Source organism: Cyprinus carpio, chromosome B2, assembly GCF_018340385.1.
Source record: "Cyprinus carpio isolate SPL01 chromosome B2, ASM1834038v1, whole genome shotgun sequence".
Taxonomy (NCBI): domain Eukaryota; kingdom Metazoa; phylum Chordata; class Actinopteri; order Cypriniformes; family Cyprinidae; genus Cyprinus; species Cyprinus carpio.
Window position 1 is genome coordinate 18,822,586 of NC_056598.1, and position 288,358 is coordinate 19,110,943.

At 36.0% G+C, this 288,358-nt stretch overlaps 8 protein-coding genes and 1 long non-coding RNA gene across 17 annotated transcripts in view; 5 read left to right on the plus strand and 4 right to left on the minus strand.

Annotated features, from left to right (window-relative positions):
* The first annotated feature begins 1,472 nt into the window (after positions 1-1,472).
* On the plus strand, positions 1,473-26,397 carry LOC109113233 (zinc finger and BTB domain-containing protein 11-like). Of its 3 annotated transcripts, none has more exons than XM_042718528.1 (6): positions 1,473-1,605; positions 3,871-3,967; positions 4,937-5,112; positions 24,060-24,133; positions 24,810-25,770; positions 25,883-26,397. In XM_042718528.1, exons 1-6 carry the CDS (start codon positions 1,524-1,526, stop codon positions 26,056-26,058), a joined length of 1,566 nt encoding a protein of 521 aa, XP_042574462.1. In that variant the 5' UTR covers positions 1,473-1,523; the 3' UTR covers positions 26,059-26,397. The 3 variants fall into 3 exon arrangements, with proteins under 3 accessions (XP_042574462.1, XP_042574463.1, XP_042574464.1); XM_042718529.1 differs by having other exon boundaries at positions 1,574-1,592; XM_042718530.1 differs by lacking the exon at positions 1,473-1,605 and adding an exon at positions 3,295-3,335.
* Positions 12,462-14,738, minus strand: LOC109113232. The gene is made up of 2 exons (XR_002021715.2): positions 13,897-14,738; positions 12,462-13,227 (listed from the first exon to the last, which is right to left on the minus strand). It is a non-coding gene; the product is annotated as an uncharacterized LOC109113232 (long non-coding RNA).
* A 1,699-nt stretch (positions 26,398-28,096) lies between the features above and the next one.
* On the plus strand, positions 28,097-75,723 carry LOC109113235 (sodium- and chloride-dependent glycine transporter 1). 6 transcript variants are annotated; one of them, XM_042718525.1, is made up of 14 exons: positions 28,097-28,201; positions 35,911-36,167; positions 63,669-63,825; positions 64,817-64,947; positions 66,247-66,518; positions 67,476-67,608; positions 67,808-67,942; positions 68,028-68,131; positions 68,400-68,637; positions 69,176-69,310; positions 69,409-69,508; positions 69,609-69,709; positions 69,811-69,981; positions 71,149-75,723. In XM_042718525.1, exons 2-14 carry the CDS (start codon positions 36,138-36,140, stop codon positions 71,371-71,373), a joined length of 1,932 nt encoding a protein of 643 aa, XP_042574459.1. In that variant the 5' UTR covers positions 28,097-28,201; positions 35,911-36,137; the 3' UTR covers positions 71,374-75,723. The 6 variants fall into 6 exon arrangements, with proteins under 6 accessions (XP_042574459.1, XP_042574460.1, XP_042574457.1 ...); XM_042718526.1 differs by lacking the exon at positions 28,097-28,201 and adding an exon at positions 28,805-28,887; XM_042718523.1 differs by lacking the exon at positions 28,097-28,201 and adding an exon at positions 29,537-29,715.
* On the minus strand, positions 74,926-90,266 carry ccdc24 (coiled-coil domain containing 24). The gene is made up of 9 exons (XM_019126026.2): positions 90,210-90,266; positions 89,464-89,674; positions 87,920-88,089; positions 84,325-84,477; positions 84,149-84,253; positions 81,664-81,718; positions 77,150-77,216; positions 76,387-76,492; positions 74,926-76,242 (listed from the first exon to the last, which is right to left on the minus strand). The coding sequence occupies exons 2-9, from the start codon at positions 89,593-89,595 to the stop codon at positions 75,816-75,818; spliced, it is 1,215 nt and encodes a 404-aa protein (XP_018981571.1). The 5' UTR covers positions 89,596-89,674; positions 90,210-90,266; the 3' UTR covers positions 74,926-75,815.
* A 450-nt stretch (positions 90,267-90,716) lies between these two features.
* On the plus strand, positions 90,717-95,418 carry LOC109113238 (von Willebrand factor C domain-containing protein 2-like). Its single transcript, XM_019126028.2, has 4 exons — positions 90,717-90,867; positions 90,933-91,292; positions 92,889-93,018; positions 94,557-95,418. Exons 2-4 carry the CDS (start codon positions 90,942-90,944, stop codon positions 94,736-94,738), a joined length of 663 nt encoding a protein of 220 aa, XP_018981573.1. The 5' UTR covers positions 90,717-90,867; positions 90,933-90,941; the 3' UTR covers positions 94,739-95,418.
* A 2,373-nt stretch (positions 95,419-97,791) lies between these two features.
* On the minus strand, positions 97,792-197,302 carry b4galt2 (UDP-Gal:betaGlcNAc beta 1,4- galactosyltransferase, polypeptide 2). 2 transcript variants are annotated; one of them, XM_042718531.1, is made up of 7 exons: positions 196,835-197,297; positions 181,962-182,394; positions 152,771-153,006; positions 122,900-123,087; positions 120,318-120,440; positions 107,692-107,796; positions 97,792-101,115 (listed from the first exon to the last, which is right to left on the minus strand). In XM_042718531.1, the coding sequence occupies exons 2-7, from the start codon at positions 182,296-182,298 to the stop codon at positions 100,965-100,967; spliced, it is 1,140 nt and encodes a 379-aa protein (XP_042574465.1). In that variant the 5' UTR covers positions 182,299-182,394; positions 196,835-197,297; the 3' UTR covers positions 97,792-100,964. The 2 variants fall into 2 exon arrangements, with proteins under 2 accessions (XP_042574465.1, XP_042574466.1); XM_042718532.1 differs by lacking the exon at positions 120,318-120,440 and having other exon boundaries at positions 196,835-197,302.
* A 2,979-nt stretch (positions 197,303-200,281) lies between these two features.
* LOC109113806 (V-type proton ATPase 21 kDa proteolipid subunit) lies at positions 200,282-204,561 on the minus strand. The gene is made up of 8 exons (XM_042718533.1): positions 204,290-204,561; positions 203,435-203,483; positions 203,192-203,275; positions 202,838-202,915; positions 202,348-202,417; positions 202,089-202,140; positions 201,811-202,001; positions 200,282-201,176 (listed from the first exon to the last, which is right to left on the minus strand). The coding sequence occupies exons 1-8, from the start codon at positions 204,357-204,359 to the stop codon at positions 201,150-201,152; spliced, it is 621 nt and encodes a 206-aa protein (XP_042574467.1). The 5' UTR covers positions 204,360-204,561; the 3' UTR covers positions 200,282-201,149.
* An 11,307-nt stretch (positions 204,562-215,868) lies between these two features.
* kiss1ra (KISS1 receptor a) lies at positions 215,869-230,348 on the plus strand. The gene is given in 7 exon segments (XM_042718534.1): positions 215,869-216,335; positions 217,080-217,204; positions 221,151-221,286; positions 226,404-226,642; positions 229,561-229,674; positions 229,676-229,756; positions 229,758-230,348. Coding segments are annotated over 7 exon segments (1,119 nt in total). The 5' UTR covers positions 215,869-216,109; the 3' UTR covers positions 229,956-230,348.
* A 49,788-nt stretch (positions 230,349-280,136) lies between these two features.
* LOC109058483 (kinesin-like protein KIF2C) overlaps positions 280,137-288,358 on the plus strand; it is a 15,057-nt gene continuing 6,835 nt past the window's right edge. The window contains exons 1-11 of the mRNA XM_042718536.1: positions 280,137-280,342; positions 280,954-281,048; positions 281,172-281,259; positions 283,115-283,201; positions 283,285-283,317; positions 283,866-283,997; positions 284,184-284,288; positions 284,387-284,478; positions 286,987-287,082; positions 287,155-287,209; positions 288,070-288,232. Of these exons, the coding sequence (XP_042574470.1) occupies positions 280,282-280,342; positions 280,954-281,048; positions 281,172-281,259; positions 283,115-283,201; positions 283,285-283,317; positions 283,866-283,997; positions 284,184-284,288; positions 284,387-284,478; positions 286,987-287,082; positions 287,155-287,209; positions 288,070-288,232 (1,007 nt within the window). The 5' untranslated portion in view covers positions 280,137-280,281. The remainder of the gene's footprint in view (positions 280,343-280,953; positions 281,049-281,171; positions 281,260-283,114; positions 283,202-283,284; positions 283,318-283,865; positions 283,998-284,183; positions 284,289-284,386; positions 284,479-286,986; positions 287,083-287,154; positions 287,210-288,069; positions 288,233-288,358) is intronic.

Sequence of the window (288,358 nt, forward strand, 5' to 3'; positions counted from 1 at the left end):
AAGATGCAAAAATTAGGGTGGAGGTAGTACACTTTGTGCTCTCGTTGGATCAGCAGTCATACACTGTGAGACATGAGTGCAGACCTGACCCTGGGCAGGTGATGACGTGGGCTGTCCACCTCTTTCCTCCTTTCGCTCAGTCTAATGCGCTCACTTCTGCCTAAAACAACCAGCAGCAGGCACCTGTGAAAACAGAAAAAAGAGCAAAGAGGTGCTGAAGAGTTTAGCTAGAGTGTCACATTGACTGTCAGACACTGCAGGAACATGCCTGCTCGCTTCAGCTGTTTCCCTTTCGATGTTCTCCTCGTGCAATCTTTCAACAAGTACACTAAGTCAAGTACACTGAGTGTACAGTATATATCTGATTATGAACCTTGTTTGACCTATTTGAGTATCAAACAGCTGGAAACATTGCGTACATAAATATAATATGATATATTTTGAATATTTGGTGTTACCTCAACTCTGGACACTTTTATTTCGTAAACTCTGTAAAAAAAAAAAAAAAAAAAAAATACAACTGTTCCAGCTTACATTTGTAGTTTACCTAATGTGTTACAGTGTCCAACATTGAACATATCTTAAAGATTAATTTTCTTAAGCGTCACGACCATTTCCACCATATCACCATATTATGTGATAAAAATTATTGTGATTTTAACATTCTTAAAATAAAAATAACTGACTCTCTTGTCTTAATTGCATTATGTATAATTTTATTCAGAATTAAATAATTTCACAGTTTTTGCATAATTTCACAAATGTACAGCTTATATTAAAAGATAAATGAAACATAATATTTAAAAAAAATTCTATTCACAAGTTTTGGGAAATTGTAAATAATTTGTACACAAAATAAATGAATAAGTAATCATTTAATTCATTCTTTATTTACATCAGTTAAAAATGTAACAGTTGTTTTGAAATACAATTTTCATCAACAATTTTAATATGATATTCATGTACCATACATTCATACATAAAAATAAAAAAATAAAATGTATATAAAAAGTTTTTAAAAAATCAATTCCTGGGACATATGTTCATATACTTGAGCTGTGTGAAGGGGAGACCTGCGGGTGTACAGTAACTCTATAGGTTTTAGAGGAGTTGAATACTCATAAAGGGATTACTGATAAAAAAAAAATGCTTTCTCTTTCCATTTATTAGTGTGAAGTCAAGACCATAACAGTGACTGTGAGAAGTGAATTGTAACAAACTTGAACTTCAAGTTCAAAGCAAAAGGAGCACATACACACATGAGGATCCAACATCCTCTCAGCCACACCACTACATCTGAACACTAGAGATGAAGGAGTTCACCTTCACCTCTTCAAACTCCCCCAGAGTGGCCTGTCCCTCTCATGTTGGCCCATCTGGGATTACACTGGCTGCTTTTTGTTATTTTTTAAGGTTTCTAAGGCTGGGTAAGTTCTGTTTTTCTTGCCTCTTCCTTCAGGGCTGTGTGTGTTTTAGGTGACACTGCGGATGTGAAGAGCTGATTATCATGACCCTCTAGAAGCATGGGACTGGAACTGTTGGGTGGAGAACTTTATATCTGGTGCAGCTCCACCTGTGGGAATGAAACATGTGTTTTTGTTTACAGTATGCCAACACATCAATCAAACATAAAATATACACTACCAGTCAAAAATTTAGAATAATTAAGTTTTTTTTTTTTACATTTTAACTAAGTCTCTTATTCTCATCAATGCTGCATTTATTTTATCAAATATTATTGCCATTTAAAATAACTGTTTTTGAATTTAATATATTTTAAAATCTAATTTATTCCATTGATGGTAAAGCTGAAGCCATTACTTTTCAGTGTCACACAATAATGGTTGTTAATAAAACTGTTTAATATTTTTGTAAAAACCATGATCCTTTGATTAATAGAAAGTTCAAAAGACCAGGATTTATTTGAAATGTTTTGTAACGTTATAGATGTCCTTACTGTCACTTTTGATCAATTAAGCCTTGGTAACATTAGAAAATAAAATATTCCAAACTTTTGACCAGTAATGTATAAAAAAAATATATATATATATATCAAAATGTGCAAATATGATTCTATTTCTTTTAGCGATGATTGAGTCTTTAGTTAAAACTCTAGAGTTGTTTGGGTCTGCTTTGGCACTTGGGCTGTGTAACTGGGATAGCATTTCCTGCTGAGGCCTCTTCACCCAGAAGCAGGGCAGCCCAAAGGCTAGGGCAGGCCAGCGATTGTAGCCCCCTGCCAGGCCTGAATGAGGGTCCTGCCTCCCATCAATTTACCCCTGGGACCAGCCCCATGCAACACAAGACTTTACAGCTCCAATCCAATCGAATCCCCAGGCAATAGAGGCCAGAGTGAAAGAGAGCCAGCAGGTAGTAATAGTCACTTAAAACAGCAACAACATTCCTCTGTGGGCAACCTCGCCCTGCCTGGTGGAATCGTAGAGAATCCCACCAGGTACCAGTCATAAAAGAGACATGATACTAAGTGACCCCCTCCTCTGTCTCACCATACATCAGCCTAGGCCTGAAATTAGGCTAATTTGCTTTATTAATCACCCTCGGCTAACATAACTAAAGCAGTATTATCAACATTTTATGTACATGTGTCATGATATGAAGCTACAGTTGTTCAACGTGCCAGCATGCAACCAAAACGTGTATCTCCACGTGTCTGTTTTGGCAGCGGTACAGTCTGACTAAGCCCTAAACTAGCTAATCGAGAGCTAGAGTAACCACACCCATGTATGGTGTGAATATGGAGTCAGCCACTACTCATACGGCTCCAACAGAACCTGAACGTGCTTGCAATGGTCTGCGTGACAGATGCATATTAAGAGGCCTGTACAAACCAGTGGCACCACTTTGCACCACGTTTGCACTGTCAAGGCCTCCGATCTTACTCAACCGGACATCACACCACCATGGACCTTTTAGTAAAACAAAAACTTTCATTCATCAATCAAGCTACCTGATGGTCTTTACAATGAGTGTTTTGTTAAAGGAATAATTATTATTTAGTCATTATTTACTGTCATTTCAGTTCGGTTTGACCTTATTTCACCTGTGTAATGCAAAAGTAAACGTTTTAAACAGGTTGAATGCAGGTAGAAGGAAAGTGCAGTTTAAAACTTCAAAAAAGATGCAAAAACTGGTATGATTCTTCCAAAGTGTTCCTTTCATGTTCCTCTGAAAAAAAAATATTTTGGGTGAACTAAAGCAAATATTTAAGTTAAACATTTAATTTAAGGCAAATTTTCGTCTGACGAATGTGTATTTTCTCAACAGAGTAAGCATTACACTTCTGGATACACAGATTCACTTTTCAAAAGTTTAGGGTAAGTTCATTATTATTATTATTATTATTATTATTATTAAATTAATTAAATTGCTATTGCAAAGTTATTAACAATGTTACCAAAAAAAAAAAATCTAATTCAAATCAATGAATTTTCAACACTGATAATAATAAGAAATGTTTCCAATCAGCATATTAGAATGATTTCTGAAGGATCATATGACACTGAAGACTGGAGTAATGGCTGCTGAAAATTCAGCTTAGCCATCACATGAATAAATTACATTTTAAAGATAGAAATTAGTTATTTTAAAAGTTATAATATTTCACAATATTACTGGTTTACAGTATTTTGTAATAATTAAATGCAGTAATAATTAAATGCAACCTTGAGCATTAAAAACAAATCTTACAGACTCTTAAGTTTTGAACAGCAGTGTATATATTTGAGTGTTAAGATGATCTGCAGTTATCTGTAACATTAATGAATACCATTCCTAACATATTTGCTTATTGTTAGGAAAATGATACCCAGTGCAGTACAACTAATTTGTTCATTATCTTTCTCCTTTCAGTGTTTATAAATGCCTCCTATTGTGTGATGACTAATAGTCCAGGTAGTGGCGTCCAGCTGAGTTCTAACAGTTTGTCTGCACTCTTCCCCAGGCTTAGGTGGGTTCTGCTTTGACTTGTGATTAGCCTTACTCACAACACACATCCACCCATAATGTGTATATAGACGCACATACACTCAAGTTGTGAGCCTCTGTTTTGACTATTTATAGACAATCCTTGAACAAAATCATGCTTAGAAAAGGTTTTGTTGATAATCATTAACATATTCATGGCGGTTTGGCACATTATAAGTCCTGTTAAATGCCAACAGAGATTTTTTGTTTTTGTTTTTTCATACTTGATCTCTTGGAAAATTCTGTTATTTTGTAACTTCTAATAAAAGAATCCCAGTCATGGAAACACACTCCTACCCCCTGCCAGGATTTATGGAATTTTTACAAGCGGTGTATCACACTCTCGTCACAAGCAAAACAGCTTGCTGTAGATGTACATAACAAGCCCTGCAGTGAAGCTAGCTTTAGACACAGCTATGGAGTTTAAATGAATAAACACTTTCTCAGTTCAGGCTGATTTCCAAGACAACATCAAGTGGTTAAAGGACTGCTAACTGATTAAATGCAACATGCACTGCTACTTTACACATGACTGCATGAAAAATATACTTCAAACAAGCTACTGTACACATTTAGCAGCATTATTATTACTTTATCAAAGTGTGATATTTCATTTAACATGCCAATTTAACAGCCACACGTGACACTTGATGTTTACTACACTAGCAACAAAGAATCTGACAAAAAAAAAAATAGCACTACAATTACTCTTTCCCAAATGTTTTGTCAGTAAGCATCGTTTTATCCCCGAATGCATCCCCGAAAATGACAATTTAAAGTATAAAACAGTATAATCCCTCTAAAATATTCTCAATTATAGCCTATTTGTCTTATCATCCGTCAAGTTGTCTTCCTTTGAGAACATTAGACAGTATTATATCCAAGCCCCCATGCAGAGATCCTTCCTCTCCCTTACACTCACCTGTGTGTTCTCTATGCTGTGTCCTGGCAGGTCTGTGGGCTGCAGGGGGCCAGCACTGACTGACAGAGGTCCTGCCGTGAGAGGCGGAGAGCTCCTCATGGGCCTCAGCATGCAGCCCCTTTCCCAGGCCCGCCTTGAGGCCTCCGGCCGCTCTGCAGGAGGGTCCCGCTCTGCTCTCAGACCTCATCCACAGACCTGTGGGGCAGGTGAGTCTGAACCACACCAAGACCCAACCTTTAATTTAACCTGTCCCACATCTATATGCATTGTCTCTCAGGAAGGACCAATTATGACCTTTATATCTATCTAGCTAGCTAGATGGATGTCTATCTATCTATCTGGCTCTCTACGTATATACTTGCATACATACTACATAGGCAGACAGGCCTATTATGTACAATTCTTTTTATCAGACAGACAGACACGCACACACGCACACATTTGTTTTGCTATATTAGTAAGGGCTTATCATAGACTTCCTCTGTTTTATGTCAGGTTACTGAACATTACCCACACAGAAACCTGTGCAAAACACTACATTTAAATAAAAGCTTTATTTATAAGAGAGATATTGAACATCTACCAAAATATTAATGAAAAAAAAATTGTTAACTTCAAGAAACTGCACAAAACTATTTTAATTTCACATTATATGCTGATGGGATGGGGTCATGGTTCATCAAAAGTCAATGTTGCCTCTTCACATGGTAGATAAATTGTACAGTCTTATGGCACAGAAATGGAACACACATCACTAGATATTAGGACAGCCCATACTAAGATATAGCTTTGTTTCATCCATGTGTCTAGATCAGTTATGTCTTTTAATGAAATGTATTTTGTCCATAATTAAACAAAGCATCTTAATTTGTTCATATGGAATGGGTGTATTTAAATGTTATGTAATGGTTTATTAAAAGTTATTTTGAAAAGCACCCTCGAAAGATGGGATGAATGTGTGTTGGTTGGAATTTGCATTATTATTTTTATCTCACGATTAGCTTCACTGTTAGTAATTATAGGGGATTATATGTAACCATAGGGGTGTTTCTTGAGCTCCATCTCATGTTTCAGTGGAAACTGAAGATCCATGTCGGATCTAGTTGTTGACAAAGTAGTTTTATTAATTTTTAATACAGAAAATTCAAGTTTCTTGATTGATTCAAGGTCCTTGATTGTAGGTTTGAATGTTTTATCAGATTAAACAGCTGGATGATTGAATTGCTCATTAACGGCGGTGGTCCACACCTCTCTGGACACGGGACCGGGTGGTGCGTTTGTCTTCTGTAGAATCTTCTCAGACAGGGTTAGACATGGGCTGGGTCCTCTCAGCTCCACAGGGGGTTATGGTCTGGGCAAGCCTGGGCACACTATACTCAGCTCTGAAGGTATATGAGAGCCACGCCAAAAATTTACAGAGGCAGCCTGTTATTTACTTCATTCCTTGAGAACTTCACTTCCCGCAGGAGAGCAGCGTGAAATAAGATTTTTGCTGCAGGCTGTTAAAGTTGATGTTTAAGGACACTGATCAGTCTCCAAAATTTGTTTCATGTAGTTGCAAGGTATGTTATGTTCTGGAAATCAAACCATCATTGTCTGTCCTTCATGTTTACTGCAACACCACAATTTCCACTATGACATGTTGTCTTTGTTTTTTGGATCATAAACATTTTACCAGAAACCAGTTATGTTACAACATGGCGTGTATATGTGTATGTTTATTATTTAAGTTGTATGTAATTGAATTACATTGTGTTTAAATCATCAAATTATTTTAAGAGCAGGATTAGTTTGTTTATGAATGACTTGCGCAAGATGTTTAAAGTGCCTCTATTATGCCATTTCCAATACTGCTTTTCATGCAGTGTTTAATGTAGCTGTATGTGAATGTAAATGTTCAGCAAAGTTGAAAAGCCAAAAGTGCACGATAAATAAAGTTATTGTCTCCCAAAATAAAGAATCGTCTTTCTACAGCCTTAACAAGTCGTTAGTAATTCGTATCCCATTCCGTGACGGCTACACGTCACAAGATAACACATTTGCATAATTCCCAGCTATGTTCTATGTTGGCCGGCAGCGAACAACTTGACCCACAAACATGTAATTTTACTGACGACTGCTTCTCTAATCTCGGGGAGTTAAAAAAATTTAATTAAAAATCTCAAGGAGTTTAACGTGGGATTCACTAAACACTTGCTCTTGAAAGATGGCTCAGTACCCTGTTTATTTGGACCAGCTGGCTCCACTAAATCACAAGTATAATAAATTATAGATGTTTATATTTTCTATCGAGCATTCAAAATACGGAACTATGGCAATGGGTGTATCGTTTCAGACACGCGCTGTACACAGGTAAAACAATCACAACAGACTGGGCCATCTGACCAATCAGAGCAGAGCAGACTTATGGAAAGGAGGGGTTTAGAGAGATTTAATCTTAGAACTGCTTTGAACTAATCGTTTGAGAATCGCTGGAAAATGAGTTGATATTAAATGCATATTTTGAAAAAACGAAAGCTTTTATGACCTTGCATGCATGTAATCCTATTGTAGAGGAGACTTCCAAAACAATATTAGGAACTTTAAAAATGGCATAATACACTCTTAAAAATGCTGGGTTAAATACAACCCAGTGCTGGGTAAAATATGGACAAAACCCAGCGATTGGGTTGTTTTGACCCAGCAGTAGGGTTACTGTCCAGAAGGTTGGGTTAAACATTTAACCCAACTGTTGCTAGATGGGTTTATCCATATTTAACCCAGCATTTTTTTAAGTGTAGGGGCACTTTAATAACATTTAAATACCACTTGACTGTAAATTACAAATTACCACTCCCCAGTTGCAGCCAATTGTATAAACCAAGCATATGAACCATATCAATATATGAAACGTTTATTCCGGTATGTAAATTTGAGTCTGTGTCTGTACTCAACATAAATCTATTTTGGAATGACCTGCCCAACTCAATCCAAGCAGCTGAGTCCTTAGCCAACACATCTCTTCCATCTTTATCTGACTCTCTAACTCTAACACTCTCTATTCTAATTCTATTTCTAATTCTCTATTCTTATTCTATTTCTATTATAATTCTAAATCTAAAAAAAGTGTCCCTTTTAGGCTTGCACTCTATTTATTTACTGCTTGTTTTCCTAAAAAAATATAACACTAGCTTTTCTTATCTTTTTGTATTCTATCTGTTTTCTTTTTATTTATTATACAATTAACAAAAGCAAAAAAGGATTCTAACACTAGCTTGCTCTATTCTTTTTCTATTCTATCTGTTTTCTAATGAGCAATTAATGTCAACATTTTTAGGTGAACTGTTCTTTTAATCTGATATTTTGTATTATGAAATGTATTGTGTTTTTATTTGTGTCATCTCATGACTAGCCTAGTTAAAAATAGTCATAATGTCTGTTTATGTCATCACAGTGTGTCTGGTTGAGCGTGTGAGATGGAGAAGTGACCTGCACCAGGTGCAGGTCTGTGGATGCACTAGGTTTTGCTCCAGATGGAAAAGTGTCCTGTCCTTTTCCATGATTTCACAGAAAAACTATCAGGGTCTTCCTGTTTCCAAGTGCCCTGACTGAAGCTGGTTCGGAGAGATATCCCAATACAACACACACAGTTCCACAACCTTCATTAATGCCCCTGATATCTTGGAAATGTCACAGATAGATAATTCCATCTAGTTTGTGCAGTTGTTGCAACATCAGCGTCACTAAAACAGGTGTTGGCTCTTCACGCACAGTTATTCTTATACTTAAAATCAAATTGAGTTTGATGAAAATGTTGTTGCATTATAAACCATCCTGTTTTGGTGGAAGAGATGACTACTTTCTGTTTCTGTATTGTCTCAATGAGCGGTCCCAGTGGAGGAGCTGCAGGCCATTATAAGCAATCATGTCTTTTTTGGGATGGATTTATTGTAATACGGACAGCTGGATGAGGCAACTCTCATGTCTGTGGGAAATGATAATTACAAAATGGTTTTGAAATGTGGACAAAAGGCTTTTATATAGAAAACACAAAATATCTGTGAACCTCCAGTGCAGTTCAGGCTAAATGAGACGTACTTGAGTCCCGCACTCATCTACATGGAATGAGTGTTTGAAAACACTGCTGTTGTCTTCCCGTGCCTCACTCTAGAACTTTCCCATTTTAAAATGGCACAATTAGTCAGTGAAGTGGCTTATTTTCATGCTGTTAGCTATGACAGAAAGAAATTAGTGCAATTTTGAAAATGCATTGAATGGGTATATCTTTTATAGAGCTCTTAAAATACTATTGTACTCCGGTTATATGGTCATTTTTTATTTTAGTCACATTTGTTGAGAGATTTATTTTATTCGTATTTATTTTTTTTTATAAATCATACAGGTTTTCAGGCTTTTTATAATAATTATTTCCGGGGGTTTTTTTATTAGAAAACAACACAATTTATTTTCTGATGTAATGAGGCCACACTTTGGCCAACTCAGCTGGGTTTGATGTTAGCAATGCATTTCTATTTTAGAACTTTGAATCAGATAGACGGCAATGACTTGCATGAATCAGAGTGACTCTAAGATAGATCATGGACTTCTGGAATGTTCTCAAAGCCTTCAAAGTCCAACTTTTTGCAGATATCACCACTTCCGGGAACAGTTTGTTTGATCTCAGAGGTCCCTGGAGGTCACAGCTTGAGAGGCGATGACATTGGCACAAGGAAAAAAAATGAGGAGAGTGAAAGAAAGAGAGAGAAAGAGTTTGAAGAGGCTTCAGTTACAGTGAACACAATATGACAAAGACGGAGACGGGGGGATGGGTGATACCTTCCGTATTTTTAGAGAAGTGTCACTCTGGGAAAGACACAGGTGAGAGAGGAGAACTGGAGGAAGGGAGGCATGATCATAAGAAGGTGATACTGCCCTCTGGCAATGAGACAAATTACCATCTATTCATTTTGGTCTCTTGTTTTGAGAGGTGGTCAAAGCTTATGCCTGCTTATCAATGTTTCCCCTAGGCCTCAGCAGCAGGTGTAGTTCTCTAAGACATTGTATAACGGTTCCAATATTTACAAGATTTAACTGTTATAATACCACTTATACAAATGATATCCAGTTTATTTTATCACATATAACAGATTATTATGGTCTCTAGACTGTATATTTGGCCAATGTCCCAGGTCTTTGATTTCCTAGCTGTGCTAGTTTGTTTGTTTGCTTAATTAGTTAGTTAGTCAGTTAGTTAGTTTATTTGCTTTAGTTATTTAGAGTCTTTGCACAATAAAATGACAACCCCCCCACCCCCCCCCCCCCCCCCCCCCCGTAGACCAGTTCCAAATATCTTTACACCATTTATTAAGAAATTGAAATAGACTGTTTTTCAAACCTAAAAAGGTTTTTTAATAACTCTCTCTCTCTCTCTCACTCACTATATATTCCTGATTTATTATTTATTGTATATTTAATAATTATTAATTATATATATATATATATATATATATATATACATACTGAGCATTAGGATAAAATAAATTAATTATATAAACATATGCATATGTTTTGTCTGATGTACTGCTTTGAAAACTAAGAAAAATATATATAAAATAATATAAAATATAAAAGTTATATAATTATATGAATTATACAGTTCACTTATTTAGATTACTGCATAATTTTTCATAGAAATACAAATATGTTTGTAAATAAGTTTGATAGTTAAAATTTGGTTTATTTGAAAAACAAGGGGGTTTTAAGATTACGGTAATCAACAATACAATATGCATTGAGAAATACAATATGTATTGAGAAAAAAGAACACTGACACTGGCCAAATAACCGTATTCTGGACCAAACTGTCAAAGTGTCTGTGTGAGCAGGTAACCGTGCTCCGTAGACAGAAGTGTGGGTTGTCACCGTGCCATAACCCTTGAATTTTCTCACAGTGAGATGAGAATCATCCTCGCCTGCTTATCCTGCTTCATGCCCTGGAGGCATCCTTAATCGCCCACCCCTCCTCCTCGCTCTCAGCCAGGCCACCGCAGATCCATTTACCCCTTCGACAGCAGTTACAAAACAGGCCTCTGAAAGGAGAGGACTTGCGTTACAGTTTCTGTGTGCCATGCTTTTGCTCTTTTTAATTACCTTTTGTGAGATGCACTATATGGTTTCAGGCACCTGGGAGACCTTCATATAGAAAAACTATGGCAGTGTTTGCCTCGAGGCACTGGCGAGGGATGCAGTACATTAGGACAAACAGTCTGTACCACATCAGATTCTCTAGGGATGGAGAAGACTCTTCCAGCACCCCTTTGCGTCCCGCCACTGGATACTGACTGCCTACAGCAGGGTTTAGGTGGGATATATCCATATAACAGGGAGCAGAGTGTAACTTTAGATTGTGGATGTAATATCAGTCCAAATGTTACAGTGTATGTCATCACATATGCAGAGGGACACCTTTTCAGTTATGCTAATGTGCTTCTCTGATTGTCTTTGCACGCAATGCAGATCCTTGTGAACCAAACTGGGAAGGATTAACAAGGAAGTGTTTAACAAGTCTGTTGCTTCACCTGCTAAATTGTTTATTTACCTTTGTTTACAGCTAATATTATGCAAAAAAAAATTATGTACAGTAGTATTTCAGTACCACAAATCAAGTTTCTTTGGATATTCTGTGTAATTAATTTTTATTTTGTAATGCTATAATTCTTTAATGCTATATTACATATTTTATTTTTATGCTACCCAAGGCTGCATTTATTTAATCAAAAATACACTAAAAACATAATATTGTGAAATATTACTACAATAAAAAATAACAGCATAAATAAAAAAAAAAAAAAAAAATGTAATGTATTCCTATTATGGCAAAGCTGAATTTTCAGCAGCCGTTACTGCAGTCTTCAGTGTCACATGATCCTTCAGAAATCATTATAATATGCTAATTTATTGCCATTTTGTTGTTATCAATGCTGAAAACAGTTGTGCTGCTAAATATTTTTGTGGAAAGAGAAATACACATTTTTTTACCAGTTTCTTTGATGAATAGATTTTCAAATGAACAGCATTTATTTTAAATATAAATATTTTATAATATTATAAATGTCTTTATTGTATTTTTTGATCAATTTAATGCTTAATTGCTAATAAAAGAATATAAAATAATCTAAAAAAAAATGTGTATACAATATTTATTATATTTAAAGAAAAAAAGGCTTTAATTTTTGGCAGCACAAATTCTGTGAAAATTTAACATTTCATTCATTAATCAGTAGTATCTGTTAAAGATATACATTTGCCATAATAATTTTATCTACAGTTATGACCTACAATGAACATGTTGTTAGATTGAGAAAGTATGTTTTTCTACAATGCCTATATATTGACATAAGGTGCTAAGTTAAACATTGCTTTTATAAAAGTACTAATAATAAAATGCATTACAACTGTGTGCAACGTGACTTAATGACATGGTGTTTTGATAAAACTTGTCTGAACACTTGAAAGCTGATGATAAGATCAGACTCGTTGATTCAGAATGAGTCAAGAATTCTGAGAAAGACATGAATAATCAGTAAACAGACAACTTTAATGACGTTGGAATATTTTGAAAATTTTTGCCCCTACATTGATCTGTGGCTGTCAGATAAATCTAAACGACATTTTAAATATAATAGTAAAATACGCCACAGAACACCATGATGCATATTATATTCCTTCCTTATCCACACATTCCAAGGGTGCAAACAAGATTCCCAAATATTTAGAGTCTGCTTACATATTCCAGCCATGTTTCTGTGACAAATGTCTATGACAGCAATTACAGTATGTACACAGACTTTACATGTCATGTTTACTTAGAGCTATCATGGTCCTGACAGGATGTTTGCCACGCCGGGCAGGATGCCAGTATGTGCCACATTTGGAGAGAAAAAAAAGAGGGGAAGCACAAATGAAAACATTTTTTTTTTTTTTTTTTTTGCCAGTGGCTGTGAACATTTGCGATCGGGAACTTTATCACAACCTGCAGCAGTAATAGTGTAATTAGTTGTTGGTTTTTCTCTTCATGTGGTCCTGCTCGATCTTTATCACAGGCGCCATTTGGAGGGCTTGTGGAAAATGGCGATGTGCAGTGAGCTGGGTCTGGTCAAGTTGTGTGGTCCGTGATGGGAACTAGCATGCTGTTGCTGCCGGTCTGTTTATTTAAGAGGTTGCTTGAGCTCCCGGTTGTGTCACATGCCTGTCACAACTCATTTGCTGGACACTAGGGACCTAAATGGCTCCAATACTCCAGTGACTGTCTTCGCAAAGGAGAGAGTGGCCTACCCTTTCTCCTGCTCAAAGGATCAAAGAGAAAAACACGTCAGTTCTACATAAGAATACATTACAAATGTTTACTAGATAATCTGTGCCATGTATTAAAAGACAAAGTGATCAGTTTTTGAGTAACACTGGAGAAAACTAATCTTTTTACAGGACAGAATTTGAATTAGTGTTACTTTGATTAGGAAGTTTTTTTTTTCCTCTTTACGCTTTGCACACTTATACTTATATGACATTCGTGACTTTAAATGTTGGATTTAAAAAGTAAAATAGGTAATTATGAGAGTTTAAAATAAGAAATACACTTACATTTTGAGATATAAAGTCATACTGTGATATAAAGTCATAGTTATGAAATATAAAGTGGTCTCTGTGAGAAAAAAGTTGCCATTATCGGTTCGGTACACACCGAATAAATCATTGATTTTTTTTTTTCAAGAAATTCAGACAATAAATGCAGTTTTGGCGCTCTTGAGGCGCAACATATCGCTGTGTAAACGCTTCAGTCTTAATGGCAGCGCGGAGCGCGATCATCCCTTCATCTTCTATTTTTAACGCGAAACAAACATAAATTAACATCTCATGCCTTGTGTAATCGCACAATCAGTGTTTCACTCGCGGAAATATGTGATTAGAACGGCATGTAAACAAAATGTAACATAGCATTTCATTTAGCTTACCTCGGGCAAGTCATCAGTGTCCACAGCTCGTTAGTTCAGAGAAATAAAGTCTAGAAAAACTTGATAAGCAAACATTGACTTTGGCGTGCATATGATAAGCAGTTTTTGCGTGCATATGATAGGAAATTTGTTGGCGTGCATATAATACTTAGTTTTCGCGTGCATATTATACGCAGTTTTCGCGTACATATAATACGCATCTACCCCTCAACCCTAACCCTACCCATTGTGTAGCATATACAGTACAGGTCAAAAGTTTGGAAACATTACTATTTTTAATGTTTTTGAAAGAAGTCTCTTCTGCTCATCAAGCCTGCATTTATTTGATCAAAAACACAGAAAAAAACAGTAATATTGTGAAATATTATTGAAAAAAAAGTTGTTAATGCAAGGAACACTACATTTTTTAGTAAGAGTTTTTATGTTTTTGAGGAAAGATTGTAATGCTGACCAAAGCTGCATTTGTTTAATTCATAAATACAGTAAAAACAGTAATATTGTGAAATTATTACTAGTTAAGAAATTATTACATTGCTCAAGAAACATTTCTTATAATTATCAATACTAACAGTAGTTAGCAACTATTTGTGGAAACTGAGATGTTTTTTCAAGATTCTTTTACGAATAGAAAAAAGGAAAGCATTTATTAGAAAAATAGATTTTTGTAATAATGTTGATGAATTGAATGCATTATTGCTGATTTAAAGTATTAATTTCTTAAAAAAAGATAATTATTTTATTTTGAGATGGAGAACACTCTTCCATAATTAACCACTAAAATATAATAATTATAATATAAATGTCTATTAAATGTCTGTTGAATGTGGAATATGCAGTTGAGCATGCCTTGAGGTTTCTTACATAATCATATAGTTTTCTCCACATCATCTTTCATGTCTGGTTTGCAGTCCAATAGTTTTATTATTGTATGTGTCACAAACACCATACATTATTATTATTATTATTTGTAGGGAGATTTTGCCAATACGTTTTATGGATTCTAGGTCAGGTCAGGTTCTTGCAGCATATTGCTCCGTTAAGGTTTAATCAGCAATAATCACTTCACTACAGACCAGAGTGACCAAGGCGGGCTGCGATAGAGTCCTGGTTCTAACAGAAACACAAGAGGGGATGGAGAGATAACACCTCAGACTCTCTCAGCTCCATTAGACGTGTGAAGTGCACTCTCGCTTTTCTCAGAATGGGCTGATGATATACATGCCAGTCTGAACGTTAAAGGATCTTCATCTGGTTTCCTGTTCTTACACTGCTGACCCTGTGGCATAGATAGATGATACAGATGGACATCACTTGAGCTGTGCTCACTTTCCAGGACAATGTCTTGGTAAGATGACACAACCAAGGCAGTTGAAGTCAGTTTTATCAATTAGCACCCTAGAGTTTTTTTGAGAGATAGCTATAGTTTCCAGATCTTGTGGTCTTGTGGCTATCAGATCAACTTTACTGCTCATCCCACCAAGGGCTAAATGACCCTTCCTTATTACTGAAAGACCTGAGGATTGTGAAATGCTGTTATCTGACTGTTAAAGAATAGCTGAGACAAGGGTCAGTTCAGACACTCTATCTCTGATGAACTCATTACACTCATTTCCTGGGTAAAATAACCTGCTGAGGAAAAAATACAAACAAACATCTATTTTAAATATAGTTTTGTAATAATGTTAAAGACTTTACTGTCATGTTTGATCAACCCTAACCTAATGGTTTTTTTTTTTTTTTTCCTCTGAGATGGAAAAAAGTTTCTGTAATTGTCAGTAAACTAAAATATAATATAAATAAAATATAATTTAATTAATTCTAATTAAAATATAACTTAAATGTTCACTGAATGTGGAATATGTGGAATTATTTCTTACATAATCAGCCACATTTCTTTCTTGTATAGTTTGCAAACATATCATTACTAATGCATTGGTCAGAAACACCACACGTGCGCTTTATTATTTTTATTATTTGTAAGGAGAGTTTGCCAATAATGTAAAATGTTTTATGAATTCCAGGATGTTTATTTGCTCATGATATTTGTGTTTCACTCTGCAGTAGTCTCAAACCACTGCTTTTAACACATTCGTTATTTTGTTTTATTTTATTTTATTTTATTATTTATAATGGTGTGATATTGTAAAGTCTCCTCAAAAGTACAAGTGAATCACTAAGTCTGAAAAAGGTGTTGTATAAAAGCTAAAAATAACACTATTGTTTATACTGTTTACATTACTGACATTTTTTTACTACTAACATAGGCTCTGTGAAAATTCCTCTTCCCTGTTCTACACAAGTGTCACATGTTCTAAACACATGCAACATTTTTTAATAACTCTCTTGTTCTTTCATTTTTTGTATTCTGCCTTTGTCCTTCTCCAACCTGACAGTAGATCTCTTTAAGCAAAATAGGGTGGTTCATTTTACGAGTCTGCCACGTGAGAGGGCTCGTCGCCAAGCTTCATGCCGCCCACAGAAACATACGTTTGGCCCTCTACTCCATTTCCCTCAGCAGACAAATTGAAAGTAGATTATTGTTGGTGTGGCTTCTGTCTGACCTGGCACTAGTCCATGTCAGGAATTCCTGAGATGTGTGTTGGGAAGACCACCCTTTGCCCGTGTAGATAGTAGTCCTGGTTTGTTCCCAGGGAGTTCTCTCTCTGCTCGCTGTAGTCTTATCCTGCTTATCCTGCTTGGCTATACTTGACATCATCTCAGGGAAAAGAGAAGACGACTATGTGCCAAGCAGAAACTCCCATCTGAAGTGCAAAACAATGGTGTTGGGGAATTTGCACAATGACCGTTGTTCTTTTGGTTTCGGTGCTTCTTTAGAAGTAGATATTTCACTAATTGGTTGCTTATCAATGCAAAATGAAAATAGAGATTACTCCTTGCTGGATTATATTGTATTACCATTACTATTTGAGGTAATGGTGATAATTATGATTAGATAATACATTTCTTATTCTTAGTGCAATGCACAATTTAAAAGATACGGTAGTTCTTCCAAAACTGACTCATTTACTCATCTTCATGTTGTTCCAGACCTATATGACTGATGTTCTTCTGTGGATCACAAAAAACTATTTTATATTTTGTCCATACAATGAAAGTCAGTAGAGTTCAGTGTTATTTTGGACACCACTGGCTTTCATTTTATAAACAAAAACAGTCAAAACATTCTTCAATATGCCTTCTTTTGTGTTCCACAGAAGACAGTAAGTCATTCAGGTTTGGAACAACATGAGGGTGAGTAAATGTTGGGACAGGGCAGCCCAGTCTTGTCCGGTCAGGTGTGAACGGGCCTTTGGTGAGTGTGAAGCGACCGTTAGGCTCCCTGGAGTCTCTCAGAGTTATTAGCAGCTCAAAGACCTGACTGCTACCAGCCAACGCAGGACTAGTTCCACCTGTTTAAGCCTGAAAACACCCAGGACTGCTTAGAAATAAGCCAACCGTCAGAACAGGGCTTTTCCTGAATGTCTGCTTGTCATGAGAAAGCATATTGAAGTAGAAAAATGCATTTCCACACAAAAGGAGCAAAACAGAAGTGCATATTCAAAATGAAACACTTAAAAAAAAAAAAGATTTGCATTTTGTAATCTGGTCATTTTTAAATCATTGATAATTGTATAAGTTGGCGTGATTGATGTGTGGAGAGTATTTTAAGGTTCTGTGAGTCTGAACTTGCTGCTCACGGCATGTGGTTTCTTTTCAGTGGTGATTTGTTAGTTGTCATGTAAGTCCAGCCTAGGACTAGACTAAACCTAAGTGTTAAAATCCCATAGCAACTATTTGCCTCAAATATTTGGCTGTGAAATACGCTAATGACCGCACTTTTATCAGCCTGATAATGGTTAATTAGTTCTACTTAATTAACCTGGTAATTCTGATTAATATCTTTTTAATCTCATTAAGTGCTCATCGGCGCAAATGATGATATTCGCAGTCTGATCCATTGTAAACAAAGGAGGAATTAATGAATGCAGCCTCATGCTGGTGGCTGGGTGTTTAAGGAGAGAGCTATTAAATGGTGAGAACTTAGATATTTATACCCATCTTGTGTGCACAAGGGCATTTAAATGTTAATATGGCAATATGATATCACGCACATCATTTATGTTTGGTTCTTTATATACAATATAGTTCAGGTTTAGCCAAAGGACATACTGTTCCATTATTACCTATAGAGAGGTCACTTATTGTAAAAGGATTTAGAACAGGTGACTTTTTTAAACTGATGAATAATTGTTGAAAAGCATGTTTTTTTTTCTGTCTCTCTCTCATCGAACCTCCAGGGTGCTAACAGATAAAACCTACTTCAACTGTCCCAGTTGGGTCACCTTACGGGGACTGTGCCGTACACATTGTGTGAGAAACTGAAGTAGCGTCGCTCACAATAGCAGGTCTATTTCATACAGTCTTCTGTCGTGCTCATTTTGGGTTGAAAGCCTGCAGGTATTGACGCTATGTTTTGGTTACACAATACGCAACATTGTTCCTATTTTTCGAGGGATATTATGTGTAATGCTACGGCTTGTCAAGCCCAACCTCGTACAATTGGAGAAAGTGTGAGGGCTGTAATCATGCAGCTGATCAATATCTGACACCGACGTAGCCGCTGAAATATGGCATTTATTTACTTTGTGAACAAAACTGTGGTTGTCCCATTGCGCTGTAATCAGAGGTTCTCTCCTTACCGTTCAAAGATCATGTCGAGCACTTCCATTTATTCCCATTTTTCCATTTATTTTGCATCAATGGATGAATGGGCCAGGAGAGAGCAATGACAATGGCGGAGTGCAGGTCTGTCAGAAGTGAAAGGCATTACGCAGACAGGTGAGCTCATAGCACGGGTTTCCCTCCAATGCGTTTCCCCACATTCTTTACAGTAGAAGTCACCCCTGATGAATGAAAACATGGCCCACCATGTGCAGATGGACAAAGGCTGTCGTTTCATAGGCAGGTGTTATTTCTTGAAGCTGCAGATGTCACAACTACTGCAGTTTTACAAAACATCCACTCAGATGCATAAAGACACACGAACCAACAACATTTGCTAATTGTTCAATGGAATGTGTGATGACAATGTATATTTTTTTCTGTATAAAATGTTTTTGCTGGTCGATTTCCAGATTTGATGTTCGATTCATTATATCCTGGCTGTTCAATTTCTTAGGAAAACATTTCAAAACAGCTTATGTGAGATAACCTGCATGACAAAAACTAAAACCTTCACTCTTTATTCAAAGCGGCTTACAGTGCATTCAAAGTATACTTCATCAGTTTATGCATTCCCTGAATCAAACCCATGACTTTGGTGTTGCTAGCACTGCTACTGCTTGAGCTACAAGCAAAAAAAATAAAGCTTGGAATGACATGAAAGTGAATCAACTGTTTGGTTTCCAATTTTTTTTTTTTTTGCGCTAACAATCTCTTTAAGTCACATGAATAGTGTGGTTAAGCTGTCTCAAACACCAAAATGTGTGTAAATTGCTCATACAATTATTTTAATTACTAATACATTTGTCCCTGGCATGCACATACAGGTCCTGATGGCTGAGTATGAATGTGTTATGGAATTCTGTTTGGAAAGTAGAAAAAAAGTAGAAAACTGGCATGTGCGAGCACAAGGCTGTATGGAACGGCTTCTCTTGTGGACTTTTGACCCCAGACACATGCAGTCATTCATAGAGACAAGTTTTATGTCCCCAGACAAGAGTTGCTCCAAAGCAGGCAGAAGCAATTACACTTGGAGACAAAGAGGCCTCCAGGGGAGATGAGAGACATGGAGCAGTGAGTAGGAGAAACTGACCAGCTACTGGAAGTTAACTGTGTGGATATGTGTTGATATAGATGTGAACATACAGGATATTTCTGCTGGACTACAGTTTTATATCACATGACTTTATTGACGAGTAGATCACAAATAGAAACATCAAAAGGTTAAAAGGCCCTTTTGTCATTCAACGCAATAAACTTTCTACAAATATTTATATATTACGTCTGAGATTTATTTTAAATTATATCAGTTTTCATTCTTCACATTTCACACAGTCTTCATATTTTTCCCTTTTTCCCCTCATGATTATACATATCCCTGGTCCACACCCTTAATAGACCATATGCTGTTTCTCTTTGACAAATTAGCAAAGGTACAGTTTCGGTGTTGCTTTTTCAGTACTTATTTGCAGTGAGTTTCTCCTCCTGCTCGGGTGATGGGGGGATAATTAGTATTCTGGAGACTTTAGATTAGATTGTAATTGAAAATCCAAGTGCCTGAGTGAAAAGCCTGTGCAGAATAACAAACGGAGGGAAAGGCAATTTAGGTCATCAGCCACAGTGCAACCTTCACAGAGTTTACCTCTATACACCAGTGTAGCAGCTCGAGCATCAGTGTAAGCTGAAAATTGTTCATGTGCTGTGTGGGGTTACATTCAGACCACCTTTGAGTCGACAGAGGTTTTGTCCTCACCTGTACCCTGCCTTGTCTGAGACCCTGCAATGGGTCTCTGTCTTTATCATGGTCCAGTGGAAGTGAAAGGACTTGTTCTTTTGTCGTTCTTGTGTGCTAGACAAGCACAGGAAGATCGAGTGGACAACTCTGATGGTGGTCGGTGCAGTGGACACAAATATTTGCTCCTGTGTCCACACAAATTTGTCTAGGTGGTTGAGTCGCTGAGCGATAGGTAATTAGCTGCACTTAGACACCACAGAACAATAAAAGGGAAAGGAGCAGATCTACTGTTTAAAATGATTTTTTATTTATAAGGATTTTCTAAAAATAATATTTATTTGTTATGCAATAATATGCCATAAAATCACACATTAATGTAATGTTTACACAGGTTTGTATGTGGATTCTATGTGAAAGTTATAGCACAAGCAGCTTGATTATTATTTTTTTTTTTCTGATGGAACAATTGATTGTGGGTGTGCAGTGACTGACTCAGCCATTAGTCAGAACATTTAACAGTGAAATGGAGGTATAACAAGTGATTTTTTAACATGTGATGAAGGGACCTGTGTACCCTGAAGGGCACTTCTTCTCAAGATGTCTTAAGGAGTGCTGCTACAACTTGCCTCTTAGTCTTTAATATAGAAGTGATAAATAGATCCGTATGCATGAATTCAGGTTAGAATCTGTTGGGTCAGTGTTTGATTGTCCATCCATGAGAAAGTGCAGAAATGACTCCAGTCTCATTTACACATCAGTGCAAGCAAAGTCATGTTATGTTAACTGTAGATGAGCATCTCAATGAGCATGCAAAAAAAAAAAGACACGCTGATGCCATCTTACTGTACGTGGTGGGCATATATGGATGTAAACAGGAAAGTGTAAACATTTGCTGTCATGCACATATATACTTGACAAAGATCACGTATCATTCACAAGCCATAAGTGTGTGAGGGTGGAGACTCTGGGATTGTGTTCCTTCATAAAATCAACATTTTCTTTATCTCATCTCCCTAAAAATCCAACAGAATGGCTCGCATGCCTTAGACAGACTAAATATGCACTAATCTTCTGCTCTATCTGTTAAAAAGCATGGTTTGTTTTACACAAACATTATGAAATGTTTTTATTTAGAAACTAAATAAAAGTGTTGCTCACACAGCTTCAGTTCATTCTGACTAATGAGTATAATATGTATTAAATATACCATCAAAAGCAAACCTCTCTGTGTGTGTGTGTGGCTGAAGATTGTTCTATCCTGCTACACATGTACTTTTTACTGTTTAGTAATTAAAATTTAATTAAAATAAAATGTGGTGCAGTCTATTAAAGCAGTATATTTGAAACTGACATATACAGTGTTATTTTATGTATTATGTTATCAGGGAAATGCTATAAAAACCAAGAAGGAAATTCTACATAAGTTCATGTAAACACAACTCATATAGCCAGGGGCATTTTAGGGAGGAAACACATGCATGATTTCCTTTTACAATATTGTAAAGCTATACAGGAAATACATTACACAAGTCACTCAAATAAAAATGTCTTTGTCAGTGTTATGGTAAAAGCCAGATTGTATTAGATAATAAAAAAAACAATATTTATTAGAAGATTAATTTAAGTATTTTATATACTTTATTCATTTTATAAAATATTTGCTATATATAGGCCTATTTGTTCTTCTGTTAAAAGTGCATTTTTATCCATAATGGTAATCTAGCTTCACTCGAGAATTAGTTAAACTGGACATTGAAACAATTTCTCCGGCCAAATTAGGCATCATGTAAATACAGCTGAATGTCTCCGGGAAGATGGTGTCCTGTCTGCTAATCTGCAATCTCCTTAATTGTGTTTAGAAAACAACAAAGGGGGAAAAACTCCCGTTCCTTTCATACACAAGGACAAGGCAAAATATAAAACGTATATAGGAAAATCCATCCAAAAACATAAAGCAAAAATATAGGCAAATTGGAAAATTTAATGGTATCATATATAGCGCTTAAATAAACTTGATGTGAATAATAATAATAATAATACACCAACTTTAATGCTTTAAAACATATGTTACATATAGGTTATGAACATTAAACATTATAAATGTTTGTATTATGTAAATAATATATTCTGCACTGAAGTGGAGACAGCAGTTCGGTATCTTGGGTATTTCGCACGTCTGTTGCTGTCTCAGTTGTTATTTTTTACAATTAAAATAAATACACTTGTACATTGCTTGCGCTGGGAAAAAGAACATCCTTTGTATTTCAGGAAATTCTATCCATTTCCATTTCCACCTCTCTCTGGACAATGCGATTGTACCGGACTCTGAATTACGTAGTAAGGGTAAAAATAACTGGACTATATAAACCGACAGAATCAGATTGTACAAACGCTGCTGGTTTGCGCGCGCAGAACAGGAGAAACAGCACGCGTAAAACCCTTCAATACTTCTCTGCGAATAGTTAGCTTACGCCTATGAAATATATAAACTATTTCTAAATGCTGCTTTTCGTTCTATCCACACTTTATTTGTGTCGGGGTGAGGGATGTTAAAATGTCTCGTCCTTGGCATCAGGTGGAATAGTGTTTTTGGTTAAAGCTGCCCACCTTGTCTCTAAACATAAGCCCGAGAGCATTAGGCCATTCATTTGCATTTTAATCAACTGAAAGAGGAGGGCTATTGACTCAGAGATCATTAACTAACATGTACCTGCATTGTTGAACATTGAGATTATCATGTTGTTTCGATGGCTCCGAGATTTTACTGCTGGTTGTTCAAATGCTAATTAAGCAGGAATTAATTCTTGGAGAAATTAATACCTATATCATACACATGCGATCAGGTGCATTTAAATACGAATGAAGCGGTGAAACTCACAACAATGTAGCTGGTTAATTTAAACTTTTGGTTCCATGTTATATAAATGATGTTTGTTTTACTTTTATTTTAGCATGTGGTTTTTATTTCCATCTCGTTTTGTTTTGCATTATTTGCCACACACCTGTAATATATAGACCCTATAAATAATAAATTATACGGATTATCTTTAACATTTTTTAATAGATTTTTTAAAATATAATTTACCAAAATTATGTTAAAACGGCCCTCCAAAAAACTACAATAAGTCTTACCGAGCAGGGGGTTTGTGGCGCCCCCTTCAGAACTCAAATAACACTCAGAATTCAGAAATTGAAAGACACAAAAATTCAACAAGTTACATATTCGCATAAGCAAAATTATTTGGATGTGCAAGTGTTTGTCGTTGAATCATAGCCTTTGTCTATGATATGAACTGAGTTATGATTAAATATAGTGTGATTAAATATTTACAATGAAAACACAATAGCAGCTCCAGCATGCACATTTTACGGTGTTTAAATCTCTCTATAATTTATCCTGTCGAACATACAGTATTTAAGCAATCTTCGTAATTTAATGGAATAAGGAGATACGGTTAATTAAAGGCCAAATTATCAATTGTGCTTTGACAATATTTACATGTTACAAGGGTAGCCGAAGTAAACCTGATAGGCTACAACTACATGAGCAACGTCACGAGAGCACGCCCCCGCGACATTCAGACCCTCCTTATAATGGGACAGGTAGGCAGCCAGTCAAACGAATTAGAGACGCATTGTGTATCTCGGACTGAATGAGAGTGAACAGCTACTGAGTTCCCTAACATTTGCAACATGGCTCTTGCAGATGCGATGTTGCCTTCGATACATACTTTTGCAAGTAACCAGATGTTGGACGAAAAGCAGTCTGCAATTGTTCGGGTGAGTCCAGGTTTTCATTTAAATTTAAGGTACAGGCTATTTCAATTGTATTTTGCAGCCTTTGAATTATGAGGGTATGGTGTAAAATGTTTTATATATATATATATATATATATATATATATATATATATATATAGTATATATATATACATTAACATAATATATATGTTTTATATTTATACATTAACATAATATATGTTTATATATAACACATTTATATATATATATATATATATATATATATATATATATATATATACTTTTAACTAAACACGGGAGTTACAAGTTATTGATAAATAGAGCTACTACAAATCGTGTTCATATGAAGATGAAAGTGCATTCGTTAGAATTATTATCCTACTGTACATCAGCAAAACATAAATAGTAGCATGGGTTACTTTCAGCATTCAGCACTTAATTTATACATTAAGATTTCAAGACCATAGCAAGAAAAAAAAGTTAAACAAATTAGGATAGGCTGTGCTGTGAATCCCAGTTGCGCCGAACATTTTTTTTTTTTTTTTTTAAGTTGTCTCTCCTGACAGTCATTATTCACGTACTGTACAAGTGTGCTACATTTTTAGAAACAGCATGTCTGTTTAGCAGGCCTATATATTTTTTTTTATCATTTGATGGTTTAATCATCAAGTCTTACCCGATTTTTTTCCCCCTTCAGGACTGGAAAGTTGACCCAACTAAAACTAGCGCAACAGTCGGAGACGTGAGACCCCTCATCGAGGTGGAGTTCAGCATTGTTGAATCTCCACCTTTGGCCAAAGACGAGGATGATCTTTCCAAGTTTTTGGATCTAGAGTTCATTCTGTCTAACTCCGTCACGTCTGACAACGACAACTCAGCGCAGCAGCCGCCCGCCTATTCTCTACCGGAGTCCCCGGAAAGTTGCAGCACCGTGTACGACAGCGATGGATGTCACCCGACGCCGAACGCGTATTGTGGCAACACCTTTAACGCGCGTCCCGGTCACAGTTTGGTAGCCGAGTTGTTTACTCCGGACGTGAATTATCACGGCGACTCGCATGAATATTGTTTGAAAGGACATTTAGACAGGCTGGAGTACACTGAACTAAGGGCTCTGAACTCTCGAAACCAGGCACATGTGTCCAATTCTAATAACATGGGATACAAAATAAAAAGTGAAAACCACGAGCAATCCTGCATGATGGTAAACGACTACGTGAGCCATTATTATGGACAGCAGCAGCACCAGGCTTATGGGCATCACGTGCAACAAGATGTGCATCGGGACATTTTAGCGAGGAAAGACTGTATCCTAACAGAGATGAACTCTCACCATCATATTGACATTGCACAACAACAGCAGTTCATGAATGGCGCGCCTTTTCTACCTCAGTACGCCCAGCATCAGCAGTATCACGGACATTATAACATGTTTAGCGAACCATTGCGGGCAAATCACACGGCCATGCCAGGTGTGATGCTGACTCCACCATCCTCACCCCTCCTGGGATTTTTAAACCCAGAAGACAGCAAGCCAAAACGAGGGCGCCGGTCATGGGCACGAAAGCGGACAGCCACGCACAGCTGTGAGTTCCCCGGGTGTGGGAAAACGTACACGAAAAGCTCCCATTTGAAAGCGCACATGCGGACACACACAGGTACGTTGCGGAGTTGTATAGGCTACATGTTGTTTTACCTTTTTTTTCACTATACACCGTTTAACAAAAGTTTGTGCACAATAATAAACGTTTCCTCCCGTTCTGTTGACAGGTGAGAAGCCCTATCACTGCACCTGGGAAGGCTGTGGCTGGAAGTTCGCCAGGTCAGACGAGCTGACGCGCCACTACAGGAAACACACCGGACACAGACCGTTCCAGTGCCACCTGTGCGAGAGAGCTTTCTCCCGCTCAGATCATTTGGCTCTGCACATGAAAAGGCACATGTAAAAAAAAAAAAAAAAGAGAGAGAGAGACTATATGTATTTTAACCGACAAAAGGATTTTATATTGTTAAGACAATTCCTATTTTGGGACAGCAGTTATATGTGAATAGCATTATAATGTCATTTGATTTAAATTATGACAGTATTTAATAGAAGAAAATTCTTGTTCATTTAGAAGGTAAATTATGTAGTGCTTTCCCAGATGTATAAAAACGGGGCAGAACCCAAACTTTTGTAAATATGTGTTTTTTTTTTTATTCTCCATTTATACATTTGTATTAGCCTAAATCAGGGAGTATTTTTTCATGGATTTTCAGAATTAAAAACATTTTATTTTTTTGTATACTCAGCTTTTTGTCTCATTTCTTTATGCTTCTTAATTTAAATATGGTGAGTTACCACCGTGAATTGTATTAAAAGTAGGCTATATATACGCAAAGAACATACAGCACAAATCATTGTTACACCACTTAACACTGGGCGAAATAAGTAAAGCTTCATGTAAGTTGATAATAGAAATTCAAAAGGTCTACACTCTTCTACATATATTCAGATTTGGCCATTACTGTCTACAATGTAACTAAGCCACCACTTATTCTTACTGTTACCAAAACTAAAATCAAGCAATTTACTTCTGTAACATCACCATCATTGTCAACAATTATAATCATCACAAATGTTGTAAAAATAACATAAGCAGTTCAGAACACAAATATTCCTTCCCTTATGCATCATCTTACTGCTATTATTCTTGAAAAGCTACAGTATATCGCCCTCTGCTGTCTAAAAATAGGTAGGCAGTTTAGTCACAGAATCTCATATTGGTCAAACCAGTGGAAGGAAGGTTGTCAAGTTATTTTCACTGACTTGAATTTTATTACAAATAATAACAAGAGACACGTGTGTCAACTTATGATAAAACAAATAGTCTACAACAAAAGCCAGAAGTTCAGCAATACCTAAAAACTGTTCATAATTAAATAAGAGATAATAAAAGTTTTTATTATTAAATCTGTATTTGTTGATTTATTTGTATAATTTATTTAATTGTAATTTTGTGACTTTTTGCCTCCTTTCTTAAAACTGCCTTTATATACTACCTGGCTACTGTAAAATTGTAAGAGATTCAATAAAGAGAAAACAAATTTACAACAAAAGCTTTAGTGCAGTCTCCCTCTGCTGACAGGAAGTCACACTACATCAAAACACCTTTGTTCAGCTACACTGTCACTGTACACTGTACAATATAAAACAATTACTTTCCACATTCAAATACATATTGAAATACAGTGTCAAAAACACATTTCAGGCAATTAGAGCAGGATGCAATGTCGTACAGCAGAGTTTGTAATATAGTCATTGGGTCATTCTGTGTCAACTCAACCAAAGAAAAAAAAAAAAGGTTAATGGTGAAAGAAAATCATAAATTAAGAAGAAAGCCTAACTAGTCAATAGATGTAGGCTATATTTAGTGTTTAATTAATTTTGTACAGGGGGTTAAAATGGTGATTTTTTTTGATTTGAAGCCAAATTACAGGTGCATAAAATGACTGTAGGAAGATGGCAGAATCATTGATATTTTAATACAATGACTGGTTGGTCTATTAGTAAAATCTGTTGACTTTAGCAATCTTTGTTGCATTAAATGCCAATGGTGACAGTTCAAAAATGGAAAGAAATCCTGAATACTTGAGAGCCTGTAACTCAAGTATTAAAAGTATCTTAATATCCTTGGATTTTTGACCACTGAAATCGTGTACAATTTAACAATTTATTGTTTAAAACTTTCTGAAGCCATTTTACTCCCCAGTAATCTGACTCCAAGTTGGAAATTGTCTTTTTGACCCCTCTAAGTGGATTACCCACTTAATATACATTTATTATTTTTGTTTTCACCAATATTTATGTTTGTTTTAAATGTTAACAAAATAAAAAAAAAATTGAGCCGGAGAAGTTTCTGAAATTTGGTTAATTTGACAAAGAATGTTTAATTAGGAATTTGGTAAAGTTTATCCGAGGGTATCGATTTCTACCACGAGATGGCAGTCTTTCCTACGCTTTGTCTCTGATGCGCCTGCTGATGCAATGCCTCGCATAGTTGAGCACACACTGGGCTACACTAACAAAGATGCTGCAAGTGTTCAGAGGTACTGGTGAGCAAGATAAAACTCTAAAAACATATTCATCTAACTTTGGCTTATAGCAAGAATTCATTTAAATGTTTTTAAAGTTAACCATATTGCTCCCAATTTTCCCAAACAGTCATTTAACTATTAAAACGTTAAGGCTACTACTGAACTAATGACTTAATTATCTAAATAATGATGCAGACAGAATATGCAGATTTATTGACAAACCAGACTTTTTGTGGGATTTGGTCTCACAGCTTTCAAAGGTTTCCTTTGACGCTAATAACCATGCTCCATTTTCATAAAGATTTTATTTAGAGATTTTATGACTGAGCTGTTTGCATAAGTGGAGGACTAATGACTACAAAGATTAAACTTTTTTCTATTTTTGTGCAAGGTTATAGACACACATTGATGTTGTGTATCAAGATAATTTAGGTTTAAGGCTTAACTACCAGAGTTAGAAGAACCATGATCTTCTGCCTCTTGGGTGAAACAATGTATTATCGTTGTGTATGTAGGCCATTTCCTCTTTAGTGTGGTAAGCTAGAGGGACCAATGGCATACCTTATATACAGCTAATGTTGTCTTTTGTATTGCTAGCCTTTGTTAAACCCGGCTCTACACTGCGCAACGGCGCGTGAATGGGGAAGCGTGTGTATCCTCCTTATAGCGTCTTCCAGCATCATTTAGAAAATAAAAAGGTAAAGAATACGTGTCTGTCGCTATATGTCCTCATTCACCCATGATATTCATTCCACGCTCACATAAGTTATTGTGTTGCCTGCGAACTGGGTTGCTATGCGACAAGGCAATATGTTTAACGTTTGGTAGCACACCTCGCACTCTTTTTTTTTTTTTTTTTTTCATTTGTCATATTTGAAAGGATTCAGAAGCCAAAAATAACTGATTTAGGAAGTACTAGTCTAATAATTTTTTAAAATCTAAATCTTTATTTGCAGTGTACGTCCGTTACTCAATGACAGTCGCAGGTCTAATGTCTACAGGAAACATCCGCAGCAACACACGTGCTCAACACTACCGGTAAATTTTTAGTTAGGCTAGTTATAATATCTTGATCTCAGTCAGATCCTCTGTTAAGGTGATCTGCCTGGCGTCTTCATCATAACCGAAATTATTGATTTGATTTCATTGATTTTTATTCCGTTTATCATGGTCCAGATTATTTAAGAGGTAGCCTATTTTATGTCTGCGCATGTTTGTTTTCAGGCAAAAATCAGTACGCTAGCCGTACCATTACTGCTTTGTAATCACATTATCCTTACGTCACTTATGAAAGCCTTGAATGAATCTTAAAACTAACACATGCGTTCTGGGGGGGTGGTCTTTGGTCGAGGGGCGGGGCCACATCTGAACAGCGTGTTTGGGATATTGGAGGTTTAACAAAGAAATGTCCATCAGTTTAAAGGGTCGTGTTCAAAACTTTCCAGACGCCGGTACTCCTCTCAGAGCATTTGCATCAGATCCACTCTCAGTGCTGTCTTCTGTATGACACCAAGGAGCGAGCGGTGGTAAGACCAAAAAATACTACACGAGATGTAGCTTACAGTCGAGTGATTCTTCCGTATTTTATTTCATAACACTAGGAAGAGATTGGTAGGTTTAAAAAAGTTTCTGATAATCAGTTGTTTGAAATTTAACTGTTTAATAGATTTGTTAAACTATCGCTTATTATTCGTTTCAGATCAGAATGTTATTAATAACAGGTATGGGTGAAATTTTAGCGGTGATGCTGTTTATACGTTTTGCACCCTACAAGCTGTAGAATAATTACATCCTTTAATGGTATCTGTTTATTGGGCTTATCATTTGATTACATATGGAGAACCGGTTGAACCTGTATAATTTCTCCATGGCACACATGCGGTTAAAATTTTTCCAGTGGTTTAAAGTCCTCCCACAAACACCCCCCCCCCCCCCCCCCTTTCAGTTTTAGTTTTAGTTTTAATTAAATGTTAGCAGCTTTACCATACCTTTAAATATTTTTTATCATGGGTTACAGTGTATAGTCAGCTAGCACTCGTGGACTCTTACTACTTTAGGCTCAGACACTCATATGTCATTATTTTAATGATGCACGTGTAAACTGTCTTTTTAATTAAAATTAGATTAATCTCAGGATATTACAGTACCCATACATTCCGTACAACATTTTTGAAAGTGAATATTTTTGTGTACAAACACAAGAATAAATGCCTTTCTTATATATTGTCACAGGAACTTGTTACACAACTTTTGATTTCCAAGTGTCATATAAAATTTACATTTATTCAAAGTCACTTACAAATGAGAAACGCAAGTACTCTAACCTTAAGTAAGGTGGTTTCGATGTCATACTAGACAGAACATACTGCCTAGAACATACTAGAACTCTCTTAGTTTGAGTGTATAATTAGCAATAGTACTTGATTTAACCTGAATATTCTTTCCGGTGCTTTTCAGAATGATGCAGATATTTAGTTATATTATTTCAACACGTTCAGTTTTCTTTTTATTGTTAATTTAGTAATTTTGTCATTCAGCACATGTAATACATCAGGATCTGGTATGTATTACAAGAAACAATATTCTTCTAATTGTTTTTAAATATAGTGGTGATAAAAGAATCTGACCATTTGATCAATCTTTTATGAACTAAATTTATATTTTTCCTTTGTAAATGCATGAATCTGCTTCTTGCATTGAAAGGCCTGTGCACTAGTACAATCTGTAGTTTCTTCGTTCTGCCATTAGGGTCTAAATAAAACATTTATTTCTTCCTTTTAGTTTCCTAAAAAAAAAAAAACAATTCAGGAAAGAGGCTGTGTGTAAACAAATAAAAGACCCTCCTCCAACATTCAGTTGTGCACAGGCCCCAGTGGAAATGAGGTTCACCGGTGATGTAACAGATTGTTGTAGCATACTTTGCTCATGCATATCCATCATGTTTAAATGCATGTTGGGCATGCTGAGATTATTTTTACCATCGTAGAGAGGAAAAGATGTAGGATAATCACACAGCCACATCTGGGCTCAATCTGTGCTCAAACATGTCGGGATCTATTATGATAAAGCAGAGGAGCCCGTAGAGGCATGTTAAGTAACCACTCTGTCAAAGCAAAACCTCTGTACCATACATGGTCTGGTTTAGCTCCAATACGTAAAAAAAGTGTCCTGTGTTGACATTCTGTCACAAGCTGGAAAAGTGCCAGAGTGTGGTACTTTAATGGGCTTTTAGTTTGCTCTTTTTCAAATGTCCATAATTCAAAATGTATTTATTATTATTAATTATTTACATTTCCAGCGTGCAGTTTAGAGGTTAAAAGTCTATGAGAAAACAATAGAAGTACCCCCCCCCCAATAGCCCTGTAAATCTCCAAAGTTGTTATAAAAGTGTTGAATACCAGGATGCAGCAGTTTGTGATAAATTCTTTTCAGATTGCTTGTCTTAAGCTAGGCCCTATTTGAAAATGAGCAAAGGTCCTAATAATGTTTATGTAGTCTGGGAAGGTAGGTTTATTTTTCACAGTTAGTGCACCCATGCATGACCACCTTCATCAGACCGAAAATCAAAACGTTGAGCTTCCTGGCCAGACAGACTGTCCACCATTTGTCCACTGTGTAAAGTAAATGGGATTAAGTGGTTGTATGAACAATATTTCTGTGCTGGTTGAGTGAAAATTGGGAATGTCATTGTTGTTTTTTTCTGGTGTGCTGTCATGCAAGAATTAAGAATTTTTCCATGTAACCCAAACATTGTTTTTCATGTAACCCAAATACTGTGGACAAAGCCTGATAAGTTCCCGTTAATTTTATCATGTCCATTTTCAGTAGTGGTAACAAACTGTTTCAAACTGTTGAACAAACTTCAGAGATGTAGGGTTAGCGGCAAATAGTGAGAGTGTAAAAAGTAAATGTGAACTCAGATAAACACCACAAATCAGTAAACGTATCAATGTAGTAATTTTACCCATATATATTTTTAATCTATCCATGTTGTTGCATGGATTTAATCTATCCATGTTGTTGCTCCAGTTATACCATATTATAAGATGTACAATATTTGCAGGGCTGATTATTTTTGATTGATGGCTTTAACTCGGAGTTGAACATTTTGCCAGAAAATTGTGCAAAGTTTGTTATCTCAATGAATTTAAATAGAGAGTACCTTGTGCGCTTTAAATTCTCTGAAGATAACACTTGCAGATAGAATCTTTTTCATGGCCAAGCAAAAGAAACACAGAAAATAAGACAGAATGACCTTTCTCTTTGTTTGTTTTAGGAACTGGTAACATCCTATAGACAAATTTCCCCCGCACTGTTAATCATCTACTGTATTGCTATCAATGTTTTGTTGCAAGTTCCAGCAATGGTACTTAATGATAAGATAGGACCAAATGCTACTTTTAAAGTCATCTGCTAGATGCATTATAGAATACTTTAACAGAGCATGCATCCTGGTCCTTATTAGCAAAATCTTGCAATGGTTTATTAGAGAATAATTTTATTGGTTTGTTGAGACTCAGTTTCATATATCTGCATTTCTACTAATACGTATGAGGTAATGGCAAACATAATGGGAGGCACTGCAGTGTTTTGGAGCTGCTTTGTGTTATCTCTGTTGGGTGGAGTTGAGGAGGTGGAGTATAGTTGTATCATGCTACTACAGATGCTCAGTAATCAAGCCGTTCCAGACCAAAAAGAGAAACATTAGCCTAAATAGCTTTTTGTTTTTACTGGGGAATTGGAAATGTTTCTTTTGCGTTTGGTGTGTCAGATGACATTTGCTGTTAAATACAAGTTTTATTTTTTAAATTTAAAATATATTTTGGTGTGTTATAATAATGGTACTGTACTTTTATTCAAAGTTATGACTGATGAGTTATGGTGCATTTTATACCTCTACATAACAGGTTTTCAGCTGTGGTTTTCAGGTTTCAGGTTTTCAGGGGGCAGCTGTGGCCTAACGGTGAGAGATTTGGACTTGTAACCAGAAGGTCGCAGGTTCGAGTCTCGGTGCTGGCAGGAGTTGTAGGTGGGAGGGAGTGAATGAACAGCGCTCTCTTCCACCCTCAATACCCATGGCTGAAGTGCCCTTGAGCAAGGCACTGAACCCCCAGTTGCTCCCCGGGCGCTGGATCTATAGCTGCCCACTGCTCCGGGTGTGTGTTCACGGTGTGTTCACTTCTCACTGCTGTGTGTGTACACTTGGATGGGTTAAATGCAGAGCACCAATTTCGAGTATGGGTCACCATACTTGACAAATGTCACGACTTTCACTTTCAGACTTGTGTTCTTATTGGCTGGTCAGTCCAAGCTAGGCAAGACACTTGTGTGATTAGCCAGGGGTTAATGTCAATGAAACTGAAGAGAAGGGAGTTCAGTGTGTCAGTTTAAGCCTCTGTGTGGTGGGTGGAAATTGTCTTTTCCAACCGTCACAGACCGCTAATGAGAGCCACCCTATGAACTGCCACAGCTTTGGAATCACACTTAATTGGCCACTTCAAGCAGTGTCTGCAAGGTGACTTCCCAACTTCACCCACAACATCCAACTGGGTTTCTGGAACACTGCATTGTCTTCTGGTGCCATTAATTTTAGGGGCATTCCAAACGACAAAACACTCATTAACTTTCTAACCATTTCAGACTCCAGATACTTTCCAGGAGTCAAGCCTTGAAATGCTTTACATCTTAGAAATAATTATTTTATAATGCAATTACGAAAATATAAATAACATATTAAGAGGGACATTATTGCAAAATAATATTTATTAAAGTCATTATCCACAGTGATCAGTCTTGTCAATTTTTAATAGATTAAACAATCACAATCTTTTGAAACTCTGCTTGTTTAAAAAAAAAAAAAAAAAAAAATATTTAGTTAGGATGACAAGCATCTTGAGATTCTAATGAGGCTGGCAAGGGCTCAGCCCCAGAGCGCCCTCTGTGGAGGGCATTTTTTGCACCCATGGGGAACATGATATCTTCCACAGTGTTGAATTGCAGCAGGTTGAGTGGCAGCTCCCACGTGTTGAATTGAGTGTAATGGCAACTTCCTGTTGCCGCTAGACTTGACACCACAAGCCACAAAGAACTTATGACAGCTCTGTATGTGTCATTCTGCTTTAATAAAATACATTAATGTTCAGTGTGACCAGTGCATGTCGATAGCAGATAACATCTAGTTTCTGTTTTGGTTCACTGATGAATCAATATGGAAGCGATTGTTTGGTTATGTTTTTATTAGTGGGTGGCAGAAAAATGTACTTCTGTAAACCTAAAGTCATAAATAAAATGATAGTTATTCTACAGAATATGCTTTTTCCAATATGGCTTATGTATATATAATTCTTTTTTTTTTTAATTTTAGGTAATTGTTTCAGAAACTAACCATTTAGAATAAAATAATTGGTAATAATTATTATTTTTACTGTTTTTGTCGCCTGTTTACAGTTGTATTTTTCCATAGAAAATTGTTTACAGTTGTATTTTTCCATAGATAGCCCCCAGCTCATTCAGTAAAGAGCACATGTTTTGTGTGATGCAATAGACAACTTGATACTGATAAGAAAGCCGTTAGTTCTTTGAGTTTGCTCTGCTTATCTCATGTCTTATCTTGCTGCTTTTTGTAAATAAAAACATCTTTTTGTGAAGGTCGAGGGGCTGAGGGATAGTACACTTGTCTCTAAACCTACTTTTGCCCATGCTGTATCTTTCCCCTGTGTCCAGTGTGTAATTTTCCACTGAAATATTAGTGCATGTTCACTTGCCATAAATATGAGTGAAAGTTCACTCGTCCAGGCTGAGGTATTAATTTCAAATGGTTGGTCTGGAGAAGCGTTCACTTTAATTCAGGAGGAGTGATGTACTGTGTTGCCTGGTGTCAGGATGAGTGGTTCACAACAACATTAGAGTGATTTAATAGGCTCCAGTTGGTGAATTGCTACTTGAGTCTTGGTCTTATCTGGTATAGCATATATATCTGGTATAGCGAAGAAGCACAAGAAACTTCAATTTGAGACATTTCTCCATTTCCTAAGTACAAGTGTAGAATCTAAAATTAAGGTAACACTTGATTTTAAGGTGTCCTTGTTACACGTTACATGTACTAAGTATTATAATAGAAATTAATTATGCATACATGCAAGAAACCCTAAGCCAAACCCTAATCCTAACCCTACCCATATAGTAAGTGCATGTAGTTAATTAATATTACTCAGTACTTTAATGTATAATTACAATGTAACAAGGACACCTTAAACAAGGACACCCGTAGCCAAAATTAAAGATGTTCATGTGTTACATTGTTGTAGTAAAACAGAAGGATTGTATGTGGGAAATTGTCATAGTGTCTAACCAATCCAGAATGTAGACAGTTTGTTACCTGATGTAGGCTATAGGTTAATTTGGGTAACCACTGTCGTTTTCCAGAAGCTTATGTTCTGTACCTATCTGTACTGTAGCCCTTTGTTTTAGCTATTTGCTGAAAATACTAAATCTTCATCCTGGTTTACAGTATAAGCATCCTCTACATCACTTCACGTAATAATCATAATATCAGACTTTTACAGTCTCATAAACTCCAGCCACACTCCTGGCTAGCACATGGACAGTGTTCAGCAGTTATGAAATTATTTTTTTAGAGATAGAACAACACTTTTGGGGGCTAATAGTTGTTTTCCCCCCTCTTCCTCCCTCCTTCTCCCTGTCACATGTTCCTTTCACAGCATAGAAAAGTTCCTGGATTAATGCAGAATTAGCACAAAGCAGAGACGCCACCTCAGCCCAACATTGCAACTAGCGGAGAGAGGAAACGGTTGAGGGCGAAGCAGTGTGCAGCAGAAACTAAGACGCATACCCCAGCAGCTCAAGACGAGTTCCAGAGAGCACAGAGACAGGCCAGGACGGGCATCCTTCCGGAAAGGGGACCCACGCCGAAGAGAGCTTCAAAAGCATGGAGGAAAAGCAATTTTCTGGCATACTGGTGAGTCACTCTTGCCTTTTGTAACTTTTATTAGAAATATTTCCTTTCTTCCCTCCCACGTCCAGGTTTTCACAGCTATATTTTTATTTTAGATATTTTTAAAAGTTTTTGAAAATGGAAAAAGTCATTATGTGTATTTCTTAGTAACATGTCCTGGCATTTTTTTATTGTCCGAATTAAAGTTACTTCTCAAACAGGTCAAAGCATTTTGGATCAGGCCACAGTTCTTAAAAACGAACTTGTTTTATGATTAAATTAAGTTTTTCCTCTTAAAGTGTAGAGAAAATAATTAATTGTTTCAAAGAGCTTATTATCAGACCTTAAACCGAATTACAGGGTTTTTCCTACTTACAGTTTTTATAATAAAGACTCTCTGAAATATTAGAAGAACCCTGGCAGCTTACAGATATCTTTAACTAATGATTATGTGAATATAAAAAAAATTTGATGAATTTAACAGAGGATGTGGTATAATTTAGGGAAGAAGAAATGATGCATGAAGAAATCTCTTGTAATCCACTGCTTCATTAATGGATTTAAATAAATGAAGACTTTTTCCAAATGATTGTGAAAGTAATTTAATCCTGGAATTTAAATCTGTATATGTCTTCTGAGTGAGGCTTTTAAATATTGTTTCCAAACCCTGATGGCTTTATTAACCATTGCTGTGCTGAGGGTACACACATCTGGCAGTGTGAAATGATAAGACAGTTGCGTAGTAAAGAAGTGTTGCAATACCATAATGCAAGAGTGACAGTCAGGGATGTATGACGTCTTCTAAATTGATGTCAACAAAACTGGCACTTACTTAATTAAAATAGCTTTAATTTCAGTAAAATAATACAAAAAAAGATTGATTTTTGATGTATTTATTAGCTACATTTGCTTCTAAATTTTTATTTTAAGATACATTATTTGTATTTTTAGTATTTTGTAATTGCTAATTTTAGAAATGTTTAATTTTAGAAATGTTAAGGTTTATCTGAAGTGTCAGTGCTTTGTGTGGAGCTGCTGTGTGGCTGGGCTTTTGTTCGGGGTGAGTGATGTTGTAGACTCTTGTGTGACTTTAACTAGGTTATGTGTTTCTGTTTCTGGGCTGTCGTTGTACAGAAATCACATTTTCACTGCTTAAAATGTTATCCATTTAAACCAGTCTTATTTTTCTTATTTTTATAAGCTGTGTCACCTGATCACATAAAATGAGAATTATGACAGAATGTTCAGGTACAATTGTAGTTGTATTTTTTTTTTTCATTATAATAACAGAAATAAGGATTACAATATTCCACAACTGGACTATTTACAACCTTATCCCTCTTCTTATCCTAAATTCTGTCCCAAAGATTTTCAGGAACATGGATGTCGACTGGAATATGTTGTGAACAGGTTGTAAAGCTAAAAAAAATGTTGCTAGGGTCCAATAGTAAATAAACCTTAGTGGTCCATCCCCACCCTTGTCCTCCCCTCGTGTGATTGGTTACAGAAGTTGTAATGTTATGGGTCCTTTCTATCTCTGTGTTCTTATAACTGTATTGTCCTGTACTTTTAGCCTTGTACTGTGTCCTGTACATTTTGTACATCTTAACATATTTATTTATTTTTGTGAAGGAGCATCTATCAAATTTATGGTAAAATTCCCATTATTTTTAATTGAACATTCTTCTTCTTCTTCTTCTTCTTCTTCTTCTTCTTCTTTGTCAATTTAAATCATCTTAATTTCAATCTTAATTTATTCTTTTTCATTATTTTTTTCCTTTCAAGGTTATTGTTTTTCAGATGTTTTTGCTCCCCATAGAGATTTCATTAACATTCTGGCTTTTATACTTTTTCGGGCACCTTACCCTGTTTTTTTGTGGTGAGATGTGCTTTTGGCAGTCAGTGGCATTCATTAAAACTCACAGTGTTGTGTGCAATGTTGGGGAGTACAGAGGTTTTGGTTGGCTCTCGTGAAAGGAAAGAAGATATTGACCGGCACATTTGTTTACTCATCACTCTTAACGACTTTCACTGACTTTCACTTGCACATTATTGAACACAAATAGTTTTGTACGATATATGATATCTGACCAAGTGGAAGTGTGTAGTACTGTAATAGATGGTTTTTGTGTGCTGTCAAAAGGCATTGCTTGAATGGCGTTAAGTCCTCTTTGTCTCCGACAGAAGCTGTTCGGCTTTAAGAATATCCTGACGCGTTGACAATGAGATATTGACAGCGTAAAGCCCATTGTTACCCTCTGACAGTGACAGTAGAGAATGTTAGCACTGCGGTAACCCAAAACATAATTAGAGCCGAGTAGAATGACATGAGAGGAATTAATGCTGGAGCTGTCAGACATTCAGAAGCAGTTGCTGAGGAACTTTTGATGGAGCTGTGATGACCCTTTGCCGTACTCGCTTCTTCTTCTGTCCTGCTGGCAGCTCTCCAGCCTTTCCCAAGGGTTGTTAATGTGTGCTGCTGTCTGTGAAGTGGAAATTAAACGGAAACAAATTTTGGATCTTGTAGTCCCTCGGGATGCTGGGCTACTGCTGCACGTTTTAACTCTGCTTTGTGGGCTCAAACATTTCAAAGCACAGGTCAATTACTGTAGGTAGCATTAACCGAAATGAGCAACATTACATGCATAAATTTGCTTTCTGTTATTCACAATGTTTACGGACCCTAGGGAGCTGTTTCACTTTCACATGACATTCTAAATCAGCTAAAATGGAACCTCTAACTTTTGTATATTTAAAATTGAAAAAAGTGATTGATTTGAAATGCTTCACATAAGCTGCAGCTGGTTAATGGTAACTAATGTGCACCACATAAGCAGTGCTTCTCATGTAAAGTGCGTGAGACTAGTGGTCGACCGATCTATCGCCAAGGCCGATATATCGGCCGATATTTGGCATTTTTACAAATATATTTTTTTTCTGCTTGGCCGATGTGTTCGAGGCGGGACTTTTATTTTGACGGCGTTGAGAGCGGCAGCAGCGCCTAAGCACACAGTGCTCACATTCTCCCTCTTGTTTACTGTCGTTGTTAACAGTTCTGTTTAATACGGATAGAAGTCTGTCTAATAATCCGATAGAACGGATAAACAAAAGAATTCCTGTATACAGAAAGTATTATAACGATTGCTTTTATATTATTAGTTATATAAAGGCAAACATATTAATACTTTCTCATTTGCCGTCAGCATTAATCTAAAGTATAAGTGTTTATTTTACACATTTATTTTTTAATCCATTGTCAAATGATTTTAAATTTCTTAAATATTAATAATAATAATAATAATAAAAATTATCGGCCCCTCTGCTTTCCAAGATATCGGCATCGGCAGTCAATAAACCAATATCTGTCGACCACTACATGAGACCGTTGATTCCTATATAGTTCTGTGTTCTAATACAAGTTGCTATTCTGCTAAGCTTGTGATGTTTTACTTTTAATGAGCACAAAAAAATACATAGCAAACACATGTAAACTTTTTAATTAAAACTATTTTGTTTGTACATTTCAGTATTTAACATTATCATTGTATTCGTAATGTAAATTATTATATTGAAGTAAGTTATTATTAAAATAAGAATTGACAGAATTATGTTCAGTCCGTTAATATTTTTCTTAATATTTTTCTTAAACTTAAAGCAATGCATTTTGGGATTGCCCTTTCTGTGTAGGATAACCATCTTTGGAACAGCACACTACCATGCTGCTCTTGCTGTTTCTGCAGTATATATTAGACATAAATATTAAGATTAAGCTGTTTCCACCACTGCATTAGATTTTAGCCAGAATATGGTGGCAGCTATAAATAACAGAATTTAAAGGGATTATGCACTCAAAAATGAAAATTGTCATCATTTACTCATGTTGTTCCAAACCTGTATGACTTTTTCTTTTGAAGAACATTTGAAACCAAAAAACATCGGAGCCCATTGACCTCCATTGTATGCACAAAAAAGTACTAGTCTAGTCATTACTCAAAATATCTTCAGTTTTTCATAGAATAGAGTGATACAGTTTAGGAACAGCCTTCGAGTGAGTGAAATTGGACTATCCCTTAACACACCTGTAATGTCTATTTCAAACTTTCTAGTGTTTGGTATAGAGCCTATATTTTAGTGAGTCTCTTTATGAAATGTCACATAATTTTTAATGACATCCATTTTAGTGAAAATAATATTCTTTCGTTCATAATCCAAAGTCTCATTTACAGGTGATGGGCATCAAGTTCAAGGCCGTGCCTAGGTCAGCAGCACTTATGTAAGGAACATATTGAGCTGTCACTCACTCACATTAACTACAGCGTACACATCTTTGTAGCTGTGCAACCGTAGTGCCTTCAGGGGCATGGGAACAGATGTGGTTGAGCAAAGGGGAAGTCAAACATGATTTCTGTCTGTGTTTGAGGCCCAGACTGTACTGTCTGTGGAGCGTACCGAGCCCACAGAGAAGGATGCCACCGTGGAGTACGCACAATTGGAGGACAAGGGCGACCAAATGCCAAACACGTCCACTGCTGCGATTCCTTTAAAAAACACTCCCCTCCGCTAAAAGGGCCCATTGAGCCTCAGCCTTTAGATTTCATTTGAAGTAACCACTCAGGCTGAAAATTTCGTTTTTCTGTGTTTCTTCCTCTCGCCTTTATATGTGGAGGTACCCCTATTCTACCCAGGCGAAACACGAATACTGACCAAGAAAGAGCCACTTTTTCTCCTCGCTAGCTCAGATTATGGACCGCAGTTTCGCATTGTGTTCCACCCACCTGGCTTCCTAAATCTTCTTTTATTAATATTATTTTTAACGGTTGAATTGAATCCCTCAATTCCCCCTTTTCAGCCCATATTTAGGTAATTTGTTGCGCTTGAACCCGACCTGCTCCCCCCGTGGCGTTTTGAATGGGAGAAAAAGGCATGGGATGAGGGGGGGTCTGCTGTTCTCAGGGTTTCTCCACAGGAACAGACCCTTGACCTATTATTTATCATTTTGAAGCTCTCCATGTTGAAAGATCACAGCAACACAACCCTTGCTTTTGTGCTGATCAGTTCATGCATTAAATTAAGTGCCAGGAAATCCATAATAAATTCAGAGAAAACACAATTTCAAACGCAAATCGGAATTTGACACAGAAATCAGAGACTTCTAGTAGTCCGAGTTTAAAAACGATGCTCTTTTCAGAGAGTTGCTAACGACGTGACGTGACGTGACGTGACGTGACATTCAGCCAAGTATGGTGACCCATACTCAGAATTAGTGCTCTGCATTTAACCCATCCGAAGTGCACACACACAGAGCAGTGAACACACACACACACTGTGAACACACACCCGGAGCAGTGGGCAGCCATTTTATGCTGCGGCGCCCGGGGAGCAGTTGGGGGTTCGATGCCTTGCTCAAGGGCACCTAAGTCGTGGTATTGAAGGTGGAGGGGGAGCTGTACATGCACTCCCCCCACCCACAATTCCTGCCGGCCCGAGACTCGAACTCACAACCCTTCGATTGGGAGTCCGACTCTCTAACCATTAGGCCACGACTCCCCCTCGATGAACTTGACCTAGATAGTTCTAAATTGTCATACCAATCACTTTTTGTGCTGTATGAAATGGTAAATAGTGAAATTTACATATGTAACGCGACCTCTGTGTGCAAGAAAATGGACCTCACTGCATGCCTCTCATGTACTCCTGACAGAAAGCCTAACTCGAATGTCAGAGAGCCTCCTCTGGTGTTTTTTGTTTATTGAGAGAAAAGAACTCAACCCCTCAGACAACCTGTAAACTTCAGGGATTTTCAGGGTCTCTGGTCTTTGTTAATACATAGATGGCCCTATTACAAGCCAGCATTACAATTAACTTTAAGTTAACTATAGGGGTGTAACGGGACACAAAAATGACGGTTTGGTACGTACCTTGGTTTTGACATCACGGTTCGGTATGTTTTCAGTACAGCAGGGTGTTTTTTTTTATTTTATTTTTTTATTAAACAGTGGTTTACTGAAGAAATTGCAATTCCTTTAAATAAATTCAATTATAATTACAATTTTCCTAATAAAAATATAACTCTACCTCATTCTCTAAAGTATAGGGAGCCCTTTTACATTACTATAAGGTTACAATTAACAACAGAGCCAAAACTTAAATTCAGTTACTATTTATTTTTAAATATAATACATGCAAACATGTAAATTGTACATAATGCAGTTTTTAAATTAATATCTAAATTATAAAATTCATATTTGTTGTTGAAATATTTGTATTTACACAGTGGCACTGATTGAGACATTACATGATGCATGAGATGTTATTTTATAAGAGGAAATGATGATCACGCTAACTCACGCTCCATGCTGCAGTTTGAAATGACTCACATATACAGAAATCTGTCACGCCACATCAAAGAGCATCAAAACACTGTTTATTGTTTGAATTTTCTGAAAAAACTTGGACATAATTTAAAAGATAGGACTTTGTTTCTTATCAAAAGTAACAATATATAAAACTGGAAGTTTCCAATGAAGTTCCACTAGTGCGGTGGTTATGTATTTATTCTGTATTTGTTCTGTACACATACTGAACCGAAAGACCAGTAACGAAAATTTTCTGTACGAATATGTGTACCGTTACACCCCTTGTTAACTAATAAAGAATTAACTTTTTTTTTTCTCTCAACCTCAACCACAGCTTGACATCCCGTTGTCACTTTTCTAATTGGCCGATTGTCGAATCCACGTGAGCCGAGTCAAAGTCACATGTACCTCAAGTTCATACTCAGCTATGGTCCCATATGTTTGTCGAAATGTGTATGTTGTGTGCTTTTTCCAGCCTGATTTGTGCCCAAGCCATTCCTCTGAGCCCCATTCTCCCCGGAGGAGGTCTAAGCTATTATACACGCTATTTATAAAGAATTAGCAGCTGGGGCCCTTCCAGCCAAATTATGGTGGCTGGGGGGGAATGGGGGGATAATCATGGAAGCTTCAGGTTAATCCAAGCGTTGGAAATTGCTCTTCGGTGTCCCGAAAGCCTTTGGACCAGGTGGACGTCACAAATTCTCTCTCTTTGCCCTGTACGCACACAAACACACACAGGCCACAGGGATGGGGCAGGAAGTCGTTTCAGGCGAAGGTCCATAAATATGTCTCTGTGTTGCCCTCTGCAATGGTCGTGCCAGACTTTTCACTGACTTCCCTATGTCGTGTCTGGCCAAACTCAGATTAAGATTCACTGCGTTACTTCCTGCTGTACAAAATAAGGATTTCCGTATGAAAAAAGAGCCCGATACCCCTTTTAGCATCATTAGGATCACAGTTGAAGCATAATACATAGTGAGAGCATATTAAGTTGATTTGTAATGATAGACATAAATTTGAATTCATTATGACATAATGGGAACTAGTGAAGAAAACACTTGTCTTATTTAAATTATTCTGTTATTAGTAGCCAATTATCTTAAGCTATTGTACATGTATTTGAATGCTTTTAATTGATCAGTGAAATTTCAAATAGACCTTTGTAAGATTTGTGAGTTTTCTTTCTTTCTATTAATGTAAGCCAATTTTATGAGTCTGATGACTCTGTTGACAGTGTCAGCAGCTTCCCTTTTTGTAAGCTGAGTTCTACTTTTGTGGTGTTTCTAAATTTCTAAGACATTTTGTAAGTCATATTGCATTCAGATGATTTTCCAAAACAAATCAGTTAGTAAATTTGACATTTAAAGGATCTTACACCTTTTTTAAAAATGATTATAGATTTTGTGTATTTTTTGTTAACTGTTCTCATTGTTTTACTAAATTATGACTACAACCATATCAAATTGGATTAATTAATAAAGTTTACAGAATTTATTGTAATAATGCTATTTAACATTTTAAAATAATAAAAAAACACTCCTGCTTTATGTACAGTGATGCCAATTATGTCCAAACATATAGCTTGTCAACTTGGTTCTCCATTTCTTTTTTGAATTTATCTAATGTTTAGCAAGGTAGTTGCTAAAGCCCATTGCCAACCAAATGTTGTGTAACTGATTGTGTATTTGTTATTATGAAGAAGGGTTCTTTAGTAAACTGTCCCTTAAGTCTTTCTGAAAGCTAAATGAGATCATGTCTCAAATATTGTTTCCAGTTTAGATATTAACACTCAGTCTTTTACCATTCAGTCTATAGCCTGTGTGCTGTCATGTGCAGGGGGTAAAAATCATGTGAGTTGATTGTCTAAAACCATGGTCCTCTGTTTTGTGTGTGTGTTTGCTTAGGGTTGTTTTTGTGTGTTGGACATACCACTCTAGATTGTAAATGGGGCAAAAGAGAGCTCCGGAAGGAGACGGCTCATCAAAGCCTGCAGTAAGTTTGAAAAAGTGACGTTTTTAGTCAGCAGTAGTATTTTAGCCCTCACTGAGGCCCTCTTGTTCAGCTTGTCAATAGAACAAACGTGCCTTGAATGGGAAACACCTGCTTGAGTGCTCTTGCTGGAAACCACACTTACTGAAGCTCCCTGGTGAATCTGGAAACCGCTTGTGTTACTTTTCTGTTTTCAGGTTAAACTGTAAAGGCTACCGAATTTACACTTGTATGAGGTCCTCAATCATCATGTCCCGTGGGTCTCTGAATTGAAATCGCCTTCTTCTTTCTCAGTCTAGTAATGCTTTATTTAGTTTTTTAAGAATGCCTTGGCCACTCTTTTCCATATTGTGAAAGTAAATAAAAAAAGCACCATGAAAGTTTCATATGGTCCATATGACCCATTCCATATCAGTAATTAACAGTGTTGGGGGTAACGCATTACAAGTAACTCGAGTTACGTAATCAGATTACTTTTTTCAAGTAACTAGTAAAGTAACGCATTACTTTTTAATTTACAAGGAAATATCTGAGTTACTTTTTCAAAAAAGTAACGCCAGTTTCTTTGTTTTTCCATTTATTGACTGACAAATCTCCTGTCCCCATATTGGGAGAAATCAGAAGAACAGAAGCATTGTGTGCGCTGTGTGAAGATGATGTAGTTCTAGACTAAATGTGAATGTGCATTAATTCATCCTACTCACAAAAAATTTAGAGTTAGTATTCATCAAAATGAATTAAAACAGTGAAATGCAAACTTAGAATATGACACAAACCTGCACTAATTAAATGTTAAATAACACAAATGTATCTAATCCCATTTTATTAACTAGTGTCTTTGCTGCTGACCTTTGATGATCCAGTTCAACCATACTAATAAGCAAAAATGACTTTAGATAAACTAACAGGTGTGCTTACATTGCACATTGTTTTTTTTTATTGCTGAAGAGTGTTGAACCTTCTTCTCCTGTGTGCTACTGTACAGACGTGAATTTACTTTTCCTTCAGCCTGAGGTTTATTCATCACACTTCTTGGTGTGAAAAGGCTTTAACATTTGCTATAAATAGAACTTCTTATATTAAAAAACAATCAAGTCCTGCTCATATTTAAAAAGTAACGCAAAAGTAACGCAATGCATTACTTTCCATAAAAAGGAACTAAGTAACGTAATTAGTTACTTTTTTGGGGAGTAATGCAATATTGTAATGCATTACTTTTAAAAGTAACTTTCCCCAACACTGGTAATTAATGACTTAAACTATGGTCACGTAAAACTTATAGCTTCAGGAGTCTTGAAATGCAACATACAAGTGGTATAGACCATTTTAGTGGTGCTTTGTGTTGTTTTAGACTTTGAAAGCCCTGTTTTCCTTTCGCTTTCATTTAGATGTAAAAGAGTCAGGATGTTCCTCAAGAATTATATCTGCAATAGAAAGTCTATATCTTTAGTCTAGTAACATAGTTGCAAACTATGGTATAATATTGGTAAAATATAAAATATGGTAAAATATTCATAATATTTAAGAACTGGGTTTGCTGACTCGCAGATTGCAAGAGCTAAATAGAGGTCCTAAGCAGAGGTGACCCAGAAATTGCAGTTACTAATCTCAAAATCCTGCTTTTTTTTCATTGTGCACTCGAAGGAACTCAAGCCCTTGATGTTCCAGAAGGATTTTTAGAGCTGCTGCACTGTAAATAGTTTTGAATGATATGCAAATGCAAAATGTCATGCAGTTTGATTCAAAAGTAAAAATATAAATAAAATCTATAATAGAAACCATTTATATAATTTATATGTAAAAGTAATGATTTATACGATTTTGCAATGTTTTATTAAATAATATTTCCGTTATATAAGATTATACTTACTGTAGTGTAAATGTTTGTTATTTTTTAATCACTACAAAAAAATGGTTTTGAATGATATGTATTTGCAAAATATCATGTAGTTTGTTTCAATGGTAAAAAAAAAAAAATATATAATATAAATCTTACTATGAAAAAGATATACAATAACATTTTTTTTAATAAACATTTTTACTACGGGAAATATTTGATTGAAGACAAAAATAAGTATTTTTTTGTATGACAACAAAAAAGTTACTAAAAAATGCTTATGATTAGGTTGGTTGGGATAGAATTGTTTTTTTTTATTTTTTTTTAATGAAATTTAAGTTCTTTAATGAGCGCTAAGTATCTAATTAGGAGATCTTATTCCCCGACACACTTGTTTAGGATCCATCTAATGAGTTTTGTTTTGATGTGTTTATTCCATTTCAAAAGCACAGCCCTTCTCTTGTTCTCATAACATCGCTATTATGCTATTAATATGGGGCAGCACAGCAAATAGCAGAGTGTACATATCCTCATTAGAAGCAAGTGTTTTTGTGATGGGAGGCGAGGCTCCGTGCTGCTGCTTGACTAATAGGGGTTGGCTGGGGCCCCTGAGGAGTCTCTAATGACCGCCTGTGTCAGATTCCCTTACAGCCGGGCTCGTGGCTCAGACACAAGGAGCTGCCTGGAGCTATGTGCGTGTATATGTGTGTGTTTGTGTTTTGTGTGAAAGGGTAAGTGTCACAGATACATAAACAAAGTCTCAACCAATTGCTTGTAGTTGCTGCAACACGTGTGGGATATATTAATTGAGAGGACACTCTCAAATTAGCTGTTGATTTCTGATGTAATTTGAAGTCAGTATCATAGATGTGTTCATGAAACCTGATTATTTTGTATAGAGACAGAAGTACTAAAAATACTGGGGTGAAAGAGAGGAAGAATAATTGTGCCATGACACAAGACAGATTTGAACTTGCATCTCTCACAAAACCATCCTCACTCTAGTCTAAAGCATATATGTTAACTTCAAGTGACGTTTTTGCAGTATAGTTGTGTAAGAACTTAGTGTAGTTAAGTGTAAAGAGATGCTCATCTCTATGTGGTGCTATCTGTGCCAAAAAGGTCAAACAGAGAGAGCAGATGTAGTTTAAGCTCAGCTGGGAGAACATCATCAATAACTAACAGGCATAATAAACTGTGGATTTCTGGATTTGCTCTAGCATATGCTTTTTGTTTTTCCTTGTTAGGATTTGGTAGGTAAACTACTAGTTTCATGTATTTCATTTATTCGTATTTATTTTTTAATATGCATGAGAAAGTATTTTGGGCTGGAAGGCTTGCCTTTGTACTGTATTTTTTATACAGTGGCTATAATATACCATGCTTAATGTATGACCGCCATTCGCAAAATGTCTGACCAGGTGGCATTTATTTTAAATGAATATAGCACAAACACACATTTTAAGCATAAGTCAGATTTTTAAAAGATACAACATTAGGTATACTTAAAATCTAGACATGATTTGCCCACTGGTTGTCAAACATTACTGTAACATGTTAATACTTAATGTGATGAACTACACATGGATACACTGTTTGGGAAGAACTGACTTCAGTTATCCACTAAAAATCAGCCTGACACCAGTCATTATATAAATGGCTGGGAAAAGTTATGTTATTTTTGCTCAAAGCTTTAGCATCATTTGTTTCTAGATGACACCTGGTTTGATATCTGTTTCTAATGCAGTGACATTCAGACATTTTATTTGTGACCAGTGTGTCCAAAAGTTCCAAATATTGTTTCTGGCCATGTTAACACACAAAGTTAAGCTCCGGATTTATAAAAAAATAAATTAGTGCAAGTTTGACCAGTCAGGTGTTCATCAGTGCTGAAGACCTGACTGGTCAAAACTTTTTTTTTTTTTTTTTTTTTTTACTTTCTGGACCCAATTCTGGGCTTTGGATGTGTATGTATATATAAGTGTGTGCGTATATATATTATTTTTATTTATCTTTTTTGTTGGGGGGGTATTTTTGGGCTGAACACAAGGGGAAAAAACATTTTGTTTATTTGACTTTTAACTCTTAAATCATCAGTAATCTTTGCAATTATCTTATGGGCCATTCCATGTTGTGAAGTAGATACAGATGTCCGTGCCATCCTCTTGAAGTCTGCTAATCAAATGCATCGCCACCATTATACACCTCTTTCGAATGCTCATTAGGCAGAGAGCCAGAAGTCTGTCAACTTTTAACACCCAATAACAGGATGCTCAGTTGGGTTCATTGCCAAGAACTGCCACTGAAAGCTTTCTTTTTTCTGTAGGACACTTTTTTTGTTGTTGTTGTGTGAATTGTAATGCAGCTTTTCACGTTCTGTCACATAATTTCCTCGCTATTGATTTTCACCTGCTTATTGCTGAGAAAATCTTGTAACCTGCAGCGAGTGGGTGAATTACGAGGCCGCGGCCTGACCGACAGACCAACGGAAGAGTATATCCCTCCTCTGGCCTCTTGTGGGACCTTACAGGCGAATTGGCAATGTCAAGGGATAAGGATTTGAGAGTCAAGTGTCGCTGAATGGGAGCGTTGGTGGTCTGGTTGCAGCTGCCTCGAGAACAAGTGGAAGAAATGCAGAGACAGCGAGAGTAGCGCGCCCCATGGAAGTGGACCTCTCCTTACTTTTGTCTTTCATCATGCGGGCCAGCCGCTGAAAAGCTTGGCAGAGCCTGTGACTTCAGGCAGCTAAGCTAGCAGCTCCTAGCACTCAGTATGCAGCCAAAGTGCTGGAATGACAACGACTCCATTCATTGTGGAGGTAGAGGCAAAGGCTGTGGATCTCTTCTGTCTGTTTTGCAGAATTGGGGATACAGAAGAGGAGGGGGCACTTTCCCCAACTTGCAGTACAGCGGAGGAAGTAAGGATGAGGGAGTGAGAGAGAGAAACAGAAAGGGAGGGAGAAAGAGAGAGAGAGAGAGCGAGAAAGTGCCGTGCCATGCCGAATGACTGAAAGAGGCGGAGAGGAAGCAGAACTCCATCAGATGAAATGAGGTGAAAATAATTCAGGCATTAATCAAGCTTGGCCGAAAGGAGGCTGTTCTTTTATTCACCCCCCCACCTCTCTCTGTGGAAGCGAACGGAGAGGTGTGAATGAAGAACTCGAGAGTTAAGACGAGAGAACTACCGGACACTATCGAATCATGTCGGAGTCCAACAGCGGCGCAGCTTGTTTGGCTGATCAGGTCAGTTGTGTTCTTGTCATATTTGTGCGGTTTTGCAACTGCATGTTTTCTTTCTATAGATGTCGAGCTCCATTGAGAGGGAAATTTGAAAATGTTGCGTCTCTCAAGCAAGAGCGAGCGAGCACGTTACCTGACACATCAAAGCCGCAATTGTACGAAGCTGCCCGGACGACGGTGCAGGGTCCTGAAAGAACTGAATTAATCAAGACCAAGCATTGTCTGCAGTGCCTTATTTTTCGGCCATCATTCAGGGGGCCTGTGACGACTCAATAGCCCACAGACCACGTGAGAAAGGGGCTGCAGCTCTTTAAAAACCAGACCACGTGTGGGCCAACTGAAAAGTTTTTATAACAAATTGCAGTGGGAAGTTCTGGCAACACTGGTGGAAGGGTATGTGTTAAAGTTTCCAAGGAAGTGGGCAGGAGAGCAGTGTTTGAGAGACAGAAGGAAGGAGGAAAGTGTCCGGGCTGAAAGGAGGGCTGGCCCATATTTCTCCTTCTTTTTCTGTCTTCCTTCACCTCCTTCTTTTAGTCACCAAGGCTCTTGTCCCTTAAACAATCATGGGGAAGATTTGTTGGAAATAAAACGGATAGATAAGTTACTTTATGGCTCCGAAATTTATGTTGCAGTGCCAGTTTTGGTAGCATCCTTTCCTTTGCCTCTGTTTCCGTTCTGCCATTCAGTAGGAGTGTGCAAATTAGGATAAAGTAACAGTCTTGTGACTAAATAAAAACTAATGCTATAAAAGTAAGTTACTTGCAGTAGTTAACAAAGGTAAAACTTTTTTATTGGTATTATTTATTTATTTAAATGAAGGCATGTCATTTGGCAGGTTTTGAGTTTTGGAATGATGAAAAATCCATTTATCGTTGTCATCTTGTTTAATCTTGATATGAATGTTGGCATTCTTAGTGCTTAATTAAATCTCTTTCCATAATTTTCCAGTCTCAAATTGCATTGTCATCAAGTTATATTCGTGAACAGTTTTTAATGAGCAAATTCTCTTTTATTATTTAATTAGTACAGAGAAGCATTTATAGTTCTGTTGGCCAGTTGGTCACAATGTCATTGCAATGCATTATTTTGGTCTTGTGTAATGTTTAGAGGGGCTTTTTTTGCAACCCTTAACCCTTATCTATAAATTACCGTAGTCCTAAACTTTGCCCTCATATTCATTTCAATTGGTTTTGTTTTTTTTGGTCTTATCTTTATAGGTTAGACAGACATCACAAGCTGTCAGTCCTTGACATTGGGGGTGAGACCACATGAGCAGTGGTCATCTGACCTTGTTGACCAAATTCCTACTTAGTCTTTTTTGTACAGAAATAGCATGTACATTTACTTTTGAATAATTACATATTTATTATGAATCATTTAGAAATATTCATGGTTGTGACATCATAACCATGAGCGTTAACATATTGGTTCCTGTTAAGGTCACTAGTCATTTACATATAGAAGGCTTAGAGGTACAATAGCAACAGCCTGTTTAATTGTTAATAAAAATATCAGAGAAAAGGAAAATGATCAGTTAAAAATTGTGGTCACTTTCAAAGAGGTGATTTTTTCCCCCTTGAGGTCATCCTTATAATCAGTAACACATTTCACTTGAGCAATTTATGCAAATGACAAAATATTAATAACAAAAAATTATACGTACATAATTTTTTTTTTTTTTTTTTTTTTTTACACTGTGAACTAGGGAAATTTGTTACTTTGTAGTATTTGGCCCTCTGTAAAGACACTGTTTGTTTTCTGGACATCCTGCAGAGAGAATTTGATGAGGTGTACTGATTTATTTGAAAATTTCTAGCAGTGCTAGAACCCTGTGAGGCACGACAGACTCAGGTGTCCAGCTGTAGAGCTCACTGATTTATCACACACACACACACACACACACACACACACACACACACACACACACACACACACACACACACACACACACACACACACACACACACACACACACACACACACACACACACACACACACACACACACACACACACACACACAGAGGAGCAGGCGCATCTGCCAGAGCCTCAGCCTCCAGCCTCCAAACCCCTCATGTGTACTCAGTCATGTGTGTATACGGTGGGGAAGCATTTCTCTATTTAAGCCTAAAAATATGCATAACTTAGAACGATATTGCATCCTTTAATTTTTAATTTACAAAATGAACAATGTGCAAACTGTTGTTAATGTACCTGTAATGTACTCAATAAATATATTGTCTACAAATGTTAAATATTATACAAAATACAGTAAAAGTATTTAAAAAAATAGCTATTTTAATAATTTGAATAAATCTACACAATCAAAAATGACCAAACCTTAACTTAGTAACGTTTCAGATTGACTACTGTATTTATTTATATTATATATAATATTATTTGTATTAGATTTCTTGTTTCAACTGCAGTTTTATTGTTTAAGAACAAAAATTAGTTTTGATTTATATGATTGCACCTCATTTGCATGCATGCATATGTTTGAAGGGCAGTAGCTTTTTTTAATCACTCAGTTGCTATCAGGAATAACTAAACAGAAATGTTTGCAGTACACAAATATAACTGTATTAACAGAAATGAGTTGTTCACCTTTTTAAAGAGGCATCACTGATATAGGCTCTCTGTATACAGCACTAAGACCTAATTGATAATAAATCCTATAAATCATAAATCTTATTACAAATGACTTGGCCCATCAAAATGTGCAGCGTTCTCCAAGCATAGCTATATAATTTTCTCCGATTAATTCTGTGCTGGAGATTCAGTTCTGTCTTTATGACAGCTTGGGCTCTGTGGAGCTCTTATATCAGCTCTGTGATATGACTAATTCTGCTAGATGCTGTAGTATTGTCTAATGCTATCTGTTGGAGTACAGAATGCTTGACTAATAATTGAGATAATATGAGCCAGTCATTTAATTGTAGCCATATCTTACTGGGTCAAAATGTATTCACAGTAATCTAAAGTACGATAATCAGCATAAAAAAAAAAAAAAAAAAAACAGTGTTTAGAAAGTGTTTTGATTGCAGTAATTTATCATTTATGTGACTGTTTAAAAGATGTTTTGTCTATTGACTGGTATCACATTATGACCCAAAGAGCACCAAATAATGCTTGGAAAGAGCAAGTGAGTGTAGCAATAAATTATCAGTCTCTTAAACAGTGTAGCTATAAAACTGCTTCACGTATAAGGTGTGTCATGCACAGGTATGCAAGCTTGTGTGATCATGTACCGTCAATAAGATTTATTACGTAAGGTATATCACCTAGCATAATGCCAGCAAACTGCACGGATCGTATGAAAGTATATCACCAACAATTTATAGTTTGAGACAGTTTTGATGTTGTGTGTGTACACATGGAAGTTCAGTGGGGTTCAACAATCAGAACACAGTGAAGATGTTCTGTTTAGCCTTTTTCTAACTGAATACAAATATTTTAATTGCAAACATTATCAGCACAGCGGTGTATATAAAGTTTATTTGTAAAAGCAACATCAATTGAATAATTTCTTAGTATTCAGTATTTCCTATAGCTTTAACATGCACTCCAACTGCGTGAACTCCATGGTGATCAAGTTGCCCAGCATGATTTGACAATTTAAATGGAAGAACATCTGACCTTTTGTACAAATTTCACATGCAATGTCACAAATTTGCTTAGTTTAATTACTGTTTTATAATCTTGTGTAGAATCTTCAATTTATTTTATTTAAAAGCTTGTTTATTTTTATGTTAAAATTTAGATTTTTGATCTCAGATTTTCAATGTATACTCTGACTTTTGAAGCCCACTGACTGCATAGGAGAGAGAAAGAAGAGAGAGGGGAAAAGCAGTTCAGAAGCATATGTGTGCTCGGAGGCAGTGGTCTCTCCTGTCTCACACTCACTGTGCTCCTGGGCTTCCAGATGCTCTCTTTTTCTCTTTTTTTCTCTTTTTTTTCTGTCAATCTTGCTTCATTTCTCTCTACCCTTCATGTGCTGATTTAATATGAATTCTCTTTATGCCTGTTTTTCAGTTCTTTTCAAAACTCAAAATATTTACCAGTAGCATGTTTGATATTTTGACTTGTGACTTGTCATTTTGTCCATGTGACTTTCAGGACTTTCTAGGTGAAGGTTGTCTGTCTGAACAGCTGTTCTGGCTGCTAGCAGTAGTGACCCTCACTCAGGGACGGGTACTTTCCTCAGGCTTTATCCCTTTTAAACTCCCTGTCCTTTTTGACTCCCTTAACCTCATGTGAACATTTGTTTTTCTTTATTTTCCACAAGTTTCCTTAATAATGATTAAAGTCACGATGAAACAGAAGTTGCGACAGATCTTTCTATAGACAAGCTAAAAATGTAGGGTGTGGCCTTGGTTCTGTAGAAAGTATTTCGGGCGTTGCTTTTAAAAATGAAGGCAGATAAAAGAAAGCTTGCAAGGGTGGCATTTAAGCAGATTAAAAATCATTGCATAAATAACCACAGAAAAGTCTTTCGTTTTTACTGGAAGGTCTAGTTGTGACATTTTAATTAAAAAATACATGGTTAGAACTTTTAAAAATAAAAATAAATAAATAAAACATATGCATTGATTAATCATTCACAATAAGATCTATAACATACATTTAGGAAATAGTTAGGTGTATTTCTATTTCATGCCGTAAGTTCACATAAAAATTAAAATCCTGTCATTATTTTAGTTTTTAAAGAATAATCTAGCTGCTCATATTTTGAGGAACACATGGATCATTTTGAGCATGTAATGGCCATGTTTATCAGACAGTTTTATGCTACATAATGTCTTAACATTATTTGATTGACTTTTTCCCCAAACCCAAACCAGCGCAAACCCCGCCGCACAGCTGATTTCATTGGTTCATTGGTCATTTCAGTCAAAATGCTGATTTCCTACAATGCTCAAACAAAACCTTAACTTCATTGTAGCGTTGGTAGTACATCCTCCTGACAGATAGCACCGGATTCATGATTTTTCTGAACATAGGCTATTCATGATTTTGGTGGAGTTGACCAAATTCAGCTCTTGGTTGGTGTTTGCACTTAATTGGTTTGAAGGAAAAAAAAACATTTTTTTTAAATTATTTATGATGCTATTTCAAGTTAACAAGAAACATGTTAAACATATTATGACCAGACTAAATTTCTCAATTACATTCTTTCCAGGATTAAGGACACTTGGAACATAATACTATAAGTTTGACTAGCCTTGTAGTATTAGCATTGAAATTTACAAAGAATTGCTCTTATTTTTGTGGTCTATTACTAAAAGTCATTCTGTGTAAACACACTTTTCTTTTGAACAAGTGTGTTTTGGCTGACCCTACTGCCCCCTCTGCAGCTGTCACAGCAGTGAGCCTACTTATTTCCTGACCAAAGGGCAAAGATGTTCTCTACAAATACTACTTTTTGCACAATATGTCATTTAAAGCACTGCCTGTTTGACAGGCTGATGTTGTACTTTGGGCTTGATTCTCACAGACTGGGGAAAGTTTTTGTGTCTCACATACAGTTGGAAACATTTGCCAGAGGGCTCCTGAGGAACAGAGCTGGTCTCACAGTAAAGCAGTCGCTCAGTCAGGGCTTCAGCAAACTCCAAGCCATGCACATGCCATGACAAACCGAGGCCTCAGGATGCAGGAGAGATGAAAAAGTCAGGGCTTCGATTCTGAGCTGTCAGGAGAACAGCCTCAAAACTCTTTCCACACACTTTACTCACCCCCTCAAAGCATCACATGCATTTGTGTTATATTTGGTTTTGTTTTACATGTAGGTCTTTGTTTGATTCTCTTGTGATTTCAACAATTTTCTAAATGACATATTCTAAAAAAACATTTAGATATCCTACTTTTATATAGACAGGATTTTGTAATAAAACTAATGTTTTAAAGGAATATTTAATGTAATATATGTCATATTTAATGTAATATATTTTACTGAATGTAAATTAATAGAAATCAAGCTCTTTCAGTAGCATTTCTGGCATAGTGTCAATTACAAAAGAAATGAAAAAAGTTTGGTTATAGCAAGGCATTATTAATGAATGTAAATTCAGCCAACATTTGTAAATAAAAACACACTATTTATAACTGTAAGTGTTGTATTGCATGATTTTATTACATGATAATATATAATATTTGGACAGAAATTAATACTTTTATTCAGCAAGGATGCATTAAATTGATCAAAAGTGATGTTAAATACATTTATAATGTTACATATATTTATTTTTGAAATAAATGCACTCTATTCACAAAAATGTTTCACAGTTTCCACAAAAACTATTATGCAGCAACTGTTTTCAACATTTATAATAACAGAAAATGTTTCTTGAGCACAAAATCAGCATATTAGAATGATTTTTGAAGGATGGTGTGAAATCAGTTATTGTAATTAATATTTCAATATTTATTAAATATTACTGTATTAATATTAAAAAAAAAATTAAAAAAAAAATTAAACGTTTTACTGTATTTTTGATCAAATAAATGCAACCTTGGCGAGCACTAGACACTTTTAAAAATGTTCCACCAACAAAAAATCTCAAATTTTTGAATGGTACAGTTTATCCATAAACTTAGTCATGATTACGTAATGCAGGTAAAGTGTATGGACATAATAACTTTATGTGCATTATTTCTGCACAAGGATACCAAGAAGAGAGGTGATATAACCTTCTTGTTTACATCGATCTGAACAGGTTGTGTGTTTAAGATGGTTGACTTAAATCAACAGAACATAATCTCTGCATACATAAATAATACAAAATACAGTCTGAACAGAAGCTGCGTGAACCATAACATGCTTCTGCATGATGTTCTGACAAGTATCCACAAATATTACATAAGTAATGAATAGCCAATAGCAAGTTTAGATCAAATATTATATTTAAAATGTTTGTTTTAACATTAACATTTTAAACATGTAAATGCTTTAACAAGTATTTTGTTGTCATTCCAGCAAGGAATAGAGTTGATTTAAATGTTGTGTCTCCAGGCCAGTGAACACAATGCTGTACATTATACATGGCAAACAATGTTTTAAAGTGATCAGAACTTATGTTTCCGTCTGTTTCATCTGATGCTAATGGACTCTGAAGATGTTTTTCAGTCTAGAAGCTGAAGTTGCATGACATTACATCTCTATGTTTAATGCCAGCCAAATTTGGGCTGACTTATGCAACCCTGAATGCCTTCAATGAGCCCTTAAAAGTGCTCTAATTGGTCCTCTTGAGCATATGGAGATTTAAAATGGGTTGTTCCATAAATTCAGTCCCTCCATAACAAATTCATTTGTTTCCGTGTTTACAAATGCAAATAGCTCAGCAATAATGATAGAGCCCAGAGTGCAATGATAGAGAAAGGCCAGTGGATACTGTTTATGTATCTATATGTAATTAATTAGAACAATACATTTGTGCAGAATCTAAAAACAAAAATACTAAGATGAAAGTGTGTGAAGAGCAAGTGAACAGCTCACATGTTCCCTTATCGTTCTCATTGAGCGTTTATTGAATGATTTGGTTATGTGAAGCGTGTTTGCATCTAGACCTGGTTTTCTGGTTTGGTTTTCTATGTATGTTTTATGTTTGGACTCTTTTGTGACATCTTTACTGTTATATAATACATAACAATGTAAAATGATACAACAGCCTATAGTGTCATAGTTGGTGGCAGTGTATAGGTAAAAGCGACCAATTTGAATATGTACTGTGTGACCAAGTGAAACTCCCTAAAGCCACACCTCCAGGCTCCTCCCCTCTCCCCACCCATGGCTCAAGGGTAGAATAGGTTCCACATGGAGCTGTGTCAGTCTGCTCTGACCCTGCTTACACGCTGATGCTTGCTTGAATGCTGTAGGTTCTTGTATGAGTAGGCACTACTAGCTGGGGTTTACAATGGACAGCACAAAGGTAAGACCAAAGGAAGTGAGAAATAACGAAGTGTATGTGGTGGATGTGTTGAGGCCTCAGTTCTCAACATAGGGGTAAGAACTCTGTGTCTTTGTGAGGGAACTTCTCAAGAAAATCTTTCAGAATGTTTTTTCTTTTTTTTTTTATAAGCAACTAGAGAACTAGAGGGATTAGTAAATGTATTTTTAAGTGTAAAGTAGAATTAGTTTTTTAGCCTTTACTAAGGTATAAGAAAGTCCCACAGTGTTTTTTTTTGTTTTTTTTAATGACTTTGGTTATTTTTGGAATGCTGTTATACATGTCTTAAAACTGTGTAGAGACATGACATAGGGAATGACAGATATACGTCCTCATGAACATTCCATGATGGTTAATCATGTTTTATTCTGGATTCTAGAAGGTGTTTGACAATAACTATTTGTTAAGAAGTAGGCATTTTTATTATAGCACAAAACGGTCATAAATAATAGCCAGTTTCTTGTTTATATGACCATGAAGAGCCATCCTCAAACTCCCACAAGATGGCTACAAGAGCTGTTATGGATCCTGCCTAGTATTTAACAGTTGTCAACTAGCTTAATGGGTTGAAGACCCATTCTTTAAATGGAAGCCAAACCAAAAACATGTAGCACAAAACTGCTAATTCACTTGTGTGGTACCTATTAATTGTCTTGAGGAGTTTGTGAACACTATTTCTTGTGCACAATACACTTCTTATGTGGCTACATTTATGTGATCATTTTTTAGATATAATGGAATAATAAGAATGGAATAATAAGGAAGCTACAAGGCTTCATATATTTGAAAGTAAAAACAGTAATAATGTTAAATATTATTACAATTTATAATAACTACTTCTATTTTATATAGTTCTAAATAGAATTTATTCCAGTGATGGCAAAGCTGCAGCTTTAGCAGTCATTACTCCAAACTTCCGTGTCACATGATCCTTTAAAAATCATTCTAATATGCTGATTTGGTGTTCAAGAAACATTTATTTTTATCAATGTTGAAAATAGATTTGCCGTATTGTCATTGTTGTTACTTTCTCTTTTGATCAATTGAATGCATCCTTTCTGAGTAAAAGCATTAATATCTTTAAAAAAATAATAATAATTAAATAAATAAATAAAAAGATTTGTGCTGATCCCAAACTTTTGAATGGTATTGTGTATATATATTGTAATATTTTGTAACTCAGCCCAGTATCTTTGCCTTTTCAAACTTTACTGATATTCTTTCATAATGTTTCTGTAATTCCTAATAACCAGATCACCTGCCCATAGTAATAACTACTTACTTTCTTACAATGAGAACACTTGTGGAACCGGATTTCTTGCATGTTGCTTTATGCCAGTCTTTATAAACATATCCTCAGATATAGGCGTGTATGTGACAGCGTGTGTGTGGATTGAGTGACGTGAACTCCTAATGACCTGACACTCAGGCCACCGTCACTTCCTTACTTTTGTGCTCCTCGTTCAGATTTTGGGGTGCTTTGCCTGACAAGTCACCATTGCTGATGATTGATCAAGCATGAGAAGAGTGTTTTCAGGGTCTAAGCCAATGAGAGAGCTGGAATATGACCTACTGCTCACAGGGTGAGAAGCGGAAGCTTTGCATCTTTAGCAGAATTACTTTCACCTCACAGAGACTGGATAATGGCTTCTTTAAGGACTGTCCACGCTGGTTAATTTCATTCCAGTTGAAGAGAATGAACCTGCCCTTGTTTACTCATTGAGTGCTTTTTAGGGGACCATAACTAAAGAAGTTAAGTAAAAGTTTTTGCTTTCTACCACTCCTTCTGCCCATCCCCATCAGCCTTTGGGACACAAACAGGTTGTCCTGCCCTAAAAGTTAAAAGTAGTTGACTTGTAGAATACAGAATGAAAATATGCTTTGTAAGAGGCTTTTTGGTAGCAATCACAGCCCTTGTGGTCTTACCTCTGATCTTGATAAATAAACCCGAGGTAAAAGTCTTACTGGAGTCTTTGAATGGGCCTGTTGTATGTCCCTTCTTTTTCTAAGGAGAATGAAGCCTTCATCAGCAGAGAAAGATTGAGGATGTTGCCTTTGAAATGTGAACTGGGGGTCAGTATAGGGGGCACTAGAAAGGGGAAAGGTCAGCTCTGATGAGCAGTGAACCCAGTGAACCTGGGTGTTTAACTATTTCAGAAGTGCTGAGAGCACATTTCCTTTGGCTTCCTTGCTTTTCTTTTTTTCTTTCACATTCTCAAATTACTTTGGTAATTTTTTTTCTTTCTTTCCAGTAAACTGTCCAACCTGATGGGAAATGTTTTGCAGCATTAATCAGCAGTTGGTCTCTAATCTCTTTTTATGTCTGGACCTGTGCAGTGAAGTTTCACTGCCCGAAGCGGGTTTTGGAATCTGTGCTATTTTTACGAAGGTCACTCCATTGGCCACACCTTTGACTCTTTAACTTCAGAGAACAGGAAGTCATTGATTCGTCACAGTATTTCTTGTAGAGTCTTTTTGAGCAGCACACATATTTCAAATGAGTGTGGGTTTAATTAATCATAGAAATCAGGTGAGTTGATGTGTGAAAGTCCTCTGATAAGTGTGCTTGTGTGTTTATTCAGTGATGCAAATTTGACATGCACAACCAGAGCTCATAACAATCTGTAGGGGGTCAAAAAAAAAAAAAAGAATGAAAAAATGTAATAGCTCCCCCAGGAGAATTTCTGTTTCTCTATTTACCTTATAAATATTTATAGTTCTCTTAGGGATGCATCAATAATTGTTTAATACAACAAAATATTATGTCTTTCAACTTGTATGTTACATAATCAGCGACATCTGATTGGAATGTTACATAATCTGAGAATTTTTTTTTTAGTAATATTTATATTTCTCTTAGGGAAGCATCAATAATTAATTTATATAATCAAATATTATTAAAAAAATCATTTCTGAATGCAGTTCATTGGAGCAGACTACAATCTGTGATGGCTGTAAGAATGAAGTAAAAATTCTGTCACTCTTGCTTTTGTTGGGTGTTTGTTTATTTAATACTTCAAAGAGTTATTCAAAAAGATTCTGAATGTAAACACACATATAGATTATGTGCCAAACACACCATATTGAGGATGTGTTGAACTGTGCGTTATATCACACCACATTCTGCATGAACATCTCCAGGCATTCTGGGTGTTAAGTTGAGAAGTCACAGGTCAGTTCTCACATCCTTTCTTTGCCTGACAGGGTCACATACCTGCAATGATTTACTCAGAGGGAGATGTGCTGCTGTCAGTCACAGGCTTCCTGGGGTAGATTCTTCTTACTGTTTGAGGTTATAGGGCAGGACATTATGGAACAGTTAACTTTTGGTGAAAAATGCAACCTCAAGGGATCAAGATTAGTACTGTTAATATTAGTTATCATTATATGAGGCTGTTGTTTTGTTGAAGCAGTTTTAAGGAAGTCTTCTATTTTTTATTTTCTTTCTTTTCTTTTCTTTTCTTTGTTTTATTTATTTTTTTTTTTAAATTTGAACCACTCGTTTTAATTTTCTCTTTTCCTTTTTTCCCCATTTTCTTGTTCTATTCCTTTTTCCTTAATGTTTTTTTTTTAGTTTATTTTCTAGAAAGTCAAATAGCTGAACCACTCATTTGACTCAGGTCCCCCTGAGACCTTGTGTTTATGAGTGTGTCTTGGTCTTACGTAAAAGGGCAGATGGGCCCAGCTGGACGTTCTTCTCTCTCACACTCTGTGCTCAGTAAGACAGATCCTTGGAGCAAACGGCAACGGCTGAAACACCTGGGCATTCCAGAGCACAGGGACAGGGATCACAGAGTGCAGCGGATAAAGACTTAACTAAACAATTCATTGATTTACCGGAAGGTAAACCCAAAATAACCTCGTGTGTGAGTGCAGAAGGGACATGTTTTGGAAAATATCAACTGTCTCATTTATAGAGCTGCAGTCCCTTGTATAATTTATGTTGAACTATAATACTATTGGTGGATAGATGTAGAGAAGAATTGACTAGCATTTCATTAAAGCATATTTCTGTCATGACAACTCTCTGAAGATTTTAGCATGGTAATGGATATGATATGTTAATGTATTTTGTCTTGGCAGAATAGATCTGCTATGCTGCTGCTTATGTTGATGTTGCTGTAGCTGTAGATTAAAAGTCGGTCCATCTTCCAGGTGTTCTGACCTCAAGGATCCCACCTGTTTTGGTGTACAGGTGCCCAGCTGCTGAACTTTACCCAGTCTTAGGTCTAAAAACAGCCTTAAACAATGTGTTTGTCTACTGATGCCGAAGAAATCCCTTCAGTACTCTCTTTAAATATGTAGTGGCATGGCAGTATTTGCTTACATCACATGGTCAAAAACCTGATTAATTTGCAGTGATGGGTGCATTTATTTGCAATAATCCATCAGAAATTACAGGATATTTTTTCAATTATGACAGATGTCACTGCCTTAACCTTACAGTGTTTGGTTGCCGCACCACCAATTTGCATTAAGTTGAGTGTTTCTCATTGTTTTGACACTCTCATCTCTCAACTCCCACAATCCCCTGCTCAAGTCTGTTACTCAGCTCCTGTAGAGAATGAATTGAAAATGCCTCCTCAGCTTCACTCACTCTGCTTCAGTGGACTTGTACAGTTAGACGATTTGCAGGTTCAAGAATAAGTGGTAGTTGTCTGTTCTCACTAGGGTTTTTGTGTTCGTGTTCAAGAAATGTTGCATTGTTTAATGCTTAACAAAATGAATATTTCATTTGGGCTAGAAGGCAAACTTTGGATTATTGTTCATTTTGCTGATGCACGTGTGTCTGTGTGATCCTGTGTGAAGCAATGTCCCAGGGAGCTCAGACTCAGATGCTGCATTGAGTCTAAATAGGTGTGTGTGTGTGTGTTTAGTGCCTTGTGTAACCTGAAGCAAACCTTAATATACCTTAAATAAAAAAACGCAGGAGTACTATTACAGCTGACCTCTTGCTACCATTCAAAATATTACAACACAGTTATACAGCCAGCTCATAATCTTTTTATATTTAGGCAGTCAGCATATCACAGCAGTGGTACTTCAACTAAAGAGTTTCTAATTCTTTTTAATTATTACATACACAGTTATTAACTCACATTAATTAAGTGACAATTACACTTGATGAAAGTTGTTACAATTGTCAGAATTAATTAAGTGACAATTATACTTGATGAAAATGGTGAAACACATAGTTAGTTGTCAACTAAGCATTTGTAAAGCAAAATTGCTCACTAGAATCATCAAGTGCAGCCTGGATTCATCCCAGAGCTGCAGGGAAGACCGTAAGCATAGTCGCTGAATGTTCATCTCCCGCAGTGTGCTCACTGTGCGGACAGAGCGCGTGCTTAGATCAGATCGTGAGCTTGCCTTAGAGGTCAACATGAAGAGCATCTGATGAGAACAGATGGAGAGAGTAAACTTTAAATCAGGCCGACAAGACCAAATGTTTGTCTTGTGCACATGACGGTGATTTCAGTTCACATCAAGTGCGCTCCAGCACACTATCTGAGCCCTCATGTGTGCTGGCATGCAATTTAGGAGTTTTCACAAAATTCACACAAACTTTCTGACATGTGACTAACTTCTTGCTCTCTTGTAGTTGTCTTCTTCTAACACATTTTTATTAGTAGAGAGCTATAGGAAGTCGTGGGACATGAGTTCTGAATTGACAACCCAAACTTAAACTTGCATCACCTTGGGAGCTCCATATGTTGGAGGCATGCGCAGTATCACTTCACCATGGCATTCACATTATTGTTTTAGTTTTGTTTGGGTGGTGCAGTTGGCTTGTGTCATGCTAAAGTTAACCTGAAACCATTTTATAAGAATTTATGTTTGCATTTTTGAATGACTTGGATGACCATATAATGCAAAAATGCTGTTTTCAGGACCATTTTAAGCAAACTTGGGGAGGTCCAAAAGATGATTTTAAAAAAGAAAACCACAATCAGTCACAGCAGCTAAAATATACTTTCACATGCATTCATAAATATTAACCTGGAATCTTAATGATGAGCATATTATGCATCAATTATCCTGTTACTTAACTCCTTTTATTTTCGATTCTGTTTTGTGAGTGCTTATTGTAAACAAAATTAGTTTACTTTTGACTCATGAGAGCGATTTTAATTTCATTCATACCTATGTCTGTTTCAGAATGGAGCGGTTCCAGGAGAGCCAGTAAAGAAAGATGAAAACTCCAGAAGGGGAAACTGGGGCAACCAGATTGAGTTTGTCCTCACCAGTGTTGGCTACGCAGTGGGGCTGGGAAACGTCTGGAGGTTTCCTTACCTCTGCTACAGGAATGGAGGAGGTGACCATTTTTGACTTTATTCTTCTTTTCCCATCATCTATCTTGTCTTTCTTTCTGTGCCTTTTCTGCACGGTTAAGCATTTTATAATTTCTTGCTAGATTCCTAAAATAGAATAAGTTAATTGTTTTTCATGTAAGTCTCAAAGTCTATGGACGTAATCGAAAGTAAAATTGATAGTATTTAGGTTTTTGTTTTTGTAAGTCATACCACTGCGTCCTTTCCAAATTTTTTGCTCCCTTAAAAGGTTACTCATTTGGTATCAAGTCTCATAACACACCTCACTTAAAATAGATCAAGCTAGAGTAAGCAAGGGTCTCTAGCAGCAGGTTCCCAATGACCTGGCCCGGAAACCTCTGCCCCATGATCTCATATTGCTAGAGCTGACTCTAATCGGAAGCTATACCCTGAATTAGCCCAGAATTCAGATAAGTAACTGAACTCCAGGCTCTTTAAACAAGGATGGATTATGGTCCTGTTAGGCCACAGGGCACAAGCAGCTTTTTTTGAACTATTTGTATGCATCTTGGATCATTCATTGCATTTCAATAGATCCATATTATAATTCAAGCAATGTTCACCTATCTGTATCAGGATGAAGTGTCTTGCTACTTGATGTTGGGCTACTGTGGGCCCCTCAGTTTGAGGCCCCTGATACATCAACCCCATTGCCCAGGGCCATACTCCGCCCTTGTCATTAAAATACACAAAGCAATGAATCCACATTCCATTCCATTATGCAGTTGAAATGCAGTTTGTCCAGTCAAAATTAGATCTATTGTTTAACATCAGGTGTTACTTGCTTATTTGCATAAGCATTAGGGAACACTATAATTAAAAATAGACCATGGCTATTCTTTGTGTCATTTTTAAACTACTTTTGTTTCCTACTATTTATGTGAATAGGAAAACCTACGTATCTGTCTTTAGCTCGAAGACTAACGTGTCAGGATAAAATGGTTATGTAACTCTGTGGGCGTTTTTGTATCACAGGTGCCTTTATGTTCCCATACTTCATCATGCTGGTGTTTTGTGGCATCCCTCTGTTCTTCTTGGAGCTCTCCTTTGGGCAGTTCACCTCCCTCGGGTGCTTGGGAGTCTGGAAAGTCAGCCCCATGTTTAAAGGTGAGCATGAGGCCATTAAAGGAGGTGTGAGAACAAAAAATATTTCAATGAAAACTGAAGTCACGGATAAATCTATGTGGGTTGGTTTGCCCTTTAGTGTATGGCATGACCTGTTTTACATGTTAAACTAGTAATTATTTTTAAATACACTCTTACAGCGTTTTCTTCACCTTAGGGTGGCTTGGAATTAGGGCTGTGCGATATGGACAAAAAAAACCTATCACGATTTTTTGATCAATTTTGCGATTTTGATTTTAATCACGATTTTGACACACACAGACATGCTTTACAGTCATAAATGCATTGCGTATACAGTATGTGTGTGCGGTTCAGAAGCAGCAGCGAGAGCGCGTTATTGTAACGCGAAAGCACATTAAAATAATGTGCGAGCGCGAATCTCTCCGCTCGCACGCAGATTTCCTTTGTTTTGTCACAAAACGAGACACTCGTGCTCAGATACACGCAGCTCTCGTCCGGAGAGAGTGCGCGCAATTAAAACATGTCTCCTCTCACTCGCTCACTCACTCACTCACTCACTCACTCACTCACAACTCTCTCTATGCTCATGCAAATCACAATTTTATTACGATTTCGATTAATCGCACAGCCCTACTTGGAATATCTAAACACTCCTCACAAAATCAGGAAGTGATCTGAGTTTGGTTTAGAAATGTGCCATGTGAATGCTAAATGCACCAGTTCCACCATCATAATTTCTTCAAGGCTAAAAATTTTTACTTTAATAATAGATATCAGTTAAATTTTTAGTCATTGTGGCAAACCTTTTCTGATGTAATTAATTTATTTATTGTGAATATTATGAATGAGGATAAACAAAAGATCAACAGAAAAAAAATATTTTTTTCCACAGCCAGCTTTTCCTTCAATCATTTATTCACTTCATTTAGTCACTCGCTCAGTTCATATAGTATAGTTTAGTTTTATTTCGTTTAGAGGGGTTCAGTATTTCTACTGCCGCCATAATGTTTAATTCATGAAAACAGGCACCACCTACTGGTTGGTATGTTTGGCACATACTGTTGAAATTGGGAAATGCAGAATATGATTTAATGCTTTATTGTGTTGCAATGCAATATTTCAGTATTTTACAAAATAATCCGATTTTCATCTAGATTTATGTACCATATCATGCAATCCTAATATACGTTTTTGTGTTCACTGTTGTTGGTTATTTTTGATGTTACATCACAGGTTTCTCAGATGAGTCTGTTGGTTTCTGGGTTTTCAAAACTAAATATCCGCTAACCAAATTGTAATTTGGTTGTTCTCTTTCCTTCGGTGTGGGCTATGGAATGATGGTGGTCTCGACCTATATTGGGATTTACTACAATGTGGTTATTTGCATTGCATTTTATTACTTCTTCATGTCCATGACAAACCTGCTGCCCTGGACGTACTGTAACAACCCCTGGAACACTCCTGACTGCACTGGAGTGTTGGGCACTTCACGCGCTAACACCACCTTCGCCAATGTGTCTGCTGTCATGTCAGGGTTGACTGAGATAGTCAACCGCACCAAAAGAACCAGTCCTAGTGAAGAGTACTGGAGGTAAATGCACACCTTTGTAGGTCGATTCATCTATGTATCTTACTGTAGTAATTCAAATATTAATAAGCAGTGGAGTAGTTGTTTATATATAATTTTCTTAAGACATAATAAGTAGTATAATAAGTAATAATTAATTTGTTTCTGTTAATGACAAGACATTGTATCCGCCTGACATTTTGACTTTATACCCTCTAAAAATATAAAACTTAATTTTAATATAGAAAGTAAACCATTCTCCTCATAGTAGAGACATTTTAAATGTATTTTTAAATAAATTAACAGGACAAAAAATAAGGGTCACTGAAATCTGTATATGTTTAATGTACACAAATATAAATGCTAGCAAGAGTTGAATCTCAAGATAATTACATAGTCAATCCATTATTAATCAGTTTGGAAAATTCATGACAGATTGATAGTTGAAAGCTGGTAATTAATGTTTGCAGGAGTCTTGCATTTTGTCTTGATGTTTGGGTGTTTGTGCATTGGACTTGACAGATGTGTTTGTTGAATGATGTTTGAACACTATGTAGGATGACATAACAAGACAATGGGAAAGAAAGGCACAGAATGTTTCGTTTTTCCAAGAGTGTGAATGTGATTGTATGTGGTTTGGAATGAATGCTTCACTTTACTGCCTGTGGTCAGAGAATACAAGGCTTTGACCATGAGATTTAACATCTTTCTAAATGGTTTGTACCCTCTGGACTGTGTTGTCCCTGTGGTATGAAAGACCTTCTTGTTCTTGCCTTCTGTAAACTCATTCATTGTGTGGATGAGGTTGTTTTTGATGGGACTGTGTTCTTATGTGTTTAACCTAAAGGCAAGCTCTGATAAAATATTAATGATAATAAATACTTAGATCAGCATGATGAATTTGATGAGTGAATTGTTTATGCTTTGTATTACATCCTGCAGTCTCTCACACCCCTCTTTAACTGGCTTTTGCCCTCTCAGGAACTATGTGCTGAATATCTCTGATGGTATTGGGAACTTTGGGGAGGTGCGTCTACCTATCCTGGGCTGTCTTGCTGTATCATGGGTAGTTGTGTTCCTCTGTCTTATTCGAGGAGTCAAGTCATCAGGCAAGGTGAGTTGAACATCCATTCCTGTGACATAATATTAAATTGTGAATATTAGATTAAAAACTAGCTGAAAAAAATAAAGACAACGCTGTATAAAATCTGATATTAAAATGCTTATTCAAAATAATATAACACTGAAATAGCACTGCTTACCATACCTACATGTTTTTTTTATTTGAGTTTTAATATTATGTCTTTCATCAGGTGGTGTATTTCACAGCAACCTTCCCTTATGTGGTGCTGACCATTCTCTTCATCAGAGGAATCACTCTGGAAGGAGCCGTCAGTGGTATCAAATACTATTTGACCCCTCAGTGGGAGAAAATTCTAGATGCCAAGGTCAGTACATTATACAACTGCTCATACTTTAGCTGCAAGTGATCACTGATATTATGTTTAGAATAACATATTTTGTGTTCTGCAGGTATGGGGGGATGCTGCCTCTCAGATTTTCTATTCACTGGGCTGTGCCTGGGGTGGGCTTATCACCATGGCATCATATAACAAGTTCCACAATAACTGTTTTAGGTAATAAACATTTGATTCCTTTATTTTTCTACTTCTCTGTCGTTTTAAAACACTTAGACTTTAAGTATTGTGTATTTGAGTATGGTGAGTGCTTGATGACTTGCATGCATTACTCTGTAGCACCCCCATGTGGCTGGTACTGATAAACGCATAGAACTTCTAACTTGTATTATGTGAAATCAAGGAATAAAAAAAAATTCAGTTCAAATTCTGATATGACTGCAAACTTACTAATAATTATAAAAATTATTTGCCTGTTTTCAAACAGAGACAGTATCATCATCAGTGTAACGAACTGTGGTACCAGTGTGTATGCTGGCTTTGTTATTTTCTCCATCCTGGGATTCATGGCTCATCATCTTGGGGTGGATGTGTCAGAGGTGGCCGATCATGGGCCAGGCCTTGCATTTGTGGCCTACCCGGAAGCCCTAACATTGCTGCCCATATCACCACTCTGGTCCCTGCTGTTCTTCTTTATGCTCATTTTATTGGGGCTTGGTACTCAGGTATTTTTATTTGTCCTTCTTTACTTTATCCAAGTTTTCTACAATTACAGTACAGATCCAAAGCTGGAATTGGTTAGGTTTTAAAACATTTTTTTTTTAAAGGATTCTCTAATGCTCACCAAAGCTGCATTTATAAAACAAAATATAGAACAACTAGGAATATTGTGAAATATTATTACAATTTAAAATAATAAAATAAATGGATATAAATGGAAAAAAAATAATGAACTGTTTTACTGACACCAAGCATTTGATCAGTTGTGAAATTCAGCCTAGGTCGCTTATAGGACTCTATTCAAACTATAATTTAGATCATTTCAACATTTTGTCTATTTTTGGTCTTATACTTTTTAAGGATTTTAAGATTAAAGTATGAAAATCTCCCAGCAACTGAATGTTACTTATCTCTTCAAATCTTTTCCTCTGCTCCTTTTATTTATATTTTTATTTATTTAAGTATTTATTTATTTATTTTATATTTTTACCTACAAATGTAAATAGTGATATACATTTTTTTTTCTTCTGTTCACTGTTGTAGTTCTGTCTACTGGAGACTCTGGTGACGGCTGTAGTAGATGAGATTGGAACTGACTGGATTATCAAAAATAAGACCTATGTCACACTGGGAGTGGCTATAATAGGATTCCTCCTGGGAGTGCCGCTGACCACACAGGTGAGTAACAAAAACACACTAGCACACGAGCAAACTAAAAAAGACACACATCCTTAATCCATGGATTGACTTGATCTATTATGCTACGTGTGATTTAGGCAGGAATATACTGGTTGCTGCTTATGGACAACTACGCTGCCAGTTTCTCTCTGGTCGTCATCTCTTGCATTATGTGCATCTGTATAATGTATGTCTATGGTGAGTCCTCTAATAAGCAACTTTCTACTTGCTCTGTTTAAAGGCAACAGTTGCTGGATGTATACTGAAGTGTTCATTTCCATGTTGTGTTCCCACCTAGGCCACAAGAACTATTTTAAGGATGTGGAGATGATGCTAGGCTTCCCTCCTCCAATCTTCTTCAGGATCTGCTGGAGATTTGTGTCGCCTTTCATTATTACTGTGAGTGACAGTCTGTTTTAGGTTTTTCTGATTCAGTTAGACACATATTCTTCATAACACTCAATCGAATCCTTTTTTTTTTGGTTTGTGTCTCTTCACAGTTTATTCTGATTTTCACGGTGATACAGTACAAGCCTATTACCTACAATGACTATGTATACCCCAGCTGGTCATTGGTCATTGGGTTTGCCATGGCTTTGTCTTCAGTCATCTGTATACCTATCTATGCTCTGTTCAAGATTGCTATGTCTGAAGGATCCACATTTTTAGAGGTAAGATGTATTCTGCCTAAAGAGCTGTCATCGGCACCTTAAAGGGGTAGTTCACCCCAAAATGAAAATTCTGTCATTAATTACTCACCCTCATGTCGTTCCAAACACATAAGACCTGCGTTCATCTTCAGAAAACAAATTAAGATATTTTTGATATAATCCGAAAGCTTTCTGACCCGGCATAGACAACAATATAACTGACACTTTCAAGCCCCTGAATGGCATTAATGACATTGTTAAGAATAATGATTGCGCACAAAGGAAACAAAAATAACAACTTTATTCAACATTTTTTCTCTTTCCTGTAAGTCTCCGCTGTGCGTTCAGGAGAGTACCACGACGCATGCGTGTGACAAGCAGAAGATGACGCACGCTGTACATAAAACAGTCTTCATAAACATGTCTCAGTATTTTGATAGATAGGATAACTTGCAATTTTTTGCCCAGCCTTAATTAGTTGAACTAGGATATACTGACAATCTACATCATATATATACGGACGTTCTATGTCAGAACATCGTCAGCAGCATCACGCTCGTAAATGTGCATCAAAGACTCACACAGGAAAAGAAGAAATTGTTGAATAAAGTCGTTATTTGGGTTTTCTTTGTGCGCAAAAATAATTCTCTTAGCTTCTTAAAATTTCGGTTTAACCACTGATGTTACATGCACTATTTTAACAATTTCCTTACTACCTTTCTGGGCCTTGAACGTGGTAGTTGCGTTGTTGTCTATGCAGGGTCAGAAAGCTCTGAATTTTAATTTTTGGGTGAACTATCCCTTTAAAACGTGCTTCTGCACTAGTTTCAATGTATTTTACCATCTACCGATGCAGCATAAAAATGACTTCATTATTACTTAATCTCTAATGTTTTGTTTATTTTGGATGTTTTGCACAGACATAACTTTATTTTCTTTACTATTTCGGAAAATGCCGGATCAGCCAGTGCATTGCGCCACCTATAGTATTGGAGTAAATTTCCTCTTTGTTCATGCCATTGAATATCTGGTCTGCTTTTTACATTTGTTCTTGGTGTAAATATGCCTTAAGAAAAAAAGTTAATCATGGTAACAACTACTATTTTCCTGAAAAATTATCTAGTTTTAGCTTTAAAATATGTCAGTCCTACACCAAAACAGTTGATAAATCGATTCTTACCTCTGCAGCGTTTGAAGAACTCCGTGAAGCCTGACCCAGACTGGGGCCCGGCTCTCCAGGAGCACCGCAAGGGCCGATACGCCACTACAGGCCCTGAGTCAGTGGAGGTGTGCCCTCTCAAAGAAGACCTGAAGGATGAGGGTAAGGAGAAACTCAAGGAGACAGAGGATGAGATCGGTTTGACCATCCCAGGAAGCAACGGCTCCACATTAAACCCCTCACCAAGTGCATAGAGGAGCCCCTCCCCACCCTCCCCCCAGGACGGTTCCCATTCCCACACTGCGGGACAGGCCACTCTCGCTGGAGACCTTTACATATTGTAAGGGCTTTATGAAATCTAACCTCTAGAGAAATTGGTTGTCATCCAAAACCTTTTTCTTTTTGTTCACTTAATTTAATACTGCAGTTAAAAAAAAAAAAGACATTCATATACAGGAGGTGTTTGCATACATGCAGTGTGTATATAGCACATTGTACAATATTTTCACTCAGTGTTGAGTAGTCTGGAAATGTGACTGTAGCGGCAGCAGGAGCTACAGTGGGACTTGGCTCGTGTGTATAGTGGCGGCAGTGCTGGTCAGGTTTAATAGCTGGAGACCAAATATTCTTTGTGGCAATGTTGTAATGGCACTGTTAAATGTAGTGTTATTTTCAGTTTCTTGTTCGGGGACCATCTCATTCACAAGCCATTATGGGGTTTTCAATGGCCAATGTTGGTATCTGAGAGCAGGGTGGCTGATGGTCAATGTAATGCCAGTACATGATATAATGCATCTTATATGACCTTTTAACACCATAATAACTCAAAATCCACCTAAAACTACAAAACAGAAAGTCTATTATCCATTGACTAGATTTCCAGTAAATTTTGAAGCTTACACTTTTGTTAACCGGCCAAGTAGACTGGCTGATACCGATAAGCATAGGCCAAGAAAATATCAACTTTATTTCCATTTAAGTGAGAGCACAAATACAAAACAAAGGATATTTGGTCTTAAGCTCTTACTGACTGAGGTATCTGGACCGAGGCATGTAACTTCTCAAGCCCATTCTCAGGGTTACACACAATTTGCTTTTTTGCAAAACATTTTCCAACACCTTGAGATGATTTATTGCTTATGTTGAGTTTTTGACATGAAAGGAGAGGGGTTTTCATATAGGAACTTCCACATGAAATGGCAAATCTGTCTAGTCTTCCGGGCATCTCGAGCCGAGGCATCTCCTGAGCGAGGGGAGCATGTGTGCGATAACAGAAGAAGCTAGTTCCTCATTAGATTCAGTACTGTAGTATGCACACTAACCCCGCTCTACACGGAAAAAGAGGCATGTTACCAAAAACGTGCACAGACCTTTGTGTTCTGATTTAGTTGGTATGTTTGTGTTTGTGTGTATTTTTTGTTGTCTATGTGTGTTAAGAGACTTGAACTGGTGTGTATGTGTCATTTAAAGGCATCTGGCTGTGCTGAGCTGAAAGGTCGTGTCGTCGAACAATGAAAAACGACGTAACTCAAGGTTGCATGTGGAACGACCAGAAGTAAACGTAGCATCAGTCAAAAATCACTGTGGTTAGTTAGTGAAATTGTTGGGGAAGTCAGCTTTTTTGGCCTAGTATTTTAAAACAACATTAAATAGACTTGCTAGACAAATAAAAGTTCAAACTATCCAATTTTTACTTTAGAAACCACAGCATTTTATTGTGATGTGGTGCATTCTGTTTCGTTTTGGTTTTGTAGAGAGGGAATATACTGGTATGGAGAATTTTGGTCATATTGTTGGTATGGCTAGATGCCGCATATCTTATCATTCCATTGACATTTCAACAAGGCCCCTTATGATGCATACGGTTGTAGTGGCACATAAACATGGATGAAGAATCCTGGTTACACTGTGAATTTGTCTGGGATGTCGCCTGACGCCTTTTCACAGGAAGTCTGGCAATGCAGCTGCTAATGTGCTGACGCATCACGTATAGAGACTTCTGATTAAACAGTGAATCTCTGTATATAGTCAAGACAAAATAGTTTATTTGGTATTTCTCTCCTGTGTTGTGCGAGGAGAAATGCAATATGTGACGTGCTCCTTCATTTTGAGTTGGAATGAGGCAAAGAAATGCTTTGTTGCATTAATTTTGATAATACGAAGTCTGATAATACAAAGTCTCAGCTTTAAAATTAGCTTAATTTAATCATGAAATTCGAACATGTCATTTTTATGTCATAGATCGCTAAAGCTGCCTCAGCGTAAAGGCAGCATGGAGCGCGAGCGAACTGATCATTGCTTTTCTTTACTACTAGTTATAGCACAAACAAAACAAATGAACGTCAGAAGGTATGTTGAAAGAACTTAATAAATTTGTCGTCTCTCATGTAACCGTGTTGAAACGTGAACAGCTTGTGAATAACGTTACGTAATGTTATCTTTCCCTCAGGAAAGTCATTGTGTCCATTGCTAAAAAAAAACCTTAGAGAAGAGCGTATAAATATATGCACTGTAAACATGTAATTGATGTCTTATTTAGCGTAAACTTGAATAAATCTCCAGATTCTATCAAAAAATGTCTGAGAATTGTTGGGAATTTAGATTTCATTTTCCCACAAGTTTTTATGACAGCACCATTTAATTTGATTTCCGCAACAAATTATAAGCAATTATGTTTTTGAAAGTTTTTTGATATTTGTTGATATTATTGTTCTTTCACTGAATAAAACTGTGCCAAAATGACTCAAAATGATGGAGCAGGTCACAGATAAAGTCAGTATTCAAAAACCTGATGGCATAATAGTCTACGTCATTGTTATTTGTACATTTTATTAATCTTTGCATGAAGGTATATATATATATTTTTAAGATTTTATCCAAAAATATACAAAACACAATCTAACTTTAAGAAGTAGGGAAAAAAGAGAGTAGAATAAAAGTAACCCTGCTGCCTAACAGGAGGTATTGGACACTCAGGGGAGTAGTTAGAGGTTCACTGGTCTTAGCACAACCGTACCTGCAGGTCACAAACTCTAGCTTTTCCTCTGTTAGACAGTTAGTGCAGTAGATTAGAGCAGCAGTTTAGGTGACGTGAGACTAACAGCACTTTTATTTACTGGTTCACTTTAGCTGGCTACTTGCGCAGTAGCTGCAGTATGATTAATCGCTGTCGGAAATGTGAATGCACAAGATTGAAGCCCTCTCATTTTTCTTGAACGTGGCATGAAGACCATGTGTCTGTCTCTAGGTACTGCGATGCTGACCTTGACATGCAAACTCTTTTTAACAATAGACACGTTATGCATCAGTGCCGTTCTTGCACTGTTCCCCACCTCCCTCCGTTGTACAGTAATGTAAAAAAAAAAAAAGAGATAAAAATTCAACTGATGTGTATGTTTGTGTTTTCTGTTTTTATCATGGTGGGTTGCTGTAGTGGGGTTTATTTTTTAGTTGTGTTTATTTTATTTCTTATTGTAACGTAGCTAATGTTATGTGTACAGAGTGTTCTGTGCAGTGGACGTTCAACTGCTGAGTCAAACCTAGTTTATGTTAGTGTCGCTATTGATGTCATGTAATTTTAATCAGTATGTAATTATCCGTTTTTGCCATTTAACAAGTAGAATCTACCTTTGTAAGAGACCTTTCCTTTTTATTTTTATTGTACTAAAACTGTATTTTACCATAATTTTTTAGCTATGTTCAGTGACACTACATTTTTCCTCAAGCCAGCTGATCTCAAACTCATTGCCAAACCAAGGCTTTTTATTGAAACTTGGAAAAAATACTGAAATGCTTTTTACATCAGCGTCTGGTCAAACAGAAATTGTTTATTGATGAAGGACACAGTCTATAGCCAACAATGTTATATCTTCATCTCAGTATTGTACACAAGTGTATTTGTAGTGCTGCAAACCCTTTAAGAGCATTTCTGTCGACCTGTGATCCAGTTTCATGTATTATGCACGATGGAAAGGAAACAGAGAAAGCACAATTGATTACCTGGACACATGCCGATCTTTGAATATTTTTGAAATGCATTTAAAACGATTGAAAATCATTAAAAAATTGAATAATGGAATTTTACTTGGGTATATTAAGATAATTTTTCTGGGAAGAACTGAACACTTTTAAATGGACATTGCTCCTAATTTGGCCTGGATATTACAAAAACCTCTAGGTCCAAGATGGAAATATCCACTGAGCACAGTTTTATTGCTGTAATAAAACTATAAACAGAATCAACGTATCTAAACGGAAATGGTGAATTCTTTTGGTTAATGTCAACAGTGTCATGTATTTTCATGTTACGATACTTTAAAAATATGTTTGAAAGCAACAGAAAATAATGCAAAAATAAAACGTTCCTCTCCCATGTCCTGCATCCTAAAAGAAGCGATGTCTTTACAATAGTGTGTACGTACTTCTGTGCTCATGGCAATATAAAACTGAAGTAGAATGACATGAGCTCAGTACTTTATCAAACATACAGTATCTAACCATGTGTCTTTTCAATTTTAGGGCCAAACTGCATTGAAATTGTCTTAGTCGTGTCAGCTGTAAACTGTTCAATTTGAAATGGTAAATAAAGTTTATTTTAAAGATCAGACTGTGGTTTGTGTTTTATCACTGTGGGTTTTTTCCTGTGTACATTGAACAGTTCGAATGTCTGACAGTGAAGAGCAGCATACAGTGATTCTCACAGAGACCCGAGCAGTCCGTCAGGCTGAGGAAGACACAGCCGTCTGCGCCCCCTCTGTCCCCTGCTGGCTGTTCTCTGCACTGCAGGAGGAGCGGGCTGGAGACAGACTAGCTCACTATTTTTAATCACCTCCATCTTTAGGAATAAGTCTTTTACAGAACCGGATGCTTTGACTGAAGCTGCTGGAACCAGTCTGAAGTTTGAAGCCCTTAGTGAATTTGCACTGTACTTGCACTCCTTGTCCCCTTGTTCCAAAGCAGAAATAGGGATCGTGGATTGAGCACTTGAGGAGCTCATTAGTGGCGGAGCACTCCTGATGTGGTTTAGGTCTCTGGGTGGACATGGTTTCAAATAGGAAACTGTTGAGTTGAATGGTTTTGGTACTTCCAAATCATTTGCAGAGAGAGCAGGTTTGCATATCTCCCTATAAAAGAAAAAAATATATATATACAGCCTAGACGTTTTAAAATGAACACACACACACTTCAAAAGAGCCTTGGATCAGCTACATGACTTGGCATTTTTCTCAAGACAGATACAAAGACTTATTCTAGAAAGCTGATCTGACCTTATGTGGATGAGTGGGTTTCTGGTACTCTGATTATTTGTGTTGTTGGTTATTAAACTCTGTTCGTTCAGATGCTTCTGGATGAGCCTCCGTTCCTCTTTGAGCTCTGAAAGCCAAAAGAAAAAAATAAGAAATCAGTGATAGGTAGTCTGCTTCGCCCACAAACCTTTTTACAATCACCTTGGGAAAAATTGTAAAAACGAAAGAGAGAATTTTGCTTTATTACTTTTATTGAAAAGCATTCTGGTCTGAGCAGGTTGACCTTTGTAGACTGAAGATTGTAATCTTGCTTACTGACAAGCTGTGCTTATGAGAGGTTGGAAAATCATTTTTCTTTAAGACAGCAGAATAACTGATTTATCTTGTTTACTTAAGTTTTTTTTTTTTTAAGAAATGGTTCTTGCCTATACAATCCAAAAAAAAAAAAAAAAAAAAAAACCTGCACATCACATATGGGCTGACAGTCTTTCATCAGCCAAACGATTTAAACAGGAAAAAGTGCTTCAGTGGTGAACCACTAGATGGTGGTGATACACAATTCAAAAGGCCACTTCACATCTGGAGAATTGTAAAGGGTTATAACAAGATGATTTAATTGTCATTATGATGTAATGTATATTAGGAAAAACGATGCAGTAGGATGGCTCAACAAAAGAGACTGCAAGGGCATAGTTAAGTATGCCGTCTCGTTTTAGTTCAGTCTGTCAGTAGGCTTTTGTCTGAGACAGAATTGCATGAAAACCCAAGTTTAATAATCACATACCTGCTACACTGGGTTCTGGAGATACAGGTTCTGTCTGAGCACCGGCTCTCTCAGTCTCAAGGTTTTCCTGTGATAAAAAACATCAAAACAAGTCAAAGGATTTCAAGGTTTAAGGCAGAGTTTGCTGGCCTTGGTTTGCTGGTTTAAAGTCTCCCAGCCTGGCCATGCTGTTGTTATGCTGAGTACTCAGTCTCTCACTCTGACCTGGTGAAAACAAAAACCCTTCTAAAACCAGTCAACAGACCACCCTGTGAGAGCAGCAAAACAGCAAGCCATCTTAGCATGGTTGGTTTATTTGAAGATTTCCTTGCTACAGTGTAATTACACATTTAAGTACTGAGTATTAACTACATGTACTTACTATATGGGACTATACTTACTATAATTTATTTTTATTTTAATAGTAAGTACATGTAATGTGAAACAAGGACAGTGTTAGCTTTTTTGTATACACAAAACACAAAATGTAAGTTTTTGTTGTTGTTTTAAAGAAATGAACATTTTTATGCAGCAAGGACACATTCAATCAAAAGTGACAGTAAATATATTCTAAAATAGAAATATAATATAAATATTATATATAATAAAATAGAAAATATTTAAAACTGAAATAACATTTCACAATATTACTGTTTTTACTGTATGTTTTATGAAATAAATGCAGCTTCTATGATTAAAAGAGACTTATTTTGAAAAAAGCTGAAAATCTTAGTGACTGAATTAATCTTAGTCAGAAATGTCTAGAGGTTCTGTGAATTTTGATGATGTTTTATAAAAATACTGTATAACCTGTTTATTATTGTGACTCACAATTCAGTCAAAATTCATTAGGATACATGGGCGAATTGCTTTACAGATTAACAACAACAACAACAACAAAAGATTAATCAGATTCAAAATGGAAAAAGTGACAGATTTAGTCAGGCTTTGTCTTTCAAGCTTCATTATAATTGTGTGGTTGAAGCAGATCCAGAGCTCACACTGCACTGCTCCACTGAGACTGAGCTCTTAAAACTGAACTCCAAACCACATGCTTTCGCTGCAAAGCCGTGGATCTCCATTAGCCCACATGTTATATGGAAGGGAGTACTATTAATACACCAATCTGCCTGCTGCCTCGGTTTATTTGCTCTGAGTCACTGCTATATCATGTAGAGTCATGCTTACTGTCCAGCGCATGCATTATACTCTTCATACTTTTAAATGAAACAAAAACAAACAGCTCTGCTCTCTGAGGAGAGTGCCCTCTGCCAGTGTACAGGAGGCTATTTATTTTAGCCCTGCGGTCTGTGGCCAGCGGGAGAAACCCCAGAATCCAGCTGGAAAAGAAATACCACAGCCACAGTTACTGAAATCTAAGAGCAGAGCGAGGCAGGATGCCCACTGACACTCTTCCTCCACACTCAATATGGCCAAGAGTCAGATGAGTGCATGTCTGTGGGACAGGGCTATTATCACAAACTAAAACTAAAAAATAAACAAATAAATACTTAAACTTTAATGGTAACTCTTTAGTATAGAGACCAATTATTACTATTAACTTGCTTATTAGTCACTTATCTCATTATCTTATATTTTTATTATATTTATATTTTCTTATATCTTATAGAAAATTCCCACATTTATTAAAGTTTTCCAAGAATATGGAAACCCTGGTCTAGTGGTTCTTGTTGCAGGAAGAAATTGTGAATTAGAAATATGATGTTAGTTTACTGTACGTCTTGAGTTTTGGCTTATTTTGAAGCTGTTTTATTATTTTAAACAATTTAAAGCCATCTCGTGGCCCCCTTTGTCCTGCGACCCCAGTGGGCCCCAGGCCCCTGGTTGAGAACAACTGGTCTAAATCAAACATTAAATTCTTGGCTGACACTAATATTCTGATTAACAGTTCAGATTAAATTCACTTCTCAATGAACGCCAGAGGAACTGTTTCATTTCTTCAGCATCAAATGTAATGGTACATGACAGAACACATTTCAGTCCAGAGGGAACACTATGCCCTGGTTTTGCACTGTCAATAATGTGCCTGTCGATTTAGGTGAACTTCAGGAGCTGCGCAGTTTGATGAGACAAGTTTCCAGGAAGAAGTAATTTGTCTGTCCACCTCAAACGTGAGACTGCTGTGTGACATGATGTAATCACAGCCAATCAGAACATATGTGATGCTTAATGTGTAGCAGGATGAGATTTCACAGTGGGTGGTGGACTGGATTCGTACCGCATGTCAACTGTATGTGTCCAGTCATCTGGATAGAATGCTTCAAATAGTGTGTGTTAAACAAAACCAAATGGTGCTCTCATTTGCTTGGCATCTGTGGCTGAGCTCTGCACTTTTACAGAAGAGAAACTGAAGTTTGAAAGGTTCAGCTCCTCTGGCTGATTGAGAGGAGATCAGTGTTTATCTGCAAAGATGGAAAGCTTCCTGCACCAATCATCTCTGGATCTTTAAGAGCTAGTTTAACATGAGTATTCAGACAGTACAAAAACTCTGTGATTCATTATGAAAAACATATGCTGCTCGTATGATGGTAGCTGATGCATGATTATCCATTTGCCAGCTGCATGTGTAACACATCAAAAGGAACAACTGTTCTTTATTTCACACTTTACATTAGTGTTCATAAAGTGCAATTATAAAAGTAAGCACTTAGTGGTTCTGTACACAATTACATGTTGTTGTTAGTAGATATTTTCATTGTTATTGCTAAGGATAGAATTGCTTATTATTACAAAAGCAAATAATAAGAATACTATATCTTAAACTAAAATTGAAGATTGGAAATTAAAAAGCTAATTCAAAATATTATTAATAGTATATAAATAATACCAAATAACACTGATCCTAGTAACCAATCCCAACACTGTAGCATCATAGCAGTGATTTTTGCATTCGCTTTCCTCAGCAAATAAAAGTACTATTGAGATTATTATAGTAGGTAACACTAACTTGGACAATGTAATGTAAAGTGCTACTTTTTTTTTCTTAATTAAAGGGGTCATATGATGTTTTTTTTTTAAAGATCATTATTTTGTGTATTTGGAGTAACAGAATATGTTAGCATGCTTTAATGTTCAAAAAACACATTATTTTTCAAATACTGTACATTATTGTAGGTCCTCTATGCCCCACCTCTCTCAAACGCATCGTTTTCTACAAAGTCCCGCCTTCTGACAAGCGCAGTCTGCTCTGATTGGCCAACTGACCCAGTGCATTGTGATTGGCCGAACACCGCAAGCACTCATCGGAAATGTAATGCCACTTTCCATAATCGGGAGCTTCATCTTTCAAAATAAATGTAGAGACAGTTAATAATGTCCTTAGTTTTACCATCAGTTCAAAAAAAAGGGGAACAGAGTCGCGTGACAGACAGTGATGAAGCTCCTATGTGTCTGCAGTACACAAGCCACGGACGGTTAAGACAGCTGACTCCACTGTGTGACCCCCTCTCTCTCTCTCTCTCTCTCTCTCTTTCTCACACGCACGCACACACACACACACACAAACACACACACACACGACGCACAAAACTCTGCATTTGAACAGTCAGTAGCAAATACTTAAACTAATAACAAAACATACTTACAGTAGCTGATTCAGAAGTGCCAGATTGTCATAGCAATGTCAGAATTACCTCCTCTCCTAGGTTCACGAAACGGTCGTCCATAAAATGCGTTGCTGTTCTGTTGTAAGTAATATTGAAGCTTCCTAAATGCATCTACTTTCAGAAGGCCAAATAAATTGCTTTTGCTTTCACCTAGATACACACAGCATCTCCCTGACATGGCTGCTTCAACACTAACTGCGGTTACTGAAACCACACCTTCTTTCTTTGTGTGAACATTTGGGTGGCATTAAGCAAATCTTCCCACACTGTGACGTAGAGATGTGGGGGTGTGTTAGAACGAGCCGATTAGGGGGGCGTGGCAGAGTCTTAACTTTGATAAAGAATATCTCTTTGGGTTTGAGACTTTAGTCTTTGCAGCTTTACAGATCTTCTTCATGCACCAAGAGCTTGTAACACTCCAAAGAGAAAGGAAAAATTTAAATTGTACCATATGACCCCTTTAAAAAGATAAGTGAAAACAATTAATAAGCAGTTCGTTTAATCAGCAAAAGCAGTTCCACAGTGTTACAGCAATCGGAGCTGGGTTTGAAAAACTACCATATTAATGAACTATGATCTGCACTTGTCTTATGAGGATGAAACTTGCTTTTATGTCTTGCAATACATGTATATATGATTGTAAAGCTCTTTGGGTGTACAACAATACACAATAAAAGTGCTATATAAATGCCTCGTTCATTCATTCATTCATTCCAATACTTCTTTCACACAAAAAAAAAGTGCAGCTCAAAAGAGATCTGATCATTGACCAGTCTGAAAGCCATGTTTTTTTCTGTGCAGAAACCACAAAGTGCTCTTTTTTTAATTCTTCCAACCTCCCAATGCAGATTCAAAACATTTTATTAAATGCAATCAAAACCAGTATTTATTGGCAAAATTTGTCCTTACCTGCAGGACCTGCACATCTCTTTTCAGTGCTTCAGATTCTTCAGTTATGACTGACCTGTCAATCAAACATGACCTTCTATTATAAAGGATCAAGTCTGAATATGTTGTCTAAATCAACAGACATTAAGTGGGTCGGGAAAAATATAAACAAACAAAAAAGCCATAATTTTAAGTGGTTCTAAAAATAAAATTTACATAATGTTCATAATGGCAACCATAAAGAACTATCTACATTCTACTCCATTATGGACAGCCAAGAAATAGGGGACTGCTTCTCAATTAAGTACTTCATACAAAACATGACATCTTCAATTACTCTTAAACAAGTTAAATAAGTAAAAAGAGTTTTTATCTGAACTGGACACTGCACTGTGAACTCTTTTCCAGATAAGTGGGGACCAAAAACTGGCCTACTTCTCTGTTACATAACCTTTTTAGTCACTTAAACTCCCTTTACTTTTATTTTAGGGTCAAGGAATCTTACTTATGTCTGGGTCTGGTATTCATTTTCTCACAATGAGGTCTTTTGTTCTGATGGAGGGATAGATCGGGCTGCTCGCTTCAGTTCCCCTCCCTCTATCTCAATACCCTGCTGCCCTGCTAAGCAGGACTTACTGTTTGCATTCCTCTTGGCTGGGTGGAGAAGGAAAGGATGGGAGGTAGGGAAGAGAGAGTGGTACGAGTTAAGCAAGGGGTCTGAAGAGTAAAAAGGAAGAGCTCTGGAAAGTTGGACTGAAAGAGAAAGGCTCATATTAATGAAATGGTCATATTAGTAATTAAAAGCACATGGTATTTAATAAATAAATACAGATTATGAATATTATTTAATATCGTTAAATACTTATTTAAAAGCACACTATAATTTATATATAAAATTTGTAATAATACATTTAAATCAAAACATTAAGTGTATAATATATATATATATATATATATATATATATATATATATATATATATATATATATATATATATATAACCTCTTATATATATAATATATATATATATATATATATATATATATATATATATATATATACACAGTATATATATATGTGTGTATCGCAATTGTCTAGTTTAATAATAATAAATACTAAATAATAATAATAGTAAATTAATAATAATAAATACATAATAACTTCATAAAATAATGTGAACTAATTAATTAACATTCATTCATTTCAAATGAACTAATTTTGTAGCCAATTTAAATTCAAGCATTTAAGCATAGGACTTCAGATGAAAAGCTTTTTAAGATCAAGAGAAACTAGTTCAGTCAAGTGTGTCCAAACATACGACTGGTAGTATATGTATGAACTTACAAACAACCTTAAATTCAAAATGTAGACGGCGATTTCGAACCAGCAGTAGGTGATATAATCCTAGATGAAGGTGTGTGTGAGCATGAGCAGAATTGGAAAGAGGCAAAAAGCAAGGACAGTGAGGTAGTCCAACACTCTATTCTCACAACAGCATGTTTGCACAAGAAGGAGCGTGTCTGGTCTGCATCCACAGTCAGCATGAGCACATGTTGAGCAAAGAAGGGAGAATTCTGCCCTGAGGAATGTGTGTTCCACAATATTAACTTCACTGCGCAACAGGATCAAACTGCAAACGGACAATCTTGCTGGCTAAAAAGTCATTACATTATGTACATGGCCTCAGGTGTAAACAAATGATTCCAATATTATCTGCTTGATAAAAAAGTATTTGTGTTTGTTGTATGCATGGAATTAGGTCTGACATTTTACTGTGTTGTTCATAGTTTTCATAATAAGCTCAAAGATATCCTCAGTTATAATAGCATTTACTCGCACTCTAGGTGACTTCCTTTTTAAAGTGTGCATTTCTGTGCTCTACTCACTCCAAAGGGCAGAGCACTTGAAGGAGCTTTCTGAAGGGTGCAGTGCATGTGCACTAATAGTCAAAAGTTTTTGAACAGTAAGGTTTTTAATGTTTTTAAAGAAGTCTCTTATGCTCACCAAGCCAGCATTTATTTGATCCAAAGTACAGCAAAAACAGTACAATTTGAAAATATTTTTACTATTTAAAATAACTGTTTTCTATTTGAATATATTTTAAAATGTTATTTATTCCTGTGATTTCAAAGCTGAATTTTCAGTTTGAGGTCAGTATAATAATAATAAAAAAATGTTAGTTCACATAGTTGAAAACACTTTTTTTTGATGGTACCCCATAGATAAAAATGAAAATATGTAAGGAATATTTCCCAGCTGATAAAGTCTGAGTAGCTGATCATTTTAAACGCCCCGGTTAGAAAAAGTACTTTTTAAAATAAACTGTAAGAATGCACCACCAAAGACAACAAGACAGCAAAATTACTTCCTTAAGGTAACCACTTTGTAAAGTGATTCAGTTCCTCACTTTCATGTAAAGAGACCCTTCGAATAGTGTCCCTTCCCACAGTTCCCTCAAGGGTGCAAAAATGTTCAGTTACTGACTAAAGAGACCACATGCCCTCACCTGAGATGGGTCACAACCTCATCTATATGGGTGATGTTTAACCTGTGTCTTAAGGCCTTGATTTCTTCTTCACAGCTGGAGTGAGACGAGAGGCTGGAGACTGACCTGAAAAGAGTATTAATCAATATTATTCATAAAGAAGCACACTCACAGATACATATTTCTGAAACACCAACCTGCTTCTAGTCTCGCTCAGACTTGATGGCGGTCTGGAAGGTGATTTGGTTTCACACCAGCTGCCTGGACTCCCTTGTCTCTGTGTGCTACTGCTGCCCAGTGCGTAACTCACCACACTAGGATTGTACTGGGCCATGACCTCCTCTTCATCCCTGAGACACAGTTACTGACACTGAGAATGGCAGAATGGTGAAAGTGGACAGTGCCAGCACAGTTTCACTGTGATCATCTACCACAGTGACTCCCAGACAGTGACTTTCCTTGTTAAAATGATAAAACAGAAACTTTGACTTCACTGGGTTTAATTTATAAATAACTGCACTGTTAGGTCTTTTAAGGCAAAATAGCTCAGGTGTCTCATTATGTAGAGAAGCTATTTGCAGAGTCTCTTTCTTCACAGTATTGATTTTTTTTCTTGTTTAAGAGTGCACTAAAAATTAACAAAGATCCTGAATTATATCCAAAATAATATCAATTAAGAGGAACACATTTCTGGTTTGGTGTCAAGCCTTATTGATGGAGCTATAGGGGTGCCTGTAGTTAAATGTGTCTTCAACACATAAATTTGGGAAACACTGAGCAAGCAAGCTGGTTTTACTTACTTAAAAGACTTCAGAATTTCTTGGAAGACACAACATTATTTATTCAAGACCTCATATGTCCATTCAAAACACAGCACTAAATACAGCAGACTGTTGTACTGTTAAGAAAGTCAAGCAATTCATACTTGCATAATAAACTTTGTCCTCTGGCCCTTAAAAATACTACACTACAATAAATAGAACAAGTGAAAGTACTCTATTGTAAGAAAACAGTTTGGGGTAAAATTTTATTCCTAAAGGAATAAATATATATATGAATAATTTTCTATCACAAATCATTTTTATTATCTCAAATAGTAAGAACAGAATGTTGATATTTTAGTGAGAAATAAAATAGCTCTCTCAGTCCGTGCAGCAATATAAAAACAGCCTTACTGAGTGCATGAGAAAGGATGAAGGCACAAGTGAACACACAACAGGGGAGCAAAGGCCTTTTATCCTCAGCCAAGTTTTCTAACCATAAATCAAGCTTGGACTACATGTTACAGTCCACTTTGAAATGTTATTGCAAACTAAACAAAGGTTTGCATTTGGAAATGCATTAAATAAATACATCTTAATTGAAGCTTAAATGTGTTAACAATTGCAGACTGACAGCTTCAGTTTAGCTGTCATTAACCATTTCCATTCAATCCTTTATAAACAACAAGAACTTTTTAACTACTTCCTTTAAAACTATTAATACAACCATATGAGGCAGAAGAGCTATATTACAGGAAAACATCTGAATAGCCAGAAATACAACAAAGATGAGGCAAGCAGATGGTCCTTTCTCACTCGCAGTCATTACACAGACAGTAAAGCTGTGTATCACTTTCAGCACACCCCTGCTCACATCTTCCCCGCTTTCTTCTTTAGCACTGACAGGATACAGTTTACATCTTTGTGGGACTTTTGTAGCCTGATGAAAAGATCCAGAAGACGTTAACAAGCATCTCTGACTGAATGCGTGCGATACAAGCAGAGGTCTGACGCCCATCTCTGCTCGGCTCATATAGAGGGGATGTCCTGACAGGAACAGAGGCTACATTGTGGGCCCAGATCAGTAAGCAGCTTAGCGGTGTTCACAGAGGAGGGAGGAGACCCACTCCTGCCAACAAAGATGGCACAGAGGAGCCGCCACATCAAAAAGAGGAGAAAAGCAAAATCCCTCAGTGTATCAGAATAAAAAAAGAGGCCCATTCAAAACCGCCCCTCCATCTGCACTGATAAATTACCTACATGTGAAATATGCAGTGCACACAACAATCTCTTTCCAGCCTTCCTGCATTGATTGTTGTGGTATCACTCTCCAGAGATTTAAGAACCTTCCTTTCGTCGGCTTTTAAAGTCTCAGCCACTTGCAGTTCACACATGTACCAAGGTTCTCTTTCAATGCCCATTGAACGGAGGAGACCTAGCATAAAGACACAGGTGCAGCTCGACTCCATACAGCCACAACAAATCACACAGACAAGGACTTAGACCACACAAGGCCATCGGGCGAGAGGGGAAAAAAGTGGCACTAACTAGATCCATTAAATCAATTCCTTTCAAAAGCTTTCTTGCCCATTAAAACAGCATTGAGTCAACGGTTTCCTGCTTTGGCCAGCATCAGGTGGCGGGAAAGCTCCAAACCTGGAGCAATATGAAAGAGAGGTAATCCAGATTTGTCTTCAAAGCAGATCAACAGCTAAATGAAAGAAATTCACCCAAGAAATTCAGTAACACACAAACAAAAGCTGAAATTGAAACCAAACAAGTTTCCACCCCAACGCTCATATGCAACATTTTTTTCTTGGTGACGGAGCCAATTTGTTTCAGCAATTTGAGAACAAATTAAAGAGTTTTTTTCTGTTGGACTGTACTTGCCAAACACCTGCTCCTGATAAGCCATGGCTGAAAAGAGAGCTTTTTATCTTCTAAGAATGAAGTATAAATCTGCCCAAAAAGTGATCTACAGCCTCTGAAAAGAACAATGTCAATTGCTAACCCATGAAATCCTCGCTAATAATGTGTTCTTTGTGATACAGTGATAGATTAAAAACCTTTCAAAAAAAGACCTTATGTAGACATTCTTTTCAAAGTCTAGCTGGTTGCTGAGAGAAGATCGCCTCTCCTGCCTGACTGGTACCTGTAAATATCTTCTTCCCAGTGCATTGTTATATTAGACAAGGAGCCACAAAAAGCCTGTGTTTTAACAAAGAACCCTTAGAAAGACAAGTCACTAGGCAACAAATTGAAATGTATTCATAAATTGCTACAAATTTAAAGGCAAACAGAACGTGACCTGTCAAACAAACCAAGCATATTCTTTACTGCTGACTTTACAGATTCACTACGTTTTTACTAAAACAGTCCTTTTGTGATGTGTTCCTATGTCTGCTCTTTAGCTTTAAAAGTCAATGATTTATCAGCAAGCATTCTTTGAAGCAATGCTACTTTACAAAAGCAAAGCCATGACCTATGATCTCACTCCCAGTCCACTGAAAAGAATACTTGGGGTCTTCATTAAGGTCAGAACATTCATCCGTCAAGTGAAGGAAAGCAATTATAACATGGGATCCTTAAAGGAGACTTAACAGCTGTAGATTTTTTAATGGAATATCTCACTTGGAATCTATTGAAAATGTTACAGTTAATATTATAAGTAATATCGTTACATCAAACCATTACTGCATTGTAGGGAGGCATGATATTTTGGTCTAATTTAGATTTTTGATTGATTTTTAAATTGAACAGTATCTGCTGATATTGGATATTATTATCCCTTTTTTGTTGTTTTTTTAGATTACCCATCATCCAATGCTCAAAAAACTAATAATTAATTAACACTGTTGAATAATCTTTAATGAATATAAAGATTATATATAAAAATATCCACCCAAATTCTCACATAGTTATAAAAGTTCATGTTAATTTTGTTAGTTTTAGATATTAATTAATGTTTGAGGCTTGATGTCTGTTGGTGTAATAGTAGAATATCAATGTTCTAATGCTGGATCTTCCTCACCTTCCCTGTCTGGCTGCCTTCTCCCTCAGTGTGAGCAGCAACAACTGAATCTCTGCTTTTAGCAGCTCTTTAACAGCCGGGGGGTCAGCCAGAGGGAATATGGAGGCTTCTGGCCTGCTGCCCTTCGCTGAGCAACAGAGCTCCTTCCAAATCTCCTCCCACATCTCCACCTAGAAAAGGTCAGCAGAGTAAAGTGTTACAGGAGAACGCTGTTTGGCTCAGCTTTGTATGAAATGCACTTTCCAAATCCCTGTTACAAGCTGCTCTACAACTAGAGAAATGCAGCCAGTTGGTTAACATCCCATCACGTGTTACTCTCACAAATGCCCCACATGAGGTGGAAAGCCAGAGAGGGAAACGAAAGCCTGTCACGGCACTGGCAAACAATGTCTGCACTCTATTATCAATCTCCACACCTGTCTCGGGACTTTCAAGTTTCCCTCGGACTCTGAAAATACACTTCAAAGCTTGTCGAAGGCAATGCAAGGCAGAGTAAAACCAGCTCCCTGAGAATTTTGATCCTGCTGTGCCTGCATGAAACCAACTTCAAGCCTAAGTAACTCTGCTGAACACAGGCCAGCTTCTTCTTATTTCCACTGTAGCTTCTGCAGAACCAGGTTTGATGTGCAGAGCCACCAGAGAAACATTGCTGTGAGGATGCAGGCTTAAAAATGTAGGTGAGCTAATGCAAACTTTGATACAAATTACAAAAGAACATTTTTTATTTTCTTGTTTATTCACTTTCATCTTTTTAGTATTATTTGCGTTGATTTTTTAGCTTCAACACACATTCAGAAGACCTTGGTGTGTCCATATGAACAGCAGAGGGGGCTTTAAACAGGAGGTCATAAATCCTATTTAGTGTTTAGAGGAAGGAGGAATCACATACATCTTCCATAGACAAGTTTCCACCCACTATTTCCATATGCACATCGCTGTCTGCATATAGTGAGAGCCTATGCAGTTTGTAAAAGACAATTTATCTTTGAAAGAGTGGGATCTGAAACAAGTAAGGTTTGCATTCCATGCAGCACTTAGGAGCTGCAAGATAATGCACTCTTGGGAGCTGTAATTCAAAACCGGTTTAAAGTTACACATCAGTGCATAATAGCTTACTTGCTCATGGAGACTTTTTCTAATTCAGTGCATAAAATTATAAAACACAAATGCATATGAATGCAGAGCACAAAATTGTATGGGCCTAACATTATCTAAACTTTAAGCAAAGCTCTCTGAGGTCTTTCAAAAAACGTACAGACTTACAAAGCACAAATGTTTAAAAGATTAAAAAAAAGTATTTTTTATTATGTTACCAAACCCTAATCTAACTTAAATAAATAAATATATGCAGTCACCACCTCAAGGGATGTTTCCACTTGCCTTTCAAAAGGAAAATATAGGGACTGACAAAAGGAGATGACATGAATTATGTAGTCTGGACCTTGCAGTTATTTTTTAAATTGTATTCCTACCATATCCGTACTTTCAGCAAGTACTTGTTTTGTCTTGCCAGACAGTCTGATGCATAAATATGACTTATTTACCTCTGAATATAACTCTGCGTACGTATCAATCAGTGTTTCTCCCAGTACAGCTCGGATCTCAGGAAGCTCAGAGCAGGGAACATTTTCCTTCACTAGATTCCACACAGATTGCTGGCGTTGGAAATTGTCCATGAGGCCGCTATTTTCAGAGCTGAGCACAAAAGCTTGTCACTGGCGTGCACTCAGTGTGTCCATACGAGAGGGAACCTAGCTGGAAATAAATACATGGTAACACTTTATTTTAAGGTGTTCTTGTTACATATGTTACATGTACTTACCAATTCTAAAAACAATAAATTATGCATAATTACATGCAAGTAACCCAAAGCCTCAATCCTAACCGTAAGCATATAGTAAGTAACCTACAGGTAGACGTAGTTAATTAATATTACTCAGCACTTAAATGTATAATTACACTGCAACAAGGACACCTTAAAATAAAGTGTAACCATATACATATATAAATAAATATAGTCCTACATACGTTAAAAGCTCATACAGTATTCAAATGCTCTGATACACTGTACGAAGGGAGAAAGCATGATAAATAAATAGCTATAATTCGTAAACAATGACCTGATTAAAAAAAACTTCTGCAATAAAACGTTTAACTAATATTTGGTTTCTTTAAACCGTTAAGACAATGGAACAATGTGATCTGAATATGATTTAATATGACATACATTTGTGCAAGTATATATACTGTTTTAGAACTAGCATACTGTATCACCACAGGCGGTACTCACCAGAACAATCGTAGTTTCCTGTATCAGCGTAAACATTCCTGTTCCTATGGAGACGAGCTCGCGCACTCAAATGATTGGCTGCCTGACCCGTGATAGGGATCTTTATTAACCCATTCAGACCCACTCTTCTACATTACAAACGCACATCACTTTTTTTCCCAGTGATTGAATTCTATTAAAATGTAACATTTGTTAGAGCTTTATTCCTGAATGTACAAGGATTTTTCATTAACTTGAAAAAGTTTTTCATAACAGCCTATACAAATGTTCCTGAAATGCTCAAGACACACGTCCATTGCGCCTGTTGAAGCACAAATGAAGCATAAATTTGGTGTTTCTCGAACACGATGGTCTGAAAGTTATTTCCCTGTCGAATAGCAAAAAGATGGAACAATGAACAGTTGGCATATTATGGTTTTACTCTTTTTTTTTCTTTCTCAATAGACACACAAAGCCGCAATGAAAGCGAATGCCTCATAAAACTACACCCTATCAATATTCTGGAATTCGGCTGTCACGTGTAAATTGAAACATAACCCAGGAGGCGTAAGACTTTCCCTGTGCGCAACAGCCTCCAAAGCGCACCCAGTCCATTCTGACCATTAAAGGATTTTTAAACTTTATGTAGTTTAGTTAAATAGACGCGTGCAATAGCAAGTTTTTGAACATAACAGTCATTCTTGTTTATGCTGCATTTGCAAGTCTTGGTTTGGGACTGATAAGTTTTTGGTGATGGGCATGGCCGTACTCTGGGGTTCCCCGGTGAGTTTTCTTCATCTCTGCCTTACCCTGGTGATCTGCGGCCAGTGTGCTGTGGCTTTTTCGGTCGCTGGACAACAGGAGACGACCTGTGAGGCGAACGGCAGTGTTTATTATGTGGGCGAATGGTACTTTTTAGACTCGGATCATTGTACCCAGTGCGAATGTACAGCAGAAGGGTCTGCTTGCGCGCGGACCGAGTGCACATCCCTGCCTGCCGCCTGCATCCATGTCAGCCATTACCCGACAGACTGCTGCCCGAGATGCGAGAAGATCGGATGCGAGCACGGGGGAGAAGTTTACGAACTGGGCCAGCAATTTCAGGTAAAGTCCAACGTGTCTGTAAAGAGTCTACATATATCCACAGAAAGAAAGAAAGACATTTTTACATTTCTAACTGGGTTTTGGGTCTGAATGCTCTCTGGTTCTATATTTGTCGTTTTAATTGCTCTCCTAAATAACTAAAATAAAATAAATAAATGTTTTGGAAGTGGTCCCAAAAGAACAATTCAAAATATTTAGCGCCGTCACGTGGTTGATGTTCAAATGAATTACGTCTCCATTAGTGGTGAAGATTTTCTAAATTTTCGGCCAGGTTACATCTTAACGCCAGTAGGTGGCAACACGTGCTTGTGTAATGAGTGAGAGTGTCATTAAATAGTTCACTGAACCTTTTCTTTAAAACAAGGAATCAACCAAAATAGGCCTTATTATCCTTTATTGTTGTATCTTCATAAACAAGAATCTGCTGAGCAAATCAGTAGGCATGCAAATTTGGAGTCTCAACTGACTTTCGTTCATATTCAAAACAGCACTTTGTTTAGTGAAGAGGTGTTTTGGTGCAATAGGTCCAGCTCCTGGGGTCCAACTAATGAAATGCTTCTTAAAAGCTCACAAACCAATGCTGTTTGCTAATGCATTAACAAACTCTGAATAAAGAAAAGTATGCCAAAAAGAGAGTATGATTTGTTCATGAAAAAGTTTCAAAATAGCACTACAGTAATCTTTGTTCATAGGAATGGGCATTGAGTAATACAGCAAAACTAGTCTTAACTTGTCAAGTTGTTGACTGTTTATAACTTGCAATCCATGTAGATTACAATGTGAGAATTGGAGGACAATCAATTCAAATGGTTCAAACATACCATAACAAAAACTTTATCATGGTAAGCAAACAAATAAGAAAGGCTACATCAATGATACATAAAGACTTAGATTCCAATTATAGGTCGAATGTACCTTTTTGTTGAGCTGGAACAAAAGCAGCTCTTTGCTTCTGTAGCATAATTGTTTAATATGATCAAATACCTTCCATACCTTTTCATGAACATTATGCACTGTGTAAGTTAAAAGCTAATGCAGACAGATTCTTTTGTTCTGAGGTAAGGTGAAGCACAAATCTGTTGTACACTGGGGTGAAATCATAAAAGGCAATTTAATACTCTGTTTGAGGAACTGAAGAATGAAATATATCTGATGGCACAGGCTTGGAAGAAGCAGGGCTTATATGTGCTTCATTATCTCCCTGATTTGGTTATTATGGCTAATGGGGAATCCCTGAGGGGAAAATTGAAGCCTTCTGAAAGACTCCAAGGAATACACTTTGCCTGAGCTGACATCATTTTCTTCCAGTCCATTTAACCCAACCTCCAGTACTGAGCCACAGGTGGTAATGCGGCTCCTACTTAAACAGCAGTGTGGGAGTGGAATCTGATCACATTCTTCACATTGTAGGGCATTAAAACGCAGTGCTGGATTGGCACAACAACAAATGTCGGTATATACAAGCAAGCAGTTTGATAGTCCCGCTGGTCCTGTTAAAAAAAACGTTCAAAGGAATAGAGACATACACGTGTTTTTTGGTGGAATTGCATCATATGATAACCTATTGTCAGCTGATGATTTGCATTTGATTTACAGCCGTCAGCGTGTGAGCAGTGCACCTGTCACAGCGATGGCATCGCCCGCTGTCAGGTCGCAGACTGTGCCCCTCCACCATGTGTTAACCCAGTCTATCAGACAGGGAAATGCTGCCCTCAGTGCAAGGATGGTAAGTTTTTCAGAAGTGAAAAAGAACACAGTGCCATATTTGTAAGGCTTATTACACTTCTGTTTACTGTAATTGCCCAAGTCTCGACTAACACAGTATGACATTCTCAAAGCCTCAACACATAAATACAGGATACAATTGTCTTTGGTCTTCGGTAATGATTCTGTATGTAATATCTTTATATAATTCATTCAATAACAGATGGGAAGGTTCAGATGCCGGGCCATGTGCTAGGCCAGTTTCTGCACCTGAAATAAGATAACGTTCATTATGAGTTGAGCTTCTGCCATATTGTTTTCTCTGCATACTGTGAAGTATGAAGGTAATTATAGTGTTTACTGAGAGCAAAGATAAGGCAGGCATGTAGGCAGCCAAAACAAAACACATAAATCAAAGCATATACTGTACTTCACCAATGTGATAAATGGTCAGTTCCTCAAATGATGTTGCATTTTTGTCTGTGGGGGAAAATGTTAAATTAAGTTTTCTGTTAATCTAAAGTAACTTCCAAATTAAAGTAAAACCTTATCTTAAATGTTAAACACACTTAAAAAAGCAATGTGCCATTATCTACATTCCAAGGCTTCCTAATTAGTGGCGCTTGCTGATGTTTTTCAAAAGTATTTCAATTCTGCACATAACTAGCAACAGTAAGAGTATGATTTGGATTAGTAAGTATCCCCTTAGAAAGAACCTTTGCAATCAAATATTGAAATGTTGGTTCAGTGGTTCTCAACTGGGGGCCTCAGCAAACATCTAAAGGGCCACAGGATTACTTCAAATGATTGAAATTATAGTTGCATTAAAATAATCCAAATTATAGTTTATGTGGGGGCCTTCAAGTCAAAAAGGTCCCATGGCAATGTTTTCTCCAAAAATATAAGTAGTTTATTTGAAAATATTATCTCTTAAAGGTGAGGTTTGGCATTTCTGCATCTCTTGCATCACCAAATGGAACTGCAAAAACAAGGTTTTCTGGACACTGTCCCATAACCCCGCCCCAAAACTCACACTATTGGTTGAGATGGTGTTGCTATGTCTGGCTTGTCAGTATCAAAACAAAGCTTTAAAGGAATAGTTCACCCAAAAATGAACATTTTGTCATCATTTACTCACCCAACCCTGTATAAGTTTCTTTCTTATGTTGAACATAAGATATTTTGAAGAATGCTGGTAATCAAACAGTTGACCGTGGAGATTTTTTTAAGTATTATTTTTTTTAATAAGTTGACGGTGGCTATTGACGTTTTGGTGTTTCACAATTCTTCAAAATATCTTCTTTGGTGTTCAACATAAGAAAGAAACTTACACAGGTTTGGAACGACATGAGGGTGATTAAATGATGACAAAATGCTCATTTTGGTGTGAAATATTCCTTTAATAGTTTCACTGAGTTTACAACCTGTGTATTGCTTACATATAACTGTCTCGGTTTATTAGGATGGGACAGCAAAAACATTTTAACTTTGAAAAAATGTCACAGTTCACCTGTAACAGACAATGGGCCTCATTAATCATCTCTCTCTTTGTGGCTCCAGGGCCCAACTGTTACGTCAATGCCTCTAGGACCCAAGTGATCCCTGGAGGTGAGCCAGTGTGGGTCGACTCCTGTATCAAATGTCGATGTCATGACGGTCAGGATGCAGGTTACTGGGAAGGCAACCGCTTGGCAACGTGTTCCCATGTGCACAACTGCCAGCCTGACAAGGGGCTAAACTGAGAAAAGAGATCAAAAATAGGGTCATCTTTCATCCTTCTTTATACAATGGATGACAAAATTCTGCAGATATTTAAACCACACTTGCAGAAGAAAGTGTGGAGGCTATTTAGCCTACAAGCTTTGTATGATTAAAAAACTGTTATTATTCTTCTTATATTAACTAAGCATTTAACACCCATTTGTTAAAGTACAATGACTTACTAAGGGATATCCCCTAATAAAAAAGACATTAGAGCTTAGTACTGAGACACCTTTTTGGACATGTGAGCATATTAACATCTACAGTACATTGGGCACTTTGTAGTGAACACTTGCACCTGCAAATGCAATGATCATCCGCTAAACTACATTTTTTATTGGTGTTTTTACATGATTTGAAGTAGCATGTGTTTATATTATTTTCCGCTTTATAAGCCTGAAAACCAAAGTATTGAGAATGCAAGACTTACATTACTGCCATGCAGGCATGGAAACAGCTAATGTAGCATGAAATACAAACAAACCTATCATAAATGAATCATGTACTGTTTAAATAAAGCAGGCACATTTTTGCTTGATTTCTGTTCTGACACCTCATTTTAAAAGCTGTGGTAATATTGCTGTTTTTTATTTTTTTTCGAGGACTGTATTTGCGGCACTGACAATGTACTCAAATATAAATAAACCACAAGTGAACTATGTGTCTTGTCTTATTGTCCCATATATGAAGTTTGTGTTGTTATCTCTACTAGTTTATTGCAACATCTGTCACATAAAAAACAACTTTTTGAGAGACAGATTGAGTTTCCTGCACAAGCCTGACAGTTTAGAGATAAGATGTTCCCTTTCCAATAAGCTGCCATGTCCCTGAGCAGTGATTTGGACTGGTGCTGGTAAAAGATGGGTGTTTAAATAATCAGGTGTAAATATGAGATTTATTACTTTGTTTTTCTGATCTGTTTAGCCTCATAAATTACTTCTTATAGATTCCATATTCCATACACACAACAACAACATTATAACATGGCATTTTACATTCGTTTCAACCCAGAAACTCAGCATGTAAAGAGTACCCCATCATCAGATTCTTGTAGCATCAGATTTATTGATTGTATACAAAAAGTATGTTTGATATGACATAATGCATTCTATATAAGATATAGTATTTTGACATTCAATGTACAAAAAACCTTGATAGAGACAGTAAGTTATTAAAAATGTGCCCCAGGCATGAAGACCTGAGGCCGTCAGTAGTTTCTTAAGCAAGTCATTGTGTAGGTGTGGAATACTTGCCCACTTCTGTTCTCTCTCACATTAATAAGCATCGAGCACAGATGGAATTCTTTTCCAGAGAAAGACTGAGGGCAAAAAGGGTGATGGAGGAGAGAGGGTGAGCTTTACGTACACAAGTCTGTGTGTGCGAGCTTTCAGGATGGGAGGGCTTGCTGACCCAAGAGTGATATAAAAGAACAGCATCAAAATAAAAAGCATATTCATTTGTGGCACCGATGTGATACTGCAAACTATAAAGCGAGAGTTGCTGAAGAATGGCATCCTGACCTCAAGGATTGCATTTGTGCTTTGCAAGGTTGGTAATGAGAGTTGTGCGAGCTTTACTTGATTGCACTGTTAGCAGAAGAAATATGAGTAACTTTGGAATGGAACAATCAGATGATCTAAATGTATACACTTTTATAAACTGCAATGAAACATTTCTAATATCAAAATCCATTCAAAACACTAAAGAATAATGCAATTCTGTATCTACACTGTAGAATATAAGCAGCTTTTTTGCCATTGGGGCAAAAATAAGATTGAATAATTGATTGTATCACCAGACTAACTTAAAAAATTGAGATTTTATAATTTTCCTCACTAATAAGAACCATATCTACAGATTTCACACCATCCAAATACATGGCCTTACAAGAAACCCTTAAAGGTGTACTCAGTAAATTCATACGTAATTATATATATGTAAATAATTCATATGTAAATATTTTTTGATCAAATACTGTAAAAACAGTATTATTGTGAAATATTATTAAAATAACTTTTCTATTTTTAACAATGTATAACACGAATGTATTCCTGTGATGTCAAAGCTACATTTTCAGCAGCCATTATGCCAATCTTCAGAGTCATGTGATCCTTCAGAAATCATTCTAATATGCTGGATATTTTTGAGGAAACATTGACACAGGATTCATTAATAGACAGAAAGTTCAAAAGTTTGGTGTTTATTTGAAAGTTAAATAAATCTATTTACTGTCACTTTTGATCACTTAAATGCATCTTTGATAAATAAAAGTATAATTTCCTTAAGAAAAAAAAAACCTTTGAATGTTATAAAGATACTGAATAATTTAAATGGGTCATATGACATTGCTAAAAAGAACATTATTTTGTGTATTTGGTGTAATGCAATGTGTTTATGCGGTTTAAAGTAAAAACAAAAAACAAAAAAACCCATCATTTTCCACATACTGTACATTATTGTTGCTCCTCTATGCCCCGCCAATAAAAAAACCTATAAAACCCATTACAAACGAGGCATATGTTGCATCCAGTGGGGACATACTTACTGATTATAATGACTTATACAGTCTTTTTATGCATTGCGTTGTGTATCATGCCGCATAAACATAAAACCATGCCTGCATTTGTGATCGGAGAAACAACAAGCGCTACTCTACAGTGCTCAAAACTCGCGTTTGAATCATCAGTGGAAAATTCTTTAAATAAGAAATTGTACTTACAGGCTGTAAGCCAGAAGAAGAAGAGTGTTCTTTTTCATCAAGAGGTAGCTAAATGTGATATTTTGATTTGTGGTTAGGGGGATTTTTGCTTTTTTTTTTTGTTCTTGGTGAAGTAATCCGTAAAATGCGCTGCACACATCTGAATATTTGGGTTGAACTGTTCTGGAAGCCTTCTTTCTTTGCGTGAGCATTTGGGCGGTGTTATGCAAATCTTCCCACAGAGTGATGTAGACATGTGGGGGCGTGTTTAAAATAGGCATTTTAGGAGGGCGTGGGCAAGTCCTAACTTTTATAAAGAATATCACTTTGGGTTTAAGACTTTAGTCTTTGCAACTTTAGGGATCTTATCAATGCACGAACAGCTTGTAACATTCCAAAGAGAAAGGAAAACTTGAAATCGCATCATATGACCCCTTTAAGTCATTTTGTGAAAAAAATTGTCTTGCCAGCATAAATCTGCCATGTTAGTGCAACCAACAAAAAGGACTGAGTACACCTTTAAATCAATATAAAACAAATATTTTTCAGAAGAATGGCTACACATTATACACTATCATGCTGTATCAAGCCTGACAGATTACATGCAACAATGTGCGTGAGGCCTTCAATTTGTTGGACTTAGTTCTGCTCTGTATACACCACATGGACTGCATTTTTCATTTTGAAAAAAATTAAGATAATGTAAATGCGCTCTGCAACATTGTTTCTTCTTCAGTTTAAAAAGCGTTTTGATACATGAGCTCAAACAGGAAGCAATCTAATTTACTCCAACAGAAACAGATTTCTATTTCATTCGCCAAGACATTACAGGACGAGCATAATGTCTTTTTAATAAGGATATTGGCTTGAAATCTCATTCGTGTTGAAGGTTTAGGATTCACTGCATTCTACAGCACTGTTTCTCAGCATTTGAAATGCAGGTCACAGCTAGAGTAAATATTATTGAATATGATCTATGAATAGTTCTGAATAGTGTGCACAGATGGATGTCAACTTTTAAGGCTATTAACCCATGAAAAATCAAAGGGCTTGAGGCAAAATTGTGTCAGGTAAGTATTAACAGTTATTTCGCTTGATGGCCAATGTACAAATACCGCATGGCAGAAGAGATGCACTTGTAACTGACAGGTAGTCGTACCCATGAGACAGAGGTGATGAAATACTTAAGAAGGAAACAATGTTAGTGACACAGCGACTGTTTGGGTCAGCAGTTAAGACAACATAATTGCACACACAGAAATGAAATGGGTTGGTGAGGCTAAAATGAAAGGCATGAGGAGAAAGTGTATTTTTAAAAGGACAGGGAGAATGGCTGGGCTCTCATTAATGACTTCCTCTGTGCTGGGCTGAAAGAATCGTTGATAGCACAAAAGCATCCGCACAGAGCAGAAAAGCTGATAAGAGAGAAAAAAAAGAGCTCGAACTCTCCTCACATTTACCCCTAATAATACATCTGAAGGCATCAGCTTGGTGTTTTCAGGTAGTAAAATAATAGGTGAAGAAGGAATAAGCAACGGTAAAACAACTTTAAAAGGCTTGCAAAGTATTGTAAAGAAAAGCAGTTCAATACAGTTCTTCAGATCTTTTTGGAAGAGGTGAATACAGGGTCCAAAATTAACATTTGCCAAACACCAAATGCAAGTGAAAATCAACATAACATTATGATGAAATATGCAAACCAGATAAATCTTATATTCATCTATGTTTTTGTTTTTATCTGTTAAGTTTTTTGTCCTCTGTTCCAAAGTGTGGGGTTGGTAAGATTGTTTAGTGGTTTTGAAAGAAGTCTTTAATGCTGCACTTATCTATAAATACATTAAAAAACATATTACAATTTAAAATAACTTTCTTTTTTCTATTTTAATTTGTTTGTAATTTATTCCTGTAATAAGATTTTCAGTAGCCATTACTCTTTAGTGTCATATGATGCTTCAGAAATCATTCTAATATGCTGTTTTGGCACTCAAGAAACATTTCTCATTGTTACCAATATTCGAAGAGCATTTATTGGAAATTGAAACTATAACAATCTAAAAGCTTTACTGTAAGTATTCATTGACCAAAAGTTAAAGTTATTAATGTCTTTAAAAATACATCTTACTGACCCCAAACTTTTGAAGGGTAGTGTATGAATATTATTCACATTAAGCTATCAAAACAAAAACATGAAGGAACAGAATTATGGGTCTCCATGTTTTTGACAGTTTTATAGCACAGTTAAGGATGATGACAGCTAATAATAATTAAATTTTTCACAGAAAGAAAAACATTCTTATAAAAAATGCCAAAATTGATTATTGGCCTGTAAAAAATAATTACAGTACAGTCTGTAAATTTCCTCCAATAACTGGAATTGGAAGTTGTGGCAATGCATTGAGTTTGGACTCTGGGTGAATATATATATTTTTATATATATTGGACATATCAGAGAATCATTTAAATAACACCTCCAAAGATGATCATCAAAAGAAGCGCGAAACTCTAAAACTGAATGACATGGGCATTATTTGATCAAAGCACCCATCGCTAACTTCATCCTTCAAGTTTTTAAAAAAGCCTTGATATATGACAGATCTGTATATGAATCTTTGAGGCAAATGAAAGTAAACAAAGAAAGAGTGGCTCGTAGCACAGTCAGTTTTGAGCAGGTGGTGATAGATACAGGGGTTTGATCATCAGTAACTTCTACAGAAGCTCCTCTATCTCTCAGCGAAAGTTCTTGCCGTTTCTCCAGGCATCTACTCGGCAGCCAGAGGATATGCTGCGGCAATCCACTTGTACCATATTGACTGACAGTCATGTGCTTGTAGGACTAGTCCAGTTCCAGTCTAATCACATCACATAGTTGTCCTCCAAGTTCCCATGAAGACATCCCAACAAGGGTTTCATCCCCAGAAATGCTGAGAAGTGTTTTCATGGTTGACAAAAGTCCCAAGAGATGATGCAAAATAAAAGAGAGCGCAAGATAGAGACACAATCCAAAAGAGCCAACTTCAATTAACCTCACATGATCAACCAACATCTGAGATACGAAAGAAGAGATTTGAACACTGCAAGCATCGCAGGTACAAAGACACATTCGCTTTTGAAATGTACAGTATGTTCTGACTGATTTACATCAAGTGACCAGGCTGTTCTTCGCAGATCAACGTCACTTACCAAAACCAGAACGCAACAATCCTCCCGTTAAGGGGCTAAACGCTTGAACTGATCCTCAAGGTCTGATCAAAACAGCCACTGGAGTATGATGATGATATTTCCGTCCCTCCAGACACTGTGTACATCTCGATCTGAATCAGGATATGAATCTACAGTACATCGTTGGATCCACATCAAGCTTCCATGTATTCCTGAGAACTAACCTGTTCAGCATATCACTGCTGTATCATAGGAAGGTGACCCTGGGCAGAGTTTGTGTGTGTGTGTGTGTGTTTGTGTGCTGAACTTTAAGAAGATCATGGTATCCTGGGTCCAGGACCGGTAGCTCTCTATCCTTTGAGGGGTCTGGGTGGAGGCTTGCCGATCTCTACGGAAATGTTGGTGTAGAGCGGATATTTCTTCACAGACACCACTCTGTAGATCAGCGAGCTGATCCCATCTTTCCTCATGGTGTTCTTGGTGTTCTGGATCTTACTGAACCTGGAGAAAGAAGAAGAAATACAAGAAGTATTAGCTGTGCCATGGTTTTCAGAAACACAAAAGGACTCAAAGTGGACTTGATGAATCTTCTCATACATCTATTTAAAGACAGTAAAGACTTCAAAAAGCACAAAAGCAGTGCAAATTAACCCCAAATGTTGTCTATACTGTACATCTAACGCACAATATTCCAAAACTTTCAGACGAGAAGAAGTCACAAATTTTACTTTTAAGGGAGCAAAAGCTTGTCAGTGGTGCACTACCCTCAAAGAGACATTTCTGTACCTTATTAACCCCTCAAAGGTTCATGGAAGTACCTTAAGGGTACATGTAGTATTACTACTCTATGGTACTAATATGTAACTTTTTGAGGAAGATGAGGTGCAAAGTTGAACCTTTAAGGGTACTGGCCCAGTTACAAGCTGTTGTAGCCCTGAAGGTACCATTTTTGCACTTTTTTTCTGACTGCAAAAATCCTGATGGACTAATAATCTTCACCTTCTTAATCTGCACTGTCTCAGAACTAAATGCCATGACCTGCACAGAATGTGCGATGATTGAGTTGAAATCTGCAGATGAAGGTTATCAGTTAAAAGCATTACCTTTGGGTCTATTCATAACACAGAATTAGAATTTGGCTTCAAGAGACTTGGGATATAGCAGAATGAGCCACAGAATAATTTGTTGGTGCTTTTCTACTGCTTTTTGACAGTCCGTGTCCATTGGAAAAAAAATTATGTAAAGGAAAAAATAACAACATACAGATTTGGAACAAGTTTTGGGTGGAGTATTACCTCGGCAAGGTTCAAGTCTCTAGCCAAATGTTTGTTGTAAATGTTTTACCGCTCAATTGTTAGAATGCATACGTCTAAGTCACTAGCAAATGACAATGCCAAATCAATTGAAGTATCATGATATGGATCACTTACATACATACAGAAACATACCAGTGTCAACCAGCAGGGGGTGAAATAACATTTGTAAAGGTGCACAGAGCATCATTCTCACAAAGGAAAAAAACAAATGGTCCTCACAAAAGATTTCCTCTGTATCAAAACACTTTTGTTATATAATAAGATTTTTTACACTATATTATGCTGTGGCCACTGGAAGATAAGAGAAAAAGAGACACGGGCATATCAGAATCCCAATGGTTTATCAATACAATGAAAGGTTCTTTAAATTTAATGAGCTCAGCTAGAAAAACAAAATACCGGAGTATTCAGGAGCTCTGCTTCCCCAGCAGTGTTTTATATTACATCTTAACCACTCATCTCTTAAGACACTTACTGTAAAATTACATACATTTTAACTTTTCAGCCTTAACCAAAGAAGAATTGTACTAAGAAATAGCACATGTACTTTGAAAAATGCCACAAAAGTAGGAAAGGGAGTTCATGTTGTCCGTTTACGGGTAGCTTGATTTATGCCACGCTATCAACTTCCATATCAATGTAGGTACCACGAAAGCTATTACGGAGTCTGCAGATAATGATTTATGTACACTGCTTGAAAGAAATTAAAGTATTTGATATGGCTCACACTGAACTAGAATTAATATTCATGTGGACCGGTGTGTAGCAGCATGAAGGAAGGTTGATGACTAGAAGCCTGGTTTCTCCGGCAAGTATAACATCTCATTATGGAGGCTGATGCTCTTCTGCGGAGTGACCAAACAAAGATGGTTGTGGCAGTAACAGAGCTGAGGAGAGGGCAACCATTCATCAAGTCGAACAACTCTTCTTTTTAGGGTGCGCTTGGAGAACGCAGCCACTTACTCTTCACAGTCACACTGCATCTACATGCATGTCTAAAAAAACAAATGCCCTAAACCTGTGTGACAGGAAAATAAAACAAAACAACACTTAGAGCACCAGGAACTTGAAGTTACCAAAGCTTAAATGGTGCAGGAAGTACAGGTCCTTCTCAAAAAATTAGCATATTGTGAAAAAGTTCATTATTTTCCATAATGTAATGATAAAAATTAAACTTTCATATATTTTAGATTCATTGCACACCAACTGAAATATTTCAGGTCTTTTATTGTTTTAATACTGATGATTTTGGCATACAGCTCATGAAAACCCAAAATTCCTATCTCAAAAAATTAGCATATTTCATCCGACCAATAAAAGAAAAGTGTTTTTAATACAAAAAAAGTCAACCTTCAAATAATTATGTTCAGTTATGCACTCAATACTTGGTCGGGAATCCTTTTGCAGAAATGACTGCTTCAATGCGGCGTGGCATGGAGGCAATCAGCCTGTGGCACTGCTGAGGTGTTATGGAGGCCCAGGATGCTTCGATAGCGGCCTTAAGCTGATCCAGAGTGTTGGGTCTTGCGTCTCTCAACTTTCTCTTCACAATATCCCACAGATTCTCTATGGGGTTCAGGTCAGGAGAGTTGGCAGGCCAATTGAGCACAGTAATACCATGGTCAGTAAACCATTTACCAGTGGTTTTGGCACTGTGAGCAGGTGCCAGGTCGTGCTGAAAAACGAAATCTTCATCTCCATAAAGCTTTTCAGCAGATGGAAGCATGAAGTGCTCCAAAATCTCCTGATAGCTAGCTGCATTGACCCTGCCCTTGATAAAACACAGTGGACCAACACCAGCAGGTGACATGGCACCCCAGACCATCACTGACTGTGGGTACTTGACACTGGACTTCAGGCATTTTGGCATTTCCTTCTCCCCAGTCTTCCTCCAGACTCTGGCACCTTGATTTCCGAATGACATGCAAAATTTGCTTTCATCCGAAAAAAAAGTACTTTGGACCACTGAGCAACAGTCCAGTGCTGCTTCTCTGTAGCCCAGGTCAGGCGCTTCTGCCGCTGTTTCTGGTTCAAAAGCACACGCCTGTGCACGGTGGCTCTGGATGTTTCTACTCCAGACTCAGTCCACTGCTTCCGCAGGTCCCCCAAGGTCTGGAATCGGTCCTTCTCCACAATCTTCCTCAGGGTCCGGTCACCTCTTCTCGTTGTGCAGCGTTTTTTGCCAAACTTTTTCCTTCCCACAGACTTCCCACTGAGGTGCCTTGATACAGCACTCTTGGAACAGCCTATTCATTCAGAAATTTCTTTCTGTGTCTTACCCTCTCGCTTGAGGGTGTCAATGATGGCCTTCTGGACAGCAGTCAGGTCGGCAGTATTACCCATGATTGCGGTTTTGAGTAATGAACCAGGGTGGGAGTTTTTAAAAGCCTCAGGAATCTTTTGCAGGTGTTTAGAGTTAATTAGTTGATTCAGATGATTAGGTTAATAGCTCGTTTAGAGAACCTTTTCATGATATGCTAATTTTTTGAGATAGGAATTTTGGGTTTTCATGAGCTGTATGCCAAAATCATCAGTATTAAAACAATAAAAGACCTGAAATATTTCAGTTGGTGTGCAATGAATCTAAAATATATGAAAGTTTAATTTTTATCATTACATTATGGAAAACTAATGAACTTTTTCACAATATGCTAATTTTTTGAGAAGGACCTGTATTAGCTGCCCAACGCAAAAAAAAAAAAAAAAACATAAATTGTTGTTCAAATGTTTTAGGTCAGTATTTGTTTCAAGAAATAATACTTTTATTCATCAAGGATCACAAAATAAGAAACACAAAATAAGTCATGTTTGAAAGTGCTATAGAAATAAATGCCAGTGATCCACAGCATTCCCCAAAATCAGCTTTCTTCATCAAATTTCCAGCTCGGTTTTTAGAGACAGTCATGTTTAAGACTAAACCTTTTGTCACGTACAGACGAGGCATCTTAGAATAATCCCCACAAGCCTCTAATGGAGGCAATAAAATCTAGAGAGGAAGGGATCATACTCTAAATGACTTCCCATTATTCCCGTTATGGTGCTATCAATTATAAATCAGATGCCCAGATGAGTTGTGACTCTGCCACCTACACTGATGCGTGTCTGGGTGGGTTATATCAGCCCTGGCAGAGTCAGGGAGTGTTTCAGAGGATGCCGTAGAGATCCATCAGTCTCTGACCACACTTCCTGATATATTGATTGTCATCGAGCCACAGTGACTGCCCACGTCTGCATCAGTCTGTGGATGTTCATCATCATACGGCTGGCTCACTCGGTTAGCAGCACACTTACAGTAAATGGGGCACTAAAGTAAAGCTTTTTCTGACTTACATATTTATTTTAGTGCTGTCAAATTGATTAATAGCGATTAATCACATCCAAAATAAAAGTTTGTGCTTACTTAATACAGTATATGTGTGCGTACTGTGTATATATAGACACTACCAGTCAAACGTTTTTGGACAGCAAGATTTCTCTTCTGCTCAACAAGCCTTCATTTATTTGACCTAAAATACAGCAAAAGCAATAATATTGTGAAATATTTTTACTATAATGTAATAAAATTATGTAATTTATTGCTTTGATTTCAAAGCTGAATTTTAGCATCATTACTCCAGTCACATGATCCTTCAGAAATCATTCAAATATTTTGATTTACTGTTTTTTTTTTTTTGTTATTATTATGTTGAAAATAGCTGAATATATATATATATATATATATATATATATATATATATATATATATATATATATATATATATATATATTAGGTTTTTTTGATGAATAGAAAGTTCAGAAGAACAGCATTCATCTGAAATAGAAATATTTTGTAACATTCTAAATGTCTTTATCATCACTTTTGATCAATTAAATAAAATTATTAATTTCTATAACTTCATAATAAATATATAACGATTGGTATAGTGTATAATGTTACAAAAGCTTTTTATTTCAGATAAGAGCTGATCTTTGGATCTTTATATTCATCAAAGAATCCTAAAAAAAATGTACACAACTGTTTTAAATATTGGTAATAATTATAAATGTTTATTGAACAGCAATCAGCATATCAGAATGATATTTTTAGCATTGTCATCACAGGAATAAATTAAATTTTAAAATATATTCAAATAGAAAGAAGTTATTTTAAACAGTAAAAATTGCAAGAAAAAAAACAGGCTTAGTGAGCAGAGGAGAATTATTTAAGAAACATTAAAAATCTTACTGTCCAAAACTTTTGACTGGTAGTGTACGTATATAAATACACATACATTCATGTATATATTTAAGAAATATCACATATATTATGTAAACACAAGGTTTTATTTAGGATGCGATTAATCACCATTTATCAGTTTGACAGCTCTAATTTTATTTTTTTTATTTTTTTATTGAGTATATAACATTAGGAGCCCTGGGTCACTGAACATTTATTTAAAAGATATATATATATAATTATAATTATTAAATATTTAATAAAAAAATTATTCATTCTGTAAGTATATAACCTTCACTGCACCTTTAGCCTGCTTATTCCTCCAAGGTTTTCTTAGAGGAGCTAATTGAAAAGCATTTCAAATGTTTCAGCAAACGATAAAGTGCACATTTTCCGGTCTGATGCTTGTACCAAAGGTGGATCTCAGCGACAGACTCTGCATCATTTTTCCCGTTTGAGACAGAACACAAACAAACGACTTGTCTGTGACAACAGACCCGCTTTAGCGTGACATGTTTCAATTCGTTAACTTCAGCACAGTCTCCTCATTCATTTCTACCCAGCGCTCTTCTGTCCTCTCCAGCAAAAATGAGTTTAGCATGCGCTCGTGGCTCTCGGGGTGGGCTACGCTCATTACTTCAATTGTCTGAGCCACTTGCAGGAAAAAGACAAAAAGAACGAGGAAGAGCAGGACATAAATAGAGAGACAGTAAGTGAGTGAATAAGAAAGAGATCAAGGGAAAAAAAGAATGAGAATGAAACTGAGCAAAAGCAAATAAATCACTGACTCTTATCTTTGCACAGTTAGAGCTGAGTGAAACCTCCTACCAGAGAAAAGACCAATCCTAACTTTTAATGGCATTTCTTTTGCTTCTGTATCGCCATTTCGCTCAGAGCTCTCCCAAGATTGACAAGCACCAAGAAAGAGTGGACCAACCTGCAACTGAGGGAATGGTTTTGCAATTAGTTGCTCTGCTGTGAAGCTTTTCTACCTGGGAACGATCCGTCCACGGATGGGCTTATCGACTCATTGATTGGGTTATTTTACACCCGGTGACATCTGAGCTATGCATTAAGAACCTCTGCCAGCTGGCATAAACACATGCAATCATATTTATGAGGCTGAGTGCATCTTAAAAAAGATGAAACTTTCTTAAAGCCACAGATAATTAAGTGACAAAAGCTGGACAAAGCTGTCAGTTCCTGTTTTTCCTTATTTGGTCTATTTCCTGTCCTTGTTTAGTCTGATTATGAATTGATTTCCTCATTATCCTGCCTTTATAAGCCTAGTCCTTCGGTTCAGTTTTGTCGGGTCTATCAGTTCCATACGTGTGTCTTCCTCCTATGTTCCATGTTGGATTTACCCGTGTTGGATTAATAAAGACTCTCTCGATTATCCTCGGCTCCGTGTTCCTTCCAGCACAGTAGTGTGACAGCAGCAAACTAGCAATAATACTGGCTGAATTATTAAACAGTTACATAGTAATAGTTAATTTTTCTGTTGATGAAAATATTTCTAGAAATATTCTAAGAACAGGGTCTTACCTCTGGGGGTTTGGCTCATTGTGCTTGTCTCTCTCATGCTTGATCATCCTGTAGCGGCCGATTCTCACGTCGGGCCGAGACACTTTCATCCCATTTAGTGTGATTCTGAGAACAATAGAGAAAACTTATGGTTAGCGTGTATGAGGTTTCATATCAACTGACTATCAACATCGTCTTCTCTAATGATTATCATAGTTATGGTCCAGAGAAGAGAGGGCATCACCCAGCTCAAATTACAAACACTTTGTACTTATTTATTTGTGTGTGCACATTCCCATACTTTTAAAGTATGTTTCGAATCTGATGCAGATCTTGCATACAGCACTACATCCACCAAGCACAACAGTGAAACAATCTATCCAACCCCATATTAAATTACAGTGCACATAATATAATATCATAATATAATATAATATAATATAATATAATATAATATAATATAATATAATATAATATAATATAATATGATATAATATAATATAATATAATATAATATAATATAATATAATATATGCAACACAATTTTTTTTATTATTATTGTTGTTGTGAACTTTTGTAATAATAATTTAGTAATGATGATAATAATAACAACAACTACAATAATAATAATAATAACAATAATAATAAACAAGTATTATTATTATTATGGCCTTTTTAATATTAATTGAGAATTGTTAATAATAATAATTGTTTTATTTTCATTATTATTGCTTTTTAAATACAAGCATATATTTTCATCAATAGCATCCCTTAATTAAAATTTTATAAAAAAAAAAATATTATTATTATTAACATTGTTGTTGTTCATTTCATTATTATTTATTATTATTATTATTGTGAACTTTTAAATAATAATTTAGAAATGTTGATAATAATAATAATAATAAACTATTTATTATTATTATTATTATTATTATTATTAAAATGTCTTCTAAGACACCTGTGTATTGCTGTTCTGCATACCTTACTCCTTTAACAAACCACGTTTTGCTATTTTATCTAATTTTTTTACCATTATACTTAGTATATGCATAGTAGTATATGCATATTCAGACACATCTTTTTTCAAAAGATCATTTAGTTCCTATTCCTAATCGAAGTAAATAGTAGTTGACATAACTATCAGTGACTTTTGGGCTTTCACTAATTAACAAACAATGAACTTCAAGCAGCTACAGCTATTCAAAGACTCGTTAACCCACACGAATACCAGAAAATGTCAAATGAGCAGGGAACAAGGCAGAATGAAAAAAACCCCCACCAAAACAAAACAAAAGTCAGTAGCTGAGAACTGTGTCGGCAGTTTGCTTAAGAGAGCAGCCAGACCAGGCAGCTCCACACACACCCAGCCTGGAGTACAATCCTATTTGTTTGAGTAACTACAGCTTAGAGCGACTCACGATTGCTTGAACAATCCAACCATTCTAATCTCCCTGCTTGGCTCCAGGTCTTGGCATTAGTGCAAATCTTATGTTTGTCATGTGAGCATCGTGTTGTTCGAGCTCTGAGCCTCACGCTGTATTTCCGAGGAACAACGCCTTTCTTAAGTAGTAAGTATTTGATTAGATGAAAATCCTTCTGAGGAGAAAAAGGGCATGCCTGTGTTTGTGTGGGCTCTTATGATTTATTTAATATTTTATAGACCTTATCCTAATAATACAAGAGCAAGGCCTTTGTCATAAATAATGCAGCATGGAGAATTGAAGGTAATCTCTGGGAATTCTTGACCCAGAAAGCAAAAGGAGATTTCAGAGGGCATGAGATTATATTAAGAGAAAAGACAACGTAAACAATGGACAACACACAAGAGAGTGGATTTATAAATGTCACTGAGGATGAAACTGTATGCATGACAGTGACCATATTTACATACACATTTATTTAGTAATTTTTGACTAGTTCATTCTAAATATTAAATCAACAAGATGGCACATTAAGGACAATACAAAGTACCTTACCTTTAAAAAAAGGACTATTTAGAGTGAAGGTACTTTGATATATACTACATTACACTGTAATTTTTGTCCCCTAAGTTGTAAATAAAAGATTAAAGGAGTATGTTTTCTTTTTGTTAATTTACTAGCAATGTCTGAGTGAAAATAGTTTTGAAGTAAATCCTACACCAAAAGTTTTCATTGTAATAAATGATTATCATATTTATATATTCCATGGAATTCATATGATATCACTACTGATGTATTAACATGCTAAATAACCAAATAAACATATTTTACCCATTCAGATTGTAATTACAGTGTGTTTGAAGGTAATTGCTGTGATTCTATTGGCAATACACTCATAGTCCCGCCCCCAAAGTCATGTATTTGTTAGAGCGAATGCTGCTCATACATTTTTCGTAATCATTTTTTTTGTCTTGCCGTACATTAGAAAATATAAACAGTTTGTTGGCAAACAATTTCTCATGCTTTTATTACTTCTCATGTTTTTCATGCTTTAAACACAATTCTAGCTAAACTTCTTGAGGTCCAAGCAAAAATGATTCAAAAATAAATTTTATTCAAGGTGTTGAAAAAACAATTGAAAATAAGTATTCTAAAGGCCCATTCACAGCAAGAACGATAACTATGAAGATAACAATCACACCACAACTATAACAATGAAGGCAAAGAGAAATGATATCACTGGAATCACTTTCAAAATATTTATTTTTCCAGCTGATGAATGATAAAAACACAGACAGCCAATCAGAATCAATCCTGCTGTAACAAGCTAGAGAATTTAAAGCGGCAGACAAGCACACACTTTGAATAAATGGACGATATCGTCCGCTGGTGTGGACACTAATATAGTTATCTTTACAGTTATAATTTTTGCTGTAAGTGGGTCTTAAAGGGACAGTTCACCCAAAAAATGAAAATTTGATGTTTATCTGCTTTCCCCCAGTGCATCCAAGATGTAGGTGACTTTGTTTCTTCAGTAGGACACAAACAAAGATTTTTAACTCAAACCGTTGCAGTCTGTTAGTCATATAATGGAAATGAATGGGAATCACGGCTTTGAGAGTCAAAAAAACATACACAAACAAAACCAAATTAAACACTGCGGCTCATGATGAGACATTGATGTGTAAAGACACAAAACGATCGGTCTGTGCAAGAAACTGAACAGTATTTATATTGTTTTTTTTTAACCTCTGATTCACTGCAATGTCCGAACTGCACGTGACGCGTCTTCTTCTTGTTGTTGCTTTACGGTGGATCGCAGACTTATAAGTGCATTACTACCACCTATCTCTCAAATGGACCATTGACACTCCTAATTGAGATTGTAGATAGAGTGTCAATGGTCCATTTGAGAGATAGGTGGCAGTAATGCACTTATAAGTCTGTGATCCACCATAAAGCAAGAAGAAGAAGATGCGTCACGCACCGACTGTTGAGAATGTGCTCAGGACAGTTCGGACATTGCAGTGAATCAGAGGTAAAAAAAAAACCAATATAAATACTGTTCAGTTTCTTGCACAGACTGATCACTTTGTGTTTTTACACATCAATGTATCGGCACGAGCCGCAGGGTTTAATTTGGTTTTGTTTGTGTATGTTTTTTTGACTCTCAATGCCGTGATTCCCATTCACTTCTATTATATGACTGACAGACTGCAACGGTTTGAGTTAAAAATCTTTGTTTGTGCTCTACTGAAGAAACAAAGACACCTACATCTTGGATGCCTGGGGGTAAGCAGATGATCAAATTTTCATTTTTGGGTGAACTGTCCCTTTAAGAATGTTCTGAAAACAGGTTTTAGATATTATTTAGATATTTCACTGGACAACAAGTACAATAAAAGATATTTGAGTTAAGATATTTTACAGTACAAAAATACCGATTATGAAAACTGTATTTTGCAGTGTAACAACCTTGCCTTATTGAGAAATTCCTCATTTCTGGGTGTGAGGTTGATTTTAATCAAGCTATTTTTTAGCTCTTCTGCTCTGATTCGAGTTTTGGCTGGAATCAGTCCAGTTCCAGGTATCTGAGAAAGGCATGAAAGACAAAAACAACAACAAAAAATGCTCTGATAACTGTGTCCATGTTGGTAATTACTGTTTGTTTGGTTCATGTTCATGGACACCTGCAGTAATTTGGCTAAACAGCCATGAGCCTCAAGTAAGATGAGGGTTAAATGCCTTGGAGGCGGATTTGTGTTCATTATTATGCACATTATACACACATATTACTGCATTTATTCGCAGAGCATTTTCACATCCTACTGGGCGATTCGTTCGCAGCAATGTTCCTTGAACTCTCTGACCTTTCATGCTCGGTTTAGACAGCTGTGATTACTCTGGGGCTGCCACGTTTTGAGAAACGTCTGATTTGGGGGAAAAAGCAAAATGCTGTGCCATTGAAGAACTTGAAAATCTATGCAGAATAATCTGAAGGTTTTGTGACTTCCTCGCCACAACATAGAAAAATTAGATTGTTTTTTTGGTTAGGAACAAACAAAGGATGCTACTAAATTAACCTCAGCCTTGGAGGCAAAAAATGCATTAAAACACCTGCAGAAAGAGAGCAAAAGTTGAAAACAGGTGGGGGAACACTCATTACTCATACAAAACAAAGGCAAACAGCATCACTATTGTACCATAATAGTGGTACAAGATGAAATAACTCACAGTGTTTCTATTAGTCAACAAGACAGTTTTGTGATTAAGAGAATGTTTGTCTGAATGCTGACGTAATAATTAATAACGCTGACTGAAGACCTGTTTTGCCCTGTAGTCTCTAATTGGATTAAGTGAGAATTTTTCTATATGTCCTTCGGTTCTTCCTCCCTGCAGTTCATTTAATTGCATTAGACTCTCGGAGTGGGGGAGAATTGGAATCGTTACTATTACTTCATGGCTTGCTGGCAGAGGAGAAATGGGAGAGGAGCAGAAAAAAGACAAGTCAGACACAGAGGGAGAGAGAGACAGACCGAGAGACAGAAGGTGAGGGAAGTGAGGGAAAAGTGAGAGAGAAAGGGAGGGACAGAAGAGTGGTCATACAATATGGCAGACAGACTGACCTTGTCTGGCACTCTTCTTCCATTACAGCCCTCCCCAAACACACTCTCCTATTTCTTGCCTTTTTTTTTAATCTTTTATGAAATGTTTGGAGTAAAAATAAATAAATAAATAAAAAAACTAAAAAAAAAACTACTGTACTGCTTACTGCAGAGTGCATATCGTATAATCCCTATCATTTACAAAAATACATGAAACAATATTTAATAAGCCTTATTTAATAACTTTGACTGTCTTTTTATGGAAGACTAGGAGTTCCCTTTAAAATAAAATAACAAATGACATTATATTTAATCCATGTTAAAAAAAAGTAACACATATTAGATTGATAAATTATTTTTAAATGCAACTTTTAAATTGTATATATGGGTCAAAATCACCACAGAGTGCCTTTCAACCCTCAGAATACTCAAAAATTTTGGTTTTAATTTCCCATTTGCTTAATGTCATATCATTAATAGTAGACACTCCAGAACTTCAGAAAAATATTAGCTGAGCTCCCACACATTTTTTTTTTTTTTAGATAATTTTGGGCCATTATTCAAAGCATAAACCATAAGATATGTCGACCCTGTCATGGAGATATATATTACTGTTAAATATGTTTTCATTGCAAAATTAAGATGCAAATGATATTTTCTTTAAGGTATGATGTCCCTTTCCTAAACAGGGTTATTTGCATTCAAATTATTAATACATAAAAAATGTTATGTAAACCATGTGTTTTTAAAGAAACTCATTAATTTGTATGTTTTTTTCTTATTTGGAAAAAACAGTGATATTTGGATGCAGTTATTTGTTTGCATGTTATTGCTACCACACCTAGCTATTTAACACAGGATTATATAGATATGATTGAATTATTATTTAAAATATTGTAAAATATCAAGATGACCGGGTGGAAAAGCACATAACGGGTTGGACACATAATGCAGAACACACAAAGCATGACAAAATATGACAATAAAACATTTATTCAAAAATGTATTCAAATTCATATAATATTAATAAATAGTAAAATTACATCCATGTATTATCACAGTGATGTGTGTTAATTTTAGCTTTTAGCAATTTTAACTCCAAATGAATGCTGTGTCCACCCTGTCATGTCTAAGTGGCCGACAGGGTGGACATTTTGGATTAACGACAGGGTGGACATGTTAAGCTTTGTATGAGGAAGTGGTGGATATGTGATGTTTATATTTTGTCAACTGAAAAGTCACCAAAAAATTTCGCCTCATCCGCTGAAATTCCCGCCACTGAAGAGACAAAAAATCTGTTGTCCTGATGTCACTAAAGTGCATGGCCTTTTCTGAAAGGGGCGGACAACTATTCAAGGGACATGGACAAACTCTTCTTTTTTATTAAATAAAATTATCGTTTTTATTACCAAATGATCAATACACTCAAATTGAGCTACAGTATGAAACACCACCAAAACATTTTAATGTGCACTCTTGATGCTGAAGCCATGCATCTCCACATGTCCATGGACTTGCACAGAATCAAACAGGGATTGGTGAACGCTTTCAAAGACAGTCTCTTCATTTCAGTCCAGTCTTCCTAAGAGTAGTTCATAACTATTCAAGTTCAACTTAAAATCCACAGTAGAACACACCTGTCTACTGCCTTCCACTGTCTCGTTCTTACTGAATTGTAAAGGGAAATGTCCCTCCAGGGCTTCCATCTTCTCCAACTACACAGATGTTGAAAATCAATGAAAAAAATGACGGGCTATTTCTCTGTCCACATGGCCAGAGGGGAGAGCTAAACTCTCCGAAAGCTTTTTTAAGTTTGCTTTTTGTTTCAAGCCAGTCGTATGGAACATTTGCTGTGCATGAGGCCAGGACACAGTCATCTGAGTCCACCATCCTCCCTCACACACATCCCTCTGGGCTATTTCTATCCACAATGACTTCACTCTACCAATGCATGCAGCAATGACCTTCTGGCCAGCTTGCAGAGCATGATAGTGGCTGTGCTTTCCATTTTATAGATAATGCCTCTTATGGTGACTTATTATTCTGAACAATGAATTATTCTGGAGCTGAACACGCTCAAACCTGTGGAGATCAACGTGGACTTCAGGAGAAACCCCCCTGCTCTCCCCCCACTCACCATCATAGACAGCACTGTGGCTGCAGTGGAGTCATTCAGGTTCCTGGGCACAACCTTCTCTCAGGACTTGAAGTGGGACATTCACAGTGACTCCATTGTGAAAAAGGCCCAGCAGAGGTTGTACTTCCTACATCAGTTGAAAAAGTTCAACCTGCCACAGGCACAGTTGACACAGTTTTACTCAGCTATTATTGAGTCGGTTCTGTGCTCTTCTATAACTGTCTGGTTTGGGTCAGCCAGCAAATCAGATTTAAGAAGACTGCAATGGTCTTGTACAACTCGTACAACTCCAGAGTGTAGAAACGGGCAGGTAACATCATCAAAGACCCCTCTCACCCCGGACACAACCTGTTTGCACTTATTCCCTCAGGCAGACGCTACAGATCTCTGCGCACTAGAACATCTAGGCATAATAAAATTTTTTCCCCCATGCCATCTCCAGCTTAAAAGGCTAACATACGAATCATTACCTGTGTTCTGTAATTCATTTCCGTAAATCATTCTACATCTTAAATGATTGCCTTTCTCAAGTATTATGTAAATACATATGCATATCTCTTTATTTATACAGTTCTATTTAGAGTAAAATTGCACAAATCTGAACATAAATCAATCTACTGTTCCAGATTCATACACATTATTTATTGCTAAGTCTTACTAATTTTATTTTATTTTTATTCTGTTCTCATGTCAGATGTGTATGTATGCATGTATGTACAGTATGTATGTACCAGGAGCACCTTAAAAAAATAACAACAAATTCCTTGTGTGTTTGCGCACACCTGGCGAATAAAGCTAATTCTGATTCTGATTTAAAACAGGATTGTTATTATGAAGCTGCCATAAAATAAACTACTTCTTGGCGCCAACAGCCTTGTGGTTAGTGCGCCGACATACAGCGCAACTGTGCTCACGGCGACCCGAGTTCGAATCCCGGCTCGTGGTCCTTTGCTTATACCGCTCCCCTCTCTCTTCACCCAATGCTTTCCTGTCTACTCTACACTGTCCTTTCCAAATAAAGGAATTAAAAACCCATAAATAAATCTTAAAATAAATAAATAAATAAACTACTTCTTGACATCAAATACAAAGGATTGTCCACATCTGGAGTTTGATACTGTATTGCTGTCTAGATAATGATCATAAAGAGAGAAATGCAGAAAAATAAAATAAATTGTGTTCTTTTGATCTATTCATCAAAGGATCCTGAAAAAAGTAACCAAGGTTTCCAAATGTTTTCAAGTTTGGTAATAATAAGAAAAGTTTCTCGAGCACCGAATCAGAATATTATAATGATTTCTGAAGAATCATGCGATGCTGCAGAGAGTACAGTAATTACAGGAATGGCTGCTAAAAACTCATCTCTACCATCCGAAGTAATACATTTTATTAAAAAATCTATTAAAACAGAAAAGAGTTATAGTTTTGATCAATGTTTTTTTCTTTTTTCAAAAAATCTCACTGATCCCAAACTTTAGAACGGTAATATAAAATGTTGATTTATATTTTAATCAATATATATTTTCGTTAACTATAAAAATTAAAAGAACATTTTAATCAGAAGGAAACTGGCTCAAATTAATAAATATGACACACGGTGAAACACCGGCTAAATTTTAAAAAATATTTTCATCAAGAGACGAAAAACTATCACTGTTACAAAAACTCACAATTTCAATGTAGCTGGAAAATGGCTTTTCTGACTTTGTCATACATTTAGTCAGAAACCAAGGACGGAAACACATTCAGGAGCTTCTCGACAGTAGCGGCTTACCATAGCTACTCCATATCAGTGTACTGTGGTATCTTTGAACAGGACTGCCACTAGTTCTTCCTTATGGCTAGAAGGTACAGTACAGGAACAAGTGTACTACTGAAGGATCAGCTACAGCAAGAAACAAAGATTCTGCACACTAATGCCAGCTGCCTTCACAAACATAAACTAAAAACCCAGTCCACAGAGATACAAACAACATGTCTCTTCTAAAGAAGCGCATCTGCACAGACTGACACATTTTAAGAAGCCAGGCTGCAGAATTTCGAGCTTGCAGAGAAGAATGTCCATTGGCACTTGGACTCACGCTGTCAGACCAGTGACCCTCAAAGATATGGGAAGAGAGGAAGTTGTTCTGACAGGCACTGGGAGTCCCTGGAGCCCCAGCAAACTGGTTCCAGAGAAGTGACAGTATGTTCAAGTAAACTTCCACCCAGAGGACCTAAATGGGCGAGCGTCAGAGTCTGTGCGTGTACGTCCACCAGTCAGATGGGGAATTTGAAGCAGAACGCAAAGCTGGGTCCACATGCCATTCACTCTTACATCTTGACTTTGAACAACTGATCAAAGCTGACTGCACTTTAGGCCACTATATTGCCACCCTATCTGTTAAAAAGAACTTGTTCATCAAAGCTGTACTGTAGATCTAGTCAACAACAGTAGCCTCAAAAAGTATTTGGTAGAACAAATTTGTAAGAAGCCTTTTAGTAGTTACTGGACCCAAGTCATTTTGTATTAATTGTATGAGGTCAGTTTCTAGTTTACATGTGTATTGTGTACCTGCACAGTTCATCACATTCAGTTTGACAACTAGAAAGTGTCCAGATTGTCTTCTATTTAAACAGTCTAATTTTTTATCTTTTTACATCATATTAACATTGTTTTTATGAAAAGTTTTGCTTTATTTATTATTCTTTGCATAAAAAGGAAAGAGGCAATGGTTAATGGTTTGCCATTAACTGTGTTTGTCATTGCAGTTTTCTTATGATTAGGCCATAACAATTAAGACTTCAAAGTATTTTTCTCTTGTTTTTGTCTCTTGTTGCTTTCTTGGCAATGTCTGCATTATAGATGAACACATTTATGAGAAATTCTCTTTTGAGAATGCGGCCACAACTTTGTTGTTGAAGATAAACTATAGCGACTCTGCGATCACAAGAAAACAAATGTAGTAATATTTACTGTAGATCATGACAAGACAAGAAAGAAAAATGAATGCATGGCCACTTAAGGATAGTAAAGTATAATGCAATAACATCATAGACTTTGTAAGTGTGTACAAGTTAAATGTTTTATGTTCAAACCACTGTTCAGAAGTTTGGGATCAGAAAGATTAATTTTAAAGAAATTAATCGTTTTTGTCAGCAATGAAGCATTAAACTAATCCAAAGGAACAGTAAAGACATTTATAATATAAAGATTTCTATTCTAAAATAATGCTGTTCTTTTGAACTTTCTATTCAAATAATTGTGAAAAAAAATGAAAAATGAATCACAGTTTCAAGGATCATGTGACACTGAACAGTGGAAAAAAATGATACTACATTTTTTAAGGTAAGTGATAGCAAACAGTTTATTTTAGCTATATTTAAATAATAAAAAATAGTGAAAATTTGTCAACCAAATTTGTTTATTTAAATGTAGCTAAAAATGAATTGATTGCAACCACTTACCTTAAATTTGCTTTAGTAAATTAAATTAATCTTTTTTTTTTTCAGTGAAGACTGCAGTAATGGCAGCTGAAAATTCAGCTTTGCCACCACAAGAATAAGTTACATTTTTACTGTTTATACATGAAAACACAGTTTATATGATATTTCACAACCTTACTATGTACAACTTTGCTGTGTTTTTGACCAAATAAATGCAGCCTTGGTGAGCATAAAGATGCTCATTTCAACACAACTAAAACATCAAATGAGCAGTAAGAAAATCCCCCCAAAAAATCAACAGTTAATGTGCATATAAATGTGCAATAAATATGCATGCAAAATACATAATTAGAACTAAAACAACAAAACAACATCAAGCTTTTTATATTCTCCCAATAAAAACAGCTCTGTTCAGAAGGAGATCTCAAGGGAGGCTGTTGCTTTTTTGTGAATATCAGGCTATAAAGCCTATTTTTACTTATATAATCTATCCATCATGCCAAAAAAGCAGTGGGCAAAGGCAGGAAAAGATAATGTGAGAGGTGTGTTTTATCACACCATCCAGTTTCCACCATCTACTGTCAATGGAACCCCAAACAACTGAAAAGAGTGATATATGGGACATATCTCCACGAGTGTTATCGCTGTTGCAAGAGCACACGTGCCCTGACATACTGCAGGTTTTTCTATCTCATCACCTGAGCGGGGAAAAATGATAGCTAGTGAACTCGCAGCTATTCATTATCTGAAGAGACAGGCATCAGACAGAAGAGCGTCATCTATTCACACGTTTCTGTCTGGACATGGTGTAGATTTGTGAGCGGCGAGCGTATATACAGCAGCTCCCTGCAGAGCTGCATATATCAGAGAAAGAAAAAGACTAGAAACAGCGCAAGGACACTGTTCAGCGACTGTATCTGATGATGCATGCTTACTTATGACTTTTTTTAAAAGCCTGTCTACCAGACCTCAACACAAAATGACATCCCAGAAAGCCGGTCAAAGTTTGCAAAGGTTTACAAGCAGCACATCTACAGATGTAATTCATTTAAATCAAGAGAAATAAAGAACCAGTTACTGTCTTAAATGTATTTGAATATTGCGATTTTCCACCAAAGCTGTTAATGTGTCACAAATGACATTTGACAAATAGTTCAAACATGTGTAGTCTGTTATTGAGGATCGCAGTGACACATTTTTGGCATAACAGCAATTACAGCAATCATAAATAACTCAAAATATGTGCAATTCATGTTTAACAGCCATTTGTCAGCATATCAGTCATGGTTTGTTCTAGAACCACATGAGAGAACCACTAGTCAAAGTAACATTGACATTATAACCTACTTTTTGGTGGGAAAAGTGCTGAATACATTTTAACATACTTTATCAAATGAGTGCATAACAATATTCAAAGTACTGTAACAAATTCGATTTTATTAAAACAGAAAAATATCTTGACATCACGTTAAAAATTATTACATTGAACTATTAATTATAAAATGATTAAGTAGAGGTTTTCAAGCTTTTTCATGCCAAAGAGACTCAAACATGCCAATCCTTGTGTGAGGGACCACTTTCAATAAATATCTCAAATAACAATAAATTGAACTAACTTGTAAAAATTCAGAAAGTTTCAGATTCAGAAATTCACAAGTTTGGAAGCCCTAATTTGAAAATAAAAAATTCAACTATCAATTTTCTAAATGCATGTTTTTGATCTTATTGCAAATGATTCATCAATGCATGTGTTTTATTTTTTTACATATTCTTTGACCTCATAATCTTCAGTCAAACTGCCCTGATCTTCAAGCGATATGACATACTTCTCTGGTGTCGTATGTTGTATTCAATCTCACATTCATCCGCCATTGGTTTTGAGTGCAACTCCCACAACTCAGCCCTGCATATTTTCTTTTTCAATATTTTTTTTACACTCAGAATAAGTCACAATACAAAAGAAAAGATCTGACTCTACTTCCATCTGATTCCAATTTTAAAGGACCAGACCTCGGACATTTATAAAAGAGAAAAACAGCATATTTATAGTCTTACCTGTTGTAAATGTCATCATCTTCACCTCCCCAACCCCAGTACTCATTAGGAAAGCCATTGATTTTGAGGAACTGTTTTTTGCTAAGGCCGGACACCCCTCCAAAGTACCCTGCATAGGGTAGCCTGCAAGAGGGAACAGACCCCAATCATTCTTATTCAGCTGACACACATTTTAAATAGAAAGCCTCAAATCACCCTTTAATCATCAATAACATTTTATGCAGTAATATTACCTCAAATTGTCTATTCCTGCCTACGTCCATGTGGAATGTAGGGGGCTTTGGATTCCCATTAGATTTTCTTTTTGATTCAAGTCTACAGTGAAATATAATTTTTGTAAGCCCTCTCTGAACTGAGCCCTTTACTCAGTCAACTCAAGCATTCGAATTTAACAAAATTGCATCTCGTATGAGTGATTCTAGAGAGCCACAGTGTCCTCCCACGGGGGATCCAACATTTTTAAATGCTATCTGATCCTTCTCCCAACTGTCTTTCAAAACTTTTCTCCAGATTGCCACCCCTCAGGCCTCTCGGTTGAGCTACACAACTCAAAGAACGCCCTGTAAAAGCTACATTTCACCATAAACAGTAGAATCCGTTTCTCATCATAGACGTTCAGTAGGCCACTGTCGGATGAGAATTATCTGAGGAATCATTGTCTATAGGATTAAAGGCTGATATAAATATACATACTCCATTGCAGAGTCAAAGGATGAATTAAAAGGCTTTGTTGGTTGTCAGAACTACGTCTTATATTTGACCTTTAAACCACAGAGCGATTACATCTCAAGCAAGTGTTCCAAGCCTTCAAACAAATGCTCTACTAGATGAATAAGTCTGGAAAAGCATTGAGTCCACTTAAAGCGGATGAAAACATAGTTTCTGTGTCTCCTCTTTTAAGAGGCCCGCTGGGCTGTGGGCTGGCAGGTGCATCATGGGTAGCCGCCCGGGGTTCGCCTTGGGCTACCACGGTGTATGTTGCCAATGACAGCAACCACATCCACCCACGCAAACAAATGTGCAACATAAGGGAGAAAGAGAAGCAAAAACCTAAATGAACACGCACACACACACACACAAACACGCATCCACAAACAAGCGCTCGTGCATGCCGCAACCACACGTTAAGAGACAACAAGTTAAAATTAATGAGGCCATCTGCTACAGCAGCAGTCTTCACAGAAACAGTATGGCTGAAGTTTCTTCACACGCTCACGGTCTGAGAGCGTGTAATTCTCTAAAGGTGCTCCACTTATTAAATACAGCTACGTTAAGGCCTCCTCAGAGTGAAGACACACGCCAATAGATGACTCACAGAGGAAACGGAATTCTTAGCCCACTGACAGTTAAAGGCAGTTCACACTCTGGAGAAGGTCAGTGGCATTTGTTTAACAACATATTGTCTGGCCTTCCACAGAGAAATAAAAACCAAATTCAATAACTGTTCAAATTTTACCACAGCACTAAGCAGGTGTTGTATTAACAATATATACATAAATATATATATTATATAGACATTAGTACTACTATTAATAATAATATATAATAATTATATGATAGAATAAAAACATAAATAATCATCATATTTATATATACCACGTTCAACTATTTAATAACAACAATTTTTTTTTTTTTTATAATAATGTCAATCATTTTTAGAATTATTTTTTAATCATGTTACAGTAACTATCATTAAATGTTGTACACATACCAACTGATTAGTAAACAATTATCTTTTGAACTAATTTCCCGACACTGCTCATATCTTAAGATAGAGGCTGATTTGAACAAATTCCCTGAGGACGGCAGAGGAAGGCAGAGAGTTAAGATTGTCTTGGTCCTTTTGGCCCCTAACACAAAGACAGGAAATTAAACACCATGGAGCAAAGGCCGACTTGTCTGCTTGCCGACAGAAGACAGACAAAATTCATTTCAGGTTGGAAAAAAAAGAAGAAGAAAAAAACATAATAGTGTGAACCTTCACCAGTGTTTTAATATCTCCAGCTATCACACTTGAAGAAAACCGCTCTGTCTCCTCTAAATAATTGTCTGCCTTGGAAAATGAATACATATGCTTGTCAAGGCTCGAGGTCTGTCTAGACTGGCACTGCACCTAACAAATGAACTTTTGATACATAATAATTCAGCTGTATTCTAGAGCTCCAGATGACAAAGCATCATAAGACATATATCTTCCCTAGTGGAAAAAAGCAATTAATCATCAGGAGCGCAGACTTTGACAGACAGCCCTCAAGCTCTGGCTGTTTGATTAACTGACTCTTTTCTCTGCAAAGAAATAAAGACAAATACAGACATGGCATCTATTAATATGTATGTAAATAGCAACAAATGCAGCCCAGCATATTTGTAATAAAACCTGGCTAAGCCACAATTCTACAAGGATATTAAATTCATATAAAACATGCCACTGATTTCATTTTATTGCATTTTCAGCCTTTATATGCGGCTTCTGATTATTTATGTATCAAAAGGGACCAGAATTATAAAAGTGAGATAAAATGTTATTTCAAATATAATGTGCCAACAGACTCCTGCACTTTGTGGTTCCCTCCATATATTACCTGAAGCCGAATTTGTCCATGGCAATGGCAAAATGACGAGGCTGGTCATAACAGTGGTACAGGTTCCGGTCATCCATAGGGATCAGGTCCACGTCACTGAAAATGAAGCAGTCGTATTCTGCGTCTTTAAGAGCCTCTGTGTAGCCAACGTTGAGAAGCTTGGCCCGATTGAAGGTGTCCTCGCCAAGCTGAAACACAACAGAGAAATACATTTAAGATTACCCAATAAAAAGTCGATAGTAAAAATATTTCCAATTTGGTCTATATTAACACTGAATTGGATGCCATGTAACACCAAAACCCTGTGTGGTGTCTGAACTAATAATCCAGTGTGACAATAATCCCATGTAATCCTGTAATACCTGAGATTTGGCCCAATAATCCAAAGGTGTGAACTACTGTCACAAATCTACTGCCTTTTCAGCATAATGCCTGTGCATGTGCACTACAAAAGCATTACCAAAATGATTAAAGTATGCATATTACGTGAGGCTTTGAAGTGTCGCATTCACCATACAACGACATCTATAAACAGTGATGAACGGCCCTGGATGCAAAGAGATGAACCTTTCGAGCAAAATCTTATTTTATGACACCAGCGCTAAAAAAGTAAGGAAAATAACTTAATACTAAGTGACTTTTAGCTTCCATCAATATTTATCCTTACTTCAATTCTCTCAGAGGCCCAGAGGAGAAAGATTCTTCAATATAAGAGAGAAACAGAGAAAGAGTAAGAGGGGGCAGATAAGGCAATATCTTTAAGAGACATAAAATAGCTTTTTTCATCAGCAAGGGTGCTCATTAAACATTACTGGGATCATTATCACTAGTTTAACAAGATTTATTCCTCGAGTGGTGGCAGACAGCTCAGGCAACCACAGCAGTAGATGTCTGGTAATGACACACACCTCGCTAAAAAACGACAGATTTATAACAGGGACACGCTCACGACTTAGCATCTCTCATCCAAGAAACCAACCAGCTCCAAAACAGTAGATATGTGGACATCATGAACAGATGGTTTTGGAAGAAAAAAGTCTAATTATTTTTAGAAAAAGGATAATCGGAACTAAGCATTCATCCTGAAGTTTCAGCCATAGGTTTGATTGTGAAACAGGTGTAGAACCCTCCCCTCATTAGCCTACTCGCATCTGTTCTAGTCATTTAACCTCAACAGGGACAATGGCTCATCTGGGGAGTGTTATATCATCCTATTTTTGTGTTGAACATTACCAAAACAACCACAAGTGATGGACGTCTTGTGTACAGTTGCATATTAAAGCATGACAGGCTGTGTCACAGCCATGGTTAAAGGTGTTGTTGGACATGGCACAGTGTCTAAATCCCCCTTACACACTGTAACGTATTAGTGAATTTGGTTATCTTTTATTTTAAGGTGTCCTTGTTACAGTGTAATTATACATTTAAGTACTGAGTAATACTAATTATCTACATGCACTTACTATATGGTAAGGGTTATGATTAGGGTTTGGCTTATGGTTACCTGCATGTTATTATGCATAATTTATTGTTATTATAATAGTAAGTACATGTAACATCTAACAAGGACACTTTAAAATAAAGTGTTACCATGAAGTTTTGTTTACATAAAATGTAAAAAGACACTAGTGATCAATAAATAATAAAATTTTTTGATATTAATAATTACAGTTAATATTTTTTTATGTTACTAGTTAAACTAGTGAAAGAAAGATATGTACTAATTTATGTAAATATGCTGATATAGATATAAATATGCTTAGTACATTTCTTTTTATTATCAAGGTTGCGCTGCTTAATATTTTTGTGGAAATAGTGATTTTTCTTTTTCAGGATTCTCTCATGAATAAAAAGTTCAAAAGAACACCATTTATTTGAATGTCATTTTAATGTCACTGCATCTTTGCTGAATATGAGCATTTATTTCGGAAAAAAAAACGTACTCACTCTAAATTTATTTCAAGGCTCTAAATAAAAACAATTATATTGTGAAATATTCTTACAATTTAAACTAACTGTTTTCTAATTTAATACATTGATTTGGTGCATTTCCTTTCAATGTTGGAAACTGCTGCTTAATATTTTTGTGGAAATTATGATTTTTTTTCAAGATTATTTGATGAATAAAATGTTCAAAAGAAGACAATTCAGACATATTATTTAACATTTTAGTCTTTATAGCCATGTTTGATCAATTTGCCCAAATAGAGGAACGCATTTCTTAAAAAAAAATTCAACATTTTGAATGGTAGTGTATATTAATCTAACAAACAATTGCTTTATTATTACAATTATTTAGTATGTGTACGTTATTTGAAATTTAGACAGTAGATACCGGAATTAGCCATTGAGAAACTCATACTGGTTAAAAACCACTGTACATGAATATGGTTATATAAATCCTCATATAAAGTAAATATGAAGAGTGCCTGTGAGTCTGACATAAAACCCATTACAAACAGCCCAAACTGAAAAGCATTTACTCTGAAGGTTGTTCCTAATTGTAGTCAATGAGGCAGAGGAAAATCATACAGCTCGAGCTCAGTAAATGAAACAGCCTCCCTCTTTCCTTTAGTAGCACACTAAGAAGTACAATGACTCTGTTTCTTAACCAAGACTTAAACCACTCAGCTTGAGGTCTGAGAGTCACATCGGCCCCCAGATAGAGTCTCCTTCTCCTTCTGTAAGCTTATCGCAGCCATGTCAGTTGCTCAATACTTGCTCTCTGAGAAGCAATTAGCTGTATTTTTTTATGTGATGATCACGCTGATAGTTAATCACAATCCCTTGCTCGCTCTAGGTCAAGAGGCAGGATCCCTATAGCGGCACATCTCAAGGCCAACCGGGGGAGTCCTACCCGGACCCCGTTGCTATGGAGACAGATTAGGACCGGGGCTCATCCTGAGAGATTGCATTGTGCATTTTCTTGTGCAGGTGTGTGTGTGTGTAGGGATGTGTGTGTGTATGCCTGCATTATCAGTCCCCAACAGGCTGACAATATCATCCAGCATGCTATCGATGCCAGAGCTGAAGGCTCGAGAAGGAGAGGGGTCAAAAAAAAAAAAAAAAGGAAAAAATCAGGAGTGGAAAAAAATAATCCTACATTTAAAATAAACTTGATATCACTTTCGAGTCTATGAGTTCGCCTACCAATGGTATGAGAGGAACACAGCTTTCAGTCTCAACCAAACTAACATTAGTAGCCAATCAGAATTTTTTGCTCTTATAAACACGAGATGCACATAATAGTATCCAACTGCAGAGTTACAGCCTTGATGAATGGAGGAGTGCGACATGTTGAAAAAGCTGCGAGGCACAATGGTCAAAGAAGTCCATCTAGCGTATATTTATAAAGAAAATTGAATTAAAAAGCAGCGGAGCTTTGTAAACAGTTCAGAGTAATCATGTAATCTCCATAAGAGCGATGATTGCCAGAACAAATTTACCGGGATTTTTTAAATCTCTTAAAGGGATACTCCACCCCAAAATTAAAATTTTGTCATTAATCACTTACACCCATGTCGTTCCAAACCCATAAAAGCTGCAGAACACAATTTAAGATATTTTGGACGAAAACAGGTAGGCTTGGGACTGTCCTATAGACTGCCAAGTACAATACACTGTCAAGGACAAGAAAAGTACTCTGTAAACCCGAACAGTACTAACTAACTTACAAAGATAAGGAACACTGCAATTAAAGCCTGTTAAATCGTTGATGCACCTTATAACAATTACATTTTCTGAACGAGGAATTTACTTTTATTTTTGTGTGGCTCAACAGTTTTAAGTAAACTCTTCTATTTAAATTATTATTTATAAGTTTACTGAGTGACGTAAAGTGACGTGGATGGTGAATACAAAAGAGTGAGCATCAACACTTAAGGTAACTTCTATTCAGTTGCAGAGCAAGTTGTGTGATGTGTCCATACATAACAGGACACATCGTCAGAATAGTCCATCAGTGGTTCAACCGTAACGTTATGAAGTGACGACAATACTTTTTGCATGCAAATAAAACAAAAATAACAACCTTATTCAACAATTTGTCTTCTCTGTGTCACTCCACATCAGCATAGCGCTATTTTGCCAAATCTGAGCTGTACGCAAGCAGCTCTTCTGTGTCAGCCACGCCACAAGGATACGTTTTCTACATATATTTATGCTTTGATTTGAACAGAGCATCCTGTGTCGCGGTTGACACAGAAGAGCGTACGCTGCCTGCATACAGCCAAAATGGCGCTATGCTGAGGTGGAGTGACACAGAGGAGACAAATTGTTGAATAAAGTCATTATTTTTGTTTTATTCGCATACTAAAGTATTGTTGTCACTTCATAACGTTACGGTTGACCCACTGATGGCAGATGGACTATTCTGACGATGCTTTTCATACTTTTCTGGACCTTGACAGTGTATTTTACTTGGCAGTCTATGGGACAGTCACAAGCCTCCCGATTTTCATCCAAAACATCTTAAATTGTGTTCCGAAGACAAACAAAGCTTTTATGGCTTTGGAACGACATGGGGGTAAGTGATTAATAACAAAATTTTAATTTAATGGTAATTTACCGGTAATTTACCAGTAAAGACTGTATGTGTGAAAGGGGCTAAACTCTTCCTCTGCATATGCTGTCAATTTGGATTGCTACAGTATATACATCCACTATGCCACGCCATTCCCCGAAACTCAATCTCACCTAAATGAGGACACCATATGTTGCACAAGCATGCTGAAGTCAACAGACCACTTACAGTGAGTGTTTTACATGCACTGCGTTTTGACAGTCTCTCTTGTCACGACCTATTTTTTTCTGCTCGCTACTATAGAAATGGTTTGTATAGTCAGACTATAGTCAGACCATTTCTAAAATACTCAGAGGAAATAACAGCTCTCTACTGAACAGCTGTCGAGCATTGACGTTTCTCACTGCTGAACAACTGCCGGGGCAGAGATCTCTGCTAACATACTGCTGGAAGATTTGCTATTATAGTTAGATTGTTTTGGAAGTTGCTTTGATTTAGGAGAGAGCTGCCTCATTACTGTTCCACACTGCCACCTTACAGCTACTGTAGCGTGAGCAGGGCTCAATTAAAAGCATGCTTCAGACATGCGTTCATGTTTTCTTGATGCCTGGATGAGAGGTTCTGAGGCCCAGGATGAGGCAGCGCTGGCAACCGGACAGGCAAACTAATTTACAGTAATGAAACAGTGGCTATGGAAGTGCAGAAGAAAGGCAACTTATAGACAAACCCCAGCTATTTCTGAGAATTCAATTTGAGTTTGTCTCTATTTCATCAATAGTCTGACATCACAAGGATTAGTATGAAAAAAAAAACCAGATGAAACGAGCTGCTGCTATTAGAAAGATTCATTAGGCTGGATCAGAGCACTCTCTGCCTCTTTTGTTTCTTCTTTCCTTCCTCGTCCTTTCTTTCTTACTGCCTTCTTTTCTTTTCTTCACTTTCTCTCTCCTTTCTATCATTCATTTCATTCCTATCTTCATAACTTCCTCCTCCTTCTGCCTTCCTTCCTTCCTATTTAGTTTTGTTTTTTCTTTCTTTTTATCGCTTCCTCCTTCCAGTTTCCTATTTTATCCATCCATCCTTTCTTTCTATCACTTCCTCCTTCCTCCATTTTTTTCCAACCTCTTCCTCTCTTCCTTTCTTCTTAATTCTTACCTGCTTTCCTTCCTTCCTTTCTTTTTGGTTTCTCTCTTTTTATAGCTTTCTCCTTACACCAGTTTCTTTCTTTCTTTCTTCCATCCTTCCTTCCTTTCTTTTTATCACTTCCTCCGTCCTCTAGTTTCCCTTTTCCCTCCTCTTTCTTTCTTTCTTTCTTACCTGCCTTCCATCCTTCCTTTTTTTTACCACTTCCTCCGGTTTTCTTTTTTCCATCCTCTTCCTCTCTTCCTCTCTTTCTTCTAATCTTTCCTTTATTTCTCCCATTTCTTAATTTCCCTTCTAATCTTTCTTTCCTTCCTTATTTTCACTTCCTTTTTTCTGACTGACTTCCTCTCCCTCCCTCCCAGGCAGATGTCAAGGATCAACCATTTTCGAGTGTAAAAGAGAGAATAACCATATACAACGGTAAGAGGGTTATTGTTATGCTCTCCTGTAAGTGAGGGGCCAATGAATTATTGCTGTTCTATCAGTGCACCATTTAAATATGGATTATCGCTGGGCCTACATCAGCCTTGGAGCAGATTATTAGAGCAAGCCTTACTAGTGTACACAACACCCACACTCTCGCTGTCCGTCTGACACTAAATCTATTCAATATTCTAAGGGCCCACAGGGAATTAGGAATTTCTTGTTATAAATAAATCACTCACACAAACTGTGAGGCTACCTTCTCTCGACCGAGTGTCAGGCTTTCGAGTGAAACAGAAAGTTTGGGGCATTCTGGGATGACCTACTGCAAGAATGAAGGTCAGAATCACTGCGATCTTATCCACTATACATCTGCTAAACAAATGCAGAAGTACTCACAGTGTCCCATCACACATCCTAGAGTGCACTGCAAAACTATTATTTGTGCTTTTTTGACCATAATAAGAAACAATGTACTAAACACACACCCTCCATTGCCTTTAGAAGTGTTGGGCCAGGTCCGGTCGAACATGCAGTTTAGGAGATTTTAATCTCTCTATGGGTGCCACTGAATGAATCATACACGGTGTTGCTAGCAATCAGCTTACATTAAGGCTATCAGAACACCTGCTGTCAGCTAACAAACCAGAGAGAGTTGCTGCAAGTCCCTCTGTCAAAGTAAGTTACTGCAGTCTTCAGTAACACCCGCGGCCAGAAGAGAACTCTTCCTCTTCAAGAAACGGCCTCTACGGTCCTCTGTGTACCCTGCACAACTAGGCCTTGCTAATTTGATTTTGATGTGTTGGTATCAGTCCAGTGGCTTAGGATACACGCCATGTTTCTCTCTTCTTTTTATCATTTGTTCCGGGCAAGATTGCTACCACAGGGATCTCATGCAAGAAATCACAAAGCACAATGGGGCACTATTAATCATTCTGCGCTAACAAGGGACAAAATGCATGTCCAGTCTTATTTTCATTCCCTTCTGTGTTTTGTGGACTGTAAAGTAAATGATAAATTACAAAGTATGACAGTATCAGTATCGCAAGGCAAGGCAAAAAATGGCAAAACACTTTTGTGACTCCAAATCCTCCATGGAAAAGCGTACAACACACCTTTCATGGTTAATAAGACAGATTCTAGGGAAATGCACTAAGAAAAACAAAGTTAATTGGTAGTGTGACTGTTCCTGGTCACAGTTTATATAGAAAAGATCAGGAATGAAACAACTTTCAGTAAAATCTGTCATTTTCATGTTAGATGCAACCATTTAACTTGCTGGAAAGTTACCAATTTTTTTCTTTATTTATTTCTGTAGTAGTTAAACCTTAAAACACACTTAAAAGCATGTCTGAGGGGGATACGTCCACATAGACAAGATTTTATGAAGGAAGACTGAAGGTAAGTCGAGATGTGGGTGAGCATGACATGCATGCTAATGTAACGCAATAACGTCGCTGGCCTCATTTTCGTTAATCTGATCATCTATTGGGGCTTGTAGGATAAAAGAGACCCTGCACATCAGCAGGTGATTAATATATACTCAGCTGTCAACCGGTATGGAATTCAGATGCACAGCATGAAGAGGCTTCATAAATCAGGCTTTTGAAATAAATGTGCTACAAGTATAATACTGGGAGACAGGTGGGTGTTACATCAACGCTCTTCTTTGACAGGCAAGTGTTCAGATGTAGGGGGAAGGGGAATTTCACAGACCTGATTTAACTGCACAATGTGAGCTGTGAAAATGTCAAACAAATTAACAGCTGGGCTATATTCATAGCTGAAGGCAGGCAATGGGATGTTAAGGTCCTTATTGTGTAACTTCATTAAGTTTATCTCTACTTGCCTCTGTAAGTTTCCTCTTGTGCTGGAAAAAATTAACCGCATCCAAAATAAATGTTTTTGTTTACATATTATATGTGTGTATACCGTGTATATTTATTATGCATATATAAATACACAGACATACAGTATATATTTAGAAAATAATGATATTTATATACATGTATATATTTATAATCATACAATTTAGATAAACGGTATATATAAATATATTTAATATATAAACATAACATATTTTTCTTAAATATATATATGCTATGTGTCAATTTATATATACGTACTAAATATACACAGTGCACACACTCATATTATGTAAACAAAAACTTTTATTTTGGATGCGATTAATCATTTGACAGCACTATCTATAATTTTTTTTTTGGGTTGGTTTAATGTTTTTTGGTTGTGTATATGTTTTTTTTTTAGGTTTTGATCTGTGTCAATATTATATATATAATATATGTCTCTTACAAAATTGTTATCATTATTATTTATTCACATTAATCAATTTAAATTCACAATAAATGAAAAAAAAATGCATTTGATAAATGCAAAATAATTTACTAGGGCACAAACTAATGAGTGAAGAATGAAGATATTTTCAATTTGTATATCCTTGCACTGTGATAAAAAATAAATAAAAAATCAAGTTCCCATAAATGTGCACACAGGCCTATTAAAACACTACCAGGTTGGTATTTAAATGTGAATTATTCCCAAGTTTTAATTTACACCTGTGAGAATTACAGAGGTTTCATCCATCTTGAATGGCTGCACACTGAGACAGCGAGGAAAGTCTGTACCCTTAAGAGCCGATGTCAAGGCAATGAAAGTGTGCCTTAGTCCATGTTCAGGACACGCTGTTCACCCAGCCTATGTCCTAATCTTCAAGTACTGCCGTAAGCCATCGTGCAAACTGACTTCCTATACGAGCGAGTCAGCCATTCAGACTCTCTGTAGGGCTCAACTGTTTTCATGAGCTCACTGACACTACCAAATCTTATTACAGACTAACAGCAGGTCAAGCCCAAATGCTCTCGGCGCTCACATTACGAAAGCACTGCACTGACATTTGGAGAGAAAATGTTCAATGTTAACAATCCAAATCAAACATCAGCAAAAAAACTGATTGCAGCAGATTGACCTGCCTGACACCAGTAAGATTAGTCTCATTCCTGAAAGATGGTAAAGCACCTCTGCTCCAGCGGCGTTGGCTGAATGGGTTTTACAGCTGAAGTGTTAACATTGCACACAATCTGACCAGTCTACTGTAAGAAACCCACTGTTGCGTGCTGTCGTATGATCCTTTCTCTATATGCTTCGCTGGCCGAGCTCCAAGTGTTTCCCTCCTGAGGGAGGCCCCTGATGTGTTACATTGTTCTTCATAACATGTGTAACAGAAAGCTAGCCCTTGATCCACCATTGTAAATCCAATAAGCAAAGCATGTAGCCACAATCGTGAGCATGCTAAATGGGTTATTTATGTTTTTGTGCACGAGAGAAAAAGAGACACTTGATCTCTAGAGGTACTATTGTTGGTCTATTTAAAGGAACAGTTCATGCAAAAATGACATTTTTGAAAATTCTGTCATCATTTAGTCACCCATTTGACTTATTTTCTTCTGCAGAACACAACTGGAACTACTACTTTTTCAATGCTGTTTTTCTTCAAATCATCAATAAATGGTGACTAAAAAAAAAAAAAAAAAAAAAAAGTAAAAATTCTGACTTGCTCATGTTGTTGCAAACATACAAGAAGATATTTTGAAGAAAGTTGGTAACCAAACAGTTTTGATTCCCATTAACTTCCACTGTATGGACACAAAACAAAATAAAACAATGGAAGTCAATGGGACCTAAAACTGCTTGATTACCATCATTCTTCAGAACATCATCTTTTATGTTCCACAGAAGAAATATAGTCATGTGTTTGGAACGACATGAATGTGAACAAATGATGACAGTATTTTCACTTTTTGGGTGGACCATTACATTAAGCATTCAAGCTTCAAAATGGATGCAAAACACCATTAAATTCCATAAAAAAAAAATGGTACACACAACTCACACATTATATTCCAAGACTTCCGAAGCTATTAAAACAGCTTTGTGTGTGAGACAGATTGAAATTTAAGAAGTTATCCATTGAAAATCTTTCATTCATGAGATGTTGGATTTGTGAACAAATAATTCTTTCAATGAATTAATGGGTCATTGGTTCAACTTACTGACTCAATGATCCAGTTAACAATACCCACACAAAGCTACTGCAACTTCAGAAGACTTGACTTGTGTCATACTTTATGTACTGCTTTAATGATATTTTTGATCAGTGATGCTTTTGAGTCCTTTTTGAAGCTTGAAAGGAGCGACAGTCTTTAGATTCCTCCTTGTTATTGTGTTGCACACTGATTTGAAGATGCAGCAGTAACCTACTGAAGTGCCTCATGGGACTTCTCTAAAGTGTGAATCTTCAAGTGAAGAACCATTATTTGTCACCACACTCCGACTGTATTGTTTGGAGTTTGGCAGACAAAGTCAAGGCTTGCAGCCACATTATCTATACCCCAACCACTCCAAAGGAATGCTGAAAAACAGGAACGGCATGAAAGAGACAAGGAACACAGATGTGCTCTGTAGAAATCTAGTGGAGTTAGCACAGCAAAAATGGTTGCATCGCAGTGCCAAATCAAAATTCTGGCAAAGTGCGCAAGCATGCAGCCCCACGAGGCTCAGCTGGAGCACAACCAATCACATTCTGAACCCCTCCTTATTATCTCCCTAAACATCTGTCCCATGCCTCTACGGGGCTCAGAAAAGAGAGGAACCATTTGATTAATGATTCAGAATTGCTCTCCTGAATCGTTAAACACATCTGCATCAGCAACCTTGTTTCACAAAGTAATAAATAGCAGGAATCTGTCTGGATGCCTGACCTGAATCTGCTTTAATGGAAATCATTTGATCCCTACTAAAATGCTGAATGGAATGACACTGGAATAGTTTCGGCATTAATAAAAATCCTCTGAATATTTGAGACCTATAGGAATGCTTACTGATATTTAAAGGAAACTAATTCTTAAAAGACACATATAAAATGTGTGTGTGTGTGTGTGTGTGTGTGTGTGTGTTTGTGTATACTGTATACTGTATATATACTCAAAATCAAATAAATTCTGTAAATTCTGTTGAAATTTCCATTCAAAGAAAGCATTCTATTCTAGCAAAGTATCCTTATGTTTCATAATAATAAGAACTGTTTTTTGAGCATCAAATCAGCATATTACAATGATTTCTGAAGGTTCATGTGACCCTGAAGACTGGAGTAATGGCTGCTGAAAATTCTGTTTTGTCATCACAGGAATAAATTACAATTTAAAATGCATTAAAATTGAAAACAGTTATTTTAAATTGTAATAATTATTTACAATATTATTACTGTTTTGAATGCATTTTTGATTAAATGCAACCTTGCTGAGCTTGAGAAACTTCTTTCAGAAACATAAAACAAAATTACAGACCCCAAAGTTTAAAAGGGTGATGTGTGTATTATTATACATGCAGCACATGAAAATAATGTTATATTTAAAAAGATCATTAAAATAAAAACAATAAAAATTCTGTTAAGTAGCAAATACATAAAAGCTCTCACACACACACACACTTTTCACTCTTTTCTTTTTTATTTGTTTTCGTTCTTAACTTAAATACTCATATGCTTATTTATTTCGCAGGTTATCCATAATTGATTTCTGACTAACTGTGTTGATTTGCTCCACTCTAAAACCAGATCAAATTCAGCCAGACTGAAATCCCTGAATACAGTGTAGGACTTTTGCAGCTAATCTAACTGGGGTTAGCCATAATTGGACTGCCTCCATGCCTGACCTCAATTTCTCACTACTTAAAAGGTCAGGCTTCAGGGAGACAATGTCTTTCTGCCTTAGTCTCTTGCTGGCAATCTACAGAAATGAAGAATGGACCTAGAGGATATGAGAAGAAAAAAATCAATTATGAATTTACATTCATTTTGGCTAGTGGGCTATATGGAGGAACATCTACAGTAAGTAACAGCTATTTAAGTTATTCATTAAAAAAACTTACTGGACAGTCACGGTTACCCTTCACTCTCAGTAAAGGAAAAAGAGCTGCTTTAACATTCTGCTATACACAACTCATTTTGTGTTTCACGAAAGAAAGAAAATAACAGGTTTTAAAAGACATGAAGGTGAGTAAATTACATTTCTGGGTGAATTCTTTTTCTTTAAAGCATGAACCCCTAAAGGACAGACAAATAAAATGCTGCTGATCTGTTTACAAGAAAGAGAAAATAGACGACAACCTACTGAAGCATTGTTTTTGTCTGTCTGTTGGTTTTTATTCAGCTACAAACTTAATGGACCATGTAAACACAGAAACATAATAAAGCAGCTTCTTGACTAGTGCATTGTAAAATCTAAATGTTTTCTTTTTCTAGGCTACTGTGAAAATATCACATCAACAATAAAACTTCTTACAAATATATCAGGCGTTATCAGGTTTATGGAAGCACATTTTTCCTTCATCTGTCGGCTCCTCGGAGCGTAACGTTCACCCTCGTAAACTGCTGTCAAAACAGCCCCAGATGGGGAGGGCAAGCAATTAAAGAATTAGACCTTAATTTGTCTGATGGTCTTTAGTCTGCAGCTGCTAATAGAATTGTGCATTTAAACGAGATTGTGCTTTAGGAAGAGCTTTCTTGATTTGTGTTGCCTATGTGCTTAACTTTAGTTACAAATCCCCTTAGTCTTAAAGGATAAAGATTGTATTTTTGAAATTTTTTTAATTTTACGACTAAAGTATATTTTTGAGTTGAGTTTTACTGTTTTTGAATCCATTCAGCTGATCTCTGGGTCTAGTGGTAGCACTTTTAGCTGCAACTTAGCATAGATCACTGAATCATTGAAAATGAAAAGTTGTGATTTTCTAGGCCGATATGGCTAGGAACTATTCTCTCATTCCGGCGTAATAATCAAGGAACTTTGCTGCCATACCATGGGTGCAGCAGGCACAATGATATTACGTCGGTCTTAGTACATGATGTAACAGAAAAGTCGAGTTTTAAATAGGAAAAATATCAAACTCTTTGACCAGTTTTGAGTGAGATGCTAACGGTCTAATCAGATTCAATGATCTATGCTAAGCTGCAGCTAAAAGTGCTACCGCCAGACCTGGAGATCGGCTGAATGGATTCAAAAATGGTAGAACTCAACTGTTAACTCTAGGGGAGTTGGAAAATGAGCATATTTTAAAAAATAGTGGCGTGTTCCTTTAAAAACTGTGCATTACACTGGCAATTTGATAAACAGATGGCATGACTTCCTACCCCACATCCACCACAGCACTCCACTTTGAATATGGGGAAAACATCATTACTTTCACTTAGGAGCCCTCGCCCAATAAAACGAGCCAATTACCAAAAAGATGCTTGATCATTTTGCTGTTTGTCCTTCAGAAGACTTGCAAGCCAGCCAGCAATTTACAGTCCTCCTCTGGGTACGTGTGGGTGATGTGCACAACGATTAGCTGGATATGTGCCTTGATATTCTCAACTGGATGTAAAATATCTGGAATATCTTATTATTATTCAAAGACAACAAGGGAAATTCTCTGTTGTTTGTAATTTCACCCCTCGCTATATCACAGACAACTTGGTATCAGCCTAGATCTATTATTAATGAAGACCAAGAATTAAACATTTTATGAGAATATGTGCACTTGACCACAGTTTCCCAGTAGTCTAGCATAGAAACTTTTTGAGGGCTAAAAGTAAAAAAGAGTAAAAAACAAAAAACAGGCAAGGGAACACATACTCTTGTGTAATAAATAGCTGATGTTTGCCGGTGATTCAAGGTGAACGTGCTAAAAAAGGTAAATACTAACTGGCAGTTGCGAGAATGCTGAGATGAGAGAGTAAAATAAAGGCCTCTCATCTTAAATGATGCATTAGGCCTGCCACACAAGGTCTAGAGGCAAAGAGCCCCGTCTGTTCGTGACCAATGCTGTGATATGCCATCTCTCTCTCTCTGTGTGCTCTTAGGGTAGTGCCCATGGGACATTTCCACTCTGAAGGACAGCCTATTACATGGTCAGGGTTGAGGAGTGCTGTCTCGCCTAAATTGGAAGTGTGGCAGGTGGATTATGCTGACACTCACACCATGGCCTTGGCTAAACGCATGAGCAGGTGGGTGAACCACTCAAGCAGAGGTCAAGGTGCCAGTGAGGCCCAATCTGTCCTCTCATAGTCTCAGTCTTAGATGGCATGGTCCACCCACAGAACGTCTGATGCATATTGCGGCAAAGTGGCAAACCTTTCTAGAGCTGGCAAGCTCCAATCCGATTGCCTAACTCATCATAACTAATCTTCAAAAAATATTTAAAGAAGCTAAGTAGCAAGTTTACTAGATAAACACACGCAATCAAGCAAATACAACCAATCAATCAATCAATTAACATTTATCTGTTAATAGATTAAAAATAAACTAAAGTAAATAAACAGTTAACAATTTAGTTAACTTTGTTTATTTATTTACCTTATGTACGTTACTCAAGATATAGGCCTATACACAGATATACAGTAGCTGTTAAAAATTTGGGGTCAATAAAAATGTATATTTTTGAAAGAAGTTTCTTATGCTCACCAAGGCTGCATTTATTTGAATAAAAATATGGTAAAAAGAGTAACACTGTAAGATATGATTGTAATTTTAACTGTTTTCTATTTTAAAAAAGAATTTATTTTTGTGTTGGCAAAGTTGGATTATCAGCTGCTATTTCTCCAGTCTTCAGTTTCACAAGATCCTTCAGAAATCATTCTAATATGCTGATTTGGTGCTTAAGAAATATTTTGTTGTGCTGGTTCTGCTTAATATTTGTGTGGAAAAAGCGATAAAGGATAATACATGCTCATTTCACTTTTAGATGAGCATAAAGTCCAATTAACAGCACGTTTTTTCAAATTGAATTTATATTTGTAACATTACAAATAAATTTACTGTCCATTTTGATCAATTGTATGCATCCTTTCCTAATAAACATAATAATAATAATAAAACTCATATATGTTGTAGTTTAGTCTAAGATCTGGGTAGCCCTGATTTAATATTCTGAACCTTTGCCTTACAGAAACCAGATTATTTTATATTGCTTATATTTTCCCTGTGAATAAATATTGTGGGAGTAGTAAACATCACCACAAGTATAAAAAAAGAGAGAGACTGTGAATTTTAAGAAAAAGCACCGCACATCAAAACAGCTGTGATGTCCTTGTTTGTTTATTTTTTTCATTTGTACGAGATGCAGAACTGAAACAGAGTCTGAGAAATGCTTCCTTGAGAAGAACCTTAACTGAAAGCAGAATAATGAGTACTTCGAACTGTATCTCCAGAGAAACTCAAGCTTGTAGGTTGAGGCTGAAAGCAACTCATTTTTGATGCTGAGCGTGCTGAGATATGCTCGTAGCAACTCCAGTATTTTCTTCAAATGCAGTCCAACATGGAGTAGCATGTGGAACAGCTAGTGTGGTTAAATTCAACAAAATTGCACACCATTGAGATATGAAGTGATTGATTGCATTGGCCTGGTACCTATAGTGAAAAACCCCACAAACCCTGTTGCAGAGTGAGGATGAAACATTACATCATTAAAATCTTTTCCACCAGGATGTTTATTTCCCATGATCCCCCGCAAGCTTTGAGAGGATCCACTCTAACAACCTTCAAAAATGTTTTTTTGTCTGACTTCCAGATTTTGTTTGGAGGTGCTACACTGGAAGAACACGGTGGATGAATTCACAGAATATGTCAAATGAGTAAATAATTGTGAAGGTTAGTGGAATATTACGAAAGCCATTAAGCAGTGCCCCACAGCAGACAGAAAGCTCAGGCGACATCAGCATGCCCCGGCACACAGCTGGCCCCCGCACAACCTTATCCCTCAGAGACAAAAACACAGCCCAGAACAACTGCAGCCACTCCATAACATTAATATCACAAATTGGAGTCAGGAGGAACATATAATCAATCATAGAAAATGAATATCTACTTTTCACTGGGTATTTTTATTTTTTATTGGAAGAACATGCTACAAGGAAGCAATGCGATCCAAAAAAAATACTAAATACATAATATGATATGTTCACGATCCATTAAGATGAATCCCAAGGTCTAGTGTTTACTCGATGACATGTTTCTTCACCATTAATATAAAGTGAATGGATAAGTGCTCCTACAAATAGCCAACTCAAGGGCAAAACATTTACTAGGAAGGAAAACAGAAAATGGGCAGATTCAAGCTGTTTCATATTATAAGTTGGGTTAGAGGCTAACTGAATTGACTATTGTACAGGCCTCCTGACACATTTGTTCTGCATCTTTATCATTTTTTTTGACAGATGCACGGGGCCATGAAAATAGTGCAATATTAAAATAGATAATCAAAATGAACAAAGAAAACGGGGAGAAAATAAATGCTATACAGCTAATACACAGATAGATAGATAGATAGATAGATAGATAGATAGATAGATAGATAGATAGATAGATAGAATGAATACTTCAAAATAAAGAAAATGTAAAAAAGCTGTATATTATAACTAACAGACAGACAGACAGACAGACAGATAGACAGATAGATAGATAGATAGATAGATAGATAGATAGAACACAAGAACATCAAAATGAACAAAGAAAGTGTGAAAAAATGTACACAACAATATTCTGTTGAGTACAACAAATACACAAAAACTGAGACATTTGAAATGAAGGTCATGGGAAAAAAGCAAACAGTAGCACAATGGAACTGCCACCAACAGGACCCATCATTCCCTCCCAACATACCGTTCCATTATATCTGGGCAACAGCCTAAAACGACAGCACTGATTAACTGACCCTGAATAGCCAGTCACCTCTCTGCTCTGAGCGTGGACGGCGCAGGGACTGCTGAGCACATAATCTTGATTAAGCAGAGCTGGCAGACTTCAGCTCTCGGGTGAACTCAACAGTTCTCAGATCAGTCTCAGCAGGGCTTGTTTTCATGTTGTGGCAGATTCTTTCCATGCAAGGTCAACTGAGAGACACAGATGAAATATAAAACTGAGACAGAAAAGGAAAAAGTTGCAGCTGAAACCATTATTATTATTATTATTATTTATCTCAAAGAACACCATTACTGTCTCAGTAGTATTATTGGCAATAGATCTAATAGAGCTCAATCTGGCCGAGCGACGAGACATCAACAACCAGCATTCCGTGCTGTGTAAGAGCAAGGGCTGAGGAAAAAACGTACACACTGTGCTCACTGCTTTCTTGAAAGCAAAGTAAGTAATCTCATTCCATTTTCTTAATTTTTACATAAAATGAAATTTTGACTATGTGGACCAAGTCAAACTTTTAACCCTGTTGCCCACATTATTATAACAAAAATGACAATACTGTACACATATTTCTTTGGGAAATTATGTTGGGAAATATGTGTATAAATAACTACAAAGCAGCATTTAGCCCCAAACTTGCTATTAATAGCTTGCATATTACTTGCAATCTTTATGCCATTGGCATTGTTTCCATTTCTACAATTAGCTACATATTTTGAAAAAATAAACAAAAAATGAAACAGCTAATATATATTTCAAATAAATATATTTTAGCTCTATTTTTAAGTGTTTCAGGCTGTATTCTGTGCCATATTTGTGGAAAGTGCACCCAATAATAATAATAATAATAATAATAACTAGATAGTAATTTTTTTAGGCAAACTTTAAGTTGGCTTGAAAAAGCCTAGCCAGAAAGTTTGAAATAGATTTAAAAGCTTAAAGTTTGAGGATCTTCAGTTTTAACTAATTTAAAGTAGTTTTAAAGTTTTGAAGGCAATACAATCTATCAGAAAAACAGATAGATAAATAAATAGATTAGAAACAGTAAACTAGCATGTTGTTAGCACGATTAGCAAAGTGACTAGTATGTCACTAACATGTTGCTGGCATTATTAGCAAGTAACTAACATGTTGCTAGCATTATAGCCAAGTGACTAGCATGATTAGCAAGTTACTAGCATGTAGTTAACATGTTTCTGGCATGTTGCTAGCATGATTAGCAAGTTACTAGCATGTCGTTAGCATGTTTCTAGCATGATTAGCAAGTGACTAGCATGTTGTTAGCATGATAAGCAAGTGACTAGCATGTCATTAACATGATTAGCAAGTGACTAGCATGTTGCTAGTATGTTTCCAGCATGATTAGCAAATGACAAGCATGTTCCTAGCATGTCATTAGCATGTTGTTGGATTGTTTTGGAATTGCTATAGTGTTTTTATATTGTTATTAATAGTTGATTGGATTTTTTTTGGATTGACTAGCAAGCCACTAGCATATCATTAGCATGATTAGCAAGTCACTAGCATGTCATTAACAAGTTTCTAGCAGTTTGCTAACATTATTAACAAGTGACTATTATGTCGCTAGCATATTGTTAACATGATTAGCAAGTGACTAACATGTTGCTAGCATGATTAGCAAGTGACTAGCATGTTGTTAGCATGTTTTTAACATGATTAACAAGTGACTAGCATGTTGCTAGCAAGTTACTAGCATGTTGCTAGCATGTTTCTAGCCTGATTAACAAATTACTAGCATGGTGTTTGCGTGTTTCTATGCTAATCCAGCTAAAACCTGCTAAAACCAGTTGATTCAGTAAAAAAACTGTTAAAAACCAGCTAATACCAGCGTGACCTCCTAAAATAGTGGCCAAAACCTCTTTAAAACCAGCTTGGTAGTAGAGACCTCTACTCCTGCGGGAGTACCGCAGGACCCGCGGAACCCAACACAACAGGGTGCGGCGCGGGACAACTCTTGATGGACGAGTGAGGGTGTGGGCGGGAAGAGACTTGTGTGTGTGCGGGATGCGGGAGAATAAAATGATTCACGGGACTCCCGCAAAATAGAAATTATCTAAATTATCTAAATGTGTCTAAAGCATAAAAAAAATTATTTATCCGTTGCACAAAAGCAAAAAGAACAACTAATATTAACATTAAAATGATTGACATGCGCAAGCTAGGCATAGTTTCTATTTCTAACACGTGTTGAAAGGGTTGCAGTGGAGCCAATCACAGACTCAGCTGTTGATTTCTGAAATGCAATGGCCAATCAGAGGTGATTATGTTAGAATCCACTCACCGCAGTGCTGAAATTGTGTGCTCACAAATCTCTCATTTTAACACACGAACTGTAGACACTGTGAAAGATTCATTGTGCATAAATTTATTGTGTTATATCAGAGCTTTATGAGATCGCGATTAACTGAGATAAAGAAAGCACGCTGCTCGCATTCTGCCATGCCAAACCATGCACGCAGCAGCCCATGCTTTTCTGTTAACAATTACAGTGGTTTGTGAATGTTGATGCTTAGCCTAAATAACAAATATTTTATCGAAAGTGTTTCTGCTGGGCTGTTGTGGAGCTTATGAGATGTTACAGAACCATTTCAAGTAAATTTCTTTGATTTACTGAAAAAAAATCTATATAGATTACTTTTATGTGGGCTAATGCAGGCAGGAGCGGGACAAAACATGAATGTCGCTGGCGGGAGCGGGACCAGATAAGATATATTTCTGTGGGAGCGGGCGGGCGCGGGACAGAATCTTGCGGGAGCAGGACTGAAAAATCCATCCCGTGCAGGTGTCTACTTGGGAGACCAGCCAAAGCAACCAACAACTTAGGCTGGTTTTAGCTGTATTTTCAGTAGGGCGTTTTTAAGCTTTGCTATGGCAGTAGACCGCTTAAATACACCATAAGTCTTACTGTATAAAAGTTTTCACCCCCTCAATGAAAGTCTGTGGGATTTTAGGTGGTTTTGATAGTCCTGTTTATGAAAACTGTAAGCCGGATCAGTTAGAAAAGATATAGCATCCCGAGTCAGACCAGTCTGAAGGTCTGACCCAGGTTTGGTGGTTGTAGCTTTAAAAGTCTAGGAGGAGATACATTTTAAAATTTGGTCTCAGACTCAGATTCAGAAGAAGTAGAAGAAGAAAAAGAAGAAGAAGAAGAATAGGATTTCAGTAAGTTGGCTTTCTCAAGCCCTATTATATATATATATATATATATATATATTATATATATATATATATATATATATATATATATATATATATATATATATAGTTTACAGTAGGGTATGGTTTGTAAAAAAAATAAAAAAATAAATAAATAATATAAAACACTCCTTAAAGTAGGAATTTTAGCTTTTCCCATCAGTTTTCCCATCCAGGTGCTGACCAGTCTCAGCCCTGCTTAGCTTCAGTGAGTAAAAGAAAAAGTTCATGTGTATGTGTCTAACATGCCTGCCTGCACTCCCAAATGATGCTCTCTGACTGGCTGAAGACAGATAAACCTTAATAGCTCCACACTAGCTCTAGAAGGCAAGAAAACTCTTCGTTTCAACAGATTTATTTATGTATGGATCTGTGCCGATGCGCTCTGTGCCTCTCTACAGATCACATGACATGCGTGCAGGGACTTTGATTCTGACTGAAGGAATGAAACTTTAAATGTTCTTCATAAAAGACAGAGAGGCTACAGACTGGGAAATTATCTCCTGTGTTAGCTCACATCTAGGAGGGGGAAAAAATCAATGGAATTAAAGGGAAAAAGAAAATTAAATGTTCTTCTTCTGTATTATTTCATAAGCCTTCTTGACAAGGCAGAAGTCATGAATGTTACACTTAAAAATTCACCATATACTGTAGGTTTTATATACTCAGATTAGATTCTCTTTCAATTCAGTTTATAATACAAGCTTTTAGTTACATATTTAGAGCATGAATATCTTCTGCACGACAGCTTAAATACTGGAATGCTATGATCTTCACTTCACTCGATCTGAGCTTGGCAATGATGATAACGTTTGTGCTCAGTCCAGTCTCAGTTTTAGCTTAGGATGGGTTGGAAATCTGTAAAAATCACTAAAAGTATAAGGAAACTACACATAAATATTTAAATTCTGAACATTTAAATATGTATAATTTCTAAATGGCAATACAACCTACATGAAACTGGGTGGCAGCCAGTCCTGTCCTACTATTAGCACTTCTGAGTGGAAAAAGCAGGTAGAAAGAGAGTGTGAAATTGGTATTCTGAGCTTGAAGACGAAATATTAGAGAAGACACATTTTAATTTGTTATTCAATGAAAGCAGACTTGCCTTTTTGATATTCTTCCTAAGAAAGGGAAGATTTCATCTGCCTTTGGTAGAATATGTGGTCAAGGGACTGAGTTTACTTTGATAGGAATGTCAAAAGCACTTGTGCTGTACTATTTAATTAAACTAAAATATAAGAATATAAGTCATTTTACATTATCGGTAGCACTGAATACAGTCTCTTTGACTGATGCTGTATGCAGCTGTTTTCAAACATGTGCACTGTGAAGAACGCTTTTGGCAATGCAGCTGCAAGCAAGAACAGCCAAATGCACATATATTATGTAAACAAAGTGTTTTTCTTAAGTGAATGTAAAGTGGCGGAGCAAAAATAAAATATCAGATTTGTGCATTGGACCATACAGTGTAAACACAGCTGAACAGACCTGGCTGCCGCTATCTGTTACTGTATAGTGTATTCCATTAATATTCATCATCCAATAACACTGACAAGAATGCTGAATATACATTCAAAAGTTTGGGGTCAGTAAGATTTTTAATAGTTTTTTAATGGAGTCTCTTATGCTCATCAAGGCTGTATTTATTTGATCAAAAATACAGAAAATAAACAGTAATATTGTGAAATATTGTTGCAATTTCTAATATTGGTTTTCTATTTTAAATACTTTAAAATATTATTTATCTCTGTGACGCAGCGTTGAATTTTAATCCAGTCTTCAGTGTCACATGATCCTTGAGAAATCATACTAGTTATGCTGATTTATTTCAGTGTTGAAACTGTTGTGCTGCTTAATATTTTTTTGGAACCTGTGATACTTTTTTCAGGACTCTTTGAAGAATAAAAGTAAAAAAAAACACAGCATTTGTTCAAAATATAAATATTTTCTAACAATATATTAATATATTATTGTTGTTATTATTATTATATAGTCAGCAGTGAGTAGCCGAAACTCATTTGTTTAAAAATACTGTAAAAAAAGTAATATTGTGAAATATTATTACAATTAAAAAAACAACAACAACAGACAAACATTTTAATATAATTTAATCCTATGATGGCAAAAACTGAATTTTTTGTAGCCTTTACTTCAGTCTTCAGTGTCACATGATACTTCAAAAACTGTTCTAATATGCTAATTTGATGCTCAAGAAAGATTTCTTGTTATCAAAAGAATGTGTTCAAAAGAATAATGTTCAAAAGAACCATATTTATTTGAAGAAGATATATTTTGCAATTATAAATATCTAAAAATAATAATATTAAGATACATTTGACAAAACAACTTCATTTTGGTTCTACCGTATGTTGTATTTTGTTTTGCTTTTAACGGTTAAAATGCATAAGATTTAATAAAGAAGTGCTGTATATTCACTGAAATATCAGCATTTGTATAATCTGAACAATATCCAACTGACTGAATCTCAGATTGCCTGTCTTCAACACTAGCTAACAGACAGTGCAGACAGTGCCTGAGATCTGTAGTGGCCATGGGAACTGGACTCTAATCACAACAGAAGATTAGACACAACGCGTCCATGTCAAACTCACACCAAGCACCCCTCTCCCTCCTCACGGATCTACCAAGCTGGCAGCCGTCTGACTGAAAATCTTAGAAATTGCATCTAATCTCATTAGAATGACAGCATACAATACTGCACTCACCCCGACACCAGAACCACAGACAGCACAAAACAATGACACAAACACAACAGGAAGAGAGCCTGCTGTTGCCAAGTGAGTGACATGCAATAACATGTTCAGCTATTTCCCTGTTGGCTCAACAGAGGCTTGAACATCCAATCTGTTTCAGCTCGATTTTCCCCCTCTGCAAACAAATAGTGAAAAAAAAGGCTGTTATTCACTCTCATTCCTTATTTATCCCAACATGATACAAGAGGCAGGCAGGTGGAGAAAAAGAACGGAGCAGGAAATGACACGCTGATAGGCCGCTGTGATGACACGGCATCTAAAAGGTCAGCGGTGACAGCAGTGCCACATCATAAATATCCCACATCTCCAAATGCCCTTAGGATCCATCAATCCTGTATGTTAAATGCATAACTGAAAAACATAACAAAACTTGATATCACACATTAAATTCTGCAGAGGTTTGGATCGATACCTGAATTTTGGCTTTGTTACAGCCTTTGTTATCACTGTATCCATACTCATAAAATAATCAGCCTTAGGCAACTGATGAAATTTAACTAGGACTATCTATACATCAAATTTTGTAATTTTTAGTGTTAATGCATTAAGTTTCTTGTAAAAGTTTTGTGTTTTTACACTAAGTAACTAAGTATATCAGACACAATGGTTTTTCTGCATAACACACGTCAAAGCTTGAATCTCATACATTGTTATTAGCATAATATTATCATTAATACAGACTTTAAATGTTCTTGTAGATACATGAAACATGAGGTAAATTGCAACTCAGGGCTTAAAGAGGGTAATTTGTACATGGACATCTGTAAAAGACATCAAACTAAGTTATGCTAACACATCTCGTCAAACGAACTGAAGCCCATCGTGTTGTATTATTGAGTAAAGGTTTACAGTCCGCATATTAACTTGTCTCTTTTTCTGTGCATCTGGGAAGTTGTCCAGTGAACACGATCTGCATGATGGGAGGCAGGGAAACATTGGCCTGTGTCCCTGGCAATCCCTACCGAGACACAGTCTTCGTCCTACCAAGCGCAGAGCTATCATAACCAGACATGGCAACAATCAGCTTGTGAAGCAGGAGGAGGTGGCTAGAGGCCCCCTATGTGCGCTGAAAGAGAGTTGGAGGATGTCTGAAGGTTGAGAAAGAAAGAACAGGCAGGCGTGAGTATTCATTGCATTCAAGAGGAACCATTTTGAGACTGAATAATGAGTCGTGCCCTATAGGAAATAAAGCTAAATGCATTCGTTTATATAAATTCAACATGAAGCTGCATTCAGGAGAGACTATTTATTCATCTATAAATGTATGAACTGCTGTTCAAATATTTGAGGTCAGTATTGATTTTTGTTTTTTAAAAGAAATTATCAAGTAGGCTTACAGTATTTACTTTATTCTTTCTTTTATACATTTTTAGAATTATAATTTTTGTTATTGTTATGATTATTGGACTTTATTATTATTTTTTTTTTTCTGGTTTTAATGCTTCATTAAACTGAAACTTCATCTTTGCTATCAGAGCAATAAATTACATTTTAAAACATATTAAAATAAAAATGTGTAATTTAACGTATATAAAATGTTATTTTAAATTGTAATAATATTTCACAATATTAATGTTTTTTACTGTATTTTTGATTTAATTGATGCAGCCTTGGTGAGCAGAAGAATGTTCAAATACAAAAAAAAAAAAACAATACCCCAAACTTTTGAATAGATAAGAATATTTATTAAAACTATATTTGAACAATCATTTTCTAAATGACAATTTACAGATTAATGTTTGATTAGGGTCACCAGATCCCACTCAGACACTTTTAAAAACTGCCCAAATAAAGGAAAACAGCCAACTGCATATAGTCAAATAACTCAAAAAATAGCATTGTTGCCCTTTAATACGGTAGCTGGCAGATATTCAAAAAGGCAAAATACCAATGGTTTAAGATATATAGGTTTCTATAATTGCACAAAATCACAAAGAGATTAAAAAAGGGAGTTGTAAGGATTATGCTAACAATGAGAGCATTGCTCCCAGCAGGTGATCTGAAGTACGGTGGTAATTGCCTTTAAATTTACTGTTGAATGCGGTGCTGCTGAAGAAGCACTGCTTTTAAGGCAATGAACTGGAGACAAAATTTTTCTCACAGAGTTTTCTGAGATCCTCAATAAAACATCCCTTATTAAAATAGTACAAATCTAAATATAAAAGATTTACAGATAATAAAATGGTACGAAACTTCTCCAAGTGACAGGTACACACCATTTGCATGGACATACAGCCTCTAATATTATTTGCATTTAGCATTGTATATTAGAGTTTTGCTGTTGTTATCCACCAGTTGAGAACCACTGGACTAGTCTAGTTTGTCAATGAACTAGTCAAACTCTCTATTAAACAGCTGGTTGGTGAATCCCAACAGTACCACAGAACGTCTTGCTTTCATGTATCTTCTAGGATGCTTAAGGTAAATAAAAACCTGATTAATTCACAAACAAACTACCTTAATCTTAAATCAATGTGTCAAACCTCTTAAGGTGGTCAGATGTGAGAAGAACTGAGATAAGAAATAGGATTGTCCCACCGCTACACCCTTCCAAACCCACCAATACAACACCCTTGGGACTTGGCAGCACTTATCCGGCAGCCCAAGGATCTGAGGAATTAGCACGCCTCCCCCCAGTCCCTGGTAAAACGGCCTCACTTAAAATTATTTAACACTCTAGTGAGCATGATGCATGAAGTACTCCCAACTGTCATCCTGTGGAAAGTGTGAGAGTGGAAGAGGAGGGAGGGTGAGACGAAAGAGTCCTTACTGACCTGCCTTAAATGCTTTTTATTTTTTCAGCACCTGTCACGTTGTATTGTGTTCACATTATACAGTGTGCTTTCTAGTGGGTGATATCAATGAGGAATGACTTGACATACTGTAGGCACCACGTGTGTATAAACCTTTAAGAGAGAACCTGGCTGCACTCAGTGTCTTTCCTTTGAATTAAGTGGATGAGATCCTGCGAGATTCAAACTATTTCAGTTTAACAGCAAGCAGCAGAGGTCATGGCAATGATGCATCGTCCTCATAAGATGCACTGATCTGTAACCTTTGCTGCTTAAACGAAGGAGTCAGCATTGCAGGCTTTCTGTAGTAATGCAAATCGTATGTGAACATATGAATGTTTAAAGGGGAAACCTATTGCCATAAAGGGCAATTTTAAAATAATGCTTTAATCTAATGAGACCATATTTTCTAATCTCTGACTCAAGTGCAAGAAAAAAGAAATAAAGGTTTCTATACACTTCCAGTTCCTTAATAATGTGGTAAAAATGAGGATTGTCATTAAAATGCAGTGCCTGAGGAATTTAATAAAAACAGATTTTCATAAAGTTGTGATTTTATACCATCTTTCATTAAAAAAAGTAACCATTATACTGTTCCAAAACTCTATGAGTTTCTTTCTTCTGTCAAAAACAAGATATTTTAAAGAACTGCTTTTGTCTGCACAATGAAAATCAGTAGGGTCCAGTGATGTTTTAACATTTAAAAAATACGATAAAATACAAAAGAAAACAAAACAATTCTTACGAGTTTAGAGTTACACAAAAGTGAGTGAATGAATTTAAATTTTTGGGAGAACAGTACAATTTGGTCAATTTTGGTATGCTTTTAAAAGAGAATAAAACTGTTTATAGAAAGATAAAGTAAAAAAAAAAAAAAAATAGCTGTTTTCAAAGTGACAAACAGGCCATAAAGTTTTTTTTTTTTTACTTGTTAAATGAATTAAAAAAAAAAATCCAGAAATGATTTTTCTATTTTGCCAACCAGCTGAATAAAAGACGCTAAAGAAAGATTGCCATGGATACAAGCACTTAAATTCAAGCAACAACAATTTGGCTGAGTCTGAATATGTCTGAGGCAGACTTTACTTAACTAAAATGTCTTGGATAATGTATTATAAAGTAACTGTTTGAAAAAGGCTTTCTTCAGCTGAAACAGAAGAAAATTGCACTCTGGCAATTTTAATGTATCATGTATTGTGTTATATTATAAACACAATGGATGATGATCAGTATTGACACAGCCCTCAAAATGAATTAAAGAGTATTTTTAAATTGCACTTCAAGTCAAAATGGAGAGAAACAAACTTTTGTTGCATAACACATGTAGTTTCAAAATTGAAAGGGTCTTTTTTGTGTCTCCTAATGGTTTGACGGGTACCCTGGATGTACAGAACCATCTACACCAACATACAGAAATGCCCTTGTTTAGCAAACAGCTTGTACTGAGCAATGAGCAAAACACTGGCCCTATAGATCATTTTGTTCAGATACACAGAGCTGAGTGAGGAAATTTCCTGTTACTGCTTGTGTAATGAAAACGCAGAGTGCTTAATGTCACTATTAAGAGTGTGTGTGCAGATGGTGTGCGTTCCTCACTTCTCAGCTCTGACAGCGCAAATAACTAGCTACACATTTTACATTTTTGATGAGACCCTCTCAACACACTTTGGCAGCACTGCTTGAGCAAACAAAACAGACGTGCAAACAACATCTTTCCATGAATGTCAGCATAAGTTTTTTAGGGTATCTCTGAAGGCCTGACTTAACAAGTGTTGAGTCAGAAGAAGAGATTTGTTTGATATGAGACAGGCTTCAAAGAATACAATGAGTTCAGGTTTTACAGAAAACATCAAAAGCAGATGCACACCTCAGTGTTATTATTGTTCACTGAAATTGTTAATAATTTTCAAAAGCTGAAATAATTAAAAATATAAAAAATAAATTAAAAAAAATTTTAATTAGTAATGAAAAACAAAAATTTGAAATATTATTATAAAGATCAAAGATAAATAAAAATACTTTTAAAAAACGCACTAGACTGCACAATTTAATTGGTAATTTAGCATACAGTATTTAATTTAATAAAAATATAATGCATTGTAGTTATACAAATACAAATTATCCCTTTTGCTGAATTGCAAAGGTTAAAGAGATTTTTTTTTAATGTATTAAATTGATCAAAAGTGACATTTCAAAAGTAGTACAGAGGAAATGCAAGTCTATCTCAGATATACTGACCAAATTAATAGCAAAATGGATTTCTGCGGATGGCAAGCAAGTGATACTCTTACTGTATATTCAGTTATATGTAAATGAAACATATTAACCATTTTTTAACTATTCAACAGCACTCAACATCATTTACATATTTTGACATTCTCATCTGGGGGCTTTTTTCAAATATTTTGCAATTATTGATTTATGATGTTTATTGAGTTTAATTTACTAACTAATCAGCATATCCTGTAATTAATTTGATTGTAATTTGTAATCGACTAACAGCGCTAGCTAAAATCATTCGCTCTGCAGTAATCTATAAAGCTGAGTCTGAGGAAGCTCCATTTGCTTTGCATTTTAAATGAACTGCAACTGTCACATGGATAGCAAAGACTGCAGTTAAAAAAAAAGAGTAGTTTTATTGTCTCTGTTCAGTGGTTTTAAATCTCGAAGATAAAAAGTTGCATATTTAACCTGCATTTAGTGATGTAATGCCTCTAAGAAAAGGAAGGTAACCTTAGCTCAGAGTTCAGCCGATGTTCCATCCATTACAGACACTTTGCCCTGGTTTGTTACTGCACAGATAGATCTCTCTGTACACTGCTCGACAGCTCACATCATTACTCTGCAAACTTTGAAGATGGATAGCTGCAAACTTTTGATCGCTCTCATTAACCCAAACAACCGGCCTAGGCAGACAACAATGTGGCAAGCATGCTAATGATTTGTCATGGCCTTGAACATCTCCACCGCCCCTCCAGGGTCACTCCACAGACAGAACAACAGACTGATGAAAGAGAGGGAGGCGGAAGAGCAGCAAAGCTTCCAGCTGTTTACACAAATGCTTCGATTGCTTGGTCCAAATCAGAGTTCAATCCTAACCACCACCCCCAACCCCCACAGGTTGCTTTTCTTGTAGTATTTTGCCAGATGTTGAAAGAAATATCAACAGCCATGTCTGTATTATTGGAAAAAGCCTCCAAATGTATATATAAGCAAAAAAAATCATATAACCAAATAAGCACCCAACAACAAAACAAATATCTTATAGTAAATCTGTTGATGATAACAAGCCATCAACAATAGTCAATCAATATATTAACGAATAAGCTGTTTCTACACAAAATCAGTTTATTTTGCATGCCAAAGCATCTCCTCCATTGACTTCCATTTAAACACAACACCCTCTAGGCTCCTTATTTCCAGTCACTATGGTAGAGGTTTTGATATTTAGCTCTGAACTGTAATATGTTGTCATCAATGTAAGTACCACAGTGAATAGACCTACTAAAGGCAGCAGTTTTCCACTGAACTCAGGAGCAGAAGGTGAACCTCATGGTTTGGAATGAAGAATTCTTTGTGTTTTTTTTTGATGTGAAAACAGCTTTCACAGTAACCAACCAAACAAACTCTGATATCCCAGCTGGAAAATCCAGATTAAGATGCTTATTCGGGAATATGTGGTAAATATATGGTTTCTAGTTGGTCTTTAGCTGTTCCAAGCTGTCCATGTTGGACCAGGTTTAAAGCAGGGTTTCCAAACCTGATGGTTGTCAATCAGTTTGGACCAATTAATGCCTACCTCAGATTTCCTAATAATCATCTTAGGCCAGCTATAAACCATATATCCTGTTTGAAAAATACAGATTCCCTATCAGGGATCATATGGACTGTTAAAGGGATAATTCACTCAAAAATGAAAATTCTGTCATTAATTACTCACCCTCCTGTCATTCCAAACCCGTAAGTTATAAAATATCTTAATTTGTGATGAAATCTGAAAGTTTTTAGATGCTGCATAAACAGAATCACAACTAACATGTTCAAGGCCCAGAAATGTAGTAATGACATCATTAAAATAGTCCATGTGACATCATTGCTTCAACATTAATTTTAACGGTCTTGTGGGTTTGGAACACCATGAGGGTCAATAATTAATGACAGAAATTTCATTTTTGGCTGAACTATCCCCTTTAAAAGCTGTAGTGTGAAAAGTGTCCTACACTAACACACATAGAGACACAAACCTGGTTGATGATAAAGATCCCATAGTCGATCTTCTGTCTGCGCAGGACTGGGTGCAGGTAGTGAAGCCAATATTTAAGGTGGTTGTCTCGGTGTCTGAACGGGACGATGATGGCCACCTTTTGTTTTGGCCGGCAGTCCGGAGGAGTGTATTTCCCCCCTTCTGTCACATTAGGGTTCTCTCTCTGCACCCGCTCGAGGGTTATCTGGGAGCTGAATTCGATGAGGAGACGTCCCACTGCAGAGCAGAAAAGAGGGGCAGTGAGACTTTATGAGAAGTTTCAACAGCATTACTTCAAGCAGAATGAATTTGTGAATGGTTATTACAGTTGGATAATTACAATAACAATACAATCATCACTTTGTCTGTCCAGCAGAGGGAGCGCAAAAGGTGTCTTTGAGTGTCTATACTTCTTCATTAATCCTCAGATCTTAAGTTGAGACAACCAATCAATAAAGCAGACTAAGGCTTGATTACATGTTCACACAAAGACTTTGAACGAGTCTTAGCAGTAAAAGATTTCGCGACTACACCTAGCCACAATCTAATCCCTATTTGCTTGTGAACTGACGTAGTTTTGGCCGCAGGGACTTCTCCAACACTCATTAGCGAAGGAGTCTGTGCTGCTACTGAATATGTATGGAGGGCCATTTTTAGGTAACAGCATGATGTTTTCTCAGCTGTTCATAAAGATTCAGTCTGTCTAGAAATATCTAACGCATAGCAAATCAGCTATGTTACTAAATCAAATATGGTAATGAAGGAAAATGTTAGATAAACAATTCTAGATTAGACAAAACTTTTAAGGGCGATTGCATTTCTTTTATCAAGCAAGCTTTTTCATTATCTGTAAATCAGCAAACATTCTTAAACTGGGGTCTGTAAAGGATTTCATGTGGTCTGCGAGTTAATTGGCTAATAGCTGAGGGTAGAAAATAAAGCTAAATTGACCAAATAATTAAACTTGTCAAGAAACATTGAATTAGTTTTAACACTGAACTGAATCAGATGAAATCAACTCAAGGCAATTACATAATAAACTGGGTTAAAATTTATTTGTGATGAAGTGTTTCTGTTGTGTCACTAAAGTTGTATGAGACTTGTGAATACGAAGATTGGTTGAGTTGGTTCATTTAAGTTCATTAGCAAAAGGCAGCAGTCTAATTTCAATAAAATAATAAAACAGCAATCTAGCAAAATTCAGGAATGGTGAAAGTGAGGCTATTTCCTTGAGGTGCACAAAAAGCTAGTCACATATTGGTTAAAACACCAAAATTATTTAATAAAAAAGTTTTAGTCGATACTGGATATGTATTGGGACATATTAGATTTTTAAATGTTCTTCCTATGTCTATACAAAAACTACCATCTAACACTCACTTAAAGGTAATCTAAAAAAAAAAAAACTAATAATTTAAGAAAACTGTTATATGTAACCTTTGCGAATCCCAAAATTGGATTTCCATTTTAAAATAGTATATTACAATGTTGTGATGCCTATTCTGCTGAAGCATTTAAAAAGCCTTTCTTTTACAATTTATTTAAATAAAATAGTACCATGTACTGTTTATCAATCATGAAAATACAGGAAACAGCACTTATCACCTTTTCTGCATATGCAATATTTTATATATTAGTGTCCCTACAATTAAAAAAAAAGAGAAATTTGTAAATTTCAAAGAGTATCGTCACCCTACAACATTTGAGAACCACAGCTTTAAAGTATACTACCATTCAAAAGTTTTATAAAAAATTTATACTTTTATTCAGAAATGATGCATTAACTTTATCCAAACCACTGTATATTGTTTTTTCAGCACAAAGATTTCTATTTCAAATAGATAAGCTATAATAAGCTAGATTAATTACAGAAAACAGTTAATTTAATTTGTAATATTTTATGATATTAATTAGGGCTGACAAATGATTAATCACGATTAATCACATCCAAAATAAAAGTTTTGTTTACATAATATATGTATGTGTACAGGGTATATTTATAATGTATATATAAATACACACACATAAATTATATATTTAGAAAATATTTACATGTATATACATTTATATATTTATATTCTTATATTTTATATTATATATAAATATATTTAATATATAAACATAACATATTCTTCTTAAATATATACATGCATGTGTGTGTATTTATATATACATAATAAATATACACAGTATACACACATATATTATGTAAACAAAACTTTTATTTTGGATGTGATTAATCGTGATTAATCATTTGACAGCCCTAATATTAATATTTTCACTGTATTTTGATCAAATAGCTAAATGCAACCATATGAGACTTCTTTCTCTTTTTCTGTCTCTTACCGACCTCCAACTTCTGAATGGTAGTACAGTATATAATAATATCATGAATTTCATATACAAGTATACAGTGTAACTCTAAAGTATAGGTAGGTCATGGACAGCGGTTATAAAAGATCACATATCAAGCACCACTATGAAATCTGACCCCTCGACACCTGGAAGTGATGGAACTTATAGTAATTGAGCTGACCTTGGCAGCAGCAGCAGCTATTCAGGTACCATCACATCAATTTAGATGTGAAGAACAGCAGCTTTGTGTAAACATCTCACAGCCTGCTACTCTATTTTGGGAGGCAGAGGACAGGTCCGGTTAAAAATACATTTATAGTTGATTATATGCAAGGCCTATTGCTGCACCTGCGCTCGTTTCCCTATCAGCCACATCATTAAACTAAGCAGCAGCAGGTCAGCAGGGTACAGCATGGCTGTTTGCGGATGTAATTGAGACATCCGGAGATAAAGGTACTTGCCCTTAGAGAACCTTCTGAATGCAAGATCAGTGTGTTTATTTCTAGCATTCATTCAATCAGATATGTTGACCGTGACAATTTCATGGTCAGATGTTTTTAATGGCATTACGCTTCTGTGGTGTTCTGCTATCATCATCCTGAGCTCACTCGGATTGTTTCCATAAATACGCTGTAATTGACCGCTCCTCATGGACACAGAGAGATAGAACGGAAGAAAAAAAGGCTTGCTGTGTCCACTTTTTATGACATGCAGCCACCAACCTAATTACAAGCTCCTGTCGTCGCCATGTGCCGATCCCCTCTATCTCTCTAAAGGCCTCTTTGAAGTGATGTCTACAAAGGCTCATTGGATCCAGCTACTTTTAATTAGCAGTGGTATATGAGTAAGGCAAGCAGTCAAGTGGCATGCGTGGAAGGGAATGGAGAGAAAATGGTCTAGAGCAATGAATACCTTGCAATCTGAACACCTGCTCTCATACAGAGTGTACCATCCACTCTGATCGCAAATGACTGAGGCCATTGATAAGACTGGAGGAAGTAAACAATTGCCTCCGTTTCTTCTGCTGCCTCGTCATAACATTCTTGTTGCAGCATAGTCTCAGCTTCAGTCAATTTCCAAGAGTCAGGGTGAAGAGATTTTTACAAGGATCAAAAGATATGGCTTTATTGTTAGTCTTTAAATGTTAGTTATTTTATTATTATTATTGTGAATGTGAAAGTATCTGAATTTACTTGGAATGTATACCTTAGGAAAAAGGATATTTATATTTATAATTAGGACTTTATTAATTATAAGGCTCAACTGAAAACAAAAATAATTATATTACTATATTATTAGATTTAATATTATTAATTACTACAATTTTCACTATTGCTGATTTCAAATATATGATTGGAATACTATCTTCACACACAGGTCTTTGGTTTTTCCCAATTCCCAAAACTATTGAAAACAGCATTACCAAGATGGCCACCAAGGCCTGCCTTAAAGGGACACTGACTAAGTGCATCCAACACGGCATTATATAATATCAGCCAGGCCACCATGAGGGATAAACCCAATGAAACTGTAATATACTGTACTGTAGGTGCCTCAAAGCACAAAGGGTTTATTACCTGGATCTCTTGGCCACACACACTCGCTTATTGGCTTTCTCTCTCTAATTCTCTTTATTTCCATCACACTTTCTCCTGACCCCTGCAGAGCTCTAGCATGGCTCTCAGGCCAACTGCCAACAGAGTTATGCAACATCACCACAAATAATACTGTAGGCAGCTGGAGAATGGGAGAAAGGGAGAGAGAGGGAAAAAAGAAAGGAGAGTAACATACAGTATTGAACTGTTGAGAGAAAGGGAGTAAGAGAAACAAATCCTGTCAAAAGCACTACTTCACCAGCACACAAATGTCACCCACTGAGTCATAGTTGGAGGGAAGGTCAGGCTTTTTCCTGTTCAGACAGGAGATTTGTAGAATCTGTAAAATCTACTTAACTTAAACTGGGTTCAAGCACAATCCAATTATTTCTCTCTACTTTGACACTTGCTGTGATGCTCAAATCCAAACAGTGAGAACATCCTCCACCCGCCTGTAAACTTTAGCACAGGGCTTTTAGCCAGACACTAAAAACTCTGATCTTTGCAGTGAGGGTGCTTTGCCTTTTTATGTCAAATTATGATATTCCTTTTTTATAATATTTATTTTTAAATACAATAAAAGTTGGTGGTGTCCAGTGTTGTTTTGGACCCCATTGACTTTCATTGTAAAGACAAAAGTTGCAATTTTCTTGAAAATACTTTATTTTGTGTTATGCAGAAAAATAAATGTCACACAGGTTTGGAACAACATGAGAGTAAATATTTTTTTCGGTAAACTACACCTTTAAATTCATAAAGTGAAACATAAATGGACTGAAACTAACAACTGATAACACAGACAAAGTAACATTGTTTTTGACATGTGCAGTACCATCCTAATACTAGCAATCAAATTCCAACCACAATTCTGCATCCTGTTTGCTCTACCTTAATTCAGATTTAATACAAATTACAGAATTCATCTGGAATTTAAAAGGCATTCTTAATGAAATTCTCAAAGGTACAGAACCCTAGAATTTAACATGGTATAATGTAGTCATTTAAATGTCAAAATATATCAAAGTATCAGAGTTTTCCATCTGATATCATCACTGGACCATGGTGCGTTTTTGTGGGGGCCATTTAGTCAAGAGAGGATGAAAAGTGAGATTAGTCACAGCAAATGTTTTTAAGACACCCTGGGTGTTTTGTGGGGTTTGCGGCTTAGATGTTAGATCTAAGGTGATAGAGTGTTGGCCGCCCAGTGAACTACACAGCAGAGCCACGTGGCTGTAAGTGATCACTGAAGCAGAAGAGAGAGAGAGGGAGAGAGAGGGAGAGGAAGAGGAAGAGGAAAAAATGAACAGATGGAGGAGTCACTGAGCTTAACACTGCACGCTGAGAGCCATGAGAAGTAAAGCAGTAGAGGGATTGAAGGTGGGAAGGAAAGACAGAGAGAGAGTGGGAGGACAGAACTGGAGGCGAACAGTCGGAGAGACAAAAAAAGAGAGAAAGACACAGAGAAATGGGCTGAGGGAACATGACTAAGGGGGAGTGGGCAGGAGGAGACAACTATAATGAATGTCTCCAAAATTTGAGATGGCACTTGGGCTAGAAGACGTATTGAATAATTTGCAATTTATCAACAGTGATGATTTTTTTAAATTATTATTCTCCTTTTTGCAACTTACAATGAATGAATTAACTTGGATTAAACATGTTATGAAACATCAGAAACAGTACGATCGTTTTATTTTTATTTTTACCTCTCACTTTTATTGAATCTTTTTTATTTTTTATATTTCTTATGAAACGTTCTATGATTACTATTTTTTATATTTGTCTGTAAATCACTCTGAATTACCACTGTGTATAAAATTTGCTATACAAGCATACTTGCCTTTTATTCAGCAAATTGATCAAAAGTGACAGGAAATACATTTATGAATGGTATAAACATTGAATATACTGTAAACATAAAAAGCCATGTTTACTGAGCACCAAATCAGCATATAAGAATGATTTCTAAAAAGATGATACACTGGCTTTAAAGACTTCAGCTTTGCCATCATAAGAATAAATGACATTTTTAAATATAGTAAAATAGAATGAGTTATTAAATTGTAATAAAACTTCACAATATTACGTTTTTACTTATATTTGACAAAATAAAGGCAGCCTTGTGTATTTTACAAATTTTTCCTTTATTTTATGCCCCCCAATAGACATTTTAATGACAGTGGTGGACTGAAAACTGAAAAACAAAACACCCTGTTGATATTAGGGTATATAGACAGATATATATGCTGCTGTCTGATTGACTGACTGACTGACTGACTGACTGACTGACTGACAGATGGATGGACGGATGGCACAGACGTTTCCAGAACAGACTCCTTCAGGCTTGAGAGAGGAAACACCAGACTACCTGTAGCAGACCAGCTGCTCCACACACCTCTTTCATGCAGAAAACCAACTGCTACTGGGCAGAGCAGTTCTCAAAGCAACACTCAGCTCTGTACATATCAGATGTCTAATTAAACCTCAGCAGGTGCTAGTTCAAAGTCATGGTGCGAAGAAACATACAAGCCAATCTGCCTTTTTGGCATTTTTTAAATATAAAAAGTCAAGTCTCAAGTTTTCTATATGCTTTACAAACAACGCAGAACAGTTACATTTTATTTATTAGGTTTTTTTATGTATATTATTTGTATAACTTCCCTAGAAAAGCACTGATGTGGACGATTTTCACCAGAAAAACAGTGACAGAGACTGCACAAGTGGCTGTTTTCTATCTAAATAGTTTTGTGATTTTCAGAGCAAAAAATTTGCCTTGTAGACCTAAACATCTATTGCTTATTGTTATCATCAGGAAACATGGTGTTAGCTTTCAATGTTATGCTGATGATACTCAGCTCTATATTTCTTCGCGGCCCGGCGAAACATTACAATTTGAAAAACTAACGGAATGCATAGTCGATATAAAAAACTGGATGACGAGTAATTTCTTACTGCTAAATTCTGAAAAAACAGAGGTGTTAATTATAGGGCCTAAAAGCTCTGCATGTAATGACCTAGAATGCTGTCTAAGCCTTGATGGCTGCTCTGTCAATTCTTCGTCATCAGTTAGGAACCTAGGTGTGCTATTTGATAGCAACCTTTCCTTAGAGAGCCACGTTTCTAGCATTTGTAAAACTGCATTTTTCCCATCTCAAAAATATATCTAAATTATGGCCTATGCTCTCAATGTCAAATGCAGAAATGTTAATCCACGCGTTTATGACCTCAAGGTTAGACTATTGTAATGCTCTATTAGGTGGTTGTTCTGCACGCTTAGTAAACAAACTCCAGTTAGTACAAAATGCAGCAGCTAGAGTTCTTACTAGAACCAGGAAGTATGATCATATTAGCCCGGTCCTGTCAACACTGCACTGGCTCCCTATCAAACATCGTATAGATTTTAAAATCTTGCTTATTACTTATAAAGCCCTGAATGGTTTAGCACCTCAGTATTTGAACGAGCTCTTGTTACATTATAGTCCTTCACGTCCGCTCCGTTCTCAAAACTCTGGCAATTTGATAATACCTAGAATATCAAAGTCAACTGCGAGCGGCAGATCCTTTTCCTATTTAGTGCCCAAACTCTGGAATAACCTACCTAACATTGTTCGGGAGGCAGACACACTCTTGCAGTTTAAATCTAGATTAAAGACCCATCTCTTTAACCTGGCTTACACATAACATACTAATACACTTCTAATATCCAAATCCGTTAAAGGATTTTTAGGCTGCATTAATTAGGTAAACCGGAACCGGGAACACTTCCTATAACACCTGATGTACTTGCTACATCGTTAGAAGAATGGCATCTACGCTAATATTAGTCTGTTTCTCTCTTATTCCGAGGTCACCGTAGCCACCAGATGCAGTCTGTATCCAAGTCAGAGGGTCACTGCAGTTACCCGGATCCAGTATGTATCCAGCCCAGATGGTGGATCAGCACCTAGAAAGGACCTCTACAGCCCTGAAAGACAGCGGAGACCAGGACTAGAGCCCCAGAGACAGATCCCCTGTAAAGACCTTGTCTCTGATGACCACTGGGACAAGACCACAGGAAACAGATGATTCTTCTTCACAATCTGACTTTGCTGCAGCCTGGAATTGAACTGCTGGTTTCGTCTGGTCAGAGGAGAACTGGCCCCCCAACTGAGCCTGGTTTCTCCCAAGGTTTTTTTCTCCATTCTGACTTGACTTGGCTTACAATTCATTACATGGGAGTCAAGTTAACTCTCAAAACAACTGCCGATAAGTCTTAAAGCTGTTCACGAGGATGATAACTATAAAGTTTTAATAATCATTCTAATTCTGTGAGAACAGGGAAGTCCACACCACAACTGATAATGATAATTACACAGATAAATTATATATTTTGGAATCACTTCCAGAATGATTTTTTTTTCCAGCTGATGAATGATAATATGATAAAATATTATGATTAAATAATAAAGAACTGCCAATCAGACTTCAAAGCTCTCAAGCGTTTAAACAGCAGATGACATAACAGGCATAATCTGACAATGTGAACGGGTTTCAATTCACTTTTTTTTCACACTCAGATCTAAGTTAAGGTCCATTCACACCCAGAATTAAAACTATAATGACATAAAAAAAAATAATTGACAACCAATGAAAACTTAAAAGCATTTAATAAACAGATCAGTATTGCGAATTGGAGAGGATGTTAGTTATTGTTATTTTTAAAGTAGTTCCTGGCATGAACAGGCTTTTAAATTGTAGGCCCTCAATGCAGTGGGACTGTGGGAGTCCCAGACAGTGTTGTCCTTTACAGATCTCTTTTGTAACGTTACAAATTTTAGATTTAAGATTTAATCACAGTGTATTTGAACTCTGCCTCCCTCTATCTGTCCATCACAATTTAATTTTCACACAGACCGACACAATAGGGCATCCAAATGCATCTATCGCCCCGGGACTCAATAATTCATAGTCTCTGCCCTCAGCGGCAGATCAACACAGTCCATGGCTCTTTAGAATTACATCCTGCTCAATAACACATTGTTTAGTGCAGCACGACTTCAAAAGTGAGGACAGAGGTGAGGCGATAACCTTTCACAGAGGGTAAGGTTTCACCCTTCACTACTCTATTCGGCATGTGCCAACCTAAATGGACTGATCCTCAGACGTGCCGTGCTACTCGATTGGCATTTCACAGAGTGACTTGGGTGACTCACTGACAGATACTGGAGTCCTTTGATGGAGCAGCTCCTTCAGTGCTGGTGTCAGCCAGCCATAAGTAAGTCAGACACAGGGAGTGACTGAGAGTGACGAATGCTAGCACGCTATGCTGCGACCGGGACACAGCGTCAAGTCAAAGTAGGTGCTAATAAATGATAGCATTCAAATATTGGCATGCTAATAGGCATGCTAAATAACTGGGGAGGCATACTGACAACAGCGAGATTAGCCATGAAGAGATGAAAGGTGATATTGATAAGATCTCTCTTATCGAAACAATTGACATACTCGAACATCTGACATTTTGGAATCGCTTACAAATCATGTCAGACCTTATGATAATGTCTGAAAAACAGAGACATACACTGTACTGACCTGGGGCTTATTCCTGAACACTTACTCATGGTGTTTTAATACTGTTTAGTTTTGATTATACTTATTGAACGTCCGCCTTTTTTTAGTGGCCATGGTTCTGAAGTATTCATTTTTTTCAAAAAGGACTTAAAATGTTTTCATTTAAGAGTTATATGCCATGAACCGAACAGACCAGCTATTAGGTGAGTTACAACATTACAAACTTTGATTAAAAAAAAGGATTTGAAAATGTTCTGCGAATACTGAACGAAAAAAAATATTCAAAAAAAAAAAAACTGAAATCAGCAGCTGAAATTCTTTCAGAAAATTCTGATATTAAAATAGAACTATATGTATTTTAGGTAGCAATATCATTCTAAAACAACAACAACAATATCAATGGTGACAACGTAATACAAGTTGACAAAATAAAGTTTTAAAAATTGACAAACTGAACATTTCAGTCTTTCAACTTCTTTTAAGAAAAGGGATGAGTCAAAATGAGTCAAATGATTTTACAAAACTCATCAGATTTACACAAATCATGTCAATAGCCTATTTCAATGTCAGCGGTGAATTTTGCAGAAAGGCAAGACTGTTTGCAAGACTGATATTGTATTTACTGCAAAACAAGCATATTATGCATACAGAATCAGATCACATTTTAAGTAATTTGAGAGTGCAGGGAAACAGAATCTAAATCAAAATTAATATAACACTATTAATATTATGTGCGAATAATGGTCGTTTAATGCTTGACCGATTATTTGGTATACAGTGATGGACTATTTTTTTCTTGCCAGAAGATCTAGGATAACATACAGGCAATATTATAAAATAATTTAGGTAATAAACATTTTGAATCAAATTAGAAACAATGGCTGATCAAAAAAAAAATCATAGTTTTTCTTTGCTTTACAACAATATACAGGTATGAAAGTGATACAGTAATTTAAACTCAAACTTCATATCCACATATGGTTGAGTAGCCCCATAATAGCAGGACACTGTGCAGTCAGCCGGTCATTACTGCAAAATACACGGCAAAGGGAAGCAGCTGACTGTATATTATCCCTTACACTGCAGTGTGCTGAGCCATTTCTCACAGAAGCAGCCATAAAGCTTCAGTCGATGTCAATCATCACTTACCACCAGCACTATTTCTGTAATGAAAAGGTGCCACAGTATTCACTGTCTTCCCTTAGTGAATCGTAAGACTAACTTCACATACACCACATCTTTTGTTCAATACATGAAAACATCCTTTTCAGGCCCAGCCAAGCATCCTCTCACACATTGTAGGCCCACTCAGCAACATTTATAAGTGTGCAAGACGAGAGCAAAAACACTGAATGTACTTAACATCATCAAGAACTAGTAGCTCACTGGCATCTGAAATAATGGAAAGATGGCAGAAGCCATTAATGATGACTCATTCCTATTTCCTGTTGTTTTGACTAATGAACATGTGGCAAGAGAGACATCTTCCTGTAACTCTCATTAAAAGATGAGCGGTTCTTGTAGCCCTACACTTTCACAAATTCAATCCACCACAAAGGGATGGATAAAAAACAGGCCTAGTAAGATGTGTGAAGAATTTTGAACAGCGATTTCTGTCAAAAGTGATGCATAAACATAAACATATGACTCTGGTTCAGTGTTATAAATGAACCGTAAAAGGCAAAGAAGCAGCTTAACTGCAACAACATCACATTGTGCTTTAATACTGACAGTGTTTCTGCCTGCATAAGCAGTGCATTTATGCAGGCAGTGTGAAAACTGTAACCTGTTTGTAAGGGAGGTGAAATAAAAGTGCTGCTTCAGTGTGCGGTGTGAAACAGGCCTAATGGAACAAAATAAAAAAGAGAGCAAATATAAAAATTTTATCAGCCTTGACTTGAGTGATCTGTTTGAGGAATACATGCACAGAAACATTCATACACCCACAGTGAATATGGTAAATGGATAGTGAATTTCATACAAATCTAAGTGGCAAAATAGGTCTATTTAAAGAGTTAAAAATTGAAAAATTACTGCCTCTCATGCTGTTCCCAACCTGTATGACATACTTTCCTCTGTTGAACACAAAAGAAGATATTTGGAAGAATCTTTGGACTGCAGCGACATTCATTTCATGGAGAAAAAAAATGACAATACAATTCATACTGGTTTGGAATGACATGACAGTGAGTAAAGATTGATCATTTTCATGTTTTGGGTAAACTAAAACAAACATAACAAATGATATACAAGTAACTAGATGGTTCTCCAATTGAAGATTCCAGTGGTGTTTAGAAATGCACAGAAAGATTAACTAGCAGTAGACAAAAGGCTGGAGCAGTGCTGGATGTCAGGTGCATTCTGGGGAGCTTTGGAAATGGTTTCCCCAGTGTGTTGTTGGAGTTTTCCCATTTGTGCTCTGCTCAACCCAGGCAACCGGATTCCATCTTCCTCACTGCCCATGCAACAGATTTGACTTCCAAACGGGCTGGAGCCCTGGCAATAAAAGGGCCAGCTGAGAGCGACACAGACAGAAGACAGAAAGGATCCTTTTGTTTAGGGCTCCCAGCTGCCATCACCCGCAGTCAAACCGGGCCTTTCATCTGAAACCACAGAAGCTGGGCCAACAAGAGGGGAAGGCAATCTCACACCACTACCTCCATAGGTAATGAGCAGGAGCCGGAAGCACCACCCTAGAGCTGGGAACACACACTTCTGCCAAGCTCTGCTAAGGGTGCCATGAAACCAGGCCTATCAATAGCAGAGCTGAAACAACTATACTATGTTTGTATAGTTTAGCAATATGAAACAATTTATCTTCATTCTTGCAATCTCTCTTCTCAATGTTCTTTTCCAGGACAGAAGCAAACTGCTGTGAAATTGTGCTGTTTCCGCACACTGCTTTTGAAACACCTTTCAATGCGCCAATCCCTTTTCACTTTATACTTCAAGGCCAATACAAGGTAAAGAAAAAAGGTAAAAATAAAACAATGCAGTGTTCCTACAGGATTTTGTTTTTGCAGAGAGGGCACCAAATTACTGAGAGCATTGTATATTTAGAACTGTAAAAATTCTTTTCTGGCCTGTTAATTAGCTTTATTCACTTAAAAACTGAAAAAAAGGACTGAATGTGTTGAAAATATATATTATATCAATAATTTATTTACTGACCCCATATAAATATTCAATTCTAAAATTCACTTATTCAGCTAAAGAGTTTAAAACTTAGTAGAACATCAATTATTGCTCACATACCGACGCAGTGATACTCACAGCCTATTTTACTTCATGGATACCCAGAATTAACTACGGGATGCAGTTCATTTAGTAAATGATCATTGAACTTAGTATAAAGTTTTCCAATGACCCTCACTTCACCCAGACATGCAGGTTATAAGGAAAAAACACAGGAATCAATAACTGATTACAACATTCAATGAAGCAGAACAGAATAAAACACCTGCTTCCCTCTAAAACTAAAATGTCAATGCGTTTGTAATAATCATAGTTTTGGGGTTTTCTTTTTTTCTTTGATGCTTTACATATTCCTCCTGCATATTTAATAGGTCTAGCCTATTCAATATGCTTGAAAACTATATAAAGTTATATAATGATTCTTGAAAAATATACCACAAAGCTTATAGAAATAAACTTGCGCATCTCTGGCAACCTCGCATAGGGTAAAGGTTGAGAACCTCAACTATAAAGCAAACAAAAACACTAGCATTAACAAATTAAGCATTAACAAAGCATCAACACTAGCATTAATATTTACAGTTTAAAACGACAACAACTTGAAGCCCTCATAAAATAGTGGTAATTGCATTTAAACTTTAAATAATTCTAAATAAGCTGTTAGATAAGTTCACTAATCACTACCGAGTGCTACTGTTTGAGGTCAATGATTTCTGCTGATTGTTTTGAGTTAATAACCTCTCAACAGTAGCTGAGACTATGAGACAGCAATTACACTCCAGAGCACATTTGCATTGAGCATTTTCATTTTTATCTGCTTGACAGTCTTTTACAACCAAAAGCCCTTATCAGGATGTTTGCTGAACATAAGATGGCAGTATCAGAGGCCGTCAGTACTAAGTAGGGTAAAATGCTGTATTTTGCCTTCCGAGAACAACATATTTCCAGAAAATGTGCCATGCCCCTGAGCCAAGTGCTTGGGTATGTAATTAATAATTAGCGAGATTTCAGCTTGGCAAGCCTTTTCTGAACAACTCTAATCCTAGATCCCGAAGGTACTGTGATCACTTCCTCCAGCTTTGTCATTGAACACTGCATGTCCTTTCTTTGGAAAACGAGTGCTGTCTTTGTTCAGGAATTTAGCAGTCGATTGCAAGACTTTAGAAATCCACAGACAGTTTCTCAAATGAAGGAGAAATTCTCAAAACTCAGCTAGTAATATACTGTACATGAATGTGCCGATGGTCAAAGGGGGAATCCATGAAGCTGCTATATATTTTGTTGGTCCCTTTTCCTTGAACGAGCCATAAATATGACCCAACAGAAGCCTTGGGCACTTTTGATGGCCGCAGTGAAATTATACCCCACTAAACTGGCTTTCATGTCCATGCTGAGAACTCGGAGCAGGGTTCCAGTGTAATTGGAGTTTGGGCCAAGCGGTTTGAGGGCTTGTTACTGGCTCGGCCTTATCATTCTGTGGCTGCAGCAAAGCCTGGGGTTTAACTGGGCCACATGCACCCCTCTCCACTGCCAGCTGGAGAGATACAGTATCTGAGCAGAAGGCCTATAGCAGAAAATGATTTTGATTGAAAGCTCCAAAGCAGACTTTTCGTACTGACCATCAGTTCTGAATTAAGTCCAAAAAAAGATACAGTACGTTTTATACAAAGAGCTGAAAGAGACAGAGAGACAGACAGAGAACAAAAATCATTTTTAGCTGATTCAGCCAAACTGACAGTCCACTGGAACAGAAATCAACACACAGGCAACACATTATGTGCTAGTAAGGAAAATAAAAATGTTTTGTCTTTTACAACTACACAAGCCAATATCTTTAATGTGTCTCTTATGTAGCTTATACACTTATAATGAAGTCATCAACAGAATTACACTCAGGTACACTTAAACACATTTTGTTTAAACTGATGATCATTAGTGATGTCTGGCTGTATTTTTTTATTTACTGTTTACTGTTTATTTATTTACGGAGTATTAACTGTTTATTTATAACATGTATACACTACTGTTCAAATTTTGGTGTTGAAACGACTTTTTAATGTCTCATTCTCAACAAGGCAACAGTAAAAATAGTAATACTGTGACATATATTTCAATCTGAATATATTTTCAAATTGAATTTACTGATAAATTTAAATTATTTATAAATTTATACTTTATTCCTGTGATGACAAGCTGGGATAGTTTTTTTTTTTTTGTTACAATGTAAAAGTTTATATTTAGATAAAAATAAGAATTATGGATATATTAATTGACTATTATTATTATTATTATTGTTGTTGTTGTTGTTGTTGTTGTTTGATATCAAACATTTTGTAAAAAGAATTAGATTAAACAAATATACAATATTAATAAAATTTTATTAATATGTTGAGCCAAAGCTTACGACAAAGCTAAAGTTCTGAAAAAGGTTAAAAACTACATTTACATACCTATCTTTTTTTTTCAAGTTGAGAAAAAAGTCTGAAAGTTTATAATAGCATACTGTGATATGAGAGCTATCAGAACAGAGGAACAGTACAAAAACTTCTGAGAATACAGAGAACACCAAGTCAATCATTGTTCATAGCCCTTGCATTGACAGACATTCCAGGACACTGTGCTATTGAATGTGCCCATCTAATAATGACAAGGACAAAACTGCAGTTCAGACACATTTCTTCCCACCAAAAGACTTTTCTAAAGCTAGACCTAGAAGTAACTGTAACTAGTGCATCAGTGCTGCACAATTCCATTCTCTTATTTAGTGTGGGAAAACAAAACCTTTGAGCCAGATCTCCAGAGGCCACGGCTGCATGATCAATACAGCTACAACGGCAGGAACCGTTACAGCCGGGATATTTACAGTGGTGACCTACTTCCTCAAGGTACAAGCGATTAACTGGATATACGCTTCAGCCATTTCACCAGGCAAGTGGACCTAAACACCTTAAAGTGTTTGTGTGGCAAAATCACAGAGAGATATACTGACTCAGAGCAGGCCATGTGGCCTTGTATACAGATATTTATCAAGGTGTAGCATTACTACACACCATTTCTGACATATAAAATGTATATACTGTATAAAACAGTCAGTCTAAAAACAGTTAATTCCAAGCCAATATTTGATTTACTTGATTTATTTAATATACATTTTACAGCTGCTTTGAAACAAAATACCATGTGCTCAAACCTTATAATAGTGTCTCATAATTAGGCGACAACATATTTGAACTGCAACATTTACAAGTTGTAAAACATCTGCTGTTCACTTCTTAGTTAGTATGCCGAGCCATTAAAACTATTCTGCAGCCAAACTTTCATCAGTTTCATTATGCTGCACCTAAAGTCCTCATGATTTATAAGCAGCCCACTTACTAGTGAATGTCGCCGCGTATTGTCTTTAAATCTAATTAATAGAAGTCATTCATCTGTGGCTGACATTAACTACCATTGACAACGACTATACAGAACACTTGAGTTTTCAACACTTTTTCCCTCAGCTTTGGGATTTGGCTGATGGAACAGGACAATAATAGTGACGAAAAACCTGCCAGGGGTAAGCAGGGACTGTAAACAAGGACAAATTGTTCTGCTCTAAATGGTTTAAATGGAACAAAATGTCAATTCAGAATAAATAAAAAAAACGCTGCCATTTTCTGTTTTCACTGCAACAATCAATATGCATCAAAGAACTGAACAAACGCTACAAAACTCTCATGAAACATAACAACAGAAGATCTTTTTTTGATACCAATTCAAAGTTGTTTTGAAGTTTAACACCGCCTTTTCTGTGTTATAAGTGTAAAAAAACATTCCAAATGCCAACACTATCTATGAAATACAATGCAATACAATACGAAAAGGTCCAATTACTGTAGTATTCAAGCAACTATCGTCCAATTGTCTTAAACAACTGGCAAGCAATCAGCAGGTATCTTGTTGATAATGCTTCCATCTTTTCACTAGATTTTTGTTTTGGTTCACTCGAGATACAGATCAAGGAACTTACTGACCTTGTCATATGCACTTCAACTTACTGTACATTCAAAATACACTAAATGAAGTTTAAACTTAATTATAATTTAACAAGGTGTTTAAATAACTTTAATAAAATCAAGGAAATAATTTGCAGGGCTCTTGTGAGTTCAGTTTTTTTAATTAACAAAATGAAAAGTAAAAATAAAACGTCAAAAGTTGTCATGACTTAAAATCTGCCGTCATTGTTAATTATGTAACTCTATATGACAATTTTAACATTAAAACTGTTCTCATCGTTTACATGGATATAAAAAGACGGACAAATGTATAAATTTGCCTTTCCAAAATGACTTGCAGTGCAGTTCCGTATGTATATTATCAGTTCAGTCACATCCAGTGAATCCAGCCAATGACCTTAGCATTCCTTTGCTGTGCAAGTTATAGGAAAGCATCACAAGACAACAAGTTACTAAATGTAACAACAAAATCAATAACAACAACAGTGGAAATAAAAGTGGAAAACAGTCAAAAAATGCAGCCATATTAATTCAGGCTCTAGTGCATGCTGGGAATGTAAACTGGATCACAAAATGTATTTTTTCTATTTCAACTCAAAAAGCCAGTAATCCAACCCATCTGCGGGTCCTTTTTTTGTATTCTTTATCAAATACAAAACCTACAACTACTTTTCAGCATTCTTTGATCGATCTAAGATTTTTTACAGGGCATGAAGTAAAAGAACACAGTAGGAACTAGTAAGCCATTTCACCAGCAAGCCAAATTTACCAGGTATCCTGCTTTCTCTGTCTCTTTCTCTGTTCCTAAAAACAGTTTGAATGTAGCACAGAAAACTTGAAAAGACCTTCTGCCAGAAAGGAATTTGCCAGAGCTTAAGGATTACATTCCTCTTTTTAAAAATCAATTACTGTGGCATGCAGTTGTTCTGTGGTAGAGCTCTCTCTCTCTCGTTCATTACACTGTCCTTCATTCTTTAAAGGTGAAATAGAAACTCTCACTATTGCCGCAGTAAACGGACGACCTTGTAATCGCAGCTTAAAAAAAATCTGTAGAAACTTATTTTGTTACAAGTGACAAAAGTGGTCGATGGCTATTCTTAATTACATAAAGCACAACATCCATTTGTCACGAATCAAATGTGACGTGATGCCACTGGCAGGTATTCAGAGAGACAGCGGTCCACTTCTTAGCACTCCGGCCCCCTCAACACTGCCTTCCATCTGACCAGCCTAATGTCACTGTGGGGGCAGTGACTCAGCTGAGACATTCTCAAGGCTCTTCTCGCATTTTGGTGCCATTGTTTCACACACACAATTGTAGGCGATGTGAGCCATTCCGTTTAGCAATTCTTCTCAGTGTAATTGAGGACAAATACCAAATGCGGATATAACTAGCATATTTTTTTTGTCATTACACTTTAAATGTCATTACAAATTTTGGAGCATTAAAAAATACATAAACATCTTTTTAAAATAAACTGTATTCATATTTATTTTACAACCTTTTATCATTTTACAGAATTTATTTGGAAGTCAAGACACCACAGGTACGGGAAAATATTTTTTAGTTTCTCAACTTTTAGCTTTCAGGCTAATTTAGCACTAAACATACATTTTCAACTATGATAGGACAGATATTTAAATTTTTTATGACAGATGTTTTTATGTCCGGATTTCTTATACAATTTTTGTACTATTTTTTAAGATTATGCAGTTTTTTAGATTATGTAATTTGCAGCGAAAAATGTTAAATATTTCATAGAAATATCTCATATTTCAGAGGAGAATTATTTATTTTTGAAGGCAGTGTAACCCCAATAGGGCAAACATATACAGTGTCTTGCAAAAGTATTCACACCCCTTCAAATTTTTTCATGTTTTGTTATGTTGCTGCCTTATGTTAAACTGCTTTAAATGACTTTTTCCCACATCACCATACTGACAAAGCAAAGCAGAACTGTCGAAACTTTGTAAATTTATGTAATATTAGTAATTTTTTAAAGTAATTTGAATATGTATTAATTATTTTATATGTATTTTTAGCTTTAGCTACTTTACAGTCTCAAGTCTTTTTTGTTTGATGCAACAAGCTTTGCTCATCAGCATTTGGCATTATCTGCCATTCTTCTCCTCACCTCTTCAACTTTCACGTAGGGCTGCGCAATTAATCGAATTTCTAATTGCGATTAAAATTATGGATGGCACAATTACGTAATCATTCAAAGCTGCAATTAATAATTCAAATTCCACTTACGTTATTCTGCACACTTAAGATATGTTTTTTCTTTCTACATGTTATCTTAAGGGTTTTTCCATTGTTTTAGTTTTAGTATAACATTATAATACCATTCATTTTACAATTTAAAGAAGAAACCAATCTGATGTATATTTGACATTTGAGGCTTAATACTATAGAAAAGCACTAAAGGTTTTTCAGTTAGAGTGTTTTCATCTTTTATTTTTTCATATAAAAATGTGGCACGCAGTTGCATCGAACAATGGTATAAACATTATTCAATGTAAATTGTGATAATTGTAATTAATAATCGCAATTACAATTTAAGGGAATAATTGACAATTATGATTTTTGTCATAATCGTGCAGCCCTACTCTCACGCTCTTTCAGGTTTGATGGGGGTAGATGCACATCAGGTTTCTCCAGAAATATTTGATTGTGTTCAAGCTCAGGCTTTGGCTGGGCCACTCAAGGACATTGACAGAGTTGTCTATAAGCCAATATTTTGGTGCACTGAGCATTTCTTCTACTCTGACGAGTCCATCAGTCCCTGCCGCTAAAAAACAGCCCCACAGCATGAGGCTGCTACCATCACACTTTATATTTGGGATGGTACTCTGCAGGTTGTAAGCAGTGCCTGGTTTCCTTTAAACATGATGTTTGGAATTTAGGTTCATCAGACCAGAGAATCTTGTTTCTCACAGTCTGAGGGTCCTTTAGGTGCGTTTTTGCAAATTCCAAGTGTGTTTTCATGTGTCTTACCTGAAGAGAGGATTTAGTCTTGCCACACCGGGATAAAGCTCAGATTGGAGGAGTGTTGCAGTGATGTTTGTCCTTCCATAGGTTTCTCCCATCTCCACTTATGATCATGAAGCTCAACAAGAGTGACCATCAGGTTCTTGGTCACCACACTAACCAAAACCCTTCTCCATCAGTTGCTCAGTTTGAACAGATGTCCAGCTCTAGGAAGAGTCCTGGTTGTTTCAAACTTCTTCCATTAAGGGTAACAGAGACTACATGCTTCTGTGAACCTTCAGTGAAGCAGAATTTTTTTCTGATCTCTTCTCCAGATGTGTGGCTTGACACAAAACTGTTTCTGAGCTCTACAGGCAGTTATTTTGACCTCAGGGCTTGGTGTTTGCTCTGATACACATTTTCAGCTGTTAGACCTTTTATTAAGACATGTGTGCCTTTCCAAATCATACCCATTCAATCGAATTTGGCATAGGTTAACTTCACTCAAAGTGTGGTAACATTTACAAACAAAATGACGGCTCTTGAGCTTAATTTCAACAGTCCCAGATAAGGGTATGAATTCTTATGCAATGGAATCATTTAAGTTTTTTTGCAAAGATGTTAAAAACATGTTTTTTTCTTTACCATTATGGTGTATGGAGTGTAGATTGATGTGGAAAAAGTAATTTAAAGCAGTTTAACACAAGGCAGGAACATAACAAAATGTGAAAAAAATTAAGGGGTATGAATACTTTCGCAAGGCACTGTATGTGTGTGTGTGTGTGTGTATACATATATGTATATATATATATATATATATATTATATATATATATATAAAACACACACACACACACACATATATATATATATATATATATATATATATATATATATATATGCTGTATATATAAATAGAGAGAGAGGGAGAGAGAGAGAGTCCTGATGTCCTTTACTGAGGACAAAAAAAAAAAATTCTATCCATTTCTTGAAATAAATAAATAAATAAATACATGTATAGTTTTGTGGTCCAGGGTCATATATATATATATATATAAAAGTTTAAGTAAGTTTCTACCACTGATGTTAGCTTTTGTGCCTGCAGGAACACTAAATAGAAAACTTTTTTCAGATTTGGATATCCACCAAATCTACGAATTCAGTCAAATTTGAACCTGTGTTCAAAAATAAATAAATAAAAAGAAGTCAGTAAGGTACTTCTGCCAAGAGCTTGATGTCAATGAGATGCATCATCATATTCTCAGAGCTTCAAACGTTTTGAAAAGAGAACTGGAGTCTCTCCAGTTGGCATGAACATGACATTAGCGACCAGCTGCTGCGAGACCTCGTATTGATCTAACCTGTGTCCACTGGTAAAACCAGACAGGATGAGAGGTCACTTATCCTGTTAGTGCAATAACAGCCATCAGTTTAATCTTATTGTATTAACAGGGCTTGGCCTAATCCAATAGGTGTGTATCAAATCCTTTGATCTCTTTTAGGACATACCCCTGATCTCCCAGAGCTGGCTTTCTTTACATTATCCCAGGAAAATTTGCATGAAGCATAATGCATGAATAAACAGTGTTAATAAATAAACAAACGCTTCTGAATAAATCAACAGAAACTGACACAACTGAAATGCCTGTCTAATTAAACCAGTTGGAAACAAATAAATAAAAAACAACTAATAACACTGACATTCTATTTCTGAGGTTTCATATTATAAACGGCTTTATTGAGAGGGGTTTATGAGGAGTGAAATGGAACCGTTGCATCCACATCTGCATTTTAAATTTAGCCACGTATCCATCCTATAAAAAATATATATCCACTCCAGACAATCACACTCTCTGTGCAAAGCTTTCCATCACAACGATCACAGCAAAAAATAAATTAATAAATAAAACAACAATTTTGTAATCTCCTTCCAGATGACAATATTAGTCCTCTGTTTTGTCATTTATCATTTGGGAAAGCTTGCAGCTCGTCTAGTTAAGGGACCAACATCTTAATGGCTTCCCGGGTGTTATGGCGGGGATGGGTGCAATTTTCTCTGCCTTCTCGCGCTTGCCGCCTTAGCTCCTTGAGTTCACATTTGGCATTCATTGATTCTGTGTCTACAATCTTCTCTCCGACACTGAACCGATGTGACAATCTTAATACTGCTGCCCCATTAACTATCATATTTTGAGGATTCACTGAGCGTCCAAACAGGCCAGCAGTTAATCAAAACAAAAATGTGTCTGAAACATGCCACAGAACAGCGCTGTTATTGTTAACTAAAACTAAAACCATTAAAAATTATTTAAAAATCAGCAACTGAAATTAAGCTGAAATAAAATATAAATATTAGATTTAAAACTTAAAAAAATTAGAAATGCAGTAAAACATATGGGTTAAGGTTCTAAAATGACTAAAAATAAAAGTGAAATATAAATAAATGACATCTAAAAAACATTAAAAAATAAAAAAAATACATAAAATTTCTAAAACTTAAATAAAAACTAAAAAATACAAAAATAAAAGTTAATTCAAAATATTATTAAATACTATATTAGTAAATATATATAATACTAAAATAAATTTGAGCATATAAAACAGCCTCATTTAAACACAGATTTCCCTTTCCAGAGCACTTTGTGATTAAGTGTTGAGAAGCTGTTGCATCACATAAGAAAATTACACATCTTATTACATCAAATCTTTCCCCTTAAAGTAGATTTATGTCTTGCTATTCTCCACCTTAACCATTTCGTGTCTCTTTGAGGACTGTAGAATACAATTAGGTTGATCATGCAAATTGTGGCTGAATTATCAACGCTTTCCCATTTCAATTTCCTCCACTTCAAATGCAAGATAAAAAATAGCCACTTAAATATCTGAGAAATCACAATCTCACTGAAAGCAATTAGCTTTTGATGAGAAATACAAGATGTGATCATATGAGCAAATCCTATTCTGTGATGAATGTGCAGTCAACCGTGATGAATCAAGAGATGAAATCAGTGGACAAAATACCACTGAATATTTCACTCTTGCACATCAAAGCTGCAAAAATGCCACCTGTACAATTTTGCCTGTTTTAAATGCACATACATAAAGGCCACTGCATAACTGCGGATCAAAATGTGCCATTATGAAGTAATATATGAAGGTATTCTTCATGTAAGACAAGGAACATTAAGTGTCCTTACACTTGAACGAAATATTCAGAAAGCGTGTTGGCGGAAGCAGGCAGGCGCTCCAGGGAAGGTGAGGGGCGGAGCCTGGACCCGGCATGGCGATGCCAAAGAGCTATTTATACCTTCTGCTCAAGCAGAGAACCCTACAGACCCTGGGGTGCCCGTGCAAAGACAAGAAAGTATTAGAAAAACACTAAAAAGCAGTTTCACTATCACTAGGGCACAAGATATCCAGTAAAAACCCAAAGAATGGTCATAAATAATTCATGAGAGAGATCCCAAGAAGCATCTTAAAACGAGGCTGAAATGGATGAATAAAAGCGCATTGTGTCTTAGCTAAAGCTTTAATGAACTCTATCTTGTAAAATGGAGAGTAGATGGAGACTTCAACTGAGGTTATTACAATTTTGCTTCTCAAAGTTATATATTGAATTTTCTATAAGAATATACAACTGCTGCAAAGTTAGAGAGGAAAATGCGGAAGTTTAACTACTTCTTAGCAAGACTTCTTCTAGACCATTCTTCATTAGGGAGATATGAATATGAACTTCAATTAAAAGAGATAGATCAAATGCCAGGGGGGCATCTGGAGGACTAACCATAAGGGACCGAACCGAGATTCTTTAAAGAAGGTTTAACCGCAGTGTTCCAATAAAACTTACAGGATCACCTTAAAAAAACAAAACTTAGAATTCAATTCTAATTAAATAAAAATGCATTAATTATTTAATTAAATACAGATAAATAATTTTTCCTCCATTCAATTTTTTGTCATTGATTCAAAATATTTCCATTTACAGTTTAATAGTTAATGGTAAAATCACTAACTTAAACGGAACCAAATGAGATCATAATGCTCTTGTTAATATATTCATGATTCTTATGATGAATAAGAACATGCTGCATAATTTAAAAAAGTGTGAATTTTTGAAGTTCTTGAAGCGAAAACTGTGTGACATCAATTCAAATACTGCTTAAAGGTACCTGTAAAAAGATCATTTTATAAATTTGTCTGCATACACATCTTACACACATGACTGATTGTTGAGGTTGCCCCTACTGAAACATTTACTACAACTTGTGCAGAAGCAGTGCAGCTTGAAACTCCGAGAGAAATACTGCTTGCCCTGGTGAAAGAAAATAGGCTGACTGCCAAAAAATACAAATATAAACATTTTCTCCAACTACTAGAAAAGCAGAGAAAATAAGGCTGTAGCTGTATCTCCCTGATACTATTATACTAGACTTTATTCTGTCTCTGTGCCAAACAATTTGCTTTCTAAGCTCTTTTACAGTGATTAACATACATATCTCTGGTATTACTTTATTATAAGCTATTAACACATGGCTGCCTGACAACACAACTAGCAAGCAACTGATTCAAAAGAGAGAAGAGGAGAAACTGTGCTTGAAGCATGTGCACATTATAATGTACAATTTCTATGAATACTGGCAATTATCAAATCTATACTACAAAGTTCTCTGACTTCAACTTTACTATTTCTTTCAGCAGAAAAACTGATTTCATTAAGTAAAGTGCAGACTATACTAAACCCAAAAGCCCTATAGACTATCAGCACCCTCTCAAATGTCTGGAAAAATGTAGTTAAAAAGGACCATCTTAAAGGAAGAGTTCACGCAAAAATTATTATTCCAAATGAAAAGAAATAAAGTCACAGGAGTGTGGAAAAGCACAAGGGTGAGTAAATGAACAATCCCTTTAATCTTTGTCTTTTCTGATCTTTCTCATTGTTTGCCTCTCACCTCTCCCAATCTCTTTTTGCTGAAGTGTTGGCTGTGCCCCTGCCCCTTCCCAAAGTGCTATTTCTGAGATGAGCTTTCCCCTCTTGCTAGATAAAAACCTGAGGGAGAGAACGATGTCAGCACGCCAGAGAGAATGTCTGTCCCTCCTCATGGAGTCGACTGTCAGTTTCCTATGAGCCAGAGCCTCTGTCATTTGAGCCAGCTGGCTGGCAGGTGCCAGGCCGCGTTTCATTCGAGTAAAGTCACGGACAGAATGCCACAGGCTACAGCATCCCAACACATCAGCGCTATGAGACGCTTAAATGAGCTACAGACTGAACGATTCACTTTGGCAGGTGCACTTGTCATATTAAGGACGTTCTGTTAGTTTGGACTCTTAGTTTGCTTTCTTTTTCCATTGTCATGGTTATTGATTTGATTTTTTCATTAGGTTCAGCTGTGTCTTACTGAATATCCTTGTTTGGTCTGTATATTTCAATTGGTGTCTGTGCATTTTGAGTTTGTCGGGTCTTAAGTTAACATTGACTACATTTACATGGGCATCAGTAATCTAATTATTTACCTTATTCTAAATAAGACAATTTTATGATTAAAGTGTTTGCATGAGTTGCTTTTAGAATATTCCTTTCATGTTCCCATTTTACATGTCACAGTACATAGACTGATTAATGGCACACATCATTACGTCCCCACATGACGCTATCCGACGTCCCCTCCAGAATTTCACGTTTAAACATAGTTTGTCTTCGTGATGATGCCATATACAGTTTTGGGTGTTTCGTTTTTTATTTTATGAAAGCTTCAAGTGCAGTTAATTATTTGTACATGCATACAGACGACGGCGGTGTTGAAGCTCTTTTATTTGCCGTGATACCATGTTGTTGGCTATTTTTAATGGTTTAATTGCTCGTGAGTGATTATAACGTGGAAGGCCTCCTGCCGTTTATGTGGTGGCTGCCATGCTGACACAGCTCCCCTCCAGGAAGACAGCACCAGTGAGTCATCACCAGCCACAAGCCACACCTGCCAGCTGGGATGAAATCTTCCACAGAGCCTGGGTTTTCCCCACAGGCCTCTGCCGCAATAAGATCCGTGTTCTACACGCACCTGGGACCGGCACAGAAAATCTTTCAGGAAACGTCTGCTTCTTACACGCCTCAATTACATTAGAGTCTCTCTAAACTAACATTAACAGGTCAGCTCTTGTAAACAGGATGATGGAAAGGGTCCGCCAAATCCAATCAATGTTCATTTGCAAAATCTCTTTGGGCTAATAACGGCTTAATGCCATCTCAATCAAGATGATTTTTCAAAAAGTTTACAGTTTTCTAATCGCCAAAGAGCAAGCATTTACTGTAGACGCACTTGTCTTGGCTTGACAGCAAACATCAAATTCACATCACAGAGGCATACTGAAGACTAAGCAGCATTGCCAACGACAAACTAAAATGTGGCTTTGAACTGCAGAGGCTGGGATGGTCTCGTAAACAGCCTGTTCCACACTTTAACAGCTGAAGCATCTGAAAACAATGGATTTCTTTGAAAACGGTGGTCGACACAGGGTCCTTTGTACTTGCAGCAGCTAGAAGACAGAAAAAGGGGCGCAAAAAGGCTGTGGAAACAGTAGAGCGTTTTCATTTGAACACTTCCTGTCAAAGTTTCAGTGAATGACAGATTCTACTCTGCCTCACGGATGAGGCAAAAACTGATTTCATGAAGAGCCCCCAAAGACATTGATCAAATTCTCCCAGCATTTTGGGCCCTGAGTGTGAAAATAATAAGTTTTGAGATGGCCATCTTGGGTTTCTGTCATTACTCCAGAGGGTAGGCATAAAAATGTATAAAAACGAAGAAAGAGAGACCCCTGAGCAGGCTAGACGAGTTACGGTATATGACACAGCTCAACTCTCTCCAGAGCTCTGCTTTAAACTCATTAGAAGGATATGGGTGGCAAAGGCCCACTGCTTGCAGGCATATCAAATAGCACTGCTGCACATTCATTATGAAGGTTTGCCCTATTATGAGGTAGAAAATGCAGTGCAATGACATTGTAATTAATGATTTTTTTTTCCATGCAGATTGGGTATATTACTCTGGAAGAGGTATTTCACCTTACGTACAGGGCTCTGACTTCCTGTTGCATAATAATCACACCTAGGAAGACATGCCGTAAAGTGGTTCTGTCCCTTTCTCCATATATTTTCTTTTAAGGTGAACAAGGATAGATTGACACAGTAATGAGACAGTAAATTGGTACAGTCCTGTTAGTCATGCACACATGTAATTTTCTCTGAATACGTCATAAACTGTGCAAGAGACTGTAATAAAGCGCATCGGCGGATGAAATATAAGTGCGCTGAAGTACATGCTGATGTTAAATCCATTTTAACTCTCCAGTCAGTTCGGAAAACAGAGCGAGACAACGGCTTTTACAGTAATTGGAGTCTGCAGAGAATCCATTATGGATCTGAGATGGGCAACAATGGCTGGGGTCCTGCCCACATGTCCCTTATAACACACCAGTCATCATCTGCTTCCTATATTTCAACTGGTCAGACCACTAATTGAGAGTTTTGAGGCTTGTGTGCCTTCCATGTGTTACTGTCCCTCGTATTATTCATATTATTCTTTTTTCGTTGCACAACTGAATGCTCGATCACTGTAGTAATTGAGGGATTTTGTTCTTACTTTTAAGGAAGTAAGTTCCAACAAGGAAGCCTGACCTAGATCCTTGCCAAGAGGTTATTGTCTAAAGCCCCGTTTCCACCGCAGGAACTTTCCCCAGGAACTAGGGACTTTGGGCCGGTACTCAGTGTGTTTCCACTGCAGGAACCAGAATCTAAATAAAGTTCAGGGTAAAAATTTGCCCCTCAGAAAGTCTCTGCTCGCAAGTTAGTACTTTTTCAAAGGTCCGGAAATTTCGGGGGCGGGACTTGGGCACTGAACATGCTGATTGGTTTAGTTCATGCAGCATTGTATTTCAACCACCATATAGTCATATAATTTTGTAAAAAATATTACTGTTACTGTCATAAAATGTAGTTTTAAAAGTATTTCAGGTGAGAATGTAGTTGTTTAAAACTCAAATCTCAAATTTATTTATAAAGACAGCACCTATTTGAAAATGTGCTTTGCCGATTTCGTGAGCTCCACGTGATCAGCGGGTGCTCAGTGCTCATGTTTCCCGATGAGAGCAGCCTCAACTCGGCCAGTCATTCTGACATTTGCCGCTGGCTCTGATATCTCTGTAGTGGTTAAACATAAGATATAATTCGTTTTAGGTAAATCTTACAGGTAATCTTTAGTGTTTATTCTATTAATATGTTTAAATGAAAATAAGCAATACTGTTTGATATAATATTTTGTTTCATTGTAATGTATGTATACTTTCCCTGAACTACATTTCTGCGGCTATTAATATGTTTAAATGAAAACGAAAAGATGCAGTGGTGTTTGATATCATTTCGTCTTATTGTAAATACAGTGAGGAAAATTTCTGTAGCCAAGGCGAGCTGACTGACGTTATAAAGTACGCTGCTGTTTGCAGAATTACCGAACTTGCATCGTCCCGTCCGCAGGGGTGAAGCATTTTATTATTTAGGGGGCACTTTAGGCCTACTTGTAATAGAAATGAAAGTAAAATACACAAATAACATTAACATTGCACAAATAAAGCAGTGATTAATGTCATAAAATCATGAGTCAGTTTTGTTAAAAGTCAGAAGCTATAGCTTACATGAATAAAAATCACAAACATGACACTTGTAAATTAGGTTAAATAATTTTATACCCTGTATAAAGATTTACTCATTAATGTGTAATATATTTTATTTTTTATAATCTCTGCACTGGAGAGACTTGTTGTTATTTCCAAACATTTACATTTACATTTTACATTTAGTCATTTAGCAGACGCTTTTATCCAAAGCGACTTACAAATGAGGACAACTGAAGCAATCAAAATCAACAAAAGAGCAATGATATATAAGTGCTATAACAAGTCTCAGTTAGCTTAACGCAGTACACGTAGCAAGGGCTTTTAAATAATATAATAAATAAAAATAAAACAGATAGAATAGAAAAAGAATAGAGCAAGCTAGTGTAAGAGGTCTTTTAAACATAAGGAAATATATTGGTATCGGCACCGGATATTGGCCAAAATTAGTTAAAAATATAGCATATCGTCAAAAATCCAATATTTTGCCTCTCTATTTTTTTTACTTTTTTATTATTTAATCCCACTCAGAGCTATAAGGCCTAAGGATTCTCAGACAGCAGTTTCAATTGATAAGAAAATATTTTTTCATTGTTATAAAGAGACTTTTTCATTATTCCTACTAATATTTTTATGACACTAACTATCAGATATTTAAGTTTTATTATAATATTTTGTCCTAATTTTTTCACTTTCACACAAATGCTGGTGGTTCAGTTATACCCTCATTTTGGTGAAAAACATATGGCAAAATTTTGAGTTGTAGTGTGTAGTTGACCATAAGTTCTAGTTTAATAATAGCCACAATTTTGTTACAATTTTGATTCTATTTAGAGTCAATGTGCTGCCCACACCAACAGGAACTCACCCAGGCCATGAGGTACTTCCGGACATGGCGGTAATGGCTTTGGGGTCGGCGGTGTGTGGTTGGCCTCTGGCTTGGTGCTGGGCAGAAGATGGTCAGCTGTGGCCAGGTAGCTTGCAAAGGTAGTGTTGGGCCTTCCGCTGGAGAAATTATAGTAGTAGTGGTGGGGTCCTCGTGAGCTGTTCGCTCCACGGCCATTGTTGAAACGGCTGAAGATGTCGAAGCGTTGGGTGTAGACATCGAAGTAGAGGATCATCATGATGAGGAAGTGCACCAGGCAGAGCAACAGCACAGCCTTGCAGATCCGCTCCAGGGTCCGGCCCAACATCAGCCGGCTCATGGTCAAAGCCACACGGCACGCTCCGCTACACACATCCGGTCAACGTCACCTCTCTGCACCGCTGAACCCTCCCGGACTGCAATTTACTAATATCACCTACAAAACAAAAACGAGGGGAGTTATATTAGACTCCTGAGCATTTATGATTTTACTGTTGGGGTGAGACCAAACTTCAGATGCCCATCGGACCTAAAGACCAGGCATAATTCTAAATGCAGAAAAAGCTTTAAACTGAAGCATTGTGTATTGTTAGGTTTAAATGCTCTCTATTGCAGCAGACAATTACCGTTTAACCAAACACTAATTATGTTAATTAATACGATGTCAGAGTAGCTTCCCTATAACCATGCTAATACTGCAGTAGTAGATGTGATAATAATCTGTGTGCTTGAATGTAACATAGCCTAATTCATTTATAGCATTTACATAAATTAGAAGTCCTCAACTGGTTTTGCTTAGCACCCATATTCTATAAAGGAGTGGCAATCCAACATGCTACCAAAATGTTTCAAATATACTCTACTGTTCAAAAGTTTGGGGCTAGTAAAGTTTTTTAATTAATTATATTTTTTTATTAATATAAAATAATAGATTTTTATTTATTTGTTTATTTAGCAAGGATGCATTATGTTTATCAAAAGTGAAAAAAGCTATTTTCAACACAAAATGAGCACAAAACTCAAAATGATTTCTGAAGACTGTAATAACTGTAGTAAAAAAAAAAAAAAAATCAGCTCTGACATCAGAGTGATAAATAATATTTTTAAATATATTAAAATAGAAAACAGTCAAAAAGATGCTAAACTTTTGACCTTTTGAACAAAAATGTATTTGGTGAAACATTGATATTAACAGTAATATTAATATTAAGTTCATGGTTCATGGCCAGTTTTGTCAGTTTTAATTTTGGAAAACGATATATGTTGCTATATAGTTAGCTGCATTTTATTATTTGCACTTTGATTTTTTTTTTCTTGCTGTTCACAGCTGGAAGAACCCACAAGCTTTGAAACACTGATTTTATTCATTAATCATTTATTAAGTGAACAATAGCAATCTAGAATCTTGTGAGTACATTATTTAAGTTGGACTGACACTAGGTTTACGCCACACTTTAATTACAGAATAAGACTGCTTTGTACTTAGATCCATGGCAATTATTCTTCATATGCATTTAAAAAGAGAATACAATCAACCCTGAAGATGAATGATCTTTAACATAAAATGTATTTTTCACATCATTATTTTTCTGCATAATATTGATAAAGAAAGTCTAAAGTCACTTTCACAGCCCCATTAGCCATGTGAAGAAAAAATAAATGTAAGAAAAAACTATTCAAGACAATGTAATTTACACAGCAACAGTATAACTCCAGCCTTCTCCAGGTTTCATTGGGATAAACTAGAAAACACTTAATAGCTATCCAAGTCTTGCTGTGAGCAATTACAATATTGATGGGATTTTCCAATCAACCCTAAGAGGCCAAAAGCAAGGAAGTTTACGAATCAACAGCCTGAAGTCAGAGACATGCGGCTAATTTCTCCCTCTCACTCTCTCCTGGCGTGATCACTGGATGAAACTGGATGGGAAAGCCTCTTGATTTCACACATGCCCAGCTGTTAAAAGCTCCCCCACGGCAGTTCAGATAGGGGGCTCACATCAGCAGCTTGTAAGCGCTAATGCACAGGCTGACCATGTGGGGGAGAAAGTATAGGATATTGGGATTTCTCAACACCTGCAGAGTCTGGGCCCGTAACTACACCTCGCCTGCACCCTCGTCCACTGCCCACCATAACATGTGCCTCCTCTGCAACACCCATCATCAGCACTAGGGAGAAAAAAAAACACTCTTTGACACAATTCACACGGCTCAGCCTGGTTTGAGCTCCTTTAGGGAATCGCTCAACACTCACCAACCCCCATAATGAATCACACCGGCAGTAACAGACACAGGAACAAGCCAAAAATACTGCTACTGAGAGGTGGGAGAAGAGGTAAGATACAAAAAAAGAATAGAAGATGACTGGTGTGTGTGTGTGTGACCCTGTATAGACCGCATGCAACTGACACATTCAAGGCCCAGAAGGGTAGTAAAAGCGTTAAAATCGTCCATGTAACATCAGTGGTTCAATCATAATTTTATGAAGCTACGAGAATACTTTTTGCGTGCTAAAGAAAACAAAAATAAAGATTTTATTCAACATTTTTTTTCTCTTCTCTGTTAGTCACCGCAGTGGTGTCCATTGGTGTCCAGGCAGGGTCAGAAAGGTTATTTGATGAATAGAATGTTCAAAGAAACAGTATTTATTTGAAATACATAGATTTTTTGTAACATTGCAATTAACATTTTGATTGATTTAATGTGTAATGTTGGTACTTTTCCACCTGTACTCTTGCACTATAAAAAGAAATGTCAAATCAGGTAATGCATGAATACAATTTAACAATGACAAAATAACTTTTGTGGTAGGCCTGTATATAGAACTTACACTTAAAAAGAGCCACTTAGCTCATAATTCTGTTCTTTTTTTTTGTCTTTTCACCTCCTGTGGCCTTATGGAACAGAAAGTGTTCAGTAGTTGCACACTCACATCAGTACATCATTCAGTTATTGTTCGCCTGCTTTAACAAGAGACCTGAAATCAGTCTCTCAGCCTCACTCACAGTTCCCTCTAATTATCACATTTCCTGTGATCATTCAGGTTAACGTCCAAGGAAAGCCAACGGAGGCTGCAAATTCTGCAGTGTGTATCTTGCTCTGGAGCTGGAGCTGTGGGTGGATGTTTCAGCACAGTAATGGTCCTTAATATAGGACATCAATATAACACTAACTCAATAAGACTGAGGTCACTCTAAGTTGCTACTCCATTTAAATATGGTCTTCTCTCAAAATCACATTTGCAAACTCCTTGCCTTTGCTTTTGCTGTCATCAGTTACTTCTTAAACTTTACTCTCTTCTATGAACTAGAAGTTTGTCTCAAAGAATATATTGTATGCTGAAGTCCCAGTACCAAAGCTTCTAAAATATTCATCACAGCTCCAAAGGCCTTGTAGAAGAAGACCCCCTTGGCAAAATTTTGAGCAAAAAGACTTTCTCCAAAGTTCTTACCACACATCATTTCCTTAGCTTCACTTCTTAGCCATCTGAAAGTACAAAGCTTTTTATTAAAGCACTTTATAGCTAAATTTCAACAGTCATTTTGGGAATAAAGCAATATAGAATGACAATAAAATTAATTAATAAGGCAATATCAAACCAGCTACTCTTTTCAAATGCTATCTAATCAATTCTTCAATTAATGGAAAACTTCCAAATGCCCTAGAATAAGTTCCACAGGACTGTGCTCATTCATTTAGTATATCCACTTCACTGTAATATCATTCATACTCTCAAAGACAGACTTACTATGCATGCACTGGTTCTCAAAGCATCTGTTGAAAACGCCAATGTTAATGAGGTTACATTTTTTGAACACTCCAGAAGTTAGCAATTTGGTCTCAAAAAAGTCAGGATCAATAACAAGCCAAGCCCCTGAATCACATAGTTTCCCACATTAGAAAAACTTAATAAACTAAAAGCTTGACACTATAGCGCAAACCCAAGCAGCTCAGGCTGACCCATAACAAAATTAGCCAGAAATAGAGGCTAATGAATATTTTACATCCCAACTATTCCATAAACTAATGGGAAAAAATGCAAGGTTTTAAATCGACACAAAAAAGAATTCATCAAATAAACTGGCAACAAAACATGTACAGCTTCTATATGGTTAATTTTTTATAACCAACAAACCGAACAGTGGCACTTTCTTGGTTTGCATTATTAATGCTGGCCTTCAACCTAACATTCACTAAATAATCAAATGTAAACTAAACAGTAAAAAGGAGAGATTTAAGTTTTTGCAGTACATGCCTATACAAAATTTATTTTAAATTGAACCGTGTTATATAGCAAGCTTGCTGAGCTATATTATAATGATCTATGCTTAAATGACAGTCAAAATATATTACAGAGCCTTTTTTTATTATTTTTTTACTACATTATGATACAATGGCAAATATAGAGTACCTTTCAATTTGTGATCAGTAAGATAAAAAACAAAAAACAAAAGATGCATTAAATCAAAAGTGACAGCAAGAACATTTATAATATAAAAAAAGATTTATTTTTTAAATAAATGTTATTTTAAACTTTCTATTCATCAAAGAATCCTGGTATACACAAAAATATTAATCACCACAACTGTTTTCAATAGTGATAATAATAAGAAATGTTTCTCGAGCAACAAAGCAGCATATTAGAATGACTGTTGAATGTTCATATGACACTGTAGACTGGAGTAATGTATGCTGAAATGTCAGAATTGAATATATTTTTAAATATATTAAAATAGAAAACCAACCCCAAATGTTTGAGTGTGTCATTTTGCACCATAGTCTAGTTTTCATAAACAGTTTCATGGGAGCAGAAGGATAGCTTGTAGGCCACCAATTAAACACTGAATAGTCATTCAAGGCTGCTATTCATGATTTGAAGAAAAATAATTGTGTGGGAATTGTACCGTGTCCTTCCTGAAGTGACAAAGCAACAGCTAGAATGGAAAAAGAAACAGGTGAAGCGCAGCATGAGTGACTCAATAAAGAAACATCTGGTGGAGTGGGAGGGTTATCTTGCGCTTCAGAGAGCACATCTGCATCAGGAAATGACAGATCCAGCCATCTCCCACAGCCTAAAGCACTTTCCAACAATATATTAATCACTCTCTCATGCTCTCTTTCGCACACAGCTGTAACTTCCATGTGATTGTGACATTAAAATGGACAGACCGCAGAGTTCTGGAAGATTTAGGTGGGCAGCCTCTCCAGTTTCTCAATAATTCAAAATGACATTAATGGTTGCGGTTCACAAAAGACTCATCAGTCATCTGTTTACATACTGCCTAGCTAGATGGAGGCATAAATGTGAGATTTAATGGCTCGGGAACCACAGATTCTGGTTCTGGTCAGACGACAGATTGTCTTGAGAGCTATAATTGATTAACACTAATGTGCCATAATGCATTTGGGTGATTCTTCAGTTGAGATCTCTTTGAAACCTTGACAAATGAAACATCATATGTCTTGGAATAAAAACATGATATTGTGTTTGTGATGGTAATGACATTTTTGGAGAAATAAGCCTTGAACAAGTTAACTAGCAGTTCTAAAATAATAACAGATATCCAATGAAATAAAAAAAAAAAAACATACAAAGTTACTTTTCTGATCCTCATGTGCTCCCCTGTTGCTTCTAATTTTCATTATAACCAAATACATTTTTTTTTTGCAAAAATGTAAATTGGTCTCTGAAATGCTGGATGTGATGCCAATTCAAATATTTTTTTCTTAGAGAAAGTGCAAACTAGTTTCTTAATTTAAATACCTTTTATAAACAAAATATGAAAGGAAATCTAAAAAATACGAGCCCCAAAAATCTGGAAAATTTTACCTTCCTCCACTATTGCTGGTAGACATTTTTAATACTAAAAACGTACAAAAAACATTTAATTAAAGAGACAAAAACAACTTAAAGCTGGGCAGAATATTTTTCAACAATTTCCTTTTTAAAATCAACCTAAGACACAGTAAAGGTTTCTTAATTAAAGACTAACCCATTTACAATCAAAAACTTTCAAACAACATTTTTTTTAGCATTTATAACAATGCAAAAATATAAAATAAAATAATAATAAACTGGGCCCAACCCAACAAGCTGTGCCTTTATTTACTGGAAACATTTTCCATTTTGGTCTCCATCCAAGATTAAAAAGCCCTATAGCCACCCTCCTGCTCTCATTCAAAATACAGTAGATGAAAACACAATTCACCTCGGAGCTCTTCTCATCCTCATGATGGAAAAACTCACGCTCTCTTATCAGGCTCATTTTCAAACAACATGCTAAGACTTGACATGAGGGGATTCAACCCATCCAGCTCCTCCTAAGAGAAATTAATTAGGCCTAGAGACGCCAATCAGGCCCTGACTTTGATGTTTAAAAGCAAGAGCATGTTTAATAGGGTGGCAGCACCAAGTGAGACACTAAACAGACAGGAAACTTCATCATACATGTGTGAGGGACTGCGACTGTCAGCAGCACTATGATCAGTATAAATCATCAGCTCCGTATGAAGGGCAAAATGACTGAAAAGGGTTTCCTCCAATGCTTTACTTCTGGAAAACTACCCAAATTATAAACGCAAAGAAATAAGTAATGGGTAGGGTTACTGGAGCATATTTTATCTGAAAATAGAGAACTACAATCATGCACATTTTGCCTTTTACAATAATTCTGAAATGATCTTCCATTAAGAGAACTGCCACCACACAACATTATATTTATTGGGGCTGTCAAGACGAGAACTGTGGGTTAAAGGCACAATATGTAAGATTTTTTTTATTAAAATATCCAAAACCCACTAGAACAGTGTTATATATTTTGCTGACTTGTGTACTTACATTATCCCAAATGTTTCAAAGAATGTTTAAATCCAGAGAAATAAGCAATTTTAACTAGTGACACGGACCGTGTCCATAGTGTCATTGTATCGCCTGCCGATGACATCACACACCCTTGATTAGCATAATAAAAACACCGCTGCTTTCGAGCCATGTGTCGCGCTCGTTCAGCGACCTCGTTTCGCTTTGATGGCTTTCAGCCTCACCCTGCTTCATTCTACTACGTTAATAAATCATTAGCTCATCCATGAACATGATTTCTGCCCGAGTCCCGTCGGATTGCATCGGCTGTGGGGATGAAGACGACAACTCCCATGATTACACATTCAGTCACGGGGTCATCAAACTACGCTACCTGGTCTTTGTTTATTTTGAACATGTGCCCCATAGCAGTGAAAAATTACATATTGTGCCTTTAAATTTAAGTTGAGTGGCATTATTTGTAAATTGATTTAGACTTAAGTAGATGACTCAAGACAGATCATTTCTTCACAGAGTGAAATTTGAGCTCAAAACCCAGTGACTTAATAACAGAAAACATTTATGGACTGTCACTTAAAAAAATGCTAATTTCATACAATATCTACTATGTGCAAAGTTCACGAATTAATTGCCTACAAGCAAAATTAAACCAATTTGAAAGAAAGATGACTATATTGAAAACAGTATTTACTGGCACCCCATCAAACATCTATTGTCAATTAGCTATAAATTCTACAAATGAATTGACATGGACACCATAAATGTGTGAATATTCAAACAATATATATTTGTAAGGAATGGCAATCACTCATTTTCTCTTAAAACTGGCATACATACTTTTAGAGTCTTAAATTTACTCTGAGGCCAGCAACAAGCCAAGCAATATCTCACACCAAAGAGTGTGAAACTTATCAAACTTGAAGGCATGTATGAACTAGTGAGGTGTGAATATAACTAATTTATAGTTGTTTTCTGCTGAAAATCTCTATCGCTTTGCTCCAAAACCTATAGCTGCCAGATATTGGCAGATCATTTTATAAAGATCCATATAATTTACAATTTGCATGTTCAGCATATTTTTATGCATATTTCAGAATAATATAGAAACCTGTTTTTTTTTTAACTAATAAACAAAATTTTGTCAGACCACAAGAAAGTAAACCAACTGAATTTTAAAGGGTTAGTTCACCCTAACATAAAAATTCTGTCATTAATTCCTTACCCTCATATCGTTCCAAACCCACGGGACCTACAGCAGCTAAGACTAGACCCAAGACCTAAGACTACTGTAACAATGTCCTTACTGTCTTTCTGAGCCTTGAACGGTCAGAAAGCTCTAGGATTTCATCTTATACTAAGGGCTCATACATTTCTATTGAGAATTTCGAAATAAACATCAAAACATGTTTCTACCCTCTCTGTGTTGAAATTGGTACATTCAAAGCATTGTTGCTCTATTAAAGTTGACATGCTACAAGAATGGTATTTGATTTCAATTAGGGTGCAGACTGTTTGCATGCAACATACTATGGTGTGACATTACACCAGGAGTATAATATGATACAGTATTTGGCATGTCACACCATAAACAAATACAATCAGTCTTATTTTTAAAGGGGTCATATGATGCGATTCCAAATTTTCCTTTCTCTTTGGAGTGTTACAAGCTCTTGGTGAATAAAGAAGATCTGTGAAGTTGCAAAGACTAAAGTCTCAAATCCAAAGAGTTATTCTTTATAAAAGTTGAGACTCGTCCATGCTCCCCTGAAACGCCTCGTTCTAACACGCCCCCACATCTCTACGTCACTATGTGGGAAGATTTGCATAATGCCGCCCAGATGTTCACGCAAAGAAAGGCAGCGTTCCTTTTATTCTCGTTGTAGTATTGTTGTTGCCGCCGCCACCATGTCGTATAGACGTTGTGTGTTTCACTGTGAAAGCGAAACTACTTTGTTTGGCCTTCCAAAAGAGGACGATATCCGCTTCGTCATGCCTGGGGCTGATCCGTGCTGGTCGCTGAGGAAATACATCAACTTTGCACTGTGGATCGCTGAATCGGCTTTCACTGTGGACGAAGCAGCGTCCAGCCCGGGGTCGTCACATGTGGTTGCTGCAAGACCAAGGTACGCTCCTTCGTAGAAGCCGCCCGCCTCTGCTCACTCAAGCCGGCCGCGGCTCACTCAAGGCCATGGTGTGTGACGCTGTTTCGTTGAGAAAGCGAAACTACTTTGTTTTTGCCTTCCAAAAGAAAACACGACTAGAAATCATGTTTATATCATGTTTATAATTGGTTTTATGTTTTTGTCTCATCACTCCAGCTGGACAAGGCATCACAATATGTTAAGAGGCGTAACATTTCAGTCACACGCTTGAGGCATTCGGCCAATCACAACGTGCTGGATAGCTGGCCAATCACAGCACACCTCGCTTTTCAGAGAGATAAGCCTTGTGAAAATCGACGCATTTCAGAAGGTGGAGCATAGAGGAGAAATAATAATGTACAGTATGTGGAAAATAATGTGTTTTTTTTTTTTGACATTAAAGTGCATAAACACATTTCATTACACCAAATACACAAAATAATGTTCTTTTTAGCAGCATCATATGACCCCTTTAATTATAACCTGCATTATACTGCCATTTTTTAATTATAATTATTTATATTTATTTATTTATTTAATTTTCTTTTTTTTTTTTTGCTTAAGGCCAAAAAATTTTCACTTTCACAAACTAGTAACAAAAAAAAAGGGATTGCATCCACTCACCCACTTCCCAGCACTGCCACATGAGTGTGAGGTAGAGGGGTCAGTGGCATGACATGTCATACCTGTGCAGGACTAAAGAGTTGATAAACACTCATGGCAGCAGGTGAAGAGAGTCGAGCTGAGAGTCACTGGCCTCTGGCTATCATTTCATTACTCTGAATCCCAGCCTCCCAGTGGACATGACATCACTCACCTCACACTGGCACACATCCCTAAACCTGTGCTCTGGAGCTCCGCCAACAACATATGCTACATGCCACTGCATAAAATACTTACACTTCTGTTAAAGGTGGGGTATATATTTTTTCAAAAATGCTTTAGAAAACTGAGTCGGTCCGAGTACCAAAACAAACTTGTAGCCAATCAGCAGTAAGGGGCGTGTCTACTCATGATGTGGAGGAGAGAGAGCGCTCAGTGCACAGGATGGACATTAGCCGAGCTGAGCTAAGACAGAAAGATAGAGATGGCGGATAAAAAACAAAAGAGGAAAACGTCTGCGGAAGAAGGTGAGTAACATTGGTTTTGCTTTGTTTCACAGAACTAATATATGCTGGCTTTTGCTTGAATATGCTTGTGTGTCATGTTCGCTTGTTTGTTAATATTGGTTTTTATTGTTGCTCCCTTCAGCTATGATAAAGACACATTTATTTCAACACCCTATAAGCCTGGAGCGTCTAAACCTCCTCCACTGTCTGTTTCAAGTGTCAGCTCCCAAAGTATGTCTGAAAAGTAAGATAATATGTTTAATACAGCAGATAATAATACAGCAGATTCCGCCATAATTGTGCCTAGGTTGCGTACGCATGTGTGGGGCGGAGCTATCAAAATAGGGGCGAGACCCTTTTGGGGTAGGGATGTGTTTGTTTTAGTGATTTGAAATATCAACATTGGTTCCCAGAAATCACTTACCCCACCTTTAATGTAAAGAGCGTTTCATCCTGTTCAAATCTGGAGAGGTGTTAAAAACAGAGGAGGTCGCTTTTTACGACTTTTAATTTGACTCGTAAAATCTTAATGAATCAGACTAAGATATTGATATTCGCTATAGGAATAAATGGATTTGGGACATAAAGACCTTCGTTAATCAAGGTTATTGGCATGTTGCCACTCCTATGAGTTGAACATTGCACCGTATTGACAAGTAATATTGTCTAATAGCCTAAAGTGTTCTCCATTCTGCCAATATTTTGTGATGTACATTTACAGTTATGTTATTAATTGTTTCATTTAAAAATGTTTGCTTGTATCTAGAATAGTTGTTACACAGATATATTAATTTGAGCATCTGATCAACTCAACACATGGTTCAACCAATGGTGTGAGTTTGGGGGCGGGACTATCTGTTCCACTGACCAATGACAGACAGGAATGAGTGCTTAGGAAAAATAACTACACTTTCCAAACAAAACACTGCCTGCTTTACATTACTAGTCTTTTTAACTACACTAGAGGAAAAAATACACAACAATGCATCGTTCACAGGTACTACTAAAACACAAAAACTAAAATCAGTGAGTAACTCTAAATCAATTTTCTTTCAAAAGAAACATAATACAGGCATAAGTTGTTTTGCATAAGCTTCAAACAGCTTTGGCAATACTCTAGTTAAAGCTGTCAAGCTCAAATTGGGTTACAAAGTCAGACTCAGCAGAACATCCCAGAAGAAAACCCCACCCACTAATCGCTAAAGATTCAAATGAGCTTAATTAGATGCTTCATATTGAGTGGGAGGCAGCTAAGAGCCCACATATTGAAAATATCCACCTAAAATTCCTTAACCTAAGACGATTTTTCCACATTAAAAGTGTGCTTTTCTGCCTGCAGGCTTCCATCCTCCTCTGGCTGGAAATCTGTGGCCAGCACCTGTTCAGTGGGATGCAAACGTGACATCAATTTCAGATTATACTGAATGGCACTCTGCTTGAAGACCCACTCAGCTACGCTTTCAATCTCACCACGAGTGTAGCCTACACTTTTCAAAACACATTCAACTCACTCCTGTGATGTAAACATCACTTACAAGATCCTGTGTTGTGTTGTGTTACCCTCTCTACAATAGCTTGACTATGCGAGAAAATGAGAGGTCTGAAAACTACAGTGTAAAAATGGAAATAATATGATACTAATATTAATCATTAATACTGTACTTAAAACCATGTAATATTTAATCACTGCAGTTTAACAAAATTAAAGAAACATTCCATGCTCAAAACAAGCTAAGTTAATTGCTACAAAAAATATGTTCAATCTGTGCCTCCTTGTCCTTGAAAACAACAACAAACCAAATCAAATATTGGGTTACAGTGAGGAACTTGTAATGGAAGTAATTGGAGCCAATCCATAAACATAAAAATACTCACTTTATAGCTGAAATAATACACAAGAATGAATCTAAGAGCTTCACATCATTTTTGTTTGTATTATAGTATTTATCAATATTGTATTTTTTTCGTATTTCTAGTGTTCATTTAAATTTTAGTTTGCGTTTTAGTATTTTTGTTATGTTTTTAATGTTTTATAAGTATTTTAATATTTCTATTTAGCTTTAATTTATTTTTATTTTAGTTTTAGTTGTATTTCAACTTTTAATGTCAGCCTTTATGTCAGTTTCAAATGCAAAATTTCAAATGTCCATTTTAGCTAAGTTTTATTTATATATATATATATATATATATATAGATATATATATATATATATATATATATATATATATATATATATATATATATATATATTACTAGTTTTAGTTTAACAGTAACAATGCCACTTCACATTTCTGCTTTCAAATCCTCCAAAAACCATAACCTTAAGAAAATGTGAGTGGGGTCAATACAAGCTCAACTTGTATTGAACGTGGAATATTCCTGTAAGGCTAACTCAAGCTTGACATAGTTTCAGCTGCCTTACATGAACACTAAACAGTTACATAATCGAGTCCTTTCAGGCTTTGAAATGTATCTAATTCGGAATATCACAAAGGTAAGTCATCGCACCGACGTGTGAATCCGAGCGGCTAATTATGAGACAGCATTGTCTCTACACACAGTCTATATCACAGCACACAAACAAGCAGAAGGAAGTCGTGGGTGGCTGCGCTCCAGCTCTGTTAGCTTGTAAGCTCCACAGACCGCGGCCACAGCTTTTGCCTGCCTCAAGTCCAGCTGCTCACTCTACTCCGAGCCAAGAGACAAATTAAACCGCCACAGCTGAAGCCTTCGTTTGGACGGACCTCTAAGTTGGCATCTGGATAGACTTAGACATGATTATCCCCATTCACCTAAATACCCTTGCAACTCCCTAAGAAATAAACTACAAACACATTCTGTACTTCCGGGCGCAACTAGACTTGGTCTGATATCGTTAATGATTTGTTATTTTCATGCTCATGAGTGCAGAAAAATTAACTTGAACTTTGAGAGAATCAGACAAAGCCAGTGTTCAAAACAAAGCAGTCCAACTCATGCCACCTTTGTGTCACGGGGTCTTACTGTTCCCATGACAACAAATCCCAACACCCAATGATTTCTCATCTGTATGACCAGTGATCCGGTGTCTAAATTTGCACTGTTCAATAAAACACAATATACATTTGCCCCTAATTTCCAATCAAAACCATTCCCATCGAGTAAGAAAAGGAATCGCGGCAGCCTCAAAAGGTCATTTATCTCTGGTGGATGGAGATAGATTAGCCAAACAGAGCAGCTCCTGTTTAAAACAAACTGTAAAATGGACCAGCGGACAATCTGCCCTTGGGCTCTTGGGTATGGCGCTGTAGAAAGAGAGCTTGAAAAGCAGATTGTGTGGGTGAATGAGAGGAACAGACACAGATGCTGATAGAAAGTCATTTAGAGGATCCACTGAGAACTAATGGAGCACATATAAGACAGCAAAAGTGATTGACTGCAAATGAGTCGAGCTGAAACAACAAACTGCCACCTTAACTTTCCATCCTGTCAGTGATATGCGTATATTTATGTTCACCATCATAACACTGTTAAAGTAGTTTAAAACAACTGGAATAGCCTTTAAACTGAATCAGAATCATTGGAAATGATGCTAGTCTACTTAAAAAAAACATACATTTTATTTATTTGAAATTTATTTTAAAAATTAGAAGCAAAACCTATTAAAACGGATTCAAAAGATTCGATCCTTACAGACAAGTGTGTGTTATTGTTAGGGTTTGTGAATGTAACATCCAAGATGGAAAATATATCAAGGAGAAACAGACCCGATAAAGGATTCTGAAGGGTTAAAGAAAGAAAAATGGTTAATTTACAAGTGAAACAAACAATCCTAAAACCCCTTAAAACATAAAAAAAAAAAAAAAAAAAACATAAAAAAAAGAGGTTTTGGGAAAGTGCCTCAATGCCATATACTGTATGAGCTTACAATAAACAAATCTGATATTTATTTAAGAATGGACTGTATTACAATAAGTGCAATTAACAAGATATACTCCAATCACAGATTAAATAAATAGGGAGAACAGCTGCATGTTAATTGGACCCCATAAACAGCAGTTGCCATGAGACTAATGTGCCATGATGTGCTCTCATCAATAATTTACTCATCAAAAGGTTAATAGGAAATATTATGTGCCAAACTTTTGTAAATATTCAACAAATTTCTAGTTATTCCAGCCTTGATTCATAAACCACCTCTAGAAAGATTACCACACAATATTCAATAACACTTCCCATTAAGTCTGCAAACATGATGGATTCAAAAATTTTCATAAAAATAGTAACCAATGATAAAAGATTTTAAAATGTATCTATTCGTGCTTAAGAAAGTGTATAGACATGCAATATGGCTTTAATCATGTTTGAAGTCACTCTTGCGATGTGTAAATAGGTGTTATAATGTTGTTTGTTAATAATAAGAGTAAGCGATTAAAAGATGCATCTCGGCCACAAAGTCACACATGTCCTGCCAGCTCCCTATCTGGAGACACTGAGCAAGATGCTGTCCATGGATGCTGTGGGTCCCATTACACAGCATCATCATCCCAATACTCGAGTCTGCTGGGAGGAGCTGAGATGTGCATGTCGATGAAAATAAAGCCTATTTTGTGGTATTGCGATCTGGCCAAGAGTTGAGATTGTATTGGAAGCATCTCTAGTATGTGGAATATCTCTGCGCCTTGATCAAGATGGCAGGCAATAAAGATAGCATCCGATATAAGAGAAAAACAACAAAGAGCATCGTTCAAAGGAAGTCATGCAAAGATGAGAAAAACAAAATGTGTCAAATCTGCAAACCCTGAACGCAAACATGCCATTTCTTACCTTGATCCTTTGCAAGCTAGGGAGCTCCTCTATAAGGGATTCATCTTTGTTGTGTTCACTTCAGCTGACTGTCTATCTCGGAAGAACTGTAAATGTGTCATCTGTGTGAAATACAGTTAGTTGTTTCATAATATCCATATAGAACGAGGGAGTTAACGTTACTTGCCGGATAGGGTTATTTCTTTCTGCCGACAACGCCGATTAATTCATTTTTCTGAAAGAAATGCACACTGATGAAAGGATTATGCCATATCGCAGGAATATTATATATCTCCATGTTGTTGAGAGCCCTTGACAGCAGCGTACACTCCAGTGATGATACTAAATATTTTGCCGTGTATTTTCATCTGTCCGTTCTGTGCTTTTTGGCGAGGAGAGATGATGGGTGTGCGAATAAAGGCATAGGGAGGCAGGTTTTCTTTAGTACGGAGACTCGGAAGGCTCAAATGGAGGTTCGCTTATTCGCCGCAGGAGGGCGCAGTTTATGTCGCCTCGATGTTTTGCTATACAAGCATGTACTGTTTTGTTTTGGTATTTCTGGTTTTAAATATCATTTAAATATCAGCTCTTTTCCAATTATTATACAATTTGAGTTTCACACGAGCAGGATCGAGCGCGAGAGAAACAAACATCCATCGTGGTCCATTCTTTTTGGTCAAATGTTTGTTCACTGCAGTTCAGTCATCAATTAAATGCACGTTACTGCTGTCACGAATGGCAGGAGACGCTCAGTGTAGATTCATGTTTCTTAAAGGGTAACCTTATTTAAGATTTTTTAAATTTTCTATATAAATATATAGCATCAAGCAGCTGCCGTGACAAGCGATGCACCTGCTAAACAAGCGATGCTTGAAAGCCATGCCACAGTGTCGCGTCCTTTGGCGCCATCTGGTGGATGTTTAAAGCTGTCGCCTGATCGCTGACGCTTGTAACATACTGCGTTTAATAAATGAATATCCTTCAGCAAAATAATGCACATCGTTGTCTACATTAGCAGTTTCCCTTGTATAATATGGATTTTTTTTCAGCTTTATTTAGATTTGCTTTAAACAACAAAAACAAACCATTATTATTGTTTTTTTAAAATTGATTTAAAAATTCTGTAAATGTAAACGTGACAATTTGCCTCATGATTTTGATAACAAATACTGTTTCCTGTTATGTTCCAGAATAAGAGGACATATTTTACCCACTTTCCTGCAAAACCGAAAATGAGTAAATAAATACATAAAGATTATGTGAATAATAAATGTACACTGCAGAAAACAAAATACATAATCAAATTGAGAATTTCTTTTTCTTTCAATTTATTAATTTACATTATGCAAGTTTCTTCTTTTTTTATTTACATGGCCTATTTATTCAGTTATTTTAAAGAAATTGTTTTGTTAATTAAAAGAAACACAAGATTACCCAACACAACTAATGTCCCATGACCATAAAATTATTTTCCTGAATAGAGTGAATATTGAATGCATAAACCAGTTATCATTACCATTAAAGGCCATAGTGCAACTCCAGAACCCACATGAAATGACTGTTTTAATAGAAACTATTTTTCAAAGAACACTGATAAAATATTTAGCAGCAATTTTTTCCACATTGATAGTAAGAAATGTTTCTTGAGCACCAAATCAGCATTTTAGAATGATTTCTTATGAATAAAATATACTGCTGAAAATTAGGAATATATCACATTTCGAAATACATTCAATAAACCATAATATTTCACAATATTACTATTTGTACTGTATTATTTATTTAAAAAATGCAGCCTTGGTGATAATGAGACTTATTTCAAAAACATTTGAAAGGTTATGTATTTCATCAATGCAATATGGTAATGAAGGAGTGATCAGTTTGCTCCTATTAGCTGAAGGATCATGGACCTCCAATTCCATGCCTCCATCAGAATAATTAGCCATCTGATAACCTAGTGTACTTTGCTGTGATCATACTGGCAACTATAAAAACAAAAATTAATGCTTTGACCTTTTTTTCACATTTCTTTTTATTTCTTCAAGGACAATTAGGAAGTCTAGAGGATCCACTTGTACACATCAAAACAATGGAATCACCACATTAACATATTTAACAATCACTGAAACAGAAGAAATGGTTAAGAGGTCACCTTTCCTGCACAACTCCTGAACCAATAAACCACAGACAGTCAATCTAGGTCCTGGAAGCTCCACAATAATGAGACTTAAAGCAGCCTCACAGTGTGATCCCTCAGATCCAAGTAGGAATGTTTTAAAATAAACACTTATGCATGTAATAAAAAAAAAAAAAAAAAAAAAAAAAAAAAAAAGCATCTCTCCACAGATCCAGTGCAAGAAAACAGATGATCTTGGTCACTAGGCTGGAAATGATTCACAAGACCATAGTGCTTTACAGATGGAGAATGTGATTTGATTGATCATTAATATAAACAATATCAACAGACATTTAACAGAAGCTGATTTTGGACATTCACAAGTTAGTAAAATCATGTTTAGTACCTCCACTTCACAAAAACATCATAGATAGTAAAGTATTTCAGTAGAGATAAAAGAAGGCCAACTGATCGAACAAGTTTGATCGTGGCTATAAACAGTGGTTCAGACCGAGTTAGATTTGGTAGATAACCTTAGTGAAGGAAAACACCATATTTAATTCTACAAGAACGAAAATGAGGCTGGGATGGATAAATGGACTGTACCTTTAAATATTTCAGCCGATGCAACACTGAAAATACATCTTCCGAAAACATTTCAAGAGGACAAAAACTCTGGTTGTGAAAATGAGATCTTAATATCCAGTAAAATCTACAGCCTCATTTCTATTTGTTTAAATATATCATCTCAGGTCTGTGGGCAATTCAAGTCCACCTCACACTGTCTGAAGTGCTGTTCTGCTATGAACTTGCTTTTAGATGATCGATTTCAGGATTAACTGATGTGAACAGCAAAGACATTATTACATATTGTTCAGAGTTTACAGTACCTTATAGAAAACTTGATTCCAATATGGGTTTAAAAAAAAAATCTCACAATTTGGATTTACAATTATATCTCACAATTCTGACTTTTTTCTTGCAATTATGACAACAAAAGTCACAATTGCTACATAAAAAATAAAAACTGCAAGATGTAAAAAAGGTCAAAATTGTCACAATTACCTTAAATCAAGAATTGCAAGATGTAAACTCTGAATTCTGAGGAAAAATATCTGAATTATGAGATATAAACTCAGAATTGAGAGATGTAAGCTCACAGTTTTGGGAAAAAAGGTAAAAATTTCATAATAATGACTTGACGAAATTTTAACTTTTTTTTTTAAACCCCTGGAGGAAACAAGTTTCACCACAGTGTCCTGGGAGATAAAGACCACTTCTTGCTTCTCAAAAAAAAAAAAAAAAAATTTCCAAGACAACTAGGAAATACATAATGGCAAACACTCTCATGCTTCACACAAAAAATAATCTGCTTTTAATATGTACACACATCAGATTATTATATCCTCTCATTTTTAACCAACCAGGACTAAAGAGAGCCCTACAAAGTGAGGGTCTACACTGGTAGAAATACAATTGGAGATGACTGGTATCATTCTTTTTTTTTTTTACATCATAGTTTTGGTATAACTGTTTTCTCAAAGATAGCATTTACTTGAATTCAGTAGCTACATGAAAGAACACAACAAGTGAGAGTGAGATCAGGTCAAGCACACCGGATACAGCAGGTGTCATCACGCAAATACAAGAGCATTCTTGCATTCAGCGATCAAGAGAATATGTCACGATTTACACCCATCCAATGCAAAGAACCACACTAATGCAATTTATCACTTTTCTTGTACTGTACAGGACAATCACAGCGAACTATATACTAGAGTTTGAGATGATTACAAACGGACCCCAGCATTGGGTCTATGGACAGTCTGTTCTGTCACCATATGCAGGATCACTGTTTATATTTATTTGTATTTATTTTAATAAATAAAATACCTTTTGATTTAAAAAAAAAGAACAATTCTAAAATTTAAATTTGATATTATGACACCATGGAGGTATGGGCAAAAATATTAAGTGATATTTTCATTTTCAGAATTACAAGATGCCAAACTAAGTGAAAGTCGTCAAAGATCTGCCTTTGACATCATCATCATGCACTCTTTTAAGACAAATTGGTGCACATAGAATATTTCAATCTTCAGAAAACGATGGTTTAAAAACAGACACAAAGGAAAATACATTTAAATAATTTACTATGTATTTACACCTCCTGTTTGCACCAGCAACACAGCATCTTTGATCTGTAGGTTGTGTAGTCATCTAATCTCCCATTTTTACTTTCGATGTCTAAATAGAGAAAAATAAAAAACAAATGTTAATGATAATACAGGTTAAAAAACAAACACACACACAATCTGATGTATAAAAATATTTTCCTGAATTGACTGAATATTGAATGGATAAACCATAAAGATATCAAACATCTTATTGCAACTATAGAACCCACATGAAGCGACTGTTGAGCTGCTATGAGCGTGTGGCGGAAAAATCTCAATCTGAATTCAAGCATGCATGTCAGATCAATTTACAGAGTGTGACTGGAAATGGTGATAAAATACTCATTTTCCAGAGTGTGGTCATAAGTAGCTAGATGGACAATAATGACAAATAATTTAAAAGATCATTCTGCAGGAAATCAGATGGGGAAGAATATGCTTAATGAAAACACGGTTAGGTAAACTAAAGCCTGTTCACACAAATAATGAAATGAAGAAGTGAAACAAAAGACTGGTTCAGACAAAGAGCAAAATAAAAAAAACAAAAAAAAAAACATATGCTTAAATGCAAGATACACTCCATCTGACAATACAGATTTACTCTCTGCAAAATACAAACCATCTGATGACAGTGACAACAGCTCATATTCAATAATGCAAGTTTAGAAGAAACATATAAACATTGATTTTAGAAAACGACTTGCCTGCAAGATGGCTACGATCACTCCAAACAGTCCAATGGCACTGCCGAAAATTTCAACAATGAGGATCTTGACAAAGAGGCTGGCATTCTGAGCATCAGCGAGGGCAGCTCCACTGCCCACAATGCCAACACAGATGCCACAGAAGAGGTTTGAAAAGCCAACAGTGAGTCCAGCACCAAACATGGAGTAGCCTGAAAAAACAGAACCAATGTGTCATCCAGTCGCTTAACAGAGGCAGAAGAAAATAAGATGACAAGTGATTTAGAAGCTAAATTTACCTGCTTGGTAGTTCTTTGCACCAATAGTCTCTGGAGTCGTACCAGAGAAGTTCTAAATGACAGGAAACAGGGGGGGGGGGGGGGGGGGGAGTTTTACAACTACTATTGTTGTTCATGTAATGCAGAATGCAAATGTTGTAAAAAAGCTCAAGAAAAAACATCTGTTCTTAACACACAAGTATACTAAAATCTCATTAACGTGAGACACACCCGAAAAACCAAAGCATTTAAAGAAATGGGTCAATCAGTTTTAACTTACCTCTGCCAAATTGCTAATGACAATAGCCATGATGATCCCATAAATGGCAACAGCTTCACAAAAAATAATGCTAGAAAAAAAATGAAAAATTCAATGAACTGTCACCAAGTGCCACTGTGAGTTAAAAAATAAAACCCTTAAACAAGCAAATAAAACCAGACAGTTACTAAACAGATGGAATCGTATACAAAAACAACTGTTTTTGTTTTCATATCAGACAAAAGTGACATGAATAAATGTAAAAAAATATATATTTAAGTGACTGTTGCCTTAAATTAGACTTCATCTCAAGTTCAGCATTTTTAATAGACAACTGCAGGACAACTGTGTGTTACTGTAACTGGTGTTAAAATACCAAAATGAAAATATGACAAATACAATGATATTTTATATGTAGGCCTATATATGCAAAATTGTCTCTATGTGGTAGCAAAATAGGGCATATATAAAAAAAATAACACCTTTAAAACATTAAGTAAACTGCATATACCTGACAAGATTTTTAGTCTTGATTCTAGGGGCTTTGACTCCGCCACCAATGATGCTGGATCCAGTGATATAAATCCCCCTGCAGAGTCACATACTTGTAATTTACTGTTTATTACATTTCAAATATCTAAGTAAAATAATACAAAAGAAACATGCAAAATTCATTTTGGTGATTGAGCTATTGATAGAAATACAGAGTTGAATGCATTTATTTATGGAGCTCTTTTAAACAGTGCAGAAGAGGATATGGAAAACTGCACTACAACATGTCGAAATTTCCCATATGTGTTTTTTTTTCCTCCGAGCTGACAACTTCTGTAAGACACACAAAAAAAGAGGAAATAGACAGCCTTACCATGCAGCTCCAACAACAGACAGAGAGATGGCCAGGCCAATTCCAAGATTAGCCCACATAAATGGAGAAGTCTCTGTTAAAAACCTGCGACGGAAAAGGTTAGGTTATCTAGACTTCATTAGGAGCATTTCATTCATCTCAAGTCTTAAATTAGGTCTTGTGGATATCAGAAATATCACTGTAGTGAATAAAACAAGTCCTACTACATTAAGATTTCAAAAACTGGTCATACTGAACACATACCATGCTACATCAAATCGAAATCCAAGGTCAAAAATCGTATAGCAAATACCTGTGAAGAAAGAAAAAGAAATGACGAGATTAGTACTGTTTAAGTTAAGTGTTTTAAGGTTATTCAGAAATGTAAAAGTTCAAATGTGACAGAATTTTCATCTAAACCTAAAAAAAAAAAAAAAACTTAAAGTTTACTGGAGAAAAAATAAATAAATAAAAGTGGCATATTCTGACTAAACGGCACTTTTTCTGCAGAATCATAGAGGGTATTTGTGAAAGCTCACAGTCATGTGAGAACTATCTTCCTCATTTGATCGTAAAACAATGTTCAACTACCCTATAACTACTATAAAACACCAAAAAAATAAATAAATAAATAAATTGCTGCTCTCCTGTGCGATTACAGCTAACGTGTGGAGAAACAGGCGAAAATACAGATAACGTTACCAGAGAAACATTTCAACTAACGTTATAGCTATAACATAGACTGTATAAAAACAGAGCTAACATAATGAAAACGTTCTCGTCAGAGCAGGTGTATGTCTAACTCATATTGACAGCTTTTGAAATTATTGATACTATTTCCATAGCTCGACTTTCAACTGTTTACTCCAATGTTTTACAATAACAGCGTTCAATACAATTAAAACGACATTTAAATGAATGTTTGGCGTAGTCGTGCTAGTGTATGTCAGCTAACGTCAGTTAAGACAAGCTAAAAATGGCTAACGTTATCCGTCCAAAGAGACATGAGGAACAGTAAAGAATTAGAAAGATAACTATGTTCGAATCAAGTAAGCATGACTCTGTTCAGATGCGTGTGTTATTAATGTCCATATGGCAGCTGGTCTCATTAGCACTCACCGACGATCAGGATGGTCGTCCAGAAGGCCAGAGTGACCCCGGTGTATAAAATTGCGTGCCCGTTCATCATCCACTCCAACAACAGCGCCAGGTTTGCTATCTAAAGGTTTTCCGGCGAATAGACCTAAAGCTACTGAGATGTTATTTTCTGTTAGATGATTGTATTTTGAAGAGAAATTGTTTCCTGTGAGCCCTTCGAAGCGGTGAAGGCTGGAAATCCTGCATCCATCAGAGGGGAAGGAGTCGTCAGCTGATCATGTGACGAGCTCGAGCTGTGCACGTGACTCAAGACGTCACGCTTCCTTCAGTGATCTCAAGCGCTGATCTCCGATCAGGACATACAGAAAGTAAAAACTGATTGTAAACAGAGAAAAGAAGAAAAATATAATAACAATATTTTATAACTATTTATATAACTTTTATAACTGGAAAAAATATATAAAATAATTAAAAAAATTATATATTGTAGTTCATGTCTCAACCAGACGATGGCAGTAAATTCCCAATAATGAGAAAAATCTATATTCAGGCTTTTGTCAGGAGAAAATCCAATGATGACCTGCATCATCATTCTAAACCTCAGGAAAAAATTCAGTTAAAACACCACTTAGTCTGTTTAATGATGCTTAACTGGAGGTGCAAATGTAATATCTGACAGAAAGGACAGCATGCTTTTCAAACTGACATCAGGCATTGATATGTGTGCCACCTGAACTGTGGATTCTTGTGAGATGGTGGGTGAACAGGTAAAATACAGTATGTGTGACTCAAAATAATTTTGTATGCAGACGATTTGTCAGCCACACATTGATATAAGCTTATCAGTTCCACAAATGGTCAATAATACATATAGGCACCATACAGGAGTTTTATTTTCAGAGCTATGTACAGGATGCTGTGCTTCACACCAATTTCCTCTCTTCCCTGTCTGTCCCTGAGAAATTCATCACTTTAGCAAACAGTCGAATCTATGGCAAGGCTTTCATTAGCTTTCTTACCTCGTGGCAAAGTCAGGCCTTTTCATTTACTATTGATAGTGTACTAGATTCATGTTGGGCTGCCTGAAATCAATCCATCAGTTTACATATGGGGGCCAAAAAACTCAATATTGTAATAAAGATTTCATATGCTGAAATATGACTCCTATTTCACGCTGAATTTTAATAACAGACTTTTGAAGTCGTTTAAGGCCAGTCGCATTTATGCAGTTCACAGTTTTGCAATGGAAATGTCACATATCATTGAGCCACAGCCCTCGGTTTCTAATTAAGTGTGTTTGTTTTTTAATCAGAGCTATTAATGAGCTATTAAAGGTGCTGTAAGAGATAACAGCTACTTTGCTAATCAGAAGTTGTCTTTATACAATCCAGCCCCCCAAAGACAGATCAGCAAACCTGAACACGTCAGAGGCAGTGAAGCAAAGAGTGTTTTGTTTTGGGCAAAAAAAAAAATCATGGCCTTTTTGTGCGTGTGTGTGTGTGTGTGTGTCTGCAAAGCTGGCTGTCTCAGAGAAAGATGTACTAAAATACAGCTGAAATAAAACATTAAATAGTCGGCTAAAAACGTAAAAAAAAAATTAAATTCTTTAAGTACTAAAGTTACTACAACTGTAATAAAAATGAAGCTAAACATAAATATAAAAGACTAATAAAAATTATAAAACCACATGACAAAATTATTAAAATGTAAACTAAAAAATCAAAACCAATAAATAAATAAATAAAGTTACTTAAAAATGTTAATAAATACTAATATATATATATATATATATATATATATATATATATATATATATATATATATATAGTATTAACAGGACACATTTTTCTGTGACATCAGTCAACTAATAGGGCCATTTTATGCCTGGTATTCCAAAATAGCATAAGTACACTGCATACAGAACCTTTAATTATAAATTATGAATTATGAAAACACATATACAGTATAAGGTCTTCTAGAAAAAAGATAGAATAGACAGCAAATAATGTTATTCTCCTATTATTGAATGCATGGTAATTTTCCAAATCTACAAGGCAGTATAAAAGATTTATGATTCATTTTCTATTATTGCTATATTATTGTGATCCTTTCTCATACAACTCAATTCAAGCTGTGCGATTATGTAAGTTTGTACTGAATTCCATCCAACCAAAAGATTGCATTTGTCCTAGAGACAGTCACTGAGTCATCTCACAGTTTAAAACATTACATAGCTGGATGGGGGACGAGAGATAATTTAAATGAAATATCTCCCTGGGTTAAGTGAAGGAAATTGAAGTGCAAACAACAGTGTAACCAAATCAATGTCCTAAGTGTGTTTTATTCATTCTAGGCACATCTCCACAGCTAAAACCCAGAGAGCAAAAAGCTTTTCAGCTTTAGTAAATAGGACTTAATGAGTGTCAAAGCCTGTGAAGCATATGTGAGTGAAAGTCACAAAACAAGGGCGCATCTGAGAGCACATGATGTATGATAATTTTAACATCGCTCGCCTGAAAGGAACATATGTCCGATATCAGCAGGCCCAGAGTGGCAGATTAATAAAAGGCTGAATGATGCGAACCTGACGCTTTATTCCAGCACATCCGGAAGTGTTATCATGTGTCATATCTCTGCGTTCTGAGCCGAGTAGATGATGCATAAGGCCCCATGTGTTCTCAGTGTCAGGGCACAATGCTATCTAGAGACACAATACTTCAGCTTCATGTGCTAGATTAATTAAGAAAACGTCTCGCTATAGTGAGCTGTACATCAAGTTTTAATTAAACTGGGCTCACAAGTCCAGCATTAATCTTAAATCCCAATACTTAAAAGCTTCTGACATGTTTTGAATAGTTTCTTTAAGAAAAATTAAAACAGAGATAAGACATTATAGAGACCTGTTACTGCAACGGGATAAAAAAAGGTAATTGTGAATTTTTAACTCACAATTCAGACTTTTATTCTCGCAATTCTGAGTTTATATCTCACATTTCGTACTTTTTTTCTCGTAATTCAGAATTTAATCAGATTTACGAGATATAAACAATTGAAAAGAGGTTTAAATCTTCCAATTCAGAATTTTCTCTCTTAATTCTGAGCCTACATCTTGCAATTCTGACTTTTGTTTCGGCCACGGAAGGTATAAAAGCTACTAAAAGAGCGACTTCACGATTCTGACTTTTTATTTTTTTCTCGCAACTAGGAGCTTATTCAGACTTCTCAGAGTCTCAAAATCATCTCACAATTCCTTAATATTAAGGAATAAAAAATAAATAAATACATTGGAATTACCTTTTTTATCCCATAACAGAAAAAAAGATTCAATACATCATGATATTGGAGGAGAATGAGATTTTGATTTCACATTAAAATAAAGGACATGTGAAAATAGCCTTTTTAATCACAAACTGTGACTCTTTTTCACCCATGCAGTAAGAAGAAAAGAATTTCAACCAGGAATGTGATTTGCATTTTGACATGTCCTTGAATGAGAACTCGAATGGCCGGCCAGCTTTTTCCAGTAACAGTTTTATGACAAACAAAACCAGCTTAACCACCTCATTACACCAGACAGACATTTTTCTTGCAGCGTTACAGGTAAACGGAGCCAGCACAGCTGCCTCATGTTTTTAAACGGGGTGCGGTGTTCATGATGATTAAGGATCCTGGCTGCTAACTGAAAGGCTGTGGATTCAGTCCCAAGTATGTGAGTGACCCATCTGGTGAACAGAGACACAAAGATAACAGTCTGAGCTGCTGCAAGAAGCTCCTTGCAATTATTTTACTATCGCTTTAGGGGGAAAATCAAACAGAAAACTGTGCCTCACAGCATAGTATTTGCAATAGTTGAGCAAAAACCTATAATGAGAGTGTAGACTGAACATCTCAACTGCGCTATTTGTCACAGCTCCACTGATTGCTTTTCCAAAGCAGATCATGTGTCTCGCATTAAAGAAAACATCTCCTGCTGCTAAAGACCAAATGTAAAAAGCAAATAGATTTTTTTTAGATTACTTTGTTGAAAAGAGAAATGCATGTCTCCACCATTATTAGATTTTAGATCATAGATGGAAATGAATCACAGAATTTCAAGAAAATAACAACATAAAAGACGTCTGAATTTCCATGTACACTCCCCCACTAGATTCAGACCTTTTCCTTGCTTGTGTAAAGTACTCCATGTCCATTCTCAGATTCTGAGCTATCCTTTTATGTTAAATTTAAAGAAACAGTTCTGCAGTGAATGGAAAGGGGAAAATTCTTAACAAGCAAACATAAGCGATGCCTGAAATAATTCAGCTTTGCTGTGGACAAAGAGCATGAGAAACCACTACAAGGGTTCATTACTGGAAACGGATGGCTATGAGCTGCATACATGGTATGCTGAAATATAACAGTATGCATAAGTGCACATGAATGGTATAGAAATCCCCAATTCAAATAACTGTCAGTCCTGTCTCTATTGAACAGAAACTGAAAGTGGGATTGCATAATAGCTCAAAATCTGTTAATCATGTGCCCTTTAGAGAAAACAAAGATCTGGCAATGAAAAATACGTTGCTATTGTGTTGTGTTTACAGAATCCCCATCAACATACCTCAACAAAAGTGATGTACGAGTATGCAGATGAATGGAAGTTGACAGGTCGAACCATTTACGCAACAACAAGAGTGCTTTTTGTCTAACTATTGAATACTAGTCATTAGCAATGATTAATAGGTAATTTTGTTTGGAACTGCGGAATGAATGTTGAATGGTTTATAATTGAACTGGCAGATACAACAAACATTATGTCTTTGGTGACCTCAGTATCTATGCACCAAATCATGAAGGACATAACGTATCTTATGCAATTATGTTGGAGCACGATTGATCACTTATTTGCTTTTTCCTATTTATGCTATGTTGAATAATATAGTGAGAGGTTATTATTGTAAAATAGATCCCAATGCAACGCACTTATTGAAAGCTACTCACTAAATAAATATGTGGACATGGTGACATGATTGACCAATTTATTTAGAGTATCCGTAAAACCTGCTAAACCATCCGTGGCTTGTATATGCAAACTGAAATGTGTGTGTTTTGTTTTTTTGCAAAGTAACTCTAGCTGAGCTGGTTATATTTGAATGTAAAATGTTTTGTTAAAAAGCAATTCTCAAAGGACGCATGATGTACTCCCTACACGCTCTGTAGTTGAGAGTAAACATGCAGAAGAAGACATGGTGTGCTTAATTCTTTATTATTTTAAAACGAGTTTGGGTGGTTTAATGAAAAAGAAAACGTTGGCATGGTTACCAGCCTCAGGTCCACAGCTTTCTCAAGTGCACTGTCCGTTATGAACTCACTGGACTGTAGTCAAATGACAGGAGGTACTTCTTTTAGAAGATATTTTTTAAATATATTCGGAAGGCTCTGCTCTCCTGCATGATTTTTAATGCACTATACAGTCTTAGATGTCGTTAATAAAGAAAAGCACACAGAACAAGATGTGTTGAGTGCTCGAAATGAAGTTAAACAGAAATCAAAGATGCGCAAAATTGGTAAGATAGCAGTCAGTCACACGCTTTAATTGTGACCCATGAAAACATTCCCCACAGACTGTCACTTTATTGCAAATATTACAAAAAAGTAATTTCATTAGCATATTCATTAAATATGCACATTGCTGTTATGAATAATGATATTCACAGCCTGTGTATAACGGGGAAAAATAGGCTCCAAAGTCTGATGCATTATTCATGGTGGGTACAGCAAGCATCACTATTACTATAGCTCGTAATTAGAATCAGTGATTTGATCACTTTTATAAATTTGTGATTTTCAGTTGGTGGATGATAAAACAAGAGAAGCAAAATCCTTAAAGGAGGGACCCAAGTCATATCTAGGAATGTAATATCACAGATACCACAAAGAAACCACTTTAAAGGGCTAGTCTACTCAAAATGGAATATTCTAGAAACTGTTACTCATGTCATTCTAAACCTGCATGACTATTTATTTTATTTTATCCCAATTTCAATAAACATTTTTTGGACCCCACTGATTTTTTATTGTATGGCCAAAACCCACCTAACCCACATTATTCAAAATAATTATTATATATGTTCCACACAAGAGAGTTAGTTAGTCATGCATTTGAATGATGGGGAAAGTGACTAACAACGTCACAGATCTTTCTTACGTCACATTCATCTTTCCTTCTACTCTTTCCAACCATTTTACAAGCTCATCACCGATTTTCCACTGGAACATTGACTGAGAGGACTAAAGCCTGTAATTTCAGAAAGAAAAAAGAACTCAGGGAAGATTGTACTTTGTGACTTCAGATACAACATTCCACTTACTTTCACCCTATGTGCTTTTATCCTGTTACCATTGACCATTTTAGAAAATCATCGCTAATTATCTAACTCTTGATAAATCTGAAAGAAGCCTAATTTAGCCTGCCATGTAGGTGAGAACACCATCTCCCTTGGTTACCAACAGTGTGAAAAGACGTAAAAATCATCTTGGTTTTAGCTTTTAAACAAGCCATTTTTTCCACTTCAAGGTCTAATAGTCTCTCTAGTTTCTATAATCAGCATCTCTTCAGCTCAAACAAACCACAGAGGACTGTGATCAAATGCATGCTGCTGTTGAAACCACAGGACGTTTAGGTACTCACACCCCAGGTTTCATTGCCTCTTCAAGCCCATCTACCGTCAAGAGACCACAAGACATTCTGAGCAATGTCATTTCAAGCTTAATTCAAATGGACAGAAAAGATAATTTTGTGAATTTTAATTTGGAACCACTTCATCGTCAATTAGCAAGCTCTGTAATCATCAACAATCCCAGTCAGTTTCAAATCTACCGCACACCTTTTCAGAGGTTCTGATTCACACAGGTAAGTGCGTCGGTGAGATCATCAAAGCATTTCAGTTTGAAAGAATTCTCAGTAATAATTACAGTGAAGTGCTCTTTTTACTGCTATCACATTTACCTGAAAGAGCCACATTAACACTGGTCATTAGAGAAAACCATATGACAGGTCTGTAAAATATTTCATAAACATCAGACAGTACTTATATTAGATGTATTAACATCTAAAGAAAGTGTTTCTGTGCAGGCAGATGTGCTTTTTGGTGTTTGCCATACAATGCTGTCTGCACACTTCACACCGTTTTTTTTTTCTTTTCTTTTTTTTCTAAAACTGTCGTCTAAAGAAACTTGTTGATTTAAATTAATCGGCTTCTGATGTGTTTGTTACATACTGGATATGAAAACAATCATTCATTTGAAATATTTTCTTTGATACTCTAATTTTAATCGTGGAATATATGTGTAATCTATTAGGACTAAAATTTGCCATGTGAATTATACATATGTTGGTGATCTGTCGCTGGGGTGACATCACCTTTCATCCCTGCATATTTTCTCACCAATCATTATGCCACAACAGTCAGAAGAATGTAAAAAGCACTGAATCACCTCATCCATCAGCACATTGCACTCATGGTGTTGGCTGCACAAGTCCCACAGATATTCCAACAGTCTGCTCGGCTCATCATGAACAGCATGATTGAATTCAGTGGGATGCATGTAGAGATGCTGATGAATAAGTTTAGGAAAGGCTGGAAGCAAGGGTTTAGCCTTAATGGGGTGGATAGATTTTCTTTTGGCATTGGCTTTGAGATTGAAGCGAGACTCACTAAGGAATAGTAGCTGGCGGTATTGCTGTTGCCTGGGGTACTGATGCTTTTGTCTTCTCCAAACAATCGTTACAGAGGAAACTCCATAGGGTGACATATTTTTAAAAGAGACATAGGTATGGTTGTGTAAATTGGAGCACTCTGGCAGCTGCAGTCTCACTTATGGAGAGGAAAAACAACAGAGGGATGAAATATTATGAAGGATGTGTATACTTTTGCAGAGCTGTGTTAATAAAGATTGACTCAGATGGTATATATTCTTGGAGGTAGTGGTTGCTAAGTGACCATAATGGCCATAATTTGTACACCTATATTAAGCAGCAGATTTTATTTGAATTAATTTTCATTTTTTGGTCCTTCCAGTCCTTCAGTGCTGTTTTTCATGCAAGTTTTCAAACTGAGAAATGTTTCTTAAGGAGCAAATCAGCACATTAGAATGATTTCTGAAAGATTGTGTAACTAACTTTTTGAAATATATTAAAATAGAAAAGTTATTTTTAATTGTAATTATATTTCTGAACATTACTGTTTTTATTAATCATATCTTAATGAAAAATATATAAATAGCACACTTAACAAACTTATTTATTTACACACACACACATTTATTAGCAATGTTGTGTTCATTCCACCTTCCCTGGACTTATTTCTTCCTTCCTTTCTTTCTTTCTTTTTTTTCTTTCTTTCTTTCTTGTGTGTGCACTATATTTCTTCAAGCCTTTTAAATTGCTTAAACAAAATAATATTTTTTTTCTTCTGTCTTTTAGTTCATGCGTATTACCTTTGAGGCCATCTGCGTATATAGCATACTGCAAAATATGACAAAATAATTTTTTTTAGCAGATATACACTTTTAAAATTAACATTTTAAGTAGCCTTTAGGAATTTGGTTTGTTCGCTTCAGTTACCACCATGCAAATATTTGTCATCCTATCAGTGCCAACACATAAGGTTGTTATAAAATGAAAAAGTTGTGGAGCATCAATTACTTTCCCCCTCAGTTTTCTTAATTGTTTTGTCCCATGAACCATGACCACAGGCTTCTCTGAATGACAAATTGAAACCAATCCCATGCAAAGTCTTAGCTAAGTGACTTCCTTCCAACATCTGTGCCATGCCAGGCGAACTGCAGGATGGAGAAATGAAATATAGTGTTTATGCAATGGCAGTAAGCAGAATGGAGAGTTTCTGTATTTCCACAGCTGTTATATCCCCTGGCACATTTTAGATTAAATTCCACTGGCAGATTGTGACTATTGACTGAGGAAAGGTCAGAGCAATGCTCTTTCCCACAAAGGTTAAAAAGACTATTGACTGAGGAAAGTTTAAAAGAAAGGTTTATAAAATTATAGTGAAAATTTTAAAGTTTATTGGATTTTTGAATGTTATTTGGGTTTTTTTATGTCCTTAGGGTCTGCTGTGTAAGTACTCTATTTGAAATCTTTGATATTTTTTGATTGTCTTGCTTGCTGCAGGGCATACATATTTCATGACTGGATAGCTAAAAACTGTATCGATGCAGCCAAGCCTTTGCCAATTATTTCTATGGTCAAGTACTTACAAATAATACACTACATCCCTGTGGAGAAACAGATATGATGTCTACCGTGCCGTGTTGAAGGTTGGCCTCCCAGGAGCTTTGTGAACACGGCCCGTCGACATGACACATTTGAATCTGAGCTGTCCAGTACATCTGAATGCTGAGCTGAAGCAGGCCTTGGTCTCCAGAGATTCTGAGAATGCCAGCGGCAGAATACAAATTTATGGTTTCCTACGACCTTCAAAACCACCAGACAGGCATACTAAGTTTTAAAGCTTGAATGTTCAACTAATCTTCTAGTGCTGTAAGGTGTGCCATTCTGTCATGTTCAGTTCAAGAGCGATTAAAGTATTAATGGACTGATCACATGAATGGTTCATTTGATTTGAGTGTGTGTGGTTAAGGTTTCAGAAAAATATGTGCTGTAAAACATTATCACTATGAGCTACATTTAATCTGACTTAGCTGTTTTTTAAAAAAAATTCTCGGATTCTGTAGGTGCTAAAATGTGATGTTGGATGAGTCATGACAATGTGAAACATGGGGGTGAACAAGTTTGTTGCAAGAGGTACTGTATGGATGATTTTGCAAAGTTGTTTAAATTTCCAGTGCCCTATTTCAGTAATATAAGGCCCTATGTACAAAGCAGCTGATGTAAAGTTAATTACTCACATTTCACAGATTGCTTTATGCAAAATAATTATTTTTGTTGATTACCATGCATACCATACATAATAAAATGTGATGAAGAAAATAAAAAAATATATGTACACTATATAAATAAACATATTATATTTGTGTTTATTTATATAGTGTACATATATTTTTTTATTTTCTTCATCACATTTTATTATGTATACATACATACATATATATATAATATATATATTATTTATTTATTTATTTATTTTCCGGTTTGAATGTGTGAAATATTGTAATATCAAATGCTCAGTGTGGATGCTTTCCAGACAGGTAATACATTTATTACACCATTGCACACAGACAATTTACTATTTCAAATAGTATTTTCTTGAAAAATGTATTCTAGTATTTTTTGTTTTATTTACAACTAAAAAAAAAATTAAAGTGTGAAAGATACGGCAATCATTTGGGCATTATCACTGACAAGTTTAATACAATATGTTTATATTTAAGAATTTGGCAGTTGTAATTTGGACATCAAGTGTGTTCAGGTCACTCTGGTCAGTGGATGATGCCGAATCTGATGTACCTTTCCTACAAAACAAATCTAAAAACGCAAGATTTTTCAACTCTGCATCCAGAAAATGATAAATAAAAGGCATCATTTAAAAAAATAATGTTTTTATCCAATTTATGAAGGTTCTGTAAATTGTTTTTTTTTTTTTTTTACTGTAATTGTACAACACATCATCATATTTTGTGCATGCAACTTATTTCAACAAATTTACCGTTAATACAGATGCTGCATCCATTGTCTCCAACTCAGAAACTCTGGGCTTAAAGAAAGTTCAGAGTTTTCTACTTGTAATTAAGACTTATGGTGCCATTCATTTACATTCAATTCATAAATACAAACTTTCCGACATGAATGCACTATTAATATATACATTAAATGAAAAAATATATATATATATTGATAAACTTTTCCAAACAAACAAAATGCTGATTATAACAACCATCTTGTGCATTAAATGTGTGCAATTAAAGGCTTCATTGTATAGGGGTCAAAGAACGCAATGAAGAGCAGGCAAACTGAAGTGTTGAATTGTATTGAATAGAAATTGTGGGAGTATTCGGGCTCCATGTCTTCATCAGCGTTCAACGAGACCACTGTGGTGTTATCAGAGCAGTCCATGTGTTATTCAACCATGATTGTGAGCTCATTCTCCCAGACCTTAGGTCTGATTGAATTGCTCATTCATAGTCTGAATTTAGTTCGATTTGCTCCAATAGAGCATATACAGCCTTTAGTAAGAAAAAAGTAACCTGGACTCAACAAAGGAGATCCCATATGGCAATTTGTCAGGATGCGAAGTGCAGTCCTGAGAAGCGGTAATTGTGTTTTTCAATGCTGTGGCCGGTAATTTCTAGGTTAGATCTATGAGGTGTGATAGTAAAACAAATTGAAACATATTGATCTCTTTGATTGCGCAGGTTTGCGTATCTTTAGGCTATGTGAATATTGCAGGGTAAATACCACATTTATATTTTGCTCTCTCTGCATACACAGAGTGGTGGAATGAGAGGGCAAGAGAGCCCTAAAATTGTTGCTAGGCGACCTGACATCAGTTCTTCATTCTACAATCATTCTGTTGCCCACGTGTGTGCAGGCTGCGTATAAAGCCAATGGGAGCGAATCCACTCAGCCTTTGAGTGGATATTGCTCGCAGGGCTCCTTTTTCAAAGAGCTGAAGAGAAATTACGGCAATCGTCTCCCTCAAACACCCGTCTATCTGAAAAACTGCCTCAGTGACTAGCATGAAGTTTATGAAAAGACACCAGATTCTAAAGGAATTTCCTTCAAAATAATTGGATTGGTGTGCATGAGGACTTTGTCACTGGCAGAAAGAAGAAACTTTACTTTTTTCATCTTGTTTCAAGGTCTTTGCCAAGTCTAAAATTATGTTTCCAAGTGAAGACTGGAACTCAAGTGAGCTGCTTAACAGCTCCATTGGAAACTCCTCTACGGAGGACACGGAGGACGAGGAGCACCCCTTCCTGACAGATGCTTGGCTTGTACCCCTTTTCTTCTCTCTCATTATGCTAGTGGGGCTGATCGGAAACTCACTGGTGATCTATGTCATCTCCAAGCACAGACAGATGAGGACCGCCACTAACTTTTACATTGGTGAGTTCCAGCCAATTCCCTTTTTTTCTGCACAAAAGCTTTGGAAACCTTTTACCATATTAGACAAGCTCTTTTAAAAAGCTTTTAAAAACATTTCTTAGTGTTTGAATAATATATTTTAATCTCTTTTGTCAGTGTACTTTGTCATAAGTCAGATGAATCTCATTTTGCACAGAAATTGCAGTGACAGGAGGCAAACTGGAGTTCAGCCTCTTATTGACTGTGTCGGTATATTTGTGGTGAATGGTTCATTAGTCACAAAATGATGTACTGTCATGCAACTAAAAATTACTGCATACCCTCAAGGAACGCTGCACAAGGACCTCTTAAGCAAGATTGTGAGGTTAGGAAATGCCTTAAAATTGATGGAACTTGAAGGACTCAATCAAAAAAGTCATAGTCACTATATGACTAAATGTTGGCATTACAGTTTTTGTAATGTTCCTTATATGTACGTTTAGTGAATTGTATCAGTCTGTGCATGGAAGAGAATAAAGTCAGATCATCCACAGTGTCTCAAACTGATTTTTAGTGTCGCTGTCAGAGCTTGCATTTAATTCACTGCATTTTCACCTCACATTTCAACCATTTCTGTCTCCAATTATCTTGGACTGACAGAATCCCTGTACCCCTTGGAGATAACAGTAATACAAACAGTGTCACCTCACATTACACGTTCACTTTTTCCACACCTTCTAATCAAATGAAACAGATCTTTCATTTCACATATATTTAATTCCTCAGCTAACTTGGCTGCCACTGACATCATTTTCCTGCTGTGCTGTGTGCCATTCACTGCTACCCTCTACCCTCTGCCTGGCTGGATATTTGGGGACTTCATGTGCAAATTTGTTGCTTTTCTCCAACAGGTAAGCAGAGCACCTCAGGGAACAACACTGCAATACTCTATTTTTTCTTTTGTGTAGTGTAAATGTGTCACCTCAGATTGTTTTGAGCACAATGGCCATACCGACAAAGTCACTGTGAAATGAAAAGTTAGAGGAATAATTGTGTAAAGATCAATGCTGATAGGATTCTGGACTTCGGTACAGTACCCAACAGTGTCACCCAGTAGCAATAAATGGATTTGTACACTAAGACTTATAATATAGTCTTTATTCTTACTAGAAAATCAAGTTTTGGGCAATAATGACAGAACAAGTTTTAGAGTCGGGGGCAGCTCAAGATGGGCACATTGTGACATCGCTATATGGCTATGAATTGAATTTGCTCAAGTCATGTTACCTAATTCATATTCATGACCAAATGTTTGACTTGTCCTGGGTAGAAGTACTTGTATGGCCCTGTACAAGTTTTGGCAGTGAGATGCAATATCCAAAGAGTTAAATTAATAATAATAACAATAATATAAATTATTATTAGATTGAGTTTGTATATAGAAAAAAAAAGATAAATATGCATTACAAATTATAAAGTATAAATTCAAACAATATACTTACTTTGGTATGAGAGGTGCATAGACATTATTCAGTGCACATTTTCTGATTTCCACACCTATTTCACAGTCAATGTTCCTCTCTTGACAAGCACGTTCTGACTGTCTGGCAGAGACAATGCTGCTCATGGAACTGTGATTAGACAAAAAGGTAAAAAAGCAACCTAGACTCATTGGAAAAACATGCATTTGCCTACATTTTTGCTAAACTCCAAAAAAGTACACATACATATAATTCCAGTCTGCAGTTTCCACATATATTCCTTTTGACACAGCATGATTTCAGTGGCAGAATATCGATTAATAAAGATTTATTTTTGTGTCCATGTAACAACCTCAAAACACTTTACCACAGTGCATGATTTGTAAAAGAATGCATTCTGACATCTGCAGCACATAACAAGCTCCATATGTATGGCTTGTGCTTATGACTGAGAAAATTTCCTTGGTAGCTCACCTGGTACATTCAGCAAAATAATTTTTATCATTTTTATATCACGTTTGCTTTTGTTAACACTACTGGTAGGGTTTAGTGTAGGTGGTACTTCTTTTTTTTTTTGAAGATTTATTTTTGGCATTTTTAAATGGGGCTGTATGTTGGTGCACTGCCCACAAGGTTATCAGCGCCGACAGGTGGTACTTAATTTTAAACGCAAAATAGCATTAACCTTAACCATTAACCTAGCACCCCTAGTGTTTCAAGGTAAGTATCTAATAGATGCAAAACTACTTAATGATATTTTTAAATAGCATGAGATTAGTTATTGCTTTGTTTAGCATCTTTTTACAGTGAAATGTTGTCAAATACTGTAAACACAGAATAAATCTGTTTTCAACTGAGATTTTCAACACTGTAATAAATAAATAAATAAATAAATATATTAAAAAAAGGCAACTGTGGTTGCCAGAATAATTTTGTAAAAAATACAGAAAAACTGTAAAGACATTTACAGAACAAACTGTAAATTATACAGTATAAAACAGTAATTTAAAAAATGAATTTAAACCAGTAAATTTATCAATGCGTACTGCTCATAGACTGTATGAAAACATGGATGTAGTGTCCATGATGTCACCCTTAGATTTCTGAAGAGTAGATTTCTCAAGTGGCCACGCCCTTAATTATGCAGAACTTTAAGGCTTAATATAATTTACATGGATAAGTTATAAAAAAAATTCACCCCCCTCACAGTTGTCATGAACGGCAAAATTATATAGACCAAAACCACTTTTTGAACCAGGCTGTAAACTTTTTTTTTTTTTTTTTTTTTTGCTGTAAAGTTGGGCATTTTAACATGGGGAGCCAAAATACCTCAGTTACTTCTGGAATAAGAATATGACAACACATCATTTGTATTAGTAGCTTTGTTTTATGAAAGCCTTGTAAATCTCACCTTGTTTTTGATCAGCTACATCATCTATCTATCATCTGATTAAATCGTTATAAAAAAAAAAATGCTGACTTGACATCAATGTAGATTAAAACTTTGAAATGATCCAAAACACTATGAGGCGCTATGCTTAGTAAGAAAACTTTTGCTCCACCCACTTCCGGCTTGACGCTGCTGTCCTGAGACTGCTGTGATGTAAGGGTTCTGCGGTTCTGCAGCTGGGGATTATTGTGGAAACAGTCAGAGGAAAGCCTCAATGCTTCATTTGCCCATCACTAATTTAAATTTGTCAGGAACTTCGCGGTCACACTTAGCCAGCAGTAACTCAAAAAGATAACTTACAGTCCACTCTAATGTCCTTGAGATGGACTACAACACTCATATTTCTAACGAAAAACACATATTCAGGGAGATATCTAGCCGACATCTCCTTTCTCTCACTCCTTATCTCGTTCTTCGTCCCACCCTCTCCCATATCCTGATACCTGATTGGTCATTATTCACAAGGCACCTAATTACATTATAAAGAAATGAAATTGAAAGGCCCAACAGTTTAGGTTCTCTTTAGTTGTTTTTCAGTACCTTGGTTTTGGGCTGGAAAAATTTAGCTCTGATTAGATGATAGGCTGCTTAACATGATATACAGTATTTGTTCTGAATTTCAGATAGTCGTTTCCTTGTTAAGTAGCTTCAATGTAGTAATCTAATTACTTTTTCCAAAAGGATAACACACTACTATAGTATAGCTATACTTTAAAACTGTAACTTGTAGCTTGACAAGCTTCAAAGCTTTCCAACCACAGTGTTCTCTCTGCAGCAATACATAAAAGAGTAATCATCTGAGAACTCAAACAGTTCCATTTAAAACAACTATACAAAATATACATCAAAACAGAAAACCACCACTGAACAGAAATGCTCTGAGGAATACCATTTTTTTTTTTTTTTTTTTTTACATTTGGGTGTACATAAAGGAAGAACTGCTTTTTGTATGGCATTTCAACATTATGATTCATCCCTCATTTCATGTAGATAATAGAAGATGTGAGTCAATCTTATTCATAGCCTTGCGAGAGACTGCATCGGCCAAACAAAAAAAGTAGGACACAGTATGTTTCTAAAAGCTCGCATTAAAAACATAGGAAAAGAAAACTACCTATGTGACCAAAGGGATATGCCAGCCCGTCAAACATATGACTAGACACTCATTTCAGCTATACTTTGAAGTAAATTCATTTAAATAAGCAATGTTTCAGGGCAATTGGAACTAAATAAAATGTTACTTGTATAGTACAAGTCTGCTGTTAATTTACAAGTCTTCTTTCTTAGTTGTATTTAATTACTGGACAAATGAACAGCTTACACAAGCACCAAACAATCGCTGTGGGAGGAATAACTGCATAAATCCAGCTGTGTTTTTGCTCTTACCTTATCCTGTATTCTTCATACAGGTTTGGTCCAAAAGCACTGTGAAGATTATCTTGTCGGACACGCAGGCCTCCTCAGATTGAGGCCAAGCACAGATTTTTTTGTTTAATCATTAGATACCTTGCACAAAAGACGATGGGATGGAACAGCTCTTTGTTCACACCTGTTGCATCAGAGAGCTAAGGGATAGTTAAGCTTGCATAAAAACACTCGGCACAATGATTGACTTTATTCTCTAAAGCCTCTCCTCCTACATGATTCTTTTAATTTAAGATGAGCAATCAGGCACTTCAGTTCAATTAATTCACCAGACAAAACCACAAGTGAATGGGGCTATTTGTGTCTAGAATTAATTCAAAAGGCGATGAGCTAAAGACTGGCCTGTACTGAAAGCATTATGCGGATGGGTCTTTGATGTGTTAGATTTTAGATTAGGTAAATCCAATTTTCATGTTTACTGTAGTGCTCTGGAGCGTGTCTGTCTTGCATGTTCTGATAATGATATGTTTACATGATAACAAAGGTTTTGGCAATGTGTAGGTGACCGTACAGGCGACGTGCATCACTCTTACGGCAATGAGTGGAGACCGTTGCTATGTGACTGTGTATCCTCTGAAATCCCTGCACCACCGAACCCCTCGTGTCGCAATGATTGTTAGCATCTGTATCTGGATTGGTAAGTCATTTAGTACAATTATATATCACATACACAAAACATAAAGAAAGATAATTTTGTTATAATGTCATTAGATAGTTCACCCAAAAATGAAAATGACCCCATGATTTACATCCTAGGTGTATATGACTTACTTCTTTCAAACAAATACAATCAGAGTTGTATTATGTTACGCTGACATCCTATGTCATTCTCACCCTTCGGGAGCCATGTGGGACATGGTTTACTATGTGCTCAATTGGACTTCATTTAGACGTCTGAAAAATAACACCCACCCACTACCATTATAAAGCTCGGAAGAGCCAGGACGTTTTGAAATGTAACTCCGATTGGATTAATCTGAAAGAAGAAAGTCATATACACCTAGGATGGATGGAGGGTGAGTAAATTATGGGGTAATTTTCAGTTTTGGGTGAACTAACCTTTTGAAAAATGTCCTGGCTTTTCCAAGTTTTACAATGGCAGTGAATGGGGGTTGAGATTTGAAGCCCAAAAAAGTGCATCCATCCATCATAAAAGTACTCCACACGGCTCCAGAGGGTTAACAAAGGCCTCACCATGTTGCTTTTACATATGTTTTATTTTATTTAATTTTTTTATGTAAACTTGCAGTAGATGGACAGCATCTCAATTTTTCATTTCATTGTTTTGTGTTTTTAAATGCAATCGTGTTCTGTGTGAATGGCCCAACAGTGATGCAAATGTAAGTGCGTGATGGGGCCATTGATATAGAATTCTCTACATGAGACAAAAGCAGTAAAAAACAATGCAGGGTCTCGAGGCGCAAAAAATCTTTGATGCAGTGTATTAAAAACATGGCAATCATGCACAAGATGCAGCCAGACATGGCAAAACTGTCAGAACAAGAGTGCAGAAATCCACTCTGTGTGAATCAGCCCATAGAATCTCTTTATTCTTTCCAACGTTGTTTGTCTGTTATCTCAGCCTGATCTCTTTAGTATTTATACACAGCATTTATACACACACTTTATATTAGGTGGCCTTTTTTTTGTACATGCATGTTTTTACATTGTACATATATATATAAAAAAAAAACCCTGTATGTAATTACATCTGTAATTAATTTCTGTAATTACATTTATATTTACACTGTTGGCCCATCCCTTACACCTTAACCCACCTCAAACCTACCCATACAATCAAACCTGTCCCTTACCTTACCCATATCCCACCTCAATAGTGTTTTGCAATACAATATGAAAACAAGTACATTGTACTTATTTTTTTATGTAAGTACATAGTTAAGGCCACATAAAATGAGACCAAAAATAAATATAACATAAATATAATAGTAATATATATGAACTAATCTTATGCATCATGTTCCTTGCTCCTCTCTGTAGCAATCATGACAGAACACCGGACCAACAAAAAGTCTATTGGCATGTTTTCCCCCCATTCTGTTCAGTGTTTTTTGTTTCCTGTTGTTTCCCCATGGATCCCCTCGCCGCTTTCATCCGGTGTCTGGAGAGCATCTATCCCCAATCCAGAGCACAGCTAGACCCAGAGCCCAGCCCACCATCACCCCTCTGTGCAGAGCTTAAGCTCGAGCCCATCGATGACGGAGAGCCCGAGCCCACCACGACCGACGAGCCATCACAGAACAGTGCTGAGGATTGCTGCAGAGCCGGAGCTGCAAGTAATGTCAGACCAGGTGCGAGAGCCGGCTACAATGCCCGCCACGAGGGAAAGAGCTGTGGACAGCAAGAGCACGGAGAGGAGCTCCACCCCCTGCACCATGGCTGAGGGTGAGCTTATTGTGGATCTGGGACTGTGGTATACTGAGGGGGGTTGGATTTATGGGCCGACCTGCCTCCTGTCCTTCCTCCTTCGTCAGAGTCCTCTGTCAGTTCCATTCCCACATCCAGCTCGCTGACCGATTCACTCCCAAGCCCTATGATGACAGCAGCAATCTCCTTAACCTCAGCCCAAAAGAGGAGAATGAGGAGGAAAAGACTGTTGGGTCTAGCCCCTGACCAGAGTAAAGAGATGGCTCGAGCCCCTGACCAGAGTTGAAAGATGGCTATAGCCTCTGACCAGAGTTGAGAGATGGCTTTAGCCCCTGACCAAAGTCGAGTGATGGCTCCAGCCCCTGACCAGAGCCCAGAGAGGGCTGTGGTTCCTGCGTCCGGCCCAGAGAGGGCCCCTGTTTCCACGTCCAGCCCAGAGAGGGCTGCGGTTCCCACGTATGGCCCAGGGAGGGCCATAGATCCCGAGTCTAGCCCAAGGAAGGCTCCTGTTTCCACGTTCAGCCTAGAGATGGCTGCAGTTCCCACGTATGACCCAGGGGGGCCACAGATCCTGAGTATAGCCCAAGGAGGGCTCCTATTTCCACGTCCAGCCCAAAGAGGGCTGTGGTTTCCACATATGGCCCAGGGAGGGCCAAAGATCCCGAGTCTAGCCCAAGGAGTTCTCCTGTTTCCATGTCCACCCCCGGGAGGGCTCCTGTTTCCACGTCCAGGCCAGAGAGGGAGGGCCAAAGATCCCGAGTCTAGCCCAAGGAGTTCTCCTGTTTCCATGTCCACCCCCGGGAGGGCTCCTGTTTCCACGTCCAGGCCAGAGAGGGCTGCGGTTCCTACTTATGGCCCAGGGAAGGCCTCAGTTCCCGAGTTTAGCCCAGAGAGGATTCCTGTTCCTGAATACGGCCCAGAGAGGGCTTCCACACCTACCTTGGTGTGTTGTCATCCATCCTTCGCCTCGGGAGTCAATTCCTCCTGCTGCGCCTCGTCACTCTGGCTCTGTCAGGCTCCTCCTTCCCTTCGGCTTCTCCTTGGTCCTCTGTCGCTCTGGCTCCACCACGGCCTTCTGGATCCCCTCCTCGATCGCCTGAGCCATGTACTCTGCCTTGGCCCTCCGGATCCTCTCCGTCCACTTTGGGCTCCTCTATCACCTGCTCCGGTGCCGTCGGTCGGTCCCCTGGAGTCGTCAGCCCTTCCTCCACCATGGCTCCTCCCTCTGTCCGCTCCACCGTGAGTCGCCTTCATGGTTGTGGCCTGGGTCCCATCTAGGGATGCTCGGATTCACCTTTTTCACCTCCGATACTGATTCTGATACCTAGGGTTCAGTATTGGCCGATACCGATCCCGATCCGATATCAGTGTTTTTTGTTTTTTTTTTTTTTTAATAAATGTAGAATTTATATATATATCTCTGTGTGTGAAACTGATAATCATTCTTTCACAATCTACTAAATATAGACTACTTTATTATAAAGAAAAATAATTAATATGGAAAAATATTTGTATATTCATAATCTATGACAAAAATATATCATAAACTATGTTAGTGGATAATTCGGCAGCAAAAGTTATTCTAGAAAAATCAGTGCACAATAATTTTAGAAATCCAAACATTTAAAAAACAATATTTTGTGGGGAACAAATAAAAGTGTTGCACTAAATATGGTAAAATGTTACACATTGCTATTTGTATTATAAAATCCATTAATGAAAAACATTCATGAATATGTGTATATATATAGTATATACTGTAAAATGAAAATACATTTCTTTTAAATGAATAGCATATTTTTTAATAAGGCAACAACATATGATAGATTCGATAGGACAAAACATAAATAGTGCGGCATGAAGTGCTTACAATATGTACATCCGGTAGGCAGAATGATGTGCTTGAAGCAACACGGAGTCACAACACGCAGCACTTTGCATTAAAAAGTGCAAAGCACAAAGGGAAGAGAAATTGATGCATAGTATATTATATCGGTGCAACAGTTATTGAGCCTTTCTTTTAACAGTTTTAAATTTTAGTTACTGTGCGTGTTAAAAACAATGTACTGTATAGTCTTTTCTACGCCTGTGTTTTGTTCTCACAGACACCGGTAGCATGTAACAAAACAACATTAAACTCCGGCAAGAAGATAAAGTCCTTTTTGCAAAATCATAGACATTTATTTACAAATCAATATGATAATGAGAATACAGAATGATCTTGGAAAGAGCTTTACCAAGCAGACTGTCGTAACCGAATGTGACCAGGGTTTAAAGGCTGAACGAATGACTGACAGCCACAGCAGAGAAAAGTTGAACCACTGATGGCAGATGGACTATTCTGACAATGTCTTTCATATTTTTCTGGACCTTGACAGTGTAATTTACTTGGCAGTCAATGGGACAGTCACAAGCCTCCTGGTTTTCTTTCAAAATATCGTAAATTGTGTTCCGAAGACGAACAAAGCTTTTACGGGTTTGGAACGTCATGCGGGTAAGTGATTAATGACAAAATTTAACCCTTTAAGCTATCATATGGCTTCAAAAGTAAAACAGAATAATACGCACAATCTCGGATATTGATCTGCCCTCTCTGACCGATACCCGATCCAACAAAAAATCGGAGAATCGGAGCCGATACCCAATATGAATATCGGATCGGTGCATCCCTAGTCCCACCTGGCTCTGCCTGCTCCAAGCCCATCCTATCTCCATCTGGTCTGCCCTGGCTCATCCCCCTGTCAGCTCCACCATGGGTGCCCATCCTCCTCCTGAGCCTCCTCCCAAGTTCCCACCTGTCCCTCTCTAAGTTGTTTCTACGGCGCCTTCCAGAAGGGGCGATATGTCATGCCCATGGACTGTCTGTGTGTGTTTTTCTCCCCATATGCTCCCCATGACCCAGTTTCTCCCATGTGTGATTGTCTCATTTGGTTCAGATGTGTCTCGTTAATTACTTAGTTTAGTCCTGTATTTAAAGTCTTGTCTGCCCTATGTTCCTTTGTCTGGTGTTAAACTTCTTGATGTGGTACGTGTGTCTCCAGCCTGCCCTGTGTTTCCCTCCGCTTGGATTATTAAAGACTGTTGTTTATGATTATCCCTCATCTCCGCATTTCTTGCTCCTCTCTGTAGCAATCGTGACACCCACTAAGTCAGACAATTCTATTTTTCTATAACTTTTTTCCCCTGAATAATTAATGTAGATGCTTTAGTAGAAATTCATCCTTCACATTTATTCTTTTAAACATGTCCACTTCCATGTAATTGCATGACAGCACCTAACTGCACGTAACCCAGAATACTATAAAATTAAAAGTCTAAAAATGAAAAGGATTAAAATTCTCATTATCCCTTTTCTTATGCAACAAGGTTCCTTCATCCTTTCCATACCAATCTTCCTGTACCAGAGGCTTGAGGATGGATTTTGGTATGGACCAAGAAAATACTGCATGGAGAGGTTTCCATCAAAGACCCACGAGAAAGCTTTCATCCTCTATCAGTTCATAGCCGTATATCTACTGCCTGTCATTACCATCTCCTTCTGTTATTCCTTCATGCTGAAGAGAGTGGGACAAGCCTCTGTGGAACCAGTGGATAACAACCATCAGGTATGATCGTGGGTAACAACCATCAGTGATGACACGCCACTTAATGGATATGAAAGACTATATGTGCTTTAATCTATTATTCAGGTTTATATCCTCCTGAGAGGTTGTGAAACATCTTGGTTTCTTTTCTTCTCTTCAAAAGTAAAGAAATAGAGGTGTAGTATTTATTTTTATTTAAGGTGGTATAAATATAGTTTATTTGGGGGAATAATATATGTAGCACCTTGTAAAAAATAAATAAATACAGAGCTTGATTTTGTACATGGTACACCTAAATATTAATAAAATGAATTTAATGTATTTTAAATAAAATTTTTGAGGGTTTATTCCTGATTTTTAATATTTTGTAAAGATAATTTTCACAGCAAAAACAGCATTAAGTCATCTGGTGTAGGTGTGTTCCAGTAGGCGGTGTGTGTATGATAAATTAATTAATGTATATGCAGGGATTTTTTTTTTTATGGTTGTTCCGTAAGGAAAGTAGTTTCTATTAAAAAAAATAATAATGAAAATAAAATCCAATAATTGGTAATTATACATAATAGCAATTTTTATAGGGTAATCATTTTGTACAGAGAACACCACAAAAGGTTATTTTATTGATTTATTTTATTTATTTATTTATTTTTTGAGTTATTATACACTGCATGAGCAAAGTCAGTAAGTTTGTTCCAATGCAATACCGTTAACTTTTCAGGAAAAAGACAGTCCTCTCTGGGTCAAAAAGATCAGAACAAAACAAGGTATAAGCTTTGAAGATAAACAAGCATATATTTAATGTATTTTTTTGTTTGTTTTTTTTTTTTTTATTAGAATAAATTGTTTAATTATGGTGTGATATAAAGAGATTTTTTTTTATTTTTTTTTTTTTTGGTTTTCTTTCACTCCTTCAGACAGTGCTTTATTCTTTTTTTTTTACTAACTGCTGAACTGATCATATACTGCCTATAAAAACCAAACTAAGCTGAACAGATCAGTTGATGTTACGCATACACTGGGTTCAGATGTGCCTTGGACATGTCAGACAGCTGAAACATTCACATGTGATTTGTGACCATTTTTTATTTGTATTTTTTTCTGACAGGGTTGTGACAGGGTTTAGGTTCACACCTATGCTTCACAATTTTCAAGCAGTGGCACAAATTCTTTATTAGACTGAGATCTGTGGTATTTTCTCTTTGACAAGAAAACCAGTCCCTGATAATGAAAAGCCACCTCACAGCTTGATGCTGCCACCACCACACTTCTCTGTAACAGTGACTTTTTGATACATGGTCAGTATAGCAGACTAAAAGCCGCTAAAAGCTCTATCTTATCTAAGAAAAAAAGAGCTCCCACATTACAGCTGAGTGACCTCTCACTCACTCAGAGTTCCTGAGTCACCATACTGCCAGCAGATGTTTACACGGTCTTACAGGTCTTTTTCTTATTTTTTTTTTTCTTATAGTGAGTTTTTTAAGGAATGAATAATTAATGCAGCAGTGCTGCAAAATTACATTTGGATTTTGTATTGTACCCTTTTCCTAATTAATGCTTTTGTTTCATATTATCTTCTTCGCTACTTTATCTTCACTGTAAATTCTTTGCTATGGTCTGTACTGTTCATTTTCAAAGCCAACAGATTCACAACATTAATAATGATGGAGCTGTGCCATCTTAATCCAGAAAATATGCTGGCTAATTTAGTAATTCAGAGATCAAACTCAACTGTTTTTACAGCAGAAATTGTTTTATTTATCTGGGTATAGTTACAACAGTATATTGCAGTTTTGTATTGTACGAATATTTAAAGGTCAGTGATAAATAAGGATATCTAAATTGATGAAATATAGTCATTGAATTCATGTTGCAATAAATAAATAAATAAATAAATAAATAAATAAATAAATAAATAATAAATGGTGTAACCAAAAAAAAAAAACTTTTCTTCAATATTCTTATATACACATCTTAATCAATATTTAAAAATATATTAATATAAATCTATAATTAAATATCTAAAAACATATCCATTTTGAACCATTTTTCTTAACCTAACTTGCCTTCATTTTTCTTAAAAAAATAGCCATACAGGGAACTTTCTTTTCTGTCACATAACTATTATATCAGTTTTTACAATATCAGTCATGTTTTAAAATAAAATATATTTTAGATATGTAAATATGTGAGAGAGAGATTATGCTAATTTTGTTATGTTTACATTTTTTTTTTTTATGATTTTTTTTGATTGATTTTTTTTTTACTTTATACCCCATGAAAAATATCAAAGTTAATTTTAATTCAGAAACTGTAAACATTTTCATCAAAAAGAGGTGTATTCAATTCATTTTTAAATATTTGTTAATAACATCCAGACAGAATTTTTTTTTTTCTTATCTTGTCAGATTTAAGTACATTCAAATTACAAAGAACTGCATTTCAGTGTATAACTTCATTAGAATTACTGAAATTCTTAATACTTTTGCAGAGTGTTAGTGCTACATATATATATATAAGTTATACAATATATATATATATATATTATATATCTATATATATATATATATATATAGTATATACATCTATATACATATATATACTATATACTAGATCTATTATATTATACTATATATATATATATATATATATATATATACTATATACATATATATATATATATATATATATATATATACATATAATAGATATAAATATATATATACGATATATAGTATATATATACATATATATACCTATAATATATATATTATATATATCTATCTATATATATATATATCTATATATAGATATATAGATATAATAGAATGTGGACTTTTCTTTAAAATGTCATTGATCAGTTTTTTTTTTTTTTTTTTTGTAAAATCATATATCAGACCCTTTTGCCTGCTATAATCATATCAAAACCTTGTTTATTTCAGGTCCACCTGCTCTCAGAGAGAACTATCTCCATTAGGAGTAAGATTTCCAAAATGGTAGTGGTCATTGTTGTTCTTCTTCACCATGCTGCTGGGGTCCCATTCAAGATCTTTGTCCCTATTCCAGTCTTTCTATCCCAACTCTTCAAAGCCAACTAGCAACATACTAAGATCAAGAACAGGGACCAACTGCATGTCCCTATGCCAACATCCTTTCTATCCACCCTATTGTCTAACGGTTTTTAGGGCGCCAGCATTCCCGCAAGTCCCTTCCAGAGAAGACCTTTCCCTGCCCTCTTCAGACACAAAGTGGAGATAACAGCAGTATCGCCTCCCGCACGGCCAATGCAGAAATAAAGTTTGTAGCAACGGAGGAGAGCAACACTGAGAGGAAATGAGAGCAGATGACACCTCAACCATGAATCCATGCCAACTGTCTAGTCGCCGAAGCGCAGGCTTCCCCCATAAATAGGGGTTATATTTAGTTTGCTGAGTTGTGAAAAAATTCTAATGTGGTACAAAAGGCCATTTAGAAGGCAAAGAACTGCAAAAGTGCACATAAATTATTACAGTTATAATTACAGCTGGAGTTAAGTAGTATTATTTAATATTGGCATCCAACAACTCTTATGATTGGCCCTGCCATGTTACAAGAGCTTGCGTTTTTAAAAGTTGTATGGAAAGCTCATTTTGCAGGGCATAAGTTTGCAGATAGGGAACCAAACGGATGTTCTGCCAGCGGAGATGTGTAGGAGCTTGCCTGAGAGGATGTTGACTAAATCAAACATGGCAACTGTTGACTCATCTATGTGTCGTTTGGACATATACCTAGACACCTCCCTGTGCACTACTTCCTCATGAACGCCCCATGCCAAACCTGCCCTTCTCCTTCATTCGGTTTGTATCTTATATATCCTTCATCGGTTGTATTTATATATTCTGAGCATTCTACGACATGGCTCAACCTAAAGAGGTGTACTCACAAGGTATAGACTCTCTCAAAGCAAACTGATTGAATTGTTGTTGAGAGAATGTTGATTCGAAGAATTTAATTGCTGCACCTGCAGGATAGGAAGTTGTGATTATTCTGCAGGGATAGGGAAGTGATTGAGGTTAATTATGTGGATGGAATTTGAGGTTTTAAAGGTTAAATGGAATTGAAGATGATAAATTTTATTTAAAAAAATAGGATGCAGCATAATGTCTCAATAACCATTTTCAAGGAGCAATTCACCTAGAATGTTTTTTGCGTTTAATAATCCGAGAAAAATGCAAAGATTTTTTTTTTTTAATGTTTCAGTACTTTTAATTTTTTTTAAATAACCATTTTCATATTATACTTAGGGGGGGGGGGGGGGGGGGGGGGGGGGGGGGGGGGGGGGGGGGGGGGTGGGTGGGGGGGGGGTACTGTGTCATGCGCAAGTTGCTGCTAAAAATGCTGGATGGGGCGCAAAACGGTCAAATATGTCCATCTACCCTAGTAAAAAACTAATTACATTTATTTCATACTAAGTATTGTTCAAATCTATTAGCATATTCACTGACATATCATTCGAGACTTATTGATATAAAAATTATAATTAAACTTTATTTGGAGTACTACTTGTGCACAATCCACATTTCTTAATATTATGCCTAAAATGTGTTTTAATGTCACTTGATGAGGATGATATGATCTTTAAATAATAAAGGTCTTTAAATGTACGATATTTAGCACATTCAAATATACTTTAGTGTATCTTAAGTTGGACTTCAGCACTATTAAAGTACATTAAATACAAAATTAGTAGTTCCAATTTAGCAGATTTTAAATATACCAGTTTGGTATACTTAAAGTACAATTGCAGGATATTTTTATTAAGTACTTTTAAGTATGTAAATTTGTTTGTTTTTTTTTGGTTTTTATACTTTTATTTATTTTTTTTTTGTTTGTTTTTTTTTTTTTTTTTGCACTAGAGTAGTGCATTTTGACAATGGAAAAGAAGTGCATTGGAATGCAATAAAGTTTTTTGGTGTGAACAGCCCCTATGTTGTTGTAAAAATGCAACACTCATGTGCAAGATACTGGAAAAGCAGTGCGAAGCAGTGGTCTCAAGGTTTTTTTTCTGAGAGGCATTTTAAAGAAGGAATAATTTTTTTTTTGTGTTTTGAAATACTAAATAATAAAAAGGTGTTGTGGAGGAATTTTTTTTATGTGTATTTTTTTTAATAAGTGAAGTGGTGAAATATGTCCTAGCAAGATTACAATTAAACAAAGGAATTTAGAAAAGTGAAATGCAAAAATGCTTTCTGTGGGAATTGCCCGTAAGTTAATAAAAACACTCAAAAAGCAGCACAACACAGTGGTCAGTAATGTTTTTGTAAGGGGCCATTCACAAAGAACAAGTTTTTGTGTTGAAAATTGGCAAGACGCAAGTGGAATTAAAAAAAAAATGCAAATGCATTTAAAAAAGTTCTTTTAACTTGAGCACCATGTTTTTAAAACGCTGTCATCTGCTATAGACAGTGCAAATGCACAATGGTTAAACCCATCCTTCTAGTGCTTGTTTACATAGAAAAGCAACTGAAAAGTAGCACAGTGAAATGCAAATATGTGTTCTGTTAAAATGGCCCTAAGTTGTCTGTACCTTGACCCTTTAGGACATTTAAACGAAACACTTACAAAAACAATGGTCTAAGACTTAGTCTAGCACATGTTTACATTGAAAAACAATTAACAAGCAAGGAAGTGGAGCGCAAAAACGCATTATGCATGAACTGTCACTTACATATTCAGTGTTCTGGATTTGGGAAATTAATAGCATCCTCCGATGATTTCCGAATGTGCCCATCATTTTTGTTTTATTATTTTGGTAGTATAGTTGTTTTTTTGTGCAAATGTGGATACAACACGTCTACAGGGTAGATTTATTTACCATGCTAAGTGAGAAGGAATTCAAAGGGGAATTAAGTGTAATTTTGTTTTGCTAGCGTGTGCTACCCCAAAGCTTGCTTAATTACTTTTGTCCAAAGCAGAAATAGATGTCTTATCATTAGCATTTGTGAAATGTTTTAGTAGCTAAAAGCTTTTCTTGAAGTGCTGTCGGCAACCTCGGCATTAATAAATTATTCAGTATCCTTCAAGCATGGTCCTGTTAACTCTATAAATGCCTTAATGAATTCAAATCTGACTGGACTTGAGTAGCTTTGTTGTCTTCTTCCTTTTTTACTTTTTTTATTGCCATATTTCTTTGTCTTGTTTAGGAAGTAATTAAATAGTTAGTTAGTTATGGTTTTGTAGGATACATATACAACTAGAAGAAACTAAACAGGTTTCTTTCTAAAATGTTCTGTCTATTAAAGAATCTTATAATCAATTCCAGTGCATATACTCTCTGCCTTTAGAAATGTTTTTATCTAACTTTCTGTATTTATCAAGTGAATGTGAATTTGCATAAATAAATTTGCCAAATCTATTAATAATTCTTCAACTTGTTCCAGTGACATCAAACAGATATTTGATATTCACTGCATAATGCATCTTTAATTACCATGCAGAGTGTATTGTTTTTTGATATGGGAAGTGGAAAGGAAGCAGTTGGACTGATGGACTAATAGCATGGAAATAACCCCATGATGCCACCTACACAGGCAGCCAATTATTATCTTGATCAGTGGAAAAGGGGCAGGAAGTGCGTAATCAGTCCTGCTATTTCAAAGCGCTAAACTAGCATCTGTCCTCTTCTTGGCCTAGGGTCAGTAAACAGAGCATGCAGAGGCACTGCAATAGTTTAATTTACTTTAAAACTGTGAGATGCACTGAGTCACTCTATTCATTATATTACACTCATAAAGAAACTATCTAGCTAATTTATTCAGAAAATAATTAGCCTGCCCTAAACCATTGAAATTTAGCCTCAGACAGCTTTAAAATGTCAGCAGCAGTTTTCAGTGTCAGTTCAAATGATAATTTAATCATATCGAATACAAATAGTGCATAAAGGTTGATGTTAAAGTTTAAACAGATGTTATTGTTTAAATTGATGTAAGATTTTATTTATTGCAAAAAATATGATTATATATATATATATATATATATATATATATATATATATTATATATATATATATATATATATATATATATTATATATATATAGTATTTATATATATATATATATATATATATATAACATTTTCATTTTTCTTTAAATGGTCTGGTGTTGATCTTTACTAAAACTATGTACATTACCTAGCCAGATCTCATATTTATTGAATGCTAAAATTATACCTGCACTCTTTTATATATATATATATATATATATATATACTTTATATATATATATATATATATATATATTTATGTCAGACATGATGAGGTTGTCCACTTGCATGGGGGTAAACACTCTTTTTTTTCTTTTTCAATGCATAAATTCTGAGGTTCGACATCTCAATGGGCACAGAGAGACTGCCTCTGTAATCACTCTCCAGTGCACTCTCTTGTCACTGAAGTGTGTGTTTGAGTGTGTTTGGAATTTGGTGTTGATTCATTTGCATTGCAGAAGAAATGAAAACATATTGCTTGCAGAGAAATATATGGCTCTGCTGAGAAAATATTGCCTGCAAACTTTTCTTCACTTTTGTACACCATATTTCCACAGAATTTATGAAGAGCAATTCAATTTTTATTATTAAACCATAAATTATTATTACTGAATGGATGTAGAGATAATACTGGATTTCAATACTCCAACACCAACTCCTCAACACACTCAACATCACTGTCAGCAGTGTCCTTCAGGTTTCTGGATTCAATCTCCCAGAGCCTGTGGGAGACTTATATTGATGTAAAAAGCTTCATCATCGCATATACTTTCGTTCAGCAGCTGAGGAAGTTGAACCTGCCACAGGAGCTTCTGATACAGTTCTACTCAGCAGGCACTGAGTCTGTGCACGTCTATAGCTGTCTCGTTTGTCTCAGCGACCAAATCAGACAAAAACAGGCTACAATAGACAATCAAGACGACTGAGAAAAAAGATCATTAATGCTCCCCTGCCTGTCCTTGTTCACTTCCAGAGTGAGAAAACGGCAGGCAAAATCATCTCTTTCCCATCGACTGTTTTTGCTCAGGCAATCTCTTTTAGGAACAGTAACAGTCCCTGCTAAGGCTTCTTGTTGGTATTATAAGTTGTTTTTTTTGTGTGATATGTGTATATTCATTTTAGACATTTACTAACACTTCTGTGTTATATCCACTTTTTTTATTTTATTTTTATTTTTTATTACTTGATATTGAAATTTCCGTTTTACTTCTACTGTACCATTATGAATATACTTATTCTTCTTAGCATGCAACTCTCTGTACAAATACTAAACATATAGTCGTATAATTGAGTTTGCATTATTCTAAAAATGGGTCAGTAATCAGTTACATTAAAATAAAGAGTGTTGATTTTGTACTACACAATCACGTTAACTGTTCTAAATTCATGCAATTAGATGTCCATCATAAAGATTAATAAAAATCCTTTAAAATAAGGAACAATCTAGTTTACATCTAAATGTAGTCTTTGTATTCATATTGATCTATATGGTTTAAAACATTTCAGTGCACATGTCTATATTAATCATTATTTCCAATATATATATGTATATACAAATATCATAAATCTAACCTGAAAAAAAAAGGAATAATAGACATTACCTCTGTATATGAGCACAGTTGACCAATAAAACTCTTTCTGGTGCAAAACGATTCAAGTAGTAGTAAAACATTCATAGATTTTGCATTTTATTTCTTAAATGAATATGTCTATAATCTACCACATTTCAAATTCTGTGAGCGTCCACATTCTGTTTCAATCTATTCTCAAGCATTACGGCGGCTGTTCACCGACAGAGATCTGTCAGAACAATGAATTGCAAATGCACTGAAGAACCAGCTCTGCAATTCCATTCTGTGCCCTAAGAGGGAAGCAGAGAGTCAGAGACGCCTAAAAATAAGACGCAAGCAATACTGAGTAAGATAAATGAGAAGAAATGTCTACATGGAGGAGCTTTTCCATCTTTGTTTACTTATAACTGCTTTCACCCAGTAGGGAATATTTTTAAAATGGTGGTAAAGGGCAAGAACATTTAAGATATTTAATTTTCCAAGCTTTGAACGCAGCTGGTTTGGAAAACCTCTAACTCATACCTGACACCCATGGGGACTCGTGTGTATTAGAACACCCTGCGGTGTCTAATCACAGCTACCGTTTTGGCAGAGTAGACAATTTGAAGTAAAGTGTTTAAGAACGGCGTGGTTCTCCGTCACTCCTGACCCTTTTTTCGCCCGCCTGTACAGACAGATGGAGTTAGCTGGGGCAGCTGGAGTCGTGTTGGATTTGGTCTTTGAAGGGGAAAAATGTTGTCAGCACAGAGACATGGCACCACAGCAGCACAAAGAACCCATTCTACAGGCCCTTTGTGTGTGAGAGAGATGGTGTGTGTGTAAGCATGTGTGCTCCACCGCTCTGCGTCACAACACGGGCAGGAAACCACTCTCGGCCTCTGGCACTGCGTGGTCTTTACCGAGGCGGGCCGTCTGGGACCCTCACAGCAGCCTTAATGAAACCCAATAGTGCACCCAACTAAAAATAAACTTGCCCATATGGTCTCAAGCGCAACAATATGTACATATGGCGAGAAGGAGGTTTGTTTTTCTTTCTGCAGGTTTATTTGCGGTAAAATTAATAGTGCGCCCCCTGAAGGCACAATTCCATTACTACTGTCTATAAAGTACTTTGTTTATTTTTTTTAGTTGGATTTAAAGTTTTTGTGGGGTGTGCATTTTTATGTGTGAGAAATAACTCGGATAAGGTATTGGTAATTTTCTGCTTGCAGTTTACAGATATTTCCTTTAACCTTAAAACATATCACTCACTCAAAAGACAGTTAAAACTCAGTGCGAAAAATTGCTTCATATTAATGCAATATTTGAGCCCTATTTTTATAGTGAGCTTTTAAAATAGTATTCTCCCCTAGTAAACCGTGGTAGTTGCTAACCTAACTCTGGCCTCAAATTTGTCAGATCAACTACAGTAAACATAACAATTTAGTGTATTACATGTAATGTTTTAGTAATGAGTTCCAGAAGCAGAATTGCCTTTTTCCTGCTGTGGAAAACTACTTCTCACAATTTTCCTACAGTGTGTTTCCAATGACGGCTAAATTTTATATTAATTGTGCACGGAGTCCATTGATAATAAAAATAATGACAAATTTCACTGTCGATAAATTAGATTTGTGCGCTGTGCATGGAAAATGTCTCTCAGTCACTTTACAGTAAAAAATGCACTTTTTACTGAAAAAAAAAAACATTTAGAAATAGTTTAATGCAATAAACTAGCATCTGTAAATGTTAGAAATTCACACAAGCATTTATAGTTGATAAAGGTTCTTTAGAATACTAAAATGTTCTTCACATTAAGGACAAAAATGGTTCTTTTAAGAACTATTGACTGAAGGGTTCTTAGATGATTTGTCTACGGCATTACTTCGCAAAAAACGTTTTGGAATCTTTGGTAGCGTCTTCACACCGAACAAGCACGAGGCTGCCTGTCAGTCAGATCAAGTGTGGAATAAAGACAGCACCATCATTCCATCTAAAATATGTAGTGCTTCAGTGCAAAACAATCATTAGTTGCAACCCTATTCTACTATTACCTTTCCATGCTAACCGTTTAGGAATTCTAGGGCTTTCAGTGGCACCTGAGCTGCGCGTGCATGTGTGTTGGGGCTGCCGATCCACCTGGCGCAGCTATTTGCTGTGTGTCTGCCAAGAGACACTTAAAGTGTAGTCGTTCAGTCTAGCACAAACACGCTCGTCTAGGTGCTCGTCAGACAAGGACAACTGCCTGTCACAGAAAAGAATGGGGGATGGATGAGGCTGTTGAGTGGAAGTTGGATTTTCTGGTTATCATCCTTTACGACACTCCCTTTGAAAAAGATGATATAAAAATGGCTGTCTATCACATTCGTCAGAAGTTAACCTGCATGCTAATTCACAAAAGCAAATCTCACACTCATTGCCAAGCATCTGTAGTAGAGTAGAGTAATTATAGTAGTCTGCTGCAAATTTCACATTTCCTTGCCAGCAGAATTTTCTCTACAGAAGTTTTTGAGTCGTGAAATTAAACAGCTCTCTAATAGATGTGACAAAGCAGCTGGACTCGTACTGAGGCCAGATTTAACAGTGAATGGTGAACAGATTTACTATGGCAGTAGATTTCCTCTCAGAGCTGGAGAGATGTTCTCCTTTGACCCCTTCCATTCAGCTCAAACTGTGCCTGACTGCCACCACCATCTCAAGTAAAAACAAACATGGCTTTGGAATACGGGTAGTGCATAGAAACAAACACTCTGCTATGGGTACAGCCCAGGTAGCAAAAATTTAGAAAGCTTTAATCTATGTTCAAAGTCACTAAGAGGACACCAGTGACCACTTATAAAAGAACAGCGGCATAATCACAAGAGAAGATGCCAAATAAATAATACCATGTTTGATTACTTGTCGAGATGACAAATAGCAATGAAGCACTTCAGCCATTATTTTTGAAAATATAATAATTACTCCAGATTTCCATCTGGGTGTACTGAGAACAACGGCACACACCTGTTTTTGTGGACTTAAATTTATGTTAATCTCAAAGAATTCTCTTCTTGTGAGAGAAAAAAAAATGGATGCGAAATGATTTTTTTTCTATTAATTTTTGATATTTTATATCGAAAAAGTCTACATAGGCATATACTGTAAACTGAGAAAGCTTTAAACTAATAAAGACTAAAGGCTTCTTAATTAAAACAAAGGCAAACATAAAACAAACATAATATATATAAATTTTGATAAAGTTGAATCATTTTCATCTGTTATTTTTATATGAAACCAAGAGGGGAAAAACATTCAGCTGTTTTGTGATTATATCAGATAATTATATTTGAAAAACAAGAAACAGCATTTTCTTAAATTAGGTTTTAGTTATATTTACCTGAAAATAAGAAAAGGGAAAAGCACTGCAGATTGGTCGTCTTTATTTTTCAATAATACACAGATGCTTTGAGGGTCGCTTTTTCTATATCCTCTTCCAAGAAATCAAATTAATATAATTTACATTTCAAAAACAGGCCCAATATATTTACAAAACAGCTTCTCTTGCAGGAGCAGGCTGGAATAAAAGCAACTTTTGTACGGTTATGAGTCATTAAAAACGGAGAAGCAATGCATTCACTAAATTCAAATCGAGGTTAAGCCAACAACAGAAATTGTACCTGTTTGCTCGATGAAAGTACCTTCTAAAATTGCTGTTGACATTTCAAGGCTCATTTAAATGATATATTTTGATAAGTGTACTGTAAGATCTACAGTTTTGTAGAAAATAAACATTTCTAAAGAACTGTCTGAATAATAAAAAATGAAAAAAAAAAAAAAATAATAATCTAAACACAAACTCCTAATTTATAATATACAATATAGGCAATTAAATAGAATAGAATAGAATAGAAAAATAGAAAATATAGAATAGAATAGAAAAAATATTTCATATATTTATTTTCTATTTATTTGACAGAAAAGCTTTTTACATCTTATTATATAAAGCCAATGTCTGTTTGAGTAAGGATTAAAACACCTTTTTATTTGTTTACACACTTTTCATTCATTTCACATGGCTCTGAAGGTGATATTATTAGCTCCTACAGTATGCATATGGATATTAGTGGATTTCTGTACATGCCGAGCACCCAGTAGCCAGTAGAGAGGGGGAGGAAGTCAGGCGCCTAAACAGAGAACTGTAGAACAGAGACAGCTGCCTGATGTGCACATAAAACCTATTTATTCAACCAGTGCATATCCTCCTAATTATTCTAAGTCTTAAGCACACTATTTAAAGGTGCCACAGTGGCTGACATTTAACAGCCTCCAACTGTTTCACATGCTAAGAACAATAGGTTTTAAATGCAGAGAAGGATTAATAATGTTTGTCAGGCAGCCTTAAGAAAGGCAAGTCTCATATCGCTGAAAACGACACTCCTCTTCACATCAATAACGACTGCTGCCTGAGCTCTCGCACACGCACAGACACATTTTCATGTAATCGAGTTTCTTATGGCAGTGGAGATCAAATTCATGTATAACTTCATATAAGAATTTGTATTTTGCACTGCCTCCTCCTGAGCCCAGCTTGGTGAAATCAGAGCTACTGCTGTTTCTTGCTTTTGCATGATAATCTAGAGATTGTTGTTTTTATGCATTTGCTTGTTGAATTCATGCAGTGGAATGGAGGGGAGTCATACTTCATGGATCATTGTTTGTTCCTTCCTGTGTGAGTCATTGTGCAGAATTATTGTACTTCACTATGGGGTCTCATTATGTGCTGCGTGACTTGTGCCCTCTGGATTAAGTGAATCACAATGATTTTTGCCCTGTTGATGCATTATTTAGTTTCCCACCAAGCATTCAGTTTTTATTTGTATGGAATTGACTGAATTGCACTTTAGGCATCATGCACAAGCAAAAAGTTTCGTATACAAATGCTTTGTAGAAATGCACTATCCATGGTCATTATGATTAATTTATTGCATTCTGTTATGCCATCCCTAATGAGGTGAGCCACTTCCAAAAAAAAAAAAAAAAAAAAAAAAAATTATATATATATATATATATATATTATATATATATATATATATATATCTATATATATATATATATATATATATATATTTATTTTATTTACATTTATAAAAAATATACTGATATGACTTGAGCCTCCTGGAATTTTTTTTTAATATTCATTCCTTCAATTCACTTTTGTAGTTTGCAGTTAAAATAAGAGAAATACACTTTAAATTTTTTTTTTTTTGTAAGTTGTAAATAAAACAAAGCATATTAGAGTATATTAAAAAAAAATGTTTTTTTCAAAGTTGTAAATCAAACAAAGATTACTGAAGTATATTTAAAAAATTAATATAAATTAATTTTAAATTAAAAAAATAAAATTAAAATATATTTTAGTCTTTTAAATTCTAATTTTCATGTTTAATTCAATGTTACTTTCTGTTAACTTTCTGTAACTACCTGAATGCCTTGCTTACTATTTACTGCTCTGATAGTTTCATCACTCAAGCAGCTGCACATATTGTTCAATATATAATCATTTCAGCTTCACACCTGCACCCTACATTCTTACACACATCCTACATATTTGTTTAGGCATAATGTGCCTGCAGATGAAAACTTGTTCATAAATATATTAAAAAACAAATCCATACTGCAATATTTTGGCCCAAAGCTCCTTCGTAAATAATTAGTTCTCCTTTGAAACTTCACATTAGAGTAAAAAAGCATGGGGGAATAAGAGCCGTGCTCACTTAAAGAGGAGTATTCTTGTTACCCAGTGACTCATTCACCTTGAATGGGAACATACTTCACATCTGAGTCACTGAGGTTACACCCCTTGACAAGTCATCAAGATTGCACCCTCGGCAACAGTAACTCAACCAGTTTCTCTGCAGCAGTTTGATGCTGCTGCCACTATGATTTCCACACCCAAACTATCTTTTTCTCTAGAACCTATTTTCTCAGGGAATAAAACAACATTTAAGAAAATGAAACGCCAAATCCTGTTAGTTCTGTACACAAAGAAAACTGGTTCGAGCTAAAAGTAGTTTCAACTCACTGGCTGCGGTTGCACACAAGCACACAAGTTTTCAAGAATGAACGTCATCTAATACAATACATCCTCTTGATGCACTAAGATGAAGGGCTATTTTGCAGAAAACAGTAAGATTTTGAGGGGAAATGGACGTGAGAGAAAATAGCACTCATCATCCACGTACCTTAGCGAGAGATTCAGCAATATGAATCTCCAGGAACATGCATCTGAAAACACCCTCTCTACTTCCCTTAGACAGGGCACTGATCCCACTGATAATGCTTTTAGTCTGGATGTAGAAAATGCACTTGCCCAGGCATACATTATGTACTGTATGTGATGTCAAACCTAATTTTTCTGTGCTCTGAAAGAGGAGTCATTAAATGAAAGATGATGCCTTTTAATCCAATCACTTATGGATAAATTAAGTTTCATAAGACCTGATGATATAAATAATCAGTTAATTGTTTGCAATTACATGTCTGTGAAGACAGGCAGGTGCTGAGTTACATGGCTTTGTAGGAATAGATGGTTATTTAGAGAAAAGGATCACAATGGATGAATAATAACCTAGTTGTGAAATACAGCTAGTCTCTCAGGATATATATATATATATATATATATATATATATATATATATATATATATATATATATATATATATATATATATATATGACACTATTTATTTCTGAAGGATCATGTGACACTGAAGATTGGAGTAATAGCTGCTGAAATTTAAGCTTAGCCTTCACAGGAATTAATAAATACATTATTATAAAACACAATATTCCTGTTGTTTTTATTAAAGAAATACATATTATATATAATACGCACATGCACACACACATACGCACGCACGCACATATATAAATGTGTGTGTGTTTTGAAGGAAAAAAGATGTAGTCAAACACTCGAAAGGCATTTTTACTACATTTGTTTATTTATAATGCTATGTATAAAGTTTGGCTTTCCCTGTTTAGTAAAGTAATGCAAACAGCATTTGATTGTAATACTTCTCAGAAACCTGTAACAATGACGAGGGGAGTAAAAAAGAAAAAAAATAACAACAAAGGGTAAAAAATGAATATCACATGATTTTTATCCTTGTTCTAATTTAGACTTTCCACAAACAGAAGAATACATATCTAAATCTAAATCTGAATGAACAGTGCATCTAAACATGTGATTCAACATCACTTTAGCATCATGTTGATAAAAAAAAAAAAAAAAAAAAACATTCCCAAAGCATCACATTTCATGGTCTAAACAAAGTCATTTTTAAACAAATACGAACTCTTGTCAATAAACACCCGTAAAATCTGGGAAACTACAACTTATTTATCTCCAGAGACACAGTCATCCGGTCAGTGACTAATATCAAAGTTTCTCAGAACGGGAAGCCATGCCTGCAACATGATGGAGCGTCGCCTTGATCATCATCTGCCTTCAGGTACTCCATAATGACTGAATGGGCTGGGAATGGGAATGCTAAACTTGGTTGCGTCTGTAAACCCTAAAAGGTATAGCGGGTTGTTCACTTCATTCTCCATTCAATTGGACATTAAAAACTAAACTTATGCCAGTCTGGATCAAACATGCAGTCTGATGGCTTTCCAGCCCAGCCTGGCATCCCAGTCTCATTGCCATCTAGAGAGTTGTGCGGGGAAATAGCCAAATGATGAAGAAACTATGGGTGTGGATGGCGCCTGACAAATGAGTTGATTTCATTTTGTTAATCACACTTCTGATTACATAGCAAAATCGTAAAGAGTTCAGAACTCTGTACACTGGTCAACTAAATATTTACCATTCATGGGCATTCATACAACAGGATTTACAGCTGACATAAATCTGAGTGGAATAATATGACATTTTCATAGGTTTAATAGCATGTGACTTCTAAACTGATTTACATTCACTAGCATTGATTTACTACATGGAGAGGGAAATAATAGACAAAATAAAGAAAAAAAAATGCTGTCTGTGAAGTGGGGGTTGCCTGTTGAAACAATGTAGCTCTTTGTGATATTTTTACTTTTTGAAATCACAAGCTTATGATTCATCAGGACTGGGTAACCCATACCAAAGCTGAACATAATTTATTCCACATAGGCCAGAGAGAAGTGCAGGAAGAGAAAAAGCGAGAGAGAGAGAGAGAGAGAGAGAGAGAGAGAGAGAGAGAGAGAGAGAGAGAGAGAGAGAGAGAGAGAGAGAGAGAGAGAGAGAGAGAGAGAGAGAGACATGAGTGTTGCCAAAGCCTAATATTGAGGGCTGATTCCAACTTTCCTCTTTTCCTTGCATGCACTGACACACAGTTATTCCCTAATGTTCTGGGAACAATTACCGTTTCCGAGGTTTAAATGGAGACAGAATGTCCCCATATGCGTCATTGACACCTGTTTGAAGTGGTTACCACAATCATATAGCAGTACTGGGCAAAAACAAAACAAAAAACCAAAACATGTTACTTTAAATGATTAATATTTTTATATTCCATTATTATTATTATTATTATTAAATGAAATATTTAAAAGTGAAACTAAATAAATAAAAAACATATTAAATAAAATTATATTTTATAAATGTTTTGTTTTATTTTATAATAAAATAAAATAAAATGCAACAAGTACAGATAAAAAAAACCTCAGACATTATCTTATTCTAAAGAATCTGCCATTCAGTATGATATATATGATTTCTACCATCACAAAAAATAAAAAAAGAAAGAAAAGAAATGCCATCATGCTATGTGTTTCTGTGCAAAACAAGAATGCAATTGCAAGGGGAGTCTGGAGAGGCTCTAGTGAACTTACAGTAATGATCACTGGCATAGAAAGTAGCATCACGTTCTGGTTTCTGTTAGCTCGCAATATTGTATGAGGGAGTGTTTATTGATGCATATCCAAAAAAAGAAAAAAGAAAACAGTACCCTGCATCTCCATACGGCACCCACCTTGGATCCCCAATTAGGAGTAAATGAATGAGCCGCCTGAGTGCGGTGGCTGCCAGGATTGCATGGTAATGATGACAGTGATCCATCCCAGATAAAACAGCTCACTAGACCACCGTATACCACTCTGTCTGAGGGTAATAAGAAAAAAATGGCACTTTTGAAAACCAAACAAGAAACAGTGCCTAAGGAAAAAAACCTTTAGTTCACATTTATATAATAATATATTTTGATTATATTTTGTTTATTTATAGATTTTATATGAATGTATCTTTGCTACTTTCATCTCGAAACTCGAAACTTCTCCTTAAATCATTTAATGGTTTGTGTAGAAAGAAAATGAATACCTGATGTCCATCTGCAATGGATCTTTTTCTTAGAATTGTTTTCTTAGATGATCAAAGATTAATGATCATGTTATAGAGCAACAAAAGCTTCTTAGAGGAGAGCAGTGGCTGGAAAAGCAGAGCTCGATAAATCCAGCTCTCAGCAAAAGGGCAAATGAGGCTATCATTCACCTGAAACGGGCTCTCTTGTTTTTTGCTATCTATCATCACATCCTGCCCTAGCACCGACCGGGAACACGCGGGAACCACCCCTGAGTTCAACCGTGAGCACAGATGCATCAAGGCTACTGTGTGCACTTCCCCCTGCCCACCCATAACCCGCCAGTCTCTACCCTAACTCTATTTCCACTCTCTAGTGGGAGCTTCAGTCAGATACTGACCAGTTTCCAAACCACAAAATGACTCATATGGAAATCAGAGGAGGACATTAACCCAAATGAAGTGAATGGAGGAGGGAATCAAAAAGACTTAAGCAGCCTAAAATAATAAACCATGCACAGTTGTCAAATGTGCATGGTGGTCTGACTGAACTTGTCTTTTTAATGTTGTTTTTTCCCATTGCTTAAAAGAATAGTTCACCCAGAAATTCTAATCCTGTCAGTATTTACTCACGTTCATGTCGGCCCAAAGCCTGTATGATTTTTTTCTTCTTTTAAGGAACACAAAAGATGAATTTTTGAAGAATATCCTTGCCACTATTTCAATATAATGAAAGTGAATGCGAATAGATGCTGTCAAGCTTCAAAGGTGCATGCTAAAGCACTAGTAAAGTTACATTAAAGTAGTAAATTTTACTTGTGTGTGCAAAACTGTTTTTTAAAGCCCTCATTTATTTTTATTATATTAAAAAGAGAGGATATTCTTCCAAAAACATTTTCAGATTGTTTTTTAAAAAGATGCATTTATAAGAGTAAGAATAATTCTGACATCATTTACACACTTTCATGTAGTTCTAAATTCTTTCTTTCTTTGTATAGTGATGTGGGATTTAGTTGCTACTAACAATGAGTTTCAAAATAAACCTAAAGAAAATAACAATAACAATAATAATAAATAAATATTTATCATAACAAATACTATAGTTCCAATAATACATATTATATATAATATACAGTAGTATATATAATATATACATACAGACACACACACACACACACACACACACACACATACACTGTAAAAACTGTTAAAAAAGGGCACAATATACTATAGTAATATCAAGGAATTTTCAGTATTTATTTCTGTATTTTTGTATTTATTTATTATAGGTGTTTCACCTGTATATTGATAAACTTCACTGTGTTTTGTTTTAGGGTATGGAAATGTGTGGATAAAGTCCAAAATTCCAAATGTAAAAAAAAAAAAAAAAAAAAAAAAATTGCTTATAATTGACCAAATTTACTTTTCATTAATCATTTTAATTTTTTCAAAATAGCCAAAAATACATATATCACGTTGTGTAAAATAATCAGAACCATACTATTTAATAAACATATACTATTTAATCATGTATAATATAGCACCAGATTAAAAGATATCCAGATTTTGCAGTCCTCAGACTAACATGCCCCTCTGTGGTGCGAAGGGCATGGCAGATTTTTGGTGAATGACAGTCTTTAGGTTTATTTTGAAATGACTCATTGTTATTAGCAACTATCAAAACCCCACAACGTTAAACATCCAAACAGGAAATGGAGGAACCACATCCCCCTCCATGTGAGCTAAATCCATAGTCTCAATCACTACCCTCTCCATAACTCACAATGCATAGGATGTGAAAACTAATGAGGTCATTTCCAGAGCTGTGGACAGAGGTGCGGAGAACACACAGTTACTCTCAACACACCAGAGGTTTTCAACACCAGTCAGGCAGCCATTATTACAAAAGAAAGAGAGGAAAACAGACAGGCAATGAAAATGGAGCTGTTTTCACACTTAGGTCCTACAGCTACATTTAGTCCCTCAGCACATCGCTACTGGGGTGAGGGAGAGAGAACCCAAACACAACAGAAACATAACAGCAAGGGCACCAGAATCCTGTCGAAACAAATGTTATTATTAAATGTTAAAGAGTGAAATTATAATTATTTGATTTAGTTCAATCTAACAAATGCTTTTCAAAGGCAGTTTTGAACGTGGGAACCATTATGTAAAACAGGGGGAAGTGTAGTGAACAGTTGTTACCTAACTAGGATAGTTTACCCAGAAATAAAAATTATGTCATCATTTAAACCCTGATGGTGTTCCAAACCCGCATGACTTGCTTTCTTTTTTAATCAAAGAAAAAAAAAATAGATTAAATGAAACCTTTTTACACAATTAAATTAAGCCTTTTCCACAAAAATAATTAGTTTGAACAGATTTGTTCTAATTGGTGTTCAACACACACACACACACACACACACACACACACACACACACACACACACACACACACACACACACACACACACACACACACACACACACATCACACCACATGCAGTGCCTAAACTTTGCTGATGAAATCTCTCTAATTTAATAACTTAAAAAAGCACAGTTAAAACAATTACTACAATATTTTGCTACATACTTACCATTACAATTTTAATGCATTCATAAAATTGAAGGATTTCTACCAAAATAGCATTATTTTTTGGATATAACAAGTCATTTCACATCATTTCGTATCGTGATTTCACAATCAGTGTCATTTAAAAGCAGTTTTACAGAAAATCATTCATAATGCATGTCTTAAGCCTTAAAGCCCCAACGGGGAATAAAGACATAGCCATATCTTAATTTAGAGTACTTAGTTAAATAAACTATATAAATGGACAATGATAGATTAAAAATTACACTCAAACCATTTCCAACATGTCTGTATCAATTTTTTTTGTTTTTCCCACAACCAGTTAGGACAAGCAAAAATTAGTATACATCTTAAGCGCATAATTAAATAAATGTTAATGAACTGTGCTGCATTATCTGAATTTAATTAATTGGTTTGGGTAAAGACATGGATTGGATAAGACGTGACCAAAAGAGATTAGTAGTTTAGAATCTTTAAATCCTCATAATTAAATAATTAAAAAATAAATAAATACAAAAATTATTTTAACGTTCTCATTGTATGGAAAATATGAGCATATTGACCCCCCTTTGTGTTCCATGGGAAAATACAAGTTTCACTCAGTATAAGGGAGGGTAAATGTTGACAGAATTGTCAGTTTGAAGCAAATGAGCTGCGGAAGGACTTAGGCATGTGAATGGGTGTGAAATAGGACATTTCTGCAACAGCATTATAGACAAACAGTTTTAATGCACAGTAATTGCAAAGCTCAGTTATCAAAGACAGATCATTTAAAATTGGCATAAAAAATCTGTGTAGTCATTGATATTAATTCAAACTTTTTTTTTAGTGTAAAAGGTCTTAAAAGTAAATTGGCTATTGGCAATTTATTCATGTTTAGTTTATATTAAGTAACTTCTTTAATTAAAATCATTTAATTAATTAATTTAATTAATTTATAAGACAAGTTATTTTAAAGGCTGGATATTTTTCATGGATAGCTTACCAGATAGCCCCCCCCCCCCACCGGCATCATTTACTCACTCTCATATCATCCCAAACCTGTATGACTATCTTCCTACTGTTGAACATAAAACGATATGTTCAGTATGAGTCACAATATCGAATCACAATCTACACAATCACAATCTTTTTATTATTATTTTTTGAAGCATGTTTATGGCCTTCCTTGTAACACATGTAAAGGCAGGCAGCTCAATAAATGCTTTCCACTCTATGTAACTGGCATCTGAAAAGTATTCTCAGTGCTCCTTAAAATACATCAGAGCACCTCTGGAGAGGACAAATGAGGTAAAGACCAAGAGTAGATCCTAGACTCACTATCGACCATCTGGTGATTATGGTGGTTATTGGGGGATGGGGGGGGGGGGGGGGGGAGAGGCCTGTTAACAGTAAGCTCCAGCTGTCTGTCTCACCCAAGCCAGGCTGAGGACTCTCTTGGTGGTGCAAGTGTGGGAAAGATACACGGCCCCATCCTCGGGCCAGTTCTTAGGTTTGTGTTCAGAGGAGAGGAGATTACAATGGCTGGCTTTACAACTGGTTCCTGTGTACACGGCTAGCCACCGAACAAAGTGCCTCAGGGCAGTGACTCATGGCATAAACTTCCCTTCGCTTTTGCGACAGAACGAAAGGCATAAAATTGGATCCAGATGCCGCAAGATAGCCAGAAACACATGGTTTGATGGCACTAATGTTGACTGTTCCCCCATCAGGGTCTGACCCAGACAAATCCATTTATATTGAATTTCGAAGTGTCAACCTGATTACTTGATTAGCTTAAGGAGTCCTGAAAAACCAGCTTGAACATCAACAAATTAAAAACACAAACAAAACGCTCTGTGCTGAAATAAATGCAGTGCAATGCAAATAATTACCTCCTTTTACAGTTGCTAAAAAAGAACTGTGAGAACAAGAAAAGCAATCTATATCCTTGTGTTCTAAAAGCCAATCAGCACTGTTATTTAAATACCAACCTACTCAATGTAACAGCCACGTTCAGTGGGGTTCAGAAGTTCACAATGAAAATCTTCGAAATCTAATTTAAACCTGGAAATAACCAGAATGTTTTTGGATTTTTAGATACAACAGTAAAAATATGAATTAATGATATTCTGCACTATGTATTGTTTATGAAGCAAATAAACAAAAAGTAATGACATTGATCAAGAATTTCTTTCCATTGATGCACAAGATGCTCTTTGGATTTTCTCAAATTGTGTTGGATTGCATGATAATTAGGTTTTACTCAAACCTCTGGAGTTTAGGTCAGCTTGAATGCTGCTGTTGCTAAGGCTAAAGAGAGAAACATAAAATACTGTAGTAAGGTATTCTGAAATTTATATTGATTTTTAATTCAGTTTTAAATAAAATTTTCATGCTGATAAAATAAGCATCACAAATAAATTGCTTAATGCTAAAAAAAAAAAACATTTCACTAATTAAATTAGACTTTCGAACACCATTGTACATTCACATTCTTTTTTTTCTTTATAATTCAGACATATGTGACAGAAACAAGCAAGAAAGTGCATGAACCTTAATTTTTTTATTTTTTTTTTAAATTATGTCATCATGTAAAAGCAGTGCAGTGCTGGCGATAACACAAGGTGTTCTTGTACTAAGATTAAAGGCATATTTCTTAAAGCGGCTTTCTAATACTACAGCTATGTGACAAGCCCTCACTGGTAAAACACAGCATGGCTCTCCAGTGAAACAAATAAAAATGTCAACAATTTAGGCAAAATATAACATTGAACATCTGCAGCCAATAAGGACAAAGTTAACGGAGATGCTTTTGTTATTGCATTTAAGCATTTCCTCTACTGTTTAGAACAAAATTAGGTTTTACTGCTTTGAAGTAAATTCTATCTAAATTCTCAAAAAACAGCAAAATGAATACTCATATCCAGTGACAAATGACACTCATCACATCTTGGGAAAATTAAAGTTAAGTCATCATCAAAATGGTTATGGTTTTCATTTTATAAACAATATACAAATTATAAGTTGTAAACCAAGTACATATTTAATGCTATTTCTTTCTGATGATTTAATTCATTTAATTATTAATTGCTATTTAATATAAAAGCACTTTTGAAAAGAAAACAATTCATAAATATAGCTACTTAAATATAATCGGTACAAATACACAATGATTCTAGGTTTTATATATAATAAATAACAGTTGTTTTTGTGTAACTGAACATGCTCATCAAGGAAGACTGCCTGAGAAACATTAATTATATTAACAAACAGATTTAATCATTTAATTTGTAAATTGAATTTGTAAATTGAAGGATAGCAGGAATATTTGTCATGCATGCACACCTTATTTTTCTTGTGATATTATCAGTAGCATACATGAGTGTTCAGGGGACTAAAGAAGATGCATTACAAATAAAGTGCGCTCTAACTTTCTCTGCCTTTTGCTCTGAAATTAGAACCAGTGGATCTTGTCAGAAGTTCATCTAGAGATCAGAGCTAAAATGATTATGGAGCACTGAAATATGATTTAATCTAAATGAAAACAAACAGGTCTGGTCACAATATTAGCCTGACTATCAGTCTCAGACTGTAGCATTCTTATTCTTATTAAGAGTCATATTTAAAAGAGAAGTATAAAAAATATGATAAATATGAAAGAATAAAACAAAATAATTACAATTGAACAAATTTAAAATTGAAAAAAATTAATAAAATAAAAACATAATTAGCCATTTCTCTTCAATGTTTTTTAAAAGAACTTCTATAGCTCTGCAAGGTTTTTGTTTGTTTGTTTGTTTTTTTGTTCAAGCCAATGCATGAGTTTTAGTCCTCAGGTCTTTGATCAGTGAGGTCAAAGTGATTAGAGGACTGAAGACACAGGGCGCTGAGAAAAACAGATGACTCTGTCTGCCGCTTTCCCAATCTGCCACAAATATGCTCAACAAAAAAAAAGAGTATCTCATTCTTCATGTTTTATGTTTTTAATTATGATGCACACTTTTCTGGGTGTAACTGTGAGCAGAAGCATGTGTGCAAGGTGGTTAAACCCTTTAGGTCAAAGGGCCAAATACGTTTCAGCAGTTGCATGTATTATATCAATATAATTGCAATCAGTATGACACAATAATACAAACAGAGTTACAGTGAGTGCCAGACAATGTAAAGAGAAGCCACACTAGATTAAAGGTTCTTCATTGGCATTGATATTTCCACAAAGAACCTTTAACATCCACGGAACCTTTTCATTGCATAAAAGGTTGTTTATAGAATTATAGATATATATATATATATATATATATATATATATATATATATATATATATATATATATATATATATATATATATATAATGGTTATTTTAAAGGCCCATCCACACCAAGGATGATAACTATAATGAAAATTATGTTTTTATAGAAGTCATAGCTTTAAAAATCATTCTAGGGGACAGATATACTGTACTAAACAGGGTAAATTAGCATTGGGAAGGGAAAATTCTGCGTGTGATTTACTGACAATGCGCACATTAAAGAACACAGATGCAGCCAGATCATTTCTATAATGACCAGTGCAATCTACCAAGAGCAGCGCAAATTACCACCTGCTTTTAGACATGCTTTTTTGGGGGGCATTAAATAATGGCGCAAATACCAGTAATTTGATGGGTGCAAACGTTAGTAAAAAAATAAATAATAATAACTATGTCCACGCCTTTTCAGTGCTAATTCTTCACTGCGTGTCTTAAATAAATCCTGACAATACTATTTTAACACCAAAAGATGGTTTACACTGGCGCAAGATGTTAGTAAATCTGGCCCTAAATGTAAAAGAGTCTACACCATGACTACAGCAATAACTGCACAGAGGAACAAAATCATTGGAATCACTTTCAGAGCATTTTTTTTCAGCTGATGATCGATAAAAAACATTGACAGCCAATCAGCATCCATTCTGCTTTTAAGCGCTCAAGCAGTGTGCTTATAATGAACAAACCATTACCGTCCATTAGTGCGGATGCTAATATAGTTATCGTTCTTGGTCTGAAAGGGCTTTAGGAACTGTTTGGGGAAACGCAAAACAGTTCTTCTTTTGGCATCGCGGTGAAAACACCCTTTTTTAACATACACTAGCACACATCTTGTTGCTCTGTAAGTCACTTCACCCTGGAGGTTGTCTTTGATGCACTACTACAGAATATATATTAAATTACAATGCGGGCATTTTATTAACTAGACAAGACCAAATGGCTCACTGCTGCTGACCTTTGCTGGAGTTCATTTGTCTTGGCTTTTTTTTCTTTAGCAGCTTGACATGTACTGTTTGCACGCTTCCGAAGCAGTTTTTCTTCTCCCACTGAATGAAAGAAACACCAGCCACTGAACAGATAAAGAGACTAACGTTGGGTGTGTCCAAATCCATCTGAACCTACATTTCATTGTCAGACTGTCAGAACTTGCCAGAGATAGCAACGTACATGCCTATTATATAAAGTCGTAGAGTCAGATCTTGTTAAATGAGTGAATAAAATCCCTTAATGGATGCCTCCAGGTGATAGTTTTGAATGTTCGAGGGCAAAACTGCTCTATAAAGTGGGGCGATTTATTCACTAAAACAGGTGTGGTGTTAGGCAAGATTTAGGTAATAGTTAATCTATTTCCAACCGACCAATAGGAAGAATCACTCTTCAATAGATATACATCAATGATGACTTGTCTTCAGTACTCATAAAGCAACAAAATCACCATTTCAAAAGCAAGTATATACTGCACATGGTTAAATAAGACAAAGTTTGCAAAACAACATTCAGAGCATATGAACGGCGGGTGCATGTATGAATGAGATGTAGCATAATCACCTGCTTCTAGGCCGGAGTGATTAGTTAATTGCTGTGCTAAATAAAACTACACAGCGCACATGCAGTCTCTCCCCGGCATAATCAGTCAGGCCCCCGGATAAGTACTTCCAGACGCCATTCCTACTTTACAGTTCCCTTCAAAACAAAACCCCCTTGTTCCCACACCCAACTTGAATACATCAATGAGGTGAAATGTCAATCAGTGATTATGAAAGGTAATGTATAAATAGTTTGTTTACATGTTATATGCATATTGCATGAATTATATGTTTAAAATGTTGCACATCGTAACAGGAACAAAAAACCAAAGAGCCACATTGGATGAAATGGCAAGCAGATTTCAACATGAATGATTCTTAATTGGTTCAAACAAACCAATTGCTGTGGGAAGCCGATGCAGGACGGCAAGGCGAAGACATGCTTTATTTGGACCGAGTGGCAAGCAAACAAAATATTTGATTTTGGCTTTCCAGCCAGCTGGCAGATTACTTCAGAGCAAAACCCAATGTCCCCTATTAAGTGTCACACATGACCACATGGGCCTTATTTGATTTTGCTACAGCTCAGGTCTAAAGTTACCTAGTGTTCAGAGACTTCAAAGCAAATATCAGAATATTTTCAATTCTGGTGTGATTTGTTGTCAGTTCTTATGCATTTAAGGTGCATACATACAGAGAATCGAAATTGCGTTACTCTCAGACCCCCCCGGTGCATACAGATAACACTAACAGTAGAGCCTAAAAATCTAGGTCAAATATAAAATATAAGATAAAAACTATACAATAAGGGAATGTAAAAAAGACATAATAGAAAAAAAATAAAATAAAAATAAGGTTAAATAAAAGCAGCGCAAGGCACATGGCAGATAGAGTGCAAACCAGTGAACAAACAGTGCAGATAAAAAGATTTTTAGTGCATAAAAAAAAATAGCTTATTCAGTCTGATTAAAAGTGACAAAGTGACAAAGGGCTCAGAGCAGTTATTTTATTAAACTGACTGATGAGGAGGTAGAATGATGTCAGATCCATGGTGAATGAGGTAGTGAGCAGACCACTGCTGCACAAAGTGACTGGTGCATGACATTCGTATGTTAGAGGGAGGGGGGGTGGAAGGACCTGGGGATGTGGGACCTGGGGGCGGGGGGGGGGTTTCATAGTTCAGTGGTGCCTGAGGCAGAAGAGGGACGGGGGGGTAAGTTCGGGAGCGAGTTCAGCTTCCTGACAGCCTGATGGATGAAGCTGTCCTTCAGTCTGCTGGTCCTGGCCTGGAGACTCCGCAGTCTCCTCCCTGATGGCAGCAGAATGAAGAAGCTGTGTGACGGGTGTGTGGGATCACCTGCAATGCAGAGGGCTTTTCGAGTGAGACGGGTTCCATAAATGTCCTGGAGGGAGGGGAGAGAGACACCAATGATCTTCTCAGCTGCTCTCACTATGAGTTGCAGAGTCTTCCGGCAGGACGCGTTGCAGGCGCCATACCACACAGTGATGCAGCTGGTCAGAATGCTCTCGATGGTGCCTCTGTAGAAGGTGTACATGATGGGGGGTGGGGCTCTGGCTCTCCTCAGTTTGCGGAGGAAGTAGAGGACGCTGCTGTGATTTCTTGGCCAGTGCTGCGGTGTTGTCGGTCCAGGAGAGGTCCTCTGTGATGTGCACACCCAGGAACTTGGTGCTGCTCACTCTCTCCACAGTCGCACCGTTGATGGTCAGAGGAACATGCTGAGTGTGCGCTCTCCTGAAGTCAACAACAATCTCCTTCGTCTTCTCCACGTTCAGAGAGAGATTGTTGTCACTGCACCACCCGGCCAGGCGGCTCACCTCGCTCCTGTAGTTTGTCTCATCTAATATTAAGAATATTAGAATATTATTTGATTTTGCTACAGCTCAGGTCTAAAGTTACCTAGTGTTCAGAGACTTCAAAGCAAATATCAGAATATTATTTTGATTCATGAAATAAAATAAAATAATATAATATAATAACAAATAATATTGCCAAATAATATTAAACAAATGATTTGTCTTTTCTGCCACAGAATGAAAAAAAAAATAAAAATAAAACATTAATTAAAAAATTTATATATCACAATTCTGACTTTTTGACTGATATAAACTAAAGAATTGTGAGCTATAAACTCAGAAATGCAAGATACAAAGTCCAGAATTCACAAAAAAGTCATAATTGTCAAATGTAAATGCGTTATTCTGAGAAAAAAGTCAGAATTTCAAGATGCATAATCAGAATTAAGAAAAAGTGTAACTAATGTGAAATATAAACTCTCATAATTGCAAGAAAAAAAGTTTAAGACATAAACTCTGAATTGTGAGAAACAATGTCTGAATTGAGAGATAAAAAAAAAAATCTGGGGTAAAAACAGGCTTTCATAATGGAACTATAAAAAGAAATAAAAATACATTTAATCAAAAAAAATATATATTTTCTAAAGTAATTAAAAACACATTGCAAATTATATCATCTTATATAATATTTGTGCAAAAGGTCACATTCGTGTTACTGATTTGATCCCAAGAACTTTTGGAGCTTCAATGGAAGCAAGAACATCTGACCTTTTGTGCAAAGGAATTAACATGGACAATGTAACACATTTGCTTACATTTGGTTAGGGAAGTAGTGCTCTGCTAAACTTGGCCTTGCTCATAGACCCAATCAGACAGGATGGTGATCCCAGAAACATTCCATGTCCTGGATTCCCTTCTACTTCAAAATTAAGCAACACACATAAACACACGTTCACAAGCCAAAATAATTATGTTTCTTACAAGTGTAATTTAAGGTTGCGTGACTGCAACGGGAAGCTATAAATGTGCTGAAATTGAGAAGCTACAGGTAAGAATTAAAGTTACATTTTAAAGCGCAGTTTCAAAATATCTCTTCATAACTTTTTTTTTTTAGTTAATAAATTAGTTTCTGTAATTCAAATTGTTAAAAAAGGAGAAGAAGAAGAAAAAAGAGAAAAAAACAACATGCGGGATACACATTCAATTTTCTGAGTGTGCTATACTTTTACAGCATTGGTCAATTTGTATAAAGCAAGCAAAATAGCTTTGGGATTGGACAGCTGGAAAGATCTCATCATTACCCAAGTTTAACTGACATTTGAACAAAGAGAGCTGTTGTCTGGGCAGTTCTTCCCAGGACAGAGTAAGTGACAGGCTCAATTGCCCTCCTACGCAGGGTGGAGTCTCCCATACAGTATGACTCATACATACACAAACTTAATACATGCATACACTTACACACACACACACATACACACACACACACACACACACACACAGACATGCAAAGTTTCCCCCTACAGTAGATTTCCTTTTCGGGGAGTTACAGGTGAAAGTGTTCATGAAGGTCTGGCTGTCTGGCTGTCTGAAGTCCCCGATAGGGAGTGTGTGAGCAAACTTTGTTTTCACTTGCTGTCCGGGCAACCAGCCAGACCAAATAGGACTTTTATACTTTGTTTCTAGACCTCTCCTTTGTAAGCAGGTCCTCACAGGGCTGTTAATTGTGTCATTTCCTCTTTCACGTTATAGTGCTCTGATTAGTCAAAGCCATAACCTGCAGTTACATCTCTGAAGCCTGCCTCAAGAAGCCCCTGGTAACTAAACAAGAGTCCAGACAGTGATTACAATGGTCAAAAATGCAACAAAAAATATTTACAACAATCTAGTTGTGATAACTTTGACATCTTGTGAAAAAGGCGAGAATAGGCAATGCAACAAAAAATAACAGAATGAGCCACAAGTTACTTTTATGAATAAACTCTTTTTAATTTGTGAGGCCAAAATATTTATGAATCAGTCATGAACTTGCTTGTTAGTTAGAAGCTTGAATAAGACTCACTCCATTGAAATTCGAATATGTTTAGAGCCATTGCTGAGTTTGCAAATGATTCCCTTAATGAACCGTGAGGCATTTTTTGGCTATTTCACAAAAAAATCATATGTTAACACTTTAGTATAGGGACCAGTTCTCACTATTAGCTAGATGCTTATTAGCATGCCTATTATTAATTTATTGGTTGTTTATTAGTACATATAAAGCACATATTCTGCATGGCCATATTCTACATCCCTAATCCTACCCAATACCAAACCTTAACAACTACCTTACTAACTATTAATAAGCAGCAAATTAGTAACTTGTTGAGGGAAAAGTCGTAGTTAATGATTCATTAATAAACTACAAATTGTTTGTGACACATAGGAATGAAGATCAAGACAATATCTGACTTTTTCCAAACAGGCAGAAATTTTCTTAAAAAATAGATTGAGTATATGGCAGAAACACTATCAGGCTCAATAACAGATATAATACAGTAAATACAATAACAGCATTATTGAAACTTTATTGAAGCTTCTATGTGTTTAATTTTAGCCATGGCCTAAACTATATCCACTATAGCCAACTGATGGTCAATATGTGCTAGAAAGCAAATATTGTTTTGATACATTACATTATGAGAGGTTCACTGCAGTCTCAGGTCTTTTCTGGGAAAAGCAAAGATAGATGCAAATAATAAAATAAGCAGGTTCTAAGAAAAGGTTTCCCTAGTTGCTGTGTATCCAATCAAGCTACTGTGTTTTCTGCAAATTCATCTGTCACTAAGCAAATTAGGCAGATGTCAACGTGGACAGGTTGCGTGACATCCTTATCCTTGAATAGTGTAAGAAAAAAAATAAAATAAAAGAAAATATAACCCAGAATGCATAAAACAAGGGTTAATTTGCAACGACAGCATGGTTTTGTGCAGACCACAATGAGTTTTATGCAGTGAATAAATGGCTGCCAAGAGCATAAAACACTGAAATTTAATTTTGGTAAATTGTTGGGTCGCCACATGATGTCCGATCTGGGCCCAGTTGTGAACCACTGCTATAGATGACTCGAGCCATCATTTACACAGCTAAACAACATTGGATGTGTATTGATGGATGTGGATACGTGGTATCTAGTTTCAGTGCAAGTTGGCTGGGATTGAGACTGATTGGATTAAGATGATAACGTAGAAGCCAGTTACCTAGCAACACAAACAGTTATGCTGTAAACACAAGTCAGTCATCAAACATAAAGAACATTGCTCATGCGTGTTTAAATCCGTACTTTCGTTTTGGATGATAACAAGGTATGATACAAGACAGAATAATTAGAAATGATCATAATACGCTGTCAAGCCTGGGAGATTTATAGCTTGAGAATGTTTGCACATAAATGACAATAAAACCGATAGGCATTAAGTCAATGAAAAACCTTTGTGATTAAGTCAAGTGAGTAAATCGTCAAACGCAGCCTCATTTTAGAGGGGTCTTCCTCTCATGAAAAGAAACTTCCTACGTGACCTCAGATATCACTAACTTTCTGTTTCCTTTTTATTTTTCAAACACAGCCTCCTGCCTGATCCTTTGAGGCTTGTTTTGAGGCTGAAAACATAAGTTTCCTCCCCTCTCTGGTGTTATTTAAGGAAAAGGCAGCCTCTCCCCTCCTCTCTCTGCTCTGGGATGGGTGTGGTTTTCAAAGACAAACTTCTGAATGATGTGTACGCCTCCGTTTCAGTTCCTGAGTCTGACTAGAGGAGGAGTGTAGAGCAGAGCTTTGCTCAGGACTCTTACAGTGGAGATCAGTCTCCGCATGTATGGACGCTCTGTATGGCCCTGGTGAAGGCTTGGCTGTGAGGATCACCACGGCCATGGCCACAACTGTGCCAGCCTTGGTTTATTTCAACTTGGAGAGTGCGAGTCACCCGGACTTAATTGTGAGTAAAACAAAATAAAAAAATAGTTGATTTTCTTTTTCTATCATTTTGGGACGCAGCAATGTGGTAGCTTTCAACAAAACGGCTACATTCATAATTTGCCAAATTAACATATCCAGCTGCCTCTGGATTTGCTTGACCTGAACTTTTGGATTATATACAGTACTATATGCTTGAACCTTGAGGCTTATTCCCTTTGTCTGAATATGATATTGTTTCTGCAATAATTCACCTGTTCGAGGTTTTTTTTTTTTTTGCCGTGACCTCTTGGGATATATAAAAATAAAATAAAGGAATAATAAAGAAAGAATAATCCAGTGTTATAGATCGCCAATTTTGTAAAAAGATAGTAAACAATGGCATGCATTATCGGACATGAAAAGTGCTGATTGAAATCTCTAGTATACACTTGAGAACCGAGATCCAATAAAAAGAGGAAGAAATATAAAATAAGTGCAAGTTTTATTTCAAATGTAAAAAAAAATACAATTTGATTATTATAGCAAATATTTACATTTACAATATCGCTTTTAAATGTTTTCATATTCAAATAGAAAAAGTGTAAATTTGGCATTTCTCCCCCTCATAAATGGCTGTTTAAATATCAGAAATTGCCGCTCATTATAACGTTTCAGGAGACGTTTATGGGCCTGTGTTTATCGAGCTTGGAATGAGATTTTAATGCTGGGACCTGTATTTAACCTCACATATTGCTAGGAACCACAGTTCCGACATAAAGTTTCACTGTAAACAGACTTCAAACAAGCTTTAGGCATAAAACAAGAACAAAAATGTAATAAGGCGTAAAACACTTCATAGTTTAGCTATGCATTCATATGTCTCTATTTAGACTCCCAACGCATGGGAAACTGGATTTATATTGGGTTTAATAGCTGCCAGATTCTATTGATACTCCTAGCAATTTGTTAAGGCTTCATGGTTTAATAAAACTTAAAGCAGCTGTTTCATTTTTTCCCTAAAAAAGGGAAGGGGGTCCACTACCAAACATATTATTAGCGAGACTATATCTAAAACAGTGCTTTGAAGTGAGCAATTAATAAAGGAATAAATAAACAAATGATACATAAAACCAGATTTAAAAAAAAAAAATGTCATTGTGTTTACAGACAAATAAAGACAGCGGAAGAAATGTATATGTAATTTAATTCCGGGACTTTCATAATTAAGAGACCCTGAGCATGTGCTTTGTCTTGCTACTTTGCCTCTCTCAATTGGGTCCTGGCAGAGAAAGAGGAAGTAAGCCATCTTTTCCACCTGACATTACTGACGTGATTAGAACAACAGCGTGGCTGAGGTTCTGTGTGCTGGGCCTTTAGCTGCACTCTACTCACGTACGTCAATGAGCCTCGATGTACAGCCATTACCAAATCCATAAATACTATACAGTGTCTAATCTTAAAAGAATAATTAACAAACAAGACCACAGTATTTCTGTGCATTTCATGATTAAGATTTTAAAAAGATGATACGTTCTTTATATTTGAAGATTGTAAATGTACAGAACATTATTCGGTTATACTTTATTTTGAGGTGTCCTTATTATAATGCAATTATACATTTAAGTACGGTTAGGATTAGGGTTACTTACATGTAAGTAAGTACATGTAACGTGTAACAGAACACCTTAAAATAAAGTGTTACCCACTATTCTGTTATAAAAATGTGCATGTACACCAACAGATATAAGTTTAAGACTGTATGGGCTTCAGAGGTTTCCTAATTTTTTTTTTTTTTTTTTACAAATTGTTGATCTAAGAAAAAAAGTTAATTAAATAAATACATTCAGATGTTTTTCAAATTAGAAATACATTTTAGAAACCTTTACTAAATTTGTTTACAATTATATGTTACTATAAATTTCAATACATACATATATATATATATATATATATATATATATATATATATATATATATATATATATATACATATATAGATAGATAGATAGATAGATAGATATACCTATTAAATACAAATATATACTCGAATGTATAAATATATTCAAATATATTTTTCTAAATAAGCCTTTTCGAAATAAAGAAGAATAAAAGGGAAAAGTAATGACTCTAGTAAACAAATTTCTAAAGCTTTGTGAGCTTACAAATGATTAAAATTAAATTATGTATAAATTAAGTGTTCTGTCTGTCAGAGTTTAGTTTCATTTTAATACCATGCTCACTACAATTAAAAAAGCCACATTCGTGCATGTCCGAGTGACTAAACAATCTGAGCGTGCCTAGCAAAATAGTACCTAGAGTCATGCACTTCAACAACTGTCATATTCTTCATTTTCAGAATAAATAAACCTAACAGAAAGTCAAATCAAATTAGGATGTAAACCCTGTAATCCTGCAGCTACATTTCTCTGAGGTAAATTACAAGCAACAGGGGTAATCTGGAAGAATTCAAGTTACACAAAACTGTCTGTGTGGTGTTGCTTCCAGTAAATGGGTGACTGTATGAAAATGTCCCTTCCTGGCAGCTGAAAGACTACTAGACGAGAGCAGGGGAAAGGAAATGGCACATGATGCACGCAAACAAATTATGAGGAGGGGGAAGGGAAATTACATCATAACGGCCCATATCTGAACAAATCAGGTTAGGATTCATTACTAATTTCCTCTACAATGGCAGCCTAAGAAAGTAACAATGTTAATTAGTAGCAAAATGTAAGAAAAAAGAAAAATAAGGAACACAGACGTTACTCACATAAAAATGCATCACAATAATTTCATTGTTCAAGTGGGAAACAAGCACAATACAAAAATAATCTTAAGTAGTCATATTTTATAACATAAGCTCCGTCTTTTCAGACCCGTCTGAGATATGATGTGGCTAATTGCTTCGAGTATTCAGTATTCAAGATAAATCCACGAAATTAAACATCATCATCATAATAAATCTTCAGCATGTCAAGAGCCCTGTTAAGTGTCACAGTGATAATGTGAGTAAGAGCAGAAGACAGCAGGCAGACAGCAGGCTAAAAAGAAAAGAGGAAATTAAAGATGAAAGGGTAATTTTGAGCAAAGACCTGGAGTGAGAGGTTTTGTTCTCTACGACTTGTTTACAGGAAGTCTTCTAAGGTCCAACAGATGGGTGCATTCAGAGAGAGAGATTTTATTGCATTTTTCCAAGTCCAATAAAGTCCCCAAATTTTCCCTACCTTCATTTATGCGTGGGAAAGCAGTGCAGAAGCTACTTGTCTCAGCGCTGCTAATCAGCGAATGGAGTTGGCAAGAGTAACCTCGCTTAATTAGCCTAAATCAGCGATGATCTATTATTTTAATAATCTGTATCCCAGTGTTCCTTTGAGGCAAGACAGAAGAAAAAACAGGACACCGTATTCTGGAATATTCTGTACATTTTCAAAGCCATATCATGGAACGCATTAGGCTCAAAGCAATATCTCACGGTCTCTTGTAGTGTTGAGCCAAACTACTGAAGCCTTCAGTATTTTGCTGTCCTTTAATATGACATTGTACATTTATTTAAGGGCTGTACTAAGCTTATGCAACCAAGCTTTCATTTAGTCTGAGTCTGATTAAGCTCATCCTCGTATGTCCTCAGAGAGCAGTTTTTGAAGTTATGCAGTATACACTCTCTGCTGTGTAGTAAATAATTGTCAAAAGTTATTATGCCTCCAGACAGCTCCTTTAGCTGAAGGCCTGTTAGATATTTAGTTAATGAAGAGTGTCTTTGAAAGTTCTTTGGCAAATGTGGTTCAACCTCGGTGTGATTATTTTTTTTTTGATGTGGTCCCTCCGGAGGAAAATGTAAACCATCCGTGACAGACTGTGATGAATTCCTCTGAGTGTGTTATTCCATGTTTCTAAGATTACCTTTTGATTCAATATGATTAAATAAACTGGATAAGTATTTTTTAAGATTTACAATTACCAAAAAAAAAAAAAAAAATGCTAAAGGAATAATATTGTTCTCAAAAATTCAATTCATGCGTGATTTAATTTTTTAATATAACATAAAAAGTTTATTTAAAAACTGAAAAACAAAAACAACAGGTAGTTTTATTTATTATAAATCAAAACCTTGACCTTTTGATTTAATGTGATTAAACAGGAAATAAACTGGAAAAATATTTTCAAGATTTACGAAGGAATTATTGAAGAAATAATAATGTTCTCATTAATAATTTAATCATGCGCAATAATATTTTTATTAACCAAATACTTGATTTTAAAAACCTGAAAAACAAAAACAGCATGTGTTTTTTAATATTGTAAATCAAAACCGTTACCATTTGATTCAATGTAATTAGACATTTAATAAATTGGATAAGTATATTTCAAGATTTGCAATAACATAAAAAAAATTGAAGGGAAAACATTGTTCTCATTAGTAATTCAATCATGCGTAATAATATTAATACTTAAATACTTAATTTTAAAAAACTGCAAAACAAAATCATCACATGGTTTTATAGACAGTAAATTAAAACCTTGACCTTTTCTGTTTCATATTAAAATGATGGTTAATGATACCACAAATCAGTTACAGTTTGCTTGAAGTCACAAACAACTTCAAGTACACTTAAAATAATTGCAATGTGCAATCTCTGTGGTAACAAAATCCTGGAAGGGAGGTGACCCTCTAGAAACCGGCAAATCTTATTTTGGATGTGTAATCACTGATATCCCTGATTATTTCCAGAATATGTTCATCAACTGAACCTAGAGCCACATTTACCAAAGGATTCAATAACAGAGTTGACATCCAAAGCTTCAGGGGACATTTAATCTCTTACTGAAGGCTTTTTCTGCTAGCTTGCTATGCGTGCGTGCATGATTATCATGCAATAGGCTGTTGTTATCACGAGTCCTGCACCTTTGTCTTCGGTTTCTCAGCTCAACATCATAGGTCTCAGCCTCGATCTGCATCACAGTTCCCTTCTCTAAACCCCAGCCCCCTGCCAAAGGGCCTTTTCCATACGCACCGGGCATACAGTCAACTTTATCTGCAGCATCAGCTTGGGAAGCCCGCCCACCCGCTTCCCAGCATGCAATGCCTCCCTTTGTCCACATAAGTGTTTCCTCCCCACCAGGACAAGGCAATGGCGTCAGAGCAGCCAAACCAATCACGTGTGTCCTGAACTGCCCCTGAGGCCGTCTAGCCATAACAGCTGAGACAGTGAAAATCATGTGTAATCATGGTGAGAGGGGCGCTGGGGTTATTTCAGACATGCAGCACAAGTCTTGTGATTGTCTGCCAGGGGCATAACAGAGTGTCAAATACTAGATGCAGGCAGAAAATAAAATACAAGGTGCCAGAGCTGGTCTAAATTGCCGTAATTTCAGAAGCATGCTGCAGCAGCTCAAGGCGAGTAGACCATAGACATTATGACAGTGAGCGAACCTGTCACTAAAAGCCAAAAGCATGTTTTTTCAACAACATTGTTGGAAACTGATATCTTAATTCATGCATGCTCCTGAGGGGTGATGGGAAAAAGATAAAAAATTTGTTTTTTTTGGACACTAGGGAAGGCAGAGGAAATTATATGTGCATTAATCTTGCAATAAGAGAACAATAAAATGAAAGAGCAAAAAGGTTTCTTGGTTTTTCCAAACTCTCTGCAATGTGACTTTTTGTTCACGTGGCCATTGATAAAACTACATTGTGTTATGAGTCATTGTATCAAAGCCCACATTCAGTGCCTTTATATTAAAATAGTCTTGAACAAGATTAATGCTTTAACATACATTTAACATTCTGAAATATTTACGTTTTATTCCTTGACAGAGTTTTAGTTTTATTCGCATGCTTTCATTTAATAGCATTTACTCTTTTAGAATTGAATCGAACAAGTCCTTAATTGTCTCAAACTGATGAGGCTTCTGAAAGGTGCTTTAGTCATTTCACAAGTGATGTGAAAATTATTTGGTTTCAGTGAGCTTTCTTCATAGAACAGAACTAAGTAACACATATTAAGCTGTCAGGGAGAAATGGAAAACACAGTTTCCCCACTTGAAAGCATCGAGCTTTCTCAATGAATGCTCAGTAACAGCGCTCAACTAAACTCAGTCAGACTAATAGCTTGCACTTGATTGACAAATAAGACAATTACAAGACCTGCAGATGTCATCTAATGACACTAAGTGTTTCATCAAAGGAATGGATCACTAAGGATGATTCTAATTCAGTAGAAAACAATTTTGCATTTTGCAATACTTCTTTTTTAATAAAGAATAAAAATAACATGACAGACCAACACAAAAGTCAAAATGTTTGCATGTCAATTTGTGTGTTACTTAAAATACATACACTTATCTTTATTTAATATTTTTGGCCATAAATAAGTAGAGTAATCAATTCAGCATGCTCTAATAAAAATAACATGTTTAAGTAGGAATGGTCCAAGCTTCAAACTAAGTAGATCTGAAGCCAGCTTTAAATCTTTGAGGCATTTCACATTTAATTATTATAATTATTTTTTCAATGAAATTTAGAGGGGGAGACAAGCTGGTCAAACAATTCAAGTAAGAATTTGTCTCTTGCATGAGGCAAAGAAAGTCACACTATCCACAAAAAAAAAAAAAAAAAAAAAAAAAAACTGAAAGGTCAACATGAGTGTATATAGGTGCTGTGCAGAAAACCAAAGAAAGAAAAAACATGAAATGAATACTTTTAATATATAGTAATACAATACATTCTGAAGGTGCCTCAAATATCCTATTCTGCACTTAATAGGATACTCAAAGCACCTTCAGAAGGATAATGAAGGTGATATATTCAACATCTTAGTTTCATTTTTTGTCACGTTTGGCCGTCGTAATTGTTATGTACAACACTTTTGGGCACACTAGTTCAGAAATAACAATAACAATAAACTTAACGTAGCTGCTTAAACTTTAATATTCTGATAAAAGGCACTAAGCTTGGTCTATAAAAAGACCTGTTTGGAAAGAGTTCTGCGCACGTAGCAAGAGACGTTTTTCACAGCCTGCGTGCTTCATAACATCTATGTATCATTCAGAGATAATGAAAGACATTCAAACTGAACAAAAACTCTCTCCCTCTTTTTTTTCAGGCCCTTTCTATAACGCCTGTCTGGAGATAATCTCAAATAAGCAGACTTGGGTGAGTTTACCATCATAAGAAAACATCATGCTTACAAAGCAGAGATTCACAGACATGTCCATTTAAATAAATATCAAAAGGCAATTATCTAGGGACAGAACAACATGTCCTCTTTCACTTTAAGTCAACCAGTGAATTTCACACGCAGTTACCAATATGACACGCACCCTCATAATAGAAACCCAGTAATAAAGGCTCCAGCTAAGGACTACAAGAGAAAACAGTTCTTTGTAAAAACATCCATTTGCATTTAACTCAGACAACCAGCTTCTGGCTTTTAATGTGGCCTCTAATGCATTTAGTTTCTGGCTACAGTCACAGTGATGAAAAATCGCAACATCTCCACGGACATGAGAGGAGGAGCAGAGGCTGATCGCAATCACGGCCCCATGTCGTGAGCCACCACACAGAACAACAGCTCGATGATTCATGCGGAAAATGAACTCTATTATGTAGCCGTTCCACTGACCCTGACAATTTTCTGTGTTTCCCATTATGTCAGTCACTTGATATGATACACTCATTCCACATTATGAGCACCATTTAACAGGGTAAACCCTTTGATGTGTGGATCATACTTGGCTAAAGATGGTAACAATTTGCTGGAGAGAGGACAAATCTTGTCAACAGGATCTAATGGCAAGGTGCACACACACACACACACACAGGGTCGTGTAAACAGAAGACACTATGGCTCCATTCAAAGCCTGTTTTCTCAAGAGTGTGCGTGAGCCTGCATAGGCAAATTATCCCTGTGAGCAGAGTGTGAAACAAGAGACGTGCGATACCAGCGGTGAGGAACGGCGTGTGTCACCAGCGCTTACTAGCAGCCTATTACCTTAGCTGCTGGTTTTCTTCCTCACTTTCTCCTGGTCATCTCATCAGTGGGCCAGCTGGAGGGATTCCTGGCAGAGTGATTTGGGATTATATCATAAAATCACATTGCCAGGGATTTCCAACCAGCTGTGAACCTGCTTACACCCTGATGGATGAAGCTGTCAAATCCGAATCGAAGAGAACGGACCAAACCTTTTTTCCCGCCATGGCCTGAGGACTGAATAATCTACCCTTAGAATGAACCATAACTGAGGACTGAAGTGCACCGAAATAAAAAGCTCATATCTGTAGGCTCCACATATGTTTTGTTTGCCACTTTTTGTTCATTACATAAACACTGCCTCTCGTCTTATGACTGTGGTTTTGGGAAACTGGAAATGTGATACTTGGCTATCGTGCCATACAGACATATGTGGCCCAACATAATGTTAATATAAAAAGCTGTGGCTTCGACAGCTGAGGCCGTCTTAGAAATGGGTGGTGCAAGTGGTAGGTTCTGGAAATGGTGCCTCACCGCTTTGTTAAATAACTGGATTTGTGAGGAAAATGTGATAATGGATTCATTAAGTAGAGGATGTAGCGTTTTTTATATATGCGTTTATCTGAAATGTAAAAAAAACTGATTTAAGAAAACATTGAGAATGCTGAACATCTAAACTGAACAATTTACTTCAAAACCAACTACTTTAATTGATGTAACAAAATGTATTCTGTTTTTTAACATTTAGTTATGTTATATTATATTTATAACATTTTTAAAGGTGTTTCTTTATCTATGGGCACTTTTGACTAAGGTTGTTTTTGAAAAATAGACACTTTTTATACTCACATTAATCATGACTTCATTAAAAATATATTTTTGGCTTCTTTTCAAACTTTTGACTAAGGTTGTTTTTGAAAAATAGACACTGTTAAGTTAAGTTATGTTAAGTTGTTCTTTTTTTTTTTTTTTTTTCAGGAGATCACAATTATTTTAAAGTGTAATTTTCACAACATCATAAATTATATTTCAATTATTTTAAATTGTAATTTTCACAACATCATATTTTGTTTTTGTTTTTTATTTTTATTTTGAATTTTTTTTTAATGAACAAACCCTTTTTAAAGCTAATTTCATAATTTTTAAGCATGTAAAACTTAATCTTTCATAATTACATTTCATATTGCATGAAAGTCTTGATCTGGGAAAACATAAAATCTATACATAACATTTAAAAAGCATCAAAAACAACTGATGAAGGAATGACAAAAAGTTTTCAACTTCTTTTTATTAAAAATAAATCAACCACATGGATATAAAAGTGCCCAGAGCTTAAAAAACACCAATATATCTTTGTGTATGTTGAGGTATTCTGAAAATACAATACATGTCAGTACATATTAAAGATAAATATAAAAACAAGAAATTTTTTTTTTTTAATGTCATAATATTTAAACAATGATTTTTGTTTATGATTAATTTGGGCACTGTTTTAGTGAACATCTGGATTTTATGTCTGATAAAGTTTCGTGAGGTGCAGGACTTAGCTCTCTCTGTGAACAGATCTCGGATATCCTATGTTCACAGTGGCTAAGTTCCGCTCCTCTGAGGCCCGCACTCAAATTCAGCCAAGAGGTGAGAACACAAACATGACGGCTGGCCATGCTATAGCAAACCGGAAAAAGGACACAAACTTGATCCAGAGGAACTACGGGAAATGACCCGCCAGGGAAAGAAGTCACAGTGTAATCCTCAGTCCCACCCGCCCGGTCAGACAGGGTGGTCTGGTCAAGCTGGCGATAAGCCAGAGCACTATTCAACATACAGTACACGAATAGAGCAAAGACAGTGTTGAACTTCCCTGAAGTCCCTTTATGTTTCTGTCAGTCAATATATAATATATGCTGTAAAAAAATGTACTGGTAATTTTATGCCAGAATATTAGACATTAAGTTCATGAATATTTCTGTTAACCCTAAAAAACTAGGATTCAAAATAGGTAAAAGACCTGTAAAAAATCTATGTGGAAGCATTTAATTCATTAATTTTAATACAGTACATTGTGCCCTAATTTTACAGATTTTTTTACAGTGTATAAATAAACTCCAAAAGTCTGAGACAACACTATCTGGGATTTAAAAAGTTTATAATCCTAATAAACAGCAACTTGGCCGATATTTAAATAAATGTAAAATAATACATTTTTATAGATTTTTTAAAAATAATAAATGATAAAATAATAAATATTATGATAAATAAACTTGCAAATGCAACTATGATATATTTTGTAAGATATATATTTCTGTAAAACAAATTGAATTCGATCAATGAACTAGAAATTATGTGAAAAATTATGAAAAACTATTAAGGAAACAGAAGCATTTTAACTAGTGTGCTCAGACTTTCGGACCCCACTGTCCACTATACTGTTCTTTTGGGCTTTTATTTAATGTGTGTGTGTGTGTGTGTGTGTGTGTGTGTGTGTGTGTGTGTGTGTGTGTGTGTGTGTGTGTGTGTGTGTGTTTTCTTTTTTTTTTCTTTTTTTTAATCAAATGATTTTTGAATTTATGAAATGAAAATATACACCTATTTGTGATCAAACAGCTGCAGATAAAAATTCAAGGTATATTTGATGTTTACATACTGACTAGTTCCACGCCCATGCACACATTTTTTAAATGATGTATTGAGCCAATACTTGACTCTGATGCAATACTTTCTATATTTTATATCTTTAATAAATCTGCTATCCAGCTATGATCATGATATGGACTTATGATCACTCAGAAGGGAAACATGGAGCTTTGTAGAGAACCTTGTAACTGGCATAGGCCAGTGTGAGGTACAGCACTGGGTTCAACCTCCTGTGCCTACTGAGCTGATAACAGTTGATGTATTTAGCACTGGCTCAGTTCAGCAGGAACCGGAGTTAAGCCCCTTAAGACCAAGAGCGCTTTCAAAGACTCTGCGGCTTGCAGAAAATGCTGTCATCTGTACGGATCATACTCCTAAGAACAATTTTCGTTATCTGGCAAGATCTAAAGACTATGGAGGAAAGCTGCTTCTGTAATTTGAGCTTTAAACAAATAATAGGAGCAGAGGTTTTCCAGATACATTTCCAACTTGATCATCTGTGCCAGGCGAAATCTAATAATTCAGCTAATTGACTCCTAATATGTCAGTCTTACTCTGCTCAAAAACTCGATCATGTTTCAATTCCACAAGGGAGTGAGTATCATGAACTGAAAGATGAAAAAATAACTGAAATAATAAAATGACATTTTAAACTGCCATTTGCTTCCATTTATTTGTTGTATGAATTAATACAAAAGGTGTTAAATAAGAAAAACATCACACTTTGGCATTGGGCATTACAGAAAGGCTCTATTTCCAAAGTTTCATAACAGATCATTTGATGAGATGTGAAGAGAGACATTCAGGTTTACAGAGCACACAGATTCATTGCAGCTGTGGACCCTCTACAGTTACATAATAAGCGTTTCAGCGGCTCGCGTGTGACGAGATCATCTTCTCTTCAACCTCTCACGCTCGGAGAGGGAGCAGCGACAAATGCCTCTTTGTTAGAGATATATAGTTTGTGAGCTTAAGCCAAACTTTGTGTCAGGAAGAGGTAAAAGGCTGTCACAACTCTCCGTAGCTAAACCCTGAAATGTAAATCTATTTGTTGCTTTTTCCCTGCTCTAAGCATCTCACCAGCCTGAAGTCAATTAAACGGCTGTCGAGGGGTTGTGGTAGACTGTGCGCCGTATAACTGGATGAAATTGGATTCAGATACAGCGCAGGATCGAAAAACAGATCTGGGGGAAGGTAGAAAGTGTGTATTCACACTGCGAAGTTGTACTTGTTATGCTATATCAAGCACACAGGGATGCTATACTCCTTAGTGAAAGTGAAAAAGTTTTTTATTTCACTAGCAGAACATACTTACAAGACAAGTCTTAAAACTAATCCTCTAAAAATTGAAATGGAAAAAAAAAATGTTTGGCTTCCTGTTTTACTGAAAGGGAAACAGTTGATGTTCTATTAGCCATGAGATTATCTGGCTGGTAACATGGTCCTGCTGAATAATGTAGAAAACAAAAACCAGAGGCCCTTTATAATTCAATTTAATAGCAATGACATCCTGTAATCCTCATGGTGTGGACTAAATGAGACAAATAAATAAATCTGGGTAGTTTCTCTTTACTATAAAATGAGGCAACATGAATATAAATCAGCTGAGACCTGTAACAAGCAACCCAACAATACACATAGGCCTATATACCATTCAGAAAAGTACCAAGGCTATGATTATATATATTATATATATATATATATATATATATATATATATATATATATACAGTAAAAAAAAAAAAGGGGGGAAATATTATTGCAATTTAATATATCTTAAAATGTAATTTATTCCTTTTATGGCAAAGTTGAATATCCATCATCATTACTCCAGTCTTCAGTGTCACATAATCCTTCAAAAATCATTCTAATATGCTGATTTGGTACTCAAGAAACATCTGTTATTATTATTTTTATTATCATCATCATCACTGATTAATATTTTTGTAGATGAATTTGTTTTAGGATTGTTTGATGAAAAGAAAGTTCAAATGAACAGTACTTTTGATCAATTTAATGCATCCTTGTTGAATGAAAGCTTAGCTCTAGTATTATATACCTAGGGCTAAACATTGGGTCAGTCCAATATATTTACCAATGTCAAGAACGTTAAACAAATATTTCACACAAAATGAAAATTTGTGAAGAACAGACCAAGATTTGTTATTTATAGACAACCTCCCTCTTCAGTGAGTTGTTACCATAAGGACTGCTGTGTGAAAAGATGAGTCACTGAATTGTGAACAAATCATCCCGATATACTGTATGAATCAGATCAACTGTTTCCACCAAAAGAACAAGTTCAACTCACTGACTCACTAATCAGGCTGCAGGAGCTCTGAGGTTAACAGCTCATTTATTCAGAATGTGAATAAAAGCTTTTGCGTTCCAAAGAAAAAAATGGAAAGGAATGACATGAGGGTGAATAAATAAAGTCAGTTCAAATTTTGGGGTGAATTTTCTTTAACTCATGAATAATTAACACCTACTGTACAGTTTACCAGATTTCACCAAGAAGTGAAATGAAAACATATGGTGTTTCTCTTAGTTTTGCTGGTAAATCAAAAACTTCCAAAGAAGGATGTGACTGCAAAAACACTTTTTTTCCTTAGAAAATGAAAATGTTATATAGACCAAATGAATCAGAAAAATATGGAAAACATCAGCGTGACTCAGTACAATCTAATTCAGTTTAAGAAACTAAAAATTAAAACAAGACCAAAACACTAGTATGCCAAATTAAAAAAAAAATATTAACATTATGTCAGCATGTCAGTATAACCTTAAAGATAACAATAATTAATTTAAATTCTCTTCATATTTCAGATGCTTTTGAGAAAAATTCTAAATCCCATGCCACTCAACTGCTACTTTTATATCAGGCATATCAAAGTGGACAAAAAAATGCTAAACAAGTATAGTATTGTGTCAAATCATTTAAGATTACCCAGAAAAAAACTCTGCTGCAGTGGACTCTGCCACACAAAATTATGAGCGTCTAGAATTTTGTGATCTTTTGTAAGTCATTATGAACGATCCATTAAATGGTGTTTTCATGCTGGGTTTGCTTCAGGAGGTTTTGGTGGTGGGTGGTATATGTAATATATTTGGAGTTCTCCAGCCCACTCAAACTTGGCCAAACATCTAAGTCTTCTACCGCCTTACGGCACTAAAAGTAGACAGAGCAAAGAACAAGAAGCCGTGATGCAGGTTGTATTTATAAAAACGACTTTTGTATGGAGCTTAACTAACTGAACTATGACCACTATTAAATTAACTTTTGGATCAATGCACAACGCAGAGACTCTTTTGCTTTTCCAATTCAATAATGAGTGCTCTGCACACAGTTAAGAAAGAAAGGCTAAAACAAACACTAAATCTCAGTCACGAAAATAGCACAGAGAAACAAACTGTGCAATGAGAAGGCAATGCAAGTGATGTTGAATTTATCATTTTATTCAGTCATCACTCTCACACAAACATGATGACACTATTGCTTAAATAAATCTACCAGATTTCTAATTATAATATTAATAATAATTATAATTATTATTATCGTGTGTGTGTGTGTTTGTGTTTAGCTTTAAGTACAGGAAACCACACATTTATGTAACTCAAGTATAAAGTAGGCAGTTAAAATGATTCAATTACATTAATGAAATGATCAGCTTGAACTTCTTTTTTGCCAACTTTTCCTCTTTGCCACCCGCCAATCGTCTTCACAGGGTGTTTTTGTGAATGTTTCAAACAAAACTGTGACAGAACTTGTGTTTCATCTGTCAGCGTGTTTCCCATTTTTTTAAAAAAAGAAAAAAAAGAAATCTGAACAATTGTGGCCTTTCATGATTACAGAAAGGGACTAAGATGAGATTAAGATGCATTACATCACTTGATTCAGTCCAGCAGTTAAGGAGAATTCTTCTCTGTGTATGTCTATGTTCATGAGCAGCTCTGGCTCAAGCCCCAGTGGTTTTCACTGAACTCAGACTGATGAGTGGGTGGAGAAGACGGCAATGTCATCTCATGAACAATGTTTGATTTGACAAAACTCAGATGGATAACTACCAAACACACCACAAAAGACTCCAGGCCTCCCACTGAGCTTACACCAATGTGCCATTTTGTAAAACAAATGACTTCATATGACAGCTATACATTACAAGTTAAATAAACATGATGACTTGGACTAGTCTATATACATAGATAGATAGATAGATAGATAGATAGATAGATAGATAGATAGATAGATAGATAGATAGATAGATACTCTTAAAAATAAAGGCTCCAAAATGCTCCTAAATCTCAAATCCAAAGAGATATTCTTTATAAAAGTTAAGAGTCAGCCACGCCCTCCTAAAATGTATAAGTCATTATAATCAGTAATTATGTCCTCACTGGATGCAACATATGCCTCATTTGTTATGGGTTTTATTGGTTTTGTCTCATCTTGCCGGGAGACGGCACCTCAGTATGGTAAGGGGCATAACTTTCCATCACACTCTTGAGGTATTCAGCCAATCACAACACACTGGATAGCTGGTCAATCAGCGTATACCTCTCTTTTTTTTAGAACTTTGTAAAAATCTATGCATTTCAGAAAGGCGGGGCATAGAGGAGCAACAATAATGTACAGTATATGGAAAATAATGTGTTATTTGAACCTTAAACCGCATAAACACATTGCATTACACCTAATACACAAAATAATGTTCTTTTTAGCAACGTCATATGACCCCTCTAATAGCCTTAAAATTTTAATGACTAATCAGGATAAAGTAACTGTACATTAAAGGAATATTTTACAAAAATAAGAATATTTTACAATTATTTACTCACCCTCATCATTCAAAACATTTTGCTTTTTACCACAGAATGAAAATGAAAGATTTCTGGAATGACATGAGGGTGAGTAAATGATAACAGAACTATTCTTAAATAAAGAATAAATGAACTATTGCTGGCTCACTTCCACCTCTATCAAGTATCATTATCAATCCCAAGCTTGACACATTAATCTGCAATCAAATATAAAAAACCTTAACCATTTTCTTGACAACAGCTATGCTTTGCCATTGAGTGAGACTCCTGAATAAGCAACAGGAATCATAGCCACTGTAATGAAAACCATGCACATCCCAAGCTTAGTGTGTTTGTATCGGCACACAGCGTGTGAGTGTATGTGATGTTATTGTGTGTGAGAGGGGAGGGTAATTATCCAGCATGCACGCATTCTGTGGTGAAGGAGGGTGGGACGGCTCAAATGTTGCCTTGTAATCAGGCGGTACGTCTAGTTTTAAGTTACCTCATTGTCATCTCAAAATAGGCGAGCACGGCGGACGGGCAATCGCAGAGGTGGAACCTCAAATAACAAGATGCTGTTTCTTTCGAGCTTGAAGATGAACTTGTTCCAAGCTCAGAGCTTGCCTGTTATTTTCCTCTGATTTATGAATCGTGAAAATGTACGGCCGTCCTGTGAACACAGCAGAAGAAATTAATTTAAAGAACAGTTTATATATACAGCGGGGTTCTGAACGTCTGAGAAATGTATTTAGGGAAATAAACATGATGTTAATTTATTTTCCCCATTATTTTTAGGTCATTAATGCTCCTTTATACAACAGGTTGGATTTCCTTTCATTAAAGCACGAGATGCTCTTGAGATCATTCTTAAATCATGCTGAAAAACTTGATCATCATTCATGTTTTACACAATTTAGTTCATGCTGCTTGATGGTTGCTGTCATTAAATCAAAAGGGAGCCAAACCAAATACTACGACATTTATATCACATTTCAATTCAACTTTCCACTCAAACTGTTATGTTGATAATATACTCTGTAAAGAAAAAAAAAAGCATTAAAAATCTCAGACTTTTTGACTCCACTGACACTGACTTTTGGAGCCAGACATCTCTTAATTAAGGAAGGAGGGAAGGCACATAAATGTTCCCCCTTTTTATTTATGGTAAGATTGTGAGAAACAGCTACTATAAGCACTGAAATTACTTCAAAGGCGTCTGCTTTGCTGATTATGGAGATCCATCAGTCTGTGTTAGTAATTTATGCATTGGTTTATTTAGTTTTCATGAGCGTATGTTCTCTTTTCATCAATGTTCACATGCAATCCCCAAAGGGGCCCACCACTCCTTATCCTGTGCCACCGTCCTGATGTAATATGAGCAACATATGGTCCCGTAACCGCCCACCCCACAAATGGAAAATCTAAGCAAGATTCATGTTGGCAACTGCAATAAAACATATCTCTTACTCATTCACTGATTCCACGATAGTTATGGTGCATTGGTGTTATGATATCAAGGCCCTCACCCCAGTCTCCAAATGTCTGTTCTATCTTTGGTATCTTTATTGCAGTCACTGGATCTACTTGCAAATGTCGAAAAATGTTCATCTGTTTCTCATCTATGTGAGCAAATGGCTCTTCTGTGGACGCGAGCTAGTTTTCATGATGTTTTGGAAATGTTTTTCTAAACGTTCCTATTCGTTTTGTCACATAAATGTGCTACTAGTGACAGACATTGCACATATGTAGAGCAATTATGAAATGTGAACTGCTATTTAAAGGATTTCTTTCATACTGAGGATATTTTGTAGAGCATAATGTGTATTAAAAGGAAATTTAACTTCAATGCAAGAAAAGCTCAATCACCAGCTTTTGTAACATAGTGTTGATAACCACCAAAAACTAAACTTAAGGTTACTGTGAGGAATTCTGGAGGATTTAAAAGCAGAAATTAGAAGCTCATAATCACATTCATTTGTACATGAATTATTCTGCTAATTTGTTTATTAAAACCTTATTTTTTTACAGATGTTTATTGGCTTCCAGTGTAATGGCAACTGTTGTAAAATTGGACATAACTTTACAATGTTAGTTAGGGATTTTGTTTCAAACTAAAATCATGCTAACACACATATTGTTTAAATCTCATGGTTACACTATTAAAATAATACCCTATTAACTTCCATTATAGAAACCACACAATAACCCTGATGTTTGCTTTTTTTTTAACAACAAGAGAAAGTGGAAATAACCTTGTACTGAAGCTAGAATATTTCTTTAAGCATTCATTTATTCCTTTTTGTTTCTTAACACATAAATATAAAAAAGAACTAAAAGCTAAGTATAAGAATAAATACAATGTGTCAAAAATTTAATACGATTTCATTTATTTAAAAAAAAAAACTAAACAGACGTCATTCAGATGTTAAGTTTCACTTTTTGACCTACTATAAATGATTTGGTTCACATATCAATCAAACTGTGCAGCTGAACTGAAAATTCCTTCTAAACAAATCACGTCTGAAGCACATATTCCAAAATGAGCTATGAGCTTCAGCCGCTGGGAACCACCCTTCTGTCTAGAAGCATAATGGCGCAGAATACAGAAGCTATCAGTCAAAAATATCTGCTAAATGACGTAAGAGCCACATTCTGTGTTGAGGGGTCTGTACATCTGCAGTCTAAAATAAACTGCTCTTCTGATATTGGAACCCTCTATTATATTTCAGCAGCTTGACAACAGAAACAACCTAATGAAAAGAGTACTTTTCTTTGAAATGGTAGCCTTGATGTTTTATGCAGCTAAACATCCTCTATGATGAAGACATCTGTTTTACTATCACAAAGGGTCGCAAGTGTGCATTTCAGATCCCTTACAGAATGTTGAGGCCAGATTCTTGTAAGATTTCAATTCTTCATTGATTTTAATGTGAAAGACTTTATTTGTCTAGTACAGTACACCAATTTTAAAATCTGCCAAGCCCCACCTTGTGTTTGCTTGTACTACAATTATTAACAATGCTGTCGTTTTGGAAATATTAAATGTGCAATGGGATGACAGCTCCCTCAGGATAATATTCAAAACAGCAGGATCAAATTATCCAAATTCAAATTATCCAAGGGATTAAAATGCTTGCAGCTTTTGTGCATATGGCATAAATACTACAATTTTGTACAATGCTTGTTTTGAACAGGTGGGTGCAGCTTTTTTTGTGATGTTAGTTGATATATTTTGAGATTTCCCAAAACATAAACAAAACTAATAACAGCCTTTCTTTTTCTTTAAAATGTTTAATTCAAACAAAGAGATGGGAACATTGGTGTGGAACAGAAGAGAGGAACAACTTACCTGAAGACTCACAGCAGATGGAATGTGCAAGGAAATAAAAGAGACTAAAGAAAGGGAACTGAATATATAACGGCGGAACAAACTTATAATTTAAGGAAATTACTGATTGTCTACATGAAAGGACAGATTAAGATTAAGATTAAGTGAACAGCTAAGCAGAGGGTGTGTGCCAGGACAAGTGCAGTCATTTCACTATTATACTAGATAAAAAAAAAAACTCATGATGAGGTGAAAGTCACATGAAACAACAGCCTGATTTCCGCCGTGGCTTGGGATAATATGAAAAGGCATGGCCAGGCTTTTATCCCTGCCATATTAAATTTAACACGAGCAGGCTTGAAACCGTGATCACAGGACTATGGGAAGGATCAATCACTTTGAGTGTTTGCCATGATCTCATCAGGGATGGGTTGTGAATACACCCTGAAAACAATATGCAAATCCAAGAGGTACAGATCCTTATTCTTTTGTGCCTGGTTAGAACACTGTTTCCCCTCCCAGTCCAGGAATTTTCAGGAAAGGTATACCGCCATGGCAGGAGGTGGTTTACCGGTCACTTTCTTTTATGGGATAAATTTGGTTCTGTTTAGCTCAACAGTCCCTCTAGTGGTCTTTACTGGTAATAAGTTACAAATAATATGCATGCAATAACTGTGAATGGACATGATTACCCATTCATCTGTAAATGAACACCTATATCAAAATCTACACAAACATTGGTAGAGAGAGACTTGTACTATATTTTTTGTTTGTGACTTTTTATATGACCATATTATAATTTTTTTATATATATACATAGGCCTATATTTTTCAGAAAATTAAGTAATTAAATATTAAATCTGAATAATATATTCTGTAGTATTCCACAGCTGTCTGCTGATTGGTTTTATTTTACATTTTTATTTTAGTTCAAGGCACAAAATCTGTACATAATTTAATAATCTTTATGCTTATATGTCCTTTCCTATTAGGTGACCCCCTCAAAATCTTAATGTAGTGAATTTGTTTAGTTTTCTAGTAATTTGCAAGCAAATGTGGATGACTGAAAATACATACTGATTTTATTTATATCACAATGTAACAAAAAAAATTTCTCAAACCTGCATTTGCATTTACTGATTGTGTGCTGTTTAAAATGTAAACACATAGGTCTATGTACTTGGTTAAACTCATACTGTATGTACATTAAAGTTTATAAAATACAACAAAGTAGGTAAATAACTGTTTTTCTTTTTCTTAAGGAACAAATATTCTTTCATGTAAAGCCATGGCTTAACAGAGGGTCACGATTTCAAAAGGCCTACCACAATATGAAATATTGGGTTTCATAATAGCAGAAAACTCTGTTTGATTATTTGTAACATTTTCTTTTCATATATACGATTAATGTGTCTCTCCTAAACCTTTCCTGGCACAGATTGTGTTTGTTCATGCACTTTTGTGTCCTACTTCTTTGTGATGTACAAAATCTTTCATGAACTCTTAATAGTCAGAATGTATTTACAAATCTATTGCTAGTCTTAGCCACAAACAGAGAATAACAATTATATAAAGGAATCCAGAATAGCAGCCAAAAAAGTAAATACGTCAAGCAGACTTCAATGTAATGGTGGAAATACTCACTGTGGCTCAGCAACAAACTCTGACATGATTGTGTGTTTTCCATCCATTCACACCTGTCACCTGTAAGCAGTGAAACCACAGTTTAAGTTATTTAACAATAATTTACAATTTTATATAAAGTCTAAACTCACTTACACTTGCAGTTGGAAGTTTGCTCATATTATTTATTTATTTTATTACACTGTGTGATGGCTATATCTTTTTCAGTTATCAAACCCATTGTACAAATTTTTCAAAATCTCACATGACTGTTCATTGCTGTACACATACAGTTTAAAAGTAATATTATTTTCTTTGTAAATAATCTTGTAACAAGGAAAAAAACTGTAACTACATTGAGTTTTATTTTTATTAAATTACCACAGAAAAGTCACTTATTAATTTTAGAGAGAGAGAGAGAGAGAGAGAGAGAGATAGCTTAATAACACGTTTCTTTTTTAACTACAATAAAACCTATGAGCACAGGATTTTTAAACAACATTTTATATTAGTTGAAACATCACAAATAATTTCTATGGACAGTTGTTATATGACAGCTGAACTTGACCCAATAATCCTACATAGCTTGTAAAATAATCATAATAATAATTATTATTATTCATTATATTTTATTATAAATGTATACAAATATTATATAACAGTTAATACAACATGTACGTTTCTTTGTAACATGTCGTATTTTATTGGTAGCAAAAAACAAGTATTAATTTGTTGGGTTTCGTTTTTTATATAGTACAGATAATAATAATAAATTAAATAATCTAAGAAACTTTGTTTTGTATTGTTTATGCTCAGTATAAATGGCCAGAGGTGAAACTGCTTTGTTATTTCATTTTGTATTAATTCAACGTCTTTCCTCAGTGACGTTACTGGATTTTTATTACTTACTTGACATCATTTTCCTTCTATGACACTGGCTTTTGAAATCTCATTTCCATAAACCAGTAAATCAAGTTAGTTTGACGTTTTTTGAAGAAGATTCGCAATGTGGTACCAGAGCGTGTGACGAAAGACGGCTGTAAGATCCTATTTGTGTATTGAAATGCCAGTCACTTTTTACAGTACTCTGATTGGTTCAAACGAAGCACCACCTACTTAAATAATCCAATAACTTCCGCTGACGATTTTTGAATGCAGGGCGGTTAATGTTGGTTTACGACTCATAGGGGCAAAGTAGCAGAAAAATATTTGTCTCAATTTTGAGATAGAAACGTTCGCAAAAAGCTACATTAAACAGACTATAATCTGAGATGGATCCTGCGTTGTCGAAGATTCTTATCGGGCTCGCTGTCAATATAAGTCGTAGTGATGGTAAGATGCTTGTTTGCTAGCTGCTAATCTTTTACAGAGACACGAACTGCTTCATGAAATCAGTTGATGTTAAAAATCAAATCAAATTATCGCAAATTATATTTAATACGTACCAATACAACACATAGTAGTGATTGCTGGCAGTGGAAGGTTTCTAAAGTTTCAACATTGCACGAGAAGAAAACCACTCAAAGAGAAAATCGTATAACTTAATTGTGTGGATCTAAATTAAAAAAATATGTAAATAATGCAAACAAAACAAAACTGTCATTTCTCCTTGTGATCCCTTGTCTTGTAGGATTGCTAGTTAATGACTGAAACATACACAAGTTGGCAGGGATTGTTTTAAAAGGATAATTTACTAAATAAATAAAATGTTGCAATTTTTACTTGACGTCTTAACTGTTCTTCTCATATGATTTAACTTCTTTTGTAAAACAAAAGGAGATATTAGGCCAAATGACATCCACAATTTGTTGTAAGGAAAACAGAAATGCAATAAAAGTGAATAACTGCATGTTTTGCACCACTGAAGAAGTCATTCATGAATGATCTCAAAGTTCAACCAAGGGAATGCTGTTTGTTTATGCCACTGTTTCCCATCAATGCAGGAAGAATACACAGTGCCACTGTGAAAACGGCCAATGCCACTAAATCTACAGTGAATGTGGAATGGACTGAGAAGGGCATCACTAAAGGAAAAGAGGTTAGAGCTTAATTTGTTGTAAAGAAGTTATAAGACCACAGGTTTTGTTGGTATTTGCACGTGTACAGCCAAAGTGTGTAGGATGTCATGCTTAACTAGATTAATAAACCGATTCTCCCCTAGGTTGACATGGATGAGCTCAAGCAACTCAATTCTGACCTTATGCAACACCTTCAACCAAGCTGCCAAGAGAAGCCTGAGTCCGCCCCTGGCGGTTGAGCTCAAGCAACTCAATTCTGACCTTATGCAACACCTTCAACCAAGCTGCCAAGAGAAGCATTTGTTTTTTAAATTTGATTCAAGTATTGACTATCCACACTGTCATTTCGCAAAGGATTAAATTGGATCCATTTGTTCAGAAAGTGTTATCAGTATCTGGTATTTGCATGTTAGTTACCATGGTAATGCTATAGGCGTCAGCACAATGTCTAGACACCTTCTTCTTCAAAATCTGAGAGAAGATGTCAATGTAAAAAAAGAGGAAGACCAGTGGTGCTGAATGAAAAATGCAAATGAGAAAACATAAGCAGTACTTTATTCCAAGCACATTGATACACTGAATCTGAAATCACTGACTCGTTCATTATTATATAGGGTAAGTGTTCCCATCAAGCCCATATACCCTTTAAGCCCACTTACAACTTTGACATCAAATAAAATAAAAAAGAGAGAAAATCATGTTTTATGTTGATCATTATTTTAACCAGTCCAGTAATTTGTTAGTTCCCATACATTTTTTTATTGCATACCAATCACATTTGGCAATTCTGAGTTAGCCCCACCCATGTGCATGCTGCACATACAAAGACACCCCAAAACTTCCTTCAACCAAGCTCCCAAGAGAAGCCTGAGTCCGCCCCTGGTGTTTCAGTTTCTTTGGTGAGTACACTAATATCAAATAAAAGATACATGTATTGTTTTTTGTGTATGAACAAATAGTACTTTATTATTTTATATCATTTTCCTTTATATGTAAAGATAAGTTTTATTAGCTTGCACAGAAAGCTAATCTCAAGGTCAAACCATTAACCTTACTGAAAGATTTACGCGATTTACACGAATTAAACGTGATCTACAAACACTGCAGTGTTTTTTATTCGTTTTATGTTAAGTTACAAATAAATGCGTCATAAATTATGTAGAGCATATTATTTAAATATATTAATTATTTTTAAAGATGGGCTTGAATGGTACAGTGCCACAAAACACATGCAAACTATAGCCAACACAAGCTAACCTTGTATGATAAAAACTGATAAAAAATGACTATGAATAGTCCACAGTATATTTAAGTTCCATGCATGTTTTTGTAAACATACCTTACATTTTAAAAGGAAAACATTGTCTTTTTTTATTCACCATTACTCACTGTGGTACCATTTAAGCCCACCTTATGTGTTTTAATATATTCACTGTGGAACCATAAGCCCACTTTGTTTTTTATTGAGGAATCCCTCTAATTTCACAATATTACTGTTTTTTCTGTATTTTTGATCAAATAAATGCAGGCTTGATGAGCAGAAGAGACTTCTTTCAAAAACATTAAAAATAGTAATGTTTCCAAACTTTTGACCTGTACTGTATGTGTGTTTGTGTATGTATATGTATGTGTATATATATATATATATAATATATATATATATATAATATATAATATATATATATATATATATATATATATATATAATATATATATATATATATATATATATATATATATATATATTTATAATTGTGTGTGTGAGAGATAGAGAGAGAGAGAGAGTGAGGGATTAAATGGTGGCTTAGTTGGTGCTGAGGTAATGACTGAGTTGATGCCAGACTTTAATTTTATATTAATACTTATATTATATTATATTATATTATATTTAATACATTTTCAAATGAGAGATACATCTTCCATTTTAACAAATGATATTTCTTATAAACAATGTCTATATCTATGAAAAACACCTAAACTTAGATTTTGGTGGGCTTTAATGGGTACACTTACCCTACCTACGACACTGCTCAGAAAATCTGATTTCATTTTGTCATAGCATAGTGCTGCATAGTCATTCATAAAGTTGTTTTTTGTTTTTGTTGTTTATTTCAGAATGTCAAAGCATCAGAGCTTCCTTCAAGGTCATCAAGAATACCTACTACTTTAGAACGTAAGTTATGTTTGTTGTAGAAATTTATAGTTGGTCTCCTGACCTGCATCAGTATAAACTTATGCTGTGTCTCCCATTTGAAGCTGGTCCTCAGGACTGTTCGTCTGAAGAGTCAGGTTTGCATGAAGTGCATGTTTTCTTCATGTTCTCCAATCACACACATTATGGTTGAATTATAAGACTTAATCAGGTTGTCTCTTCCCACTTCTGCCCACATGATCTTTTCTACAAATTATCTGCTTATAGAAATCAAAAATAGTCTATAAATTACTGTTTCTGTCAGTCCGGAGAGGTCTCATATGGCAGAGACAGTCATTATTTCTAGCAACGATCAAAGCACTGTGGATAATGGTTTCTCACTTTTGGTTTTATGAAGCAATAATAGTTCTTTTCATCCATTCAGAACTTACTTTCTGTACTGTTTCTGCACTATAAGGGAGAGGAGATCATACTGTTGTCCAACTATATTGCTGATTGAAATAGTCATAATAAACATTTTTTGAAGATTTTTTTTTTTTACTGTCCATAGAATCGCCTTTGTATTTATTGCCAATGTTGACCGTGGAAAGCTCTCTACTCTATTGTAGTTTTGAATAATAAACATGAATAATAAATCACACTGTACTGCAGAGAATTCGCATAACATAATTCCATCCCCTTACAGCTTCTAGAAGGATGACCACACGTCAGACTTGCATGTTCCGACAGCCAGCCCCTCCACCTGTGGTCTCGGCAATGGCTGCAGAGGATGTTCTCTCTCACGATCTTCCCTCTTCTACGATCCCTAAACCTTCAGGTATGTCTATACAGTACATCAGCATGATATTAAGATATGCAGTGTAGTATCAAGTTGTTTTGCATTGGAATGAACTGATACTGATGTATTCTTTTTGAGTGTGAATGGACCGTCAGCTTGGAGACGGCACAAAATCATTGTCAAAACATCTTACATATTTCATTAAGTTGCTATCTGGATTGGTAGGTTACCAGAGGAGATTTGTTTCGAAGCCAGCTTCTCCTCTGCTACCAACCGCTGAGGCTATTTGTGAGAGTGAGGCTTCCAAATGTGCCCCCATGGGTCCACCAAGTATGTACTGTTTTGGTTTTGTCATGCATGCTTTCACATTGATGTGGTGGTTAGTAACATCTACAACACTTGACTTATTTTGACCTTTTAACTTTTAGGCCATCGCATGTCTCAGGTCTCAGAAACAAACAAGATGGCAAACAAACGGTTGTCGCTAGCAAAAAATTCTGAAGGACCGAAGAGAGGAAAGGTACCTTAAATAATTGTTATTATTGTTCAGTAACTGAACCATTCGGGTACGTTTACACAACAACGATTGTATTAAAATCTTGAATGTTTTTCCTTTGTGTTTTTAAAAACATTTCCCATGCAGACAACTAGTTTCGCAATTTTACTTTTTTATTTTTATTTTTTATTTTTTTACTGTTATCACAGAGATGATAACAATACAGCAGAGGTGGGGGACTCGAGTCAGATGACTTGACTCGAGTCAGATTTAAGTCGCAAATTTTAGGACTTGCTTGACAAATATTCATAAAAGACTTGACTTTGACTTGATATCCATGACTTGAGACTTGACTCGAACTTGAGTTAAATGACTTGAAATAACTACAAGTCATTTAACATAATTATTGTCTTATCGTTTATCTTCAATAAATATCTGTTTTTGAACGCACTTGCAACCTAAGACAAAGTTGCCAAGTGACTTTGTCAATAGATTTAGCAAGTTTTTTTTTTTTTTTTTTTTTTCAAAAAAATCTCCTAACGACAAATCTAGTGACTTCTTACACAAACCTTATTTAGTTTCTGAGACTCGCCAGTACTGCCGCACGATCGCGAGGTCTCTCTCTCCCAGCATGTGCACACCTCTCTCTGCATCTGCTCTGTTAAGCAAGCGGCTGAGAGGAGCTGCGCTTTACGTTAAACAAGATATTCTGTCACTTCTAACTCTATTTTACATGCAAATATAGCCGAAATCACAGCACAGTCATTGTCTTTATCTTATGTGTATTTGATTTCATTAGATGACGTCATGATTATGAATCAGGGTTTGTGTGCCGATTAACATCTAACGGAGAGCTGGTAGTCTTCATGGGCCTTTTTTGAGAATTTGGCTGCATTAAAATACAGTTTGTGAGCAGTATGAAATGTATTTTTTTTGCAAGTGGAATACATTGTAAATGGTTATTCACTGTTTATAAGGAAATGTCAGCTTATTTTGGCAGTACCATATGTACAGTACATTGTCTAATAATTTGTCTTCAGTGTTACTCTTTGAGTGAAAAGCCTATGGATAATATATATTTTAAAAAAAAATCATACAACCGCGAACCCAACCATGCATACACAAAAAAAAAAAAAAAAAAAAAAACTTGCAAGCACAACCATGCACACATATTCACTCACAAATATTAATAAATCACACTCACTCAAATCACCTCTCTCTCCCTCACACACTCACACAGATAATTAATGTACATTATAAACCATTACAAGGTTTATGTGATTCAATTATAATTTTTTTCTTGTTGCTGTTATTCTTTGGTTAAAAAGGAAGGATTGAACTTAAAGGGGTACTCCACCCCAAAATGAAAATTGTCTTTCATACTTTTCTGCACCTTGACAGTGTATTTTATTTGGCAGTCAATGAGACAGTCACAAGCCTCCCGGTTTTCATCCAAAATATCTTAAATTCTGTTCCAAAGACGAACGAAACTTTTATGGGTTTGGAACGACATGGGGGTAAGTGATTAATGACAAAATTTTCATTTTGGGGTGGAGTATCCCTTTAATGATGTGTTCATGTCCCATAAAAGTGATGACTGTTTGAAGAATGCCATTTGGTGGCATAGAAACCATTTTACATGAAATGTTTAATACTTTTTCATGGTTTCCTTCAATGTTCAAGGCATATTGAAACGGCTGTACCTAAATACTTTTTATGCTTTTATGTTGGACTAATTTCAGTTACATTTACATCTTAGGCTATGTAGTTTTAATTTTTATTTATTTATTTTAGATTTTTATTGTATTAACAACTAAGCTGTATGTGGACACTTTTTGAATAGAAATGCATATTGCAATTTTTTGTTGCAAATAAAACTCCCATAGTCCATAACTACTGTAGGTTTAAGTTATTTTAATATATAAATTCAGTTAAAACATCAAACATTTGTATGACTTGACAGTGACTTGCTTGACCCAAGCTATGACTTGACTTGAATTGCTTAACAAAAGCAGTGCATGACTTGACTTGACTTGACTTGACTTGCTTGATTCTCACAAAAATGGACTTGGACTTGCTTGAAACTTGAAGGTTAAGACTTGAGACTTACTTGTGACTTGCACATGTGTGACTTACTCCCACTTCTGCAGTACAGTCTTTAAAAAACTGTTTTCAGAAGTTTGCTTTTTCAAGCTCCCAAAACGTTGTTGTGTAAATGAACAGCTAAATCACATAAAAAGTTTTCCATTTTAAGTTGGAAACGTTATTGTGTAAACGCCCCCCATAGGCATTTTTCCCCCCTTCTGCACTGGACTTAAATTAACAATCTGATATATTTATTTATATTATTTTTGTATGTAGCTTTTGATAACTTCATTATTTTGTTTTATTTATTATTATAATGTTTATTATTTTATAATTAATAATTTAATTTTCTTCTGTATGGTCACTTTTATTGTTGTAGTCTTGAAGTCTATGAAATTTGCTAAAATGTATTCATTTTTCTCCATCCAATTCTGTTTTCGTTCGTAGTTTGGAGATACAAGTCGACCTAATAAGCAGTTTTACCAGATGATTGAGGAATACAGAGAGACCCTGGAGAAAGTACCCATGTCCTTGTCTGATCCTGTAAGTAAATGAGCATAATATTAATATCATCATACAAGAATTTCATATTTTAACACAAGATGTATCTTTTAGGTCAAACCTCACAGAATATGTGTCTGCGTTCGCAAACGTCCTCTAAATAAAAAAGGTAGGTTGCTGATTTGACCTCTCTTAAAGGCACAATATGTAAGTTTTGCTGCTAGAGGTCGCATTTTCAAAACAATAACAAAGGCGAAGCCTGATGACGGTATGACGGAGGATGTTCACGGATGAGGTAATTAATTATTTTTTATTTTTTTTATTACCTGTACCTTCCACAGTTATCTAAATGGCAATAAATTATACAGAAAAAGCAAGCAAAGAACATTCACATTGTCAGACATTATGAATGACTTTGGTCTAGCGCGAGTTTAAGCAGTCTTAAAAAAAAAAAAACTCCCCTTATAGTCATTAAAGCTGTCTATGCACGGTTTTATGAATGAATCGCTTACATCATACATCCGCACTTTGTTGTTTATGATGAGAGAATTCACATGAGAGCTGAATTCAGTCAGCGAGGCGTGCAGTGAACAAAAAACTCATCTGAACACCTCTGAATGGCCATTGCATTCATATGCTCAATGGACTAGTGTGTTATTGGTTAAATGCGCGCAACACTGTAAACCGCGTAACAAAAAAATTGTGGCGCAACATTGAGCAGATCTAAATTTAATGCTGCGGTCAACACTTTTAATTTTTATTTTCACTTTATTTGCGAAAGCCGTAATCGATTTAGTTTAACTGTGCAGCAGCATATTTGTCCGTGTGTTGCTATAGTCATTATTTAAAATTGGGTTACAAATCCTTGGGAACTTTTGGGATAATGCAAGTAAACAACTGCATAAAATATATCACACTGTCCACCTAGTTTTTGGATATTTTATTACAAAAATCTTACATATTGTGCCTTTAATGGAATTGAATTGATTCTTTGTGAGTTTCTTACGCATTTCTCATTTATTTGTTTAGAATTGGCAAAGAAAGAGATTGATGTGGTCACAATCCCTGGTAATGGAGCCCTGCTGTTGCATGAGCCCAAGCAGAAAGTGGATCTAACCAAGTACCTAGAGAATCAGACCTTCCATTTTGATTACTCGTTCGATGAAGATGCCACTAATGACTTGGTTTACAGGTAGATGCATATTTAGAGTTTCTGTTTGGTATTTATTATCATTTATCATGTTAATTACCATCCATGAACGTGACAAATGTTGATTGATGTAGATGAAAGTGATGAATTTTTTTATTTTCAAACCTT

What these genes read in the sequence shown, in the direction of transcription:
- LOC109113235 (XM_042718522.1), top strand. Translation starts at nt 49,526, where the DNA reads ATGTCGGAGTCCAACAGCGGCGCAGCTTGTTTGGCTGATCAG. An exon ending in CAGCTTGTTTGGCTGATCAG is followed by an intron (nt 49,568 to 63,668) that starts GTCAGTTGTGTT and finishes TGTCTGTTTCAG; the next exon opens with AATGGAGCGGTTCCAGGAGA. An exon ending in AAGGATCCACATTTTTAGAG is followed by an intron (nt 69,982 to 71,148) that starts GTAAGATGTATT and finishes TTACCTCTGCAG; the next exon opens with CGTTTGAAGAACTCCGTGAA.
- b4galt2 (XM_042718531.1), bottom strand. Translation starts at nt 182,298, where the DNA reads ATGAGCCGGCTGATGTTGGGCCGGACCCTGGAGCGGATCTGCAAGGCT. An exon ending in ATGGACAAATTCGGCTTCAG is followed by an intron (nt 120,441 to 122,899) that starts GTAATATATGGA and finishes TCCCTCTTGCAG; the next exon opens with GCTACCCTATGCAGGGTACT. An exon ending in GATGATGACATTTACAACAG is followed by an intron (nt 107,797 to 120,317) that starts GTAAGACTATAA and finishes TATTGTTCTCAG; the next exon opens with AATCACACTAAATGGGATGA.
- ccdc24 (XM_019126026.2), bottom strand. Translation starts at nt 89,595, where the DNA reads ATGGACAATTTCCAACGCCAGCAATCTGTGTGGAATCTAGTGAAGGAA. An exon ending in GAGATGTGCAGGTCCTGCAG is followed by an intron (nt 77,217 to 81,663) that starts GTAAGGACAAAT and finishes TTTTTATCACAG; the next exon opens with GAAAACCTTGAGACTGAGAG. An exon ending in TCCAGAACCCAGTGTAGCAG is followed by an intron (nt 76,493 to 77,149) that starts GTATGTGATTAT and finishes TTTGGCTTTCAG; the next exon opens with AGCTCAAAGAGGAACGGAGG.
- LOC109113233 (XM_042718528.1), top strand. Translation starts at nt 1,524, where the DNA reads ATGGGACTGGAACTGTTGGGTGGAGAACTTTATATCTGGTGCAGCTCC. An exon ending in AACATGTGTTTTTGTTTACA is followed by an intron (nt 1,606 to 3,870) that starts GTATGCCAACAC and finishes TTCTCCTTTCAG; the next exon opens with TGTTTATAAATGCCTCCTAT. An exon ending in AGCAGTCTGCAATTGTTCGG is followed by an intron (nt 24,134 to 24,809) that starts GTGAGTCCAGGT and finishes TTCCCCCTTCAG; the next exon opens with GACTGGAAAGTTGACCCAAC.
- LOC109113806 (XM_042718533.1), bottom strand. Translation starts at nt 204,359, where the DNA reads ATGATGAACGGGCACGCAATTTTATACACCGGGGTCACTCTGGCCTTC. An exon ending in TTTCGATTTGATGTAGCATG is followed by an intron (nt 203,276 to 203,434) that starts GTATGTGTTCAG and finishes TTTCCGTCGCAG; the next exon opens with GTTTTTAACAGAGACTTCTC. An exon ending in TGATCGTAGCCATCTTGCAG is followed by an intron (nt 201,177 to 201,810) that starts GCAAGTCGTTTT and finishes TTCTCTATTTAG; the next exon opens with ACATCGAAAGTAAAAATGGG.
- LOC109113238 (XM_019126028.2), top strand. Translation starts at nt 90,942, where the DNA reads ATGGGCATGGCCGTACTCTGGGGTTCCCCGGTGAGTTTTCTTCATCTC. An exon ending in AACTGGGCCAGCAATTTCAG is followed by an intron (nt 91,293 to 92,888) that starts GTAAAGTCCAAC and finishes TTTGATTTACAG; the next exon opens with CCGTCAGCGTGTGAGCAGTG. An exon ending in CTGCCCTCAGTGCAAGGATG is followed by an intron (nt 93,019 to 94,556) that starts GTAAGTTTTTCA and finishes TTGTGGCTCCAG; the next exon opens with GGCCCAACTGTTACGTCAAT.